Here is a 285,825-nt window from a genome sequence, read left to right on the forward strand (position 1 = left end):
AGGCAGGGAATGTCAAAAATGGTTGTGTTTGGTGACATTAAAAAGTCTATTTTACTCTGAGAAAGAAAGGGCGTGAAGATGAAGTGATTTGGATATTTCAAAAAATGTGAGAATTTCCTGGCATTTCCTGTCAGCTATCGGGTTTTCAGAATTGCCAGTATTTACTAACATTCACTTGGTTTCAGCCATTTACAGAAACATATAGGGCTTTCAACAGTCTTTGAGGCAATGTTCATGTGCCATTCAGATGAACATATTGCAACAATAATCATATACTTCTCTTATGGATCCTCTATCATAAACCTCTTCGATAAGGTACCATCCAATAGCTGATGAGTAGATTTGGACAACCACAAGGTGCTTGCCATTAGCACATGATAGTCTGGTTATTTGTAGCTGACATCACAGAGATGATCTTCTTGTCAGCAGGAAGAATATTCTGATTATCACCCTATGTGTAGACCCTGCAAGTACAGTGCCTGAATCCATTGTAAATCACTTCCCTTAATGTTTCCAGGAGTTGCTTCAAACATGCATAATTAACATTCAGTGAAAACACCATCAGCTAATGATTGGTATGTGCAAATGGTCCACCACCATTATAACATCAGCAACAGAACTGTCATATGATTTCTCATCACCCAAAATGCAATGCTAGTCAATGGAGCCAGTGCACTCAATTCAGTTTCTAGTGATCAAATCCAACAGATTTTTGAAGAAACGGACAGATACATGTATGAACCCAGCTTTCACTGCTGCCTCTGCATATTGTCTTTTCCATTTTGTCCATGCTTTTGACCAGTCTCTGTAACCAGGTGTTTTCTTGTGGAAAGGAACTTCTGAGGTCTCTTGCCCCCCAAAAGAGGTAGCAACTAATATGGAAGTTCAATGCTGCCTTGGACAGTTTTATGCTACGTAGCTGGCCTATGCTTATTCTCCTAGGTCAGCTGAACTAGCAGTGACTGCTGTGGGGATTAGCCAATTTAGCATGCCTATCACTTGCAAAAAAACACCCTATGAGGCACCAATATGAAGAATCATCATCAATACTACATGTGCTTTGTACCAGAGGTCACACTTAAAAAACAGTACCAGAGGTCACACTTAAAAAACAGTACATTCAGGGAAATTAGCCTGTCTTCACAGATGTCTCAGTTAACTGAATGTGCTTCTGTCTCATTTACTAATTTGGATGATGTTTTGTCTGGTATCAAGGAAATCACATAATATTTGAGCATGTTAAAATAAGTCAGAGGAGAAAATAATTTGTGAGGTCTTCCACAAAGGAATCCACTCCCCCTACTATTCCCAACCAATTATCACATGGCTAAACTGGTGAAATATACTCCATTAGGCATATATTGTCTCAATTATTAGGTACTAGTACTAGTGTTATGAGGCAACATCAGAACTGGTATTGGCCATTTCTAGTGAATTCTGGGTTTTAAAATTTGTACAAGGAAACCTTTGGTTTCCATGTCTGTTTCCTATCAGGCTAAAATTATGTGGAATTGAACTCACTGTTGACCTTGGTATTATCAGCAATGAAGGGCATGGTAATAATCCTGCAAAATTACTTGAAAGAAGATACTCAGCATCTCGTAGGATGGATCCCTGGGTATGTTTTGCCTTTATGTCATTGAACTAACCCCCTTCAGCTTTTCGTTTGGCACAAATTATGGGCACACTGTAGCACAGTTCAAAGGTACAAGGAATCCTTAGGCAGAATGTCAGAGCAAACTAGGCCTGCGTGTCCACAATGCATGCTGATGCTTTAATGTTAACTGGGATGTATGAAATTAGTCCCCAGACATGCTAAAGGAAGGGGATGAGTTGGTGAAGATCTATGGACAACTGGGTGGGGAAAGGTCTAAAGGAAGGGGATGAGTTGGTGAAGATCTATGGACAACTGGGTGGGGAAAGGTCTTCAAGTTAAAGACTTACTTCTCTACCTTACCACATATATAACCAATGTGCTACATGAGAACTGACCCAACAAAAGTGGTCCCCTGTTTATGGATGACTCAAAAAAGGATAACTTCACAAGGCCATTGCCATCACACATACATACTCATAATCAGTTCCAGATTACACCTCATAATCCAATGGAACATGTGTTGGCTCTTATAAAACACTCATGCATGTGCCAGTCTCAATTCACAAGAATACTGCCATTTCATTCAGAAAGAAAGCAAACAAAACAGATGACCTTCCCAGGCAATGAATTCTAGAATCACTGCTCAGTGCCACACCAAAGATATTTTGAAAAATTGGTAGAAATTATGCAAATAATGCACGTGTCAATCCATCCCTTACACACCGACCAACAGATTTATACTATCTTAAAAAAACAGCTGCTCACTGGTTAGTAGTCTCTGCTCAAGAGAATGAATGAAAGACACATTGGGATAAAACCTTCAGGGACATTCTTTTTGAAAACTATGTATGCACTGGAAAGAATGAGATCTGTGCATGGCAAATACACGCCTTTGAGTCCATCAGTGGTAATTGGGTTGGATCCAGTGACTCTCTGCCACCAGGTAGCATCTGATAATTCACTTCTGCAACAAAGGAATACTTGATGGAAAACAGTCATTGGACCCAACAAGATAGAAGAAGTAACTGAATCCCCACCACCACAATTTTTTTGACAAGTATGTGAATACAACAGAAGGATTTTCTTCCCACAATGGTCCAGGGTCCTGTACATGGTTTAAATATACTAGAATCAATATATTACATATAATGTTTCCATTTTATTTATTAAGACCCAGGCAACTACTTTCTGTGGTGTATTAAAACATGAATATTCTACTTATTGCAAAATATCCCATACCATATAGGTTTCCACTTTCTTTTCTTTTTCTTTTTTAAAAAAGTATGTTACTGTTTCAGTCATTGCAAATTTTAAAATACAGGTGTACAGTACTAAAATGATCCAATTCAAGTCTTCAATATAAAAATATCAGCACAAAACTCCTTTTCAAATTCTGTTTATTGTGAACAACCCAAACGTCTGTTTTAACTATCAGCTGTATTATACCAATAGATTCTGACCCCCCCACCCCCGCCCCCCAGTCGCTTGCTTGCATTCCTTTCAGATATTTTGACGGAATAAGAAATGCTCGGTAAGAAAAAAGTATTCAAAGGGCTAACTTGTTCAGAATAACAATAAATTAGTTTTCTCCACCACGGCATCTTCTTCAGTTCAAAATCCAGCTTTGAGACTGAGGAAGGCTTCCAAGTCACATCAAGGAATTAAAGTGGTCCTTTTAACCAGTAGCAGTTTGATTACCAATGACCCGGAGGATCTCTTTATGAATGTTTGGCTCTTGAGTGTTTATACTGGTATCACCTACTTGGCCATCTTCATAGCTAAAAAAAAAAAGTATACAGAAGAGGGGAAAAAATTAATATTTCAAAACCTTCCGCATTATGAGAAACAGCCTGATCCCCGCCCCCGCCCCACCATGTTTATGGTTTGCACTGGGAGGAAGAACAGGAGTTGTATAACATTCCAGGCTTATCACCCTTCAATGGCCTGTAAAGCAGAAAGGCAAGATACTATGGCACAGAGTTCTGGTAAAGCGATGAGTTCCTTGCGCCATCACTCTTGGTAGGATAAAAAGAAATGCAGGAGTAGAGTATAATGCCAGAAGCATGTGCATGATTATTACAGCCAACAACCTGGCTGAGGGAAAGGTTGTAACTGCAAGCCAAGCAGTTTTGAGCACACAACCATCACTGTAGTGTACTGTAGTGAGGACCAAGGCAAGGGTCAGAGCCATGAAGGAATTCTCACCACCACTGTGTGACTTCACCCCACGGGCTTCTGCTCTTTCAGTATGCTTGTGTGGGGGTGGGGTGTGACAGCCTTGCTTTCTATGTGTGCACATCTGATGATGGAAGCTTATTTTCCCAAATTCAGTTGGTCCCTAAGGTGCCAGTGGACTTGAATCTAGCTGTTCTACTGCAGACCAACATGGCTGCCCTCTGATACACTAGCAACAAGTCCTTCCAAACTCCAGCAAAACGTATGACTCTTTAGGGATTTAGGAGGGGCACAAAGTTGGGCTTTGTGCCCCCCCTCCCCGAGGGTTGAAGATCACTATAATGAGGTACATTATAGGGCACAAATTATCTACAAGTGGAACACTGGACAGGACTTGTCCTGATGTGTGACATTAGAGCATCCCCTGAAACATACCCCAGCTGTTCCTTGACAGCTATATATTGCAAGGAAAAATTGGTCATGATGAGCAAACCCTATTTCAGCAAAGTTTGTCACCATTACTGATCTTCTAATAGAAGACCCCCTGAGGAACATGCATTCCACAGTTTCAAAACCGCTGTCCTAAATGAAGGGGTTAGAACCGCCGTGAGAATTAAAGTTAAAATATGGCAGAAAGGAGGATTCCCAGACAAAGAGCATGCAGTTGGAACAAAATAACACTTTGTTTTCTTGGACTGGAAAGTATGCTGTGTGGTCTGCTATTTTTTTAAAAAGTTTCATTTTAACATACATGTTAAGAAAGTTGTAAAACAATCATTGTGCAAATGAAAATCTTCTGTACTTACACAAAGAAGAATCTTGTACACACATGATCAGTGTTTGGAACTACCCATATCTCTCCATGTTTGTGCAGATCAGGTGAAGTTATCACTGTAAGAAACAAAGACAGTGGTTTTTGTATGTCAATAGTTGTGTTTGTTTATGCACATGTTTGCCTAAAAGTCCTGGTTGACTTCTGGTGACTCTAGTGGGCCTTGGACATTCAGAAAGCTGGCTTTTTATTGCCTGCCTCTGCATCCCAACCCTGTTATTCCTTGGAGGTCTCCCATCCAAATACTTGCCACAGCCAGCCCTGCTTAGCTTCCAAGATCTGATAAAACTGGGCTTGCCTGGACTATCCAGGTCAGGGCTGGAAAAGAGACATGTTTGAGCAACAAAACTGCTGTGTGGTGTTCTTGTGCAGACATACAATGAGATGTTAAAGATTACAGCAATGTATCCTTGTCATGGAAGTTCAGTTCTTCTTTGACCTTTTGCTAAATTTGTTTGTTCAAGCAGGAAGCAATATGTCAGAATATGCCAGTTTGCTCATCCCTGTAGAATTTTCAAGGCAAGAAATGAACAGTGTATAGCAACTCTGGGCTTACTTGATGGTTTCCCATCCAAGTACTAACAGAGATGACCCTACTTAGATTCTCAGATCTGATGAGATCAGGCTAGCTTGGACCATCTATTAGTACAAATATGTACAGAACTTGTCTTAACCTTTTAGATTATTTGTTTCTTATGAAAGTAGCTTTTAAACTACAGATTTTTTTTCTTTCCTTTACTTTTAGATTTAAAAATTTAACTTTTGTCTCTGTGAAAGATGTCATTCTTATTTTAATGGCAGAGATGTAAATCTGAATCTTATTTATTTTGTCTTCTGCCAAAGAATTCTGAATTTTCTGTAGTTTGGTGGTGATGAAGAGAATTCCATTGAAGAATTCTCTCAAAGGACCACAGTTCTCACTATTCCCAGTGAAGAAGACTGGTCTGTGCTCAGTCTAGTTGTCGGTAATATTGTTCTGCTTACCTTCACATAAGGCTATACATTTTAAGTTTCGGCTTTGCAAAAACTGAGACTGCTGTCCTTTTTTCTGCGACTATGAAAAAAAAAAGACATTGGAGGAAAATGTTACACTAAATACTTTACATTGACTAAATGCAACTTTGCAGCTGAAATATAAAGATATAAACATTTTTGCCAGAAGCACCAATATACTTTCGGATCCTTCAACTCTCCCACAACCCACAGCATACAAGGGTAGTGTAAGGATACCAATAACCTTTGCATCTAGCACCCATTCCTAACAAACACACAAACACTTGTAAATGTTTTTCAGAAATGGTTTATATCTTGTTTTTAAAAAACCTGTAACACATTACAGACTGGCATATCCCAACTTTCGGTCCCATCTGTGACTCTGCTGCTCCCTTGATATATTATGCTGCTTCAATTCCATTATTCTCCAATTTTGCAACTCAGCTTTATTGCAGTCTTTGCACTATACTGTTACTTTGGATGAATGTTACTATTTTTATAGCACATCATCCTCTAATTTTGTAATCCACTTTGATTGTGTTGTTGGTTGTATGTACTATACTGTTCCGACTGCATTGTTTTAAATTGTTTAATCTCTCTGGTGTCTGAATGCAAAAGACAGACTATAAATGAAGTAAGAACAGAAATAAAATAAAGATGGATTCCCCCACCCCAGTCAGGGCTTGAATTCAGCAGGAGCTCACAGAAGCACGGCTTCTGAACCTCCAGCCAGGGTCTGCATGCAGTGGGGAATTCTCTCCCTGCTGCACACAGATCCCGGGGCATATGCACATGAGATATGCTACTGAGCTCCTGCACCTTTTCCCCCTACAAAACAACCCCTGTGCCCCAGCTATCTTTGCATGGGTGAATTACCTATCATTATTATCCCATCCACTGGGTTTGAATAACTCTGTGGTTGCTGCATGCAAATCAGGGTAGAAATGGATGCAGAACCAACTTGCAGCAACAGAAGCAACAGCTCTTTATGGCATTGCATGACATGAAAAGCCATTTCTGATGTGCGTCACCTGCAGATTGCCCTTCTGCATCCCCCCCACCCTCCTGTAACTCCTCACCCCATCCCGTGGTCAGTGGCAGACTGGGTCTAAAAATACTGGTTGCCAGGAGACACAGAGGGCCCACCCACATCTATAAGGCTATCATTTAATTTTTGTAAGAAATAAATAAAATTTTCAACAAATACTTAAGTGGAAAAAGGTACAATTAAAATGTTGTGAAATATATATATATATATATACACACACACACACACACACACACACTAGTAATTATAGTGTACATTTTTTGTACATATTACTGGCAGTATGCAATAGATACTAAATTTAAATACAGATTGGATTTTCTCCAGGGGAGCTGATCTCTGCCAGCTGGAGATCAGTTGTAAAAGAGGGAGATCCCCAGGCCCCACCTGGAGGCTGGCAACCCTAAATGCAATGTAAATTTTAGCTGCATTACAGTAATAACATTGGGACTTCTGTTATATTTTCAAGCTACTAAAAGGTCATTAACATTTTTAACATATTGTCTAATGTTTAAGGGGGCCCACTTGCCATTGGGCAAGCTGTCACCCTGGCCAGTCCACCACTGCCTGTGGTCATTCTCTGTTTCCCAGAGTCACTGAGCCATACGCTGAGGAGGAGTCTTCTGGATTTAAGGGGTGTAGATGCGACTGGAGGAGTTTTTGCAGAGCCATGCACTGTACTACCCACCCACCCTTTGCATGTTCACAAGGGTATTGCGAGGATACTAATAACATTTACATCCAGCAACTGCTCCTGAGACAACAAACACACACACAAAAGTAAATGTCTGTCCAAAATGCTTTACATCTTTTTTTTTTACCTGTAACACACCGCTGTTTTTACTGCCCGAAGCAGGCTCATCCTTAGCTGACACCTTCTGCTGTTTCTTGTTCATCCCTAAAGACATCAGATTTACATCAGAAAGACTGGTGCGTAAAATGTCAGATGTTACACTTCATCTATGCGGAGACAGCAACAGACAGGGATGCCGCTGTTTCTCCTCAGTGGCCCACAATCCCGGCAGTTTAGCACATTGGAAGCAGCCGACTGAGATCCCAGGAAGATGCAGTGTTTCAAAAGCCATGCTCTGCTTCCCAAAGTCACTGAGCTGTATGTCAAGGAGGAGTCTTCTGGACTTAAGGGGCATAGATGTGACTGGAGCAGTTTTCCCCCAGACAGATCTGCAGCACATTCCCGATCAGCAATCTACCCATAAACTAGGGACAGCTAGAAGTATGGGAAGCAAGAATGCCGCTGAATTCCACCACAGCCATTGTTAATGCTGGAATCTTGGCTGCCAGCTGCATCCAAAGCATTTCCCCCCAACAGATCCAGGTTGGCCAATTTTGAAACAACCCAAAGGCTTCTGTTCTGATAAAGGGTTACGACCTCAAGCATACCACAAGCTCTAGGGGGCAAGAGGGCGCACTGCCCAGTCCCTTGCATTGTTTTAGAAATCTCCAGAAAAAGCTTCCATCTCTATTAAAGGACCCCCCTTGCCCCCCCCCCCACTGCCATTATCTCTCCATTCTCTCTCTCTAATACAGTATGCTTGGCCAAGGATGGCAATCTGATCTCCAGCTCTGCATTTTTTGCTTACTGAATCCAGATCCAACCATGTTGGGAGCCCAGACAGGATGCCCCATTAGCCAACCAGCTTGGCCATCTGTCCCCTTGCACTTAGTTTGGTCAGATACTCCCTCCGGTCCATCAGTCTCTTTTTATCCTTCCAAGACTCTCAACCACCTCAGGTACCACAACACCCATTGGCGGAGGGAACATTAACTGAGTTGAATGTGCTATGCTTTCTGTGGTCAAAATATGCTTCATTGGTTACAGACTCGGACTTTGGGATGGAAAGACTCCTGTCCACAGTCCTGGAGAGCTTCTGGCAGTCAGAATAGACTGTACTGACCTGCACAGGCTAATGGTTTGGCTCACAGAGAGGCAGCTGTGTTATGGGTATGTAAGGCATCACTTTGCCCAGTGGCCTCTGACATGCTGGAGTGTTTAGAGTATCCACATCTGACTGGGCTGGTCTGGGCTAGGTCTGAAGCCTCCAGTGCAGCTTCTGTAAATTACTTTGGCATTTGGGTACAGTGGAACACACCTTTTATGGAGCAGAACCAAGTTTCCATTCTTAGTGTGAAGCAGCTCTTGTGGGTAAAAAAAGGAGTGCTGCCTGACACAGGTTTGCTCACATCAGTCCTGGGTTTTTTTCCCCCTCCTCTGCACCATCCAGAATTGTTTATGCTTCATTGGTTACAGATTCTGGCTTTGACGTGGACCATTGAAATGACTGATGTCTCCCAAACTCATTGTTACCGGGGCTTGGAATAGAAATTTGCATAGCTCATAATGCCTGAAGGTATTTACAGGTATTATGCACCCAACATCATTTCTCCACCAAGTTCTTCTGCAGCTCAGAATGCAAAATGAGATTATGTAAAAAGCATTCCGCCTAGAAACCTCCTGTGTTGAATGCATTTTACATTATGTAAATGCATTTAACACTAAAGTGCTCTGGGAGGCTTTTTTCTTTTTTGGGGCCTTAGCATTAGCAGGAAAGGTCAAGAAATAAAGATAAGGGGATAAAATATAAAACAAAGCGCTTAACAATGCAATCCTAATCACAGTTATGCTCTTCTAAATCAGCGAGTTTAGAAGAGTTGTAGCGAACTGCTGTTTATGAAAATCTTTGATTGGGGTGGAAGATTGGCAAACTTCTGAAAATTCAGGTAGAGGTCCTCCAGGATTGCATAGCTTTTGTTCCAAATTGGGTGAGGGGCTGTAGGGCATCCTTGCATTCGTCTGTCTTTCTATGGACCCATAATATTTTTTGGGTATTTGCTTTTTGTCTAAGCCTTGGGCTAAAGTCAACTGAGAACTCTTGGAAGAACATGTTCTCTCCTCCCCACCCCCCAGCATTCTCCAATGATGCCTGTAACTGGAGAACATTTTTTCAAATGAGATGTGAGAAGTTCATTCATCTCTGACAGATGTTTGGTGAGCCATGTTGGACAAAAGCAATTTTCTGGGTTCTGATTCTTGGCTTACTCTGTTTCTGCTGTTAAGTTTGTTCCTGTTCATCCTACAGATTCCAGGCCTTGGGCAAGATTCTGAAACAGAGTGCACCCTTCACCTCAATCATACTCCCCCCTCCTGCCCCCAAATGGTTTGCAAGGAAAAACTCCAACAGAAGCAGAATATCCATTTTTTCTACTCTTGTTCCAGATGAAGAATGAGGGGTAAAAAAGCTCCTTGCTAACAGATGACTCAGCAATGAAGCACATATGTCAAAACACCTTCTCCCTACCATATCCCCCAGATGTAGAATGACTTATCAATATCACCTGAGTAACCAAAAGATATGCTTGACAATGGACTAAGGTAGATCCCACTTCCAAACATTGCACCATGGAGCTGAAACACAGAAATGAGAAGTAAACAAAAACTTGGAAACTCTTCTCAACACCTGTTTGCTATTATTTTACAAAATAAGACCATGTAGTATGTATGTACGGTATCCTTGCTTGAACCTATATCCTTGCTTGAACCTCAAGAAGCCAAGAAATGACCCAGATATGACATTTGGGAGTGAGCAGTGAAGTGGCCAAGTTTGCAGATGACACTAAACTGTTCAGGGTGGTGAGAACCAGAAAGGATTGTGAGGCACTCCAAAGGGATTTGTTGAGGCTGGGTGAGTGGGAGTCAACGTGGCAGATGAGGTTCATTGTGGCCAAGTGCAAAGTAATGCACATTGGGGCCAAGAATCCCAGCTACAAATACAAGTTGATGGGGTGTGAACTGGTAGAGACTGACCAAGAGAGAGACCTTGGGGTCATGGTAGATAACTCACTGAAAATGTCAAGACAGTGTGCGTTTGCAATAAAAAAGGCCAACACCATGCTGGGAATTATTAGGAAGGGAACTGAAAACAAATCGGCCAGTATCATAATGCCCCTGTATAAATCAATGGTGCAGTCTCATTTGGAATACTGTGTGGAATTCTGGTTACCGCACCTCAAAAAGGATATTATAGCATTGGAAAAAGTCCAGAAAAGGGCAACTAGAATGATTAAAGGGTTGGGACACTTTCCCTATGAAGAAAGGTTAAAACGCTTGGGGCTCTTTAGATTGGAGAAACATCGACTGCGGGGTGACATGATAGAGGTTTACAAGATAATGCATGGGATGAAGAAAGTAGAGAAAGAAGTACTTTTCTCCCTTTCTCACAATACAATAACTCATGGGCATTCGATGAAATTGCTGAGCAGTAAGGTTAAAATGGATAAAAGGAAGTACTTCTTCACCCAAAGGGTGATTAACATGTGGAATTTACTGCCACAGGAGGTGGTGGCAGCTACAAGCATAGACAGCTTCAAGAGGGGGTTAGATAAAAATATGGAGCAGAGGTCCATCAGTGGCTATTAGCCACAGTGTGTATATATATGTGTGTGTATATGTATATGTATATGTGTGTGTGTATATATATACATATAATTTTTTGGGGGGGCCACTGTGTGACACAGAGTGTTGGACTGGATGGGCCATTGGCCTGATCCAACATGGCTTCTCTTATGTTCTTATAAAATCCTCTCTGTGCCAAGTTCAAATCCCTCAATCTGCCACGGAAGGTTGCTGGCCTGCTGGGTGACCTTGGGCCAGTCGCTCTCAGCCTAGTATCTGATGAAGGGCATTTTGATTTTTGAAAGCCTACACCTGGAAATTTTGTGGGCCTTTAAGATGCTACATTCAATGAAATTGCTGAGCAGGTGGGTTAGAATGGATACAAGGAAGTACTTCTTCACCCAAAGGGTGATTAACACATGGAATTCACTGCCACAGGAGGTGGCAGTGGCTGCAAGCACAGACAACTTCAAGAGGGGATTGGATAAACATATGGAGCAGAGGTCCATCAGTGGTTATTAGCCACAGCGTATTGTTGGAACTCTCTGTCTGGGACAGTGATGCTCTGTATTCTTGGTGCCTGGGGAGAGGCAACAGTGGGAGGGCTTCTAGCGTCCTGGCCCCACTCGTGGACCTCCCGATGGCGTCTGGGTGTTTTTTTGGCCAGTGTGTAACACAGAGTGTTGGACTGGATGAGTCATTGGTCTGATCCAACATGGCTTCTCTTATGTTCTTATGTCCTTACTGGACTTGACTCTAGCTCTCTCAGTCTCAGCCTAGACTACCTCACTGTGTTGTATTGCAGCAAAAGGGTAGATGGGAAACAATGCTCTGTGCAGCTTGGGATCCCCATTGGGGAAATTCTATAGTTTGTAGTTACTTCTGTTTCACTTCTGTTGGTTTTGTGGATCTGTTTGTACTGTACAGACTATGTTGCTTGTAATCACAAGGGAGAAGCAAAATTTGAAATGTAGATTTTTAAAGGCTGAAACATCAGGGATAAGAGATTCAAAATCATCTCTAGCAGCCCCCTTGGCTCAGATGGTGAGGCGACAGCACAGCAAAATACAAGGAGGGACTTCAGATGTGCTGTACTGTCCACCTGAGTGGAAATTATCTCATTCTTTGGTCTCCATGAAAAGAATGGCCAGCATTGATGTGGGCTATTTTGAGTAGCAGGAGGGGGGAGGGGGGAGGTGATAAGATGAAATGAGGCTTAAAGAAACTGCACTGTCATTGCTCTGATTATACAACAATTGCTTCAAATTGTGGCTCAGGAGGCCTCCTGCTTACCCTCAGTGACTCATGCCCACAGCCTTCTAATGAAACCCCAGTCTGTTTTACAAAAAAATAATCATTACCTGCAGCCTTGTATTGGAAGCCACCACTAAGCCATTCCTCAGGATGGAGTGCCAGTTTTCAATGTGAGACCCACTTCAAAACAAAACAGAGAGGGGACATCGGTACAGTTAGAAATGAAATTTAAAAAGGAATGCAGCAATTACCTGTAAAATAATGTGCTCCTTGCCCTGACCTGGATAGCCAGGCTAGCCTAATTCCATTGGAAGCTAAGTGGGGTCAGCCCTGGTTAGTACTTGGGTGGGAGACCACTACGGAAGCCCAGAGGTTGCTATGCAGAGGCAGGCAATGGCAGACCACCTCGTAATGTCTCTTGCCCAGGGCCGGTGCTAGGCTTTCTGGCACCCTAGGCGAATCACCCACTAGCGCCCCCCATTATTAAAAAATATTGAGAAATGAAGTGTCAAACTTGAAACTTTCCACATTTATAATTTACTGATTTTTAATTTTAATGTTTTTTTTAAAAATGTGATAAGTTATAAAAAAAATTGTGGGAGTAAGTGCTTGCCAGCCATGCCAGGAAGGAGGGTGGCGGGACAGGATGAGGTGGGAGGCCAAGTAGCACATCAGGGAAAGGGGGGTGGCTTGGCTTTGTTGAGGGCCGCTTGGTTATGAGAGAGGACAAGGTGACAGTGGTCAGGAGCCAGAGTCATGCGTCAGGGAGGGGGTGACAGTGCTGCCCCCTAGGCCAGGGAGCGCCCTAGGCAACTGCCTACTTTGCCTACTCCCATGCACCGACCTTGCTCTTGCCTTGAAAACCCTGTGGGGTTGCTATGTTATCTGTGACCTGATGGCAATAAATAAATAAAATAAAAATGATCCTTATGGGAAACCTCTTTTTTCAGATTATGGATGTGGAGGGCTGCCCATTTTGTGCTTGGCTGTGGAGATTGCAATAACAAGCTTTTGTTATAGCTGAGTTTTGTTATTTTGCTGAGCTTTGGCTCCTCTCTTTCAATACTCACTGAAATGCAAAGGTACTTCCATACAGATTCTTAGCAGCTCTGAAATTGGATTCTTTGGCTGGTGGGCTGCTGAGCAGAAGGAACTGATGAGGAGTGTGCATAAACTTCAATTGCTGGACAAAAGGAGAGTAATGGTGAGATAAGACAAGACAATAGGAATGACAGAGTGAAATTCTTGTTAGCTGAGCACTCAAGAGCTGCCACTCAATAGCAATTTTAATGTTCTCCCACTAGAAACATTCATATTGAAACTCTATGTTATGTGCACAGAAAACAGAATGCTTCACAGCACAATCAATATTTGGAGTCCCTCAATGTATTCCAAATGCTCTCCTAAGGCTGCAGGCAGGGATGGGCCCACTTGAGGTACGCATGTGGGCTCAAATGACCACCGATTGGTGAAAACTAAATTATACCCCCCAGGAACTAACTCCCCTCATTCTTGTGGATAACTACTGTTCAAGTTAGATCTGGACTGTCGAAGGAAAATTACAATTACAAGAGTAATTTTGGCTTCTCCTCCTCAGTTTTGTTACATCTAGGCTTTCACAAAGCCAAAGAAATAATTAAGCAATAGATCTGGGACCTGGCCCCTCAATCCGATAGGACCCATTTGCAGCGATGCCCTTCTGGCAACACAACATATTAAGAATTTTTTGTCAGCAGGCTATCTTACTGCCTGAGAGATTCCTAAGGACTGGAGAACTTTCACTTTGGCACGTCTCAATGCCTTGCTCTCAGCTTTTCTGGAAGGCAAATATCTCCACATTCCTTATTCCCAACAGGTTTGCCCTTGTCAAATGGGAAAGGTTGAGACAGTTGATCACATATTATTACACTGTCCCTGTTATGATGATATACATTCCCAATATATTATGCCAATTAAAAAAAAATCCCCAGGAAGATCAGAGCAACTCTACACTTATCTCCTCCTTTCAGACTCCTCTAAAGACATTACTTACAATGTAACAAAATTTTGTGAAATGTGCGCAAAAATTTTAGAATGCTGGAATATAATGGCATGTATGACTCTCTTTTCTTGGTCTTGCATGATAGTTTTTAGTATCATGCATGATAGTTTTTATTGATTTTTCGAGGTGATCACATATCAACATAAACAAAACTGACATGCTACATAACATATGCTCTAAATTTTGGTGATTTTGCAGGTAGCACATTTGGTGTCTCTGCGACAATTAAGATAGGGGGGAAATCCACACTGGGCATTTACATTGTAGTAGCATGCAATACTGGCTGGTCCCCCACCCCTTCGCAAAGTAGTCTGAAGTCTTCCTCTAGCCTAAGAAGCTTGTCTTTTACTTCAGTGACTGTTCCTACAATGGAAGGACCCCTGAAATTGGAGGAAGGCTCTTAGGATACCACTTTCCCATCCTCTTTTCTCCTGGATGCGGTTGTGTCTTGATGCAATTTTCTTCTTAGATCTTACTGTGCTCTTTCTCGTGTGTGGACTTTCATCTTATTGGCCGTGGCAACCTACATGTTTATTAGAGTCTATTATGTCATCACATCACTATATCAATACAGATATAGTGTTGTGACTTCAGTGAGAGCATCTAATGGATAATTACAGCCAGCAGGATTAAATGACAGTGAGGGTAGATGTTGCTGGACCTAGTAGATACGTTTCTTAACTATGGGAATGCATTTACAATAAGAGCTGAAAATAGGAGATATTTCTTGACAATGGAAAAAAAAATAAATCTCAGGACTTCAGGCATTCTATAGAACTTCCTTCTTTATTTACATATATATATGTAATGCTTGAAGGCCATTGCATACATTATCAAAAATAAATTTGCTTTCTGCCCATTATTACTCAGCAAGGAGTTTGAGCTGGATTAAGAAAGTTCCTGGATTATACCCCATCTAAAGAGTGGTAAACCAGATGACAAATTCATTGAAACCAAATGGAGGCTATCTAACTACATGGGGAACAAATGCCCCAAATTGGCTAATTAAACTTCCAAAGAAAGAGTTTTATAAATTTAGAGTGTTGGATTGTGCAACAGGTAGTTTCCAACCAATGGGAGGTGGTAGAATGTATTTACTGGTCAACAGGATTATGGGAAGGGATAAGTGGCATTATAAAACAGGTTTTGATAGTAACTTTTGGTCAGAATTATGTAGAAAAGGGGTCTCTAGCAGGAAGCTTGTGAGATACCAAGTAGCTTGCTGGCTGCTGTAGAGTAGCTTGTGCAGCCCCTAGAAGACCCAGAACAAGATCCCAAAAACATCAACTCTAGGTTTTCTTTCTTTGTTTTAAAGTTTTTATTTCATAGGGCTTTGTGTGCTTTACTGGCAGTTTCATTTCTGGTGCTCTTACTAGCTCTCGTTCTGTTTCTAAAACAGAAAAAAAACCTGGTAAATGGGGGATTTGGGGCATTTTTCATTACTCAGAAGTAGCTCTCATTAAAGAAAAGGCTGTCGATCTCTAATGTAGAGCCTAATGTAGAGCCTAATCTAGAAGATTTAGAGACAGGGGTTCATAGTCCATCCTAATTACAATGGACTGGACAAAGCCTTTGTCAAGAATTGAGATGGGAAGTAATCCCTTGGAGAATGCATTTCAATGCCTTGTCCTAGGATGGATTTGTTGTTTTGCTTCACTTTTTAACCTTTTACTGATCAGTTCTATCTCCCATACTGTTTTTAAACTTTCCTCTTTTTCTGAAAAAGGATGAAAGGTAATAGCTAAACCCTCCCAGCCTGAATACTTCAAGTAGGGCAAAAACTGGCTAACTCATTTTGTTTGTTATTTTGGGTGGTTATTAATTGCAATCTTATATTTAACAGGGTTACAATTCAGTGAAGGATTCCTCAGTTTTAAGAGTGAACAATTTTTGTTTTTAAAGGTTGAAAAGTTCAGCAACTGAGAAGTTATTGGATTAAACCTGTCACAAATTTTCCTTTATGCACAGCACAAAATCTGTTATTCTGATAAAAGGAATAAATAGTTAGAACTTTAGGTTCTTTTCCAAATGAGTTTCCTCTCTTACTACAAGGCTTAAAAGATCTCCTATATTTCATAGGAGTCAGGTTGCAGACACATACACTAAATAATGCAGTTTCAATCCACTTTCAATGCACATTACAATCGGATTTTAGCCAGTTGGAAAGCACATTGAAAGTGGATTGAAACTCCATTATTTCATGTGTGTGATCACAGTCAAAGTGTTTGAGGCTTAGAACAGAAAATCTGTTAGCACATATTTGCCCTTTTTGAAGTGAATGAGGAGTTGAAGCTTCTGAGTTAAGAAGAAGAAACTGGATTTATATCCTGCCCTACACTCTGAATCTCACAATCTCCCTTACCTTCCCCCCCTCCAACAACAGACACCCTGTGAGGTAGGTGGGGCTAAGAGAGCTCTTACAGCAGCTTCCTTTTCAAGGACAACTCCTATGAAAATTATGGCTGACCCAAGGCCATTCCAGCAGGTACAAATGGAGGAGTCGGGAATCAAACCCCGTTCTCCCAGATAAGAGTCCGCACACTTAACCACTACACCAAATTGGCTCTCAAATAACTGTAAGTATTTTCTCATTTACAAACATGGAATTTCACTAATTACTCCAACTCATGTGGAACATCTTTCATGACTCACAAACTGAACAAGGGTGAAACAAGTAGCAAAGAGAGCATGATCCTTGGCTCAAAGTTTAAATGGGGCATGCACAAACCACACAAACTGATATTTATAAAAGCTAAAGTTGCAAAATTTGTGCATACAAGGTAATTTTCTCTCTCTCAACTCTCCTTCTAAATCAGTCCACTAACTGAACACAACTTTAAAAACTGAGCCTGCTTCGGCGGGGAGGGAGGGATATAAATACGAGGAATAAATAAATAAAATAAATAAATATGTCTTAAAACTCTCTCTACTTAAAACTATCCCTTGGAAAGACAATGACAATCAGTTTATGGGGGTGACTAAGCTCACCAGTGACATGACCCTATCAAAGAAAATGACATGTAAGCTGCTGCTTAAGGACTTCATGTATGTCTGCTTGACGACACCCAGATGTGAACAGAAATACCCCTGGTGCAATTTGCTCATTCCCACATTATTTTCCTGTTCTTTAGGCACTACTAAAGGTTTCCTGGTCATACAATCAGTCAAGAGAAATAAATGTTGTTATGGTGTCCTGGCATTTATCCAATCATGTCCCCTTCAACCTGGGTTATTAGATGATGATTGGAACACATTATACTCAAGGGCAGAGCCATAAATGTGGCTGAGAAAGAAAAGAGAGATCTTGCAAATCAGCTGCAAGATTTAGTTATTTATACCCATCAAAACAAATTGGACCCGACATGCCTAAGTGAACACCTCTGCTATAATACATTGAGCTGTGTCATCAAAAGTCAATTGATTTCCCATCTGAAAAGTTATTCTAAAGAATGTTAAAGAGATGCAAAGTCAGAACAGCAACAGATGGGATTTTGCAGTACACTCACCAGGCTTCTTCATGACTTCAATAACCACATCAGAATTGGGTCATATGAAGGCCCCACCAGAAAATGAATGTTTCTCACTTGAAAGCAGTGATTGGAGAAAGGTCACTTTCATGTCACATGAAAGTGTCACGATAGAAAAATTCATATCTGTGTTCATTATAGAAGATTCCAGGGCTTTTTTTGAGCAGGGATGCACAGGAACGCAGTTCTGGCTGGCTTTGTGTCAGGGGTGTGGCCTAAGATGCAAATAAGTTCCCTTTGCGCAAAACAATGGTGACATCAGGGTGTGGCTTAATATTGAAATGAGGTCCTGCTGCGCTTCTTCCACAAAAAAAGCCCTGGAAGAATCCATTGTTTTTAGGATAGTATTCCACTTACCCTGTTCACAGGTAGCTTCACAATATGTGACCTATTACTTGAAATTACCCTGGAATACATAAACGAATACATGAAACCAAACAGGAAAGTCACTGATGGTGACCATCACTCCATTCCCTTCAGACCATCTGACTAAACTACCTCACAATAAACCCTCTCTCATCCTAAGGTGGCTTGATCATTGGTATTAGCTGACCAAGAAGTAATGTGAATTTTATCCCACCTCCATCCTGCTCAGTCCTCCTGCTTAGTACAACCCTCTATCCTACATGGCTTTTGTCCATACAGCTCCTATGATTGTCCCTTTTTCACCAGTGGAAAAGCTTCTTGGACCCAATGCATGGGCTCCTTGTCCATGCACAATGTAGAATATATTCAGGAGACTGAGCCAGTGCTCAGGAATCCTCTCTAATTCTTGAACTAATGAATCCATCTATAGGGCTTAATAGTGCTCTTGAACTCCCAATCCTGGGTGTGAAATACAACATATTGCATATCAGGGGTTCTATGCATGTTATACCTATGTCCATTTAGTGCCCCTGCTAGTTCACATGTAAACCACTTGTACAAGCTTAGCCTTTGTGGAATGGAGCTGCTGGGTTAGTATGTAAGGCTTCCTAGTACAACAAATGCTTTCCCAATGCACCCTCATATTGCATACCCAATGAGGAAGGGAATGGAAGAACTAAAGGACTCCACTGAATGCCATAGGGATCTCATAGTTCTTCATGTTAACCAGCAGTGTGAATCAGTTAACAATGAATCATAACTCTGCAGATTGTACTTTGTGCATTTTTAAACAGCTGGCATATTATCTAAGAAGTCCTTACCACTGCAGAAGAGGATGAGCAAGGGGATCTTGTTTGTCCATCTGCTTTTTTATTTCTAAATAGGGTGCCTGGGAAATAATAACAGTGATTAATTATAGTACTATTATTAGCCAAGGGGTGTTATGCAATCCAACTGAAGTTTGTTTGGACCCTCCCACCCCTGACATGTCGCAACTTCTACCAAAAGTTTCATCTTAGGCAGAATTCACCCACAGCTCAAAAGACAACAACCTTTGGGCAGATTTCTCTACAGTGGCCAGTCTTATCAATATACCAAGAAGTATTGATTGCAATTTGCCAAGCCCTTGACATGTATGCAGCATTCAAAATACTCATTTCCTCCCAAGAATAAGGGCAGGGGGGAGAGAAGCTCAAGGTGGCTTCATTTCAAAACCACCTGATATTTAACAGCCAAGGGCTGGTTGGGGTGTTTATTAGCAAATACACATAATGGGGCCAGCTATAAATTCTGTGGAATCCTAATCTAAGGGCAAAAATCCACATTTTACCTTAATCTTATGTCTTTTATCATATGTTTCCATCTTAATCTTATGTTTTAACCCTAATCTTAAATTTTATGTGTGGCTGCTACTTCTGTACATATCAGGGTCAGGAGATCTTGATCTACAGGAGAGAAAACTTGGGCATCCCAATTCCCTTGAGACTTTCCACTGCTAGCTGCTTTGTCACTAGGGTTGTCTGGTCCTTCTTGGCAACAAGCAAAGGTGAGGAGACTTACTGGGAGCAGTAGGAAGCCCCATCTGGTGTGTCCACATCTCTGTCCACATGACCCAGAAGTGACATCATCACATCCAGAATGTTGGGGCAAAACTCTGGTATTTGAGCAAAGACTCTATGGTAAATTTGGCTTCTACCATAGAGTTTTTTGCTCAAATACCAGAGCATTGCTCCAATGTCCTGGATCTGGTGACATCACTTTTGAGTCATGTGAGCAATGGCATAGTCATGTTGTTGCACACTGGATGGTTCTCCCTCATTTCATTTCATTAGACCTTTATTGGCATTAATGTAAGAATACAGTATAGTTTAAAACCAACAGTAACAGTATAGAATATAATAAAACCTTGAAGTCCAGCAAAAGTTAAATGACATAAAATAGCTGTGGGCTACGCATAAGTAAAAGCCTCTCTGATTTGGATCGCAGCCTGTAAAAAGCAAGCAACATGAGTAGTGACAAAAGCGGACCTTGGCATTGTCAGAAAGGCCTTGATGGTCGGAGAGCAGTGCATCTAGGTATTTTGCTCGTGCGCTGCTACAGTCCAGGAGATCATGAGGGACCGTTTCAATGACTCCTTGGCTACAAGGGCATCGTCTAAGATTGTGGGGGATTCTGTGGTATCTTCCGAAAAGGATGGCCGATGGTAGTGCATTGAATCTAGCCAGCATGAGTGCTCTTCTTTGGTGAGGATCAGTTAAAAAGAGGAATTAGGGAGCTAGAAGCCCAGGAGTCTGGGATAAACCCAGTTGACTTGGGGAGCAAGATTTCCGGGCTGCCTCAGTCAGACGTTGCAACTGGATATCTAGAAGTCTACATTTGATGGCTTGAAATACCACAGAAGCAGAGGATAGATAAAATGCATCCAAGGAAATTCCTATGGATGTAATTTTCTTTTGGATCAGGGTCAACCATTTTGATGCATGATGGTCCATCAGCATCAAAAAGATGAAAGAATTCTGATCAGAATTAAATAAAAGGCGCAGCCAAAACTTAAAGGTCAGAAGCCAGGCACGAGTTTCCAGCAGCAACAGTCCAGTTTCCATGCAAATTGCAGCATAAGGAACACAGTTGGGTAATCCCAGTATTTCCTCAAAAAGAAAGATTGTAGGCCTTCAGTGGTGTAATCAAAGGCACTGATCCATAAAGGGGCACCATATAAGAGTTGGGGGGTAGATTTCATATTGAAAGCTCTTAGGGCCATAGGGACATATCGATTCCCTTTCAGATAAAAAAACGGGCAATAGCCAAGGCACTAGTTCTTGCCAGTGTTAGAGCGCACTTGCGATGGGTTGCCCAGCTCCCGTTATAGGAAAAGTTAATCCCCAGATATTTGGTAGTTTTGACCTGTTCAATAGGGTTTCCCTGGACTGACCATGATAGTTGCTTCCAAGATTTATAGAAAACTAAAATCTTTGTTTTCTCATAATTCAGGGTTAACTCATTATTATTGAGATAGGTCATAACTCTCTAGGAACTGAGTCAAACGCCGCCTTAAGATCTTAAAAAAACCCTCTTCGCTGCCTTTTTAGATCGTAAGGCGGCGTTTGACTCAGTTCCTAGAGAGTTGCTTTGGGTTAAGCTAGCCAGGTTGAACATGGATCCCAGATTGCTTACCTTGATTAAAAAAACTATATACACGTACCAGCTGTCAAGTCAAGTACAACCCCCAGGGAAATCTAACTCGGAAATTCCAATTTGTAAGGGTGTGAAACAGGGCTGTATCCTTGCCCCAGCACTTTTTAATCTTTTTTAAAATGATTTAGCCTCTGTTTTATATGCAATTGATGGGCATGCCCCTAAAATTGCTCACCGTCATATTCCCATCCTCTTATATGCGGATGATGCCGTCCTACTGTCATGTTCCCAAATTGGATTGAGGCGTCTATTATATCAAGTTATGGTTCTCCCTCTTTTGGGGGTAAGTTCCCCCCTGCCAGCTAGGTTTTCAGTGGTGGTGAGGTGTGGCCTGGCAGTGGGGTACTCACCTCCACCAGAGGTTCTGGCAACCCTAGTTGGCACCCAGCTGAAGATCCACATCTATGTTTGCAAAGGAACCTAAGAGCTCCTTCACTACAAACAACTCTGTCCCCCCTGATTTGTGCTGGGTTTTGAACAAAATGTGCTGTTTCACTCTTCAGTCTTTCACAAGATCCAGAGACTCTTAAAGGTTTATAAACTTCAATTCTGTTTTGGGCACACACCAACTAACTAAACAGTAAGCTAAATCTTTCAAACAGTGTCAAAGGTATTATTGTTTGGTGGCAAGATAATCTAGCAACATAAAAAAAGATAAGAGTTCAAACAGAAGTACAGCCACATTCTAGAATCAGAATAGAATCCTGGTATTGGTTATTCAACTGGATTTTGAGTTCCTTGTGAAGAACTTTTATATAAATAGCACTCTTTCATTACAAGATCCCAATATACAAAACTTTCAGGCAACCAGAAGAAGGCTCAAATTTAGTGTGTTGTGTACCCCCAAATCAATAATTTATTCGATAAGCTGTTCTGCTACTGTGCACTTCAAAAGGACATATAAAAATTCAGCTTCAACTGATTATCCAGAAGACTGGCAACATAAAGTTCCTCTCCCATTTCACTTACGTAAACCAGGTTATAGGCATAAAGAAGCCATCAGTGAAAAGAAGTCTTAGAAAGTATTAAACAAACATCAATGAATCTCAGCCTACAGTTAACACAATACAATTCATTAGGACTCTGAGTATACTGGATACATCAGTTTGGTGAGGCTGAGTTTAATATCAAAGGACTGCAATAAGGAAAGAGGACCTCCTACTGCATATGTTGAGGTCCTACCCTGTGATAACTCCACTGGGGTGTGAAAAAGAAGGTAAACCAGGAGTATCAAACTCATTTGTTATGAGAGTCAGATCTGACATAAATGTGTGTCATAAAATGTAATGCCAGCTGGCGAAAATAAAAACTTCATAAAGGACAAAGACAAACAATTAAATATTTTTTGGGGAAAAAATCCCTTAAAATAAAATATGCTTAAAAGATTGGCACTCTTGCAATATTTTGTTTATTTAACAATCTCCAATAACTGACGCCTCTTGCTCTGAATTTCTGAATTAAAATCCGGAGACAATGTCTGTGCTGTAGTAATCTTGAGTATGCTGTTCAGGTGTTGTTTAGGTATGTGTCTGTAAATTGCAAATCTACTTTTGATTTATTGACATTCATTATAGAAATCTCACAGTCAATGCTTTGAGCCTAAGATCCAGAGGAAAACATGAAATGGCTGAGCATTGTGAGCTTTTGTACGTAAGTTGCTTCATGTGCTGGTCAGCCAATGAAGAAAATAGAGGCTTTGCTCTGTAGCTCCTATGTGACTGAGCAAGCCTGGCAAAGCAAGCTATGATGCAGAAAGAAGCAAGAGAGGGAGAAGAAAGCAGACAACAGTGAGTTGCTTACAGGACTGATAGGAGCCCTCTGGGGGGCTGATTTGACCCACAGGCTGCACATTTGATATCCCTGAGTAAACTTTGTTTTAGGTATGTCTTTAGATCTGTCAGCAGCACTTTCATCGCTGGATCTCTTTTCGTCTGGTGATTTGCCCAGAAAGCAGACGAAATTACATACATATAATTTTATCATGTGTGTTTTAGATTACAAAGAAGGTCAGACCAGAACCAACAGGTTGACATTAAATCAGAAGAGTTTTTGGCTGAGAGTTAAAGTGGTTCCTAAGTGGAACAAGCTTCCTTGGGAGATGGTGGGCTCTCCTTTTGCGGGGGGGTGGAATTAAACAGAGGCTAGATGACTATCCGGCATCAATGCTGATTATGTGAATTAGGCAGATCATGAGAAGGCAGTAAGGGCTGCATCAGTGCTTAGTTTTCATGACCCTTTCTTATGCACCCAAGGAAATGCTGATTGCCAGTTTTGGGATCAGGAACAAATTTTCTCCAAGTGAGTTTGGAGATTTTTGTGAGCTTTGTTTTTGTTTTGTTTTTTGTCATCTTCTGGGCTTGGAGCAGGGATAACTGGGGGTGTGGGGGGAGGTATTTGTGAAATCCCTGCATTGTGCAGGGGGTTGGACTAGATGACCCTGGAGGTCCCTTCCAACTCTATGATTCCATTATTCTACATAAATTGTTATCTGCCTTGTTGGCCCATGTAAGGGCAAAAAGGCAGGATAACATTTTTGCAAATAAAATATTTTTTAAAATGGATTTTAGAAAAGACATCAATAGCCAAAAGATTTCTGCTGTGCTAGAAATCCAGTTTTACACCACATATAGAACTTTGGAAAGAAGGGATGTTGGACTTAGCAATAAAACAACATATAGCATTTTCCAAAAGAGATCTGCAAAAGAAACATGAGGACATTTGGCTGGATGCTTTGCTTAGGTTGGCTTAGGTTGATTAATGCATTTTTATTCCTCCCCCTTCCTTTTTTAACTGTGGAATGGAACACTTGTAAATTTATGTTATTTACTTTTAATATTTTTTAAAGAAGCCATTGCCATGCGGATGGTCACAAAAGCAATGCTTCCTTTTTGAGAAGTAGTAGGTTTGGCTGAGACAGTGTTTTGTTTTGTTTTTAAGTAAATAAAAAGTATGCATCAGTAAAAAGTATGCATCAGTAATTGATCAGTGTTCCATGCCACAGATACTAGGAACAATCTACCCCATTCTGTTTTTGCCACCCCCAATTCCCCCTCCCCCCAGGAAATAAAGAGCTCTGCTTTGTTTAAGTGGGACTATTCAAGCTTTATGAGTCTGTCTTCTGGTTCATTGATTTTATATTGCTGTTTGCTACACTGGGTAAGTCTGATCGGCTTTCATTGCAGATCTTTGTTTAAAAATGCAATCAAAAACACAACTGTACAAACAATGCTATGAAAATCATAAAACTGTGCACTTTTCTAACCATTAAGGAGTAAATTGAGTTTTTATGCCTACCTGTGTCATTTCTCTTATAGAAGTTATACTATCCAGTGCTTTCATGACTCGATCATAATTCTTCTTCTACAATGAAACAAATAACATGATTTTTGCCTCCCAAAGATCATATTTTGTAACAGTGTACCCACTGTACCTTTGTTATTTGAAATTTACAGTTTGCATTGCTCATTAAGTGTCTGGAAATGGAACCTTGAACCATGGTTTGAAATTTTGGCTCGAAACACACGTTTCCATTCATCATATTATTGGTGGGGTCAAAAGTACCACCAATTAAAAAGTGCTGACAAATATGTTTTGTTGGAACGCATGCTCAAGTTTTGAACAAAGAAAGTGCAATTGAGCATGCCCAATGATGTCACAAGAAGGTGTTTTAGAGGAGGGGCAACCTTAGGTATAAAATTGTGTGTTGCTATTGCATTATCAAGCTCTTTAGTAGCTTCCTTTGTTTGCAAATAAAGTAATTTTTCCAGTGCAACCTGATCTCCTAGCACTGGTATAACTTATTGGGCTCAGCCACACTTGCCTAAGGACCTCTTTCTTGAGGTATTGCTTTCATCCTTATCAGAGCTTTTCTTTTGTAGCAGGAACTCCTTTGCATATTAGGCTACACACTCCTAATGTAGCCAATCCTCCAAGAGCTTACAGGGCTCTTCTTACAGGGCCTTCAGCAGGCTCCAGAAGAATTGGCTACATCAGGGGTGTGTGGCCTAATATGCAAAGGAGTTCCTGCTACAAAAAAGCCCTGTTCCTTATCCACTAGGCTGGCATGGACAAGCAAAGTATAGCTGCTGAGCTGAAATGGATGGTAATAATAATAGTCTAGATTCCACAGCAGTTCCCACTGACAAAGGAATTTCTGCCAGTGAAATAGGACTTTCTCACCTACCTGGAGGACAAGGGACTCTAATAAATAGAATTGGAGGAAGTCTGAAGTGGTAGTGGGAATTGGAGAAAACTGCTCTACACTTTCATTAGCAGAAATTTATTGCAGGACTCAACCAACTATGTTTAGGGAATTTGAAGTTTATTGCTTGGGAGAGAACCTCCAAAAGCTTTTTCTTTCTAGGAGCTGTACATGGTAATATCACTGTTTTCTCCTTCTTTAGGAAGCTACAAATGTCATTGTGACAACCATTATTATGCCAATCCCCACCTTTGTTTCAAACCTACTGGTATGCTAGCAACCAACATACTTTACACTAATGAAACTGCCATGTTTAACAGAGGTGCAGTCAGGGCTGGTTTCAGGGTGTCCAGTGCCTGAGGCAAAGCCCCACCCCTCACCCCGCGAAAGCTTCTGGAAGCACAGACTTGGAAGGCTGAGTGATGGTGGCTAGGTGGCACGTGCGCTCTGAGTCGCAGGAGCTGTGCTGCTGTGCTCACTTATTTCCCTCACTGAGGAGGTGAGGGTGTGTTTGTGGGGGGGAGTGAGGGCCCAAATTGGCACCTCCCTCAGGGCTGCACCCTTGGCAGTCACCTGGGGCTGCCTAATGGACTGGCTGGCCCTGGATGCAGTGCAGTCCTAAGAGAATAATACCATTTTAAGTAAGGGTGCAACTCTGATTCACATGGCACAGTTAGAAACAAAGAGTGAAGAATGAGCACAGCTGCTGTTGTACATATTTTTGGTGGGCATTTCTCTAGGTTTATATTAGCAACAACTTGCCGGACTAGATCTATAACAGAAACAGCTTTGGAGAGGGATGATAGCTCAGTGATGGGACAAATTCTTTCCTTATATAAGGATTCCAGTTCTGTTTATTGCATGATTGATTTAAAAGGTTTATCAGGAATGACCAAGAGTTCAGTTGAAGACCATGAATAGCTGCTGCCACTCAGGATACTCAAGAGACTAATGATATGCAGGGCTGGCCCTGCTACTAGGCAAACTAGGCAATCGCCTAGGGTGCCAGCCTTCTGGGGTCACCAAATTGGGTGCCCCCCCATGTGATTTGGTGATGTCATCAGTGCAGAGGGGGACACCAGAAGTTAGCCTTGCGTAGGGTGTCAGATAGTCTAGGGCCAGCCCTGATGATATGACTTCGCACGATGGCGCTATTTATATCCTTAACAAATATTAAGGGTTAGGCTCTGGTTGTGTGTGGCTCTAAAGTGTTCTAGGGTGTCTTAAACTGGATCCTAGTTCATGCATTCTGGGTTATGGCTATAAAAACTCTAATCCACGGTACGTGCAAGATGAATTGGAATGGATGGCAGGGAGCGTGGGATATTATGTTCACTACAACCAAAAGAAAACCTATATTTTTAAAAAAACAAACAGATGAGCACTAAAGCAGACCATGGTGAACACGCTTACTCTGGGATTAAAGGCCAGCATCTGAGGGTCATTCGGATCAACGACTGAAGGATATGGCTCAAAAATGACAACTTTCCTAGGTGATTCTAATGCAGAGCGACACATGGAGACCAATAAGTCTACAACCTAGAAAATAAAATACACAAATAATACACAAATAAAGTACACAAATTATTTTGCAGGAAACAATATCATTGATGTTTATCACTGATTCTTTGCCATTGTGCACCAGATGCATGCTTTAACATACCGAGGGTCTTGGACTGGGAGTCCAGCTGCAAGGTGCAGAGCCCTGTGCTGCCATGGAAGCTTGGTGAAGGAAGGAGCCGCCAGCCTTCTGGACTGTACCATCACCTTAACAGATGGACAGATGGGAATTCTGTATCACAGCAAGAGCCAGGTGACATAAAGAGCCAAAGAGGTTCCACGTGGTGCTGAGTCCGGCCTGGCTCCTCACGCTGAGCAGCTGGGTCCTCTGACTATAAATGGGCTGCTTTTGGACTGCTCACAATTTCTTGCCTCTGAACTAACAGCTAAAACAGTACTGGTACTATCCTAAGTAGAGTTACCTCCTTCTAAGTTCGTGAAAATCAGTGGGCTTAGAAAGTTGCAGCTCTAGTTAGGGTGGCACTGTATGGGGAGACAGATATAAAACAGGAAACTGAATGTATGTGGCTGTGCTCCCAGAACTTCTACTATCACTTCCCTGCTGGAGATATGATCATCATGGTGAGTTCTGGGTAGCCCTGGCCAATGGTTAGGTGTTCAAGGGCAGGGTGACAGAGATATTTGTTTCTGTCTTAACTAATGGCTCATCATATAATTAGCAGTGTATTATCAGCCAAGACACGGAATAGATGAAAGTTGATTTCAGTGACTAGAATAACTCTACATTGGATTGCATTGCAAGACACAACAAAAATCACATCTGAAAAGGCCCTCATTGGATTTGGGGGAAAGACAACAGAACACTAGACACACACTCCTAAACAGAGTTATGTCCTTCTAAACCCATTAAGTTCAATGGACTGGGAAGGGTATAATTCCGCCCAGGATGGCACTGCATATGTATCTCTTTGCTACCATATTACAGTTGCAGGGCTGCCAGTTGTTTATTCCAAAATGCAATAGTTTAAATGATGCCATTTAAAAGCATGGGATACAAAACAGAAGTTAAATTAAAGGAGAGCCAGTTTGGTGTAGTGGTTAAGTGTGCGGACTCTTATCTGGGAGAACCAGGTTTGATTCCCCACTCCTCCACTTGCACCTGCTAGCATGGCCTTGGGTCAGCCATAGCTCTGGCAGAGGTTGTCCTTGAAAGGGCAGCTGCTGTGAAAGCCCTCTCCAGCCCCACCCACCTCACAGGGTGTCTGTTGTGGGGGAGGAAGGTAAAGGAGATTGTGAGCCGCTCTGAGACTCTTCGGAGTGGAGGGTGGGATATAAATCCAATATCTCTTAATGCCTTTGGTGCTTTTAGCCTGGATAAATGGGAGTTTTAGAATGGAGATGGGATGATAGCCGGGAGCAGGTGATTGGTCAGATATGCCACTGCTGGATTGGCAGGAGGGCTTTTTTTATAGAAAAAGCCCAACAGGAACTCATTTGCATATTAGGACACACCCTGGCACCAAGCCAGCCAGAACTGTGTTCCTGTGCATTCCTACTCAAAAAAGCCCTGGTTGTAAAGAATAAAAATATTAATATTAAAAATAGTAACCATTTATCTATTGGGTTGGATCAAGACTAAATTTTCCGTAAGTGGTATGGAACTTTCCCCATCCCAATTCAGCCTACTGATCCTCACAAAATGCTGCTCCTACAGTACTAGGGAATCCTGAGGAATGATAGCGGGAAGGAGGGATTGCAGATTTAGTTGGGATCCAGCCTATTATGTTGATACTCACATGACAGACATATCTTCCCACTATCTTGATATATAAAGTCATACAATTAATTATATAAAAACAACAGGGAAAAAAACTTTCTTTTTTAGGGCTGAGACTAGCCAGGGGAGGGAATGTTTGATCATTTTGATTATTTCCCTCTTTCCCTAATACATTCATGCAGCCTACCCACTTCCAACATAAGTTACCCAGACAGGCTTTCCCCATTATTGTTTGGCAGATACTGTTGCGGCATTCCAAACTCTCAGCTGGCAGGCACAGAGCAGCTGATTGGCACCATTTTATTTAAATGTTATTTTCACCTTAGTCCCCCATTTTCTAGATCAGGTTATTGCATGGAAATCTGGCTCCATGTCAGGGTTGTTGAAGAATGAGGTTGTTGGCAGTTTATGAACCACATTCTGCATTAGTGTCAGTTCTCAGTGCCATAATCATGTAGCTCAGTCTTATTGGCTACCTGATAACCTTATTGCCCCTCCCCCCAAGAAAATGGTGCCAAGTGCAGCAACCAATCAGGGTCCTGAATACTAGGAAATTTGCCTAAAGAGTAGAAACTGGTGAAGGTTTGTGGTACATTTTTTGTACCAAAATTCATCAAACATTTGGCTTATTTAATGTTCTTGAATTTGCTCTTTTATTGGGTTATTACTATTGAGACAACTTTATCTGTCAAGGGTTCATAAAAGAGTGCTTGTAAACTTATTTTGAAACTTTAATTAGCAAAGTGGCTGACATTCTTAAGAATTTGTTGTTAGAAATTCAAAAGATGAAGCCTTTTTAAAGAATATCTTTTTCCACATATTTGCATGCTAAAAATTTTAACTAACTGCATCATAGAAAGCACTGCTTGCCAATGAGTATTGATAATACTCTGACATTCAAAACACAAATGTGTTATTTTATGACTCCGCTTGAAATTCAAGTACTATTTTGATAGTCCTTTCATCTTTCTGATAAGTTCTTCAATTTAAAATGTTTCACTCCAGGAAGTTAAAAAAAATAAGATGGATTTTGATTAACACGTCTCTCTGGTTCTGTCTACAATCCCAGATGGACTCTGATTCATGCCAGTAAAAATTCTAAAAGCTTTATGCTCAGATTGCTAGAAGATTTTTTAAAAAATCATCTTTTTGAGAAGAGAAATTAAAGGTGAAAAGCATCACAGAATAGAAACAGATCTAGGCTGCTTTCATTTTCTTCCTCTGCTAATTTGGCATGAATGGATAATCTACTCATCAGTGATCCACAGGACAGAATGTGGAATTTATTGCTACAAAACATGAATTTAAATCCCTCAGCCAAGAAACCACTGGGTAGTTCTAGGCAAATCCAGCTTTCTGTGGTGACCCAGAAGCTTGAGTCAATTCACCCAAAGGGATCCTAGAACAGACCTTGCCAAGGTAATTAAGTTTGAATTAGCATAGGACCACTGGTGCTTGCATTGAAGCTTAGCGAAGGATTGACTGCAAAGAGAAACTAAAGGCACAGACTATCTGTGATGGAGGCAGATATGTGCCTTCAAATGTGGGTCTTCCCAATTGAATCTAAACTAATGGTGGAGATTGGTCCCTGTCAACCAATGGCTATTAGGTATGACAACTGGGGGACCTGCAAGGACTTACAAAGTACATCTCATTTCCCCTTCCATGAAAGCCCAATAACTTCCCACCTTTTCCTGCTTCCTTCTCTCCTTACCACACACCATCCAAAATATGTTTATCTGCCTCTGTGTCTTAAGCTTTCCCTCCTTCCTTTCCCTTAGCAGCTTCTATCTAGGAACACTATAGCCTAGTTGTGACATGCTGGCTCCAGACCAGGTACAGTTCTGTGATGTTGGCCAGGCCCAGGTGCACAATGGAAAGCCCACAAGGATTCTCAGGGGCCACTTCACTAACCCCTGCATCCACCTTTCCATGCAATCTCCTCTTTCCCTCCTTCTGGCAACTCCCAAATCCTCAGTTTTCCCTCTTTCCTACCTTTTATCTGCACCTCATATTCAGCTATAATTATTATTTATTTACTTCACTTATAACTCACCTTTCTCGCCAACAGGGTCACCTGACAGCGATGCTGATTCTGTGAATTAGGCAGATCATGAGAAGGAGAGCAAGAAGGGTCACATCAGTGCTCAGTTCTTGTGGCTCCTTCTTAAACCCCAGGGAAGTGCTGATTGACACTTCGGGGTCAGTCAGCAATTTTTCTCCAGGGCGAATTGGCAAGGGATCCTGGAGGTTACTGCCATCTTCTGGGCATTGAGTACAGGTCACTGGGGATGTATGTGTGTGTGGCAGGTATTTGTGAATTTCCTGCATTGTGCAGGAGGATGGACTAAATGACCCTGGAGACCTTCCAACTCTATGATTTTATGATTCTATAAATCAGCTTACATCATTTTCCTCACTTCTGTTTTTTCTTCACAACAACCCTGTGAGGTAGGTTAGGCTGCAAATGTGCCATTGGCCCAAGGTCCCCCAGTGAGCACCATGGCAAAATGAGGATTCAAACCTGGGCCTCCTAAATCCTAGTCTAAAACTCTAAACACTACACTATTTATTTATTATCTTTAATTTATATCCCGCCCTCTCTGCAAGCAGACTCAGGGCAGCTAACAATCAGTTCAAAACTTCAGACAATAAATACAATTAAACAGTTCAAAACTTTAAACAGTAAATACAATTAAAATATTTCAAAACATTTTAAAACATTTTATGGTGCTGCAATGGCTTTTATGAGGTGGTTGGTGTTGTACAGTACTGAGCAGCTACGTCTGCCTGAATCATGGAACCCACAAAGTATAAATATAATTCAAATATAACCACAAATTAAAAAAAATGAATAGGTCATGTTGCATTAATGCAAGGCTTAATGAAATGTTTCACTCTACATCTACACAAGTCTCAACTGCAAAAATATTTGTCAAAGTAAGAGATTTAATATCAGCTTCTGTCAACATTAACTGCAGCAACATCTGTTTTGCAATTGCACCAAAAATTACACTAAGATACAAACTACAATTCAAGTAAACTCTGAATGCTAACAACAGGTAGCTTTCCAAGGCTGTGAAAGTTTCACTTTCACTTTCTGGTTCCAGAAAGTGTAATGAGCAGATCAGCAGCAAGAAAGGAAGTGGAGTTTCTGCAATCTAGAGAGGCAGACAACCCTCATTTGCAACCTTTATGCATGGGAGAAGTCAGGAAAGAGGGTAAGAGAGCTGGTACTCTGTAAACTCCAGCAGGAACAAGCAATCACATCTGTAAAATTTACTTTGCATGGTGCAGAGTAGAAAGTGCTAGTTTTCTGTGAAATCCAACAGTGTCAAAACTCATTTGCAACTCTGTGCTGGGTTTAGCAGAAGACAAAATGTCCATTCCATACACAAGCATGTCCCAAAAAAACAATCTTATCTTTATATGTAAGTTAAATGCAGTATTAGCAGGTAGAGATGAAAACAGTTAGATGTTTAAAGTTTGTATATTGCTAAACATTTAAACTAGCCTTGCTTTGCAAATGCTACAAAAAGACCTTGGAAATCATGCGGGGACAGAGCTCAACAAACACATTAGTCTGGTTGCTGGGGGTGGAGCTGAGAAAAAGGTGGCGCTGGGAAAGGGCATATTAAGTTTTACGTGTATTCTGCAACTTCTCTATTCCAGTTGCCACAAGAACAGACCGTGCTTTTGCAGCAGCAGGTCAAAAATCCACTGCTTGAATATATTTTAATCACAATTTCCCTGACTTCAGACCAATTTCCCTGACCTTCCCTGACCAATTTCCATTTCCCTGACATTCCCTGACTTTCCAGAAGGTAGCAATCCAGGCTAGTCAAGTGTATTTAAGCTTATTTTTTGGTCTTGAAGTTGGCTGGTGACAATGGAAATGAGCTAAGGAAGAAAAGTAGTGCACAGAAGAGTTTTGGACTGTGTTTGGGGGTCTCACATTTACTTCCTAAAATGCTGTTCCTGCCTTAGTTGGCAAGGGATTACTTCCACAAAGTTGTAGGACAACCACAAGAGAGGAAATGTGTTTCAGTGGTAAAGCATTACTTTGCATACAGACTGTCCCAGGTTTAATCCTTGCATAAGGTAGCAGCTAATGTAAAATATGCCAGCCTGAGACCCTTGAGAGAGGCTGCTGGTGAAAGCAGGCAATACTGACCTTGATAGACCAATAAATCTAACTCAGTACATGGGTGGACAGGGTAGTTAAAATGTCTCAGAAGCAAAACAAGCTGAGTGGCCCTTGCAATGGTACAAGCCATTGCTGCTGGGTCCACTCATCTCAGTGGCCCGTGATGAGTGTCAATTCAACTGTGTGGCATCTTTGGTCTGGTCTGAGTGGCCTCTGCAGTGCTGAGCTACTGGTGCTTGGCTTTGATTGTTCTGCAGGGAAATAACCCACAGGGAACCTTTCGCCTGTCAATTAAATGACCAATCTGTAAGTCATTTTCAAGTATTCATGTGGATTCAGAATGAGCTATTGTATGGAACTAACATTGCCACTAGATGAATGGACCATACATTTGTGTTTAGTCCATCAGTGGCTATTAGCCACAGCATATTGTTGGAACCCTCTGTCTGGGGCAGTGATGCTCTGTATTCTTGGTGTCTGGGGAGGGCTTCTAGTGTCCTGGCCCCACTGATGGACCTCCTGATGGTGCCTGTTTTTTTTGGCCACTGAGTGTTGGAGTGGATGGGCCATTAGCCTAATCCAACATGGCTTCTCTTATGTGATAAAACAAGCCCTGTTATTTTTGTTGGTCAGGGGAAAGAGTTCAAAGGATATTAATATTAATCCACACTTTCATGGGAGTTATTGTTACTAAACTGGAATTAATGTGTACTTTCTTGTAAAGTTCTTGGGAAAAAAGTATAATAAAATCTTGGATCTAAGCATTTATTGGTTGAAAATCTGAGCACTTCTGTGAATGTTAAAACCATAGTTACATCACTGTATTTTTAATTCCTTGGGGAAATTAAAGTTCAATGCAATGGCACAGTAATACATTGGTAATAAATGAGCAGAGAATGCAAACATCATCTATGTTTGTATAAATGTATGTATTGCACTTTACCTGAGCCCCTGTTGCAATTTCATCTGCAGCCTCATTCATCACTCCTAGAGTTTGGAAAGCAAACACACACAGCTCCCGCTCACACACTGTAGGCTAAAACACAGAAGGGGGTGAAGGGAGAAAAATGAGACAATCTGTGCGTGAGTTGCATTGACAACACTTACAACCCACCAGCAAAACACCTGACATTGTTACATCAAGGTTCATGTACTACACAGACTCTTCCATGTATGTGTAGAGCATCACAGTCATCTTGTGATGGGTACCTTTGTCCTTCAGCTTCAGGATGATCACAGATAAAATGAATTATTGTCCAAACAATTTGGAGAAACCAATTATATTCACAGGCTCATTCAGGTCCATCACATTCCCAATTACATTATTGGAAGAAAATTGGGGCAAACACCTCCCCAGATATGCCACTTTTCTCCTCCAAAGGTATTTCCTCCCTTCCCTTTCCCATAAAATGCATCTGGCAGCCACGGAAATGAAGTCTAGCATCCTGGAAAACAAGCTGCTTGTTAATGCTCCTGACATCCTAGTTTTCAAAAGTCCTAATGGCTACAATGTCCATAGTTTCTGGTACTTGGGACACTGCTATGGCAGCACAATGGAGGTCCCACCCCAAGCCTTTTCTCCTGCCATTAATGCCAAGTGAGATTTTGTGGGAGCAGTCAAGACAGCTGTGGAGAGGATGAGTGCATTTCAAACACTGAAATGCAGAGGGACTCAATTTGGCTTGGGCCTCAGCAGGGCTTTTTTTGTAGAAAAAGTCCAGCAGGAACTCATTTGCATATTAGGCCACATCCCTGACATCATCATTGCTTTACACAGAGCTTTTTTGTATAAAAAGCCAAGCAGAAACTCATTTGCACATTAGGCCATACTAGGGTTGCCAAGTCCTCTTCATCCCCCAGTGGGGAATAGTTGTGCACACGCTGCACGATGAAATGACGTCACCCGGAAGTGACATCATCAAAGTAGTGGCCCCCGTGTGGGGCCACTCTAGGCGATTTTCCTGGATGCTCTAGCCATTTGGGAGGTTAAAACTCTATGGCAGCTATTGTACCATAGAGTTTTACCTCCCAAATGGCTAGAGCATCCAGAAAAACCATAGAGTTTTCCTGGAAATGCCTAGAGCGGCCCTGCATGGGCACCACCATTTTGATGATGTCACTTCCAGGTGACGTCAGTGCGCCAGCGATGTGGGGGGAGATTCCCCCTGCCGGCCCACTGTGGGCCAGCATGTTGAGAACCTCCTGAGTGGGAAATTTCCCGCCCGGATCGGGGAGTTGGCAGCCCTAGGCCATACCCCCTGATGTCACCATTGTTTCACTCATCAGGAACTGATCAGGCAACACTCCCTGGTGCCAAACCAGCTGGAACTGCGTTTCTACTCAAAAAGAGTCCTGAGCACTATCAAAAAGGTTATTCTTAGCCCCCTCGATCCAAAATTTGGCATTATTATTAATAAGGAGATATACTATCAGGCTTTTTTTTCTGCCAGAGCCCACAGGAGCAGAGCTCCACCTAGGCTGGCCAGGGTTCTGGCTGGCCTGACCCACTCCATGGCAACCATGTGCTCCCAGGCCAGGCAGTGTGGCCCAATATGCAAATGGGCTCCTTCTGTTTTTTTTCTAAAAAAATCCACTATATACTATAAAGGCACTGACAGAGGAACCATGGTCAGCAAGGGCCAGGTAGTCCAGCGTCAGACTGGAGAGCATTGTTTTTCCTCTTCACTGCAAAAAGAGTTTGTTCCCAACAGCAGTGCTCTATTTTTTCTCCACAGAAGTGAACAGAAGCTATTCAGTTATGTGGTAGAAGCTTACCTCTAGCCTGATCTGACTAGTATATTTTCCAGCAAGCTGCATTTTATGAGCCCTTTCTTGAAGCTTGTTGGACTCTGCGGGAGTCAGATAGAACTAGAAGAACAGTTTCTTTCACATAATTCTTGCATATTCAGGATTCATGGTTTTCTTCATTCACATCATTTTTATGTATGCACGGAACATGGATACCCTTCTGAGTTTCCAGTGCTCGGCCGTGCGTAAAACACTGCTTTATCCTTAGCAGAACATTATGCCAGAAACCACTGAACGTGCTACCACTGCATTGGTTTTTCAATGCCTTTTGCTGTCACAAGGGTAGCCAAGGAATCCATCTTACTCTGTTCTACGAGGCAGACGCTAAGCAGAAATGAAAACAAAACCGAACAAAAACTGCACCGAACAGCACAAGAAATAAATATATAAAAACAGGAGGAATTTGCAGGAGGAAATTGCCTCGCCAGGCCTGCATCAACCACTCTCCTTAGCTTCTTTAAAAGCTTCCAGCAGTTTCTTTTTTGCAGGATTTATTTTTTCACTCGATGGCCGCACGATGGCTACAACCCTGAAATATTTCCACAGAGATTGCTTTAGAAGAGCCATCATCTTTCAAGCCCAATACAGCATTACACCTTTGATTTATCTCATCTGCTATGTTACATCGAATTAGGCAGCAGATGAAGCTTAACACTATTCCATTCACTGTACCATGGCACACTAGACAAAAAGGTGTTTATTACTTCTGTGGTCACTGCTGTGTTCACATGCTTCAGGTGACAACCTGTACTAAAGGCCTAACAATTAGTTACTGCAGTTTTGACCCCTGTGCCTCTTTGGGCTCAGCTCTGAGGCCATCACCTTGCAAGTCAAAGAACCTCTGTGTGGCTAACAACACTTGTAGATAGAAAAATTATGAGGTTAGGAAGAAGGAGACTTTAGCAGGCTGGATGTAGGCTACTTTTGCATTGGCTGTGCTTGATCATTTTGATCAAATTATGAGGTCAGGAAGGAGGAGGATTTAGCAGGCTGGATGCATGACTTTTGCATTAACTACGCTTGATCATTTTTAAATGGCCTTCTAACTTGAAGTCCTCTCCAGCTATGGCTGGGTAAGGTCAATCAAGGAGAGGATATTCAGTTGGATTAATATGGATTTAGCGTCCTCACTAAAGTTGCAAAGTTATATCTTGGTGGTACTTCCAATCTACTGATCTATGTTGGCAGATGGATACTCAGATCTAATAACGTAGTGCCTTGAACTAGCTTTGATTGATAGGGGAGGGACGGTGGCTCAGTGGTAGAGCATCTGCTTGGGAAGCAGAAGGTCCCAGGTTCAATCCTTGGCATCTCCAAAAAAGGGTCCAGGCAAATAGGTGTGAAAAACCTCAGCTTGAGACCCTGGAGAGCCGCTGCCAGTCTGAGAAGACAATACTGACTTTGATGGACCAAGGGTCTGATTCAGTATAAGGCAGCTTCATATGTTCATATGATGCCCAGCTAAAACTCTTATCTGAGAAGAAAAAACTACTTGTACATACAGCTCTGTTCAGTAGCATGGATTGCTTTAAAAGGGGATCCGGCAGATCCATGGAAGGTAAGTACATCACTGACTGTCAACCATGGACATTATGTCCACAGGCAGTAAACATCTGTTTCAATTCATTCCTAAACTTCATTTAAAGTGGTGGCTATTTTTAACTGAATTTTATTGTTGGCTTTTGTATTTTTTTTAAACCTCCCTGAGAACATTTGCAGAGAGTGAGATTCACAAAACGGATAAAATAAAATAACAGGTATTCCAATTGCCAGATTTGGGGATATTCTAAACGAGAAACAGAGTGTCAATTATTTAATTTAATAAGGGCAGACAAAAGATTAGCACTTTTTAAATACAATGGGTGATTAAAATGTGGAATTGGCTGCCAGATAATATGAACATATGAAGCTGCCTTATACTGAATCAGACCCTTGGTCCATCAAAGTCAGTATTGTCTGCTCAGACTGGCAAAGGCTCTTCAGGGTCTCAAACTGAGGTTTTTCACGCCTATTGCTTGGCATAGCAGTAGATGTAGCAATGGACACAGGCATAGATGGCTTTAAAAGGGGATTAGATTGATTCATTGAGGCTTCAGAAGGAATTCCATAGTTTTGGTGCCACAACTGAAAAGACTCGTTCTTGGGTTGCCAACATCTAGTTTCAGCTGACTGGGCACCCAGATACCCTGAAAAAACAAAGAGCTGGAAAACACCCCAAGAATAATCTAGTCTAATGCCATGCACAATGCAGGAAATTCTCACTTGCTCATTAACTTTCAACCAGAAAAAGGTTCGTTAGTAACTTTATGATTTTCTAGTGTCTACTGGAGATGCCATGAATGTTGGCAGTTGAAACTCATGTTGCTAAGACACAAGCCAGTAGCCAGGCTTTTGATGCTGAACAACTCTAATGCCTGTCAAGTGGATTTGCACTGAGGTTCTGCAAAATTCTGCATGCTCTGAAATGTTTCAAATCCAAAAAGATCAGCAGCCATTAAAAAAAAGGTAGGATTTTTTTAAAAACAACAACATTTCTTTATGACTGGGTGATATATACGACTGTTTTCTTTATGACTGGTTGATATGATTTGTGGCTGGTTCAGCTGTCAGTTTAAACAATGGCTTGCCAAACAGAACACTGGCATAGCAAGGAGAGGGAATAAAAGTCCACTAGCTTGCAAGAACACACATGCATGAAATGCAGATTGTGCTCCGCTGTACCATTAGAAAGAAATTATTTGAAGCAACCTGCTGACAAACAAACAGGTCAATAAACATTCCACTGAAAAACAATCAGCTACCTGATCACAGCTGGAGAACAGCAACCCAACTGGTTGGATCAACCCTGGTGTCTGCAGAGGTCTGACAAATGTGTTCCATTCCCTCCTTCCAACCTCTCCCCTAAACCTACCTCCAAAATACAAATGTATATGACCAAGTTAACAAATGGGGAGACAATGGAGATGTGCTGGTGTGAAGCCAGCCCCCGTTTGTTTTTATTTAGTGACAATCTAGACTGTCGACTTTTGACTTGGACAGGCTTCCTGTGCCAACACCGAAGAACAAACATGCAACTTGTGCCAGGAACAGGACAGTGTGACTGCCAACTGCTAAGCAGTTTATCTGTTGCAATCAGTAACCATGAAATATCTCCATGGAAAGGTCAGGATTTCTCAGTGCAATTCATTCGTGGTCCTGCTGGGGAAAGTCACTTGTCATTTTAGAGGACTCAAATAATGCTAAGCAGAACTTTGGACCAATGTATAGGAGATACGGGAGTTCTTATATAGCACACCTAAAGTGTGTGCATGTATTTAAAGAAGGCACATGAATTTGTATCAGGAACATGGCATGGGGGAAAGGGGTTAAGCATCCTTAACATTTTTACCTAATTGAGATGACCTCATGGGAGTGCTGCTTGCCTCGCTGGGGCAAACATACAAGACCTATATATTGGTCAGGGCCAGAAATTTTTTTTGAGCAGGAACACACAGGAATGCAGTTCCGGCTGGCTTAGTGTCAGGGGGTGTGGCCTAATATGCAAATGAGTTCCTGCTGAGCTTTTTCTACAATAAAACCCCTGGTCAGGGCTGGTATGTTTGTCCACTAGGATAAACAACTGCCATGACAGGTGCCTTTGGGTAGGCATTCTTTGCTTGTCTGTCAAAAGTCTGGCTGTGACAACATTCTTAGAAGCTGGCACATCTTCCATATTCAGAATAAAAAGAAGAGTAGGGAGACGTAGGTACATCTTTATAAGATATTCTAAATTCAGATCTGGGCTCAGAATAAATCAAGTTAATTGGGATTTTTTTGGGGGGGTGGTAAATAGTTCAGCCAAGCTCAGAGGGATTCACCATATCTCTTAAAATCAGTGGGCTTAAGTGTCAGTAACTATAACATACCTAGTAAAAGTAATAGATAGATATGTGGAATAGCACAATATAGCCCAATCTCTTCAGAACTTAAAAGCTGAGCAGGGTGTGTACTTGGAAGGGATACCACTAAGGAAGACTTTGCAGAGGAAGGCAATGGCAAACCACCTCTGCTTCTCCCTTGCCTTGAAAACCACTTGCTGGGGTTGACGTAATTTGGCTACATGATGGCACTTTATGCACACACACACGATATTTTTCATGACAGAATCAAGATAGTGCAACGAGTTGTTTGTGATGTTTCTGTCCTTAGGGATAAAATTAGGGCTATGTAAATTCTGTCATCACAGAAGCTGATACAGAATTGGGTGTTGGGCAATTTTGAAATTCCAGTGGAAATATGTTTTAAGCAGCCAGTTCTTCCCCTGCTGTTTTGGTTAAATCATGATGGCACAAGCATCTAACAGGAAGGGAATGTTGTGGCCTACAGTGGAAAGGGAAGATGGGTAAAAAGAGAGCCAGGATGGTGTAGTGATCAGAGTGCTGGACTAAGGTGTGGGAGACACACAGCTGAAGTTTGGGGCTTCTGGGGGAACTCTGTGGGAAGAACTGCACAGGGTATTTTTAAGCAGTTTGTCCGAAGAAATCTTTTCCTTAATTCAATTCATGTCATAATTTCAGCTAAACTGTCTTTAAAAGGCAAATCACATACCCTTTGTCTCCCACCCCCACTTTATAAGCTCAAATCTTCTATACATGTATTTATAGAGGGGGGTGGGGAGAGATGGGAAATCAACTCCCTTGCTAGTGGTTTGCTCAGGTCAAGCTGTGGATTGTCTCTTCTTCAATTCTTAATCTTCTTCATTGTTATTCTGGGATTCCTTTGAAGGTGTTTATCTGAAGGGAGAAGGCAGCAGCAGCTGCTAGCACAATTTCAGAGATGTAGGAAGCAAGTGAATGAGAAATCCTGCTTCCCTGAGGTTCCCCTCAAAGAGCCATGCCTAGCAGGCACATATGAACTGAAAATATTCCAGAAGTCTCACTTGAACAGAGATGGATGCCGGGGTGAAGGTGGCGAGAAGTTTGTCCTGGATACCAAGCTGAAAGAGCACTGTTGTTTCTGTACGTGTCTCAGTTGTTCTGTCTCTTCCTACCACAAAACCTTTTGACCTCAGGGTAGGGTTGCCAATCTCCAGTGGAGGGGCTCAAAGTTTAAAAACATCAATATTTACAGAAAAAAGTACATTTTTTGTGTGTCATTCATTTCCAGATTGGAGTATTCTATTTTGGGTCCTATATTAATAGTTTATTGCCTTACAAGTGTAACAGGGACTTTGTTGTATGCTGTAATTTGTACTATTAGACCTCTGAAGAAGGCCTCTGCAGGCCAAAATGCATTAGGTCATATATATTTGTGTGTGCGTGCGTGCATTTGTCACTTTGATAATTTTACGAGGCTTTATTTGGGCCCCTACAAGGTTTTGTATATGTTTTGTAATAAACATATGCACTTTTGTCTATAACTATTGATGTTTTTAACTTTTGGCCCCCTGCTAGAACTCTAAACTTCCTTTAGAGGTTTTAGCATGTGCATGGCCCCTGGCTTATTTCCTCTCCGGTTCTCTCTCCCTGTCTCCCAAATACTGATTATCTTTTCCTCCTGCTCTCTGCTTAGCTGTTTTCAGCAACAAAACTGGCTCATATGTTCATCCCTAAAACAGATAGAAATTCAAATCCTATCTTCCTGTTTGCTTTTCTTACATCTGTTTACATCAGCTGCAGCAGACAACCCCAGAGGGTCTCAAAGAACCACATTTTGTCTGACAGGAGCACTTTATTACAACTGCTAAAAGCATGGCTCCCAAACCATGTCTTAGACACAAAATCCAAGACCACAGGTACCTAGAAACTGCTGGTTGAGCTGCTAGCTGAACAAGGCAAGGGAGCCCCATAGAGTCCCACTGGCATAGCCTATTGGGTTTTTGTTCAATGAAATCTGAAAGAAAAGGATGAATCTCCCTGCCCCATCTGGCTCGCATTCATGTACAGTTAATGATGCATAGCAGATAGAAAGAAAATAATAAAGATTTTCTTTAAAAGGATGATTAAACATTGGAGTAACATAGGCAGTATTCCTAAAAAGAAGCTACACAAGTGTTAGTAATCTTTATATTATAGATCTCTTCAGTTATAGGGATGACAGTACTAGTCCACATGACAGTGTTCTCTTTTTAGGATTACAGAGGTAACACCTTGGGTAGGGGCTGTAGTGTATCTGTATGGTCACAATCCCTAATGTCTCTTAAAAGGACTTATGTAGCAGATGTTAGGAAATACCTTTCTTAGCCTTCAACCTCAGGCAGTTACTCCAAGTTAGAGCACACAACACAGCACTTGTACAGCCTAGTATTCTGACTCAACATAGGGAAGTTTCATATGTTTAATAAAAAAGCACTCAGAGTTTAACGAGACATGATCCTTTGAGATCTGTACATGAATCATTCTAGCGTTATAAAATGGAACACAGGACCAGATGAAATGGTCTCCAAGGTTCTCTCCAAGGACATGCCTCTATGTTGTAGAGTGACTTTTCTCGGGGAATCACCTTTTAACAGCTCTGTAAGGGCCTGATTCTAGTTGGGAATGTTGCAGATGAAGAAACTCCTGCCATTCCACCTGTGCCATTTTCCAAACCCAAAATGGTGCTGGGGGAGGCATGCTGGCAAACAATGCCCCTGCCGGTGCCACTTTAGAGTCACAAAAAAATGCAGGGGGAGGCAGCATTCCACCATAAACACCTATCCTGTGTTATTTATGTTTATGGACAAATAACACCTAAGCTCATTTAGCCAGATGGATCTATTGTGTTTCTTTATACAAGATGATTTTAAGTAAGGGTGCATACAGGTGTCCAGAATTTCAAACAAGTTAATAGCTTTCACTTTCTCACAAATACACAAGAAAAAAATTATATTGTCTATCCCACCCATCCTGCCAGGCTCACAATAACTCAATAATCATCCAAAGCTACTAACAATTAGAATGAATAAAAGCAGCCATGAAAGAGCATTAAATTAAGAATTTAGCATTTTATGCCAAGTTATCCCATTGTAAGCCTACTGAAATCAGTGAGCTTAGACTGTATGGTAAAATAATTAAGCAAAAACACAATGAGAACAACAAGCTCCATATCCACTTTGCTGCCACAGAAATGGCCCAATGCCACCATAAATTTTGCCTCTCTAACATGAAGGACTGTACACAAGACCCCTTCCTCCAAAACAGTGCAAAAATTACTTTGGAGAGGACTGTATAACAACAACTGCTCTCCATGTTATGTAGCTACCAGACCATGTAGGGCTTTATCAAAGATGGGTTGGCTAGATCCAGACAGACAAAAGAAAAGATTCTGGAACAAATCTTTCCTGTCTCCCTTTCCCTCTTCATGACCCGCAAAAAGCTGTTTTTGTGGGATGTCGGATTTTCAGGAACAACAAGGAATGAAGTGTGGGAATCCATAGCACAAGGGAGAGATTCACAGAAATTGTGGACTCCCAGTTGTGTTTTGAAACTGAGAAGGGGCTACTTTGGATTCAACACATACTCTTTAATAATGCCATAGGAGTAGCCTCTTGGCTCATAGGGGAGGGGCTATGGCTCAGAGGTAGAACATCTGCTTGGAATGAAGGTCCCAGGTTCAGTCCCTGTCATATCCAGTTAAAAGGCCAAGGCAGTAGGTGGAAGACCTCTGCAAGAGACCCTGGAGAGCCACTGCCAGTCAAGATAAACAACATTGACCTTGATGGACTGACAGTCTGATCCAGTGTAAGGCAGCTTCATGTGTGCTCACCTGCACAGCCAAAATAACAAAACTCTTGTGGCTCCTCAAAGATTAACATATTTATTGCTGGTGTAAGCTTTCATAAACCAGATGTCTATTCACACATATGATGAAATGAGGCTCATGAAAGCTTGTATCTAAAGCAATGCATTAGTCTTCCATGTGCTACAAGACCCTTTGCTGTTTCTGTCCTACCGCCTTTCCTTGGAGTTCTATTATACATGCTGATATATGAAACACACAAAGAATCACTTAATGCAAAGAAAGCCAACTTACCCTGAGCATTGGCCCATTCTGAAACACATGTGGTTCATCACAAACCACACAGTATTCATTCAGTACAGGGATCCGCTGCTCAGCAAACTCAATTGTCTGAGAACAACAAAGAACAGGATAATACAATCTGCTTAAAATAATTAACAAACAGCTCCACATTCACCAGATTTCTGAAACGGATTAAGCAGTCTATCCTACCTGCACAAGAAAGCCATGGTCCCTGACCGGAATGGATTTTGCACCATAATTTGGCTGTTTAAAACAAACAAACAAAAGAGAGTAGAGATAACATCAGGATGTATACTGTAATCAGAAGCATTGTTGGAGGATTCTCCAGTGGAGATGTTTTTGGCTTTTTCTGTAGAACCAAGAAATTGTCTGGTTGTTTGCATCTGGAGCACAATTCAGTTTGAACTGAGATAATTCAAGAGAAAACCATCTATTGTTTCATTGGAGTTTTGTGTGTGTGTGTGTAGCAGAAAACTGTACAGCTTTTCTCTTAGAGCAGAAAAAATGCATTCTAAAAAAAAAGGAATCTGAATATTATTCAATTTTTACAACTTTCACTTTCAAAAAAGACATTTGTCTATGTAAATACATAGCAAAATCCAGAAATGATCTCAGCAGGGCCTAATGCAGCATCATTTTGTATCAGTGTACAGATGGTGCAGGGACCAGATATATTACTGAACTAATAGCACACACCATGCATGTAGAAGGCACCAGATTAAATGACTGGCATCTCCAATGAACAGCTGTCAGGGTACCAAACTGGGAAATACCTCTCCACTACCCTGGTGAGCAGTTGCCATTCAAAAAAGACAATTCTGCAGAAACCAAACCAATGTTTTAAAGAAAGTACAAAACAGCACTTGACATACTGATCTTCGTAATCCTTGCAACTCCATTCTCCAATGACTGCACTGATAGAGAAATTACTGGCATAAAAGCATAACACCTTTTTTATGCCCATGGCAAAGATGAAGTCCATTTTCATGGGGCTGAAAAGTACACACAGTTAGCTGTCTGAAATGAACTTGCAAAGGCTATACAAAGGGGCTTGGAAGTCTTAGCTCAAGGAAGTTGGAAAGCTTTCCCAAGCTTGGTTAGAGAAACTCAGGGACTGTGCAGCTCTTTTACATACGTGGACTGATTTTGCACTCACCTTACGCCACTCTCACATTTGTCTTCTCAGAGTGGTTTCCTTCCGATTTCACACTATCTGCCCCACGGCTGCAGCAAGTGTCGGCATTTTCGTGCAGCAAACAGACACTGGTATTTAGCAGTTTCTGTTTGCTGTGTGAAAACGCTGATGCTTGCTGCAGCCCTGGGACAGACAGTGTGAAATTGGAAGGAAGCCGTGCTGAGAAGATGGATGTGAGAGCTGTGTAAGGTGAGTGCAAAATTGGTCACAGTTGCCTTTTTTTTTTTTAAGGGGGGGTATTTCTGATTTTTTTTTCTTCTCTAGGTTCTGTACCGTTTTGCCAATTTTTGGGGATTTTTGAACCACTCTCTATGCATTTATTAGTACTCAGAGACACTTTCAATTACTGTGTCAGTTCTTTGTCGAAAGTTTTCTTCTTCATAGAAGATTCACATTTTGATATGAAACTCAAAATTCACATAAATACAGATAAAATCTTGTTCTGATGCCATTTTTGCCAACGTGATATTACCAGAAGAGGACATATTCAATATTTCAGAGTCATAACCTGATTAATCTCCTTACTAGATGTGCATAAACCACTGCATAGTATTCCTACTGTTCAAATTTCATGCACAGACAAAATAGATCTCTCAATTCATATTCAAGATTCTGTTAAAGAAAACTGGAAGAGGTGTTCTTCTAGTCCCTGGAAAAGTACTGAAACCATCATGTACATCTTGAAACATACTACTTTCACAGGGTTTACTGGACCTTATTCCAAATCCAGTCTCCATAACATCATTCAAAACAACCTTATGTAAAAGACATTCCTCTAATATATCCTTGACATTGCAGCACATGAAAACCACCATAACATAGCAGATAAAAGTACTGTACTGGGATCAGGAAAAACTGCCTTTTGGCAAATCTGTTCACCCCCAGAGCCAGGAAAGATTCAATGCATAAAGATTTTAAATTGCCAGTTCTTGGTGGTCTCAACAGGAAGCCATGGTAGAGTTTCTTCCATGATAATTTCTTTACCTCTAGTTTGAAAAGGAGGGCTGTGCCATTCCTCTTACCAAAGATTTCTCATTATTCTTTGCACCATTCTTTAGACATATCCCATAGCTCTTTATATATACCCAGAATGCACTGTGTGAGAAACTGTTTTCTCACTGGTGTACAGAAAGCCTGGCTGTATTTTCAATTAAATGTCAAATATCTGTATACTGTCAAAATGAGGTAAGCACTACCATCTGCTAGACACTGACTGCATATACAGTATTCATGCATTTACTATAAAAAAATCTCTAACCATTCACTGACTGGCACAGAGAACAACAGTGAATGACTATCTTCTACTGCTAAATCATAAAAATACATTCCTAAATTCACAACCTTCAGATTATGCCTCAGAATGTCATGCAATATATTTTCAAGAATGAATCCATGACAGCAATTCAATGTGGTCTTTAGGGTTAACACCAGCTTTAAAAAAATCTGACATGCGTCCTCCATTCAATAACCAGCTCAATTCCACTACAGGAGTAGGCTTACTCTGGGACCGCAATGTGAAACCCCTGTGGATGAATGAAGGTAGATTTTCATGACTTCACCAAAGTCCATCAGCATTTTGGTGAATGTATTATATGTTTTAGCATTTCAGGGAGGGAAATGGGGAAAAGAAAAAAAACAACAGAAGGCTCAGAGGATAAAACTGGTTACGCACAGCGGATTGGGATGGTGACGATGATGATGGTGTTAAGATACCAATAAGCCCTGAGGTAAGAGAGAGCCGCCTGCCCTCTGCTATGGTGGGTTCTTTGAAAAGCTCCGTTTTAGAGGACTTGGGGGTGCTGGAGTAAGACTTGCTGAGCAATTTGTGGTTCTTCAGCCCATCCAATTCATCCATTCTAAGGTTACTAGAATAAGACCTGCTTAAAAGTTTGTGAGGCTTCAAAGTACTGTTGTGCTCACACCGAGTATCCCCAGAACCTGGTCTACTCAGCAATTTGTGGGGCTTTAAGGTGATGCACTCATCCTGTTTGATGGCTGCTGAGCAAGAATGGTTCAACAGTTTGTGCGATTTGATGGTCATTGTGTGTTCAGCTCTGGGGTCGCTACTCAATGAGCGACCAAAAGTTCTGTGAGACTTTGTGACACACGTGTCCTCAGCTTTAACTGTGCTCGAACAAGTCCTTTTCAGCAACTTGTGGGTTTTTGAAATGCCATCTTGTTCAGGTTTCAGTTTCGATTTGTTTTTCCCATAGCCTGGTGGAGGATAACTTGGCGACCTGAAAATCAAAAGAAAGAACAGTACATCAGAATATAAGTAGTCAACAACATCCTTCAAGATCCATCAACACAAACGGCTTCTGCTGTACGAGGTTCAGTGATTACCTCATCCTGACTTAGAAATCAGCCTTCTCCTTTTGTTCCATGACTGACTTGTGCTTTATTTTTAATTTATTTACAAATCATATAAAGAACTTAAAGCCGTGATAACTAGATCAACAAAATCTCTGTGTCCAAAGATATATTTCCTTTCATAACCAGACACTGGAGGCACGCAATCATGAACTTGTCCATTCCCTTTCAAACCACCTAATCTAGTGGTCACCATTATACACGGAGGCAGTTGAGTTCCACAAGTTAATCATGCTCTGTATGAAGAAGAATGCTAAGAAACTATTATTTATTTCTTTTTAAACAGAGTCTGCAAGACAATAAAAGTGCATTGTGCACTATAATCTCTGTATATCATAAAAGAAACAGATATGTGCAAACATTACCTTGGAGATTTAATTGCTTAGGACTTCTTTAAGTTCTTGCTTGTGTGAAATCTTCTGACAGGCAAGTCAGACAGGCTGTACCCTACCTAATCATGGGCTCTTACTAGCTGCAACTGAAAAATCACCTCAAGACTGTTGTGTTTCACAATACCACCTCTACAGTGCTGTTAGTATATCACCACAAGGCACCAGGAAAGCTGTGCAGGATATGGAACGAAGATATGGTGTAGTGGGTACCTAAGGAATTTATTGTGTGTAAAAACCCTGACAAATTGATAGCATAGTTCTTTTATGGTAACCAGTGAGATGTAGTCGTTCAAGTGTCAGATTAATATCTGAGAGACCTAGGTTTAAATGCCCACTCTGCCATGGAAACTTACTGGGTGACCTTGGGCCAGTATCATACTCTCAGACTAATCTACCTCATGGTCTTCTTATGAAGATAAAATGGAGGAGAGGAGACCTATGTAAGCTGGCAGTAACTTATACAATACAAGGAAACAAGCACAATAGTTCTCTTTTTTTAAAAAGAAAATCAATTTTGGGAAGGCAGACTATGAAGTGATATTGGTAAGTATGCTTAACCCATTTCCTGTTCTCTTTTAATTTACCATAAATTGCTCTCTACCCACTGCCCTCCTGTGTATGTTTGTTAGGATATAAGGCCCAAGGTAGGTACTTAGACCCAATGCTCCCTCTAAGTTTTGGAGTCTTGTGAGCAAAAGAAATGTACTTTGTGAGCTACTGGCATTAACGTTGTGAGGTACTGCATAAATTAGTTAGCTCATCCTTCCTGAGCTAAGAAAAAATGTGTGAGCCGGAGGCTAAAAAACTGTGAGCTAGCTCACACTAACTCACCTCAGAGGGAACACTGCTTAGACCCTGAAGCCTGAAATGGGAAGCACAAGATCTAGGACATATTCTTATGGGTGCCCTGAGATACTCAAGTTTCAGAGCCTTCTTCTAGTGCAGATAGGCTTGCCAATCCCCAGGTCCCAGCAGGGGTTCTTCCGCTTTCCCAGGCTCCTTCCCGCCCCCAGAGGACCATGTGCGTTTCCACCTCCGGAGGCTTCAGTCTCCGATTGAAAGGCTTCCTCTTGGGATGGTGTGTCTGTGTTACTTTGAAGAAGTTGGCAGCAACTCTTGAGTAGAGAGGTCAATCCCTCGCTTCAGAGTCGCCAGAAACAGGGAGGGGGGGGAGGGAAACGTCTGCTGAGCACTTCATTATTCCCTATGTGGAGATCGATTCCCTATGAGGAGATCGATGGGGAATTGATCTGGAGGTTTCGGGGGCTCTGGGGGAGCTGTTTTTTGAGGTAGAGGCACTAAATTTTCAGTATAGTATTTAGTGCCTCTCCTTAAAATACTCTTCCAAGTTTCAAAATGATTGGACCAGAGGGTCCAATAGTATGAGTCTCAAAAGAAGGTAACCCTATCCTTCATTATTTCCTATGGAAGGAAGACATTTAAAAAGGTGTGCTGTCCCTTTAAATGTGATGGTCAGAACTCCCTTGGAGTTCAATTATGCTTGTCACACCCTTGTTCCTGGCTTGTTCCCCAATGTCTCTTGGCTCCACCCCCAAAATCCCCAGATAGTTCTTGAATTGGACTTGGCAACCCTAAGTGCAGAAGAAGGCAGGAGTGTGTAATGTCAGCTTCTGCAAATGACAGATAGTATAAGCCTCTGGATTGGCCAGGCCTTCTATCTTTGCTCAAGCAGCAGAAAGAGCAGAATATTCTACTTGCTGCTCTTCAGGCTCCAGATCTCCCTCCCTCTCCCATTCAGACTGCTAACCTCAAGACTGCTAGTCCCTTTGGTCGAGGCATGGGCTGGGTACAACTGCCCACACCCTAAGCATGGCGCTGACATTGAGAGAACACTTATCTCTGAAACAAGTCAAGAATCTTGCCCCACTGGTGGACCTCCTGATGGCACTTGGGTTTTTTGGCCACTGTGTGACACAGAGTGTTGGACTAGATGGGCCATTGGCCTGATCCAACATGGCTTCTCGTCTATGTTCTTATGTAATCTCATCTTACTTCTTTTTACAGCCACCTACCTGCGCAGTGTAGAAAAGATGTGCAGAGGAGATTTCACTTTTTTTTCAGAGATTTTTTTGTTGTGCGTACTGGTTGATTTTTCTTTGCCATTTTTCCATTGCCGTGTAACAAATGTTTGCATGATCCTGCAAATACAAATACAGAGACACTTTGTATTATCTTCACACTTCTATCTTATGGGTGCATTAGTACAAACACACCATGTTGCCTCCACCCGAATGCAGGAAGCTGCCTTACACAGCCAAACCACTGGCTTATTAAAGTCAGTGCAGGCTACTCTGAGCTGCTATGGCTCTCCAGAGTGTCAGGTAAAGCTTTCTCGTCACCTCCTGCTTGATCCTGTCAACTGGAAATGTCATGGATTGAACTTGGGACCTTCTGCATACAAAGCAGATGCTCTACCACTAAAACATAGCCATCCCACAGACAGCTTAGCTTTCTCTGTGCTGGAATGCTAACTGAATTATGTATCTCATGCCACAATTTTTTATTTTGGCCTGCAAATATGTTTAATTATAAATCTTTTCTTGAAATCAATATGTATTTTGGAATGCACATGCCAAATTTTAGCTTCAGGGAAATTTAGGAATATCTTTACAGTGCCAAGATCCATCTCTTGCTCCCTGCTTATAGGTAGAGTTGTATTTATAAGACTCCTTTTCAGTCTTTTCTAGTAATGAGTGTGATATGCACTATGTTAAGCACCAAATTTCAGCATTCTGAATGGAAGTTTCTTAACAACTTGATGGATGTGTCCTGAACCCACCAGTTTCAGGATGAGGTACATAAATGTCCCATTTTTTTAGATCTTCCTGGTAATCCAGATATCTTGCATTATATGAAAACCAGATTTCAGGGCACTAGGTCATCAGGAAGTACTTAAAAATTCTGACACTCTTGTGAATGTGAGATCTGAGCATTCATACATTGTATGATATAACACACATCTTTTTCATAGCCAAGTAGAATTTAATACCAGCATTTATTCATTTAGAGCAATGAGAGTAGAGTAACTCATGAAAAAAAAAACCCCACAACAGGCTGCCTCTATTCTGTGTGGATATTTTAACAGCCTGAAATATTTAATTATATCTTTCATTTATTTATTGGGGCACCTTAGATGTTATCTTGCCACAAACTAGAGTAGCCAAGTTGACAGGGTCTAACCAAATCATATGCTGGGAGTTCTGTGTCTGGAGTGCCTAGTTCTGATCATTAAAGCCTATTCAGATCCTGAGGCTTAGCAGATGCACAGGATTTGATCCCACTATATAAGCATTTTCCCAAAGAGGTGAACAGCAGCTCCCTGGGGCCATTTCAGGTTAGGTAAATTGAACTGGGGAACAATCTGTTATCTGTATTTTATTTCCTATCATGAACTTACTTCTTCAGCTGATGCCCCAGTCCGAATCTTTCTTTAGTAGAGATCTGAAACACATCAACGGTGGGCACTGTAGAATAGAATATATTGGTGAAAAACACAGGCAAGTTTGTATATTTCAAAGCTGATTGCAACATTTTGTTAGAGTTTTGTTTGTTTTGGAATTGGGGACTAGTCAAATGCCCGCTTTTGTGATGGCCAAGGAATATAGAGAAAGGCCAACCAAATCAGCAAGAACTCCATGAGGGAAAGAAGTCTAAAAACCAAAGGGATGAGGAATCCGAAAGTTAGGCAAGACGAGGAGTCCATTAACAATTCATTCCAACTGTTAATTACCCACACAGATTTGATAATTGAATTTCTGCAGGCTTAACATCCACCCATTGATTTTTGTTATATCTCCCGCTACTAAATTAAAAGGCCTTTTAGAATGCAATACTTTCTTTCCAATAATGTAATTAGACACCGGAATCCAGTCTCATAATTGTTTGGTGAAAGAAGTTCATCACAGACACAACACCCAGTATTTTCAACAGGGGCATCATAGAGGGGAAAGGGAAATGTGACCTACCTGGGCCATTTAAATACTGTGTGAGTGAACAATGCAACCTCACAATTATAGGCTCTGTGCGGATTACATCCCACGCCACTGCAATCTCTTCCTGATTCAAGAAAAACAACAGATACTGTAAGTCATCAGCATCACATTCGTATCCTAACATGTTCACTGGTAGAGCTGGCAAGGCAGTGTATATGCTTGCCTAAGTTGCAGTCTAGACCCATTTTACTGAGACAAGAGTTCTGTGGGCATCTAGCTAATATCAGAACTTGAGGAAGATTGGTGACAAAGCATGAACTGAACTCATCCAGAAACTGAATGCTCAGATGAAGAAAATGCAACTATTTCCTTGCAATCATTTTCTAGGAATCTAGGCTGCGTTAGGTTCATGAGCCTTCACCAACAAAGCCAAAATACAACAGTAACAAGCCAGTTTCTCTCCCCCCACCACCACTTTGGTGGGAAACTAACACTGGAATCCTAAGGAGAGTTATTCCAGTCTAAGCCCATTCATTTCAATGGGCTTAGACTGGAGTATCTCTCTTTGGGATTGCAGTGCAATTCATGCTACCATTAATGCAAGATGCTACCATCCCAAGGCACACAGATTGCATGCAACCTTGTTCAAAGTAAGCCTCACTGAGTTCTCTAGAGTCTATTCCCAGTTATAGAGGCAATAAAGTCAGCATACTACTACAGGATGACATTAGATTATGAATTTTGAGGTCCTTTCCATACTGTACAAAGGATCCAATGAACTGTACAACTAGTTCTGGATACGCAAAGTAGACCTTGTGGCTCCTGATCTTCTGATTCCTTTGGGATATTATGATCAAAGGAGACTTCCAAAAGTAGATGATAATAGGGCATTGCACTTCAATTCAACAATGCCACCTAAGGTAGGTTCTTTGAATTTCAAGGCCACAACTGGCTGGTTGTGGTAATCAACATCCAAACATCTTTCAATTCATAGTCCTTCAAACATCTTTCAGGTCCTAGTCAACCCCATGGGTAGCTTCACTGGGACACATAGTATAACTACAACTTTCAAGAGGAAACTAGCAAACTTTTTGTTCCCTTGTTGTTAAAATCAACTTTTTTACTTGTTAAGAACATGCAAAAATACTCATTGAGCTTTTTTTCCTTGCTAACCATAAGAACTGTTAGAAAAAGAGGAAAATATATTTGTATATGGTGACAGTCCTCATAAATAAGATTTTCTAATCTTTGTGGTGGATATGCTGACTGAAAAACAAAACAAAAAAACAGAACGTGTAATTTTGTCCTTCTTCTCCTCCCCACTGCAGCTTCCCAACTCACATGTTTACGCCATGTAACCTTGGGAATAAAGGGTTATGGCTGCTGGGGGGGGGAGGTGGAAACATGGAAAGATCCACAACTGTCCCATCTTCTGCAAACAGACTAAAGGATCCATTCCATCATCATGACAACTAGTCCTAGTTTACCAAACACATCAGAAACTGTACTGCTAAAAACTAGTTATGTAAAACAAGAGGACTAGAATTAACTGTTGGTTGCTACTAAGAGCAGCACTGCTAAACCTTGGAAGAATCCCAGTGTCTCAGATGTTAAAAAATGATGGATAAGTATCTGTGGCCACACAGTATTAGAAAGCATTTACAGATGGCATCAGTAGAAATGCTAGCATTTGTTCCAGCATTTAAGATTAGTTGGTACTCGTTCACTGCTTTCCAGAAAGATCTGCAAAGAATTCTGTGAGGAAACCCTAGAGAGACATGCTTGGCTCATAAGCACTCCACATGGGAAAAAGAAAACAAAGACCTATTGATTTTTTGGCCATTGCTGATATGATAATAGATTATTGTTAATTTTTAAAATTTGATTATACATCTGTTTGTTATTTGGTTAGTACTTTTTGCATTTTTATGCAATTTTAATTGCATTGTAATTTTTTGTTTTGTTTTCAGTGTTTATTTAGATTTTAATTGCAAACTGATTAGAAAGCTTTGCCTGGAAAGTGGTCAAAAGTGTGACAATAAGCATACACAAAACAATCAAATAAGTTCATGGTCATGATTACAGATTTAATAACATGATAATAGCTGTGCAAAATATATTTAGATTCTTGTGAGATGAACTGGTACATCCAGAGGCTTCTAGTTTCCTTTTAAAATACTGCATAAAATATTAACAAAAGAAAAAAAAATGCATCAGAGCTGTTTTTAAGAAATGAAGCCATACATATTTCCAGCTGAAATCAGCAAATGCTTTGGACAAAGGCAGTTAAGCAAAGCAGAATTAGGGACCATAGGCAACATTATTATTCATAAGGGACGGCCACAGTCCTCCACAAATGGGACTATATACCCAAAGAATGGTGTGAGAAAGGGAAATTGCCACCAGTGCTGTTTTATAAATACTGCTATAATAGGTACGTTGTATAGCCATTCCTTTTGTGCTAGGAAAGGTAGGCTTTTGCGCAAGCAAAACATCTACATAACTAATTTTACTAGATTCATGCAGTGCTCTGTCTAAAATGTAAAAGCAAAACAAAAACCTACTGTGAGCAGAAGACCCTTTCTATATGGTGAAGGCACCTTTGGATCCAATCCATACTATGAACCAGCCCCACTTACTTTAAGAATGTCCATACAAATACTTAGAAAACAGGACCATGGGTGTGATCATATGAGATATTTGGCCCATCCTAGCCACACCTCCCATCTTGATTTAATGTGCTCAATCACATGAAAGCATCTGCCTTTGGAGTCCCGCCCGTACCTACCTCATCTGAGGATGGGCTGGGACCGGATTAAATAGATACTGGGAACTTCCAGGTAGCAAACCTATAAACTGTATTTAGGGTGCGCTTCCCAGCTGTCTGAATGGCATGGTGTGTGCTGCACCTGCCTGGCATGTGCATGAGTAGTCTGAAGACTTCTCTTGTGCATATGCGGCCCATGCCTCTCCCAACAGCAGGGTGGGGGCTTTGTGAATGCCTCTGGGCATAGATAAAAGAGAACCAGCTTTTTCAGAGCTGGGATAATATGATTTATGGGAAGAAGTCTGTCTGATTCTCTGGTTCTTTCAGGCTTCAAAGGCTTCAAGCAAGACTTGCCATTTTGACAATGCAAAATGAGTGCAGAAGATGATTACCCTAGCAATCACAAACCTAAGTCAATGGTCTTAGAAGTCAATGGTCTTAGAAGGGAATGACTTCTTAGGACTGCACCGTTTCCATTCATTGCTCTGCTGCTGGCTTTGGTTCAAAACGATACTGCTTTGCCTCCTGTTATTTCAAGCCATCATAAGGAAAAATGGGAATGTACTGATCTACACAAATAGTGCCAAATAGCTGCACAGAATCCATCTTTTGGCTGTCTCCACTGAAAAATGAATCAGAACCAACCTTGCAACTGAAACGTCTGAAGATCAAGAAAGACAGAAGGGATGTGCCTGTAGGTAGCTGACTATGCATCTTGATGAAGGACAGAGCGAACCATGTATTCATCTTTATTATATTACCGTATGATGAGATTACTTACATCAAGAAAGCTAACATCAATATGCAGATCGATATCTACATCATCAATGGCTCCATATTCCCTGAAAAGAAAGAATATCATGTTACAGCTATTTTTGATACTCTTGAACATCCAAAAGAGAAAGAATCTTATTAACAGCCTGCAGGATATTATGCAAAAGCAATTCAAGCGCATATTCAGCCACTTCCAGCACAGAGATTGGGTCGGATCCAGCCAGCTTTTTCACTCAGTCTTCTCCAAACAGCCCCTGTGCCACATGGCTCTTGCACAAACTGGCTCTACAACTCCCACCATAGCCCTTTTGGATGGTCGAACCCATTGACTTCTTGTGATAAGGAAAGGGGTCTTCTACTGTAGGCCATAACAATAGCTTCCCAAGGTTCTCAGCATAAAGAACCATCAAGAAGGAGGAATGACACTGTGGAGACCACCTGTAGCAGAGGCTGGTTGGTTTGTTTCGTGATAGCAATCTTTGGAATATGAGTGGCTTTCTAGGATCATCAGCTATCATGTGGCATTGCAGTTCCATATCAAGTTGCAAAAATGGAATAAATGAATATGCAAAACTGACAGGATTTTTATTGTACTTATTACACTGCTGTTATTGCATTGCTTTGTAATGTGTTACAGGATTTTATTTGTTTACATTATTTGTACTACTATTGTATTGTACTACTATTGTATTTGTAATACTATTTATTTATTTATTTGCATTTATTAATAGTCTACTTTCCTCCTGGATTACACAGAGCGAACAAACACAATCCACAAAATGGGACATATGATAAACAGTGGAATAGGATATGGGTTGTAAAACCAACCAGAAATCTAAAAAACAAAGAAATCCTGAACTGAAGTGAAGCATAAGTGTTAACATTATACATCAAATATGCAGACCTACATACATTACAGCAAACTATACATAGTGTAGAGCACAGTCCCTAATAATTTGTTCAAGTAACTTTGTGAATCACTTTGAACAATGCTGCCCTATTGCCTGCATACAAAAGCCTTCATTGCATCCCCTTCTAATTCTGTGATGTACCTTGAGTCCTGATGAAAAGGGTGGACTATAAATGAAGTAAATAAAGAAATAAATTCATAAATAAAGCTAGTGCCATGTAGTGACCAGGACCCTAGGGAGGCAATCCTAAACAAGTCTACTTGTAAGTAAGTTCCACTGCATTATATGTTCTTACTTTCAGGGGGGGGGGGATGTTCTCATAGAGTTGGAAGGGACCTCCAGGGTCATCTAGTCCAACCCCTTGCACAATGCAGGAAATTCACAACTACACACCACCCTCAGTGACTCCTGCTCCATGCCCAGAAGATGGTGAAAACAAAATAAAAACAAAAACACCTCCTCTGGATCCCTGGCCAAACTGGTCTGAAGAAAATTGCTTCCTGACCCCAAAGTGATGATCAACATTTCCCTTGGCATGCAAGAAAGGGCCACATGAACTAAGCACTGACGCAAGCCTTCCTGCCCTCCCTCTCATGATCTGCCTAATTCACAGAATCAACATTGCTGTCAGATGGTCATCTAGCCTCTGTTTGAAAAACTCCAAAGAAGGAGAGCTGTGCAATCAGAATAGTCATACAATCCTGGAGTCATGCCTTTCTAAACTGATTGATGTAAATGGATTTAGAAGTGTATAACTCTGCTTAGGACAGTACTACACATTGTTCATCAAAAGGTTCTCCCATTCGAAGCTTATTAGGAGGATGCTGGTAAGTTGCTCTGACTTCCCAATAGCAGTAGTGACTGGCTCTTATAAAGTACTATGTAAATGCTCATGATTACTGACAAATGCTTGCCATTGATTCATTCTACCATTACCAAAGACTGCAGGGAAACTGAGAGGGCATTAATTCTTGCTCTTAAATAATTGGATTTGGTCTCTACAAAATAAGTCAATTTATATCCCACCAAAGAGACGTGGTATTTGGTTTATAGTCGCCGAGGGTTTCTGACAAACAGTAATTGCGACAGCTAATTCTTCAGGGCTCAAATAATTAGTTTGACCCAAGTACTGTGGAGCGCTGCCCGAGCTGCCCGGAGGAAGGGCTGACAACGCAAGGCCTTTTCACTTGAGCTGTCAGCAGAGTCCTTTCTGCTTCTCTTCCTGTGCTATGATGACCCTCGCAAGACAGGCCCTGAAAGATCAGCGTCACACAGGTATAATTTTTGCTTTCATTCTGTTTTTCTGAAATGAGTGAAGTCAAGTTAGCAATCGGGAATCAAAATAGTGCCGCAGCATGTGATGCAAATCCATCATTGTTCCAAGAAAAATTGCAAAAGGGAAAGGACCTGTAAATTTAGAGCAATTTAAAGGGGGGGGGGATTAATTAAGTACTCAAAAGGCTGGTTTTGTTTATGTCAAAATTATATTGTTGTTTAAAAAAAATTAATCAGTGGTAATTGTGATGGCATAAATGTGGGTATAATTTTGGAATGGAATGATGAGCAGTGAATCAGTGATAAATGCAACCAGTCATGAAAAATAACAAGATTCCCACAGACAATAACAGTTGATGATCTGGAAAGTTGAGAAAAATGCAGATTTTACTTCCAGAGTGTTTCTTTTTAACTTCCATTGTATCTACTTGTCCATTAGAACACATGAGATGTCCTTCTGTTTTGTGTACACCTGAAATTTGGCCTGCTGGTGAAAAGAAAACCACTGCACTGAGCATTAAAGGAAAATATAATCAGATGCATTGCAACAAGGACAGATAACTGATCTCACTAGATTATCGCTGTATTGATCAGTGAGATAAAGGCTGCATTCAGCTAACATGTACTCTTTATTTGTTCATAAAGAGAACAAGCCACGCTTATCCTTTGATTCTCACACTACCACTGCAGTAAGCTTCTTGCCTACAAACTGAAATTCTAAACCAAGATTAAACAGAGGTTTACAATATAAAGTTGTAGGCTAGAAGCAAATTGCAATTTGTTAAGGAATACTCAAATGAGGAATACTTCCATCTGACCTCTAAGTGTGAAAGAAAGATGGAATGAAAAACCACACCTGGGAATTTTTTTTTAAAGAAACCCTAACACACTTGAGTTTGTGATGTCTGAAAACATTAAATGTATAATAAGAACTTTAAACATCCAGAAAGCACAATACAAATGTTAATGATATTTTCCAACCAAAGTTAAGCACCTTTGTTTTAAGTCCTATGGATATTGGTGGGTGAATGTGCTTAATAGTGCAATCCTAAAAGAGTTGTATCTTTAAGTCAATGCACTATAACTCGTCCACTGAAATCAATGGTACTTGAACTGTGCAAACCTCTGAAGAATTACTCCAATCTGTGTCCATTGATTACAATTCTATGTTTTGTGACTATCAAGGAAGTTATAAGTGCTCTCAACAAAAGCACAGTGGAAGAGAAACATGAACTGCAAATGAAACAGGTTACAAAAAGAATTAAGCACAGCAAAGGTTTTTTTTTTTTTTTTAAATGAAGTTATTTTTTTATCTGAAAGTCTGAAAACTCTGGGGAAGATAGATTACTACCAAGGTATACAGAGTTTCACCAACTAGAACGGTCATCACCCTTGCAATCATTATCACATTCACATGCTGTTTGGGCTTTAATTGACAACATTTTCTGTCTTTAATGAATTTCCTCTGAATTCAAATTGCATGTAATGAACCTAAGATTTTCTTGTAGTCATGATACTGTCTAAAGAACTGGAACATACACTCAGCAGAATGAAACAAATGGATTTTAATGAGTATTAATTTAGATTTACTAATGTCCTGTATGGCTGTGGAGAACAACGTATGCACTGGCATTTGTGCATAACCTGCACATCAAATCTCAACCCAAAGGATTTTAAAAAAATAAAAACTAAAAGCAGGGATGTAATTGAATTTTGTGTTTTTCCCTATATGAGATGAAACTACTTTTGCCTTTTTCCCCAGGTATATACCAACCAAATTATAAAGAAACATTACTGTGAAAACTGTACATATGAAAGCTTACATTCTAAATAAAACTTAGTTGGTCTTAAAGCTACACTTGTCTACTGCTTTGTTCTACTGTGAAAACTGATATCTGTTTTTGCAATATTGATAAACGAAGGATATAAATTACGTATCAATGGCATCCATTGGTGTCTAAATGGATTTTAAAAAAATGGGAAGCTAGGTTAAAAAAGTGACTGGATGAAAATGTTGACAATTAGGGTTGCCAACTCCAGGTCAGGAAATTCCTGGAGACTTTAGGGTGGAGTCTTGAGAGGGACCTCAGTAGAGTATAATACAACAGAGATCACTGTCAAAAAGGTTGGAAGCCCTAGAGTAAGAGTGGAAATGAACTGGAAAAAAATGGCATATTTGTACATCTCCATGCAAAAAACAGAAGAGGCAGAGGCCATAATCTAAAATGAACCAAAGTAGTATAGAGGTTAGATTGTCAGACTAGATATGGGCGATCCAAGGTCAAATCCCAACTCTGCCATAGAACTTGCTGGATGTTCTAGAGCCAGTCCTTCTCTTGGCTAAACCAGCTTCTTAGGGCTGTTGGAAGGATAACATGGCAGAGGAAGAACAATGTATGCTGCCCTAAGCTTCTTTGAGGAAGGGTGGGATAAACATGTACATAGTTCATGATAAGGCTGATTTTCTGAGAATAGATCTTTTTTTTTTTTTAAGTGCTCTAGAGATTGGTTTATGAAGATGGGATATCACAGAAAGCAGAGCATCCAGGCCCAAAGTATTTTAAAATGTTCTTTGGGTGAATTTGGCAGTTGTTTTATGGCATGAAATAGTTTATTTCATATAATTCATACTAGATACACATGCATATTCAAGTCTGTGGATGGATAGACATCCTTCCAGAGTTTCAGTCAACTGGTACTCAGAAACTATAATTCCAGTTAAGTAAGTTTTCCCTTGGGTTGAAGAAGAAAGGCAACATAATTTACTTTGTTTTCCCCCAGTCCTTCTGCAATTTCCTTAGACAATGGAACAAAAGCTAGAGTTGGAGGTTAATCAACCCAAACTGATAACAGCTGCTGATTAAAGAATACTCTAATTTCCCCAGTGTGTTCAAAAGTTCTGAAAGGGTTGAAAGCATTTGTCAGTACAAGTTTAAGAATAATATTTTACAAGCCCAGAAATTGGATTCCCATTCAGTTTGATTTTGCCCCTCCAGAAAATGACAAGGCATGAGGGGGTGTTGGAAAGTGCCACCAAGTCAGAGTCAACTTATGCAACCCCATAGGGCAGTTGTTAGCTCATCTGTTAGGAATGCCAGATCTGACACAAATAGGACTTTGTGGGGATGGGCCACATATGTCATAAAATGTAATGTGAGGTAGCGGAGATGTAAACTTTATAAAAGATACAGACAAACAAAATTAAAAATATGATTTTTTAAAACTTAAAACACATACATGCTTTAAACTCTTGCAATATTTTGTTTAAAATGGAAAGGCGGGGGAATAATAGGATTTGGCAATACAATTTTAAAAATAAAACATCAAGAAAAAGCACAAGGACCACAGCAGAAACTAAAAATATAGAGTGCTCTGAGCCTGGGAAAACAATGAAATGACATTGCAAGCTTCTCTCCCCCCCCCCCACCTCCTGTCCCTGTGCCTACTCAATTAGCAATGGCTCTCCAGTGCTCTCCTACTCAATTAGCAATGGCTCTCTCCATCTCCCTTTGCTTGTGGGTTCCTAGGTTAGAGTACTCACTAGGTCAGGACCATTCAGCAGAGACAAGCTGGCTCAAAGCGTCAACCCTTTATTTGCAAGGACACAACTCCAGGAAGCATAAACTGAGGAATGCTGAAAGTGAAACTGATCTCAACTCCAATGAAACACATTGCAGCATAGACAAAGTTACAAGGAAAATGCGGTCTCTGGGCCCTATCTGTCTGGGTACAAAGACATTAATGGAGAATCTATTCCATGTTTTCCTTGCAGCTTTACTTCCTGCTGCAGCCAAAAAAGACAAGGCAAAAAGAACAGGGAACTTTGTCAGCCTTGGAGCTTCAAAGGGTGAGGATAGGAGGGGAAGGAGGGGGAGAAAAGAGCCCTGTGGGCCTGATTAAAGTCCTGGGTGGGCCGGACATTTAACACCCCTGCCATAGGGTTTTCAAAATAAGATGAACAGAGGTGGCTTGCCTTTGCCTGCCTCTGTGTTGTGTGGCCATGCATTTCCTTAATCGTCTCCCATCCAAATACTAACCCAAGCTGACCCTGCTTAGAGCTTCTGGCATCTGATGACATCAGGCTACCCTGGGATACCCAGATCAGAGCATAGTCCTTCCTTTTTCTGTAACAGAGATAACTTGTGTGTGTTTGTGAAGTTCCATCAAGTCACAGCTGACTAATGGCAATCCCAGCAAATGGCAGAGGTAGTTTGCCATTGCCTCCCTCTGTAGTCTTCCTTGAAGAACTCCCATCCAAATACTAAACAGGGTTGACCCTGCTTGGCTTCCAAGATCTGATGAGTTCAAGTTGTTCCAAGTTGCCTTCCCTCTCTAGAGACAATTTAACCCCAATAAATATACCTGAGAGATACTGCATTCGGCCCATAGATCTCTCTTACGGCAGCCAAGTCAGCTTCCAGCTGTGGGTGCTTGTGAAGTTCTCCGTCGTAACTAACCTGCAGAGGGGAAAAGGGGGCATGTTTACAGTACTGCAAAAATGGTAGGCTAAAAAAAGGCTCTCCCCCTGCCACATAACACCTTTGTTTCCTGGTGTGACTGGTCTACTGTGGTGGACCTCAGACCATTGATCACTTGCAAACCATGAATTAATGTGGAGGAAAAGGTATTAGGGGACAAGGCTGGAAGGGGGAAAGGAGAAGGAATTTCACCTTATAGGAGTAGGGTCCTTAGCTCATAACATCAACAAACCTCAACCAAGACCACAAACCAAATTAGGGCATGATCCTTCCTTTTTCTGTAACAGAGATAATTCATTTCTCTCTCTCCGTCTCCCTCTCACCACACACACACACACACACTGCAGTAAGACTGATTACAGAATCAAAAAGTAATGCAAAGAAAACAATGTGTAAGGCATGAAATATAATAATGCAAAAAGTATCTTAGAAACTTTGCCCTACCACAACTCCTAGAAAGTCACCGCTCCTATCAACCTTAAGTAACATGACATAGAATCATAGAATTGGAAGGGACCTTCAGGGTCATCTAGTCCAACTCCCTGCACAATGCAGGAACTTCACAAACACCACCCCACCCCCCACATAATATCCCCAGTGACTCCAATTCGATTCAATTTGCTTTATTACGGTCCATGAGCAAATACACAGCACAATGCAGACCAACAACACCCCCAGAAAAATTGTAAAAATCTAGAGGGACCTAAAAAGGTAAAAGATATGATATTAAAAATGCAGATAAAAAATTAAAAGATTATACAGCTCCAGTAAAATATTAACTAAAATACACTGATTAACATTTGTTTCAGTTTCAATAGCATTTATGGTAGTATACAGAGTACTCAGAGATGAAGGTAAAGTAAAATACAAGCTTGGGAATATTCAAAAATAATTTAAAAACAGTTTCAAGACCTCTTCGTTACATAATCCTCACGAATTCTCCTAGCTGCCGCCAAGAATTTGGCACAATTAGATGTAAATTGGGGGTTAGAATCTGATAGCAGCATATTCCTGATTTTATAATCAGAGAACCCAGGCATCCCTCAAACAAAGAATAGATGTACCTGGCGCGTATGCCTTGGTAAAGGCCACACCCAAGCAATGCATGGTCAATCCTGCTCCATGCCCAGAAGATGGCAAAAACCTCCAGAATCCCTTGGCAAACTGGCCTGGAGAAAAACTGCTGACTGACCCCAAAGTGGAGACCAGCCTTTCTCTGGGCATGTAAGAACTAAGCACCGATGCAACCCTGCCTGCCTTCCTCTCGTAATTTGCCAGATTCACAGAATCCAAAATAAAGCACAAATGCTCACGGTCACAAAGGCTGAAAACGTAAAAAACCTATTGCACAGTGAAAAATAGTATAGGAAATTTAAACATTAACACTGGGTTACCATGAAACCCCCACGTACAGATTCCTTCCTTCTGAGTCTGCAAGGAATATGTACATGGGGGTTTCATTGCAACCCAATGTTAGTAGAGTTTAAATTTCACTGTGCAATAGATGTTTTACATTTTCAGCCTTTGAGACTGTGAGCATTGTGCTTCATTTTGGTTTCTATTAGCACAGTTCCCTCTGCCAGTTTGCAAAATTCACAGAATCAGCATTGCTGTCAGATGGCCATCTAGTCTCTGTTTAAAAACACCCAAGGAAGCAGAAGCCACCACCGTCACAGCGATACTTTTCATTATGTTGCAGTGTCTTCAGTAGTGATGAGCGAACACATCTCAGCTGAACGGGTCCACAACAGAATGAAATTCCATCCATAACTACAACATCACTGGAGAATGCTGGGGGAGGAGGGCACACACACGTTCCCAGACAGATTGAAAGTGACATATTACAACATGATTCTGCATGTGAATCTGCTTTACTATTAAAATATATTTTAAAACATGTCATAGAGAGAGAAAAATAGCTGTCCAGAGTCGGAAGCGACTTGTGTTTTACCCTTTTATAGCTAAGCAAACATGCTCAAAGGGTTACCCCTTCTCACCAGAACCCTGAATTGTTGTTCTGTTAACTTACCAGCAGTTCAGTCTATGGAACGACATTTGTTCCTGGTGAAGTGGAGGGAAATCCCCATGGATCCCACCCCAATGTAGATGACCATGCTGCTCCCCTCCCCCCCACCGCTGACTCACACAAGGACAGTCAGGAGAGAGGCATAGAAGGCTACAGTTACAATGAGAAGACAGGAAGGTTGTTTCATCTGTTTATTATTTTTTTCCAGGAATTTATTCCTCGCTTTTTACCCCAGTAGGGACTCACAGCAGTTTGCAAAATGGTTTTCCCCTCTTCCGTTTTGTCCTTACAACAATCCTGTGAAGAAAGTTAGGCTGAGAAAGTGGCCGTATACAACTGACGTGCTCATTTGGCAGAATCTGGTTTTGCCTTCCAAGCATCAGAAGAACTCCTCAAGGAAGTAAATTGTGCTTTCTGACACATCCAATCCTGATGAAATCTATACCAGGGGAGGCCAAACTGCAGCTTGGGAGCCACATGTGGTTCTTTCACACATAGTGTGCGGCTCCTGGAGGTCAAGGAGGAACAATGCAGACTTACTCTCAAGTAAGCATGCTTAGCATTGGGAGCTTAGCTTGCTTCTGAGCACTGACCTGTAGGTAGGTGACTATTTCTGCCATGTGTGGAGTGGGGAAGGAGGGAGAAATAGGCTTGCAAGCTCATCTCCTTCATCACAGAGGTCGCCCAAAGGCCTATAGTGGGGAAAGAGAGCTCAAGAGCCAAGAAAGCCACTGGAAGGAGGGACAGAATTAAAGAGGGCTGCACAGGGTTCCCCTTTAGTTTCATAGCTCTTGTAGAAGCTGTATTTATCAAACATGGTGTCAAAGCAAAGAGAGATGCATAATGATGCAAATGGTGGTCAGTGATTTATATGGTACATGTGTGTTTCCTTCTTCCACTAGTGCAAAAAACCCCCAACCCTAACCTTTCCCTATTCTGGTTTTATGGAGACTGTTATTCTCAGTTTTTTTTTTGTTTTTTTAAAGTCTCCTTCTTCCATGGTTATATTGTAAAGTGTAATATTTGTCCATGTCTTGCAGTTCTCAAACATCTGATATTTATTCTATGTGGCTCTTATGTCAAGCAACTTTGGCCACCCATGATTTATACAAACTGGTATTCCATTCTAGGTTGAACTTGCTACATATTTTGACTGTGTCACTAGACTCAAGAACTAATTTTTTCTCTTTCATCATCCTGACCAGAGAGAAAATATGAATTAAACTGCCTTCTATTTGGTCCATCAAAAGTCAGTATTGTCTACTCAGGCTGGCAGCAACTCTCCAGGGTCTCAGGCTGAAGCCTTTCACATCACCTACTGCCAGATCTTTTAACTGGAGATACCGATAGATTGAAACTGGGACCTTCTGTATGTGAAGCAGGTGCTCTACCACTGAGCCATAGCTCATTCATCAGCCAAGTCCCATAAAAATCAAGACTCCACTGAAGTCAACAGAGATTCAATTTATACTAATATAACCTAACTGGGGCTAAAAAGCAGTCTTGTATCTCACAGAAATGAAATCACCAAGCAACAATGTCCAATCCTGCTTTTAGATATCGGAGTACAGTTTCCCCAATGATAAGTCAGTGGCAGACTTGGCTTTTCATTGGAATAGTATATGGTTCTCCTATTAAGGTATAATGATTTGATATTTAAAAACAAGTAATTGGCACTTAATCATATTCAAAGTACATTTAGCATCACTTGGCTTGAGCCTTGATTGTGCGATTAAAAGTAATCGATGATAATTTGGGGCGGGCCAGCAAAGAACTGCAGTACAGGTTTGTTAATTATTCTAACATTAAAGAACAGAACTGAGAGACCCTGACAGAAGTAATTCCAGATATTACAGTCATGTGCCTACCATGCTTAACAGGAGTGCATGCACAATAAGAAGGTGGCCAGGCACCAGTGCAAATGGAAGGGCATCCAGCAGCCCAACACTGACGGTTCATTGAGCGGAAGTGTTGCACCTCTGCCCCCTCAGAGATGAGGTCACCATAAGACATACTGAGTTCACCCTCCACCCTTGCAGGGCCCTTGGTTTGGGATGGCAAGTGTTGAATCTTTACCTGATCCATCATGACTATCCCTTCACTCTCCTGCTCTCCCTGAGCTATCTCTGTAGAAAGAGGAGCAGCCGAGATGATGCTCTCCTTGGCTCTGGGCTGAAGGAGCATAAATAGCTCCTCACAGTCCCTGCAAGACCCTCCCCCTTCCTCTGGTTCATGGGGAACCTGTCAATCCCAGGTGTTGCCTGGAAAAAAGTTTGGGAATAGCCTGCAACTCCTTCTGCCCAACTGTTCTTGGACAGCTTCCCTGACCTGACTTCATCAGGCCACCATTGAGCTCTGCAGGCATGGCTTTGGTTTCTGGACTGCCAGAGTTTAAAGCTGCAGTGTTGCCAGCTTGCCAACAGCTTCTGATGGCCTGAAGAAGCCAGGCCTTGCAGCTGCAGTGACCACCAGCCATGTCTCTGGAGAGTTTTCCTCATGTCCCCACTGAGTGGCTGTGGCCTTGCCTTTGTGCCCCACCTCTGTGGTAGTTTGGGGCCAGCACTGGAGCTCCTCTCTGGCTCTGGTTCCCAACATCTACCAACCATGCCTAATGCAGGTTTGTCATGTTTTTTGCTGGAATAGAGAGACCTCCTGTCTCCCAGTGATCCTTCCCACTGCTACTCAGCTGAACGGCAGGGGGGGAAATGAGGGGAAATAGTGAAAGCAGTGAAAGCATGTGTGCACTGAACAGTTTTATTTTTTAAAAGCCGGATGCAACTTTGGGGCAACTTGGTGGTTTCACCCCACCCAGGCACCTTGCTTGTGCCCCTTCCGCTTCCAGATGCCAAGGAGGCAACTGGCATGCAGCTCAAACATTCGCTACCACTTTGGAAGTGGTAGCTTTTTGAGTTGCACTACGGAGGCCAGAGGACGGGGTGAGTGCAGGACGAGGACGGGCAGCAGATGTTTGAGTGTGGAAGGATTTTTTGGGTCGATTTCAGAGGTGTCTTTGAGTTGGTCCAAAGTGCCGATCTGTAATCACCCATAGGTCCATCACATTAAATGCTATGATGAAGGAAAGGTGGGACACAAATACAACAAAGTACAATTACTGGGGTTAGCTCCAGTCCTGGGCACAATCCTCTCTCCCAAAATGAACAGTCTGCAGTTGTCGAATAATGTTAGAGTCCAATGGCACCTTTAAGACCAACGAAGTTTAATTTAAGGTATGTGCTTTCATGGACACCCACACTGTAGACGTCATTTGCCTTCTTTCCTGGTTCTGAAGTAGGATTTAGGAGGATTTGTTCCTTCCACCCCATAGTGCCAAGGTCAGGGTGGTCACATTCCTCTGCTACGAGGTCTGATCATGATGTCAGCTAGGAGAGCTCCATCCTCATTTTCTCCTACTTCCTCTAAGATAGAGGACAAATGACAGCTACCGTGCCTTGCCTCCACTCAGCACTGTTAACAGCAAGAGGCAATAGTTGCTCACAGCAGCTGTTGTCATGTAGAAGGATAAAGAGACAAGGCATGAGAGAAATGGCTGTTCATTTTTATACTAAGTTGGGGTTGCTACTCATTTCCCTGCAGCAGCAACAACAAGGACCAGAAGCTTCAGCAGGTGACTCCACAGCCTTTGAAAAATGGTGTGTTCTCCCGGCCACTTGCTTATTCACTTGCTGAGGTTGGCAGCAAGTGACTCCGGCAATGATCATTTGTGTACTCCCCAGTCTGAAAGAGGAGGTTTTCTTCCTGGATCTCCTTGGTCTTCTGGGATCTTTCTGGTTAGCTCATATAATTCCAAGTCTGAGAGAGACTGGCCAAATGTCACCCAGAGAGCATCCATGGTAAACTGGGGGTTCAAACCCGAGTCTCCTGGATCTAAGTACAACTCTATAACCACTACTCCACATAGGTATAAGAAAAATATCCAAATTCTATGATCATAACATAAGCAAACCAGGCATGATCTATATTTGTAATATACTATCCATTAGTGATTTTTAAACCTTTCAAGCTGAGCACCTTTTTATCAGTTCTCAACAAATGTTTAAAGAGCAGTTCAGCAAAGTGAATGACTGAACTCATCTTTGCAACTGAAGTCAGTTCCTGGTTTACTTCGACAGCACAGAGATCCAGAGGTTCTGGTGTGTTAGCTATATTCTAGGATGAAAAACATTTTGGTTTTACAGAAACTTCACTTACAGATTAACTCAATTTAACCCCCCCCCCAAAAAAAGGTCATTTCCAGTCATTTCCTACTCTGGGGTGACGTCGCACCATGACGTTTTCATGGCAGACTTTTTATGGGGTGGTTTGCTATCACCTTCCCCAATCATCTACACTTTATCCCCAGCAAACTGGGTACTTATTTTACTGACCTGAGAAGGATGGAAGGCTGAGTCAACCTTGAGCTGGCTACCTGAATCCAGCTTCCTCTGGGATCGAACTCAGGTCGTGAGCAGAGAGCTTGGACTGCAGTACTGCAGCTTTACCACTCTGCGCCATGGGGCTTGTGCCAAAAAAGTAGGTATTATGAATTAAGGCATCCCCTAACTTTGATAGTATATCTGCGACAGTCACATACTGGAATTTCAACTGAGTCTTTGCTTCCATCCATCATATTTTGCCATAGTCTTTCAGCCATCACAACATTCATTCTCAGCCTGCTTTCAATTGGGGGGGGGGACAAGATATTTACATTGTGCATTATAGTCAAAGCCAAGGAGCTTCAGCCATCCACTTCTCCAAGGATACTCTGAAAAAATAATTTTAAAATTGGGAGGACTTTTTTTACACTGGCAAGCCCCTCTTCTCTCCATTTTGCCAGTTTGGTGTAGTGGTTAAGTGTGCAGACTTTTATCTGGGAGAACCGGGTTTGATTCCCCACTCCTCCACTTGCACCTGCTGGAATGGCCTTGGGTTAGCCATAGCTCTGGCAAAGGTTGTCCTTGAAAGGGCAGCTGTTGTGAGAGCCCTCATAGACCTACCCACCTTACAGGGTGTTTGTACCCACCTTACAGGGTGGGGGGAGAAGATATAGGAGATTGTAAGAAGCTCTGAGTCTCTGATTCAGAGAGAAGGGCGAGGTATAAATCTGCAATTCTTCTTCTTAGCACTGATTCAGACCTTCGTTTCTAGGTATCCTCCATCCTGTTCCAGTGACATTGTGAGTAGGTGTTTGGGTATCAAAATTACAAACTTGGAGAAGCAACAAGGGCTGTAATCCTAAGAATACTTTCCTGAGAGTAATCTTCATTGAATAAAATAAGGCTTGTTTCTGCATAGACCTTCTGAAAATTTCTCCCTAGCTCTGTTGAGGGTCATGGATCTGAGCAAGAGGTATCTCTCCAAGCAGCAGCCATCTGTGTATGTGTTACTCTATCTCTGCAGGTTTTGGAACTGTCTTGATGAATAAGCACAAGGATCTGTCAGTCTGTCAGACTCGTTCCATCTAGTTTTTGGTTATCAGTCAGTCTGAGAATGTGCAAAGGCATTTCTTTTCATCTATAGATAGCCTGTTTGACTTTGCTGTAAGGCATGAAGAGAGAGCTGCTGCCTTGTTTGAGAATTCTTATTTGCAGCCTCCAGTTTTGGATACACTGAAGGACTCAAATGGGAAAAATAAAATCAGCATACATGGGACACAGGGAATGCCTGCATAGCTTTAACATTTCCAAAAGGGTTTTCCAGACACTATTCCTAGGAACAGAACCAGCTTCAAAACATGGAGGTCATGCACTTCTAAACATGCACTTCTAAACATGGAGGTCAAACTAGATGCACCATCTCCTGATCCAAGCAGAAATTTGGAAAAGGAATCTGTACAAATATGCCAATGAACAGCACTTGATCGAAGAATTTAGGGTGATTATCTTTAAGGGAAGATATTAGTCTCAAGCATGTACCATTCTTGGGGTCTATGGTTTGTAGTTTTTGCACATGTTCACTCATTGTGATGAGGGCCTTCAGTAGTATGCCACATCTGTTGACTGCAAAAGATCCCAGGTTCAGTCCTTGCCACTAGATTGAAAGGGTCTTGGGTATAGTTGTGTGCAACCCCCACACACCCCCAAAAAACCAGTATATTTCAGGTTAGGGTATGTTGAACACCATCAACCCCCCCCCCCCCAAAGGTATTTCCTGATATTTCTGAATCCCAATACCACTATGGTATTCAGATTTTCCAGCACCGTTATACCCTAAGGGGACAATTATAGTCAATGGTCCCCATAGGGTATAATGGAGAATCAATCCAAGAATATTTGGAGCTCTAGGGGAGTTCTTTTTTTTGTTTTGTTTTATAGGTAGAGGCACCAAATTGCAGCATAGCAGCTGGTGCCTCTCCTCACCCCTACAGTTTTAAAAAGACTGAACCAGGGGGTCCAATTCTATGGACTCCCAAAGAAGGTGTCTCCTTCCTCCACTGCTTTTGATGGAAAAGGAGAGGCATTAGGGAGAAGGCATTAAAAGAGACCCTCTTTAAATGTCTTCTCCAAGTTGTCTCACCACAGTGGAGGCAGTGCAACTCAGCAAGTGAACTCAGAAGGCATTTAAAGAGACCACGGTTTTTTGAAATGCCTTCTCAAAGCTACACCTGAATAAAAGCCACATAATATCAGCTTTTATTCGGGTTCAGCTATATCAGTAGCCAAATCAGATTCTCAAATCTGTATTCAGCTTTTAAACCCCGCAAAAGAGAGAGAAAGAGAACCCCACCCCCCAACTCAGCTAAACTAAATGCATATCCCTACTAGGATAGCAGTGGCTCAGAAAGACTTTTCTCTTCCCAAAACTCTATAGGAACAACGTGGCTGAAAATGAAAGGTAAATGCTTCTGCCTGGACACAGCTGCAGATCCCTTGTTATTTCCAGATAAATGGAGAGATTGAACAAAGATTGTCGTGGTGAAAAGGGAATTACTTGCTAAGATAAAAGGTTTTACTGTCTTGCGTCTGAAAAAAAAATGAGTTTAGAAGAGATCACCACTAAACAGAGACATGTTATACCTTTTTTTTTCAGTTGTTCTGGAAAAGGAAAGTATACCTACTGAACAATTCTGCTCAGATGATTAGCCATAGTAAAGAAACCCTTTTATTAAAGATCAACATAAATTGTTTTTGTCTTCCCTGATGCCACTTTATAATTCCTTACAGCTCCTCTTCACACATCTATTCCGTTTTTATCTCATGGACTACCTAGACAAGATAGTTTGTATTTAACCAGGGATGCTATTAAATGTTGTAATTTCAATTTGAAAATCCTTGATTTGATTTTGCTTCTCCTTTCTTTGAATCAAGGCTGCCATTTCTCTGTTTCCTCTTTGTGAACCACCCCCCAAATTAAACCCACACCATGTTGCTTTGCACCAGCTGCATGCCCATAGTGTATAACATAAAGATGTTGTTTGAAAGTCCTCAATACCACCTGAAAATTACAAACTAATCGAGAGTATCAGCAACAAAAAATTGATGAAATGAAAAAGCTTACAATTACAACCTATGGAAACAAAACAAAAGGACACATTCATAACTCTCTCTCTCTCTTAATACATACCTCACTTTTCATTCGGCATGACTTTGGAAACATGACACATTTTGGGTTGACTCTAAAGGCATGATAGACTTTATCCCACAATCAAGTGGGTAAACCCAAAGCCCTGGTTTTATCACGCTTTTTCCGAAACTCATTTTATTTATTTATTTTAATTTTATTTTACTGATATTTTGCCTTCCTCCCCAGTGGAGACCCAAAGTGGCTTATGTTGTTTCTCTTGCCTCAGTTTTATCCTGACAACAACTCTGAAAGGTAGGTTAGGCTGAGAGTAATGTGACTGACCCAAGGTCACCCTGCAAGCTCCCAAGGGAGAGTGAGGATTCAAACCTGGGTTTCGCAGACCCCATTTTGACACTTTAACCACTACACTGATGCTGGCTACATTTACTTTCCTGGCTTTACGAACAGGAATATTGCAGATGAAGTTCCTAGCATAACTTGTTTTCAAGCCAGGAAAAGTTTCACTGGTTTGATTTCTGACAGTCAAACTTCTCTTAAAGACATTAGAAGGTAGAACCTGAGACCAGGGGTCCTCAATGTAGTGCCTGTGAGTGCTGTGGTGCCCACCAACACCTTTACAAGCCTGCAGGCAACTTTGGATTCTCATGCAGTGTGGTGGGCACAGCCACAAATCGGCTGCCACAAAATAGCTGCTGTAGGAGGTGGAGCCAGCCATAAAACAGCTGCCACAGCTTACTTTGGGTCACTTTGGCTGATAACAGATGGGCATTTGGGGGCATTTGGGAGGCATCCCAAATCGGGACAGCTCAAAAAGAGCCATTCTGAAGCCTCCACATGCTCCCCCACAAGCCGTCCCCATCCCATCCATAGGGTGACATGGTTATGTTCAGATGGCTGTTGTGCACCATTCCCATCACTCAGGTTCCCCATACATTATCAGTAGCCTTGTGCATGTGCACGCATATGTGTGCATGCGACTTGGGGCAGCTTGGCAGTTTTACACCACCAAAGCACCTTGCTTGTGACCTTCCACTTCCAGATGCCAAGAAGGCGACTGGTGTGCAACTCAAAAATTTGCTACCACTTTGGAAGTGGTAGCTTTTTGAGTTGCACTGCGAAGGCTGAAGGACGGGGTGAGGATGGGACAAGGATGGGTGTCAGAAGTTTTTGTGGAAGGATTTTTTGGGCTGATTTCAGAGGCATCCCAAAGTTGGCCCAAAGTGCCAGTCTGTTAGCAGCCATAGTGAAGGTTCTTGTGCTCTGGTGGCAGCTACTGCAAAGAAAACTTTTTTTAAACAAAAAAATCTGCGAAGTCAATCAAATCTCCTAAGGCCAATCACAAGTCTTACTGGGCAAAAGCCCCACATGGGTCCATCCACTTTCTAAGAACACTTTGCAACCACCAGAAAAGGTGTTGGTGGGCACCAGAGTGTTCACGGGTACCACAGGCAGCAACATCTTCTCTGGAGTATTCAGATTCAGCCCAAACACAGGTCAACGTTATGCAGGGCTGCACGGTTTATCCCATAGTACCTTGGTTTCCATTGTTTGTATCTCTGGATACTGAACCAGGACAACATCTTTTAATTCAAAGTTAGACTCAATCTTGTGTTGCTGTTCTATCATTGCACTAGACTTCTACTGGTAAACCCCTAGGAGAAGGCATTGGATAAAAGAGGCGTTCCAGCTAAAATCTCACATTGGACTAGGGTTGCCAAGTCCAATTCAAGAAATATCTGGGGACTCTGGGAGTGGAGCCAGGAGAGTTGGGGGTGGATCCAGGTGCAAGGTTGTGACAAGCACAAATGAATTCCAAAGGGAGTTCTGGCCATCACATTTAAAGGGACTGCATGCCTTCCCTCAATTAGAAATAATGAAGGATGGGGCACCTTCTTTTGGGGGTCATAGAATTGGACTCCCTGGTCCAATCCTTTTGAAACTTGGAGGGTGTTTTGAGAAGAGGCACTCGATGCTGTGCTGAAAATTTGGTGCATTTACATAAAAAAAACAGTCCCCTCCCTGACCCCCAGATATCCGCAGATCAATTCTCCATTATACCTTATGGGAATCGGTCTCCATAGAGAATAATGGAGTGCCCCGCTCCCCCCCCCCACCCTGCTTTCTGATGACCCTGAAGCAGGGGGAGAGCCTTCAAACCGGGGGATCTCTTGCTCCTACCTGGTGATTGGCATCCCTACATTGGACCCATGTGTAAACTTCAGTGTGTACTGTTGTTTAGAAATGTTCCGGGCTCACACCAACCAGGACAACATCACTATTAGCTCTGTAAATACAATATAGTCACAGACATCTTAAGTAGAAATGATCGTGCTGGCCCTACCTCCTGCTTCCAGCGGAGCATGCTGGCTGTGGGTTGCCAACCTCCTGGCAGGGTCTGGCCTTCTCTTGGAATTACAACTCCTGATCTCAAATCAGGAGAGATCTATTCAAGGGAGGGGCTGTGGCTCACTGGCAGAGCATCTGCTTGGTATGCAGAAGGTCCCCAGTTCAGCCCCTGGCATCTCCAGTTAAAAGGATCAAGTAGGATGCGATGTGAAAGGCCTCAGCCTGAGAAAGTGGAGAGCCACTGCTGGTCTGAGTAGACAATATTGACTTTGATGGACCAAGGGTCTGGTTCAGTACAAGGCAGCTTCCTGTGTGTTCATGTGTCACCTGGAGAAAAAGACATCTTTGGAGGGCAAACTCTATGGTGTCACATACGTGCTTTGGTTCCGTCCTCTGCCCAAACTCTGCCATCCTCAGGCACCACCTTAAATCTCCAGGAATTTCCCATCCCATAGTTGACAGCCCTATGCTGGCCATTGGCAACCAAACACTCCCCCCTCCACAGGCAATATGGGTACAGTACCTACACACCAACAAACTGCATATGCCCAGGCTCCATCCATTCTTGTTTGTTCTGTTTTCAACTCATCTCAGGATCCCTGAAATTTCACTCCAGCCTTCTAAATAATAAGATTAATTCTTGGGGTATGCCTCTTTCCCTGTTTTTTCCTCTTTCCTCTCTCACAGAATGATTTCTTCTATTTGGCTCCTTTAGGATTTTGCCCCTAAACCTGAGACCTTGTTTTTGTCCTTCCAACTCTGCCTTTTAAAATCCCATCTTAAAACCCAACCCATCGGACTGCTTTGCTCTTGAATGTTCCTTTTAAAAATTGATCACTTGTTTCTTTTCTTTTCCCCCTGCCTTCAAATATATTTTGAGGTAGCAGAGCATACTCAAACACTCTTAATATTTGATCATCTAACAACAGCCAAATATTCATCCTGTATTAATTCTGTGTTCCTTGAGGACAAATGTAATTGTTGCTTTGTTCACTCAAGTGTCCACTTTATTACTATTTCCCTTGGTTCAATTCCTCCAGAACTGGAGGGAAAGTGTATAAACTAGAGATGTAAATAAACTCACTTATTCAAGTAAAATCAATGAAATGATGGACCAAAATTAATTGGAAGAGTTGGCTTTTATACCCAACTTTTCTCTACCCAAAGGAGTCTCAAAATGGCTTACAATCGCCTTCCCTTCTTCTCCCTTCAACAGGTGCCTTGTGAGGCAGGTGGGGCTGAGCAAACTCTGGGAGTGTGACTGGCCCAAGGTCACCCTGAGGAGAAGGATTGGGGAATCAAGCCCAGTTCTCCAGATTAGAGTCTGCTGCTCTGAACCACTATACCACGCTGGGTCTCTGTGGAAGCTTTGTGGAAATCACTTCATTTCAATAATGATTTTTTATAAGAATGGATACACAAACAAAGGCCTCACCAACCAGTTCATGGACAGAAAAAGGCGCCACCTTCAAACTTTCCCTGTGAACCTCTCAAAGCAAATGTCTGACCGCAGTTGGAGCCAGCACAACACTGCACTATATAATGGGACATCTTGTCTGACCCAGGCAAGTTTTGTTATCTGTCTGTCACAGTTTAATACTTCAAAAAAGACATTCATGATTCTCTCCGTTTCCATTCTTTTATAAATGGAATAAAAAGGCAATAAAAGGCTTGCTGTGTTTATTTGTGTCACAGTCAATGTTTTTAGCCACTTACAACATGATTTTACTGACTTTACCGGACTGATTCCAAACCACAGGGTTATAGCCAAAGTTGCCTTTCTGTTCACAGGATTTCTTCATTTTTTTTTCTTCAAAAAAGGGCACCTTTGGGTCCAGCTCACCAATATTATTAATGAGCACATTTAGTGGTTTTATAATGCATATTTTGTTTTGTTTTACCGTAAGCCTAACAGGGACATTTTTTATGGAGAATGCAGCTAATAAATAATCAACAAGATAATAAAAGTAGAACATTAAATTGCAACTGTAAATGCAACATAAAATAAATACAAAAGAAAACCATCATCTTGGCAATCAACTACATGGGAGTCCATAAATTCCTTCCTAAGTTTCCAGGCCTAGGCAGTGAATCTCTGGCCGCTCTAAACACATCAGAGACATTACAGCCAGAAAGTAAAACTTTATGCCTCCAACATTATTAATGGTCAGCCTTGAGTGAACTTTCCAGTGAGTTTCTTCCTTGCAATTCATAGATGGACGCTGCAGTAACAGTGATCAAAATCGATGATACTATTTGTGTACAAGAATCACCTTAGTGGTACCATTCTAAAGATGAGATGGGCATAGTTTGGAACCATGGTGCTATAGCTACCCAATGACAAAAAGGAACTTTTTAATGCAATCAAATACATTTCAACAGAGATCAGTGTAAAGTACTGCATTTAGATAGGGAAAATCAAATGCATAATCACAGGATGAGGGCAGGATGTAGCAGGATCTCCTTTACATATTAGGCCACACACCCCTGATATAGCCAACCCTCTTGGAGCTTATAGTAGGCCCTGTACTAAGAGCCCTGAAAGCTCTTGAAGGATTGGCTACATCAGGGTGTGTGGCCTAATATGCAAAGGAATTCCTGCTACAAAAAAAATCCCTGGATGGGGGTAGTAGTACATGCATGTCTTGGTAGTAGTACATGCTAAACTGATTTAAGGGCCTGAGTTCATACACTGAAGATGATTCAGCAGTGTGATATGGTAGCTAAAAATTGAAATGCATTTCTGGGCTGCATCAACAGCAGTATAATGTTCAGATCATATGAAGCTGGACTACTTCTGCTCCAGTTTGACCTCACTTGGAATACTGTATTCAGTTTTAGCCACCACAGTTTAAGAAGGATGCTGAAAAGCTGGAACATGTCCAGAAAAGAACAACAAAGATGGTGAGGGGTCCAGAGACCAAGTTCTACAAGGAAAGTTGAAGGAGCTGGGTATGTCTAGCCAGGAGACTAGATGACTAAGAGTTGATAGGATAGCCATCTTCAAGTATTTAAAAGGCCATCATATCAAGGATGGAACAGAATTATTTTCTGTTGCCCCAGAAGGTTGGACCAGAACCAACAGGTTGAAATTAAATGTTTTTGGCTAAACATTATGAAGAAGTTAAGGCAGTTGCTCAATGGAACGGGCTTCTTTGGGAAATGGTGGGCTTTGGAGGTTCTTAAACAGAGGCTAGATGGCCATCTGACAGCAATGCTGATTCTATCAGTCAATACAAATTTAGGCAGATTGTGAGAGGGAGGGCAGGAAGGAATGAGCTAGTGCTCAAGCGGCTCTTTCTTATATGTCCAAGGTAATGCCAATCACCACTTTGAAGTGATTTTCCTCAAGGCCATATTGGCCCAAGGATTCTGGAGGTTTCTTGCTTTCCTCTGGGCATAAAGGAGGGGTCACTGGGGGAGTGGAGGGTGGTAGCTGTGAATATACCACATTGTTCAGGGGGCTGGATTAGATGATCCTTGGGGTCCTTTTCAGCTCTCTGATTCTAACCTCAGGAAACATTGTAAGAATCAAGTAGACAACATGCCTATATGAAAGGCATGGATATAAAGTAAGACATGGTTAAAAGATAGAGAAGCAAAGTCAAACAAAAGTCAACTAAAAGGCACCAGTTTAGTGGTTGGAGCAGTTTCTCAAAAAGGCCACCTCCGCAACACGCGTCTGTAATGTTTACTGAAATTCACTGACATTTAGTTACATATATATTTTACAAAGGGCATAAAGTATGAAAAATGACTTTTGAGCACCAGAAAGGAAAACTGAAGCAAGTGCCCTAATTAAACCTTTCATTGTTCTCACAAAAGACACTAGAGAAGGGACAGCACTTTCATTCTTCTTCAGAAGGGGGTGTGCTAGTGTTCTGAATTCCCCAAGAGAGCGAGAAAAAGAGAGAAAAAGGCATGTAGTCTTTTTTTAAATAATCAGCAAATCTCAAGGTGAATCAGACTTCAAAACTCCAAAAATGGACTTTTGCTATTTTGTATTGAGAGGGAAAAAGTTACATAACTGACTTTTTCTAACATTGAAATTCAATGGTATGCATTTTTGAGCCTAACAGGTTGTACAAAGGGTTCCATGGATTCCACTAGCAGAAACTCTTTTTTCTCTGATGGAGAGAGCCCCACCCTGATGTAAGAGGCATGGTGCGTTCACACTACACTAAATAATGTGTTTTACATCTGGATTTTTGCTATTCTTACACAGTAAAAATCCCAATGTAGAACACATTATTTAGTGTAGTGTGTGAACACACCAGCAGTCTCTAGAACTGGAGGAAGGCTTATTCCATTGGAGAAAAGAACTTTAACTAATGGAATGGATTGGTGGGATCAGGGTTTTTTTGTAGCAGGAACTCATTTGCATATTAGGCCACACACCCCTGATGTAGCCAATCCTCCTGGAGCTTACAGTTGGCCCTGTACTAAGAATCTTGTAAGCTCCAGGAGGATTGGCTACATCAGGGGTGTGTGGTCTAATATGTAAAGGAGTTCCTGCTACAAAAAAAGCCCTGGGTGGAATTCAACCCAAAGGTTGGCTGGGATATGATTTTGCAAAACCTACAACTGTAAACACCCTTACTTGCAAATGGAGTTACACTTGAATTATTTATTTAGTAAAAAAATTCTCTCCCACATATGCAAGGTTTATGAGTCAGCTCCCAGCCCCCAAATTGACTAATTCAGGTCTTTAAAAGCAAAGTAAATAAAAAATAAAATTCCAATAAAACAATTAATTAACACCACATACAGTGGCTAGCAGCATGTAACCAGCACAGCCAATAAAACGAACCAACCGCCAAAGCCAATCAAAGTAACACAGATCAACAGAATCCAAATTAAATGTCTGAGTGGGAGAAAGGTTTTTGTTTTTTTAACCAGTCATCTAAAATTATCAAAGCAAAGTGCCAGGTTTGCAGCTGTTGGGAGGCAGCTTCATAAATAGAGTGTCATTACAGAGAACAGCCTCTCCCCAGTGACCAGCTGTGTCATCTTGGAAGATGGGGTCATGACAGAAAATGGCTTTGCAGATTATCTTAACTGATGGGCAAGTTCAAATGGGATTAAGTGATGTTTTAAGTACCCTGGTCCTCAACTGTTAAAAGCTTAACAGAATTTACTGCCAAGTAAATATGTTAAGGATCAATACATAAAATTCATATCCACACACTCACATTTTAAGAGTCAAGCCGGCGTCAAACACACCTCTTCCCCCCAAATGTACAAGCTTTCTGGCACTACACTGAATGAACGAGTCCCACTGAACACAGATTTTGCTAAATCACTCCTGAATTCTACAGGCACTCTCAGTCTACTACCTCTGTAAACCAGGAGCCTACAAAGTTAAAAAGACAACATCAGTAGTGACCCTAAAGCAAACTGTCAGGCCCGGAAAGAATGGGGGAGATGACCAGGCTCTGTGCTCTCTGAGAAATCTTCCAAATAATAAATAGGAAGATGGTTTAATAATTCATTCCTACCTGCCCTCCGTAGTAAAACTCTTCTGAGTCATTATCCCCTTCTGAATCCTCTTCAACCGCACTGCTGTGCCTTGACTCCTGATTTAAGAAAGGGGTGGGGGGAGAGGAAGAAGAGGAAGGACAGAATAAAATGGATGAATGATACCTTTTAACTTGCTGCTTCTCAGCTGTGAACTAGAGAAAGACAGACCATTGTGGCAAGTTAGCCCTAGGGTTGCCTGGAACAAAATGTTCTGTTCCAGCAGCATCAGAAGAGCCCAGCTGGATCAGACCAAGGCCCATCTAGTCCACCATCCCATCTCACATAGCAGCCAACGAGTCACTATGGAAATCCCACAAGGCATGAAGCCAATGCCTTCCCCTGATATTGCTTCCTGGCACTGGTGTCACAGAGGTTCAGAGATTCCCCTTAGTGCTAGTAGCCACTGACAGACCTATCCTTCATGGATCTGTCCGATCCCCTTAAAGCTGTCTATGCCTGTGACCATCACTACATCCTCTGACAGCAAATTCCACATTTTAATCGCTTCTTGTGCAAAGAAGTAGAGGCTTCAAGCGTAGAAATGGGCAGCCAAAGCTTTTCTGGCATGCAGGTAAACAGCACCATCTGGTAAACAACATCCCATCGAGCTTTTATTAATGGGACGGGACATTTTGTCTCCAGGCAGTTAGCAACTCTAGGCAGCACCGTATCCTCCAAAGGACTGTTGCCTCGATTTAAAATTTCTCATCCTTGATTTTTTTTTCCAGCCTTCAAATCCCCATTTTGATTTTACTTCTCTTGCACAAAAGAAAGTTTTAGAGGCAAGGGATTTGTTCATAAGATCCAAGTTTACGTGCATTTAAAGAGCAAGCAACACCATATAAAAACTGCATACCATGTGTACACAATGCAATCAAATCCACTGAATCAAGAGGAAAAAAACCAGAGACCACTGGCACAAATATAAACATAAAAAAGAAATGAAATAGAGGGGGAGGTTGGGGGGTGCTTTTCTCTACCACTACCACACTGACTTTGGGGAGGCTGGTTGAAGAAAATACCAGTTCATCATCAAAAGGCCCAACAGGAAAGACTTTTAGAGGAGTAATTTTTCATAGAGAGCTCTGCAATTCTGTGCTTGTGTGACCCCAAGGGTCTCCTCCAGTTTCCTCAAAGGGTACAACTAGATATTATGGCATCCGTGGGTATGCCCTGTGAATGCCATGGCCGTTTAATAAATGCTGTGAAGGTCCATAGCATAGCAGTACCAGATGTTTGTGTCTCTCCCACACATAGCTTTTCAGGCGCTGAACAACCACCCAGCTGTGGGGGATGGATGGAGTAAACTTAAACAACAAAACACTTTACACAAAAGGCACTAGCCTATTTTGGTTAAAAAAAACAAACAAAGAAACCCTAGGCTATCCAAATGAACCATGAGTTCATTTGACTTGCTGATGCATTGCAAGCCTCATGTCTCTTTATATCAGGGAAATGCCAACAATTTTATCCCAAATATATGTTAAAACAAACCAAAAAAACCCCTACACCTTCTACATGATGCCTGAGCAGCCCTTCAACCCTCTAGTGTGAAGAATGCCAACCAGAGAGATGTTGCTTAAATTAACACCCAAATCTTGCTGTTCTGTGGATACTTAAGGGTTGCCCCTAGCAACCACATGCACTTACTAAAGAGACTCAACGTTGATCAGCATTCAGGCAATTTAGTGTGGCACAGATGTAGGGGTAGTGGAATAGAAAATAGACAATAGAAACTGGGTGTCCATTCCAATGTTAGGGTTGCCAACCTCCAGGTGGGTTCTGGAAAACTTCAGGTATTACAACTGATCTCCAGATGACAGAGATCAATTCACCTCTGGAAAATGGCTCTTTAGGAGGGTGGACTCTATAGCATTGTACCTTCCTGAGGTCCCTCCACTCCCCAAACCCCACCCTTTCCAGGCTCCACCATGAAAATCTCCAGGTATTTCCTAACTTTTAGCTAGCAATCTTAGATTGAATCCAGAACTCATAAATATAGGAGTTTTGTTACACAAACCAGAGTCACTATACATTAGGATACTTTAACCTCAGTTATTTTCAGTAAACCCCTTCCCCTCCCCTCTATCATGTCTAACAATATATAACAGACCATCAAAGAGCCTCAGAAGAAGCAGAAGCTTTTTGAGACAGCTCATCCACCCTGGCTGAGTCATGAGGGAGCTGTGGAAGCTGAGAATATCTCCCAGATGGGAGAATACCCACTCATGATAGACACTGCTGAGAGGGCAGGTGAGGAGACTCATGGCCATGCAAGAGAGGTCAGGCCAGATGGTAGCCTTGCATTCCCCGCCCGGGAGGGCTCCAACTCACCGGCAGAGAGCAGGCTGCCGGGGGAAACCCCACCCCCCAAAAACCCATCGATGTGCACCGTCCCCAGTGCGATGACGTCACCTGGAAGTGATTTCATTGCACTGTGGACATCGTGCTGGGGACGCTCTAGGACTTGCGTTAAAAACTCTGTGGTACCATAGAGTTTTATTGCAAATCCTAGAGTGTTTCCAGTGAGACCCTCTAGGAATCATGATAAAACTCTATGGTACCATAGAGTTTTTAGCATGAATCCTACAGCATTCCTGGTGTGATGATGTCACTTCTGGGTGACATCATCATGCCGGGTGTACAAAGCGCGCACAAGGAACAAGTCCCCTGCTGTAACGATGGAGGGACTTGCCAACCCTATCTCAGCCATGGCATGACTGGCATTCCCACCTCTGTTGACCTCCCAGTTTGCTAGCAACCAGTAGTAAGGCTCTTTGAGGCAGAGATGCTAGGCTGCGGCTCCTCCCCCCCAGTCTCTTCCACTCGCTGTTTCCTCTGGTCAAGTCTGCTGACCTGTAGCCTCCACATACTTTGTAGAGCCCACTCTTCAACTGAAAGAGCTCTGTATACCAGAAAGGAGGAGGAGGAGGGGAGTTGGTTTTATACCCTGCCGTTAACTATCCAAGGCATCTTATAGCAGCTTACAATCATTTTCTCTTCCTCTGCCCACATTCCATTAGGTAGGTGGGACTGAGAGAGCTCTCAGAGAACTGTGGCTGACCAAGGTCACCCAGCAGGCTTCATATTAAGGGAATCAAACCCAGTTCTCCAGGTTGGAGTCTGCCACTCTTAACTACTACAACCAACCTGGCTCTTTGGGCAGGAAGAGCCATCTGCTAAATAGTATTCTTCTGTTTCTTTATCTGGATAATCAGAAATATAGAAAGCCAGGGCTGCAATTTAAATCTGGTTCCACAGAAACCCAACACCATGTATTAGAGGCCTTGCTAACAACCACTGTATCTGTAAGGTTTAGATAACGACTGTGCTACTGTATTGTTTAGAATCCTATTGCCCATATTCACCTCTTTGATCACAGTCATTTCTTTGATCCAGGCTATTACACATTTTTCATTCATGTCTTGTACACAGGCCTGTAATTGAATAGAAATCAGGTGTGTGACTAGAAGATGGGAGGGAAAAAAACCACTTCTGCTCAGAATCACATTCCATTTGCCAGCAATTTCCATGGCTTGTGAACCTAATCTGACTTTTTTACAGTTACCTTCAAATTCTCACTTTCTGTGGCTGAGAGGAAAATCATATTGTCAGCCAATGTTCAAGCAAACCCTAAAACATGTGGGTTGTATTTTTTTTTCTCTGCACCCACCCGTTTTTTGAAGCAAAATATGGATTTATTTTATTTTCTCCTTGTAAGTGACCTTAACAAAGGAGCAGCATGCTGAAATATTTATAGTTCACATAAACCAAGGAGCCTTTCCAAATGCGGCGTCACTAGTGATGATAGAATCATAAAGTAAAAGATCAGGCTGAGAAGAGAACTGGGAACGACTTGTGCCCCATTTCCCACCAAGAAGAAAGGGAGAGTTGCAGAGCAGCATCATATTTTTTGCCAGAAAAGGGCCTGGAGGGTTATGCTCCCTCTCAACTGAACCAGGACAAAATCGCCTCTTTCTGAGGTGGGCATAAATTTATTTATTAAAAATATTTATACCCCACCTTTTTTGTTGACTCAAACTTGAAGCCTTCGACCAGACTTAAAGAGCTTCCCTCCAAATGAAATTGATCTTCCATTGGAGGAAGAGCCACTAAGGATGGTGGATGGCTTCTTAGCCCCGAAAAAGGAGAATGGCTGGATCAACCCCACTACATCAATTGATAAAATGATAGAACAAAGTTTGAGTTCAGTGGCACCTTTAAGATAACTGATGAAGTGGGCATGATGAAGAGTGCAGGAACACCCATATACAACTAGAGCTCCACCACCTGCACTGGTTCCTAGCTGAATACCAAATCAAGTTCAAGGTTCTAGTTTTAACCTTTAAAGCTCTGTGACAAGTGGCCAAACTTGCTTAATGTAAGAGCCACAGAGAATAAACATCAGATGTTTGAGAGAAGGAAGGAAGGAAGAAAGAAAGAAAGAAAGAAAGAAAGGAAAACAGGCAGGCAGACAAATAGAAGGGAAGAGGGGAGACAGAAAGAAAGCAACTTTAACTTTAAATGCATTCTCCAAGTCACTGGCTGGTTTGGCTTGGAGAAGTGATTTAAAGAGAGGAATACCTTCTTCAAGTCAGCCAATAGATAGATGGGATCTTCCAGAGCCGCATAATATATGTGAAAGAGCCATATGTGGCTCCTGAGCCCAGTTTGGCCACCCCTGTTCTATGAAGTCTGGGACTAATATACCTTCAGGACTGTCTCTCCCAGTATGTTTGTCAAAGAGCATTATGCTCTATGGATCAACATCTGCTAGTGATCCCCAGCCCAAAGGAGGTCTGCTTAGCCTCAATCAGAGTTAGTATACATGTAGAACAGTAAGTTGAATTCTATATCAACATCTCCCAGGGGTGGAATTCTAGCAGGAGCTCCTTTGCATATTAAGCTACACCCCTCCCCCCACCCCCGATGTAGCCAGTCCTCCAAGAGCTTACAAAAAAGTGCCTTGTAAGCTCTTGGAGGATTGGCTACATCAGGAGTATGTGACCTAATATGCAAAGGAACTCCTGCTAGAATTCCATCTCTGACATCTCCTAACATAAAACATTGTCCGCTTGTATGCTTAGGTGTGTTATGATTACGGTCAGCTACTTTGATGAATGTTCATCAGATGTTAGTGCTATTGTATTTTATATTGAAATTGCTAAAAGTTATTAAAAATTATAGATTCCAAAAAAGAGAGAGATCTAGACCCTTCAAGACTTAATGGAGTTCTGCAGGGCTTGTGAAATGGAGATGTTCTGCCAGGCCTATGGTTGAGATGTGGAGATCTATTAGTATTGGCCTCCCCCTGCTTGCTTCCATCTTGCATTGCTCTTCTTATCTGCCCATCTCCCTCAGTATTAGCTACTATCTACTGTGCATATGTAGAGTTTATCCAGGAGTAGAGGCATCAATTGGTACCACAGATCGTTGTGAGACTGTTTCTAGTATTTACATCTGGGTTTTAGTGATAGTTTATATTTATGTTTTAACTATGGCATTTATTGTTTCATTATATTGTCGCAGGACTCAGTTCTCTCCAATTTTTTTTGTTCAGAACTCTCCCACCACACACATAACAGCTTCATTGATATTGGAACCAGTCTCTAAAAATCCATCGAATCTAATGGGTCCTTTACTGGCTGAAAACCAAGCTATCTTTTCTCTGAGCAGGAATCTTTTATTTATGACCGTAGACTATCGGGTCAAAACAGATGCTCCACGTAGAAGCTCTAAAGGGTACATGGCTTCTGTATGCTCAAAATCGCCCTGCTGCACAATTGGGGCTTGCTCTCTGTCCCCATTCCAATAGCGAGTGCTCAGACCTTTAAGATTAAAGCGCAGACCTTTAACTTAAACTGACATGGTAGACATATTCCCTCTGATTTAGCATCCTGTTCACTTGCATTCTGCTCATAGATTCACAAGAGTTGCATGAATGAAGCAATCCCATACCTCTCCATTTTCTCTCTGTAACTTTGATTTTATGGATAAACAACAGTTGACATCACTGGTTTTTCGCAATTCTGAAAAAAAGAAAGAAAGAAAAACGGGCAGCATTAGAATGTACTCCTTAAGGGGCAAAAGCTGCATTTCCTTTAGGGTTGCCAAATCCCCTGCAGCTGCACACACAGACTTTTTTCATGCACACACAGCGTGTGCGATGTAATGACATCACCCGGGAGTGATGTATCACACCAGACATATTGCACAGGGAAGTTCTAGGATTTTGCAGGAAACGTTATGGTTTTGTACAGTGATGCTCTAGCAATTTGGAAGATCCCCCCCCCCCCCGGATTGCTAGAGCAACCCTGCATGAAACCATAGTGTTTCCTGCGAATTCCTAGAGCGTCCCCATGCAATGTGCTAGGCGTGATCACTTCTGGGCACCGCACACGCTGCAGGGCAACAGGACTCTTTGGGGGACAGGGATTCCCCAGCAGTCTCCTCCCTGCTGGCAGGTTGCGGTCCACCAAACTGGGGGATCCCCTGCCCCTGGCGGGAACTTGGCAGCCCGAATTTCCTTGTTGATAAAGGCAAATTTCCTACTCAATGTAAAGGGCCTGGACTTATAACAAAGAACAACGAAGGCAACAGTGTGGAGACCGAGTGAGGTGCAGTGGTTTGAATGCCAGACTAGGATCTGGGTGGCCCTGACCTGAATTCCCATTCTGCCATGGAGGCCCTCTTGAGGACCTTGGGTCACTCAGTTTCTCTTAGCCTCATCGACCTTGCAGAGTCAGGAGAACAATTTCTGATGTTGCTTGGAATCCCCACTGGGGGGAAAAGTGAGGTATACATAAACAAATACATACATCTGAGGAAGGGAGGAGGCGTAGCTCCAGAATGGCTGGTTACCTTTGATCCATCTTAATCCCGCAGCTTCCCAAGGTAAAATGTTCACGTATTGTTTACAGCAGCTTGCTAAACAGAACAGTCCCATGCTTTATTTTCCCCTGGCCAAGTGTTGTGGTGCTATTTCGAAACTAGTGGATGAAAGAAATGCTATAGCATTGCTGATGACTGTAATTATAATTTATGTAAAACTAAAGAACATGGATACTGAATTTAATTGCATTTATGAAGCAGAAATTGGTCATATGGTCTTCTCTACACACAGCTGGCAGTATGGTAGAGTGGTCAGAACATCAGATTAGGATTGGTGAGATCCAGGGTCGAATCCACGCCTTGCCATGGAAGTTTGCTCTGTGACCTTGAGCCAGTCATAAACTCTTAGCCTAGCCTATTTCACAGGATTATTACGGGGATAAAACAGAGGAGAGGAGAAAGAAGTTGTAAACAGCTTTGGGTCTCCATTAGGAAGAAAAGCGGGGTATAAATGTTCTAAAATAAATAAATCCCAGCAAGGACAGGGAGGCACTTTCTTTGATCACTAAGATAAGCAATTCAAATGTGGCAATTAGGGTGTGAACCGCTTGCCGCCGGGAGGATGTTTTCCAGGAAGATGTTTTCTGTGGCACCTCCTATTCATCCCTTTGTAAATCCTATGTTTCATTTTCCCTGGCAAGTGCTGTGGTGCTATTTCAAAACTAGTGCATGAAAGGAATGCTATAACATCACATCTGAGCTGTTGACTGTAATTATAATTTATGCAAAACTAAAGAACATGGATTCTGAATGTAATTGCATTTATGAAGGGAAAACTGGTCATATGCTCTTGGTTGAGAAAGCAAGATTAATGAATTGCTACAGACAAAAAAGTGTGCAACGGAAACCAGCAACTCTCCTTTGTATCCAAGTGGAGCTGGCCTAAGAAATTCTGGCTTTGCAAATGCATTATTCAAGTTACTTTGTGTCTTTGTCTATACGTGGGTCAAATGATATTAGTAACCCATCTGGCCATCCCTCAAAAACCCCACCTCACATTTTGTTTAAGAACTTCCTTCCTTTTCTCCTGCTTACTATCCTTGCAACTTACAGTAGCCAAGCTGCACTGCACTACAGTAGCCAAACTTCCTTTCTTTGCTCTTGCTTACTGTCCCGTCACTTACAGAAGCCAAACTGCACTGCCTATGTACTGTCTGCCTTAGTGCTCCCTCTCCCTCCACCAACAGGGCACACAGGAATACAAGAGCCTGCTGGATCAGACCAGCAGCCCATTGTCCAGCATTCTGTCTCCCAGGGCGCCAAACAAATACCCAGAGAGGAGGATACAGAAGCCTTTGGTTGCCTTCCAACAACTGGCATGCGAAGTTATAGCTATTGATGGATCTATTCTCCATGAATCTCTCTAATCTCCTTTTAAGGCCATCAAAGCTAATGGCTGTCACTACATATTTTGTCAGTGAATTCTGTCATTTAATTATGTGTTCTTTGAAGCAGGGCTTTCTTTCGGCAGTCCTGAATCTAATGCCCAATCAACTCCATTGCATGCCCCTGAATTCTAGTATTGTGGAAGAGGCAAGAAAAGCCCACAGGCTTAATGATTTCTTCGTATTGTGATATGGTTGACAACTTTGGGCTGGGAAAGTTTCTGAAATTTCAGGGATGAAGTATGTGTTTTAGCAATACCTGTAGAAATTCGGTGGAAAATTATGGGAATTGGCTCTGTTGTCACTAAAACATCTTCATCATTATCTGAACTGGACACGTAGGTATTGTCTGCAAAGCAAAAACAAAACTATTTAGTAGGGGTAAGCTGGAGGCCCATCAAGAATCACCGGGAGGGGCAACTCGGAAATCCCATACCCTCAAACCTTCCCCTCCAGTATTTTCTAATTCTGAAAGCCTCAAATAGCACCTTCTCAACATGCTGTTCCTTCTAGAGTCTATTTAGTCTTTTTTGGGGGTGGGAGGGGGTTGTCCTGGTTTTCTTCTGGTTAATGTCCCAAGTCACATCATCTGCATACCTGGGACATCCTCAAAGTATGTTATAAGACCCCTTTTTAGCTTGTGAGCAGTCTGTTTTTGGAGTTTTCATTATCCATAGAGGGGCCAGTCAGTTTATTATTATTTAGGAGAGAGGAGACACAATTTCTCAAGCTCACTTATACAGCTCAAATTTTGGTGATTAAAGCAGGTTCTTTCAGGCTGAGTGACAAACATGCTCAACTGACAAACTTCAAGAGCAATAAAGTGGGATTAAATGGGGTTCATAAGAAAATAAGAGAAGCCATGTTGGATCAGGCCAGTCCAACACTCTGTATTACACAGTGGCCAAAACAACAACAACAACAACAAAACAGGTGCCATCAGGAGGTCCATCAGTGGGGCGAGGACACTAGAAGCCCCCCCCACTGTCCTCCCCCAAAGAACCAAGAATACAGATCCCTCCAACTTCAGTCTTGCTGGCTGATGACCACTCTTTAGTTATGCCAACTATCATTGGACAATGGTTAGTCAATAGCTATACATTAGAAGGCAGATAAAGAGCTCCAGGCTACATAGTTTAGCAATATTAGGTTTAAAGGGAAGTATTTTGTAATCAAGTGGAATTTCTTACTCCTTCCCTCCCAGGATTTAACAATTAACTGTGCAACTTGATCCAGTTTACACAACAGGAAACTATATACTTAATGGGCAAAACACTAAAAACAATAGGCATAAATCATGGGCAAGCAACAGCTGAAGCAGAGAAATAACGAGGTCCGCACTCTTACTATGTTGAAATGAGTTTACTTTGGCACCAAAGCAGAACTTAGCCAGTCATAAGCCCAATGCGACTAAGTTAAAATTATTTTCATTCAGACCGTTTTTATTCACACCCAAAACAAGCAGGCAGGCCGCCTAAGCTTATCTAACTCAACATTCTCCACCCTCCTTGCTCTCCTTCTACCTTCTGTCTCCATGCGTTATCAGCTCTTGCAAGAAGCTTCTCTGAGGCCTATTTGTTATCTACTTTACAACCTTGAATCCACTCCCACTTGAGGCCATGTACTTCTAACATTGCATCAGACTTCTCTTTTTGAAGGCATAAGCATGCTTTTATTCATTATTATAGGGGTATTCATTAATTATTCAGGGGTCCCCCTTCACAGCTTAAAGCATAATTTTGAGGGGAATCTTGGGGAGGGAGGAAGCTCTTCTCACACATTAAAGAATTCCAGAAAGAACCACAAAGGTACAGGTTCATGTTCATGATCCCCTCTATTTAGCTTCTTTCCAGTCAGGGAGGGGCTTGTGTGGTTTCCCTGTTACTGGTGCATCCACCAATATAGCACAGCAACAGTGGGGTTTCTACATGGCAGGTTTCCCCACAGTTTCTCCCAGCAATAGTCATCCCACCCACCCCAGACTATTACAGATTTTTCAACTTCTTAAAAACAAATCTGCAGTTGAATATTGTTATGTTGATATAACATAATGTCCAGCTTCCATTTTTTTTTAAAAAAAAAAGTCTTCAGCCCCCAAGGTTGCAGCAGCGGTTGGCATCCAGTGGAAGTCTGGGGTGGTGTGCAGGGCTTTTTTTTTTTTAGCAGGAACCCAGTTCCAGCTGGTTTTGAATCAGGGGATGTGGCCTAATGTGCAAATGAGTTCCTGCTGGGGGGTGTCATGGGTGCTGGGGACCCTTCAGAGGAAGTTGAGTCTGATGAGGAAACTGTGCCCCTGCCACCTGCACCAGTGCCCCTGCCTCCTGCTGGAGAAGATCCCAGCCCCCCTGCCTCGCCCTCTCGGGTGGCTCGTGTGCGTGACCGCCTCCGGCAGGACCTCAGGGATCGGAGGAGGGCGGCACGCTCACAAGCAAGACGCTCCCTGAGCCCTGAGTTCTGAGAGGATTCTGGCCCTTCTAAGAGCAAGGATGCTTGAGTGGTAACAGGATCCTGGCTGCCTCCCTGAGCCAGCAATTAGCCCAAACGGGCAACAGCCAGCAGAGGGCTATATAGCTGTGGGCTTTGGGAGGAAGCTTTGTGGAAGCAACTAGTCATCTCCCTGACATTCTAGCATCCACTCCGGCTTGACTTTGGTTCCTGACTCCCTGACTTTGGCTTTGGACTTCTGGACTCCCTGACCTCGGCTTCTGGACCTCAGACCTGCGATACTTCTACAGTGATTCGGATTTGGCGCCTCGGACCCTCCTGCTTACTGGCTACAGACCTCGGACTGCCTCTGGACTTTGCCTGACCCGGCCCCAGCTGTGACAGATTGCTTCCACCGACAAACACCCACTCCACAGGATGGATGCTGAAGCAAGTGAAACCACAGAACTACTGGCTGCGCTCCAAGCCCAGGTACAGCAGCTAACACAGGCAGTAGTGCACTTGCAGCAACAACCTGCGGCCAGTGCTCCAGCCAAGTGCCCAGTTCCCCCACCTGACAGATTTGGGGGTGCCGTGGAAGAATTTCCTGCCTTCCTAGCACAGTGTCGGCTGTACTTTGAACTGAGAGCACGGGACTTCCTCAATGACAAAACCAAGGTGTGTTTCGTCATCAGTCTGTTAAAGGGGCAGGCGGCCAAATGGGCCACACCCTTACTGGTCGCGTCCTCTCCCCTACTGACTGATTACCAGGGGTTTGAGGCCCACCTGTCTGCTGCTTTCTCAAACCCAGTCCAAGCAGCCACAGCCAACCGGAAGATCAGGGCACTGAAACAAGGCAACTCCTCGGTGGCTCAATATGCCACTGAATTCAAGCTCCTGACCCAGGACTTGGCGTGGAATGAGGCTGCCCAGATGGACCAGTTTACTGAGGGGTTGGCAGAGGAGGTCCTGGATGAACTGGCCAGGGTGGAGCAGCCACCCACGCTCCAAGAACTTATCACCCTCTGCCTCCGCATCGATGGCCGCCTGGAAAGTCGCCGCCAAGCCAAGACCAGAGGGCGCCAGCTCCCTGCGCCGTGCTACCTGGCTCCTCGCCCGTCCCCAGCTAGTACCAGCACCAAGGATGAGCCTATGCAGCTTGGAGCTGCTCGACCCCGCCTGACCCCAGAGGAAAAGACCAGACGCCGCACGCAGAATCTGTGCCTCTACTGCGGCACGGCAGGCCACTATGCCTCTGGCTGCCCTGCTAAGCATCGGATACCTGGACCTTCGCTGCCACCGCCGCCAAAAGGGCAGCCCCAGGCGTAAGTGGACCCCCCAGCCTGGGGCGACTAGCTGGGTCCTCCGAACAGCGGGCTGATACCCCAGGGCCATTCCTGCTACCAGTCAAACTCCGTCTGCCTGACGAACGCTGGCTGTTCGTGTATGCCATGCTGGACTCGGGAGCGGCCCACTGTTTTATAGATGCCGCCTTTGTGAAGCAGCACCAGATCCCTGTGCAGACAAAAGGGATTCCGTCGCTGGTGGAGGCTATTGACGGGCGCCTCCTCCGTTCTGGCCCCGTCACCCAGGAGACCTGTCCCATCACCTTCCACGTCCAGCAGCACCAAGAACAGCTGCGGTTTGATGTCGCCCGCATGCCTCGCTCCCCGCTGATTCTAGGCCTTTCCTGGCTGAAGCTGCACAACCCCATCGTGGACTGGGCCCAGCAGGAACTACGCTTCCGAGACCCATGCCCCCATCTGACTCCTCCCACCACTCTAGCAGCTGGCATCCCGAGTGGTGGTCCTCAGCTCCCTCAGAAGTATGTGGACTTTGCTGATGTCTTCGAAGAGACAGGAGCTGATCAGCTTCCCCCCCACCGGCCCTACGACTGTGCCATTGATTTGGTACCTGGGGCACCACTCCCGGTGGGGCGTCTGTACCCAATGTCGGAGCCGGAGTTGGCAGCTCTGCGAGACTTCCTGGACAAGAACCTGAAACGCGGATTCATCCGACCCTCAACCTCTCCCCTATCTGCTCCAGTGCTCTTCGTGAAGAAGAAAAGTGGGGAGCTCCGGCTGTGCAATGACTACCGGGCCCTGAACAAGATCACCATCCGCGACCGGTACCCTCTACCACTGATCCCTGAACTCTTGGATCGCCTAAAGGGGGCCCAAATCTACACCAAGCTGGACCTCCGTGGAGCGTACAATTTGGTGCGCATACGGCCCGGAGACGAATGGAAGACCGCGTTTGGGACCCGATATGGGCAGTACGAGCACCTGGTAATGCCCTTCGGACTGACCAATGCCCCCGCTGTCTTCCAGAGGTTCATGAATGACATATTCCGGGACCTGCTCGACCGCTTCGCGATCATATACCTGGATGACATCCTAATTTACTCCCGCAATCCTGCCCAGCACGCCGAGCACGTCCGCCAGGTCCTGCAGCGCCTACGAGCCCATGGTCTCTACGCCAAGCTGGAGAAGTGCGACTTCGACCTGCGCTCCGTCGAGTTCCTTGGGCACATCGTGTCACCGCAGGGGATCCTCATGGACCCGAAAAAAGTAGAAGCGGTCCTGACCTGGCAGGCTCCTCAGAATCGCAAAGACCTGCAGCGGTTCCTCGGTTTTGCCAACTACTATCGGCAATTCATCCCGGCCTACGCATCCCTGACCACACCCCTGACTCAACTACTCCGCCCCAAAGAACCCTTCCACTGGTCCCCAGAGGCCGATAACGCCTTCTCCACCCTGAAGACTCGCTTTGCCACCGGGCCACTCCTGAGATACCCCGACCCCCAGCTTCCCTTTACGGTGGAAGCTGATGCCTCCAACGTGGCCCTGGGAGCAGTGCTGTCCCAGCGCGAGGAGCCGTCCCAGCCACTACAGCCCTGCGCCTATTACTCGCGGCAGCTCACTGCTGCAGAGAGGAACTATACCATCTGGGAGAGGGAGTTGCTCGCGATCAAGGCGGCGTTTGAGGTTTGGCGACATTACCTCGAAGGGGCTCGCCACCCTATTCAAGTGCTCACCGATCACCGGAACTTGGAACACCTCCAGACCACCCGCCGTCTCAACCAGCGCCAGATCCGGTGGTCCCTATTCTTCTCTCGCTTCGACTTCCGGATCTCCTACATCCCCCATACCCAGAACCGGAAAGCAGACGCGCTCTCCCGGAAACCGGAATACGCCCCTGCCTCAACTGAGACCGCGCCCGCTGCTCCAATCCTGCCGCCCTCAGTATTTGCAGCCACCTCCACTTCACCAGCACTCGTGGAGGACATTCGGGCTAGCCAGGCCAATGATCCCTGGGTCCAGCAACACCTCCAGGCTCTCCAAGATGACCCAACAGGGGAGTTCACGACTCGAGGCGGCCTCTTGCTACACCGCGAACGCCTCTATGTGCCGCCCGGGCCCTTGCGGGCAGAAGTGCTACGCCTGACCCACGACTCGTTACCCGCCGGGCACTTTGGACAGCATAAGACCACCCACTTGCTGACAAGGGAATTCTGGTGGCCACGAGTTCGCGCTGATGTTGCCCGCTATGTCAGCTCCTGTGACGTCTGCCGACGGGCCAAAGACATCCCAGCCAAACCCTCAGGGTTGCTGCAGCCCTTGCCCACATCTTCAGGACCCTGGGATACCATCTCGATGGACTTCATCACGGAACTTCCACGCTCCAAGGGTCAGACTTGTATCTGGGTGGTCGTCGACCTATTTACCAAGATGGCCCACTTTGTTCCGTGCCCGAAACTCCCCACAGCTCAGGAGACGGCCCAGCTTTACCTGCAACACATCTTTCGTCTGCATGGACTCCCAGCCCATCTGATCTCCGATCGGGGCCCTCAGTTCTCCTCTCGGTTCTGGCAAGCCCTCCATTCCAGCCTGGGTACCCGAGTGCACCTGTCCTCGGCCTACCACCCACAGACAGATGGCCAGACAGAGCGCACCAATGCCACGCTAGAGCAATATCTCCGCTGTTACACCTGTTACCAGCAGGATGACTGGACCACTCTATTGCCCCTAGCGGAGTTTGCATACAACAACGCGGTCCATTCATCCACCCAAATGACCCCGTTTGCTGCAACCTACGGGTACCACCCTCGGTTCTTCCCAGCGATCCTACCACCCACGAATGTCCCCGCCGTCGATGCCTACCTGCAAGAACTCCGTGCCAGCCAAGACTTGCTCCGAGAGCAGCTACAGCAAGCCAAGGAGGCATATAAACGGGCTGCGGACCGAAAGAGGCAAGAAGGCCCTCCAGTGCAGCCGGGGGATCAGGTGTGGCTCTCAACTCGCTACCTGCGCCGGCCTGGTCGGTCTCACAAGCTGGATGCACGGTTCATTGGACCCTACCCCGTCGTTGAACAAATAAACCCCGTCGCCTTCAGGCTCCAGTTGCCACCCCACCTCCGCATTCACCCCGTGTTTCATCGCTCCCTCCTTGTTCCGGCTGCACCCCCTGACCCAGCTCGGACTCCTTCCCCACCGCCGCCACCACCAGTGTTGGTGGATGACGAGGAAGAATATGAGGTGCGCCAGATCCTGGACTCCCGGTACCATCGTGGAGGCCTCCAGTACCTGGTGGACTGGGAGGGATACGGCCCAGAAGACCGGTCTTGGGAGCCCGAGGACAATCTTCATGCCCCGGACTTGGTGCACCAGTTCCACAACGACCACCCCGACCTTCCAGGTCCCTCGACGGAGGGGGGCCCTGGGGGGGGGGATAGTGTCATGGGTGCTGGGGACCCTTCAGAGGAAGTTGAGTCTGATGAGGAAACTGTGCCCCTGCCACCTGCACCAGTGCCCCTGCCTCCTGCTGGAGAAGATCCCAGCCCCCCTGCCTCGCCCTCTCGGGTGGCTCGTGTGCGTGACCGCCTCCGGCAGGACCTCAGGGATCGGAGGAGGGCGGCACGCTCACAAGCAAGACGCTCCCTGAGCCCTGAGTTCTGAGAGGATTCTGGCCCTTCTAAGAGCAAGGATGCTTGAGTGGTAACAGGATCCTGGCTGCCTCCCTGAGCCAGCAATTAGCCCAAACGGGCAACAGCCAGCAGAGGGCTATATAGCTGTGGGCTTTGGGAGGAAGCTTTGTGGAAGCAACTAGTCATCTCCCTGACATTCTAGCATCCACTCCGGCTTGACTTTGGTTCCTGACTCCCTGACTTTGGCTTTGGACTTCTGGACTCCCTGACCTCGGCTTCTGGACCTCAGACCTGCGATACTTCTACAGTGATTCGGATTTGGCGCCTCGGACCCTCCTGCTTACTGGCTACAGACCTCGGACTGCCTCTGGACTTTGCCTGACCCGGCCCCAGCCGTGACAGGGGGGGATGTGAGAACTCAACAGCATCATGATTTTCCCATCTTCTGGATAGGGATCACTGGGTGTGTGGGGGGAGGTACTTATGAATATCTTACATTGTGCAGGAGGATGGGTTATATTACTTTGGAGGTCTCTTCTATGATTCTAACTCTATGATTCTATCATAACATTACACAACTTCTGGGGGAAACCCAGAAGTGGCATCAGTTCACATTTGAAATAGTCACATAGCAGTTTTCCTTAGTATTTGTTTTAATTGGCGGTTTAATAACACTACATTGATATGCCATTGTACCAAAATATTCATTAGGTTCTCTGAACTCAGTTTTTGTTTTTCTAATAAAAAACCCAGTAAGTCTTGAACCACTATATATATGAACTAGATACTTGGTATTATTTTAATGAAAGCTGGGAATTCAGAGAATCTGATGAATACTTTAGTGTTATGGCATAACAATATAACACCATTAAATCATTGATTTAAAAACAAACACCAAAAACCAGGGAAACTTGCTGTGTGGAAGGCTTGTTCCTGTTGTGCTATATTAATAGCCACAGCAGCAGTGGGGAAATATATAAGCATGACTCCATGTAGAAAACACCTTGGGGAAGATAAATAATACCACGGGGTGCCACAAATTAGTGGCCTCTGCTGCTACAACTCTTTCCATGGTACAGATTCAGGTCCTCCTCTCAGTCATCCCCTAGCATCAGCTAAAAAGGAAGGGAATTATTTGTGTCATGTAAATGCACATGGGCTCAGATACACTCATGGGTGCCTCACAGTTTTTTCCATGAAGGTCCTCCCCACCCATGACTCAATCAGAGCAGATAAATATAAATATATTATGCACTATGCATAAAATAGGGTTGCCAACCTCCAGGTGGGCCTGGAGATCTCCCATTATTGCAACTGATATCTAGAAAATAGAAATCAGGTCTCTTGGAGAAGATGGCTGCTTTGAAGGGTGGACTCTATGGCACTGTGCACTGTACTTCTCTCCAAAACCCCACACTCCCCAGGCTCCACCTTCAAAATTTCCAGGTATTTCCAAACTCAGAGCTAGCAATCTTTCATACTTTCCAATAGTTCCTGTGTACTAAAGACTGTCCCTATTTTCTAGAACCTCTAAAACTTGGTGGAATAGGGCACAGCATTAGAACCATGATGAAACAGGTAACCAACTGTCCCAAATAAAATTTACCATCAGTAGTGCACTGACTAAAAGATGAGCAAGACAGATGATCCAGACAAGCATCTATCAATCTTTGCAAGCACTATCAACAATGACCAGAGGGGGTTGCTTCGACAAGCCAGACTTAGACAACATAAGTAGTGAAAATAGCCCCTCCCTCACCTCGATGAATGTGCAGTAAAAGCATACTCAACAATCAGTTTTATGGATTTAGGCTGCCATCCATTACCCACTTAGTCAAAGTTCCTAACTACTTCTTTTTAACCTTCATTGATTTTGTCCCATTTGGAAACTTGAAAATGCTTCCCCCCCCTGTCTCTTGCCCCCCCTTCCCTTTGGGAACCATTTATTTAACCCCTCTGCCAGACACAAATGAAGTCTGAAACAAAGAGGCCCATTTGTTCTTTATTTACTTCCTCTTGTTCTCAGTCAGAGAGGCTTGCCCCAATGCTGGCAAAGAGCCCCAACAAAGCCTCAGAAAGCTTCAGTTCACAGAAGGAGTTCCATCTTCCGGAGGCCGTGGAATTATCAGGCATTTCAATCAGAAGTCCATTACCCACAATTAGAAAAAGGAAAGCAGCCAGTTTAAGCCTCAGACTAGGGCTTGCTAATTCAAGCCTCAGACTATTAGCATAAGAAAACACTGATGTTTCTGTGGCCTAGGTATGTCAGTGGGCATTAGCTCTCCCACATTCATTTGAACATACTCTGTAAACTGTAACGACTCCTGAAGGAGTTGTTGTGGTACATTGTATTGATTTCCAGTAATGGAACATTTTGCCTCTACACGGTGTATTGTAAGCTTTTTTTCCCAGAGCACAATCCTTCTTTAATTTTATCATCCTTATAATTAATTCTTTAAAATGCCCATTACAGCTTCCACTTCATCCACAGCCTGATTATTACAAAGTAGTAGGATCAAATGGACTGTAGTCTTTTTACCATTCTCGAGCTCATGATTTTATTGGCATGTCTATAATACAATGCATAACTAGTTCTTAGTATATTCTGTGCCTTCCTCAGCCAATTGCTCTATTGCTGCATCATTGGGTACTCAGACTAAATCAAATTTGGAGATTAATGTTGCTCTGGGGGTGGGGACAATTTCAGCACATGTCATGCTGATGAGTGATGTCACTTCCAGTGCAAAACCAGCAGTGGTATCACCACATTGGAATGATGCTCTAGGAGGCTCCCAAAACTCCATGGTTAAATCATAGCGTTTCTGGTGAATCCAACAGTATTTTGCTGACACAAGGACATCACTTCCAGTTTTGTGTCAGAAGTGACACAGTAAATCAGCACGACATTGAAGAACTCCCCTACTCCTGAACAGTGAACAATGGCAGCAGGGAACAGGGAGCCCATACTGGGAGATTTCCTGCTATAGCAGGAGAACACAGATGTACATTAATCACACAGCAGTGCCATTGCCTTATCAAGTTTACATGTGCTCCCTCAACCATGGCTGACCTAACCGCACCCACTGTAATCACCTTTGCTGCTGTTGCTGCTGGGAGTGGACTAGAAACCAAGAAACATTTGTCCAGCATTTCTGTCTCTGTGCTTGTTCCAAGAGTCTACATTCAAACCCTGCCTTGAACCTCAACATCATTAGGCATGGAAACCAGGATCTTCTCTGAAGGATATGCTATACAGTGAAACAGAGACCATCTCAATCCTATTGCCTTGGTTTGGGACCACAATACTAGAAGGTAGATCAAGATGAGTAGCTGTGTTAGTGTCTCTCCCTCTCCCTTCATACACACACAGAGACATGCACATACAACTCCCCATACTGAGATTAGATTCTTATTAGATTCTTTCATTTTCACCCTGCTTACAAAGGAAGGGTGAAAAGCAGAAATAACTGTGCAAATGAAGGTGCTAATGAAATACGATTAACACAAAGGTGATCTGGGGGCACCATCTCCGAGGAGCTTCAAAGACCTTCAGCAGAATCTTTAAAAGGGCAGCAACGCAAAAAAAAAAAAAAAGAGTAACACTTTACCTGGATAATCCTCAGAGACGTGCACCGAATAGGATATGCTGTAAAGGGGAGGGGGGGGGAGAGAGATAAGGAAAATTGTTAAGAATTTTAATTTGAATTGTCCATATTTATTTATAGATTTCTGACAGCTCAGCAAGACAGCTCCTCTGACAGCATTTGAAATGCTTAGCACAAATAAATAAGAGTACGATCTACTGTAATGCCCCCTCCAATGGAAATAACCTAGCTGTGATCCAAACCAATAGGAGGGGGTGAAGGTTGATTGCTCACCTGCTCAATTCAAAAGTTGTATTTCTTGCACCCTTCCTTCTCTCTGTTTTTTTTTAAAAATTTCTAAAGGGAAATGTATTATGGCTGCAACCTACAAATCACTGACAAAATTACTGCAAAGATTTATGGAATTCCTTCAGGACTATTCTCCTAGAGTCTACAGGATTTGAGGTATGGGGATTGCAGCCTCAAGCTTCCTAACCTACAGCTGATTGCATGCAAACCTGTCCCTACAGGAGCAGATGCTACAGTCACATTGTCTCCAGGGGATTTCTAACAATGCTCTTGTTTGAAGACAATGGGATGAATCCCAGTGAGGGGACCACTACCTCTCCCAGTACAGCAAGAGACCTCCCAGCATCTGTTCCCATTACTCTTCACCACTTCACAGGCCAGTGGGAGAAACTGCTGGCATCACACCTGGGAACATCCTAGGATTCACCCAAAGCTCTATGGTTTGGGCCAACTCCCAGAATCCTAGAGCTCTGCCACAACTCAAGGGCATCATTTCCAGTTTTGCACCAGAGGCGATGTCACATGTTGGTGCAATGCCAGCTGGGTGCACTACTGCCCCCAGCATCTGCTGGCCACCTCAAACCCAAGACTCCCTTCCACTAATTGAACAAGCCTCCCTCTGCTGCAGCAACGTCCCTTCCCATTCATCAACTTAGCTGAAAGCAGGGTCCAACCCAGTGCCATTTCAGGCATTCATACTTCACTCTCCAGCGAACTACAACAATGGTTTGGATCCAGCCAGCATTTTCATTCAATCATGTCCAATTTCCTTTCTTCCTATGACTCCTGCCCAATATGTTTTTTGTTCATGCAGGTCCCATAATGCCCAGCACAACCTCTTTGAGTGGTCCCTCTTCCCTTTTGGATCCAACCCCCTGCATCCTTTTGAGAGGGGCCCAGAGCTGAGATCAGTTGTCTGGCCAGATGAATGTTAGGCAGGTTTTGAAAGAAGCGGTTTTGAGTGTCTGAGGTGCTGTGATTTGAGTGGTAAACATATTGTGGGGAAATCAGTACTGTCTGTGTGCTTCTGCACATCAATTTCACCTACTCTATGAATACATTTTATTTATTCTTAAGTGTATAGCCCATTTTTACAGAAGTCCCCAAAGCAGCTCATAACAGATACAATACAATACAACAACCCATCATAAATACAAAATTATGAAACAAAGCATGACAGAATCCCCATAAATCTGTAGAAGAGAAATGTAGGTTTTCCCAGGTTTGTGCCTTTATTGTTCTGGAGTTGTGTTCTGGGCTGCACAACATTTTTTAGTCATTCTGGCTTTATAAAGAAAATTTCTAAAATTAATTTCTGAATCCGAGCACAGTGAACCTCAGCTTTTGGATCCTTTAAGAGCCATTTGGCCAAGTCACTCAAGTATGAATCTAATTCATTAGATATTTATACCCTGCTGCTCTCCCCACCATGGCTCTGAACCAGCTTATCCCCTCCTCCATGTTATCCTCACACTAACTACAGTGTTGTGAGGTAGGCCACGCCAAGAAAGAGTAACTGGGCCAAGGTTACCACATGAGCTTTGTTGGCACCAAGGGGATTTGAAACTGGTTCTCCCAGATTCTAGTCTTACACGCTAAGCATTACACCATACTGTAGGTATTAAAGATTCTCCGGAGCTTCCGGTCAATGGCGGGGAGCTTCCGGTCAATGGCGGGGCGAGGCGGCTGCGTTGTGCGGTGAGCTCCGTTGAGACGCGCCGAACCTCGGCTTCTAGGGGGGCTTGTGTGCCCGCACACACCTCCTGTCGTTGGAGGCAGTGCACCGAGGGGGCTGAGGGAAGTGCTGGAAGGGGTCTTTTGGCTCCCCAAGCACTACGCCCTCTTTTCCTGTCCCGAAGCCGAGAGGCGCCGCTAAGGCGACTCAGCTCCGACCGCCGGTATGAGGAGGGCTCTGTTTGGAAGGCGGTTCTAGGAAATAAAGAGGTTTTCCAACTTGGACTCGGTCTGCTTGGCGGTCTCACTACGTTTTTGCTGAGGAAGACTTCCCTGGATCAAATTAACCCGGACGGCAGAGGAGGAAGGCTCTAGTCTGTCTTTTCTTTGCGGTGGATCCGAAAATGGCGGCGGCGTGAGGGAGAAGAAGGAGCCAGAGGCGTTGGCGCTAGAAGGGACGGTAGAAACTCAAGTTGTGTTTTTCTTTTTCCCTTATCCCTTCGGTTGGCGGGCTTCCCGACTGGTGGACTTCTTAATACCCAGTCTTCACTATCTGGACCTTATTGTTACCTTTTTCAAGCTATTTTTTTTGAGTTTAAAAAGGACAGAGCGAAACTGGAGATGAAGAGAGTTTTGGACTGAGGGAGAGACGGAGAGGAAGGGAGCGATTTGGTGATTTGTAAACTTTATAGAATTTGAGCTGGGACTTGTTGCAAGAATCTTGGAAGATATTACTCATTAGAAAAGGCTGAGCTACAGAGATTCAAACGGCTTTGAAACGAACTTGGACTTGGTTTTTCAATATTTATCCCCTCTCCCCCCTCCCCTTCTTTCCGTTTTAACTATATAGTTTTCTCCTTTCCTTTTTTTCTTATCAGAAGAACTTTGGTTGGGGGAGGTGAAGAGGGAAGTGGGGAGTGAAAGGGGAGTGGGAGGTGAAGTGGGAGAGCCTCTCTCTTTCTCTGCAGATTTGTATTTTTTTTTCTTTCTTTTGTAGACTTTGCAGACTTTGCAGACTTTGTATTTTTGCTTTCAATGTAGGTAGGGGTGGAGGTGGAGGTGGTGGCCAGAACGCTGATTTATAATACCAGCCGTAGTTTTTGTAGAGCTTTGTAGAATTGTTTAAAATGTCTCAGCAGGCTAAAGCTAAGTTCTCACCTGGCCAACCCAAATCAGTAGGGGCGTCAATCTCTCAGGAAGCCCTCAAAGAAATGCAACAATTTTATCTTGAGAATTTGAAGCAGACTCAACTTGTATTAAGCAATCAGATAGAGAGTCTTGCTAACAAAATAGAAGCTTTAGATGATAAGTGCAAGGATACCAAGAAGGATATTGCTGAAGTGGTCAAAATTACAAAGTCAATAGAAGGGAAGTTCAAACAAACCGACCTAAGGATAGGAGAAATTGCAAGCAAACAAGAAGAACAAGATATTAAAACGGCCAAATTGGAACAGGGCCAAGCAGATTACATACTCAGATTAGTTAATATCCCTGAGGACAAAGGCGAGAATTTAATGGAGATGGTAACAGAGGCACTTACAAACATTATAAGGAAAGACCAGGAGGAGATAGAAAAAGAAATTGATTATATAATAAGAGTGGGATCACAGTATGCAAGGAAAAACGATCTTCCGAGGGAAGTCCATGTAAAGTTTGTGAGAAGATGTATTAAAGAAAAAATTTGGAGAGAAATAAGGGAGGTTCCACTCATGGTTAAAGGAACTAGGATCAAAGTGATGAGAGAGATCCCTTGGGCAATAAGGTATAAAAGGAAACCATATGCGAATTTAGTGGCAATGTTACAAAATCAAGGGATCATGTATAGATGGCTGTTCCCAGAGGGGCTGCTGTTTACACATAGGGGAACAAGATACAAGATAGATTCTTATGAGAAGGCGGAAGATTTTTTGATAAACCAAGCTAAATCTTGGGTATGGAAAGGAGAGAGAGGCAAATTCAGGGAAAAACAGGACAAGACTGATTCAAGTGGCGTGGGAGAACCGGATGATCCGGCCTCCTCAAGCGAAAGAGAGGAGGGGGAAGTACAGGGAGAGGAAAGGTCTCAGAGAGAAACTAGGGCGCAGAGAAAAAAGAAAAACTTTCCAGGTGAATAAAAAGCCGGTTCTTTCTTTTCCTTTCTTTCCTTCCCCAAATAAGAATGAACAAGTTAAAATTTATTTCGTTGAATGTTAATGGTTTGAATTCCCCAAACAAAAGAAGACGTACATTTTTGCAATTAAAGAAAATAAATTCAGATATTATATGTTTGCAGGAGACACATTTGAGAAAGAGAGATGAATGGCTATTACGGAATGAAAAACTAGGTAGGGCATTTATAACCTCTGAAGCACAAAAGAAAAAAAGAGGATTAGTTACTTATGTTAGAGGGAACTTGCAAGCCAGAATGGTTTTTCAATCGGAAGATGCAAGATTTCAGGGGATAGAAATCGTTAAAGAATCTTTGAAAATCTTATTGGTTAATATATATGCACCAAACGACAAACAGAACAAGTTTTATAAGGATCTTTATAGGGAAATCAGAACTCAAGATTATGATAGGATATGTCTGTTGGGTGATTTTAACGCGGTTTCATGCCCAAAGCTAGATAGAAGCTCTAGAAGATCCGGAAGTAATACCCTACCGGAGGTCTTTTTTAGGCTGGTAGAAGAATTTACTTTAGTAGACATTTGGCGAACTCTAAATCCGGACAAAAATGATTTTACTTTCTTTTCCTGTAGACACAACTCATGGTCTCGTATAGACATGATGTGGATCTCAGTAAACTTAACGAAATTAATTGAGGAAGTAGAAATCCTCCCCAACACAATTGCTGACCATAATCCCATTATCATGGCAATGAGAGATGTTAAGAGAAGTCCAGGGTGGAGAATGAATCCAAAACTGTTAGAGGATAAAGAATTTATTAAACATGCCAGAAAAGAGTTGAAGGCCTTTTTTCAATTAAATACACAGGAAGACATTTCTTATACAACCTTATGGGAAACGAGTAAAGCATACATGAGAGGTATAGCTATCAGCTACAATGCTTTTAAGAGTCGGGAGGAAAATAGAACCCTAACAGATTTAACAGAAAAAATAAAGATAAAAGAAAGACAGCTAAAAGAGAAACCGACCTTACAAGAAATGAAATCAGAATTAAAGATGTTGCAACATAAGGTCCACCTAATATTTTTGGCAGAGATGCAGAAAAAGGTCAGATACTCCAAACAACAGTTTTTTGAAAATGCGAATAAGCCAGGGAGATGGTTAGCCTACAAAGTCAGAAAAGAGAGAGAGAGGAAAATAATAAATACCCTGAAGGATAAAGAAGGTAATCAAAAAACATCTCTAGCAGAGATGAAACGTATAGTCTGTGATTTCTATACTCAGCTATATAGAGGCAGTGATATCGACGGGGACGCACAAGATAGGTATCTTAAACAAAAGGTAACACAAAGACTAACTAAGGATCAGAAAGAAATTTTGGGCCATTCTCCCACGATGTTAGAATTAGAAGAAGCTTGGTCTAAACTCAAGAAACATAAAGCAGCGGGACCGGATGGCTTCCCCGCTGAATATTATATAATGCTGAAAGAGACCCTGATAACACATTTTAAACTTCTTATTGATGAAGTCTGGAGTGTATGTAAGACTCCAGACTCTTGGAATGGGGCCAATGTAGTCTTAATCCCAAAAACCATAACTGACTTAGACCAGATTAGAAACTATTGGCCGATCTCGCTGTTAAACGTAGATTATAAAATTTATGCGTTGATTTTGGCCAACAGAGTGAAGAAGATATTAAAAACATTAATACATGAGGATCAGGCAGGTTTTCTACCAAAGAGACATTTGAGAACCAATATAAGAATTGTATCAAACATTTTAGAATATTATGAGGTTCATAGGGAAAAGGAAATGCTATTGTTTTTTATCGATGCCGAAAAAGCATTCGATAATCTTAATTGGGGGTTTATGTTTCGTTTATCAGAAATAATGGACTTTGAGGAACAGTTTACCAAAAATATTCAGGCTATCTACAAAGATCAAACGGCAAAGATAATAATAAATGGAAGTCTGACCGAGGAGATAATAATACATAAGGGGACGAGACAGGGCTGTCCGCTCTCACCGTTACTTTTTATTCTGTCCTTGGAGGTCTTAAACTCTTCTATAAGAGCTAATGATAAAATCTCAGGATTGAATGTCAAAGGGGAATCCTATAAAGTCTTATCATACGCAGATGACATGGCCCTGATTCTACAAAATAATAAGGTGACTATAGACGAAACGCTAAAAGAATTGGCGGAATATGGGTCTGTGGCAGGATTAAGAATAAACAAACAGAAATCCAAAATACTCACCAAAAATATGTCACCACAAAGGATAAAGGAATTGGAGACAAAAACAGGGTTTAGTAATCACCCAAAAGTTAGATACTTGGGCATAGAATTCACAGGCAGATGTAGTAATCTCTATGAAAATAACTGTGGACCACTGTTAAAAGAGATTGAATCCCTATTAAAAAAATGGGCAAATTTAAAGATCTCTTTTATGGGTAGAGTTGCACTTGTCAAGATGACCATTTTACCTAAAGTCATGTTTTTGTTTCAAACAATCAATTTTGTGATAAAGAAACCCTTTTTTGATAAGTTGGACCAATTAATTAAAAAATTTATATGGCTAGGAAAAAAACCTAGAGTGAAATGGAAATTATTGAAAGATAGAAAGGAAAATGGTGGCTTAGGACTCCCGGATTGGGAATCATATCACATTGCCTGTGTTATGCTTTGGTTAAAAGAGTGGATCTTATTGGAGAACAACAGAATTTTAGCTCTTGAGGGTTTCAATCTTCACGCAGGGTGGCATGCGAACCTTTGGTATGTTTCCAAGGGACAGAACTATTTTAAGAACCAGTTAATACGTAAAACTATTCTAGAGACCTGGTTAAAGGTAAAAAGAAAAGTTTATGTTAAAACCCCGAGATGGTTATCCCCCGAAGAAGCTTCAATTCTACCTCAATTATGGCATCTTAATAGAAAGGCTAGATATTCAGATATATTAGACGAGAAAGATAATCTTAGAACGAATGAAGATCTTGAATCCAGAGGGGTAAAGTTCGATTGGTGGACGAGGAATCAAATAGTTGCAAAATATAACATGGACAAGCCTAAGGGCTTCACTAAAGATAATTTTGACTTTGACAAGATATTAGTTAAAGAGGATGAAAAAGTTATTAAAAAAGTTTATAACTATTTGATGCAAATTAAGCTAGAAGATGAGGTGGTAAAGGAACCAATGATAAAGTGGGCGCAAAACCTGCAGAAGACTGTAGATTTAGAAGAATGGGATTCCTACTGGAGGCTAAATTATAAATACATTAAACCAATAAATCTCAGAGAAAATTCTTTTAAAATCTTTCACAGATGGTACATTACTCCTCTACAACTCTCCAAAATAGATAAATCCATCTCACCAAAGTGCTGGAAATGCGGCTCGGCAATAGGCTCCTTTTTCCACATCTGGTGGAATTGTAAAGTCACAAATAAATTCTGGATAATGGTTTACGAGCTCTTAAAGGCAATATTACAAATTGACATCCAATTTAAACCAGAACTGATGTTATTATCTTTCGTTAGAAAAGTAATCCCCAAAGAAGATATTCAGGTGACGATGTATATTCTTACATCTGCAAGGACAATTTTCGCCAGATATTGGCGACAAGAGAAGTGCCCCAAAATAGAGGAGGTGGTGGATAAGATTTTTAATGCAGCAGAAATGGATATACTTTCGAGTTTGTTGAAAGGGGACTCTGAATCAGAGGCCAAAATGAAGTGGGAGAAATTTTATAGATGGTATGAGGGAAACAGGCAAGAATCTGTGTTAGTAAATTAAATGTTTGACAAATTCCTTATTATTAATGTTAAATTATATACAATTTGGTTTCTTGTATGAAATATTTAGAATGAGAACTTTGTGAGTTTGGTTAAAATTGCCAATTGCGGATATAAAACTACAGATGACCCTTCTCAAGGACGACTATGACTAATAATCACAGCAGTATATATTATTGCCTTTTTTTTCTTTTTTTTTTTCTCTTTTCCGTTCGCTTGTAAGATTACAAATGTTGTAACTCTTTGTATGCTGTTTTTCGATTGAATAAAACATTAAAAAACCAAAAAAAAAAAAAAAAAAAAAAAAGATTCTCCAAGAGGTAGAGTTACTGCTTGCCAAAAAGAAAAAAAGACTGCTTTTCTGCAAGAAGCAATTCAAAACCACTTATAGGCAATAATACCACAGCTGCATTAAATATATTTCAGTGCCAATAAAGGCTGACTATTGGGATATATATATATATATATATATATATATATATATATATATATATATATATATATATATATATATATATATATATATATATATATATATATTCAGACATGAAAAGGTACCTTGCACCTGTGGTCATAAAAGAAATGGATTCACGGTGAGCAAAACAAAAACAAAAAAACCCTCCGAAGCGTTTGCTAAGTGATGGACAATTTTAAAAGAATAATTTATTTTAGAAGTGTCATGTTTCCAAGACTATTGGCATTAATGCAGATTCCTGATGCTCACAAGAGAGGTTGGGGTGCATCAGCTAATCAACTGTCTTTCATATCATTATAATATAGACACACAATGCAGTCCAACTAAAGCCTATTTAGTAAGCAGGGGAGAAAAATCCAAAGGTAACCAAGAAGCAACAGTTTTAAAACCAATCTCCCAAGTTTCATCCAATCATGATTCCCCCTTCCCTAATGGTAAGATTTCTAATTATATGGATTTAATTGTATTTTTGTATATGGATTGTCATTGCTGTTAAAACGGTTGATTGCACTGAATTTATTTAATTTGATGAACCTTTTTCCCGATTACAGTATTTAGGTATGGAAGACAATTTAAAAGGTGCTATTAGAGCCACCTGGGACCCTGTCTAAGTAGAACAATACTCACCAGGAATACACATTCCTGTTCAAATGATTTTTTTTTTAAAAAAAAAACAACAACAAAATGAAAAGCTGCATTTGTTTGGGCACAACAGAAATAGGAAAGAACAGCAAATACCATTTTGTTTTTGTTTTAGAACTCATTATCTAGCTCATAATCTCCCCTTTCATAAAGCTCAAAACAGCATATAAACTCGGAAGACGGGAAGACAGCATATACATTTCTCTGACCATTTTATCTTCACAACAATCCTGTGAAGTAGGGCAGGTGGGGACAGAGACAGAAGCCTTAGGTCACTCATTGAGGCGCAAGGCCAAGTGGGACCTTGAACCTTGGTCCCTTTATAGAGGGCTGATAGAGGGCTTTATTTTTTTGTAAAAGCAAAAAAAGCCCAGCATGAATTCATTTGCATATTAGGCCACACCCTCTGACTCAAAGCCAGCCAGAACTGTGTTCCTGTGCATTCCTGCTCAAAAAAAGCTCTGGTTATACTCCACTTTTCACCAGTGGCAGCTTACAATATAATTCTCCCCTCCTTTTTATCTTCACAGTAACAACCCTGTGTAGGGTTGCCAAGTCCAATTCAAGACATATCTGGGGACTTTGGGGGTGGAGCCAGGAACAAGGGTGTGACAAGCATAATTGAACTCCAAGGGAGTTCTGGCCATCACATTTAAAGGGACAGCACACCTTTTAAAATGCCTTTCTTCCATAAGAAATAATGAAGGATAGGGGCACCATCTTTTGGGGCTCATAGAATTGGACCCCCTGGTCCAATCGTTTTGAAACTTGGGGGGTATTTTGGGGAGAGTCACTAGATGCTATACTAAACATTTGGTGTCTCTTCCTCAAAATATAGCCCCCCCCAGAGCCCCCAATATCCACGGATCAATTCCCCATTATTCCCTATGGGAATTGTTCTCCATAGGGAATAATAGAGTGCTTAGAACAGCATCACAAATTAAGTTTATCTACAAATAACAATACACCATTCTGGATCACACATGCATGTCCCTTCCATGATCGTTCATCACAGAGAAGGGCCTCTAAGGAAGAAGCAGGATACTATGGAAGTATGCAGGCTCTCTCTCTCTCCTCTTTGAGCTGATATCAGGTGATATTAAAAGTTCTGCTGGTGATGATTAATCAGTGGTGCCTCATTCACACAAGTAAATGGCCACTTGAACCAATATTGAATGAGTGACTGATATGCATGTATGAAATGCTCACACAACAGTAACTCAGTAGCTAAAGTGCATTCAAACCTAGGGGAGAATGCCTTGATCTGTTATTAATGAGCAAAGGAAATACAAGGCTGCAGTCATGCGACAGAAAGGGTTAATCTTCAGGTCTATTAAGCCAATTAATTGCAGTGCAGACCTCAAGTGTGTTACACTTTTTCTAAGTTCACTGGCCACAATGGATAATAATACTGATCTACACTGCAGGGGTTCTCTCCATTGGAAATAATGAAGGATAGGGGCACTTACTTTGGGGGCTCATAGAATTTGACCCCATGGGCCAATCCTTTTGAAACTTGGAGGGTGTTTTGAGGAGAGGCATGGGATGCTATGCTGCATGTTCAGTGTCTCAACCTCAAAAAACAGCCTCCTCCCCTCCAAGATCCCCAGATAACAGTAGATCAATTTTCCATTATACCTTATGGGAATCTGTCTCCATAGGGAATAATAGAGTGCCCAGCAGACATTTCCCTCCCCACTCCCCACTTTCTGATGACCCCGAAGTGGGGGGAGGGCTTCCAAACCAGGGGATCCCTTGCCCCCACCTGGGGATTGGCAACCTTAACTTAAAGTCTAGCAGAACAGGTCTGTTTTACAGGCCCTGCAGAACTGTCATTTATATATATATAATCCAAAACAGAACTCTTCTGCTTTTTAGCTGATTAATGAAACCACAGCTGTGTATGGTACATTAGTCATACGTCGAAACTGTTAGCCCTGTACCTCCAGTACCCCTTGGAAGGAACTTGGGTGCTGAGTCAAAGTATTGCAGATTTGCATTTTTTCACTAAGAATAATTCTCGCAGGCAGCCAGTCCCTGCAACCTAACCACATGTGAATAAAACAGTAACTACCACTTGTAAATAAATGCTTGAATTAGCTTGCAATGCAAACGAAGTGGTGGCCGGCTTCTGGAAAGCAGACTCGGATATGCAAAGCTTCCCCAGCAAAACTCACATGAACGGCAAAGACTTTGATGTGGTTAATTATCCCAGGCTCTCTTGTTGGGGCATTTGGTCAACAGCACCTTGACAAATCAAATTAATTAGCCCAACATCTGGTACAAAAGAGTTTTACTAATGATCAAAATGAGGGTCTCCAGAAGTCGTTAGGGGAGGATGGAGGCTTTTCCCCCTACATAATCCCAATCAGAGTAGTCTATCGGTGCCGGCCCAAGAGGTATCATATTGACTTTTTCAAACTTTTTTACATTAAAACACAAAAATAGGTAATCAAAACCAGTATACAGGGCAAACAACATGTTCAGTTCACAAATTAAAAACAAATGAAGGAAGAGAATTCCTTAATGAGACAGCTGCATGTCAACCCCCTAGCCAAGAAGAAAGTTTAATTTATTGCATTTATCTCATCCTGGGGCTAAGGTTTCCAACTCCAATTTTCTGGAGGTTTAGGATTGCCAGGCCCCTGATAGAACTAATGGAAACTCTTGGAAAAGACGTTGCTACTCTCAATGGGGGGACTGTGGTTGAATTTACAGGTGCTTTCCGCAACACAGGATGTATATATTTACTGCTCTAAAGTAGGTTAACCACTTATGAATACTTTGTCATCACTGTACCCTGGGTTGGTTGTCACTTCCTGCAAATTTGCATATGTAATTTTAATATACAACCTAAAAACCAGTACTTATTCTCCAAACCTAAGAAGGAAACTTACGCCAGAATCATGAAAATGTTCACTTTCCTCTCCACATTAACATTCTCTGAATAAAGCCAACTTTATTTACTCAAACACCAGATTATTTCCTCAAACTATTTCCTCAAACACAAGATTAGGGGTTTTCTCCCTACAGATATGTCATTTTTTAAAAAGGCAGGGATTATCTTATGTTCACGTGAGATACATTTTTGTGTGTGTATAACCTTTTAATGGGAGTCATCGTTGTCTTACATTCGAGGTATGGTTGCCAACTCCAGGCTTCAAAATTCCTGGAGACCTGTGGAGCAGAACCTGGGGAGGGAGAGTTTGGGGAGGGGAGGGACTTTAGCAAGTATTAAGCCATAGTCCATTATCCAAAGCAGCCATTTTTTCCAGGGAAACTGTCTGGTCTATTCTGTAACACAATCTGCAGGCTCCACCTGAAGCGTGGCAACTCTAATTCAAGGTCTTATTTTTTCCAAGTAAATATGGTACATAGTATTTGTCCCCTTGGAAAGGCTCCCTGTGTCTGGGATCCTAACATGTTGGGGTTCGGCATTCTTGCAAGCAACATATTCTTCAACATGTTCTGCTCCTCCTCCTCCCTACTCTGAACTCTGCTGGGGATTCCAACTAATACTGGGTGGGGAATGGTGACCTCTTATTAAGTGGGCTTTGCTGGTCCCTGTCCTTAGGTTTTGCTTGTAGAGATCCACAGCCCTGCCTTTCAGCAGCAATCACATATGATTTTTGGAAATGTCTGCTTTAATCCGAAACCATGTAAAGGCCAGGCTATGATCTCTGCATCTTCCAGCAGTCACAGGCAATCAGCATCTTAAATAGGACCAGGGCCAGCCCTAGACTGTCTAGCACCCTAGGCAAGACACCCCCCTCACACTACTAATGTCAACAAGTCACATAAAGGTGCCCATTTCAGTGCCCCCAGAAAGCGGTGCCCTAGGCAGTCACCTAGTTTGCCTAGTGGCAGGGCCAGCCCTGAACAGGACTAGACAGAATCACCATTACATCCCTAATGGAAATAATAGCCTGTAGTGGTTTAAATATATATATTTGTATATAAAAAAAATAATTAACTCAAATGTACTAATATTGGGATTTATAAAACTTCAGCACTCATCAAGTTTGAGGTTGCAGCACAAGCTCCAGTTCTGCCTTGCCATCTCTTGCTGGCTACAGTACAGCCGTCTTCCTTTTTATGCTATAATAAAGCACCTAACGGCAGTAGTTAAGTTGAGAGCCTGCATTATATACAGTTGCAGGTATAAATTGCAGAGACACTTCATGTCTGTAGGACTGGAGCAAAATAATGCTGGAAACTTCTGCATCGGCTTCCAGGTGTCCCAGGATCATAAATACGTCAAGCAAATTGGAGAGGATTCAGGAAGCAGTCGCTTGAATGCACCTCTGGGCAAGAAAAGGGAGAAAAAGAAACAAGCAGAGAAGCCCATCCAGAAGCCAAATTATTTGTAACTTGGACATGAAAGCTGGTGGAGAGGATCAGTGGTTTCATGCAGCTGAGAGCTGAGCCTCTCACTTGCTATAGCTCATAGATAGCCAGAAAGACTCCCCATTCCACCCCAGAAAAGCTGCTGTCTTTTTAAGCAAACAGGCTATTTGCTTACACAGTTGTAGAAATATATAAGAAAATGTTAGGGTGTTTTTTTTAAAAAAAAAACCCAAACAGAACAGTAAACAAGGAAAGGGCTAAGGCCAGTTCTGCACATATTTGCTTACACAGTTGTAGAAATATATAGGAAAATGTTAGGGTGTTTTTTTAAAAAAACAAACAGAACAGTAAACAGGGAAAGGGCTAAGGCCAGTTCTGCATATCACACAGATGGGGAAGGTGTTTGTACTCAGAACTCTGAGCCTGGGCCATTTCAATACAAGAGGAATTTTCAAAAAATGTCTTCATGTTCTTGGACACTTGTGGCCCTTTCTTATATTCCCAGTGTAATACTGATTGCCACTCTGGGAACAGGAAGGAATTTTCCTCCAGGCCAGACTGGTCCAGAGATCTTGAAGGGCCCTCCCCCACTTTCTGTGGGCATAAAGCAATGCTCACCGGCAAAGGGGAAGATAGCTGTGGATTTCCTTTGCAGAGGGTTGGACTAGATGAACCTTGGGGTACCTTCCAGCTCTATGTTTCTATGTTCTGCATGTAGGAAGTAGAGAAAGTGCAGTCTTTTCCTGGAGCTGCTGATATATTATATGCAGGGATGTTTGTTTGTTTTTTAAAACATGATCAAACATTCAAAAATATGGTCCTGTGTGTTGGAAATGGCACAGTTCAGAATTCCATCACAAACAATGCAATCCTAAATAGAGGTAACCCCTTCTAAATCCGTCACAATCCAAGGATGTAACTCTGTTTAGGACTGAATCATAAAAACACAATCCTATGCAGAGCTGAAATCAGTGGTCTTAGACTGAAGTCATTTCACCTCGAATGGCAACATAAATCTGCCACTTCATTATATACAATGTGTAGAAGCAAGCTTATTTTGCTCTTTCTTCCCATCTGTGAGCCTCTTTGCCCTTCAAACTGCATTTCATAAATTTGGACTATCCCTCCCCCCCTGCTGCAATGTAACCCAATGTAATAAATTAGCACATCCATGAGACAACTTTGTCCCTGACGGGCTAGCATTCTGTATGCAAGGCAAGATTTTTTTTGGTCTTAATTTGGAGCAGCAAGCAAGAAAGTAATGCCACTGCACTTGCCATCGGAAGGGGTGCAACCTCTGTCAATCCACTCCGCCGCCTCATTCTGCATAACCTCTAAAACACTTCCACAAAAAAACAAAAAACAAAGCAATTGTTATTTCTTGCCGAGTGTAATAACCATTGCACAATATTGCGGAGTGACTGCCAGGCATGTCACATTGGTTTGGCGCTTTCCAGCATAAAACGTGCTAACGAAGGATATGATTTTTGTTCCCGTCCTCTGGCTCACAGGCAGCTTCTGACATGGCTCTCTCTTTGCTGCACAAACAGCTCACCTTGGTAGAGGAAGCAGGAAAGGGTTTTTTAAAGCATTTTTATTACAAGATGGCAAAAAGGAGAAATTCAAGACGAGTGGAATGGGCTTGAAGAGACTGGTCTCAAAACATAAAAAAGTCTTCTCCAGGGAATTGATGGAAGCCCCAACTGAGGGGAAAAGCTTTTAAATATAATTCATAGGGACTACACTGCATTGACAGGGTCACAAATCAATGTGATTCTCATCACAAATTCTTCCAATTCTGGGGTGGAAAATATTGCTAGAATACAAGAAAGGGAAGTAGACACTGCCGGCATGGGGAATGGAATGGGCAGTTAATCAACCTATCACCTTTTAATTGTAGCATGGGGGTGGGCAGCAGTGTTCCCTCTAAGCTGATTCAGTGTGAGCTAGCTCACAGTTTTTTAGCCTCCAGCTCAAACATCTCTGTTTTAGCTCAGGAAAAATGGTCCAGAGCACAATAATTCATGCAGTAGATCACAACATTAACGCCAGTAGCTCACAAAGCAGAATTTTTGCTCACAAGACTCCACAGCTTAGAGGAAACATTGGTGGTCAGTCTACCAATTTATCACTTTTTATTGGTCCTCCTCCCCGGCGGCTGCTGTTATGGGTGTTGATATGTTGTATCAAATTGTTTACATCGTTTATGTACATTTATATTGCAAATGCTGTTTTAATGTCTGGATATTTTATTTTTATGTGGAAAGGTAAAACAAAAGTGTTTTTTTTTGTGGGGAGTGGAAAGATAAAACAAAAGTGGTTTAAATAAAATAAATAAATAAGGAACAGCTATGTATTTGTAAAAGAAGTAAAGTTTTAATGGGGAGGAGGGGAACTGATTTTTCTCAAGTTTGCTTTTTAGATACAGCCATTTGATTCTTCTTATTATCTTCCTTCTCTTTAAAAGAGGAATTCCACTTTTATTTCTCTTTGGTTTCTCTTCATAGAAAAATCACTGCTCTCTTTTTGGAACTTCTGCCCTTCCAGTTATTTTATGTTACATACAACAGAGTGGTTGTCTAACAGGAAGGTTAGGGTTTTCATTACCCACCTCTGAGCATTTACAGTGAAATTCTGCAGAACCTCCCTTCCTGTGCTTTCTCTCTTTCAAATTTATCTTTATTAGAAATAAAACTGACTAGAAACTGACACCAAATTTCTAAGATCACGAAAACAAGAGACTGCTGGATTTCACAGAGAAATTGGCTACTGAGGAATTCAGAGAATTTCTCTTCACACCAGCAGAAAGCAAGAGTTCCTCAACATTCTACATATTAGAGCGGCAGAGGCAATCTGTGAGAGATACAATCTATGAGATTGTGAAACGGCAGTTCTTTGCAGATGAGATACCCATGGCAGGGCTGGATTAACAATTAGGCCAAGTAGGCACTAGCCTATGGGCCCCCACACCTTTAGGGGCCCTGAGTTGGCTCCCTCCCATTTTTCCTCCTGCTTGCAGTCCTCTCAGCCTACACATGCAGCCAGCAACTGAGCTGCTCTTTGCCCAACTTGCCTGTTGTGGCTGCTGCTGGTGTTGTTGCCAAGTTTGCCTCTCTCCTCCTCTTCCCCACAACTTTTTCAAAAGAGCTTTTGGGCAAGTGCCTGCTGCTGCAGCAGGGGCCGCAGGGGGCAGGGTGGGCACTCCGATTCTGAGTTAATTTGCAAGGGGGCCACTAAGATTTTGACTGCCTAGGGGTCTCCACAGGGTTTAATCCGGCACTGACCCAGGGCCTGAAAGGGGAACCTCTTGTGCATTTAGGCAATATTGGCTCAGAATGCCTTTGCACAGATCCCGGATGTTCTCTGTCTCATCTGAAATAGCTGGAGGTCTGTCTTATACATGGACTAAAGATATGGCAAGCAGTTCTTTAGATTCAGTTTCAAGGCAGATGCTGCTGTTCTGTTGCTGCAGGTAATTATCCCAAACCTCACTTATGCCTCATTCCACCCAATTTGTTTTCCATTGGGGAGAAAAAAAAAAATCAATGGCTGGATCCACTAGCTACAGAGACAGAGAGAGAGAAAATGAAGCTGAACATAGAAGATTACAGCAAGCATTTCTATCCCATCCTTTCTCCAAGGAGCTCCAAGCAGTGTATGGGTCCCTTTCCTTATTTTATCCTCACAACTACGCTGGAAGTAGATTAGTAACTGGTTCTATAGCATACAGTGAGCTTCATGCCAGACTGGAAATTTGAACCCAGATCTCTGATCCTAGCCAAGGATTCTAACAAGACCTCGTGATGTATTCAGGGCTTTTTTTTTTTTTTTGTAGCAGAAACTCCTTTGCATATTAGACCACACACCCCTGATGTAGCCAATCCTCCAAGAGCTTACAAGGCTCTTATTACAGGGCCTATTGTAAGCTCCAGTAAGATTGGCTACATCAAGGGTGTGTGTCCTTATATGCAAATCCTACAAAAAAAGCCCTGGATGTATTTATGCGATGCACCCTGCTTAAATAATATGCACAACTCAGTATGCAATCCTGTCAGTACATTAGTCCAAATTAGAATTGCTATTCAGGGTTGGGAACTTCCTTGCAATTTGGGGACAGAACCTGGGGAGGATGGGGTTTCGTGATGCAAGAGACTTGAATGGGAATCTGATGCCTTAGAGCCCACCCACCAAAGCAGCCATTTTCGCCAAGGGAACTGATCTCTGTCATCTAGAAACCAGTTGTAATCCCAGCAGATCTCCAGGCCCCATCTTGGAAACTGGCAATCATAGTCAAACTGAGTTCTGCACTCTGACACACATTCCTAGTCATGATGCATGTTCTTCTGTCCCACTGCACAACTGTTTTTTTTTTCTTCTGCCACACACAGAGAAGCTGATCCCTAAAGCAACCTTATTTTAGACACCATAAGAACATAAGAGAAGCCATGTTGGATCAGGCCAACGGCCCATTCAGTCCAACACTCTGTGTCACACAGTGGCAAAACATTTTATATATACACACACACTGTGGCTAATAGCCACTGATGGACTTGTGCTCCATATTTTTATCTAAACCCCTCTTGAAGGTGGCTATACTTGTGGCCACCACCACCTCCTGTGGCAGTGAATTCCACATGTTAATCACCCTTTGGGTGAAGAAGTACTTCCCTTTATCCGTTTTAACCTGTCTGCTCAGCAATTTCATCGAATGCCCACGAGTTCTTGTATTGTGAGAAAGGGAGAAAAGTACTTCTTTCTCTACTTTCTCCATCTACTTTCTCTACTTTCTCCATCAACCTTCTGTTGATATCTAAGTAAGTGAGGAGACAAACTGGAAAAGGCCTCAGAAACAGAGTTATAGGTTTGTAAGATCCCTCATGTGTACTGGGTCCCACATTAAGAGAATGGCAGTGAATTGGACAAAAGGGCCTTGAATAAGAACATAAGAGAACATAAGAGAAGCCACGTTGGATCAGGCCAATGACCCATCCAGTCCAACACTCTGTGTCACACAGTGGCCAAAAACCCCAGGTGCCATCAGGAGGTCCATCAGTGGGGCCAGGACACCAGAGGTCCTAACACCATTGCCTCTCCCAAGCACCAAGAATACAGAGCATCACTTGCCCCAGACAGAGTTCCAACAATACGCTGAATAGCTTCATAAGAAGGAGAAATTCTACTAACAAAGTAGTAGAATTCCCACCCACCAGTCAAGCCACCTTTATGTGCAACCACATCTTCAGCTTTCCTCCTCCTCCCCCCCCCCCCAGCTTCTCCTTGGGAAAACTCTGCATGGTGCTGGCGGCTGAGCAGTAAGGAACCCACATGGATGTGTTGGAGCCCCTTCTTTCTGCTGTATCCCCTCTCCCCACACTATTTCCTCTTTTCCTTCTGCTGGTGGTAACCTCCATACCCTCACATTTCCCCAATTCATTTTCTCCTTCCCACCTACCAACCTACCCCATTTTCAGTTATGTATTAATTTATACCCCACTTTATCTCCCCAAAGGGGACCTGAAATGATTTAAAGTATTTTCCTTTCATTCATTTTATCCTCACAATAACCCTGTGAGGTAGGTGGGCTGAGTGTGTATGATTGGTCCAGGGTCACATAGTGAGCTTCTATGACACAAGTGGAAATTCAAACCAGGTCTTTCACATTCTTTCCTCAAAGCCCAAGACAACTCTGGAAAGGGCCCAGCTCCTCCCCTTGACTTTTACTGGCAGAAACCAAGGCTTGAATGCTATCAATACCATTATGGCTGTCTAGCAATGGCCGCTGAGGCATTGCTTTGTAAAAGTTGTGGTGAAAACACTATTATTTGGGAGATAATAACCCCCAGGGCATTTTAAAAAAGATTTTGGGGAGAGTGGTTCTGAACTTGGGACTTTTTTCGGGTTTGTAGAAAGATCTGTCTTGTCTGTTCACAGCTCCAGTCTCTGGATTTAAGTATCTATATATTTGGACATCTTCAGAATTTGATATATTGATAAGTGAAATGGAGGAAGTAGACAAAGGTTTTTATGTTCTTCCATAAAACTAGAACTAGTGAGCATCTGATGAAGTTTATGAGCAACAGGTTCAAGACAGATAAAGGGGAAGATGGCAAAGAGTGAAGAGGGGTGGAGAGGAGGTACACAGGTGAGGAAAGGGCTGGGTAGGCAAGCAGCACAGTGAAAGGTAGATAAGCAGGCAAAGCCACAAGGAAAGTAAGTTTAATATGTCTTTGCAAATAATTCTGTTAGAAGTAAGTTTTCTTGTTGTTACACCTGCTACATTTAGCTACACTAAACAATCTGGTGAGAAACAATAGCTCGGCAGGAAAAGGAAGTAAAATGCAAAAAGATGAAACCGCAATGAGTTTTTTCCATTTCCTCGGGTGCTATCACATGTTCCCTCAGGTACTGTTTTGCAGATGAAGATCTTTTATAGACAAACAAGTAAGAAAGAGCTACATTTCTTATTCTTCAGCTGCTTGCTCAGCCATTACACTTTCTCCCAAATCTACATCTGATTACCTACCATTCCCCAAAACCAAAAAGGAGCTGGGCTGTGGGTCTGAGGGAGAAAACCTACTTTGCCTACTAAGCGCCCATGTCCAGTCCTTGGCATTTCAAACTGCAAGATCGCAGTGAGCAGGTGTTAGAAAAGGCCTGACTCTGACACACCCTGGGGAAACACAGCCAATTGGAACAGGCCATACTGAGCTCAATGGACCAGTGGTTTGGCTCAGTATAGAGCAGTGGTATACATTCCATATAGATTGGGATTCAGGGAATGCTCTGCTTGTCAGCCTTTTTTTGGGAGGGGGGCTCCTTCTTTCATGTAAACAAGGCTGCTGATCCAGCAGCACCCACAAGCCACAGTTTATAAGCGCCCATGAGAATTCAGTTCATTCATTTACACATCAAAACACACATTTATGTTGAGTTCCATTATCCTTTCTCTGCATTCCCCCCCCCCTTTTTTTCTACCCAAATCAGTCAAGCCAGGTTGTCAGGCCGACGTGAAAGAGTGGCCAGAATGACGTCAAACCCCTTCCCTGTGATTTTCAGCTCAGAATCGCTCCTCTCCCCCTGCCAACCTGCTTCTTCCCCTGAAAAGAAGAATATAGAATCCCAAAACATTTTCCCTCACGGCAGCTAGGCAAGGTGATTTGGAACAAAAAGAGATTAGGGGAGGGAGACTCAGTTAAAAATATCACAGGGCCCAGGAAATCACAAAATCACTATCTTTATAACCATCCGAGTAGGAGCACTTGAAATAATGGGCTCAATTCACACCTGAATGTAGCTTTAACAAAAGTCAACTAAGGTCAGTTTGGAGAGGAGAATTTTGAAACCTCGTTTAGTAAAAAAAAGGTAAAGGTAGTCCCCTGTGCAAGCACCAGTCATTTTCGACTCTGGGGTGATGTTGCTTTCACAACGCTTTCACGGCAGACTTTTTACAGGGTGGTTTGCCACTGCTTTCCCCAGTCATCTACACCTTCCTCCCCAGCAAGCTGGGTACTCATTTTACTGACCTTGTAAGGACAGAAGGCTGAGTCAACCTGGAGCCGGCTACCTGAGCCATTTTCCGCTGGGATCGAACTCAGGTCGTGAGCAGAGGGCTCTGACTGCAGTACTGCAGCTTTACCATGCAAAGAAACCAGAAATGGCAGGAGCAGGTTGGGTGCTCAGTGCCACGAAGGAGAGGTGTGGGGGACAAAATTCCAGGGGGTCCTTCTTCACCCACTGAGTCTGAGGACCTGGGCAAGTGATGTTATTTGTTTTCATAGTGACTGGGTTGAATCTGGGTGGCATGTAGGAATCTTCTTTGGGGGATCTCTTAGCAACCCTATCCATGGCTACACTTGTGGAGTCTTTTATCACGTGAAGCTGAGTGAAAAAAAAAAGTCTATCATGGTCTGTATTGTCTAGTTTGATTGGCAGCAGCTCTCCAGGGTCTCCAATAGAGTCTTTCCCACCACCCAGTGCCTGATCCCTTTAACTGGAGATGCTGGGGATTGAACCTTTACCCTCTCTGCATGCCAAGCAGATGCCCTGCCACTGAGCCATGGACTCTTCCCTCAGAAAATAAAAAGACCAGTCAGACCATGCCATAGCAGAGGCATATGATGTACCTCCAGCAGGGCCCAGAATGACCCTCCCTGTATCTATCTCTCACTCTCTCATATATGCATGCTCTCAATCAGTCATCATATGCCTTGCTTTTCCATACTTCATCATACTAATGGAGCTGTACACATCAAGGTGAACACAGTCCCAAAATCTGGGGCTGCATGATTCAGGGTGGTCCAGACTATTTGGGGGTATAGCTGCCTTCAGTTTTCATTTCTCCCGGGAGGCACCTTGCTTTGGAGCAGTTACCCTAAAAAAAACAGGCTTTGGACTGGGGAATGGCACAAATAATGTGGATATAAAATTTAGAATGGCCCAAAGCTTATTTAGGGGAAAGAGCTTTCTAAGTATCATCAGTATTTGCAGCTGTGTTTCCAAAAAAGCAACTGGGTGCCAATTCCAGCCTGGTGCTGTACAACTATATGCAGGTAGGTTCAATGCAAACAACTGAGTGAATGTACACTATTCAGGAGTAGAAGGGAGCATGCCCTCCGGCCCCCTGCCCCCACTCATGCACATGAGCATGGGATGTTTGTATGGGGCTTTTGCAACAAATGGCTGGAGAAGAATTCTCTCTGCCAGAGGGGGGACAGCAACTTCCAGCAGTTATTTATTTTCTGGGCAGCGTCTAGGGTCAGGCTGCTCTAGCAGCCCTCCTTCTTTTTGCCAGTCAATTGCAAAATTCAAATTCTCTTAGCCTGTCAAGCAGAGTCTCTCTGAAATGCAGTAAAAGTAGGTTGAGTGTGCCCACCAACCAGCCATCACTGTTCCTTTAGGCAGTAATCATGTAGCCATCGCTGCCCAGTGAAGAAACACTGTTGCAACAGCCTAGGAATAGTCATGCAACCAATCCAGTAGGGCCCCCATTATAATATTTTGTGAGCCACAGAAGAGTATGATGGATAATGTGACCATGTGGGGAGGAATGATTCCCCTCTGAGAAATCAGCACTTTCCTGGGACATCGCTAATTTACATTTACAGATCAAAGCACATACTTTATTTACTGTTTAGTGGGTTACTGAAGTAACTAACATGAATCTGAGTGGACTTCAGTGTGAGGAAAAAACCCCTTACAGAACATCGTAATCACCAACTTGGTTGCCAGAGCACTTGGAGAAGTAGCCCACACACGTCTGGCCAGAGAGTGTGAGTGAACCTATCCAGGGGCGAAAGGTTATAACTACAGTACTAACAGCCATAACGCTATGAAGGCACTCAAGACCGGTACAAGAGTGCCCACCAGGAGAACGGAGGGCTTTCCGCCGTTCTGTATGACGTCCATCTCGGCCGTGGAGCGGAGGAGACTGCCCCGCCAGGAGCTATCCAGGCAAACGGTTTTGAAGATTCAGGTAAAAGATCCTGATTAAGCCAGGTGCCCACCTGACAATTCCCCATCCTCGTTTTGAGGGTATTTTTGGCTTACATCAGAGGATGGTGGAATATAGGAGGGCCTGGCATGACTTGGGCCATGGGGTTGCAAAGAGTTGGGCTTGACTGTGCAACTGAACGACAATAACAAATATTAAAGCTTACCATTTGCCCACGTATGGTGAACAAACTCCTACTCCTGCCCTCCATCGCCCGCACTCAATGGAGTTGCAGGAGAATAACTGGAGAGGGGACAACATTATGAATGCCATGACATCACTTCTGTGTGATCACCCAAAAGTGATGGAACAGGGTTCATGATGCTCTAGGAATTTCCCCAGTTTCTATAGACTTTACTGTAGAGGCTGGGGGAACTCCTAGAGTGTTGTGGTCACATTCCAGGTAACAAGTGTCAAGTCTGGAAACCCTAGTTTTATCCCATCTTTCCTCCAAGGAGCTTGTGGTAGTCTACAGCTGGTTGGCTGCTAAACAAACCAGTATGCTGGAACAGATGTCCCACTCGTCTGATCCAGGAGGCTTATGAGATATTCTTATCACTCTCTCCTCTTCTATGTTATCATCCCAGCAACTCTGTGAGGTATGTTAGACTGAAAAAGGCTGGCTTAAGGTTATCTAGCAAACATTATGGCAGAGTGGGGATTTGAATCTGGCTCGCCCACATCTTCATCTGACACCCTAACCATGGTGCCATACTGCCTCTTAATCATCTTTGACAGCCAGTAGCCAATCCAAGCCTCACAAATTTGTGCCAAACCCAATGGGCTAAACAGGAGCTGGAAGAAAAGCTATTTTGTTTTGGTTTTGGTGTTCAGGGCTAAAAAAAGAAGTACAACCTGAATCTGACAGCTGGTTAAGATTGCAGGAAGTCTTTGGAACACTCATTCATTTATCTAAAAGTAGCCCTTTAAGGTTTGTATATATATCTTTAAAAAAAAAAACCCTCTATATTGCCACAAGCTCCTGGGAAGGCTAGCTCCCCACTTGCTTTCCCATTTATCCGCACTCAAAACACTTCAGTGGCGGGAGCCTGGATCGATAGTGGAATATATTTTCCAATGAATTCCACCGCTGGGGTACCACAGGGCTATTATTCATTCTGCAGACTAGCGATTGAACGAGGGCCACATTGGCACTGCAATTATAGCGACTTCCATTTCAAAAGGTCACACACTTCCCACCATCCAACAGTATCATTAAGCTGGGGAGAAGTGGGAATAAAACGTTCAGAATTACTGCCCTGGTGAAGTGGAACAGTCAAACTGCATCCCTTATTTCCACTGGGGAAATTAAGGAGGGGAAATACACATCTTTTTCATGCAACACTATGGACAGCAAAAGCTAGTGACGTTATTTTCATTCATGCTTTAAAAAAACAAGCACTCAGAATGTTGCATTTGTGCATGCCTTGTTACAGAAGTCTGCTTAACGGGGCATTAATATTGATATATTGATGTGGCAGGCACAAACGTTGTAGCTAAAGGCTTTTTGTGGTCGCTGCTGGAACAATACTCGTACCCCATCATCTGCTGCAGTCAGCACTTCCAAAGAGGTGCCATGTGCTCTCAGTACCTATTAAGGTCAACAGAATCAGAGGTCATTCTGGCTGGGATCCAAAAGACTGAGACAATAGTACAGACTGTATGGAGCAAATGGCTTAAAAAGTGTTTCTCAAAAGTCATAAGAGCTTCAGGTATAACTTATAAAGTTACTGCCTAATATGCTCATTCAGGGCTTTTTATGTAGAAAAGGCCCAGCATCTCATTTGCATATTAGGCCACACCCCCAACATCACTATTGTTTCACACAGCAGGAACTCATTTGCATACTAGGCCACACACACCTGATGCCAAGACAGCCCAAACTGTGTTCCCGCTCAAAAAAAAAGCCCTGCTCGTGTTGCCTTCATTCCAGACAATTCTTTCATGGTGGTGGAAAGGGCCACCAAGTCACAGCTGACTCATGGAGACCCCATAGTAGGGTTGCCAGCTCTGGGTTGGGAAATACCTGGAAATTTGGGGTGGGGTGGAGCCTGAGGAGGGCAGGATTTGGGGAGGGGAGGGACCTCATGCCATGGTATCCACCTACCAAAGCAGCTATTTTCTCCAGGTGAGCTAGTCTTATGTTCCCTGGAATTCAGTTGTGATACATGGAGCTCTCCAGCTACCACCTGGAAGTTGTCAAACACACCCCATAAGCAAGAGACAATGGTTTGCCATTGCCTGCCTCTGAGAAGCAACCCTGGACTTCCTTGTTGGTCTCCCATCCATGTACTAACCATGGCCCGACCCTGCTTAGCTTCTGAGATTTGACTAAAATTGGGTCAGTCTGGGCATCTAGGTGAAGGTAGAGAACTTTTTTACATGCACCAGTGTTTGTATATTGGCATCCCTCATAGCAGCTTTAAATGCAAATACTCAAAAGGTGTGAGAACTGAAGTACAAGTTGGACAGTTGGACTGAAATCTAGGAGAACAGTGTTCTGTCATGAAGCTTGCTGAGCAGTCATTGTCTTTTAGCCTAACCAACCTCACAGGGTTTGTTTGTTTGTTTGTTTAATTAATTTAATTTATATCCTGCCCTCCCCGCCAAAGCAGGCTCAGGGTGGCTAACAATACGAGGGTCAGCAACAGCATGTCCAACCATTTAACAGTAAATACAAACAACATTAAATATAAAAACGTTAAAACATTTAAAACATCTGGTGCTAATTCGATGTATCCAGACAACAAGATATTAGTGGTGGTAATCAAACCGGTTGATTTTTTTAAACTTCTGGAGGTCCCAGACAAGCCACTGGTGGTGTTTCTGGGCCCAATCCATCGCTGTAGATGTCATTATGAAAAAGTGTGGTGGAAGAGTGCCGTTTTGCAGGCCCTGTGGAACTGTGTGAGCTCTCGCAGGGCCCTCACCTCCTCCAGCAACTAATTCCACCAGCTAGGAGCAGTGATGGAAAAGGCCCTGGCTCTTGTTGACGCAAGCCTAGCTTCTTTGATGCTGGGGACCATCAACCGGTTTTGGGTCCCGGACCGATGAGCTTGCTGGGGCATATATGGGGAAAGGCGGTCCCTAAGGTATGCAGGACCCTGGCCATATAGGGCTTTAAAGGTGATAACCAGCACCTTGAAGCAAATCTGATACACTATCAGTTGTTGTGAGTACAGAAAGGAGAGGAGAAACCATCTAAGTTGCAGTGAACTCACTGGAGGAAAAGTGGGATGAGAATGTACCAGATGAGTAGACAGATCTGAACAAATATTTGAGTGCAGTTGAATGTTCCAATTCTTGCCATTTTGGATTCAGTTCAGCTCTAGGAGATATGTGAAATGGGGTCTGATTCTGAGCTATGATTTGAAACCAAGTAATCTGTGGACAAAGGATCAAAGATCTTTCACATGCCCCCTGCCCAGCAGGTTTTTCTGACCCTGGGGGGGGGGGAAGAGCAGTCCAGCCTCTGAGGCACCCCCTCCCCCATCTGATTGTGCCAGGCCACCTGGCAGACAGGATGGAGCCCCCTTGCTCGGGAGAGTGTGGAGGGTTTGGGACAGCTCTTTTTGAGCCATCTCAGTTTGGGATGCCTCCAATCCACTCATAAATGCCCATCTGTTATCACCCAAGATTTTTTTTTTATTATCAGTGTTATAGGATTAACAGCTCCAGAGGTCAGGAGAGTGCTGTGGAGAGGGGAAAGGAGCAAAAATCATCTTCTATTTCTGCTGTTAGCAATAGAATAGCTCTGAGAGAAGAGGAAAGAAGGGCAATCTACTTCTGTTTCCTTCCCTACCGCATCCTCCTAACCTGCTATTATTCCACCTAGATCCCAAAACCCTGGGAATACAATTTCTCAGGGTCAGAAAAGACTGCTGGGAAGGGGGGAAATGAAAAGATTATTGAATGTCAGCATCTTCCACAGACAAACTGCTGGATTCGACCCAGTGGGAGTGGCATGGTGGAGCAGTGGTTAGAGTATCAAACTAGGATCTGGGAGACCCTTGTTTGAATCCCCGCTCTGCCATGGAAGCTTGCTGGGTGACCTTGATCATTTCATACCTTCTCAGCTTGACAGGGTCATTGTGAGGAAGAGAGGAATGTAAGCTGCTTTATGTCCCCCCCCCCCCCCACTTAGGAAAAATATATGATATAAATAATGTAAATAAACAACTAAATAATAAATTAAAAAGTTTATGTCTGAACAAAAGACCACCTGCCCCCCCCCCCCCACTCACATACTGTTCTGACCTATATAATAAGTATAGTAAAAATGTGAGGAACAAACAAGAGATCCAGTTTAGACTGATTGGAGTGTCCGATAAGGAATGGGTGAACCCAGGTCCAAGAACAATCCTTTAGCCACTTGCAGTCTCTCAGACTACCTTACCCCACTGTTTTCACAAGATTACAGTGAGAATGAGGCCAAGGGCGGGGAGGGGGGGAGAGAGAGGATTGAAGGAAAGGCACTGTGGTGAGCGATGTATAGATTCAACACTTTCTCTCCCTCTACTGCAAATCCAAGCCAGGCCTAAGAATAGCAGTTCAGCAGGAGTTCGGAGTCTTGTTTAGAGGGCAGCATTTCTGCAGGAAACCCACTTCTGAAGACACAGCCTGCAGTTTGCACCTGCGGTTCCTCCTTTCTAAAGGAGTTCAAATGAAGATAAGGGCTAAAGGCACAAGATAATAAATAAAAAACAAGAAGACTTCTGAAAGGATTACTCACAAAGCAGGACCCCTTTCTCATTTATACAGTCATTCATGAGCACATGGTTGCAAACAATTGTCATCAACAACGTACATGGACGATATATCTTTAACAAAGATATCTCTTCAGAAGATTTACATCAGCAGAAATTCAGTGTAAACCTAGGAATAAATGAACGTATGATTCATTCAGGATGTTAAAATTCAGCTTGTACACTTTACAAGGGGGTGGATCCAATGAACCTTGAACAGTCTTAAGCCTACAGAAAGGATCACTTTTTCATTCTCCCTGCACTCCTCTGCATCTTACTGCAGCCCTTTTTCCGAGTACAGTATTGAAAGGATGCCATTGTATTGAAATCACATTTTAGTACAAATCTATAAAAATAAATAAATAAGTAGGCAGGTATTAAAAAGTAATAAACAATATTGAGCAGAAACACAGAACTGAGTTAAGAGGGGAAATGAAATAAGCTGAGGCACTGAGGGGTAAGGGTAAAGGTAAAAGGTAAAGGTAATCCCCTGAGCAAGCACTAATTGTTTTCAACTCTGAGGTGACGTTGCTTTCACAATGTTTTCATGGCAGACTTGTTATGGGGTGCTTTCCCATTGCCTTCCCAGTCATCTACACTTTACTACCAGTAAGCTGGGTACTCAATCCCCCGTTGCGGACATGGGATCCCCTGGCTTAGAGGTCCTCCCCCTGCTTCAAGGCCATCAGAAAGTGTGTGGGAGGAATTGTATGCTGGGCATTCTATTATATCCTATGGAGACTGATTCCCATAAGGCAGGGGTGGCCAACGGTAGCTCTCCAGATGTTTTCTGCCTTCAACTCCCATCAGCCCCAGCCATTGGCCATGCTGGCTGGGGCTGATGGGAGTTGTAGGCAAAAAACATCTGGAAAGCTACCGTTGGCCACCCCTGCCATAGGGTATAATGGAGAATTGATCTGTGGGCTCTGAAGGAGCTATTCTTTGAGGTAGAGGCACCAATTTTTCAGCATAGCATTTGGTGTCTTTCTTCAGAACACCCTCCAAGTTTCAAAAAGATTGGACTAGGGGGACCAATTTTGTGAGCCCCAACAGAAGGTGCCGCTATCCTTCATTATTCCAAATGGAGAGAAGGCATTTAAAAGGCATATGGTCCCTTTAAATGTGATGGCCAGAACTCCCTTCAGAGTTCTACCAGGCCCCACCTGAAAGTTAGAAATCCTAGTATAGGCCCAAATCACTTTCCTGCACATGCATGTGTGGTTGATTTGCTTATAGGAGAGCTCACAGAAGAAGGAAGGGGGAAACTGCTCTCAATCTTAGACACCTGAAAGTGCTATACAAATGTTGTGTATAGTTATTCACAAACAAATGTATATAATCTGCACTCTGCATGAAAAAGAATGGATCGTTTGTGGCAAGCAGACCTGAATTCAGTACTAAGAAGAAGCTCAAATTTGTGATCCAATGAAGTGAGTGTAAAGACTCCCTCCTACTTCACAAAAATGTATCCTTCCATTTTCATAATTTTTCATAATTCTGGATTTGGTAGTCAAGAGCATAGTAGTCAGTCTCACCTCAGTTTAACCTACATGACATTGTTGTGAGGATAAGAAGGGGAAGGGGGGGGAATGCATGCCACCCTAAACAAGGCAGGCAGGTAGATGAATCTGGTGAGTGCTCGTTTTTGGAAGTAGCTGCTAAGAAAGGAAGTTATCAATCATCTTTTGGGATTTATGAGGCATCTTTCCGTACAGCTGACAGGGAGCAGAGGTGGGGGAGGGAGAAGAGTGACACCTACTGCTTTACCTTCAAATTCTGCAACAAATCAAAGAAATACACAAAACTCAGATAATTTAAACCTGAAAGTAGTCACAGAAAGGGGGTGCATTTGGATCTGCCCAAGCCAAAATATACCCCGCAAAATACCTTATTTTGAGGTTATATTTTGGCCTACCAAAGATATCCAGGATATTTTTGGGGAAACAAAAAAAGTCTAAAAATATCAGATATATTTGGGACAATATTTCTTCTAAGCTGTGCTGGGGGGCGGTGGCTCACAAAATTTTAGCTGGCAGTGCAGGGTTTTCTAGTTCAGCCCACTAGAAGGCATTTTCGCCTCCATAGGAAACAATGGAGGATGCTTTTCAGTATAATTTGTAAGCTGCCTTCAGACACAGGGAAAAGTGGGGTATACATATTTGAATAAATAAGTAGTTTGCGCATGCTGATTGCATTTAAGCAACTTCCTGTTTGTTGGATTAGACAAGATTCTTACAATGATTATTCCTCCTCTGTAATTCTGGTTGTCATATTTCACTTTAAAAAAGAGAGTAGTGACTGCAAGGGTCCCCCACTCCCTAAATTCTGGTATGTTTTTTAAGGCTCAGCAAAGAGCAAGAGTCCAAGGCCAGGTCTACCAATACAGTGGACTAGAACAGACATACCTACAGGCCACCTTTCCCCGTATATGACCTGGAGATCATTACAATCTGGTTTACAACATCTGCTAGCTGTCCCTGGCCCAAAGAACATCCAACTTGCCTCAACCAGGGCCAGGGCCTTTTCGGCCTTGGCCCCAGCTTGATGGAATCAGCTCTCCGTAGAGATCTGGCCCTTTCTGATTTGTTACCATTTCAGAGGGCCTGCAAGACGGAGCTATTCTGCCAGGCCTTTGGTTGGGGCAGCAGGTGTCCCATCCCATCTGTTGGCCTTCCTTGCTACCATCATCCACCTATTGTATTTTTTTTTTGACCATCACTCCACTGATTTGCAGAATGTGCCCAACTGAAACTGCCATCTATGGTCCATACTTTTGTTTTATGGCTTTATTGTATTGTTCCATATTGTTATGATTTTAATTGTAAGTTTTATTGTTGCCTAACCTATGTTGTTATCTACCTTGAGCCCACTTGTGGGAAAGGGCAGAATACAAGTCAGCTAAGCAAACAAACAAACAAACTGGGGTGGGTAGACCTGTTCTCCAGAGGCCAAGTTACCAATGTAGTGGGAAGTGGTGGGTGAAATTTGATTTGATTCTGTTTCCCTTATAATGTTTAAATTATTCTTAAAATATAGTTTAAATATAGTTTACAAGAATTCATTCTGAGATTTTTACAAGGTTATGGAAATAATCTTCTAAAAACTAATTTACATTATAGTCACAACTCGCTCACAACTTTAATGATACTAGCTTTTTTGCTCATGAGATAGAATGTTTGCTCACAGCACGGAAGCTTAGAGGAACGTCAATTTGGGGTAGATCCAAAAAACAACAGAGAGGCTAGAACACATTGCGGTCTCCTCTCAGCTTTTTGTTGGGTTTTCTACACCAGTTCATTTAAAGTTTAAAGGGACTGCAGAAGCCAGCCCAAGGGTTCTGTGAGCTGGTGGAATGGAGACTTCTAATGGCTGGCTTGGTTTTGCGGCAGCTTCTCATTCAGTCTCATTTAAGCTGGGCTGCAGGCAAAGCCTGCCTGAAGATCAGCTGAGCCCACAAATAGACTGCTCCCTGAAGGTCAGTTGTTTGTTGGGCTGTCTTCTGCAGTCCCTTTAAACACCCCCTGTTCAAAGGGACTGCAGTAGAAAGGGACTGCAGTAGAAAGCCTGAAAAACAGCTGATGGGGGAGCAATCTGCTCTATCAGGTCCTCTTTGTGGCTTTGCCACTACTTCTTTTTCCTTTTTTTCTCCCTTTTGGCCCAGAAAAAAAATGGGATTTCCAGGAGAAAAAAATGGATCCAAATGGTATACCGGTATTAGGGTCAGGGATTTTTCAGAAATCCTGAAATTCTGGGGAGATCCAATAGACCCGAAAAATACCAGTAAAAAAATGCATATCCCTAGTCACAGATACATTAATCACCATGCAAAGCTCCAGTGCTGCAAAAGAAGGGCAAATTAGTTTCCTGAAAAGCATGACCGTGACCTCTATGCATTAAAAATCTGGCACAATCATGGAAAATATACAATGAAGCAGGCAAATTTTTAAACGAAAATAAAAAACCTGGATGTGTGCAGAGGTCATTTTCCACAGCAAACATAGGCAACATCTAGCACTTCCTAACTGTGCTCAGGTAACCACAGGCAAAAATTTGAATAAATGGCTGCCACCTGTACTACAGAAATAATTTGCTTTTACCCACCAACAAAGCATGCTTCCTTTTGAGTGACTTTGGAAGAGTCCTTAGAATAATAGGGCAGCTGTACTAAAATGTTCCCAACTCTCCAGCCTTTTCTCCTAGGAAACGTGTTCCAACTCCTTAATTTTTGTTACACTCCTCTTAGTACATAGGTGGTTGTTCCCATGACAGCAATGCTGTAACTGCATAGTAAAGTGGTCAGCATGTCAGACTATGATCTGGGAGATCCAGGTTCAAATCCCCGTTCTATTACAAAAGCTTGCCAATTGACTTTGGCCAGTTACTTTATTGGTATGAGCGACAGGATGGAGAAGAAGAGAATAATGTAAATAGCTTTGGGTCCCCATTTCAGGGAGAGATACAAATATCTTTTAAAAATGAAAACATTTCAGGAAAGGAATAATGAAACAATTTAAGGATCACTGCCAAAAACACTTGGAGGTTTTCTGAAGTCTACAGAAATTCACTTTCCAGTTGTAATTTTTTTTAAAAGGTCACATGTATATCAGCATTTAGTACTGGTAAACCACAGATCATGTTTGCATAAAGCCAACCACACAGAACACAGCAGAATGTCTCTCTGATGCCAGATTTTGGGTTTGCCTGCATGCCTGAGCAAGTCCTTTGAGGAAGGATAGATTTTGGACACTCCAATTCAGTTCATGGGAGGTCATCCAAAAAGTTGTTGTTTATCTGCTGATACATACATATATATAAAAGAATTTTGTATACATATATATAAAATAATTTTGCAGATGACTCACATGTCATACAGGGCCCCATCTGAAGATGGGAAAGAGAAGCTGAAGTGCTTTTGTTTACTGAAGCAAACTGGGCAGCCAGCCTTAGATCATTCATGATGCAAAATTTGGATGCTCCTGTTTCAAAGTGCTTGGCACAGTTAAATGCCTGTGGCTTGGAAAAGCCTCCTCTGCATAGTCAGAATACAGGAGCAGATTTAAAAGGACTTCACTGGTCAACCTATTTATTTGGGACTACTCCCACTTTATTATTATTTATTGCTTCTTCTTTATTATCCAAGCACACACATTTAAAGGGGGGGGAAACCCTCTTGTTCCTGTGATTTGCCCACCAGACATCTCTGTCACTGACTTAGACTAAAATCATAAAAAAGTAAGGTTTGCCAACCTCCAGGTGGTGGCTAGAGATCTCCTGGGATTACAGTTGATCTCCCAGCAATAGAGATCAGTTCCCTCTGGAGAAAAAGGTTGCTTTGAAAGGTGGATTCCATGGCAGTATATTCCACTGAAGTCCTTCCCCTCTCCAAACCTTCCTCTCTCTCTCTCGGCTTGGCTTCGCGAACGAAGATTCAAGAAGGGTGCAATAGTCCACGTCTGCTGCAGGCTCGCTGGTGGCTGACAAGACCAATGCGGGACAGGCAGGTCCGGCCACAGCGGCTGCAGGGAAAAGTCTGATTTAGGGTTGGTGCTGTAGCAGTGCGATTCTTCCTCAATCTCCTTTTGTCCTCAAGACCAGCTATGCGTGCGTTCTCAAAAGAAGAGACAGCCTGGTGGATGGTGTGCCTCCATGCTTTGCGATCTGAGGCTAGGTCAGACCACTGGTGATGGTTGATGCGACAGGTGCCAAGGGATTTCTTCAAGGAGTCCTTGTACCTCTTCTTTGGTGCCCCTCTATTTCGATGGCCGGTGGAGAGTTCGCCATACAGGGCAATCTTGGGAAGGCGGTGGTTTTCCATCCTAGAAATATGTCCTGCCCAGCGCAGCTGCGTCTTCAACAGCAGTGCCTCGATGCTGGTAACCTCCGCCCGCTTGAGAACTTCAGTGTTGGTCACAAAGTCACTCCAGTGGATGTTGAGGATGGTGCGAAGGCAGCGCTGATGAAAGCGCTCAAGGAGTCGCAGGGGATGACGGTATAAAACCCACGATTCGGAGCCGTAGATGAGGGTTGTCATCACAACCGCTTTGTAAACATTGATCTTTGTGCCTTTTTTCAGATGCTTGTTGCTCCATACTCTTTTGTGCAGTCAGCCAAAGACACGGTTTGCCTTTGCCAGCCTGTTGTCAATCTCCTTGTCGATCTTAGCATCTGAGGAGATGATGCACCCCAGGTAGCTGAACTGCTGGACTGTCTTCAGAACTGATTCACCCACAGTGATGCAGGGAGGGTGATAATCTTCCTGGGGTGCAGGCTGGTGGAGAACTTCTGTCTTCTTCAGACTAACTTCTAGGCCGAATAGCTTGGCAGCCTCTGCAAAGCAGGACGTCATATGCTGCAGAGCTGATACCGAGTGGGAGACGAGTGCAGCATCATCAGCAAACAGTAGCTCTCGGATGAGTTTTTCCATTGTCTTGGAGTGGGCCTTTAGTCGCCTCAGGTTGAACAGGCTGCCATCGGTGCGATAGCGGATGTAGACACCATCGTCATCATCTAGATCTACTGCGGCTCTTTGAAGCACCATGCTAAAGAAGATCGTAAAGAGAGTTGGTGCGAGAACGCAGCCTTGCTTTACACCTGTGCCTATTGGGAAGGTCTCCGAGAGGTCGTTGCAGTGTCTGACTTGGCCTCGCTGGTCTTCGTGTAGCTGGATGATCATGCTGAGGAACCTTGGGGGACATCCTAAACGTTCCAAGATTTGCCACAGGCCTTTCCTGCTAACGGTATCGAAAGCTTTGGTAAGGTCGACAAAAGTCACATACAGAGCCTTGTTCTGTTCCCTGCATTTCTCTTGGAGCTGCCTGAGAACAAATACCATGTCGGTGGTGCTCCTGTTAGCACTGAAGCCGCACTGGCTCTCTGGGAGGAGTTCTTCTGCAATGGCGGGCACCAGTCTGTTCAGGAGTATTCTGGCAAGGATTTTGCCTGCGATGGAGAGCAGGGTTATCCCCCGGTAGTTGGAGCAGTCTGACTTTTCCCCTTTGTTCTTTTATAGGGTGATGATGATTGCATCGCGAAAGTCCTGTGGTAATTTGCCTTGTTCCCAGCAGGTGACAAGTACTTTGTGAAGTGAGCTATGTAGTACTGTGCCCCCATGCTTCCAGATCTCTGGTGGAATTCCATCAACTCCTGCTGCCTTGCCACTTTTCAGTTGCTTGATGGCTTTAACAGTCTCTTCTAGAGTGGGGATCTCATCCAACTCTGTTTTCACTGGTTGAAGTGGGGTGAGGTGAATTGCTGAATCTTGAACTACGCGGTTGGCACTGAAGAGAACCTGAAAATACCCCGACCACCGGTTCAATATGGATGCCTTGTCTGTGAGGAGCACTTGGCCGTCTGCACTACGCAAGGGTCTCGGAGTCTGATATGATGGACCATATACTGCCTTCAGGGCTTCGTAGAACCCTCTTAAATCACCAGTGTCTGCACACAGCTGGGTTCTCTCAGCAAGCTTGGTCCACCACTCGTTCTGAATGTCTCGAAGCTTGCACTGGAGGTTGCTACATACAGAGCGAAAGGTTGCTTTTTTCCCAGGACAGGAGGGCTGAGCAAGATGTGCTTGGTAGGCAGATCTCTTTTTCGCCAGTAAATCTTGGATCTCTTGATTGTTCTCATCAAACCAGTCCTTGTTCTTCCTTGTGGAGAACCCGAGGACTTCTTCAGAGATCTGCAGGACGGTAGTTTTTAGGTGTTCCCAGAGTGCTTCTGGAGAAGGGTCTGTGGGGCAACTGGGGTCCTCAATTCTTGACTGGAGTTTTGCCTGGAAGGCAGCTTTAACTTCGGCTGACTGGAGACTGCCAACCTGAAACTTCCTCCGAGGGATACCTCCTCTCCTGGGTGTGGGTTTAAAGTGAAGACGGAGATTGCAGCGTACAAGATGATGATCCGTATGACATTCTGCACTGGGCATTACTCGTGTGTGTAAGACATCTCGAAGGTCTCTCTGGCGCACCAGAATGTAGTCGATAAGGTGCCAGTGCTTGGACCGTGGGTGCATCCAGGTTGTCTTCAGACTGTTCTTCTGCTGGAAGATAGTGTTGGTGATGGTGAGCTGGTGCTCCATGCAGAATTCTAGCAGGAGGCGCCCGTTGTCATTGCAGTTGCCAATGCCGTGTTTGCCAAGTACTCCTTTCCAGGCTTCCGAGCCTTTACCTACTCTGGCATTGAAGTCGCCAAGGATGATCACCTTGTCCTCTGTAGGGGTCTCCAAACCTTACCGCCTCAGGAACCACCCCCAACATCTCCAGGTATTTCCCATCTTGGGGCTAACAACCCTAAGGTTGAAAGAAGCTCGAATGACCAGCACTAGAGCCAGAGCATTCTCAGTAACAGCCCCCACTTTGTGGAATGTCCTCCCCGAAAACATCAGGGCCCTACGGGACCTGCTACAGTTCCGCAGGACCTATTAGACTGAACTATTCAAACCCGCCTTTAATGGTTAGGGGGAGGTGGCTATTACCTTCAGCACCAACAATCTCACTGAACTAATATAATGGAAATCAGAAGCCTGCTATCTTGGATTTTTAATATGTATGGAAATGTTTTAATAGATATTTAATTTTAATATGTTTGTAAATTGCTAATGTTTTTAAACTTTTGTTAGCTGCCCCGAGCCTGTCGGGGGAGGGTGGGATATAAGATAGACAGACAGACAGACAGATGATAGATAGATGATAGATAGATAGATAGATAGATAGATAGATAGATAGATAGATAGATAGATAGATAGATAGATAGATAGATAGATAGATAAAGCTGGTAACAAATGGGCAGTTTGAGGGGACTCCAGGATGCCTCAGAACCTGACTTGAAAAATCCATCCAAATGAGCACATCTGCTGCCCACCCCCGTCCCGTACTCACCCCGTCCTCTGGCGTCCTCAGAGCAGCTTTAAAAGCTACCACTGCTGAAGTCATAGCAAAAATCTGAGCTGCACACAAGTTGCCTCTTCAGCTTTTGGATGTGGAAGTGCGCAAGTGAGGTGCTTTTGCAGTGTGAACCCACCGAGCAGCTCTAAGCGCTCACCGGTATTTTTTTTTTTTAAACTGCCCAGAGCACATGTGCACAGGAGCACTTGACTTTCTGGAGTCAAAAAGAGTGGTTCGGCTTCTGAGGCGCACCCTCCCCACCCCCCGGTCTGATTGCCCCAAGTTGCCTCGTGGATGGGATGGGGATGACTTGCGGGGGATCATGTGGAATGTTTGGGATGGTTCTTTCTGAGCTGGCCCGATTTGGGACTACTCCCACCCGCCCCCATATGCCCATCTGTTATCAGCCTAAGTGAAATTAGTTGCCCAGGAAATCTCTCAGCACCTCAGTCTGCCTTACCAATCATCTGCCATATATGATCCTCAAGACACTGCTGAAGAAGACATCCAAGCTGAGAGAAGGCAGATCAGATCTTTTTGAGTCTGAATGGAGCCATTTAGCACCCAAATCAGTTCATTTTAAGGGGTCTCCAGTACAGAAGGCCAACATAAAATCTAAGACCATCCAACAGTATCATAGTGCAAAGCTAGAAGCCAGAACATCACCTGCTTTTAGATTTACTGAAACGTGTTTTAAGAAACAGGGGTCTGGAATCAGGCAGAAGGAGCAGGGCCTAATAACAATAAACAAAAAAAGAAACTTTTGTCTAGGAGTCAGTCTTCACAAATTGTGCTGGGGTAGAAAGGAGAAACCACTAGAAGAGCAGAGTGCCTGTGGGTAGAAGATATGACTGTATGAGATATCAACTAAAATTCTGTCACATTAAATTATTTTTCCTACCTCTTTTTTGCTACTATAGGGGCATTTATTTTTTTAGATTTAGAAAGGGGTTTCTTATCTTATTTCCCTTTTCTCTGTAACTATTTCTGCGCACATTCTTGATCAAGACATGGTTCTTGCAATAAGTATTTGACTAGTAAACAAAACCAATACTTTTTAAAGTAGAAACGTCTCCTTAGGGTCTTCTGCTTTCAAACCCAGCTATAACATTTTGTGCACATCTAAAAGCTTGGCTTTATGTAAGACATGAAATCATTTTCTTTATATTTAACAAAATATCTTTTCTCAAACAGTGAATACTGTTTTTATCACACATGAGGGTCAGTTAAACATTTACCACTTTCTATTGAGACAACCTCCAAACATATACCTCAGGCTGATCTGTTTACATAACCATCCCATTCACCTAAATATTATGCATATCGAAAGATGCAGGAGGAAAATTGTAGGGTAAACAATGCAGTAAGGGGAGGTGATGTAATTTTAGTTCCACAAGTAATATTCTCCCACAGCTAGCCTCTCTATTGTTCATCATTAAGAAGATAAAGACAGACAAGTCTAATTTAAAAAAAAAAAACCCTGCATCTTTATTAAGTTAATATTTCTCCCCTGCCATCTCCATGTATGTCTACTCATTAAAAATATTACTGCTTTAATAATAGCAGCATGATCCAGGGAAAGGACACATCTCTTGTAGAGACGCATCTGAGCCAGTTTGTCTGCTCTGCAGCAGCTAAAATAAAAATAAAAAACCAAATAAAACAACTGTAGTAGTATTGTAGTAGTAAAGAGATTAATTTGATTGTTGTGAAACAAAGCCCCATGAGTTACAGATTACTTTAGTTTGATGCATGGTTTATGGAAAATGGTTCCATAAATGGCTACCAGCTATGAGGACCAATGGGAACTTCCATGTCCAGAGGACGTAAATCTGAAAACCAGTGCTAAGAGACAACATCAGGGGAGGATTGGCCTCCAGGACAACTGGCTGGTCACTGTGTGAAACACAGTCTTGGACTAAACGGACAGCTGGTTTGATCCAATAGGGTAGTGGTGTCATGTATGTGGTCTACGAGATGGAGCCTCTTCCTGCAGGGCTCTTATCCAGCCCTCGAGCAACAGCCTCTCCTGCTTCCTTTTCCAGTTCTGCTACTGCTGCATTGTAGCTTGCTTTGCCAGACTCTCTCAATCACATTGGAGAGATAGATAGGCAAGCCTCTGCACTGTTGAAGCTCCTCCCCCTCCTCCTTCTGGTGTGAGGGGGGGAGAGGGAAGAAGCCAGAACTTGCTTTCTGGCTAGGCTCCCTCAGTCACACAGGAGACAAATGCAAGCCTTTCTTCCGTTCAATTGTCTGAAGCTCCTCCCCTTTGCTTGGCTGCCTCAATTGCAGGGAAAAATACAAAGCACCTTTAAGACCAGCAAAGGTTTATTCAGCAAATGAGCTTTCTTGTGTTCCTGCTACAAAGTGTGTGCATTTTGTTGGGCTTGTAATGCTGTGTGTATGTTTTATTGAGCTCATTATGCTGTAGCTCTTCTGAGTGCAACTGAGTTTGCCTCCCCTTTAATACTGTCTTCATGCCCTCATGATCCAGTCTTTCTCAGTAGGAAAACAATGTTGAACTATTTAGATGAGGAATAACAAGCCAGTGAGGTGGATTAGGTTGAGAGTGTTTGTCAACACCAAGTTTACCCAGCACATTTCCTTTGGGGATAGCATATAGAATGCTGATATTGCCACTATACATGGCTGCTTCTATATTCTTGCACTGACCCATAGGAACTGCCGTTATTTTTTCTTGGAAGACTATTGTTTTGTAGACAAATACATAGCCCTCCCTCTGTGTCATGATGCCTTCAAATGTTTTTGACCAGCACATGAAGCAATTTCTGTATAAAGGTTCGCAATGCCCTGCTGTTTCATGTTGTCCCCTGGGTCCTAGGTTCAGAGTGCTGAGCACGAGATTTCTGTAATTAATGTCAATAAATCAAAAGTAGGTTTACAGCTTGCAGATACACACCTGAGCACATTACTACTGCACATTACTACATTTTGATGCAATAATTCAGAGCAAGAGGTGTCAATTATCAGACACTGCTGCAAGTCTCTGAATCAGAAAATATTGCAAGAGTGCTAATGTTTTAAGCATGTTTTTATTTTAAGTTAAATAAAATCTTTGTGTTCATGTCTTTTAAAAAGTTTATATCTCCACTACCTGTCATTACATTTTATGACACACATGGCCTGGCCCGACCAGGTCTCATTTGTGTCAGATTCATCCCTCATAACAAATAAAACACCCCTGCAATACGGCATACCTCATGTTTATGTTTGTGAGAGGCAGTATGACATAGTGGTTAGAATGCTGGACTAGGATCTGAGAAACCTAGTTTTGAAAACCCACTCTGCCATGAAAACTCGTTGGAGAATTTAAGCCTGTCCCGTACTCCCAGCCTAAACTACCTCACAGGGATGTTGTGAGGATAAATTGAAGGAAAGGAAAATAATATAAGAGGCTTTGGATCCTATAATATAGTGGGTTCTTAGGCATTGAAGAGGTGAGGTGGAAGTGATAACAAGCTCTTTATTGAGTACAGCATGGTAGGTGGCGGTGGCTGCATAACAAGACTGGAGAACGGGGCCCGCTGGGCCAACTATATACAACACTGGTTCCTGCGCTAGCACTCCATTGGGTCATTCAAACTGGCAGGGGGCCCGTGATTGGAGCAGGGCAGTCTGGATTTGGATCCTACTGCCCATTGTTCCCAAGTCCCCAAGCTCAGTCCTTCAGGCTCCAATGAGCCAGGCAGGAACACTATTGCTACATTAACTCACATACATAATAGGTCCACACTGTGGAGAAAGGCAGGATATAAGCAAAATAATTAAAAATAAATGTTCTTATGAAATAGGCCACTGATACCCAACTTATCAACACTACTGGTACATCTAGCTCATAAGCAGAGACTTGCTAGGTTCTGAGGCAGAGGGAGATTATTCTTACCTCTGCTTTAACTGGAGGCATGAAGGATTGAAACAGTGACTGTCTGGCATAAGTGGCACAGGCTCTACTGCTGAGCTATAGGCACCCCCTTAACATCTATATTCTCACAGGTTAATACAACCCAGAACCTTGATAGCAGAATCATCCCATTCTCTCATGGCAGCTGGTTCTATAATACCACTGGCATCGCCTGGCATTAAAGGCTTCTCAGGCACAGAGCACATGCGATTGAGGTAATATACTTGGGGAAGTAAAGAACAAATGTGATTTCTGAAATACCCCTCCAGAGACAGCGGCCCTTTGCTTTTCTAAGGAGCATGTTCTTACCTTATGTGCGCATGGTGTTTCATCACTTCTTTTCCTTACAAATTAAACCGTGAGCATTTTCTCAAACAATACCTCGGCTGACATTTGGCAGAGCCCCTGAGATGCTGTATAAAGGCTGCTTCAGGGTTTAGAGATGGCCCACTTGTCTCTGCTTGACCATTCCTGAGATAGGCTGTTGTTTAAAAAAAGCCCATGCTTTAAACTGCGACAGTGGAACCTCTGGTGAAATGTCAATAAAAAAGCTACTTAAAAGACAATGTGAACTCCAGGCCAAATGGTCTGTTTTGTAGCCTTCTGCAAGGAGTCAAAGCAACAACAACAAAATCTGATTGCCTTTGTAATAATCCAGGTTTTGTAACGATTTCAAGCTATCTGATTTTTTTTTTGGGGGGGGGGGGTACACACAGCTGGACTTAGCACTGGTAGGACCCATTGTGGGCAATGTCAATTAAAAATGGGGGGAGGGCATACCACAGGCTGACAAAAGAAAGCTGGTAAACTTGCCCCCACCCCTGTTTTCTGTTTTTACTGCTGATGGGGTGTTACTTCCAGTCTCCAGGGCCAGAAATGGTTTCTGAAGGAAAGAGCTGCTGAAGAACAGAACAATCCTGAATAGTCCTACTTGGAAGTAAGCCCCATTTTACTCCATGTGGCTTACTCTCAATAAAAGTGGGGGGTTTTTTTAGGATTGCAGCTGTATACTCCTACCACTTTATATTCACAGCACCACTCTGAGCAGAGACATACCCTTCTGATGGTAGAAACTGTCATCAAGTTGCAGCCAGCCTAACAGGGTTTTGAGGGTGGACTCTGTGGCATTATAACCTGCTGAGATCTCATCTCTCCCCAAACCCCTCCATCTCCAGACCCTACCTTAAAATCTCCAGGTATTTCTCATCCCAGAGTTACCAATCACCAGCTGGGGGCAGGGGATCCCCCAGTTTGGAGGTCCTCCTCCCATTTCAGGGTTATTAGAAAGTGGTGGGGGGAGAGAGGGAGATGTCTGCTGGGCACTCCATTATACTGTATGGAGACCAACCCCCTTAGGGTATAACAGAGAATTGATCTGTGAATATCTGGAAATCGAAAGGGGGGGCTGTTTTTTGAAGTAGAGGCACCAAATTTTCAGCATAGCATCCAGTACCTCTCCTCATAAAACTCCCCCATGTTTCAAAAAGATTGAACCAGGGGGTTCAATTCTATGAGCCCCAGAAGAAGGTGCACCTATCCATTATTTCCAATGGAGAGAAGGCATTTAAAAGGAATGTGGTTCCTTTAAATGTGATTGCCAGAACTCCCTTCAGAGTTCTATCATGCTTGTCATACCCTTGCTCCTGGCCAGAGGCGTCACTAGGGCAGGGCCAAGGGGGCCATTGGCCCCCCCTAGAGCATTCTCATTGGCCCCCTAGGGCTCTTTGAAGGCAGCAGGCGGCAAGCAATCACAGTCTTTATTGGCGGGAGACGCGGGGAGGCTCTTTCAAGGCAGTGGCGAAGCGAGAGAAGGCCGGGAGGGAAGAGGAAAGCGCAGCTCTCCGCAGGCAGGCATCAGAGGGCGAGCAGGCAAACCAGGGAAGGGAGGACGTTGCGAGCCAACCAGCGAGGGAAAGGAGGCTTTAGACGCGCGGGGCGCAGGAGGGAAGGGAAGGGGGCAGGCAGGCAGAGAGCGAGGGAGTCCCTCACGCAGGAGGAAAACAGGCGGCATCGGCCGCGCTCGCAGCAGCAAGAGGAGGAGCGGGTGAGGGGTAGTGCAGGAGCATTGCCGGCAGTGCGCATGAGCGCCAGTGCTGAAGACTCCGCACCGCAGGCGCCGCTGCTGGCGGCGGGGGAGGAGGGGGCAGGCGACGAGGACCCGAAGCGGGCTTCTTTCTCGCTGGTTCTCGCCAGGTGCGCTGAGCTCCCCCAGCCGCCGCTCTCGGCTAGCAACTGGTCTTGCACAAGCCCGCGCCGCCGCCAGCGCCTTGGGAGGGACGGACTGATGGAAGAAGTAGTTTGCAGGACGAGCAGCGCCTCTCCTCAAGTTTCGGGACGGTTACCGTCCCCAAATCTTTCGGCTTCTCCAGGCGGAGGCTTCCTTTGTTCGAACGCGAGGGATTTAGCACCTCTGGGCAGCGCACGAGGACTGCTGCTCTTCCCTCCGAGTCCGGCACACTTGGCCCCAGGGTGCAACCGACTTGGCCCCAGGGTGCAACCCACGCACTTGGCCCCAGGGTGCAACCCACCCCAGTGATGCCACTGCTCCTGGCTCCACCCCCAAAGTCCCCAGATATTTCTTGAATTGGACCTGGCAACCCCATGATTTATGGCAACCCCTCTGCCTTTTCAAGGCAAAAGAAATTCAGAGATGGTTTGTCATTGTCTGCCTCTGTGTCAGGATCCTGGACTTCCTTGGTGGTCTCCCATCCAAATATGGACCAGGGCTGACCCTTTTGAGATCTGGGCCATCTAGGTCAAGGCACACCTTTCTAACCCCAGTGAATTCGATGAGCTTGGAAAGCTGTACTCCTGTTTAGAGCTGCACTGTGAATTTCTGGAATCCAGCTTATACCAGGCTGCCTGGCCTCTTGTTCTGGCAGGGCCATCTGCCAGCAGTCTCAGTTGCATCTGGCGGCTCTGAGCAGGATTGGGGGAAAGGTAATGTTGGCTATGTTGCTACATCACTTCCAGGGGAAACCCAGAAGTGACATAGTATAGCTATAGGATTTCCAACAATTCCCAGAGCTGGCCTATATCACTTTCAGGTTTTCCCCAAAAGTGATATAGCAATGCAGCTGACATCAACCCCACTCCACCCCCACCACACACACCCATGTTGCTCCAGCCACAAAACCCTCCTAGACAACCTTTGTTTATACACAGGTCTTCCACAGTATAGTACAGTAAGTTTCCCTGGATTCCAGTGATAGAACTATGTCCATATTTATGTTTCTTCTTTTAAAAAAAACTCTTAATAGAGGTTAGGTAGAGCTTAATGCTCTGCAGCCTTCCTGCTTCCCAAGTTTTTTTTAAAAAAAATATATTTTTTCTTTATTGAAGTAAAAATTAAAATAATCATATTCAAAAATGTGACATCTTTTTACATAGATATAGTACAGAAAAGTTACAAAGTAATTATATAAACCAATACATATACACAGTATTATATAGAAATGTCAATTAAACGAAGACAGCAGTGAAATATAAACCAATGAAATGGATTTCTGCTGTTTTAGTGATATTTACATTAATTATACCTTTTGGCTATAAAACTAAAACTTTCTTTATGTCCATCTCATCTAATAACACATCTATCATGGCCTTAAAAATACTGCTCATCATAAGCATTTCTGTAATTGGGACCATTCAACAGGTATGAAGTTTTGATTGGCCCAGTATTCTAATAAAGAATACCATTTTCCAGCAAAATTGGTAATTCTTGGAAATTGCAGGGATCTATTGATACAATCTGTGATATTGTCCATTATATACTGGTCCCAAAGTTTGCTGTATCATAGGGACATAAGTAGGTGCCAGTTGTTTTTCTGTCTGGCAGCTTGTTCAAAAACAGAGAGAAACGCCAGGGGCAAAATGGCTCTCCACCTGGAACAAGGCCTAGTGCAAAATTGGTATTGGCCACATTTTACCAAACAGAATAAAAGAGCAATCATAAGTAGGTCTTCTCAGAATCCTACTCAAGTCTACTCAGTGGAGCTTAGTCCTAGGAAAGTGTTCCTAAGACTTCATGGTAAAAACTGATAAGAGAGAGAGACAGATTTTGCTCTTTAATGAGTTTTGCACTTGCAAGCAGAATTTCACCTTTCTAGATGGGGGGAGGGGAACAAACTCATATTAACATTAACGATTCCACCAGCTGGTTTTGTCTGGCAAACACAGACACTTTGTGAGCACTGGGAAAAGATGGAGCAGCACAGAGGATCTCTTCTTGAATTCCCTAAGCTACCCCAACTGTTGTTAACAAGGTCTGAGGTTTCAGTGGCTTCCAGGTCTCAAGGTCTAAATTGTAGCTGTTCAAGCTTCAGAGAAGGTTTAGAGGAATTAGAGCTAAAGAACCATTAATTTAGCAGTATAATGGGATTAATCTCTGTTGCAGTCTTACAGAAAAAATCTTATTTGAAGGGGTAGTCTTTATTCATAAGAAGTAGTCTTTATTCAACTATAGCTAAAAGATTTGGGTTGTTTTCTATTCATCTCAAGTTCTGCAGTCTAGTAGTACTGATGTTGGTTGACTCCCGTACCTTATAGGAAAGGAATTTCAGGGTTGCATGGACTCTTATCTGGGAGAACTGGGTTTGATTCCCCACTCCTCCACATGCAACTGCTGGAGTGACCTTGGGTCAGTCATAACTCTGTCAGAAGCTGTTCTGAAAAGAGCAGTTTCTATCAGAGCTCTCAGCCCCACCTATCTCACAGGGTATCTGTTGTGGGGAGGGGAAGGGAAGGGAGATTGTAAACTGCTCTGAAACTTCATTAGGGTTTGTAGAGTCTTTCGGGATCAAGTGCCATGTTCTACTGGAGAAAGTTTTCCTTCCAGACATTTCGCTCTCAGCTGCGGAGAACATCCTCAGAGCCAGTTTGGTGTAGTGGTTAAGTGTGCAGACTCTTATCTGGGAGAACCGGGTTTGATTCCCCACTCCTCCACTTGCACCTGCTGAAATGGCCTTGGGTCAGCCGTAACTCTGGCAGAGGTTGTCCTTGAAAGGGCAGCTGCTGTGAGAGCCCTCTCCAGCCCCACCCACCTCACAGGGTGTCTGTTGTGGGGGAGGAAGGTAAAGGAGATTGTGAGCCGCTCTGAGACTCTTCGGAGTGGAGGGCGGGATAGAAATCCAATATCTTCTTCTTCTTCTTCTTCAGCTGTGAAAACCTGAAATCTTTGCTCTGAAACTCCTTTGGGTAGTGAAAGGTGGGGTACAAATTCAATTTCCTCCTCCTCCTTGTTTAGAGCTACTGTGATTCTCTCAGTTTCTCCCTCATATCACACAGAACCATTCCAAGCATTATTTGAAAAGAATTTGTATGATTACCCACCTCTATAGGCCTCCCATGGTGATCAGTGCCCCTGGAATTTTGTACCCCTATTTATTTCTCACTAGGGTTGCCAAGTCCAACTCAAGAAACACCTGGGGACTTTGAGGGTGGAGCCAGGAGCAAGGGTGTGACAAGCACAATTGAACTCTGAAGGGAGTTCTGGTGATCATGTTTCCCTCCGTCGGAAATAATGAAGGATAGGGGAACCTTATTTTGGGGTTCATAGAATTGGACCCCCTGGTCCAATCTTTTTGAAACTTGGGGGATTGGCAACCCTATTTCTCACACATACCCCAATATGCCTACTGTACTTTCCCATCAGAAGAAGTGGTGATAAAATATAAACAGCTTTTTTTACCCTAGGAAGACAGAACTGGGTGGCTGGCAACATACCTAGTTGTCCTTTCACACAGTTTAATAGCCATAATTCCATCAGATATGTAAACCTCTTGGGAGTTTTTCCCCCCTTCTTGAGTTAGAATAAACAAAGCAACAAAATCATAAAAAGGGGTGATGGCAGGGTCACAAAGTAAAATGAATACATGCACATCCATATTTATCCAGTATTATCAGCAATATTAAGGACTTCTCTGAACATTTCTCACCGTGCTGTCACTCAAAATCTCTGTCCTAACCTTTCCGTGACAGGCAGACCATTTTAATGAGAAGCTACAGTAAGTATGACAAGTGAAGCTACGACATCTAATAATGAAACTTTCTCCTCATAAAACGGAGACTGCTGTCGTTGGCATTTCTCTCCACTGAGTCCAAGCTGTGACTCTCCAGCACTGCATTTTTAAGTCTTACTCAAACAAAGCCTTGAGTGCCTTTGGGTTGTAAAGGTGGTTTAGAAACTTTAAAATAAAAGGGGGAAAAACAATCAATACAAGGATAGAAATTTTCTTTGTCTGAATTGGGGTCTATAACAAGAGTCAGAGGAGCTAATAAAAACACCATAGGTCCCTTTTGCCTGATTCCGAAGAGTTACTTTAACCATCGATTATTCCCTTCCTTGTGAAGGGAAGAATCCCAGACCTACTAGCTTCCTGTATTCTTCGCTTTGTCTGAAAAGAGGCCTTTATTTTCCAACAGTCCTGTTCTCCCAGATTTTACTTACTTATATATAGCAATCACTCACAAAGAAGCTTGCCTGCTCCTGGGAACCATCTGAAGATAGGAGCCAACATCCTACCGATTTCATAGCAGGTCTGCCATCTTCCTCTGTTTCTACCATCCTTGTCTCCTCAGTGGGGACCCAAAGTAGTTTATGGCATCATTCTCCTCTCCTCCATTTTATCCTCACACTCACCACCTGTGAGACAGACTAGGCTGGGAGAGAGTCAAGGTCACCCAGCAAGTTTCCATGGCACAGAGATCTGAACCTGCTTGGGTAGTTTAATCCAAGGAAGGCAGGAGATCAGGATGCAAAGGCAGCAGTTGTGAGGGAAGGAGTCTGGCAAGATCTCCCACAGGAGGAGGAGGGGGGGGATTAGATTTATACCCCACCCTTCACTCAGAGTCTCAGAGCAGTTTACAATGTCCTTTCCCTTCCCATCCCCACAGCAGACACCCTATGAGGTAGGTGGGACCAAGAGAGCTCTTTTGAGAACTGCTCTTGAGAAAGAAGCTCTTTCAAGAACTGTGACTAACCCAAGGTGACTCAGCACGTGCATCTGAAAGAATGGGGGATCAAACCTGGTTCTCCCAGATTAGAGTGTGTGCACTCAATCACTACACCAAACTGGTTCTCATGACGCAGTGCTCAGGTTAAAGGTCCCAGATTTCATAGGATTCTCTAGAGTTGGATTCATCCTTGGGTTCCATTTTGCCATTTGCCTCTGACAGACAGTGGATCAGATCCCCCCATATATACATAAAATTGACCATTTGAGCCTTCACATTTCCTGAAACCAGGCCAGCTACAACCACCTAATTTGCAAGTCCCCTTTTCTCTACAACACATAAGTTTTCTTTTCATAGAGAATTCCTGTCTGCACTGCTCAACCTCTACAAACATACATCAGGTAGCAGGGAGTCCTTATACAGCTCCCCCCTCCTGCTGGATACCACTGATGTAGATGGAAACTGGAGAAACCTGATGATGTCTTGTCATGTGGTGCTTTTATATTGCAGAGGTGGAAACTGATCAGAAAGATGTGCTTTCCTGTCAACTCAAGTCACCAACTGAGATTCTTCTCTGCAGGTTCCCACCTTCGGGTAGCAAATGAGAGGCTATCAGAGACTTCTATACCAGCTCCTTGAAATGCCTTCACCTCAGTTGCTCACCTGGAAGCTGAACTTTATTCATGCATCATGTCCAGAAACTTTTATCAAAGCGTATAGCTGGCTATCTTGGCTTATCTGTGATTTTCCCCCCTCCCTCTTCTTTCCCTTGGGAAACACATTTTTTGGAATATCCGGTTTCGGCACAGCGGTAGCAGTCACGTTCCTGATTGCTCTTGCAGGGAATGGGCTGACCGTGCAGTTTTTGGGGGTTTCCTTGAGTAGGAAGGCCCGGTAGGACCCTGGTTGGGGGGTTCTCAAGGCAGGAGGGGCAAAAGGAGTGAAAAACAGGAACTTCCTGTTCTCTTTTGAGCTCCTACAACCCCTGAAGCCTAGACTGTGCGGACGCCTTTGGGGAAAAGAAGTGGCGATGAAGATATACTAATAACAAAAAGATAACAGAAAATACTCTCTTAGCAAGGCAAAATACAGACTTTATGTTATATACTTCAGTGAAGATATCAGTGTTAGTGGGTTTCACATGGACGGTGCTCGGCAAGGGACCAACTGGTTGTAAGCAAAATGCAAAACGATTGATGAATTAGAAGCTACAGCAGAATGAGTAGACAGAAAGGAGAAAAACTAGAGGAGGAAGAAGAGAGAAGAGAAGAGCGAAGAAAGAAGACAGGAACTTTAGGGAGCTTTAAGAAACTTCCAGGAGATATATTGGACTGTAAAGGAATGCTTTATAGGTGGCTGTGAATGAATGGGAAATAGAGAAACAACAGCAGAGAGTCGGTGTGTGAGAGAGATAGGGAGTGGGTGTGAGAGCGTTAGGATCTGTATGGAAGGTTGATCGGAACAGCTTGAAACAGTAGATTTGAAATAGCAGGGTTTGGATCAAGAGGGCTGCGAGTGAGAGATTTTGTGAATGGGTGTGAGTGTTCTATTATTATAAAATAGAAGCAATCTATTCAATAATTAACTCAGGCTGGTTTGATTTGTACAATTGTACTATTTAGTGAAATGATTAATTAATGACCTAAGTAGTTTGATTTGAATTTGTGCAGAGAAAGGGGAAGTATAAAAAGTACCGTAAATATAACAAATGATAAGCAACAGCAATTAATAGTTATAATTAAGAAATATTTTGTGATCACTGTATTGATAATCTACTGTACTGAGAATCAATTGTATTGAAAATAAATTCTAACTGAAAAATAGATAGGTAAAAATTACTAGTAGAAAGGTGTAGGAATATATTTATTCCAGATCTCAATGACTGACTTTGCTTCCATTTCACAAGGGATAAAAGAGTGTTGGTTTTCGCTAGTCCCCACATGTTTGAGGCACCCCAGGCCACATTAGATCAGTTATTGGACTTTAAAGGATTGTTTTAATATTCATGGCAGACAGTTAAGATTGGAGACTCGGTTGCCAAATAAAATACTGGGCATTCTTTGCTCAGCTAATTTTCCCCAGTATTCCAGAAGTGTCTCTGGTGTTCTTCTGACCATTCCTTTTGCAATTAGACATCAGAATTACAGTTATATGAAATCACAGAACTGGGGGTTGTTAAAAGCAGGTAGGCCAAAGAAAATGTTTCAATATGAGCATTGCTGAAAGGGTGTCTGAAATAAAGCTCAATCTTCATGCACCTAGCCTCATTGTACTTCTGTCTATGAAAATAAATGTGTAGCATGAAATTTCCTTTACAAAAAAGATAGTGGAAGAATTTTGTAGAGGGCAAGCAGAGGTTTATACATCTCATTCCTACAATATATCCTTCTTGTTCTACTATGTTAACACAATGCACCACTCCATCTGCCCTAATTTCTCTCTACCTACTAGGCTTACAAACCTGTACTTTGCCGGATGGCACCTGAAATGTCAGGAGGAAATTGGGGTTGGGGGCAGATCAAACATAGAAGTGATGTCATGAACGCTCTACAGTTTCCACGGACTTTATAGTTTTGTCCAAATAATTGCTGGAAATACCAGATAGTCCAGTGACATCACTTCTGGTTTTTACTAGAAGTTACATCAGTGTTCTGGTGTCACACCTGTGCACCAAGCCCTGCCCTCTTTTTGCTGCAGGGAGCTTCCTGTTATGATCTGGCAATCCTGCTACTTTTTTAGTTTCCATGTATACATGCTAGCACACATATGGGTGTTCTAATGCAGTCATTTTTGAAAGTTTGGTCTCAGTGGGAAAGCATGCAACTTGACATCTGGGCAGAATAATGATCAGGAAGGAACTCCACACATGACTGAGGTAGGGTTGCTGCTCAGAAAATGCCTAGAGATCTGGGGGCAGAGCTTGAGGAAGGTGGAATTTGGGGAGGAGAGGAAACTCAGCAGGTATGTGATGCCATAGAATCCACCTTCCAAATCAACCATTTTATCCAGGGGAACTGATCTCTGACATCTGGAGATCAGTTCTAATTCAAAAGATCTCCAGCCTCCCCTGGGAAGGTGGTAACCTTTGACTGATGAAAGCCTGGTTCAACCTCTGCTCTCCATGAAGTTCACTGGTGATCCTGGGCCAACCACAGTCTACACCTAAACTACCTCAGATAGGGTTGCCAATCCCCAGTTGGGGTAACCTTATACCTCACAAAAGATTGTTGGGTGGTTAAAATGCAGCAGCAGCAGCAGAGAACCATTCACCTCCTTGAAAGAAAGGTACAATAAAAATGTAAATCATCATCATCCATAAAACTTAAATATCATAAAAGCCAGTGTAATGTAGTAATTAGGGTATTTAGAGTGGGACTGGAAAGCCTTAGTTCAAATCCCACTGAAGCGTGCTGGCTGACCTTGAGCCAGTCAGTCTATCTTGGCCTAATTTGCCTCACAGGGTTGCCATGAGGTTAACATGGAGGAGGGGAGAATTATGTACACTGTCCTGACGGTCCCTGGAGAAATGGCAGCATAAAAAGGTGCTAAATAAATAATAAAGCATAATGGAAGAGAAGATGAGACATGTTTTTGACATTTACATCTAATAAGCCTGTAACTGTAGCCACAGTAATCACGTTCCCTTCAGTATAAAGCTTAGTCATGCTCACAGATTTCAGAAACACACATACACATTCCTTTGGTTCTGCAGAAACCCTAATTATTGGGCTCTCTTATTTACTTGCATTGTACTAGAACTTTGGTGAACCTGATGCAAAACTTCATGGCCAACACCAAGCCATTGCAACAGAAGAGAAAGTGACTATTTATGCCTTGTCTGTCCTATTATTGCTCTTCCCAGGCAATCTTCCACTAGCTCTTGTTGGCACAAGATTGCCTTTCAGAGTTAAGATCACATTTGCTAATTCTTCCTTTTCCTTTAATGCATTCATAGATTCATTGTTCGGTAATTGCCAACAACAGACTAAAGATCTACTCGACAACAGGAGGAATGAGCTAGATTTAGTAAGTCGAGCTCTTAATTAATTCAGATGTAATTTGTTTACCTGCAAATGAAAATGCTTTGAAGTTCTGCCAAGTCTTAATCTAGGGTGTTCTGTTAGAATTTGTTAACTGACTGCGAGAGGGGCATGTGAGGAAGCTGGTGTCCAATTAATCAGATGAGTCTGTCTAGGGAAGTTCATATACACTTTTGACATTTGGAGGGGGACTAATAGGTCTCCTCTGCAGAAGTGCTTTTCCAAGTATGCTGTAAGAAACCTCACGATTCCTTGGGAACTTGTGGGGGCTCCTAATACAAAGTATAGCAATGACAGACAAGTGTTCCTGAAAGAGGCTGCAGCACAGCAGTCAGGAGTATCTGGGAATACTACCAGCTTCAGGTGCAGCCAGGAAGTCACAGACTCCCTGGATTGTCCCTAAAGTGATACCAATGGGCACCATGGTGCTTGCTGGCACCTTTGCTGGAGCCTGCCAAGTGTTTTTAGAAAGTGACTAGGGCCAGGTAGCCCTTTCGCCCAGCAAGGCTTCTGATTGGCAGTACTTTAGACACACGCTTGGAAATACTTTATACACACACACATCCCATTGGACACCAGGTGCTCCTCCTCCATCTTCTAGTCCAGCTATAGCAGATGTATTATTTTGAACCATCTATAACAAGCTCCAGTTATGCTGCTACACTTGAAAAGATGTATTCTTTGCAAAATGATGGTTTGATCAAATTATTTCTATTCTGCTGTTCCTCTAGGGAGTTCAGGGCATGGTCATAGTTCCCCCCCCCCACACCCGCATTTTTTTCCTCTGCTGTAGGAGGCAGGTTAGACACAGAGAGAATGGTAGGTCCAAGGCCACCAATTGGAGGCCCTCCCCCTACCACCAATTGGAGCCCCCCACACACACAGGCCCAAGGTCATCCAATGACTTTTATGGCAAACAGGGATTTGAGTCTGAATATTTCCAGGCCCAGCTCTACATTCTGTACACGAGAGCATCCTGAGAAAATACTTCTATATTGACATTTTCCTTCCCTTACCTATTCACTGTTCTCTCTGCCCATGGCCCTTCTTGCTGCCTTTAAGGGAAGGGCTGTGGCTCAGAGTTAGAGTATCTGCTTTGCATGCTGAAGGTCCCAGACTCCACCCCCAATGTCTCTAATGATAGGATCAGACAATGTAAAGCATCTTTACTTAAGACCCTGGAGAACCACTATCAGTCAGACCAGACAATTCTGACCTTGACAGACCAAGGGTCTGGTTCGATATAAGGTTCACTGGTATGGAGCAGTAAGGAGTCAGGAAATGGAAGGTGTAAGGAGAAGACAGTATGATTTTGACTAGAGTAGATTATAGACTAGAGTCAGCATGATCTACTCTGACAACATAGGCTCCCCACACATCACTTCCTAGCATTCATCTAGCTTCTTCCACTGATGTTTTCAGAGGTCTATTTGCCCCCCCCCCAAGGTTGGAATAAAGAGTCAGACATAATGCATTGGTATAAAATTGGGCCACTTTATTAACTATCAAAATAAACGGCAAGGGCACCCAACCAGCGGCCTGGCCAGGGCTAGGGGTCACCACGACCACTCCCCTGCCATTAGCGGGCGAGAGACCCAGCCCCCCAGCTGGAGCTGAGTGACTCAGCTCCCTCCAGGCAGGCCCAGCAGGGAGGCACGCACCAGAGGGCCCAAATCCAGATGCACATCTTGACAGAAAGGCACCCTCTAGTCAAGCCTCCAGGACAGTCTGCATTCTCCAAACCCAGGTCTCCAAACCCCAAGGTTGATCATGCCAGACCCCTAATTCCCCAAAAGGGGGATGCTTCACACTCCTCCCTTAGCCGCATAGTGCCCTAAACCCCAAAACTTGCCCACTAAAGTGACCACCTATTTAACAGCACTTCCCGATAGCCAATTCCACGATCCACTGCACTGCTATGCAAGGTAGGTGAAAAACACCCCCCCAGCAACAGCCAATCAGACGGGGTGTAAAAAATTCCTACCGGCAAAACAGGGCGGGCGGGAGGGCCAATGCACCTCAGGACTGACAGCAGGGAGCGGGGAGCTAGCCGTTAAGATGGCTAGACCCCACCCCAACATTGTGAGCCCAAACGTGCGAAGCTTGACTCTTCCCTCCCAGGGAGGCAAACTGTGCTAAAGCAGCCTAGCAGCTATGCTGTAGGCTGCAAGCCTTAGATTCCCCCTCTGCCCTTGTTCTGGAGCTCTTGTACCATTCTTCCCTCACTACGTTTCTCCCTCTCTCTCAAGAACACATGAATCCCTGAAGCTGCCTTATACTGAATCAGACCCTTGGTCTGTCAAGGTCAGTATTGTCTGCTTTGACTGGCAGCAGCTCTCTGGAGTCTCAGGAAGATGACTTTCACATCAAATACTACCTGATTCTTACAACTAGAGATGCTGGGTATTGAACCTGAAACCATCTCCATTCCAAGGAAATGCTCTGTCTCTGAGCTACAGGCCCTCCTCTTCCATCATGTGTTTGCAAGCCTCAGGTCTAAGGCCATGTCTTTCATTTTATTCCTTGCGTCCCATAGTTAATTACTGTAGGCACTCTCAAAATAAATAATCATAATTCTAAAGCATGTGTCATTCATGCTGAACAATGCCTTGTCCTTTCCCAAGGGAAGGGCATCCTATTCTTTCAGTCCATTGCCTGTGTTATTCAGAAGCAAGAATTCATTCTGCAGAGACACCTGGAATCATTATTGAGTCTTGGTCCTGTACAAACATTTCCAGCTGGAACGGCTGGTTGCTGTGCATAACAACAAAAAAGTGCCACTGGTTGCCCCAATCTGATTTTCAGGCTATATTTAGCCACCAAAAGCCACACAAAGCAATACAAAGAGAGAAATGCTATTTTATCACAAACCCAAAAGGATGGCAGCAGTGCCAACAATAGCTAACGCTTCCAATGATTTTTCTACAAAGTCTTGTGTGTTTATGACACATAATGCAATACGACAACAGAGGACGCTCTGTTGAGATGTACACCAGAAAGCAAGGGAAAATTATGGCAATATTTGCATAATCAAATTGACTTTAAGGATCTGTAGGAGAGTTGACCTAATGGTGTTATTCAGCACTGAGAGTCCCAGATGTCCATGCCGATACAATGCAATGTCATTTTATTGCATGCCACAAATAAATGTCTTCCAAATGATTCAGAGATCCTAAGTGCAAATGACTGCATTTGTATCGTATGGTTTGTGGGATTCATAAACTGCTGATTGAATTACACCACTTGGTTAATGCTGTTGTTCTATCTGTGAAAGATAATCTCCATCTCATATGCTCACTTCCCTGTAACAATTTGCAAACTGCGCCTGAGAGAGCACATCAGAATGGGAATTGCTTCTAAAGAACGCTGCGCTGTGGGCTGCTTCAGGTGGAGGGGATGGTGGTGTTATATTTATGTTGGTTTCCAAATGCACAAGGTTAGGAGAGGAGCACAATCATTCTTTTTAATGGGGGAAATGGGACACAGGCAGATGATGCATAACTGGCAAGCTGGACCTCCCACGTTTGTTCATGTGCTAGTCGGATGCTTGACCACATGGAACAGAACCCAGGACAGGTAGCACAGAAAGCCTCTAAGGGTGACCAAAGTCTGCTCTCTCTTCCTGTTTTTCAGCCTCACCGCAACAAAGTTATTGGGAGAGTAAAATGAGGTAGAGAAGAACCATTTGTGCTGCTTTGGGCTCTTGGAAGAAAATGCAAGTTAAAAATATATGAGACAGACAGACCAAAAAATCATTATGTACAATCCCATTTTTAAAAAGTCCTTGGCATAATGCTTTATCAATGTGGATTTGTGCATTAGTAACATGGTGGGAAGAGATGGGAATGAACAGAAGGCAAAACTTGTGGCAAATGGCATATATTACAATTCTGGATTTAATTTTGGAAATTCCCTGTTAGTGTAGAATTGAACAGCAGTTAAATGCAGTGCAGAGCAAGTTTCCAAACAATAAAGGAAGGTAATAGAGGGAACTTGATTGCCTTGAAAAGAGGTTTCATTGCCTTTGACCTGCCTTTCTCCCCAATTCCTCCATACAGTGTTTAAATATAAACAAAAACTGTCTTCTCAAACACTGCCTCATCGTATGTCCTAGTTAGGGACCCCATCCATCCAACCTGGAAGCCACCTCCCAGAGCATCACAAATTTTGGAACTAGGGTTGCCTACTCTGGGATAGGAGATCCCTGGAGATTTTGGGGGTAGGGTCTGGAGACGGAGGGGTTTGGGGAGGGATGGGAGCTCAGTGGGTTATAATGTCCACCCTCCAAAGCCATTATTTTCTCCAGGGAAACTGATTTCTGTTGCCTGGAGAGGAATTCTAATTCCAGGAGATCTCCAGGCCTCACCTGGAAGCTGGTAATCCTACCCATACTAAAAATGGGCCCATTGTGCTTATGTTGGCAGATTGTATGAATGTACTTTTAAATGAGATCTGGGGGCCAAAGGAATTGCATACTGGTGATACCTTCCTTGCCAGACAATCCCCTTGTAATTTCATCAAATCCCATTATATCAAGTACCCCCTGAAACGAAAAGTTCATAATTGGATCTAGTCCAAACTATGCACATGGACTCTTTCATTGAACTAAGCAACTGCTAACACAGAAGGAAGGGCCCCACAAAGGAAAATGAATGGAATTCTGTCACGCTTTTTGCCCTCAATTGTTTGCTTGTGCTTCATCTAGACTGGTTCTCCCTCAGGCTTCATCCGATGTTTATAGAGACTGTGGATAAATAAATTTTTGTGAAATACAGAGATAGCAAGGTTGCCAGCTTCCAGGGGGTAGATGGAGATCTCCTGGGATTACAATTGATACCCAAGTGGCAGAGATAAATTCTCTTGGAGAAAATAGCCACTTTGAAGGAGGACTCTATAGCATTATATTCCATTAAAGTGCCTTCCATCCCCAGACCCTGCCCCCAAATCTCCAGGATTTCCCAGCCTGGAGCTGACAATCCTAGAGATGACAGGTCAAAAATGGAAATCAATCATGTGATCTAGCAGTGTTAGTTTTGCCTGTTCTAGTTTAGATATCAATTTTTCTGATGGAAATAATGCATAGCCTAGCATCCTTAAGGCTTTGCAACTCCTTGAATAAAGACTTGCTCATACTTCATCTGTTTTCAGGAGAAAAATTCTGGGCCAGAGCTGTGAAAGCCCAGCTTTGAAATACTCTACATAAAGAGGCCCACCTGTGCTAGACTCCACACTGCTGGTCTTAAGGACATGAATGAAGGTATGTAATCTATACAATGCAAGACTTTGAATATTACAGAAAAAAACATTAATACTTAAGACTTGTATCATTGCAATTTGTGTTCTAATAGCCTTTTTCAATCTCAAATCCCCTGAAACTGCTAATTTCTTACTTTTGAATTTGCTCATTCATTTTGTCAGTGGTCAGAAATATGGTCCATCTAGATTGCTGCTGATTTCCCCTTATGGAGCTAAAATAATCTTAGTTATTGTCAGAAGGTCTTACAAAGAAATTTGAATATCCCTGACGGTCTCTTCATTCAAGTAATTCAAGAGGGGAATTAACAAGTCAAACAGTAATTGTACACCAGTAATTTGATAAATAACCTCAGTTACTTGAAACCAATAGGATTAAATATGATGACAACCCCTACTATAAATGATACAAATCTGTATGGTCATCATGGCATTTCCAGCATTTAGATACTGTAATAAAGGGAAAACTTGCATAATTAACATCATAAACTGTTTCTCTTAAAGGAAAATACAAATATTATCCAGGAACACTAACCACCGTGATCCAAAGTTAATTGTACGTATCTTTATCAGGTTCTAAACCTTGAGACTTTATGCAGTTTAAACATTTCTATCAACTCTGTCATTTTCCTTCCGTGATACTTGCTTTCCTACTTACAAACCCATAATTTTTGAAGCACAACCCACCCCCAATTTGAAAGCACTGAAACATTGCTAGAATTCCACTTTGCCTTTTTAATGCACTTGTTTCCTATGTGATTCACCTGTCATTTGCAAACGCCTTAAGATTTAAGCCTTTTTTTTAGACATAATGTTTAGGGTATTCAACCACCTATATTAGGAGCATGCACTGCCCATGATGCACCTGATACATATGGTCACCATTTTGTTTCATTTGGGCCCACATCTATGTTCAGCTTCAGAACATACTACATGAAATTATGTTATTTTTATTAAAGATAAAAATGTGTGAAGCCTATTTCAAAATGAAATGGCAACCATGAGTATCAGGAGGATCATGGGTAGTGCACATTCCCAATACATGCGGTTGGATACCCTGAAACATATCATCTAGAAAAGATTTTATTTATGATACTCACCATTGAGCAATCTCTTAAGCAACTCCGTACTATCCTCTCTACCTTCTTGAGCCTGCTCCTTGGTGAAGAAGGGAAGTTGTTGTTGGGTGTGTGTGTGTGAGAGAGAGAGAGAGAGTTCTGCCTCCTGAAAGCTTAGCTACAATAAATTTGCTGTCACAATGCAAGTGTTGTCAATACAAGCTAAGAAAAATTAATTCACTAATAATGAGAGCTAACAGAGAGCTCTTTGGACTTAATTTATTCCTATACTTTCAAAAAAAATGTCATTGACTGACACATGGTTACTTTTGACTAATTAGATCTTTGTCCAGTGTAAAGTATCCAAGGAAGATCAATAACCATTCTTCTTCAGACCCACACTACACCTTCAATTTTATCCTGAGGGAGTCTCTCTCTGAAACAGTACACTTGAGCTATGTTATAATACTGTAAGAGATTAAGAAGTGCTAAACTAACTTTTCAAATTGGCTTCTGTACTGTACAAAACCTAACCCTGAGCATTCTCCTATCTAAATGCAGTTATCCATCTTGTTCTGCTAGCACTTAAGCTCCCGCTAATCTACTAATCATAGTAGTGCCATGAACAAAAATCCAATTTTGAGTGGCACGGTCATCGTGACAGTGAAGATTCATGACAAATAGACATGTCTGAGTAATTTCATGTATGATCAGCCCATAAGCTACCATAAAACTAGGCTGAACCTCAAGTGTATTTCAAAATTCTGGCTGCTGGTTATTGTATTGAAGGATTTCTATGGAAAGGAAAGTGTCAGATAGGCACTGGTATTCTTTTAAGATCCAAAACAGATTCTAGGTTGGATCCACCCAGCATTTTCTCTCAGTCTTCATCAGTACTTCTCCTTATTATAGCCCCAGGAGGCTAACAACCTACAGATCTCCTGGAATTACAACTGATCTTTAGACTACAAGGACCTGTTCACCTGGAGAAAATGGTTGCTTTGGAGAATGGACTCTATTGGTTTAGACCCCACTGGTATCCTTCCACTCCTCAAACCCCACCCTCCCCAGGCTCCACCCTCAAATCTTCAGGAATTGGAAACCCTAAACCCTGGTTGTACATGGTTATTCCAGTCCTATGATCATGAGCACAGGACTTCCAGACAGTCAAATGATCACTTCTTCCTCAGCTTTTCATTGCTGGAAAAGCTGACTGGATCCAGCCCTCAGTATTAATAGTATGATTTTTTTGTATTATTTGCTAAGGCAATTTTGTTGGATATTTTTATGCTGCATTTTAAATATTTTTTTAAGTGTCGTACATTTTAATGAGTGTTTGGAATCCACTTTGAAGAAGAGTTTTTTTATACCTTGCTTTTCTCTACCTTTTCTCTCAAAAGGACTTACAATAGCCTTCCTTTCCTCTCCCTACAACAGACATCCTGTGAGGTATGTGGGGCTGAGAGAGTTCTGAGATAACGGTGACTGTCCCATGGTCATCCAAGCAGATTCCATGTGGAGAAGTGGAGAATCAAGCTTGGTTCTCCAGTAGGGCTGTCAATCCCCAGGTGGGAGCAGGGGCTCCTCTGGTTTGGAGGCCCTCTCCCTGCTTCAGGGTTATCAGAAAGTGGAGGAAGGAGTCAGATATCCACTGGGCATTCCATTATACCGGTCCCCACAGAGTATAATGGAGAATCAATCTGTGAGTGTCTGGGGCTCGGGGGGTGCTGATTTTTGAAGCAGAGGCACCACATTTTCAGCATCTGGTGCCTCTCCTCAAAAATCCCCCCAAGTTTAAAAAAAAAATTGGACCAGGGATCCAATTCTATGAGCCCCAAAAGAAGGCTCCCCCATCCTTGATTATTTTAAATAAAGGAAAGGCATTTAAAAGGAGTGTGGTCCCTTTAAATGTGATGGCCAGAACTCTGTTCAGGGTTCAGTCCTGCTGGTCACAACTTTGCTCCTGGCTCCACCCCCAAGGTCCTCAGATATTTCCTGAGTTGGACCTGGCAACCTTATTCTCCAGAGTAGAGTCTGATGCTCTTAACTACTATGCCATGCTAGCTCTCTAAGTTATTTGTCCAGATAATACTAATTTTTTAACCAATCTGTGCTTTAACCTCAGCTTATTTACATATCAACAATTCAGATTTGTCTTTGTTTACAATGCCACATACATCTATTAACTGTAAAATAATGACTAATGGTTTCAACAGTTTACCAGCTTTTTCACATATTCTCAGTAGCTTACCAAATGTAAAATGCTCTGAGCTAGTAACCTCTCTTTCTCTGTGTGTGTGTGTGTGTGAAGTGCCATCAAGTCAATTCTGATTTATGGTAACCCTATGAATTAATGTCCTCCAAAATGTCCAGCATTAACAGCGGTTATCTTGTAAATTGAGGGCTTTCTTTAAAGACTCAATCCATCTCATGTTGGGTCTTCCTCTTTTATAGCTGCCTTCAACATTTCCTAGCTTTATTGTATTTTCTGGTAACTCTTGTCTTCTCGTAGTGTGACCAAAATACAATAGTCTCAGTTTAGTCATTTTAACTTATAGGGAGAGTTTGGGCTTGATTTGATCAAGAAATGACAAGCTTCCTCGATGGGGCTCCCTTCTGTTTCCCTTTATGGCCTCTCCCCAATGCTGATTATTATTATTTTCTCTGATTAAATTGTACTGTATGTGCCACCTGTCTATTATGATTAGTGTATTATTAGTAGTCTTGATTTTTAAATTTTTAATAATTATTTATAGATGCTTGTTACTCACCCTGAGGCCTGCAGAATGCAGGAGTCAGAATTTTATTGATAAATAAATAAACCCACTTATTTCTCTTTTTTTGCTGTCCATGGTATCTTTCAAACTCTCCTCCAAAACCACGTTTCAAAGGAATCTAGTTGTCAGCTTTTCTTCACTGTCCAACTTTCACATCCATATCTAATAATGGGGAATACTGCAGCATGAATCAACTTGACCTTCGTTGCCAGCAGCACATCCTTACACTTAATAAGGATGTAGACTTCCTAGCAAGACTGAAATGTCTACAGTTAGCATGTGGTCTACTGGGAAGCACTGTCCTATCTGGTAACCAGTGACAACAGCACTGCTAGAGACTAGACAAAAATACAATTTAAGATGAGCAATACTCCTACATTTTGGTTCCTCAATGATGCATGAGGTTCTATTTATTTAACAGTGGTAAAATCTGTATGCGTGATGCCAAAAGTTCCAAAGGTATAAATGAATTATGTTTGAATAAGGCGCAATACACAGCTCCTGTTTGCAATGGCTGGGGGGAGAGTGGTGTTGAGACAGTGATAATTTTTTTATTTTATATGACCAAGTAGTACAATGAAAGTTAACTGGGCAAATCCATTATCTCTAGAAAAGGACCATTCAGCACCTTGTGCTTACATGAAACGAGCACTAAAAATGAGTGACCCTTTTCCAGTCTACAGGGATTTTGCACCCTGCCTTATCTCTCTCTCTCTCCCACAATAGAACTCAGTGGAGTTGATGGGGGTGACACTGAGAACAAAAAATAATAATTTCTTTACACAACATGTAATTTACTTTGTGGAACTCACTGCCACAGGATGTAGCCATGGTCATTAACACAGATAGCTTTAAAAGGGGATTAGATAACTTTTTGGGGAAAATAAACCCATCAATGGCCATCCGCCAGGAGAAACTGAACCTCCATGTTCAGAGGTAGCTTGCCTCTGAAAGTCAGTCACGGAGAGACAACAACATGAGGTCTTGACCTCGATACTCTCCTTGTAGGACTTCCAGAGGTTGTTCACTATGAAGCTTGGAGACTATTTAAAACTATAATCCTAGAAGCTCAGATAAAATACATACCACAAGTTAGGAAAGGCACAAACAGGTATAAGAAGAGGCCAGCATGGTTAACAAACAAAGTAATGGAAACTGTAAAAGGTAAGAAGGACTCCTTTAAGCGGTGGAAAACCAGTCCAAGTGAGATTAATAAAAGGGAACATAGGCTGTGGCAAATCAAATGCAAGACTGTGATCAGGCAGGCAAAAAGGGACTCTGAGGAGCATATTGCAAAAACATAAAGACCAACAATAAAAATTTCTTCAAATATATTAGAAGTAGGAAACCAGCCAGGGAGGCAGTGGGGCTGTTGGATGACCATGGGGTAAAAGGATTACTGAAGGAGGATAGGGAAATGGCTGAGAAGCTGAATGCATTTTTTGCCTCAGTCTTCACCGTGGAAGATGAGAAGTGTTTGCCCGCCCCAGAACCACTAATGTTGGAAGGGGTGTTGAAAGACCTGAGTCAGATTGAGGTGACAAAAGAGGAGGTCCTACAACTAATAGACGAATTAAAAACTAATAAGTCACCGGGTCCGGATGGCATACATCCGAGAGTTCTGAAAGAACTCAAAGTTGAGCTTGTGGATCTTCTGACAAAAATCTGTAATCTTTCATTGAAATCTGCCTCCATTCCTGAGGACTGGAAGGTAGCAAATGTCACCCCCATCTTTAAAAAGGGTTCCAGAGGAGATCCGGGAAATTACAGGCCAGTCAGTCTGACTTCAATACCGGGAAAGTTGGTAGAAACCATTATCAAGGACAGAATGAGTAGGCACATTGATGAACACGGGTTATTGGGGAAGACTCAGCATGGGTTCTGGAGGGGAAGATCTTGCCTCACTAACCTGCTACATTTCTTTGAGGGGTGAACAAACATGTGGACAAAGGAGACCCAATAGATGTTGTTTACCTTGACTTTCAGAAAGCTTTTGATAAAGTTCCTCATCAAAGGCTCCTTAGAAAGCTTGAGAGTCATGGAGTAAAAGGACAGGTCCTCTTGTGGATCAAAAACTGGCTGAGTAATAGGAAGCAGAGAGTGAGTATAAATGGGCAGTCATCGCAGTGGAGGACGGTAAGCAGTGGGGTGCCGCAGGGCTCGGTACTGGGTCCCATGCTCTTTAACTTATTCATAAATGATTTAGAGTTGGGAGTGAGCAGTGAAGTGGCCAAATTTGCGGATGACACTAAATTGTTCAGGGTGGTGAGAACCAGAGAGGATTGTGAGGAACTCCAAAGGGATCTGTTGAGGCTGGGTGAGTGGGCAGCAATGTGGCAGATGCGGTTCAATGTGGCCAAGTGCAAAGTAATGCACATTGGGGCCAAGAATCCCAACTACAAATATAAGTTGATGGGATGTGAACTGACAGAGACTGACCAAGAGAGAGATCTTGGGGTCATGGTAAATAACTCACTGAAAATGTCAAGACAGTGTGCATTTGCAATAAAAAAGGCCAACGCCATGCTGGGAATTATTAGGAAGCGAATTGAAAACAAATCAGCCAGTATCATAATTCCCCTGTATAAATCGATGGTGCAGTCTCATTTGGAGTACTGTGTGCAGTTCTGGTCGCCGCACCTCAAAAAGGATATTATAGCATTGGAGAAAGTCCAGAAAAGGGCAACTAGAATGATTAAAGGGCTGGAACACTTTCCCTATGAAGAAAGGTTGAAACGCTTAGGGCTCTTTAGCTTGGAGAAACTCCATTGGCCTGATCTAACATGGCTTCTCTTATGTTCTTATGTTAACAGAGTTGGCTTGGACAAGCCTCTGGTGCAAGCCTCTGGTGCCTACCTAAGGGACCGTCTCTCCCCGTATGAACCCCAGAGGGCACTGAGGTCAGCAAGTAAAAACAAAATGACCATCCCTGGGCCGAGAGAGGCCAGGCTCCAAAGCACCAGGGTGCGAGCCTTTTCAGTTGCGGCACCTGCACTGTGGAACCAGCTCCCGGAGGAGGTGTGGGCCCTGCGGAACCTCGACCAGTTCCGCAGGGCCTGCAAGACTGCCCTTTTTAGATACGCCTATAATGATACGGACTGCTGAGTTGCAATGAACGAAGAACCGCCATCTTTAACACCATTTAAACTGGCAGAATCAGCGCCAGAACAGCTATTACTGCCAGATATATATATAATGTAATTGTAAATTAAGTATTTTAACTGAATTAACGGGTTTTTATATGTGTAATTTTAATTGCTAATCTAATGTTTTACTATTTATGTTAATACATTACTTACTGTTAGCCGCCCTGAGCCGCTTTGCGGGGAGGGCGGGGTAGAAATAAAATTTATTATTATTATTATTATTATTATTATTATTATTAATCCAGCAGGACTGCAGTTGTGTTCTCTCATATTATGGTGTCTCCCTCTTTTTCTCACACTACATTTTCCTTGAGACCATTTGTCAGTCCTTTAAGTCATTGCAGAAGTAGAAAGGAAGAGGAACTAACACATCTACAGACCTCTACAGTTCCTGCACCAGGAGTCTCCTCTCTCCCAAATATTGATACAGCTCTGAAACACGGTTTGAAGTGGACCAATGATAATTAATTTATAGCAGTGACTGATGTCTTGGAAAATCATGATAAATCTGATGGGGCAAACGTCACAGAAGAATATGCTGTCTTAATAATACAGCTCTTCTAAAGATGTTCAGACAATTAACTGATAATTTATAGAAACCTGAATGAAACATCAGTGCATCAGTTAGCACTGCAGAAATTGTATGTTGTCAGGCTTGGGTTTTTGTCTGCACATGATGTGACTATGTAGTGCAACACTGGGTCTCCCCTTGCTCCACCCCCACCCCCCAAGTTACTGGGGGTGAGGGCTGGGGACAGGGAAGAAGCAGCTAGATGAATTGTCTCTCCCAGGGATTTTTTTTTTTTTTTTTTTTTAGCAGGACCACACAGGAATACAGTTCTGGCTGGCTTGGTATGGCCTAATATGGAAATGAGTTCCTGCTGTGACTTTTCTACAAAAAGTCCTGTGCAAAACAATGGTGATGTCAGGGGGTGTGGCCTAATGTGCAAATGAGTTCCTGCTGGGCTTTTTTCTACAAAAAAGCCCTGGTCCTATGTACTTTTGTTTTAAAAACTAGGCACATCTCAATTATTCGAAGTAAAGCTTTTTACAGATTTGTTAGTGCATCTAAAAATACATTGTTGTCTGTTCATTTAATTCAGGCAGGACAAAGGAAACAGATTCATCATATAAGAAAACTACAGGGAAATGTATTCAGCGGAGCCACTGATAATCGGCATCTGGTGACAGCCTTTTAGATGTGTTAGGGGAAATAGTATTGTTTAGAAAATATCTTTTCATTAATAAATGTATTAAGGAATTGGGAATCAGGGCAGAATGGAGCACCCAGTGGATATTTCCCTCCCCTCACCACCGTTTTTGATAATCCTGAAACAGGGGGAGGGCCTCCAAACCGGGGGATCCCCTGGCCCCACTTGGGAATTGGCAACCCTAACTGGCATAGAGGATTATGACTGGAAAGAATAAAGCAGGGTTGCCAGTTCCGGGTTTGGAAATATCTGGAGCTTTGAGGAAGAAGCCTGGGAGGATGGGCTTTAAGGAGGAGAAGGACTTCACCAGGGACTTACTGCCATACAGCCCACCTTCCAAAGCAGCAACGTTCTCCAGGAGAAGTGGAATAAGTATTTTAAATAAATAAATACTAAAATGTTGGTGTAGTCTGGAGATCAATTGTAATTTCAGGGGATCGTCAGCTCCCACCTGGAGACTGGAAACACTAAAGACAATTAGAATTAGCAGAGCTTGCCCATCCCTGTATTTTTTTTCTTCTTGGATACATTCTTGATAGCACAGATTCTATATAATGTTACTACTTTATTAATGTCAAAAGGCGAAACAAAGCAACTTCGAGTTCCTCTTTCCCGGGAGATACCAGAGAGTTATCTATCCATCATATGCTGTCTGTCAAGTCATAATCTCTGCTATCATTAGCCACTCCAGAAGCAAACAGCCTCATGCCAGCTAGAACTTAACTGCGCTGAGAAATCCAAGACTCTATTGCCCCAAGGCCAATCCTAAACTGCATGACTCAAAGGAGAATCCCGTCGTGAACAAGAGGTCACATTCAAAGATGTGTTTGACTCTGTTTTTTAATTAATGCAGGCTCATTTGAGCACACATTGTTCTTCCAACATTATTTAACAATCTGCACGTTGACTGACACAAACGAAAACATAATTATAGTCCAAAGAAACGCAGGCGCTGTGCCTTAAACTGCACCTTAAACCAGAATTTTGTAAATATAGATGCTGCAACATGTAACTCAAAATGAGGGTTGCCAGTACCCCAGTGGGGGGAAGGAATCTCCTGCTCCATCTCTCATTTCTCATTAAGAAATGGTTGGTGGGCTGATAGTGTGACATCACTTCTTGCTTTCCCCAGAAGTGATGTCACACATTTGACAACAGTTGCTGTACTCAGCCTCCCACTAAACCTGGCAACCCCACAGAAGAGGCAGCATGGCTGAACACTGCCAACTGCAGGTGGAGATTACCAGCTTTGCATTAGAAAACTTCCATGCTAACAGAAAGCTAGCACACCAGAGGAAAAGGCTTTAACTGTTCTGTGGTTTTCTATCTAATCTAATGGGCATTTTTAAGACAGGGAAGTATTCCAACACTGAATCCTTCACCTACAATCTGAAGCAGTGCAATCCATTCAACCATCTCAGTTCTCAGCCACTTCAGGCTTTCAAACAGGTAAACAAGGTCTCGGGCATACATATTTCAGAGCAGTGTTGGTTACCTTTCCAGACTCTCTGGGCTGGATCCTGCCAAGTTATTTACATAAGTCTTTGCAGAAACACAACTAAAATTCTTACTTGCTGCCTGGCTATCTGAAAGTGATTGCACTCCTACTATATTTTCCGTATATGCAAGTCACAGCACAAAGTATCGCTTCAGATACCATTTCAGAAGGAAATTCAATACAATGATGCAAACCGTGGATTGTACATCCCAGGTTTTGCACTTTTGTTTGTGCAAGCAGAACTGCCCAAAGGACATTGTCTTTTCTGCTCATGAATGGCTGGATCCAAGCCTCAGTTTCCAGCAAGCCACTTACTCTGTCACACACATCAACTTCACCCCCTCCTCCCTCCTTTCTGCTGCTGTGCCTTTCTGGTGGAGTTCATACTTGGGGAAGTTTAGAAGCCAACTAACAGGCTGGTGGTATGTGAAACATTTTGAACTTCCAAATAAACATAGGCTATCATCATATACTAAGTTATACCTTTGATATATATTGTAGTGGTTGGATCAATGTTTACAAAGCGGTTGTGATGACAACCCTCATCTATGGCTCCAAATCGTGGGTTTTATACCGTCATCACCTGCGACTCCTTGAACGCTTTCATCAGCACTGCCTTCGCACCATCCTCAACATCCACTGGAGTGACTTTGTGACCAACACTGAAGTTCTCAAGAGGGCGGAGGTTACAAGCATCGAGGCACTGCTGTTGAATACGCAGCTGCGCTGGGCAGGGCATATTTCTAGGATGGAAAACCACCGCCTTCCCAAGATTGCCCTGTATGGCGAACTTTCCACCGGCCATCGAAATAGAGGGACACCAAAGAAGAGGTACAAGGACTCCTTGAAGAAATCCCTTGGCATCTGTCGCATCAACCATCACCAGTGGTCTGACCTAGCCTCAGATCGCAAAGCATGGAGGCACACCATCCACCAGGCTGTCTCTTCCTTTGAGAACGCACGCATAGCTGGTCTTGAGGACAAAAGGAGATTGAGGAAGAATTGCACTGCTACAGCACCAACCCCAAATCAGACTTTTCCCTGCAGCCACTGTGGCCGGATCTGCCTGTCCCGCATTGGTCTTGTCAGCCACCAGCGAGCCTGCAGCAGACGTGGAGTACTGCACCCTTCTTAAATCTTCGTTCGCGAAGTCAAGCCGAGAGAGAGTGGTTGGAAAACTTTTACCATTAAGGAATTCTTCTCATACTAAGATGGAGGAGAAGAATGTGCCATCAAGTTGCTGCCGGCTCATGGCAACCCCATCCTCAGAGTGTTGCAGGCAAGAGATGCACAGAAGCTGTTTCCCTTCCTCTGCATAGCAACCCCAGTCTTCCCTGGTGGTCCCCCATCCAAGTACTAACCATGGCCAACCCTGCTTAGCTTCTTAGCTTCTAAACTGGGCTATTGAACCAGTCTGCTACAGTGGTCAAGAGCGCTAAATGAGTATCCGGGAGACCCAGGTTCTAAACAATGCTTGAGCCAAGGAAGCTCACCCAGAGAGTCAATCTCTCAGCCTAATGTGAGCCACTTGGAGTCCCCATTGGGGAGAAAGGCAGGGTAACAAATAAATTAAAATCTGTTGTTGTTATATTATTTTATTATTGTTGTTGTTGTTGTTAATGGTGATGATAAATTAATATTCGGGCTGCTTCTCACACTGAAAATCTTGTCAATAATGCTCTGCACAGAACTCATAGATTTTGGAAGGTATTCTAAGGACTTTTCTAAGGTATTCATTCAGTTCATGCAGGATGCAGCGAGGTAGAGCAGCCAGGTCTCATTACGAGAAACCTCCTGGCAATTCCCCCAATCACCAGTGGGGGTTCAAAAGCCAACAAGGGGGGATGGGGGGTTCACCTACATTGCACCTGCATGTGATGTCACTTTTGGCAAAAAGCCAGCGTATCTGTCCTAGTCTACCAGTTCCTCCGAGGAGAAGGTTGCCAACTGCAGCAGGACACCCTACAGCCAGGCTTTTGGCACTCACCTTGGTTCCACATGAATTAAGAGCTAGCACATTTGAATCCAGCACCTTAGACGCCAACAAGATGTTCGGGAAATAAGCCTTTGAGAGTCCACACTTCCTTTGCCAGATACTAGGTATCTGAAGAAGGCAGCTTTGACTCTTTAAAGCTTATACCCACAAAATCTCATTTGTCTCTAACTGCTTCCGAACCTATCCACATGAATTCATTTTAAAGCACTATATGCAGATGATGAATTGCTAAAGTCAGATGGAGGGGGGAAGAAACCTTAAGTATCAGAAAGCAGGACTTCGCTGAAGCCTGGATCTCATTTGTATATAAAAGGATTGGCTGCAACTTCATACCATTTATACACCAATATTTTTTCCTGGGTTGCTTAATATCTTTTTGATAAAATGCCAGAAGAAAGCAATATTAGCATTCCCAAGAAATATATCAAGTCTTGTATCGATCTTATAATGGCTGATGAATCCTTAACTTTTGCTAACTGTACCACTGACGGGAAAGGGGAGGGGAGGAATCATACATTTTGAAACAGAGTGAGAGTGGTGTGGAATGGTCAACCATTGTGTTCTATAACCATGTGTTCTATAACATTTGTTTGCAGGGCAAAGAATCTGTGTTCACATCTGTGGCTGAACCAGCCTGCTCTGACCTGCAGGCCCTGTAAAAACCTGCCCTCCAAAATTTTACCCAACACCTGGAGAGGCTTTTCTTTCTCTCTTGAGTAACCACTGCAACCACTTGACCTTTGTAAGGAATTGCCTGCTGGAAGAGTCAGGAATCCTAGCTTCCCTTTCAAATTCCAAGGCCTTGCTTCTGTGTCTCCCACTGCCCAGCACCTGGTCACCATGGGGACAGTTTACTTCCTTGTGCACCCCTGGAGGAATATCCACTTGCCACTGAAGGCCTTCCTCTGATGCTCCTTTTAGAATAGTGTCTCCAAGTCAGTTGACATTTATGTGGTACAAAGAATAATATGTAGTACCAGCAACAAAAGCTATAAAGTATTTAATAAAGAGAAAGTATCTGTAAACAGACTTTTAGCACCACACCAGATTGAGCAAGGGATTATAAAGAAATGGGTAAAACACAATTCATCGGTCCCACTCTCTACACATGCCCTATCAGGCTCCTTAGTTTAGGATGTTATAGATCTCTACAGTCTCCTTACCTTTCAGCTTCCTCCAGCTCTTCAGGCCAGCACATGGTCAATAGCAGCCTCCTCCAGACCTCGGTTAAGAGTTCTGTCTCCTCTGATGGATTCATTATCAAAAAGACCTTGCTCGCCTGAGTTTTATTACCTCGGTTCCCCCCCACACCCCCGACCACTGACTAGGTCAGACCAGGTCAAAGAAGTTTTCTTGGAGATTCTTCCTGGAGTTCCTTCCTGAAGTTGCTTTAGTATTTAATTCCTGCAGCTCTCTGTTCCCTGCTTGGAGGGGAGGGACTGGATCCTCCTATTGTCTCTAGCTAGACCTATTTGCATTTCTTAAGAGGTAGCTGAGGTTAGCCTAAAGCCACTGATTGTGTTGCTTCTCCCTGCCTGTTCTCTGCCCAGAGAAAGAGAAAAAAAAAACTTTTTAAACACAAAGCGAAAATTTTGCTCATTTCATCTTCCAGAGAAAAAACACATTTCTTCTCAACATCCATCACACATCCATACATCAAACTGTCCACTGGTTTTCACCTCGAGTGGCATTCTATCTTCCAGTATTCACCAAACGGAATTTAAAAAATCCCCACATTATCGTGGCCAGTGAAAAATGTCATGTACCTCCCAGAAATCTGTGGGCAGGAACACAACCAAATTTAAGCATGTTTACAGTGTTATCCTGTACTGGTTTCTTCAGCATCTACTCAGTGTTTACCCAATAGGGCTTACTCCCAGGAAAGCATTCTCAGGATTGCACTGTTAAACTCCAATGCTGTCACTGGGAGAGACTTAAAAATGTACTCTCACATGAAAAGAAAAAGGACTTCAAATGCTTACCTATGGCTAGATTGTACCAGGTGTAATAAATCACAAGCAGATTGTAATTGCTACCTGCTGTAATAAGCTTGTTTGCTATTTGTGATGGGCGATCGGCATGGCAACACCTTATCACTGTCAACTGTATTGTAACTCTAGAACGCTGTGAAATCAATTAATCTAATAAGAACATTAGAAATACTGCAAACAGAGGGTGTTCTTTGTTTTGCTCCCACTAGGATTCTCTTAATGTGAGTGGTTCTTCAAAATGAAGCATTTACCAATGCCTCCTAAATAGAATTCTCTCCATTAAGTAGACATTCCTTAGCACCTTGAAATGAATGCAAAACTTCTTGGAAAAGTTGACTGCAATAGGGTTAGGACAAAAGTGATGTGTTATGAAAGCAGCAATGGCTATAGGGCCTCTCCTAATTCTTGAACTCCACAATTGATTTGTTTTTCATTGCTGCTGACATCTTTCCTTCATGAAGCTCTTGTGTTGTGAAGTTGCAGGATTCTTCCAGAACTTAAACCACAATTTCTCACTGTTCGCAGAAATCAAGTTAAAGTAGATCAGTAACTACACTCTAGAAATAGGTAGTTCACACTGGAAGTCTCTATCCATCCATCCTTGAACACATGAAGCTGTCGTATACTAAGGGTGCATTCACACATGCTAAATAATGCACTTGCAACTGGATTTTCACTATGTAAGAATAGCAAAATCCACTTGCAAACAGCACCCTAAGCTGTCATCACACACACTAAATAATGGACTTTCAACCCAATAATGCACTTTGAATGCTCTTTCCAACTGGATTTTGCCAGTTCACATAGTAAAATCCACTGAAAGTGGATTGAAAGTGCATTAATTAGTGTGTGTGATCGCAGTCCAAGCTAATCCAGGCCATAGGGTCAGGACTATTCCATTCTACCCTCACAAAAACCTTGTGAGGTAAGGAAGGCTGAGACTGAGTGACTGTCCCCAAATCGCTCATTAAACTTCATGGCATAATGGCTATTTGAATATAGGAATCCCTAATCAAAATCCAACTTCTTCTCTGCACTGGCTCTGTCACCCAACTGCATTGCTACTAAGTGGGTATTTATTTTTTAATGGCTAGCAGTGTAGCCACTGGCTCCCTCCCAATATAAACACAAGAAGAAGGGGAAAAACAGAAGAATAAAAACAGAAATTAAAAGCAGCAGCAAAACAATAAGAGTAGCAATAAAAACAATAGTAAAAATGTTCATTATACAGCTTAATGTATTAATAAACCAATTGTGGTAGATAGAGCATTCCACAGCTGAAGGTCACCATGGAAAAGGCTCTGGCTGGTAGCCTCCCATCTCGCCTCAAAAGGTAAGAGATACAGAACTGGGGCTCTGATGCCAATCTTAACTGCCAGGTGGAGCCCCACAGGAGCAGATGTATTATTGTGCTCTGACCTGGATAGCCCAGGTAAGCCCAATCTTGTCAGATCTTGGATGCTAAGCAGGGTCATCTCTGACAAAGAGCCAGTTTGGTGTAGTGGTTAAGTGTGCGGACTCTTATTTGGGAGAACCGGGTTTGATTCCCCACTCCTCCACTTGCACCTGCTAGCATGGCCTTGGGTCAGCCATAGCTCTGGCAGAGGTTGTCCTTGAAAGGGCAGCTGCTGGGAGAGCCCTCTCCAGCCCCACCCACCTCACAGGGTGTCTGTGGTGGGGGAGGAAGGTAAAGGAGATTGTGAGCCGCTCTGAGACTCTTCGGAGTGGAGGGCGGGACATAAATCCAATATCATCATCACAAGTACTTGGATGGGAGACCTCCTTAGAATAGCAGCAGACAGGAGACGGGGCAGGCTTTATTCAGTCACCTCCCTAAATATCCTCCAGGACCCCAGTAGGGGTCAGTCACCAGAAGTTGCCATGACTTCCAGGTGCACACACACGTACACACATGAACATAAAAATACCCCCCCCCCAAAAAAAAACCACATAAAAAAGATGCATTCCTCAAGTAAGTAAGGTGGCCTTCCTTACAATTACAAGCTGCAGTTCAACAGTCTGGCTTCCTGCTGAAAGTGCAGCAAAAGCATTCTGACATCCCATAAGGGAATGGATGGTCTACCAACATTCTTAAAACCTGTAATGTTCCTGAATTCATCTTACCAACATGAAAATGTCAGCCTCAAAAGTAAGTTTGGGAATCCAACTATTCAGAGTCTGCAGGTTTGACACTGGGATTTCAGATCCCAACTATCATTTCAGTTGAATATAAATTGGTACCAAAAAATGTCTAGAAGTCTAGACTGTCTAGATGTCTATTGCTATTTTGTTCCCTGCTGACTATTGTAAAACAGCCATAATAAAATAGCAGCCATAACGGGAAGAAAAAGAAAGCGAAACTTTTTTCTTGTTCTAATTGTAAAGTCTTACTCCAAGCATACCAATTTATAAACCAACAATTCCCACAGCAGTGGGACTATAACCTTTGTAACACCAATAATCACAATGGTAATTTACCAGCAGCCTGAGGTCCATGACTAATTCACACAGGAATGAAAATGGAAGATAAAGAGGAAAACTAAAATGGTGTTAGCTATTTGGACTCCCTCACAAGAGAACACAGAATCCGGGAGGAAAAGAAAAAAATAATGGCAAAGAGAATTATCAGGAAGAGGTAATACCAAGGTGAAATTAATTGGTTTTTTAAAAGATTGTCTCCTCTCCTGGAAGAGACATGGAAAGCAACATAAAGAGTGTCAAACAAACAGTGACAGGATACCATCAGAGCCCCCAAAATGGTAACCTATACTTAAGTTTCACCCACATATAGGGTATCAAAATGGTTAAGTAAAATCTGCAACAATCCAGAGTTAATGTCTGGTACCATTACAAAACAGAGGAAGAAGAAGAGGAGGAGGAGGAGATTGGATTTATACCTTGCCCTTCACTTGGGAGTCTCAGAGCAGTTTACAATCTCTATTCTCTTCCCTTCCCCACAACAGACACTCTTATGAGTTAGGTGGGGCTGAAAGAGCTCTGACAGAAACTGCTCTTGAGAGAACAGCAGTGATAGAGTTATGACTAAGCCAAGATTGTTTCAGCAGTTGCATGTTGAGGAGTGGGAAATCAAACCTGGTTCTCCCAGATAAAAGTCCATGCACTTAACCACTACACCGAACTGGCTCTCTGAAATCTCTGAAAGCTAAAATCTCCAGGAATTTTCCAAGCTGGAGTTAGCAAATGCCCTGTAGACCCTACATAGGTAGAAAGACAGAATATAAATGTTTTAAATAATAAACAATTCTACCCACAGATTTGCTTTGAAGATGAACAAAGGAAGAGGGTTGTAAATTTCTTGAAGAACAGGTCTCAGACAGAAAGGCAGACAGATATTTTCTTCCTTTAGCTCAATTCTAGTTTAAATTAAATAAAAGTTAAATATATGAGGGATTTTCATTACCTTGCCCAAGCCACAAGAAGGAAATGGGCTAAAAATCTCAGTCAAGGAAATAAAAATAAGAAATGAGGAAAGAAAACTTTCTGTTATATGAATATGAGATGCTTTGTCCCAACTAGCATTTTATGATGTGTTGCTTACCACTTGGCCATTTATGTCGCGCAGACTGCCTGTTGTCTTTGCCAAGTATATTTACATTTAGTATTGGCGTGTATGTTGTCAATGACAAGAGCCAAGTTCCAGATCAATGTTACATTCTCATGCCTGAATAAATGGCAACATTTCCCCTCTGTGGAATTTATGAAAGCATCCCTGTTATTGATGTTTAGTGCGCAGACACAACTATTAAAAAACAGACACTCTGGTAGGGGAGAAATTGAAATAAACAAAAATGAGAAGATGGCATCATGTTTCAATAGCAACCACTGGGATTCAGAGGGCAGTACACAAGATTTGGACATGGGTTCAGGGCCTAAAGAGAATTAGATTTTATATGCACATATCTTTGTTACACAGTTAAATTGAGAGACAGACAGGCAGACAGGCAAAGAGAGAGAGACAAACAAAGAGAGAGAGATGGGGAGGGGGCTGAGAGTTTGAGGGAAGAATTATAAAAGGGGGAGGGGGCTATTAACCCTTTTTCCTCCAGTCTCTTTTCTATTCAGCATCCCCCATCCCCCTCTCCACTACTGCTTTCTCCACAATAAGGAAAAGCTGTAGGGGAGGCAAGAAGCTGAGCAGGAGGAATTCTGAACGCAAATGCACAGGGCTTTTTTTTAAAAAAAAAAAAAACGCAGTTCTGGCTGGCTTGACATCAAGGAGGGGGGCTAATATGCAAATGAGTTCCTGCTGGGCTCTTTCTACAAAAAAGCCCTGTGTGAAACAATGGTGATATTAGGGGTGTGTGGCCTAATATGCAAAGTAGTTCCTGCTGGGCTTTTTCTACAAAAAGAGCCCTGCAAATACAGATGAAGAGAAAAGGGTTCAGCAGTTCACCTGTTAGTCATTCACCCAAGACTTTTTTTTTTTAGTTTTAAACATGTAAGGTAATAGGGAAAATTCATTAAAGTGCATGTGTCACTGGCCTCTTCTTTAAAACAAGAATAGACTCTTCTCATAGTGCTAAATGAAGGGACTCGGGTCAGTCCCAGATGCTGGGGGCCCTTTGCAAAATGTCTTCTGGTCAAGGTTACCAACCCAGCATGAGCAAATGCCAGGAGATTTGGAAGGCTACACCAGGGAACGGTGGAATTGCTGAAGAAATGACATGTCTTCTCTAACTCTCTAGAATCCCTCAGATATCTATGATAAAACCATGTGGGGAAAAACTGTACAGTGTTAGGGAGGATATGATGTCACTTCCAGGCAGGGAGTTCAAAGAATGTGACATCACCTCTGGATGTTGCTCCCTATACTCTCTACAGTCTTTACTATAGAGACTGGAAAAATTCCTAGAGCATCATCATAACTGTTATTTCTCACACACACTCAGTTGTGTTTTTCTCCTACTGCTCAAACCATCAAGTGCCATGAGTATGGGGCCAAGTGGCATGCCTCATTCCGGTGGGCCCCCACCACTACTGCATGAGGTCCTCCTTGCATTCCCCCTACATGTAGAGTTGGAAAGTGTCGCAGCTGCTTGCTCTGGTGAGGGGCATTGTGTACCTATTAGTGGTCATACTGCCCCTTCCCAATGTCAAGGGCAGCCACCCCTGCAACAAATGCCCTTCCACAAGAACAAGAGCTTTTCAGGCAATGGCAGCAGCAGCCCTATGGGGGCTGCCTATGGGGGCAGCAGCTCATGCCTCATGCCACTGTTCAAGATGGCAAATGGCCAACCACTGGAGAGACCATTCATCCAGCCAGGCCTTTTTTTGCAGAAAAAGTGAAGCAGGAACTCATTTGCATATTAGGCCACACCACCTGACACCACCATTGTTTCACATAAGGCTTTTTAAAGAAAAAGCACAGCAGGAATTTATTTGCATATTAGGCCACACCCCCTGACACCAAGATAGCCGGAACTGCATTCCTGTGTGATCCTGCTCAAAAAAAGCCTTGCATCCAGCTGCCTCTTCCTTGTCCCCACTTGGGTGGGCAGCAGTGCAGGGTTCCAGCAGCTGCCAAGGAACACCCATCTCTGAAGCCAGCCCCAGAGATGTAAAGCTAACCCCTCAGGCTCAAGAATGTATCTAGACAAGTGTCCTCATTTACCTTAATACATTAGTCTTTGGTTTTGAATGCAAACCTTACAGTCTGTACTGCAGCACCTGGATTTTCCATTTATCGCCCATCTGAAATAAATATATTTTGCCTTTGTAAAGCCTCTTTGAGTTTTCAGCTTCTCCTGGATGATCAGTCACTGACCAAGAGCAGCTGCAATAATGCACCATCTCGTTCTTGATTTTTAGGCCACAATGGTGCTGTACCGAACCCGGAAACTGCAGCTAGTGCAAAATGCAGCAGCCAGGCTGCTACTGGGACTGCCTCGGTGGGAACATGTGCAGTCTGGGCTGCGGGAATTGCACTGGCTGCCAATTGTTTACCGGGTTCGTTACAAGGTGCTGGTCATTACCTTTAAAGCCCTATATGGTCGAGGACCTGCCTACCTTAGGGACCGCCTCTCTCCATATGTTCCCCAGAGGGCACTGTGATCAAGCTCAAAAAATCTTCTTGAAATCCCTGGGCCAAAAAAAACTAGATTAAAAGCTACCAGAGAACAGGCGTTCTCTACAAAGGCCCCCCAATGGTGGAATCAATTGCCGGAAGAGGTGGGGGCCCTACGGGATCTTAACCAGTTCCGTAGGGGCTGCAAAACTGCCCTCTTCCAGCTAGCTTTTTAAGACAGAACTCCTGATAAGATCAGTAATACTGAGCCATCTTATACGCCATTCGATTGTATTTTAATGTCATACTGTTTTATTGGTTTTATTGTCTAAATTATTAATTATATTATCTGTTATTTATCTGTATCATGGTTTACCATGTCCTGTTAGCCGCCCTGAGCCTGCCTAGGCAGGGAGGGCGGGGTATAAATAAAAGTATAAATAAAAGTTTATTATTATTATTAGAATATATTCTACCTCCTCCCCACCTCCATTGTATCTGGCAATCCTGCACCACAACAAAGGCAGAAAAATGCCCAACCAAAAAAAAAAAAGAGGGAAAAGCAAAGAGGTTGAGCGTGCACGCACACACGCGCGCACACATACACACAAGCCTTGTTTGATGCAATATACAAATGAACCAACTCATCCTTGAGCAAAAAAAAAAAAAAAAGCCAGTATTTTAATATATGCACAAATCAAGAACAGGAAACAAACATGCATATACAATAAGATAACTCACAATGGCAAGTAAAATAAAACACAATGCCATACATGTTTCAGCACAATCACTGGTTTGTAACCATAATTAGCATAGTCATATCACTCTCATACTTTGAAAAGCATAACAAATCACAAGGACCAGTAAGACTTCCAGCTGCAAGTGAGAGTTTCATTGGATGGTGAAAATCATCATCAAGTCACAGCTAACTTAAGGCGACCCTGTGGGGTTTTCCAAGACAAGGGATTAACAGAGGTGGTCTGCCTTGCCTGCCTCCATGTCATGACCATGATATTTCTTGGAGGTCTCCAATTCAAATACTAATCAGGGCTGCCCCTGGATAGCTGAGAGATCAGGCAAGCTTGGCTATCAGGTTTGTTAGATAATATATCTGGAGAATGCAAACAATTCAGATTCCTTATATATGTAAACCTACTTCCCTGTCCTCCTCCTCTTTCACAAGAAACTTCTAAGACCAGGAAGGACTTGAGGGAGGTTTTCCAGTTGCACTTGGATGCCATCTATTATTGCATACACAATGCATTTGTGATTCACTAAGATGTGTACTTGTGTTTCCCCCTGTTTATGACCGAAGAACCCTCAGTAACACTCATCACCTCCATGCCACAGTGAAAGAAACTCCATTCCACCTGCATTCCAAAGTGCCAAACCCCTATGTGAACACATAAAACTGCCTTATACTCAGATCTTTGGTCTACCAAAGTCATTTCTATCTATTTTTACTGGTAGTGGCTCTCCAAAGATCTCAGGTAGAGGCCTGTCATCTGTCATCTAACTTCCAGATCCTTTTTAAATGGAGATGCCTGGGATAGAACCAGGAGCCTTCAGCAGGCAAAGCAGATGCTCTTCCATAAATCACAGCCCATGCCCTGAGCCACATCTTTCCCCCCAACTGCCTTTTAAAGAGGCAATAACTTAGTACATTGTGCATCCCCCAGTAATATTCCACGTGTCTGCTTGTTTTTGCAAGGGAGATTTTCAGTAGGACAAATGTTTGTTTGTTTGAAGCAGGTATAGGCCTACAAAAGGTAAAGGTAGTCTCCTGTGCAAGTATCAGACATTTTTGACTCTGGGGTGACATTGCTTTCACAGCAGACTTTTTACGGGGTGGTTTGCCATTGCCTTCCCCAGTCATCTATACTTTTCCCCCAGCAAGCTGGGTACTCATTTTACCGACCTTGGAAGGATGGAGGGCTGAGTCAACCTCAAGCTGGCTACCTGAACCAGCTTTCGCTGAGATCGAACTCAAGTTGTGAGCAGAGGGCTCTGACTGCAGTACTGCAGCTTTATCACTCTGCGCCACAGGGCTACATGCCTACAACTGAGTGTCAAAGTGTTTAACACATTATAAATCATATAAATCAGAACTTTTAAATGTGCACATTTCTATATGTTTAACCTTCATCTCTCTTCCATAAGCCATTATAATAACCTAAGAAGTGTTATCTTCTGTGTATCACAAAAAAGATTTGTAGCTTACCAGTTCCCATAATATTAGTATTTATAGTATTAATTGATTGAGTTTATCCCATGAAGCACAGCTGATATCCCTTATTTGAACAGACAGGCTTTGTTCTAGAACAATCTCACAATGTAACCCACTAAGGTAAACATAACCCACTAGATAACTATGGCAGCACACCTTTTTTTGCTGCATACCTGGTGCTGTCAATCTTCTGGTGGGCTGCAGTTATCAAGCAGATGTCTGTGTTCAACTTGTGAATTACTTAAGTAGTATAGGTTTGCTCTAGAAAATCTGAATGATGCACATCACAAATAGATATTCCTTAGATCAGAAAACTATAGAACTCTAGAAAACAACTAAGTCAATGCCTTTCTTTCTTTTAGAGATTGGAAATTTCTTTTTCAAGTATGTGCACATGCATGTGAGTGTGTGTGCTCCTGGATGTCATGGCAACTTCTGGTGACTGATCCCTACTGGGGCATGGAGGATATTCAGAGAGGTGGCTGAACAAAGCCTGCCTCTGCCTCTAGGCTCTGGTATTCCAATGAGGTCTCCCATCCAAGTACTTCCCAGAGTTGACTCTGCTTAGCTTTTGAGATCTGACAAGATCAGGTTATTGTCAGGATCCATGTTCTGTCTCCTGTTGTAATTTGCTCTGTGTCTTTCGCCTTGTGTCATTGTCTTGCTCTGCTGGATGTTATGCCTGTGTGCTGGTCTGGTGAAGGTTACTAAGCCTCCCCCTCCCCAGACCCGCCTGTGGAGACATTACTGAATGCATGAGAATGTGGGGGCCTTCCCTGAACCATCTGGATGCCTGAGAATGACTTTCGTTTCTCAGGCTGAGATCTTTGTGACCTGTGTTATAAATAGTTTGAAGTTCTAAGAAGCAGGGGAGGAGAAGCCCACACTTTTTAAAATTACTTAATGCTATGTTTGCTTCTGGTGCTCACCTCAGGCAAAGCCTTTGAAGGGAGAAGTATGCACCCGGAACATGTCAATAAAACTTCCCTATGTCTTCATAGTCGAAATTTATTGTCACTTGGCGAAACCTCACAGCTATCCAGGTCAGGGCTAGAAACCGGAAATGTCATGGTTTAAAGAATCCTTTACGTTGCATAAATATAGATCTTAGGTTTTCTTTTAATCAAAAGTCATCCAATAAAATCAAATTTTATGAAAGTCAGATACCTTATTATTTTATATTATTCCGACCTATTTTGTGGGTACCTTTAAAAAAAAGATCAGCTTAAGCCTCAACCAAAATTTCACTTCAAAATTATTCTGAAGCTATTTTAGGTCCTCTGTTTAATATTAAATACCAATTCAGTGCAAGTGACAGATCTGGCTTTTCTTGAAGATTTAACAAATTACCTTCCATAGAAAATAATTCTATGACATCCTGTTTCTCCAGCACTAAGGTTGAATAAGTACTGAAAGAAGAGTGCCTTTCCAGCTATCGCTGCCCTCTGAAATTGCAGAAACTTGATAAGAATACATGAAAGGAAGCTTTCTTCCTTAGATAAATTGCCAGTCTCCCACCATCTAAGAAAGTACTCAGAAATGAGAACGTGGCTCAAAAGACAGTAGTTACAAAAGAGAACAGGGCACATCATAGCTACCCACTGTGAAAAAAAATTACCTGCATTTTGATGCACTAGAACATTCAGGGTCAAGTACACCATTCAATTGTACTGGAATACATTTTCTTTAACTCAGCTCATATTCACAACGGCTTTTGAGATTTACATCTATCAGATTTTGGTCCAAATAAGGAGGGGTGGGTTAATTACTTCCTTTAGGCCCATTGCAAGGTTTCCAGTTCATTCTCACAATGTGACTCCAAAACAATGTCAATTAATACCATACCTTCACTGAACATGGATGGTTGAGAGAAGCCCTTGTCATTATACAGGCAGAGCAGAGAGAAGGACAAATGAGAAACAGAGCAGGAAATCAAATATTCTACCATCAGCAGAAAAGTCAATGACCCAGAATTCCTCTTTATCCTTTAGGCTATCTGTGTCTACTTCAGACCAAATGTTCCCGGCCAAAATGCCACATTAGGTAAAAAAAGTATTGATGTGATGGCACAAATCTGTCCTATTTTTGCTTGAAGCACCTCATAGTGAATTAGAAAGATCTCTGAACCAGGCAACTGAGATCTTACTGGAATGAAATGTAAGGATAAAGAGAAGGCTTGGTGGAGCCATCCTTGACCAGAAGTTATTGAATGCATGGAAGAATGTGGTTGCAATCTGCTGTGATTTTTCTTTCCAAACCAAGAGAAACAAGGGATGGGCATGGGCAGGTGAGTCACAGGTAAATGGTGGATCCTGATGCCCAGTCAACTATGTATTATATGCTTCCAGGGCCATAGACAGGATTTTAAAAGTCAGTGGGCTTTTTAAAAAGTTGGGGAGCACCCTTTCCCATCCACTGCAGGGCTTGCCACTTCTCAGAAGCTTTTGGGGGTAGGGGCAAAAGCTGGAGACTCTGAAAGTGGCCAAGTCGCGGCAGCCAACCCTAAAACTTTAGAGTCAGGAAGGTACTGCAACTTGCATGCAAGCAGGGGGGTTTCCTTTCACCTCCCTCCCCCCCCACTCTGGCACTTTGCAGCCAGCAGCTCCATCTGTCCTCCCCTTCCAGGCCCAATCCACGTGGCTTCCTCCACTTCCTGCTCCTCCACCTTCCTCTTCTCTACCTGCTACTTTTGCTGCTGAAGTGCACTGTGCCCTGCTCAGCTCTCTTGGCTCTGGCTACCACAGCTCAGCTATGGCGGAGGGGGGGGGAGTGGGTGGCTCCCCTGGAAGTCGAGGTCTGTCTGGAAGTCCATGGCAGTGCCCCCACAGTTCCCTCTGTGGCTATGGGCCTGCTTACTTCATTTATACTCTGCCTTTGTCCTCAGTGGGGACCCCAAGGTAACTTACATTGTTCTCCTTTCCTCCTTTTTTACCCTCAGAGTCACCCTGTGAGGTATGTTAGGCTGAGAGTTGTGCCTGTCCTAGGTAACTTGCTTCCCACCGGCAACCAATGTCACTTGTCACCACTCTGAGTAGTGCTGGAAGAAATATATATATATAATGTCAGCAATATGTATTGTTGCCAGAGGAGAGTATTGGAGGACTCAGTGCCTGAGGGAAACAGTTTAATGGCTAGATCCAAATAGGCAGCCATGTTGGCGGTACTTACCATGGTGGAAAGTTTACATTCTGAATAAAACTAAGCTGGTCTTAAAGGTGCAATCGACTCCTAGTTTAATGGCTAATACATTCTACATATATATTGGATTTGGTATCGTTGTGCCTTGTGAATAAGCTATTTGTCTTATGAGGAAATTGTGGTTTTGATAAAAAGCAAGCTGAAATAAGGAGAAACCTGTCAACCAAAGTTTAAAATGGAGAGCCTGTACTACCAAAGCTGAAATTTACACTCTAAAGGCTAATTGCTATTAACAATATTGTGGACTTTGTAATCCTGAACCGCCTACATGCAGGATCGGGACTGCGGCTTCCAGTGGCACCTTCCACCTGCCGTTTCGCCCCTTGCCTATCGCTGCAGGACTTGATGCGTTGTGGGTTGTGTGTGTGGATATGCCCTTCAGGCCTGCGCAGAGGAATTTTTTAGGTGAAGCGCAGTGTGCGCGGTACTGGCTCCACCCTTTCACCTGGGGGTCATCTGCCATGGCCCAGTAAGACGGGACGCCGGCAGTGAGTCCTCCAGGTGGTAGGTGTTACATTAACGAGCTCTATCTGCCCGGGTTTGATGTTAGAGTTTTCCTTCTCTTAGGCTGACGAGGTTGGTGGGCCCAGCCTGCCCATCTGGTTATACCGCCGGACACTTCGGTCGCACCATGACGTAGCAAACTCTGTGAAAACGGGGGGGACCAGCGAGAAGGTGTTGCTACGGATGCAGTAATGCAGGAGAGGCCATTGCAGTGACCATCTGCCAGGCATAGCCAGACAGTGACCACGCGGCGTTCACTACACCGGGAGAGGAGAGGCTATGTATTGCGCATGCACTTTCCCTGGGGGGGTAGGTTTCCCAGAGGGAGCCCACCCACCACCACCCCCTTTCTGGCGTTGGCTTCATGGTCAGGAACTCCATTGCCTCCAAACTCGAAAACCTTCCAACAGGTCACTCAGATCGCATCATGTCCATGCGCCTCCCACTTCAAAACAAGCAGCATGCAACACTCTTCAGTGTGTATGCCCCAACCCTCCAAGCAGATCCTGCAGAAAAGAACAAGTTCTATGCTGATCTACGCAACCTCGTACGGAAGACCCCTACAGAGGACAAGGTGATCATCCTTGGCGACTTCAATGCCAGAGTAGGTAAAGACTCGGAAGCCTGGAAAGGAGTACTTGGCAAACACAGCATTGGCAACTGCAATGACTACGGGCGCCTCCTGCTAGAATTCTGCATGGAGCACCAGCTCACCATCACCAACACTATCTTCCAGCAGAAGAACAGTCTGAAGACAACCTGGATGCACCCACGGTCCAAGCATTGGCACCTTATCGACTACATTCTGGTGCGCCAGAGAGACCTTCGAGATGTCTTACACACCCGAGTAATGCCAGCGCAGAATGTCATACGGATCATCGTCTTGTACGCTGCAATCTCCGTCTTCACTTTAAACCCACACCCAGGAGAGGAGGTATCCCTCGGAGGAAGTTTCAGGTTGGCAGCCTCCAGTCAGCCGAAGTTAAAGCTGCCTTCCAGGCAAAACTCCAGTCAAGAATTGAGGACCTCAGTTGCCCCACAGACCCTTCTCCAGAAGCACTCTGGGAACACCTAAAAACTACCGTCCTGCAGATATCTGAAGAAGTCCTCGGGTTCTCCACAAGGAAGAACAAGGACTGGTTTGATGAGAACAATCAAGAGATCCAAGAATTACTGGCAAAAAAGAGATCTGCCTACCAAGCACATCTTGCTCAGCCCTCCTGTCCTGGGAAAAAAGCAACCTTTCGCGCTGCATGTAGCAACCTCCAGCACAAGCTTCGAGACATTCAGAACGAGTGGTGGACCAAGCTTGCAGAGAGAACCCAGCTGTGTGCAGACACTGGTGATTTAAGAGGGTTCTACGAAGCCCTGAAGGCAGTATATGGTCCATCATATCAGGCTCAGAGTCCCTTGCATAGTGCAGACGGCCAAGTGCTCCTCACAGACAAGGCAGCCATATTGAACCGGTGGTCGGAGTATTTTCAGGTTCTCTTCAGTGCCAACCGCGTAGTTCAAGATTCAGCAATCCACCTCACCCCACTTCAACCGGTGAAAACAGAGTTGGATGAGATCCCCACCCTAGAAGAGACTGTTAAAGCCATCAAGCAACTGAAAAGTGGCAAGGCAGCAGGAGTTGATGGAATTCCACCAGAGATCTGGAAGCATGGGGGCACAGTACTACATAGCTCACTTCACAAAGTACTTGTCACCTGCTGGGAACAAGGCAAATTACCACAGGACTTTCGCGATGCAATCATCATCACCCTATACAAGAACAAAGGGGAAAAGTCAGACTGCTCCAACTACCGGGGGATAACCCTGCTCTCCATCGCAGGCAAAATCCTTGCCAGAATACTCCTGAACAGACTGGTGCCCACCATTGCAGAAGAACTCCTCCCAGAGAGCCAGTGCGGCTTCAGAGCTAACAGGAGCACCACCGACATGGTATTTGTTCTCAGGCAGCTCCAAGAGAAATGCAGGGAACAGAACAAGGCTCTGTAAGTGACTTTTGTCGACCTTACCAAAGCTTTCGATACCGTTAGCAGGAAAGGCCTGTGGCAAATCTTGGAACGTTTAGGATGTCCTCCAAGGTTCCTCAGCATGATCATCCAGCTACACGAAGACCAGCGAGGCCAAGTCAGACACTGCAACGACCTCTCGGAGCCCTTCCCAATAGGCACAGGTGTAAAGCAAGGCTGCGTTCTCGCGCCAACTCTCTTTACGATCTTCTTTAGCATGATGCTTCAAAGAGCCGCAGTAGATCTAGATGAGGACGATGGTGTCTACATCCGCTATCGCACCGATGGCAGCCTGTTCAACCTGAGGCGACTAAAGGCACACTCCAAGACAATGGAAAAACTCATCCGAGAGCTACTGTTTGCTGATGATGCTGCACTCGTCTCCCACTCGGTATCAGCTCTGCAGCATATGACGTCCTGCTTTGCAGAGGCTGCCAAGCTATTCGGCCTAGAAGTTAGTCTGAAGAAGACAGAAGTTCTCCACCAGCCTGCACCCCAGGAAGATTATCACCCTCCCTGCATCACTGTGGGTGAATCAGTTCTGAAGACAGTCCAGCAGTTCAGCTACCTGGGGTGCATCATCTCCTCAGATGCCAAGATCGACAAGGAGATTGACAACAGGCTGGCAAAGGCAAACCGTGCATTTGGCCGACTGCACAAAAGAGTGTGGAGCAACAAGCATCTGAAAAAAGGCACAAAGATCAATGTTTACAAAGCGGTTGTGATGACAACCCTCATCTATGGCTCCGAATCGTGGGTTTTATACCGTCATCACCTGCGACTCCTTGAGCGCTTTCATCAGCGCTGCCTTCGCACCATCCTCAACATCCACTGGAGTGACTTTGTGACCAACACTGAAGTCCTCAAGCGGGCAGAGGTTACCAGCATCGAGGCACTGCTGTTGAAGACGCAGCTGCGCTGGGCAGGGCATATTTCTAGGATGGAAAACCACCGCCTTCCCAAGATTGCCCTGTATGGCGAACTCTCCACCGGCCATCGAAATAGAGGGGCACCAAAGAAGAGGTACAAGGACTCCTTGAAGAAATCTCTTAGCACCTGTCACATCAACCATCACCAGTGGTCTGACCTAGCCTCAGATCGCAAAGCATGGAGGCACACCATCCACCAGGCTGTCTCTTCCTTTGAGAATGCACGCATAGCTGGTCTTGAGGACAAAAGGAGATTGAGGAAGAATCGCACTGCTACAGGACCAACCCTAAATCAGACTTTTCCCTGCAGCCACTGTGGCCGGATCTGCCTGTCCCGCATTGGTCTTGTCAGCCACCAGCGAGCCTGCAGCAAACGTGGACTATTGCACCCTTCTTAAATCTTCGTTCGCGAAGCCAAGCCGAGAGAGAGGGGACTTTGTAATGCATTGTGTTTAGCTACTATAAGATTGAATGTAAGAGTATTATCTGTTTAACTGCAGATATTTTAAAGGGTTTTTTTATTTTTCACAAAGAGTTCATTATATAAAACATTTTGTTTAAGCGTTGAGTCTAAATAGCCTCTTCTCACAGTTTTTTGTTTGAATTGTACCTAACAGTTGCCTGGCAACTCTTTCCTAGGGTCACCCAGCAAACTACCATGGCAGAGTAGGGATTCAAACCTGGGTCTCCCAGATCCTAGTCTAAGGGTGCATTCACACTACACTAAATAATGCGTTTTGAAACTGGATTTCTGCTATTCTTACACAGTAAAAATCCAGTTGCAAAACACATTATTTAGTGTAGTTTGAATGCACCCCATTGCTCTACCAGCTATATCACACTGGCTGCTGATGTTGGAGTAAAAAACCTCCTTAGGCTTTTAAAAAATAACCAGGCTATAGTCTTGACTTTATCCTTGTGTGTTGATTTGATCATCTAGCTATTCAGCATATGTTACCAGCCTGCAGTGCACATACTTCTTTGAATGAGGCTCTATATATTCCTGCCTTTAATGTAATCCAAGGAAAACTGCAGAGAAAACATTGCCATTGCTCAGAGGCAAATAATTAGGTCAGTCTTGCTAAAGTAACACATTAGTTACACATGTCACAATATTCTGCTTAGCTGGGGGTAAACCAGAATCTGTCACAGTTGTTTTCCTGAATTAATTTATAGTTTAAATTCTAAAGACAGTGACATAAAGTAATCAGATAAAGTATATCCTCTGGGAGAAGGCTATAAGGCTAGAAATGGAATGAAAACCATAAAGACCCAAGAAGGTTCACCTAGTCTGACACCCTGGGTTGGATCCAGTGCAAGAGACTAAAACCTTTCTTGCTCTGTCTCTGAGACACACTGCCATAATGGAGAATCCACTTAGCTATCATGGCTACATATGGAACAGAGGTCCATCAGTGGCTATTAGCCACAGGGTATAGATGGAGCCACAGGGTATAGATGGCTCCGAATCATGGGTTTTATACCGTCATCACCTGCGACTCCTCGAGCGCTTTCATCAGCGCTGCCTTCGCACCATCCTCAACATCCACTGGAGTGACTTTGTGACCAACACTGAAGTCCTCAAGCGGGCAGAGGTTACCAGTATCGAGGCACTGCTGCTGAAGACGCAGCTGTGCTGGGCAGGGCATATTTCTAGGATGGAAAACCACCGCCTTCCCAAGATTGCTCTGTATGGCGAACTTTCCACCGGCCATCGAAATAGAGGGGCACCAAAGAAGAGGTACAAGGACTCCTTGAAGAAATCCCTTGGCACCTGTCGCATCAACCATCACCAGTGGTCTGACCTAGCCTCAGATCGCAAAGCATGGAGACACACCATCCACCAGGCTGTCTCTTCCTTTGAGAACGCACGCATAGCTGGTCTTGAGGACAAAAGGAGATTGAGGAAGAATCGCACTGCTACAGCACCAACCCTAAATCAGACTTTTGCCTGCAGCCACTGTGGCCGGACCTGCCTGTCCAGCATTGGTCTTGTCAGCCACCAGCGAGCCTGCAGCAGACGTGGACTATTGCACCCTTCTTAAATCTTCGTTCACGAAGCCAAGCCGAGAGAGCGAGATAGATGGAACCAGGGCTTTTTTTGCACAGGAACGCATAGGAACACAGTTCCGGCTGGCTTGGTGTCAGGGGGTGTGGCCTAATATGCAAATGAGATCCCGCTGGACTTTTCCTGCAAAAAGTCCTATGGGTAACATAGGATTGTGGTCAGCAGCTCCACAAAACACAGCAGAAGGGACTAACTAGACACAGGGGTTTTTTGTAAAAAAAAAAAATCCAGCAGGAACTTATTTGTATATTAGGTCACACCCCTGATGTCACCATGGTTTCACACAGGGCTTTTTGTATTTTCATATTAGGTCACACACCCTGATGCCAAGCCAGCCGGAACTGCATTCCTGTGCATTCCTGCTCAAAAAAAGCCCTGCCATACACAATTTCAAAAGTACAGCTCTAAGGCAGATATGAGCAGAAGGTTAAAAAAAGAAATGGAATCTACCTATCCAACACAGCATGGATGGTATCTAGGTTTTGACCTTCTGAAAAGATCAGTACATGAAAACTGCCAGAGAATTTAAAGTTATTTTCATGATCTGCCATTTCTCTCCTTCCACATGGCTTTCTGAGCATTGACATTTCATGCAATTCTTTCTCAAGATCCAGGTGGCAAGTTGCTTGAGGGTCCCAATATCTGTAGAGCTGTGTTGGTGGATAATATTTGCTATTATCTGCTATGCAGTAGTGCTGATGTATAACTAGGTGCCAACATATAACATTATGCACAGCAAGCAACCCTGTAGCAGTGCATCTGGGGCATTCTTGCAGAGTCGCTCCAGACTGGTCCATTGGGTCTATGATGGAATTCTGCACAGGATTGTACTGAGTGGCAAAATAAAAAAAAGAAACAAGAGGGTCAGTTCTCTAAGGTGGAGGATGGAAGGAAATTGCCCCATCTGTGTAAGGCTAGCCTGTACCCATCTTACATAAAGCAGGGAGAGAGGTTGAAAAGAGACTGCTCAGTAGAGAACTGCTGCTATGTAGTGAAACTGTTTCTCGCAGGATGGGATTCAATATAAACAACAGAGGCTTTCATGGAAAACAGTTATATTAGCCTTTGGGCAAATTCCCTATTCCTACCCCTGGTTGCATCTTTTCATCCCTGCAGGTATGCAGATAGCTTTCAATTCCCACCTAGGACTGGGGACTCTGAATGTAAACCTGCTGGATGGCATTAGTGTCAGACTCAATCCACATGTGCAGCAAAACAAGCTGGAAAAGAAGACTGCAGAGCTGGGATGATAGTTTTAGGATCACAGATATATATTTTGAATGTTTGCAGCTCACAGGAACATATGAGGCTGTTAGACCATCAAAGTCAGTGTTGTCTACTCTAACTGACAAAGGCTCAGGTAGAGTTTGTTCTAAGCTTACCAACCACCAGGAGGGGCCTGGAGCTCTTCAGTACTGCAAGTGATCTCTACATCTTGGAGAAAATGGTTCCTTTGGTGAGTGGACTCTGTGGCATTATATTCCTTTCCTTAAACCTTGCCCTCCTCAGGATCCACCTCAAGTCACCCAATCTGAACTTGACAATCCCAGTTCCTCCACATCACCAATTACAAAATCCTTGTTTTAACTGGAGATCTGGGGGTGGGAGGTGGGGCTGGATTTTACCTGGGACTTTCTGTGTGCAAATCATAGAGTTGCAGATTTCCCCTGAAAATCTGGGGATGGCGCCTGGGGAGGACACAAATTGGGACTTAGTGCCATACAAGGGCATAGTGTCATACAAAGCCCACCTTCCAAAACAGCCATTTTCTCCAGAAGAACTGATCTCTGTCATCTGAAGATCATATGTTATTCCAGGAGATCTCCAGGCCCCACCTGGAGGTTGGCAAGTCGAGCAGAATGGGAGCTCTACCACCAATCCACAGCACTTCCTCTGGGCAAGACCAGCTTGCCTAAAGCTATGTAATGCATTTGTGGCAGAGACAAGATTTGAAACATGGAATTGGGGGTCACAGTTCATTGTCTTAGCACTGTGTCATTTCAATTCCCAAGAGGTGCATTTAGTTCATATTATACTGCTGCTGCCAACCTTTAGAGACATTGAGCTACCTATTGACAAAGCATAAAAAAGGATTTCTAAATGAGCCACTGATGATGTCAGCCTGTAACAATACTGGGGATTTTTACTCTCGGTTTATGCCAGGAATGAAAAATATTAGGAAGGGCACTGAAAACAGATCAGCCAGTATCATAATGCCCCTGTATAAATCGATGGTGCAGTCTCATTTGGAATACTGTGTACAATTCTGATCACCGCACCTCAAAAAGGATATTATAGCATTGGAAAAAGTCCAGAAAAGGGCAACTAGAATAATTAAAGGGTTGGAACACTTTCCCTATGAAGAAAGGTTAAAACAGTTGGGGCTCTTTAGCTTGGAGAAATGTCGACTGTGGGGTGACATGATAGAGGTTTACAAGATTATGCATGGGATAGAGAAGGTAGAGAAAGAAATACTTTTCTCCCTTTCTCACAATACAAGAACTTGTGAGCATTCAATGAAATTGCTGAGCAGTCGGGTTAGAATGGATAAAAGGAAGTACTTCTTCACCCAAAGGGTGATTAACACATGGAATTCACTGCCACAGGAGGTGGTGGCGGCTAAAAGCATAGACAGCTTCAAAAGGGGATTGGATAAACATATGGAGCAGATGTCCATCAGTGACTATTAGCCACAGCATATTGTTGGAACTCTCTGTATGGGGCAGTGATGCTCTGTATTCTTGGTGCTTGGGGGAGGGGCACAGTGGGAGGGCTTTTAGCCCCACTTGTGAACCTCCTAATTTGTTGGCCACTGTGTGACACAGAGCGTTGGACTGGATGGGCCATTGGCCTGATCCAACAAGGCTTCTCTTATGTTCTTATAGCAAGGTTTGAGCTGCGCTCTGCCAGTTAGAAAGGGGTGTACTCACTGATCCAGCTTGCATTCAGTCCTGTAACCCTTCTCAGCTGAAGCAGGTTTTTGCATCATAAATCTGATTTTTTTTTTTAACAAAGTGGACTTTAACTCTTTAGCATCCCTGCTAAAGAGAGAGGGAACTGTAGTATTAGCTGCATAATAATAGTGGGGCATGACATCACTTTTGTGGAAAACCAGGATGTGATGTCATGTAACTCCAGGAATTCCTTGAAACTTCTTTGGAAAACCAGGATGTGATGTTGTGCCACTCTAGGAATTACTTGAAACTCTATGGTTTTAAAAGGAAATAAGTACTGAGAGTTATTATTATTATTACATTCAATTTATATCCCGCCCTCTCCACAAGCGGACTCAGGGCGGCTCACAACATTATACAATACAATCAGTCCAATAAAACATATAAAACCATAATTTACTTATTTCAGTTTTAAAACCATGCTATGGCGCTGCTTCGATACAATATAAGCGGTATTGAATTCTCGACTGTGATCACCAGCATTCTATAAGATGTCCGGTGGCAGCCCTTTTTCAATCAAACAGCAAAAGCCTGTTTAAACAATTCGGTCTTACAGGCCCTGCGGAACGCAGACAAATCCCGCAGGGCCCTTATGGCTTCTGGAAGAGTGTTCCAAAGTTCTGATGCTGCCACCGAAAAAGCCCCAGATCTCGTTACACACAACCTGGCTTCTTTTGGCCCAGGGGCGGACAACAGATTTTTTGTCCCTGATCGCAGTGCTCTCTGGGGGATATATGGGGAAAGGTGGTCCCGTAGATAGACAGGTCCCTGACCATAAAGGGCTTTAAAGGTTAATACCAACACCTTGAAGTGAACTCGGAACACAACAGGCAACCAGTGCAGCTCTCTCAGCACTGGCTGAATGTGCTCCCATCGCGGCAGCCGCATTAACAGCCGTGCCGCAGCATTCTGCACTAGCTGTAGTCTCCGGGTTAGCATCAAGGGTAGCCCCATGTAGAGAGCATTACAGTGATCTATTCTTGAGGTGACCGTAGCATGGATTACCATCGCTAGGTTGTTGCGCTCCAGGAAAGGGGCCTGCTGCCGCGATTGCCGAAGATGAAAAAAGGCAAATCTAACAGTGGCTGCTACCTGGGCCTCCATTGTAAGGGAGGACTCAAGAAGCACGCCTAAACTCTTGACCTTAGGGGCCGGTATCAATGGTACCCCGTCAAGAGCTGGCAGCTGGATCTCTCCCCCCGGACCGCCCCGACCCAGGTAGAGAACCTCCGTCTTCGTTGGATTCAGTTTCAGACGACTCAGTCTGAGCCAAGATGCCACAGCTTGTAGCACCAGATCTAGATTTTCCAGGGTACAGTCAGACTGGCCGCCCATCAATAGATAGAGCTGGGTGTCATCCGCGTATTGATGGCAACCCAGTCCATACCTCCAGAATTACGGTTAACAGTGAACAAACCAGTCCAAGGGAGAATCTCTGCTTCTATGTGTGTTGCAATCCTATCACTTTATGATCTTTAGAAAATGAAGTACAATATATAGCATATGTCTTATCACAGTTAATTGTTCTCATTATAGAGAAAGATCCTCCCAAGGTTATCGGCCTTGAGATCTGTAGTATCATTTCAGTTTATGTGCAGACCAGGCCTTAACAGCTTGATGTTGGTGATGATTACTGTTAGTGGGGGGCGATCGTACACACAGCAGTTTAAAGAGGACACTCAAGGCATTTTGTTATCTGAAGCCAACCACTGCTGCTTCACTACTACCATCTCCCACTCACTGTCCCTCCCGCCACTCCAGCCCTTGACCCAGCCTCTCACTGGGAGCCTGGGAAGCCATTGTTTCTTGCCTGTTCTCCCTCAAGACTCTCCAAAACCAGCCCTGCAGACTGCACTCTCCTCCAATGCTCCCTCTAAGCTGTGAGAAAAAAACTCTACTTCATGAGCTACTGGCATTAAAGTTGTGAGTGATTTGGCTGCAACATAAATTAGTTTCCACGGACATCCTTAGTAAAAGGCGAAAGGCCCACTCTGAAGAGAAACCAGAGTACCACCTGCCAGATCAAATGCTCATTAGCAGGCAACCTAACATCGAAGATTGCTGCCAATAAGGGTGTCAAACAGGGTTGCATTTTAGCTCCCTTTTTATTCAATCTTTTCCTCAATGACCTGGCTATTCAGCTGTCTGGTCCTGACTGCCATAGTTCAAAACTTGGTGCGTTGCATGAACATAAGAACATAAGAGAAGCCATGTTAGATCAGGCCAATGGTCCATCCAGTCCAACACTCTGTGTCACACAGTGGCCAAAAAAAAAATTGTGTTCCAACAAAAATCTGTAATCTTTCATTGAAATCTGCCTCCGTTCCTGAGGACTGGAAGGTAGCAAATGTCACCCCCATCTTTAAAAAGGGTTCCAGAGGAGATCCAGGAAATTACAGGCCAGTCAGTCTGACTTCAATACCGGGGAAGTTGGTAGAAACCATTATCAAGGACAGAATGAGTAGGCACATTGATGAACATGAGTTATTGAGGAAGACTCAGCATGGGTTCTGTAGGGGAAGATCATGCCTCACTAACCTGCTACATTTCTTTGAGGGGGTGAACAAACATGTGGACAAAGGAGACCCGATAGATGTTGTTTACCTTGACTTCCAGAAAGCTTTTGATAAAGTTCCTCATCAAAGGCTCCTTAGAAAGCTTGAGAGTCATGGAGTAAAAGGACAGGTCCTCTTGTGGATCAAAAACTGGCTGAGTAATAGGAAGCAGAGAGTGAGTATAAATGGGCAGTCTTCGCAGTGGAGGACGGTAAGCAGTGGGATGCCGCAGGGCTCGGTACTGGGTCCTATGCTCTTTAACTTGTTCATAAATGATTTAGAGTTGAGAGTGAGCAGTGAAGTGGCCAAGTTTGCGGATGACACAAAATTGTTCAGGGTGGTGAGAACCAGAGAGGATTGTGAGGAACTCCAAAGGGATCCGTTGAGGCTGGGTGAGTGGGCATCAACGTGGCAGATGCGGTTCAATGTGGCCAAGTGCAAAGTAATGCACATTGGGGCCAAGAATCCCAGCTACAAATACAAGTTGATGGGGTGTGAACTGGCAAAGACTGACCATGAGAAAGATCTTGGGGTCGTGGTAGATAATTCACTGAAAATATCAAGACATTGTGCATTTGCAATAAAAAAGGCCAACGCCATGCTGGGAATTATTAGGAAGGGAATTGAAAACAAATCAGCCAGTATCATAATGCCCCTGTATAAATCGATGGTGCGGTCTCATTTGGAGTACTGTGTGCAGTTCTGGTCGCCGCACCTCAGAAAGGATATTATAGCATTGGAGAAAGTCCAGAAAAGGGCAACTAGAATGATTAAAGGGCTGGAACACTTTCCCTATGAAGAAAGGTTGAAACGCTTAGGGCTCTTTAGCTTGGAGAAACGTCGACTGCGGGGTGACATGATAGAGGTTTACAAGATAATGCATGGGATGGAGAAAGTAGAGAAAGAAATACTTTTCTCCCTTTCTCACAATACAAGAACTCGTGGGCATTCCATGAAATTGCTGAGCAGAAAGGTTAAAACGGATAAAAGGAAGTACTTCTTCACCCAAAGGGTGATTAACATGTGGAATTCACTGCCACAGGAGGTGGTGGTGGCCACAAGCATAGCCACCTTCAAGAGGAGGTTAGATAAAAATATGGAGCAGAGGTCCATCAGTGGCTATTAGCCACAGTGTGTGTGTGTGTGTGTGTGTGTATATATATATATATATATATATATATATATTTGGCTGCTGTGTGACACAGAATGTTGGACTGGATGGGCCATTGGCCTGATCTAACATGGCTTCTCTTATGTTCTTATGTATATATATATATATATATGTTCTTATGTATATATATATACACACATACACACACACACACTGTGGCTAATAGCCACATGTACCTTTGTTACTTTATGCTGACGATACGGTGCTGTTGTCCTGCTCTAGAGCGGGCTTAAGACGTCTGTTGTCCCATTGTGTTTTGTATTTTACTAGCAATAAGCTCCAGCTCAATTATGAGAAGCCCAAAATCTTAGTTTTCTCAAAAAAGTGGAGACTTTACAAATGGGTTACTGATGGTAAAGAGATAGCGCAAGTCAAGTATTTTAAATACTTAGGTGTCTACCCATCACAAGTATGCAGTGAAGACAGCTAACATCAGTGCATTTGCCATAGCTCGCTTTTTTAATGGCAGAGGTAACCAATTTGTGCCAGTAAAAATATTCAAAGCCAAAGTGATTTCAGAACTTCTGTATGGCATCCCAATCTGGATTGGATCTTATGAATGTGCCATGAAACGTGTCCAATCCAAATTCTTGCATAAAATTCTGGGCATGCTAAAATGTGTCCCATATGCAGTTATCTGCTTGGAAACTGGCATTTCTTTAATGGTTACTAGTGCATGGCTCATGACCTTCAAATTCTGGCTATGCTTGCACTGCAACTCTGAACTGGGGAGCTATATCTCTCAAATGCTCTCTGAATTTAATTTGTCAAACTGGTCAGCACATATTGAGAGAAAAATCAGCGCAATGGGTTTATCCCTAGAACTACTGTCCATGCTGTCCTTCACCACCGCAGTCCAACAAATTAAAAACAGGTTGCTAGATATTGAGCGCCAAGACTAGGCTTCCCAACCCTCCCGCCCTGGCGGGGGACCCCAGGATTTCCACCCTCTTCCCCCGCTCCCCAAAAATATGGAAGCGGAGGGAGAGGGGGGGAACGGCGCTGAGCCGCCCGATCCTGGAGCCGGTGAGGCCGCCGCGCCGCCCCCTCCCCGCCCACCGCAGTTGCTCCTCCGAGATGGGCCCAGGCTGAGCCCATCTCGGAGAAGCAGCCAAGAGGCGGCAGCAGCGCAGGGGAGGGCGAGGCAGGCCAGGAGCATGGCAAGCCATGAATCCGGGCCCTTCTAGGACCCGGACTTGTGGCTCACCACACTCCCGGCCCGCCTCCACCCCCCCCCCCCCTCCGCTTTCATCCCAGAGGCGGAGCGGGCGAGGCCGCCGCGCCACTGCTGCCTCTTCTCCGCTCGCCGTGGCTGCTCCTCCGAGATGGGCTCAGGCTGAGCCCATCTCAGAGGAGCAGCCACGGCGAGCGGAGAAGAGGCGGCAGCGGCGCGGCGACTCGCCACGCTCCCCGGCACCATTTCCCCCCTCCCCCTAGCTCCACCCCAGTGTCTCCTGGCTCCACCCCAAAGTCTCCTGGCTCCACCCCCAAAGTCCCCAGATATTTCTGGGGTTGGACTTGGCAACCCTAGCCAAGAGCTATACAGTCTGGCTAAGAAAATTTGTTTCCCACTGAGTTTTGAGATCTCTCTTAATACTGGAAAAATGGCCTCATATATATCCATCTTGCAGGTCCCACAGCAGTGTAGAGCTTTTTCCCTTGCCAGATGCAATGCCATGCCCTCGACCATTCTTTATGGCAGATTTAACAAGACAGCCTACTCACTCAGATACTGTCTCTGTAAGCAAAAATGTGTGGAGTCAATTCTTCTTTATTATAATTTGTATACAGATCTTCGTCACAAGTATTTACATCCTCTTTTAGTTAGCATGGTTGATTGTTCTGATGAACTTAAGGTCTATAGACTTTTGAACGATACTTCATCTAGTGTCACTGAGAAAGTGGCTAAGTTTCTTTATTCTGTTTTAAAGGCATGTCAGAGGATCTCACAGAAACAGTTTATGTTTATGCTTTTCCTCATGTATGCAATCGTTCCATTTTATCTTTTTTTAACCAATTTGCTCTGAGATATATATATATATATATAATGCCAATAAAGGCTAACTTGACTTGACTTTAAATTAGTTTGCTCTGGGGTCATCCTTCCTGGACTTAGACAAAATGTGTGAGCCGGAGGCTAAAAAACTGTGAGATAGCTCACACTAACTCAGCTTAGAGGGAATATTGCTCTCTTCTGCTCTTGCGAGAGTAAGGAATTTGATGTGAAATTGAAAAGCCCTTTAGGTAAGATGGTAACAGCCTGGAGTCTCCTGGAGATAAAAATCTCCAGTCTCTTTCACAGAGACTTAATGAGATGTTATTTACCAAGTAATGCTATTTATGTGCATGCCATGAAAAGTTTCACCTGCCCTTATCCAAACATAAAGCCTCTTTCAAAGGGACAGAACATCCCCCCTCCCTTCCAGGCTGTTGCCAACCTAACTTGTATGGCATGCATAGCTTGCAGCACTGGTTTCAAAAACACTTGGGAGGAAAGAATCTTTTTTTGGGGGGGACATCAGTTTCACTGACTCCCAGATGGCGATAAGTTAGGGGTGAGCTGAGTATAGGGTAGCCCTCCCATTGGAAACTCTTGGTTCTGCACTGCCATTCTTGAGCAGCAGCTACAGAAAAATAATAAAGTAATGTTGTTGGAAAACCAAGAACTGATGTCATATTGCTTGAAACTCTATGATTTTACCACTGAATTTCTAGCAATTCCTAGAGTGATATAACTCATTTTTTCTCATAAGTGATGCCACAGGGTATGTGATACTGGTGCCCCCTCTATGTCCCACTCCCAAAGCTCCCACCAGTTGTCAAGGAGTCTGGCTGCCACCTTCCCAAATATATTGCTTGTGGCAACTGCCTCCCACCTCCTTCTGGAGAAGCTAGCTATTTAACTTCAGTTGAAGACAGTGAACTTTCAACTGCCTGACTGCATGCAGGTGGCTTTCAATTTCAACAATAAACCCAGCTCTCACTGAATGAGGAAATTCAGTAATACATATAGCAGCTGTAAGAATCTCCTCCTTAAAAAACCCATTGCAGTAAATCCACTTTTAAAAGTTCCATTTCTAACAGCTAGAGCAAATGGAACACAATGGGAACACACACACAAAATCCTGAACCAAAGGCCTAGTAAAAAGAAAAGTTCACAGAGCAGCTAAAGCTCAGCCAGACTAGTAGGAGAGCAACCATGGGAGGGGATGACAACATCCTGCCTGGTTCACCTCAGCAGCTGCTGACAGACAGAGCAGGGCCTGCAATTCAGCAAGACTGCAAAAACTGCCAACTTGACCATGATCAAAGTCCTTTGAACATTCAAAAATTCCCCTTCACTGAATGCAAAGGCAGAGTTAAAGAAAAGAATAGGCTTCCCAATCCCCAGGTCCCAGCGGGGGATCCCCTGATTTTTCAGGCTTCCCCCCTCCCCCAGCCAGCTGACCAGCAGGGTAAGCCCCGCCCCCACAGCCATTATGCACCTCCACCAACGATTCCCATAGGGAATGATGGGGAATTGATCTGCGGGTATTGGGGGCTCTGGGGGGGCTGTTTTTTTAGGTAGAGGTGCCAAATTTTCCGTATAGCATCTAGTGCCTCTCCCCAAAATACCCCCCAAATTTCAAAAGGATTGGACCAGGGGGTCCAATTTTATGAGCCCCAAAAGAAGCTGCCCCTATCCTTCATTATTTTCTATGGAAGGAAGGCGTTTTAAAAGGTGTGCTGTCCCTTTAAATCTGATGGCCAGAACTCCCTTGGAGTTCAATTATGCTTGTCACACCCTTGCTCCTGGCTCTGCCCCCAATGTCTCCTGGCTCCACCCCCAAAGTCCCCAGATATTTCTTGAATTGGACTTGGCAACCCTAGAAAAGAATATTTCCTCAGAGGTAAATGAGTCCAATAGCACTTAACTCCCAAAGTGAGCAAGCGCATTACTGGGGTCTAAAAGTTACAAAGGCACCTTTGTTGCAAGTGGATCCACTGGAAATCGATAAAGGCATAACAATAAATAATGAAATAAAATCTATTTCTTGTTCCTCACACCTCAGTCTATAATTCCAAGTGTCAAAATATTCAGGATCCATCCATCACTAAGCAAATTTAAAAAAAAAAAAACCTCTTGCACATATTTTATTAATGGTGTACTCAACATTACCTCAACCACCTTCACAGTAATTAATCTACTTCAAAGATATTATAATACAAAAACATAAATCAAATAGCATGTCAAAAACATAAGACCTTTTGAGAAATATAGGCTTAATATTAGTAACGAAATATAAGTCAGACAGATTTTTTTGTTTATCACATCTAAATCACTTCCTTTCCCTGTTTCTAATCATCTTTTTAAATATCATCTAGCTGTATTGGTATTTTAAGAGACCTTAGTAACTGTGGAATCGCCCTGTGATACTTATAGATCATGAGGACAGCTACATCTCAAAACTACTGTTGCCAATCATTTTAATAAGGTCTGTTGCTTATCCAATATTTATGGGGAAAAGACTTTTCTTAATCCAAAGGGTTATTTAAAACTCAGCAGGGAAAAGTCAACCTAAAACATTCATGTCACAGAGCATCCCAAAGTAAATTGCATTTGACTGATAGCCCATCAATATTTTCTATTATCAAATTTCCACCAGAAGCAAAGATAAACAACCGTGGTGCGTTACGTTAAGGGAGAACACTTCTAAACAATATTCAGACACTCTTTTTCCTGGTATCAGCGACTGAGCCGATCAAGAATACTTGGAGTTATGTTGCAGCTCTTCTGAAGCTGCATTGGGTCAGGCAAAACAGCCTAGAGGGGAGGTCACCAGGAAGCATACCCAAAGCACCCTCATCTCTTTGGAGGAACAGCAGAACTGAAGCATAACAAAAAAGAATTAAAAATGAATGAATCAGCATTTGAAGACAGACCACAATCTGGGAGATCCAGGTTTGATTCCCTACATTTCCATGGAAGCTTGAAGGGTGACTTTAAGGCAGGCACACAACCTCAGCCTAACCTACCTCACAGGGTTGCTGAGACGATGATACAGAAGACAGGAGAAAATGTAAGCCGCTTTTGATCTCCATGTGGGAGAAAAGTGATGTATAAACGAAGTCAATCAATCCTTGGTTGTCTAAGAGAATAATCTATGTTCTTCTTATGCTTGGCTGTTGAGCCAGTTGGGTGTACTGGTTAAGAGTGGTGGACTCTGAGCTGCAGAACCAGGTTTGATTCCCCACTCCTTCACGCACAACCAGTTGAGTGATTTTGGGTCAGCCATAGTTCCCTCAGAGCTGTTCTATCAAGAGCAGTTCTCAGAGCTCTCTCAGCACTACCTGCCTGGGTGTCGGTTGTGGGGAAAGGGATGGATTATAAGCCACTCTGAGACTCCAAGTGAAGTATAAATCTAACTGTTCTGCTTCTTTTCTAGGATCTTAACAGAGTCTCAACATCAGTACATCTTGAAGATATGCTCTTTTGGGGTCTATACAACTGCAGAATGCCACTGCCACACTCGATTAGGTCATCACTATGATTAGGTCACATCACTATGATTAGGTCAGCTTCTTCCATGAGTGGCAGACATGGCAGTGACTGGAGCACCCTGCATTGGGATCAGTCTCTGTTGTTGTCATAGTAGGCTTTGTGCAATTGGTATGTGATCTTTATTTTAAATATATACCTTTCCCCCCTTTCCATTTCTTTGCTGGGAGTGTTAGGATCCTTTTTGCACAAAGTATTGCCAAGATAAGTCTCCCCCATCCAATAATTATGCATTGGATTTTCCCTACCTAAATACAGAACTTTACATTTATCCCTATTAAAATTTGTTTTTATTTGCTTTAGTCCAGTTTTCTAGCCTGTCATGTTCATCCTGTATCCTGACTCTTGTCTTCTACCGTATTTGCTACCCCTCCCATCCTACCTCATAGAGTTATTATGAGGATAAAAAAAGAGGACAGGAGAATGTTGTGAACTGCTTTTGGTCCCCCAGTGGTGAGAACAGAGGAGTACAATGAGCAAAATAAATAGCACAGAGGGGCCATGGGTTGGAACTATTTTTATTAATGCACTTCCAGCTTTGTTTGGGTTGAAAATTGGCAGCATTGAATGATAATGTATTTCACTTGCATAAGGGTATGTTCAGACTCATTCAACTCAAAAATAAATCACTGCCCATTTTCTTTTCATTCACCAGTCAGCATCCATGCCACAATCTGCAAAGCTTGCATTGATTTTGTGGTATCTTGAGTTCCTCCTTGGATGCTCTGTTGCAATGGTAAGGAGCAAAATGAATTTCTAAAGCAGACATTTCATGTTCCGGAACAAAGAAAATTGGGTTTCTTTTCTGCTGGGTGTAAAAACATAACAGGTAACCATGGCACTCAGCTGTTTAACCAGCACAAACAGTATTATTTTCTGTGCTATTTAGGAAACCTGTAGAATCTTGTTTCTCTACTTTCCTTTTCTGTTACTGGCTAACTTCTGAGAGGAAAGTGTCATTTCAAATCAGATATGGAGGGGAGAAAGTATCTTTTCAACTATTTGATCAGGTATTTCAACACCCTGCTTTCTCCCCCTTCCTATATCATGCACACAAAAATAATTGTGTTCCAATTGCTCAAACTTTGTTCTCAGTGTTTATTTACTAACCACAAAGCAACCAAGCAATTCAGGAAATAGTGCTACTAAGCACTTTCTCATACAAGTCCCTCACTCTCTCAAAAATGTTGATAGTAAACAGGTTCTTAAAGCTAGATCCAATGGCTATCATCTGCAAAGTGAAGTATAAGACTCCTGGTGAAATCTGGTATTTTTCTCCAATACAGAAGAGAACCAGAGAATTGAAAACAAAATATTTCCCACCAGCTATGCTAAAAAGACCAAAAGACCACATTACAGATCAACAGATAAAGCTGTCTTGCACGATCATCTCATATAGTCTGCTTCTTTCATTATCCGTGATGTTTCAAGGGCTGCAACAACGCATCATTGGATACTGCACATCGGATAGAGCAACCATTTGCAGTCATGTCCACACAGGGAAAATCCAGTTGCAAACAATAACCGTGCTGCAACAATAGAACAACATCTAACAATGCATCGATATAGCCAAGACAGGAATGTTTTGTTAGCTCTGCTAATGATGATTAGAGTGATTAGAGTCTCAGTTGACAAATGCAAGGCACATGCACAACCACTAATCTATGACCAGATTGTTCACCAAATCAGGAACTGTAGCCAATCCCAGGTCCTTCCTGGGTGAATGCTGATCAGTCAGCAAGAGTCAAATTTGGACAAGCATATGGAGCAGAGGTCCATCAGTGGCTATTAGCCACAGCTTACTGTTGGAACTCTCTGTCTGGGGCAAGTGATGCTCTGTATTCTTGGTGCTTGGGAGGAGCAACAGTGTGAGGGCTTCTGGTGTCCTGGCCCCACTGATGGGCCTCCTGATGACACCTGGGCTTTTTTGGCCACTGCGTGACACAGAGTGTTGGACTGGATGGGCCATTGGCCTGATCCAACATGGCTTCTCATGTTCTTATGTTCCTATGTTCATCAATATCTAGCAAATAACATCCTTGTGTAAGCATTACCCCATCTTTTAAATGACAACTCAGTATATAGCTGGAGTGAAGACTATGCTCCCTGTGCCACATGCGCACTGCTTAAGGACACATCTCTTGGCCAACATGATGATCTTAATCACATTTAAAAATCTGACTCCCTCCCTTTGCATTACTTTTTTTCTGTTTTCTAAATCACTTTTATAACCAGGTGTGTTTTATTTGTTCAATTTCATTTTAAAACTATCTTTCTCACTGTTTCAGCTCTTTTCTGGGGTTCCAGGAGAAAAGCCAAGGAGAGATGCTCAATCTCTTGAAATCATTCACATATAATTACGTTTGCATTATACTGTAACCATTAAATAACAGTTGATTACAATAGTTTATCATGATGACAGTTAACTAACTTGGGTTTCATCACTGGCATTAGTCTCTCTATTTATTACAGTTCTAGTACATCATTGCTGTAAATACATGACAATTACTGGACCAATACTTGCTTTCACACCCACTGAATAATGCACTTTAAATTCACTTTTCATGGACTTTAGTACAGTGGCAGGAGTGGTCAGAAGTACGTACCAACCCAAATGACTAATGGCAGGGCTGATTCGACTGGGCTGAATCCAGAGGCAAATGTTTTGTTTTCTTCTATGGACCACTCAGCAAAGGATTACTCCTATTTGTTATACGCAGGGCTTTTTTTGTAGCAGGAACTTCTTTGCATATTAGGCCCCACCCCCTGATGTAGCCAATCCTCTGAGAGCTTACAGGGCTCTTAATACATGGCCTACTGTAAGCTCCAGGACGATTGGCTACATCAGGGGTGTGTGGCCTAATACGCAAAGGAGTTCCTGCTACAAAAAAAGTCCTGATTATACATGAATAACATCTGAGAGGATGACTGATGCTGCCACATGGGAGGGAGTCAGGAAGTCCTTAAGGTATGAGGACATCAGGCTGTGGAGGACTTTATAGGTTAAAACCCAGCACCATGAACTGAACTTGAAAGAAAATAGTCAACGTGAAGATCAAAAAATCAGAGTAATACGATAGCCTTGAGCAAGTCATATGGGAAGGATCTGTGGCTCGGCAGCAGAGCACCTGCTTATACTCAGAAAGTCCCAGCATCTCAAGCTTAAAAGATCATGTGGCGATTTGAAAGACTTCTGCCTGAGATACAGACAGCCACTGCTGGTCAGACAATATTGACCTTGATTGACTAATTGTCTGCTTCAGTAAAATGGCTTCCTATACACATTTTCTTTCAGTCTGACCTACCTCAGTAAGCTTTCACATGTTCATTCTGTTTATCTCCTTCCTCTACCAACATAGACTGAAGGCCGCTATTCAATGAAAATTGTCGGTGGTGGTATCATCACTAAGATAGGATAAAAATGAATTTGCTCAACACTCTTGCTTTGAGCTCCTTGGCAAATAAATGGAAAAGAAAGATGCAGAACACTTTTAAACCCCTACAAATCTAGCACCAGCTTCACCATCATTGCTGAGGAAGGAAGACCACTCTGAGAGAAGATTAGCACCAGAAGTGGGAAGCAACAGAGGGTGCATAAGTGCCTCTTGTTCTGATTCCATATCTGATGAAAAGAGGATAAAATGGCTGCCTGAAAAACTCACATATGCCCCTCAGGAGAGATGGACAAGTCCCTTCTTTACACAAGATGCTGGGAGAGAGGAAATAGGGGACACGCATCCACTTTCCCTGCTCCTTCATTCCTGATTAAAGCAGCCCTCAGATGCTTCAGCTACTCATAATTTGCCAGTCACCGATTTGGTTTGCTGATCCTAGGAGGAGAAGCTCCTACAGAACTTTGCCAAGAGAAGACAGCTTGAAGTAACCACAAACTTGGGAGCTGAGAACAGAGTTTGAAAAAGGAAGTTTTCATTCGCCCCATTCTGAAACTAGAAAGGGGGTTAAACAATGTACACATTTGCTACACAGCCCTGTGGAACTGAATGCAAGGCCTTCTGGGTGTTTTTCAATACATGTAGAGCAGCTCTCCTAACTAAATGAGGCTCCTTTAAAGAACTGATTTACCATGGTAACCACGGCACAGATGACAGGGTTCTCTGTTCCAGTGCACTTATCAGCTGCATGTACAATCACATGGTAAATTCAATTAAGCTGTTGTTAATGGATGGTCCTAAAAAATCCTCTCAGTATCCCATTAAAGGGGAGGAAATGAGCCAATTAGAATCCACTTATTCTCAGGTTGTTTGGATAGGAGGTCTTCTAATTATGAGAGAGGGAGGATAGACCTTAAAGATCTGTCCAGGTTATTGATACATGCTGTGCAGATATTGCTTGACTCCCAAAACATGATTTCCTTCCTCACCTGGCATTCCCTTTCAGTCTAGCATTAAGACAACTAGCATTTAATCTGCCTTGCTGGTGTTCACATGGAGACATTAATCTGCCTTATATAGAGTCAGCCAAGGTCAGTCTTGTCTACTCTTAACTGGTAACAGCTCACCAGGGTCTCAGAAAAACGTATTTCACATCACCTCCTACCTGATGCTTTTTAACTGGAGATACTGAGCATTGAACCCAGGACCTTCTGCACGCAAAGCAGATACTGAACCACTGAGCCATGGGCACTAACCCACTGTTCACAACCATGGTTAGCAGCCAGTCTAGATGTTAACATGGAGCGCTGCTCACTGCAAAAGCTGACGAGGGAAGATTTATTCATCTGAGGATTCCACAGATCCTTGCAAGTTGCCCTGGTACTGCTAAAATGAAAAAAAAAATGATTGTTCAAATGAAAAACTAATAAAAAAAACCAGACTCAGTGTATTTATCAGTAGATTTGTACCATTTGCCATCTCTCGAGAGCAAGACACCTTACAGAGTATCCTCTCGCACAGCTGCAGGAACCCCTCAGTGCAATTCCAGCCTGACAGCCAGCCTTCTCCCCTCATCATTATCATTCTGTTCGTGTAGGAAGAAAAGCACATCATGGTCAAAAGCCACTGTGCAGAGCTAAGAGAGAATTTTTGCCGACCAAAAAAAAAAAAAAATTAAGTCTAGGAGTTTAGGAGACTCAAAATGTTTTGGCTTATGGCCTGATTCCATGAGTCAAAGTGATGAGATAGAGGAGCATGGGATCAGAGAAACAGGTGCTTCCGCTGTTGCTCGGACCAACACATAACGAAATTGACGGGGAGGAAAGCGCCTTCAATATTAGTGTTCAGTCACCCTCTTTCTTTCCCCTTTCAGCTCAGATATGTTGTACACGGGGCATTCCAAGCAAGGCAGGGCTCATGTGCCAGGAAAGAGTGACATGACCCTACAGTGCTCTAGAACAAGAAGCATGCTGGAGAGCAAATTCCAGCGGGGAAACTGTATGAGGCTGCTGCAGCTAAAACAAAAAAAAGGAGTCTTGTTACACCTTAATGGCTAACCAATTTGTTGACACATAAGCCTTTGCGAGCTACTGCCCTTTCCATCAGATGCATGAAGTGAAACCTTGGCCCTCAGATGTATAGAAATGGGGGGATATGAGAACAGTGAGGTTAAAAGGCCATGAAATACAGGAAGTATAATCTGTGCTATTTTTACATAAAAGCCAAAAATATACAGGAGAAGCAGAGCAAAGGGATCGAGCAAGATAAATCTGCTCCATCTGCCGTATACCACAAGGGAGCTATCCTAAGTAAATCTTCTCAGAAGACAGTCCTATTTTATTTCAATGGGGCTTACTCCCAGACAAGAGAGTTTAGGATTGCAACTGATGTCACCCTTAACTACCATGACACAAAGTGTTTTTACTACACAGAGGCTGAAATCCTAAAGACACATCTCTGGGACTAAGCCCTCTGCACAATATGGGATTTCTTTCTGAGTAGACCTGCTTAGGGGCACTCCTTAAAGCTGCTACAGTCTTCCCTTTTGTTATTCTCTGCTTTGTTTTGGAATGCCTGCGCAGAATGATTTTCCCCACCTCCACTGTACTTACCTAGGCACTTTCAGCCTTTCTGCTATCATTTTTTTCTCTAGCTTTCTCTCTATGGCAATCAAGAGAGTTCACATCTAAAGAATGATTTCATTTCTAAGTGGTAAGACCACAACGAACATCACAGATACAATGTTCATTTACTGAGTAATAGACAGAAGAACAAAATAGGAGGAACAGGAACTTATAAAGGTAAGCTTGACTGAGGTGCACAAAGAAAGCTATAAATAAAATAAACAAAAATCCATTTGCCGGCAAAGATCATTCCTTTATCATCCCCCACTCTACTTTCAGCCCCAACAAAGAAACACTGAGGACCTATATATATATATATATATATATATATATATATATATATATATATATATATATATATATATACATACTGGATAAAAGAATCCTGGCTGGCACCTTTCCTTTAAAGAAAATAAGCTTTAGAAAGGGTTGGTTCAGTTGGTTTTTATACCCTGCTCTTCACTACATGAAGAAGTCTCAGAGCAGTGTACAATCACTTTCCCAGCCTTTCCCCGCAACAGACATCCTGTGTGGTAGGTGGGGTGGAGAGAGTTCCAAGAGAAGTGTGACTAGCCCAAGGTCACCCAGCTGGCTGCATGGGGGGGGAGAAGTGGGGAATCAAAGCCAGTTTTTTAGATTAGAGACCATCATTCTTAACCACTACATCAAACTGCCTCTCCTAAGAGGGCTCCTTAGATCAGAGGAAGGCTTCAGACTTAACTCAAAAGGAAATGAGGGAGAGGGAGTATAAATGTTTAAACAAACTAATGAATAGATTAGTAAACTTTGTTCAGTGGAGACATAGATAGGGAGAGAATCTACCCCAGTACTCCATAGTGGAAGTGGAAAAATGTGTTTCTCACTGGGCTCTGTCCACTAAGTAACCACATCCACATCAAAACACGTATTTATTGCAATACTGGTCACTTCAGGGGGTTGAGGTCACACCTTTCCAGGTTACAGCTCAAAGCACAAAAATAAGTTTTTTAAAAAAGCTTACCTAGAGACCAAAGTGAGAACAAAATCTAACGAATGCATGTCACACAGGCTATGTGGTAAACAACCCACTTCACCTCTCTGAACAGTCATTCTCGAAAAACAGCCTCTGAGAATAATGGTTCTACAAAGAACTGCTGAAAAGCCTGCACACAATTCGCCTCCACAATTTACTCTCCCCCTATCAGAAGCTATTCAGAACACACAACACTCCCTTCCAGCAGCAACAAGCAAAGAGGGACACTTCATATAATGCACCACCTAATTGGCTGGAACTGCATGGGCATTACCAAACAGTTGGGCTGTGAATAAGTGCAGAAAGGGAGGCAGGTTCCCATTCCTCTGTAGTCCTCACTATCACAGCATCTCACAACAATACCAAAAAGTAGACTAAATTGTTGCTCTAATCAGGTTTGCAAACAAAACTGTGCTGTTGTTGTTGTTGCATGAGTTCTGAACCTTTGGTCCCTGTAAACCCAGTCAAATATCTGCAGACTCCAGGGTATAATACGGCAACCTTACAAAGGCACCACATTGGAATTAATAGGAGAGTCCGACAGGGTTAGTAACAGCAAGGGTACCGTAAGAGGAGGATAGGAAAGGGAATATAAACAAGATTTTTAAATGGAAAAAAAATCACAGATTTGTTAGAATTCTAATGTTCTTTTCATTAAAAAAATAAAATAAAACAAGCCATCATGACAGAAGCAGTTACAGTAAATCTTGATTCTTCTGAACATCTGACTGAGCTGTTTCAGTTTATGAGGAAACATCTCTCAACTTGTCTTCAGCCTTTCTCAAAATGAAAATGAAAAATTATTAAATTGCTGTACAGTCTGTTCCATATTTAGCGCACCTATTCTACCACAAAGATGTTCTTTACTAATAAATTCCTAATTACAGTCCTCCTCAACCAGCCGGCACTCCAGCCTTGTCAAACAGCTCCAATAATTCAGAAAAGGGAATGCAGATCGTTTTAGAAAAATGAAGCAGTGCCCGACTAGCCAGCCAAAAAATGATTACTTGAGCCTCTGAGGAAAGGATTATTTATGATAATCCATGCAATTCACATACTCTAGCTCATTGTGAGGTTTTCTCCCCCCCCCCAACTATATTTGAAGTAGGGAGGAAATGAAGCCCTTCAAAAAATGACTCTGCTTTGTCCATAAATATGTTAGTCCAACATCTGATTGTCATGTAATCTCTGCAACATTATAGTTCAATACCATTTATGAGGAAAGATGTTCTTATAGATTTGAGCACCAAAATCTCATGGTGGGCTCCACAGGAGGCTGGAAATGTGGAATGACAGTACTACTACACCTGTAGTTTGTGCTTACACATGTTATTCTAGAAGAAAACCTTCCCCTTTTTGTTTCCCCATTACTGCATTTCTACTCTGAGGGCAAGCTGAGACCAACTAATATATGAGAGAATCCAAAATTTGGCAGGATCACAGCCATGCTTATCAACCCATCAGCACTCCCTCCCTTTTCACACAATGCCTGATTACCTTATCAATAGCCTTGCACATGTCTTGTGGCATTCCTCAGCAAGAGCCTAATTCACTAAGGAACTCACTACCATAAGAGTTGTCCATGGGCACCAGATCTGATGGCTTTAATGAGGGACTAAGAGATCCGTTGATAGCTATTGGCCATGATAGTGTCAGAATCCACCATCTTCTGCTATAGTTTGAATATGGGCTACTGTGGGGAGAAAGAGAGAATAAAGTGGTATTTTAGAACTACAAGTATCAATGTATTTTATTCCTAACAATGCCTTCAAGGTAAGAAGGTGTGTACTTGCAACATCTCAGTAATAAAGTTTCACCAATCTAAACAGAGGAGAAGTCTATTTGAATGTTTTTGGCAAACCTTTCTCTCGGCTTGGCTTCGCGAACGAAGATTTAAGAAGGGTGCAATAGTCCACGTTTGCTGCAGGCTCGCTGGTGGCTGACAAGACCAATGTGGGACAGGCAGGTCCGGCCACAGCGGCTGCAGGGAAAAGTCTGATTTAGGGTTGGTCCTGTAGCAGTGCGATTCTTCCTCAATCTCCTTTTGTCCTCAAGACCAGCTATGCGTGTGTTCTCAGCATTTGCACTTTGAAAGATAAGCATGTTTTTGAGTCCTATCTGCTATGGATAAACAACACTGGAAGGCCATCTCTTTGATGTGCCATTTTCCGAGGATTCCACAGGCATCTGCCTCAGAACTTGAAACCAAATGCTGATTGAGATGGCCTCACCTTCTTAATGAGACTTCCAAAGCAGAATATCCAACTCCTCTGGAACAATGGTTATTTGTCAGGCTGGACTGTAGTCGCAGCTGTTAAATTTCATTTTGTCAATCCATGGTCATAAACGCACCATCAATACTTTGCCCAATCTTGATCCCAATCTTGTAAAAAACAGTGAAGAGCAAAACATGGAATTCAGGAAAACTGAAAAATTATTGCATTAAAAAAAGAAAGGACAACAAAATCATAGAGATGTGAATCTTGACATCTTTGAGCCATCTCAACCTCAATCAGAAAGACAAATTCCTAACTGTCCACTGCATGGCTCCACAACAAACATCATAACCTCAAAAAAGAGAGGCATCCATTTGAAAACATGCATGGAATGGAGTGTCCAGCACCTGTGTGCCAATCTACCAACCAATATGCATCTCCCTTATCAAATATGCATCTCTCTTACCAACACAGTGATTTTCCCCTACACATTCCTAAACAACCGAGTACCTTGATCTCCATGCATCTACTAAACAGTATCATCAGGAAGGTTTATTTAGTTTACATCACAGACATATGCAAAAAGAAAGCCCACCAACTAAGTTTGTTTTGACATCAAGGTCTCTGCAGACAGTCAGCATCATCTGCCTTAATAAAAACGTTTTAAGTCAGCTAGTTTGAAATTTCTCCCCTTCCCTCCACATCAGGCACTGAAAATCTATTCAATTTAAAGTGTATTTAGCTCAGGCACATGTTTATAAGTGAAAACCAGACAAGTCTCCCCCAGCTATGAATCAGGCCACGAAGACCCCAGGTAATTTTGAATTTAGATCTTTACATAAAATGGGTTTCCGGTGAATGGATATTTCCTAAACCGAGTCACTCAAGCTTATTTTGAAAAACATGTTTTGTTCAAGGGATGGAGCCCTTAACTAGACCAACCTGGGGGGTCTCCAGGGACAGATTAACATCAACAGGTTATCTTTGGAAGAGAATATACTTATTCTAAAGCTAGCAGTAAAACAAACATTCTAAAGTATTTTTTATGAGTAGGGCCATATCACCTGTGTGATCTGTACACTCCATTCCCTTGACCACCTGTCTAATCTCCTGGTCACCTGCCCCCTGGGATGCAGCAATTCATGCATACTTTATGCTCACATTCCTGGAGCTGTATACAGTGGGATCATTACCCATAGTACTAGGGAGAATATATCATGGGCAGGTGCTTCTCTCTGGTAATTTAAGAGCTGGTAGATTTTTTTTTAAGCTTAAATGGCTTAAAATGGTATCCCCGGGGCTTTTTTGTAGCAGGAACTCCTTTGCATATTAGGCCACGCACCCCTGATGTAGCCAATATTCCATGAGCTTGCAGAGTTCTTAGTACAGGGCCTACTGTAAGTTCCAGGAGGATTGGCTACATCAAGGGTATGTGGCCTAATATGCAAAGGAGTTTCTGTTACAAAAAAAGCCCTGGGTATCCCAGTCCAGTACTTGAAACTGCTGCTACCATCACTCCATGGGAAAGCTAGCCTTTGCTGTTGCTGCTATCAAGTCACGGCTGATTTATGGTGACCCCATACGGTTTTCAAGCAAGAGATGTTCAGAGGTGGTGTGCCATTGTCTGTTTCCACATCATGACCCTGGTATTCTTTGGTGGTTGCCCATCCAAATACTTGCCAGGGTTGACTCTGCTTAGCTTCCACGATCTGACAAGATCAGGCTAGCCTGGACCACCCAGGTAAAGTCAGCCTTGATTACAAGACAGTAGCTCTTCCCTTGAATTTATTTTGCCAACACAGTAGCTCTTCCCTTGAATTTCTTTTGCCAACACAGCACCTTTGGGGAAGCTTAGAGAACATCTACACTGGGCCATCAAAGATGGTCAAGACAAACAATTGATATGTATCCAATCAACAAAGTGCACACATACAGCCTCCTCTTCTACTCCCACTCCTAAATACCAGACAGAGCACCTGGAAGCCCAAATACCTCAGGATTAAATGCTTTAGGACAGGAAAAAATGGAAGTATCCTCTTCTAAATCTACTAGTGCCTCAAGAGAGCCAGTTTGGTGTAGTGGTTAAGTGTGCAGACTCTTATCTGGGAGAACCAGGTTTAAATCCCCACTTCTCTACTTGCAGCTGCTGGGATGGCCTTGGGTTAGCCATAGCTATTGCAGGAGTTGTCCTTGAAAGGGCAGCTGCTGTGAGAGCTCTCTCAGCCCCACCCATATCACAGAGTGTCTGTTATGGGGGAAGAAGATAAAGGAGATTGTGAGCCGCTCTGATTCAGAGAGAAGGGCAGGGTATAAATCTGCAGTCTTCTTCTATACACTTGTTCAAGAGGCAACTCTCTCATGCATTCCCTCTGACACACTGGACTTACAATGCCATAACGGAAAGGGAGAGGATGTTCATTAGTATTCAAAAGCACAAACACTCTTTGAACTAGAGTAAGTTGTCATTGTAAATCTGGATGTCCACATTTACAAAAAAAAAATGCTTCTAATACAGTTTTTAGCAGTGTTCAAATTAACCACCAAAGCTATGAAACAATGTTTGCAAGTTCTAGAGAGACTTACAGCAAGACTTGCAACAGAAGTATATTAACTGGTACAGCAGAACCAGTTCATACTGACCAGTCCTTAATATAATCTGCTGCCTCTTTTTTTTAAACATCTCTGTTCTGCATACTGCCATAAAGAAGGTCCTTAAACTTCACAGTAATCTCTACCATGCTCTCTAGAAGACATGATGTGTCCTGGAACAGAAAGGCTTAAAAAGGGAGGACGCTCTCAAGAGAAAGGATGCAGTCAGCAAAACCTGCCTTCTTGCAGGCCCCTACAATTTTACAATGAAAATAGCTGCAGATTTCATTAATGGTGGGGGGCAGTTTCTCACAAGCCTTCTCTCTCTGTCTCTCTCTCCCTGCAAACATTCCAGGTCTTCTATGGGCAGATATAAGCAATAAACTGGCTAAAAGCGGAACCAAAAAAGTTACCTGTTTAAGTGAACTTATTATATGGTCTTAGCAAAGCCACAGCCTCAGTCTCCTCACTCAATATATGTAAAGTGGGCATAATCCTTCTGACATACCAAAAACAAATGCAAATAGCTCTGAACATTCAAACAGTTCTGTCAATCTTGAGTATCAATCCCATTGCATTGTATGATCTACTATCCTGGATATGACCTTATTGGATACACAAGATTCATTGCCCTTATGCACAAGATTTTGGCTCTTTAAAAAGGCACTAGACCCCATCTGGCCATTAGGAATTTGCAAGAGTTTTCACGATAAATCAGAGCTCAGAAAAGGTCATCAAGTTGCTGCTTTAAGTTATCGATTGCTTGCATAGAGCATCTTAAATTGCTGATGAGAAAGTAAATGCATTAAATTCTCTAGTTATGAAATAGAACTGTAAATGCTACTTTAATTTGTTTCTTCCTTGAAGCTCATGGACCTGAGCTAGAAGGTTAAACTTCCCAAAGTGTACAACCTACACCATGCAAAATCCAAAAGTATTTCTGAAATCTACTTTCTTTTCCACTTGCAAAACATTTGTAAACATATATATATATATATATATATATATATATATATATATATATATATATATATATATATATATATATATATATATATTTGTACACATATACACATAGACATATTTATCCTTTATTGTAGATACATGCACATATCTGCACATCCTTAGAAAAACTAAGTCACAATCCACAAGCATACTTAAACCCATTGATTTCAATAGGCTTGTGTGCTCAACTCTTTGGATCACGTCCAAAGCAAACAACCATTTCTCCTTTCTGTTTTTGCAACACCTTGTTCAGACTGCAAGCATGGCACAGGAAACCTTAGTGAAAGACAAAAGAAGCTGTGGGCACTGGGAATGTTTCTAATGAACACCCAATGCCCCGTGTGTTTTAAGCTCTTGCTTTTCCTCAGGCACAATTTCAATATAATCGAGCCCATTCATCCTTAGATTGTGCCTTCTTGCAGGCACTGAGAAACTTTACCCATTCAAAAGCCACAACTATGAATGAAAATATAATATTATCAGGGGGGATTTTTTGGTAGCAAGTACTCCTTTGCATATTAGGCCACACATCCCTGATATAGCCAATCCTCCTGGAGCTTACATTAGACGCTGTACTAAGAGCCTTGTAAGCTCTTGGAAGATTGGCTACTCAAGGGTGTGTGGCCCAATATACAAAGGAGTTCTTGCTACAAAAAAGACCTGAATGTTATACTTCTATTTGGGAATCTAAGACCAAGATCAGAACAGATATATTGCAAAATTAACTAACGTTCACCTTGCTTGCTAATGGCCAATTTGGTTTATTAAGAGCATATATTACCTCTGTTCACATTACGGTAAATGAGCATATATCCTAAATGTACATGTGTACATCCATTTAGGAAACATGCATTTACACTTTAAAAATAAAACCAGGAAATGGTACCAGGAAAATCAAATATGGGGTTTCAATCACACATTCATATGCATACAAATATTATGTAAGAAAGATTCAGTGCACACAAGAAACATGTGCACAGTGTACACTGACTGTAGACTGTAATGTGGGAGCAGGACTGGTGTCTTTCATATGGATATAATTCCCAGATTAAACATCATTTGATGGGAAGGAAGCTGTGTTTTTACATCCCAATTTAATTTTCTTGGGAGCTCAACTCGCACTGGAATGAGTGGGTATTCAACTTGAAATGCCTTGTGACAGTAAAGAAATAGGACTGGAGATGAGAAATTGGAATTCCAATCCCCCTTAGTCACAAGGCATTGTAGGTGCTAGGCCATGGGGGGCAGGGGGAAGACAGGAAACAGGCGTAGAATGGGCATGTGTGTGTAAAGTGCTGTTCGGTCACAGCTGACTTATGGCAACCCCAGCAAGGGGCTTTCTGTTGATTTAACAGACGTGGTTTGCCACTGCCTTCCTCCACAGAACCTTCCTTGGTGGTCTCCCTTCCAAGTACAGACCCTGGTTAGCAGCAACTGAGATCTGAGGAGATTGGGCTATACCATTCCACCTTCTGTCCTTAATAGTAGAATAATAGCTTTCTTTTCTTTCTTTTTTTTACTGATGACGTCCCAGTAAACCTGGCCAAGCACTGCAAGCTGTAGCTGGATGGCTTAAACTGAGCTGACTGAAGCTGAATCCAATGAAAACAGAGGTCCTTTGCCTGAGTTGTGGCAGTCTGGGTCTGGGAACTCCCCTACCAATTTTTGACGGTGCACCACTGACAACAGCACACAAAGTCAGAAGCCTGGGGGTGCTACTGGAGTCCTCCTTGACGATGGAGGCCCAGATAGCAGCAACTGCGAAATCTGCCTTTTTTCATCTTTCCTTGACCAAAGTGACCTGGCATCAGTGATCCACGCAACGGTCACTTCGAGATTGGACTACTGTAATGCCCTCTACATGGGAATGCCCTTGTCACGAACCGAGAAACTACAGCTAGTGCAGAACGCAGCAGCTAGGCTGTTACTGGAGTTACCCAGGTGGGAGCACACATAGTCGGCGCTGCAAGAACTGCACTGGCTGCCAATAGTATACCAGATTCGCTACAAGGTGCTGGTAATTACCTTTAAAGTCCTTTATGGCCGAGGACCTGCCTACCTGAGGGACCGTCTGTCCCCACAAGTTCCCCAGAGGGGATATAGGTCGGGAACTCAACATCTCTTAGTGATCCCCAGGCTGAGAGAGACGAGATTGACGACTACTAGGGATTGCGCCTTCTCAGTAGCAGCCCCCTACTGGTGGAATCAGCTGCCATAAGAGGCTCACTCACTCAGTTCCGCAAGGCCTATAAGACCATACTCTTCAGCTGACCTTTGAGACCTATAACAGCAGGAGGAATCCAGGAAGTATTGACGCCAGAGTAACTGAATAATACCAAAATGTTATTAGCACCAACTGTTTTAAATTGTTTTATTAATTGACTGATTTTATTACTAATGTGTTAATCTTTTATTGTTATTATGACCAATGTTGTAAGCCACCCTGAGTCTGCCTTGGCAGGGAGGGCGGGGTATAAATTTAATAAGCTAAACTAAACTAAACTTTTTTATTATGATCAAAAAGTGACCTAGAGTAGCAAGTAAGCTATGTACAACACCTCACCACTTCCAAGATCAGGTAGTTTTGATGGGTGAGGTTGTGGCTCAGTAATAAAGCATCTACTTTGCATGCAGAAGAGCAGGCGCTGCAGAGTGGTTGGAGTGGCAGATCGCGACCTGGGACCATTAGGCTCAAATCCTAGATCTGCTGCCAAAGCTCACTGTCTGATCTGGGGTTTTGTGAGAGCCTCTCAGCCTAACCCACCACGCAGGGTGAGGGTCCTGGGGATAACATGATAAGCTGCCTGGGGTTGCATTGGGGGAGAAAAGCTGGATACAGATAAATAAAAATAAAACAAGTCCCAAATTCTGCCAAGTAAAAGGATATGGTGGTAGGTGACAGGAGAGAAAGTGCCATGCTATTGCCTGATCTCATCAGATCTTTGCTTGTTTGTTTGTTAGATATTTTTAGTCATGCTTACCCAAAGTGTCTCACAGCAACTCACAACATTAAAATCAAATAATATAAACATTAAAATCAAACAAATATAAAATGTTAACATTAAAATATTAAACTATTAAGATATATAGATCCTGGAAGATCCCAGAAGCTAAGCAGGGTCAGTGCTTGGAAGGGAGACCACCAAGGCAGGCTCTGCAGAGGAAGGCACTGGCTGACCCCCTCTGCTTCTCACATGCCTTGAAAGCCCCTTGCTGGGGTCGTCCTAAGTTGGTTGTGACTTGATGGTACTTTACAGTAGGTGACAGGAAATATCTGGAAAGGTACCGCCAATTTTTTTGGCTTCTGGTATAGTGCTGGTCCTAAGGCTTATGGAATGAATCCAGAGCTTCTAACATTGACAGAAGCACCACCTAGAAACTGTAGCAAGAAGATTCCCTCTTGATTTTAGGAGTTGCGCTCTACATCTGACAACAAATGCTTCAGCAGCTGTCCTAATGCACAGCTCCAAGTGTCATTAAGGATGTGATGTGGGGGGGAGTGAATCGGAGGAGGGAAACAGGTCCCCCCCCCCAGCCTCTTTTTGAATTTTTCTGAGTGAAAAATTAGAAGTTCTGAGGAAACTGAAAAGAAACTTCTATGAGGTATTTTCTGAAATGAGGAAAATGCTTCTTAAGTAGGGATTTTCACATTCAAAATGGATAGCATAAAAAGGTTTGACGACGTCTTCAGTCTTGCCAATGGAAAAATTTGGGAAATTTTGAGGAGCGCTGAAAGAATGCTCCAGTGACTTATTACCTTGCCTTGAGTGAGAAAAGCAGTATTTTATATAGCATTTCACTCATTCCAAATCTACAGCATGAAAACGTCTGAGGGAAACTTAGGACATTTGGGGTAACACTTAAAAAAAAACATTTATACGACAGATATACTCAGTATTGTACATATTGTTTAGATGTAATAATTTTGACAAAATTAATGATCTAGAATACATTTAGTGATACTACATTATTCAGAGTATGGTGTTTTCATAAAGGTAATATCCAAACATGCCAAGCAGTCCAGCCTGTTACAACTCATGTAAGCTTCTGTCCAAATAGCATACTTTCTTGTGTTTGCTATAATTTTTTTTCTACCTTCAACTTCTATTTTTTTTTCTTACCTCTCAGATGGCAAAAATTAAAGCTAAACATGCTAGGGTAGCATACAGTGTAGCAGTTTGCAGCTCTTTCTCAAGTATACTTAGCCATCTTATCTTATAGAAAATAAACTTTATAATCCAATCAATATCCCAAACAGTCCATTTTTATACACTAAGTTATAAATGATACATTTTATGTTGTTCAAGCAGTAAACGAAATTTCTAAAGTTTCAGTGTGTTGGGCTTCTGGAAACAGTATGAGGGGAGGGGGACAAGAGCGCCCCACATCACATCCCAGAATTGCCGCCCCCACATCTTTTTTAAACAGAAAGAATTTCATCCCTAAACTGGAGGAGGTGACCCCTAGGTGGACTCAGAGACAGTGTCACATCTACTTTGGCTCTCGGTGTTTTTGCCACACTGTCAGAAACGGGTAGTAGGAAGCAAGACTAGACTGTTCAAGCAACTACGATCGCATGTCTTTCACCAATGCAGTTCAGTTGCTCATTAGCCAGATGGAAGCATCCTTAATGGCTAGCTACAAGCTAAACAGAGAGATTACCGGTGGTTACAATTGCTTTTGCCCAAATTACAACAAACCTATATACTAAGCTCAAAAAAGACAGAAGCAGAAAATCCCCATGACTGGTGCTCTCTTCTTTGGCATCAAGAGTCCTAGGTAGCACAAGATTTGTGCTTTAAAAGTAGATACAGGACCCAGGCACAAGACCAAAGCAGAGAGGACATCAGGAATACATGATCAGTCACCCAAGGACTTGGTTGTTTTGTTATTGAAATGCAAATTCAGCACACTGGGAATCTGATCCAAGTAGAGGTGGGGGTGCTTAGCTCTTTTTCCTCAGGCCTTTCCCCACCACCACCACCACCACTGCATTTGCACCCACAATGTTACTTATAGTGTCCTTATATACCTTCCCTGTTTGGGTGAGAAAACAGCCAGGGTGGGAAATTATTTTGATTTTTTTAAGGGTCTGCTAGCATCACACCTTCATAAGATTATGGGGCTGGATCTACCCAGTTTTCCTGCTGGTGAGGAGTGTTCCCACATCACCAGCTAAAGAGGACCTTGGGACCTGAAAGGCAAAAGCTCTGTGGAATGGGGACTGTGACAACAAGAGGAACTGGTGAGATTGCATGAAAAATCTGGATGGATCTGACCCTATAAAATTCTTCCCTTCCATACAAATCCCCTTCCATATATTAATATCTAGCTATGTAGAAGTATGCAAGAGAGAGAGATTATGTATCTATTTCACCCACGAAAAGCAGTTACAAACCATTAACACTATCAAAACAGGTGCTTTTGTTGCAAAATGAAGCACTTACTCCTGACACTTGGTTTAATTCTAGCTAGATTGTTCAGACTCATAACAATACAGCAGGAAAAAATGCAACATAATATATGCAACATAAACTGATTTTAACTTTAAAATGCTTTTCACTTTACTGCCAGTTTTGCTAATTAACAGTGCAAAGAATGCAGCGAAATTAAATGGCTATCATAAACTGGCGGGGGGAGAGAACCACCTGAAAAATTGCAGAGATACATTCAATGGAACAATATATGCAACTGAGTGATTTATTCATGTAGCCCACCCAACTTCAAGAAAGTGTGAATGTCTTAACATTATGCACCAGATGTCATTGATTCAATGTTTGGTTGTTACTAAAAAAGATTGTTATGTGCACCATAAACTTTATGGACTTTTAAAATTTTCAATTATCTGTTAAGATGGCAAACCGCAAACAGGGTTGTGTTTACATAATGCAATTCTGTTTTCCCACTGTGCTCAAGTGAAGACTGAATTCCCACAGTGTTAACACTGCAAACACTGGTCATTGTTACCTCCAGGCTTAACAAAATGCTTATCAAAACACTTCTCTTGCAGTCACATTCTTGAGGCTATTTTCCCCTCCCTATTCAAAGGACTCTGCATATCAAAAGTTAAGACAAAAACAAGTACAGGCAGCCCAGAACAGAACTCTTAATCAATGAGCCCAAGATGACTAATCCTCACCCGACAGAACATCTGTCCAAGTCACTGGCTGACCCTCTCCAATAGGAGGGCATGGCACAACATCCCCAACTTTGTGGCTATGGCATCCCCAAAGGGTCAAAAGAAACTGAGGGAGGTGAATGTACAATCCTACCTTTTGGTTCCTCCGATATAGGTGAAGGTGAAAGTGGAATCCGCGTATCTGAAATCTAAAACACACAAAGAAAGAGCTGTATGGCCATTTGTGAACATTGTTTTGTTTGACATGGCTAACCTGCCCTTCCTTGTCTGCCACTGATCTGGGAAGAGAGGTTACTTTGAACTACGAAAAAAATTAATAATCCATCAGAAACCCCCCCCACACACACACACACACACCACCTTTCTTTGCAACAAGTGACTCGATGCTATGGCAACGGAAGGAATTTCCATTGTCAGGGAAGGCAACAGGCAGCAACAAGCCGAGCTGCTGTAGGGACGTCAAACATTGTAAGTAATGATCAGAGGAAAGCAACTCGCAGAGGCTTTGAACTGAGGAAGGGATGCAAAAAATTAATTGCAGTCGTCCAGTTCTGGGCATATGAGGATAAATAGCTGTGCAAAGAGGAGCCCAGAAGCCGCCGGCCCCCCCACCCCTCTGTACATACACAGCATAGAAACGGTCAGATCTAAGCATTTTTAGGCAGAGATCTTTTGCTTCGCTCTGCTGATCACATGAAAAACAAAAAAAAGGGGGGGGATCTTGTGGATCATGGAGGGCTGCGCGGGGAAATGTTGACTCCAATGCTATGCAATTTCGGGCAACCTCCTTCGCCCCAGCAGCAACTCCCACCCCACTTGGGGTGCTGGGTGGCGCGTCTAAGATGTATGGTGTGTGCGTGCGTGTGTGTGTATGTGTATGCGTGCGCTCAAAATGGGGGAAGCATACTTATTAGACAGGCTTAACAAAAAATACCAAGCATCACCCACCATTGTTTTAAGAGGCCGAAAGGAGAGCAGTCCACCTATAATCGACGTCTCAGGCGGGGGGGGGGGGGGGGGTGGCAAGAGAACCCGTCGGAAATCAAACGGGTGGAGGGGGGGGGGGGGGTTCTTTGAAAGATCGCGGCGGAGCAACTCACCTGCAAACAGGCAGTCCTTCTCCGCCTTGCACTTTTGGACCACAATGTCAATATCCTTCTGAATCCTCTCTTGCCTTGAACACATCCCCATGAACTGGATCCCGGGGGGAGGCCAAAAAAACGCGCAGCCCTCGGCTTGCCACCCCCGCCGCCCCCCTCCTCCTCTTCCTCCTCCTCCTCCCTCCCTGGCTGCCTTCCTCCTTCTCTTCCAGCGTTAAGAGGCAGGGGAAAGATGGAAGCGCGGCCGGGGGGGAAAGCGAAGGCGAAAGCTCCCCCGGGCTGCTTCGTCGTCGTCGTCCCCGAGCAGCGATCCCAGGCGGCGGGGAGAAGAAGAGACAGGTCGCCCTTGCATGCCCAGCTGCGCTCGCCCAGATGTGGCCGGCCGGCTGCTGCCTTGACAATAGAGCTCCGGGGGCGAGGAGGGCTGGAGGGGGGACGGCCGGGCGAGGGGGACGCCGGATCAGCAGCGGAGCATTCCCATTCCGGCTTCCCTCCGCCCCCGCTGGGCTGCTGGCAAGAGGAGGAGGAGGCGGCGGCAAAGGGACGGCAGCCCCCGAGACGAAGCAGAAGCAGCGGCGGCGGCGGCGGCGGCTCCAGGCAACGAGCGAGGCTCGGCCACGCAGCCACATCCACACACGCGCACACAACAGCGGCGGCGCCCCGAGAGGCCGGCACTTCTGCAGCGACGCCAAGCCGCAAACCCCTCCCCTCGCCGCCGCTCCCAGCCCAGACACGCCGCCCGCCCGCCCGCCCGCCCGCCACACGTACTGTTGCTCTCCCGCTGCCCACCGCTCCGCCCACCCGCCAGGGGACACCTTGCCGAGGGGGTGGCCCGGACAAGGTAGCTCCGCCTCTTCGCGCTCCAGTCTCCAGGCAAGTGTCAAGGAGACAACCCCACCCGCAGCTAAGCAGGAGGGGGGGTCCTTAGGGGGAGAGGGACAGGGCTCTTCCCTGGTCCAACAGCCCACGCGCTCCAGGCCCAGAGCAAGGCGCACGGTCCTGTGCACCGGGCCCCCTGCACGTGTCAAGTTGCACACCCGTGCGCCCCCTGGCCCACGGAAAGGCGTTTCTCTGTGCCAAGCGGCGGATGCTGCCTGTCAAGTTCGCACATCCTCCCAATGTTAAGGTCAAGGAGTGGGATGTTAAAACAACCTTGGAGCAGGCCGGGCCAGGTGGGAAAGGATCTTGGCAGCGATGGCAACTGGCTGACCGGACCGCGAACCAAGCCAGATTGACCTTGGCTGGACTTGGTGGATCATCTGGCTCAACTTGCTGCTGGCTGCCAACAGCTCTCTGGGACAATGGCTCACCAGACTCTTTCCCGGTAAACTGAAAGACCTGTCCACCTGTTCCAAGCACTGCCACCGTCCCATCTGTTTCCCTTCAGTTGGGCAACATTCAATACAAGAACTCGTGGGCATTCGATGAAATTGCTGAGCAGACAGGTTAAAACGGATAAAAGGAAGTACTTCTTCACCCAAAGGGTGATTAACATGTGGAATTCACTGCCACAGGAGGTGGTGGCGGCCACAAGTATAGCCACCTTCAAGAGGGGTTTAGATAAAAATATGGAGCACAGGTCCATCAGTGGCTATTAGCCACAGTGTGTGTGTATATATAAAAATTTTTGCCACTGTGTGACACAGAGTGTTGGACTGGATGGGCCGTTGGCCTGATCCAACATGGCTTCTCTTATGTTCTTATGTTCTTATTCCAAGGAAGCCCATAGCAAGCCAGCGGTCATTAAGGGGTCATCTGAGCCTTTCTTCAGGAGCAGGTTTAGTGTTTCAGGGGCCTGGGGCAAGAGTCCAGGAGAAGGCCCCAGAATCAGTTCCACTCATTGCTGATGTCCCCCAGCAGGGCCAAGTAAGAAGCGGTTCTTCTTACCCCATGCGAAGTAAGTGGGAGCCACTGCGGAAGTCACAAGAAAACACACATCAAGTTGCCTTATAACAAATCAGTACTGTCTGCACATACTGGCAGCAGTCCTCCATCATCTGCCTGCTGCTCCTTTTTAACTGGAGTTGCCAGGAATTGAATCTGGGACCTTCTGCATATCAAGCAGAGGCTCTACCACTAAGCCACAGCTCCTGCCTTTGGTCAGCTGCACAAGCCCCACGTGGAGCAGGTGGAAGTGGCAGCGGCTCTTTTTTCTGTCCCTTTGGGGGCATGGGCAGCTGGGGCTTCCCCAAGTACAGGGCTAGGGCAGCTGCCCCTGTGGCCCATTAGCTGACCACTTCTGCCTATCTTCCAGGTGGTTTTGGCATGTGTGTGGTTACTATTCAGTTGATGACTGGCTGCTGAATGTGAGTGAGGCCTGGTTATTTATTTATTTATTTCACAGTTATATATCCCGCCCTCCCCGCTGAAGCAGGCTCAGGGCGGCTCACAACAGTCAAACTAAAACAATAAAACAGTAAATAAACAATTAAAGTTTTAACAATTAATTAATACCAATTAGATAATTTTAAACAGTTTAAAACGATTTAAAACAATTTTGGTACTAGTGTTGATTTCATTAAGTTCAGCGATGTTGGGCATCTGCTTATACTATAATTCAGCTAAAGGCAAGTTGAAATAGGACTGTTTTACAGGCCTTGCGGAACTGAGCAAGGTCCCACAAGGCCCGTACTTCTTCTGGAAGTTGGTTCCACCAGTGGGGGGCTGTAATTGAGAAGGCTCTTTCTCTGGTAGCCTTCAGTCTCGCCTCCCTTGGCCCGGGGATTGACAATAAGTTCTGTGTTCCAGATCTGAGTACCCTCTGGGGAACATGTGGGGAGAGACGGTCCCTAAGGTAGACAGGTCCTCAGCCATATAGGGCTTTAAAGGGGATAACCAGCACCTTGTAGTGAATCCAGAATGCTATTGGCAGCCAGTGCAGTTCCTGCAGCCTTGGCTGTATGTGCTTCCATATAGAGAGACCCAATAACAGCCTGGCTGCAGCATTCTGCACCAACTGCAGTTTCTGGATACGAGACAAGGGCAGCCCCATGTAGAGGGTATTGCAGTGGTCTAGTCTCGAGGTGACCGTTGCATGGATCACAGTTGCCAGGTTGCTGCGCTCAAGGAAGGGGACCAACTGTCGTACCCGCCTAAGGTGAAAGAAGGCAGATTTCACAGTGGCTGCTATCTGGGCCTCCATTGCCAATGTGGGCTTCAGCAGCACTCCCAAGCTTCTGACTTTGGGTGCCAGTATCAGTGGTGCCCCATCAAAAGCTGGTAGAGGGATTTCCCTTCCCAGACCGCCATGACTTAGGCAAAGGACCTCTGTGTTCGCTGGATTCAGCTTCAGACGACTCAGCCTAAGCCACCCTGCCACTCTATTGGGAAGAGTTGCAGTTGAGGTGAAATGTGGAAGTTGGGCCTGTATGATATGCAAACTGCCTTGATTTGCAGGCAACTAAAGATGAATATGCAGTAAATCTCTGGCCTGTTCGTGTGCACACGTGAACATTCTTCAGAAACACAGCGAAAAAAGCAATTTAAAAAAAATAAAATACACATTCTAGTTCATGTGTGTTTCACACTTGAAAATGAAAAAAAAAAGATAACTTAAAATTGTATGCAAATAGCATGGGGGGGGGGAGGAAATCACTAGAGTCAGTTCACATGTTATGCAAAAATTATCCTGTCATTGCCATCAAGATGTTCTCATAATGGTATTGTTGCCAATTGCCACTTTCTGCTGAGTGCACCTGTGCAGTAAAACATGTCAAATAATGTTTTAAACATTAATAATTTACAGTTATATTTTTAGACGTCTATCTCAGTAATGTGTGAAGAGGCCCTCAGAGATTACCTCCGGCCATTAATGTACCCATAGGAAGGTCACTTGGACAGTAAGTGGAAAAGAGATTAAGTACAATTGATTTGCAAGCCCAGTAGGTGTTTGTAAGAGGACTGCATAACAAGGTTGTGAGTCTTCTGAGTGAAAAGGCTGGAGGAATGATACAACCCAACATTGGCTAAGGGAGGCAATGGAACAGAGGGGATTGGATAAACATACAGAGCAGTGGTCCACCAGTGGTTGTTAGCCACAACATACAGATGGAATACTATGTCTAGGCCAGTGATGCTCTGTATTCTTGGTGCTTGGGAGGCAAAAGTGCAAGGGCTTCTGGAGTTCTGGCCTCACTTGTGGACCTCCTGGTGGCACCTGGGTTTGGGCCACTGTGTGACATGAAGTGTTGGACTGGATGGGTCATTGACCTGATCCAACATAGCTTCTCTTATGTTCTAGAGAACCAATGTGATGTAGTGGTTAAAGTGTCACATTAAAATCTGGGGGACTCAGATTCAAATCCCCATTCTGCCATGGAAGCTCACTAGATTGAGAACCTGGTTCCCAGTTTTAGAATTTGCATCTGATAATGTTAAATTATGTCAACTTCCTGCTGTATAAGTGTCTGAATTCTTGTATTGTGTTCTTGTTAACCTAATTTTTGGTAGTTGTGTTGACACTTCAGAATATGTAAATTTTGCTTTTGGATTTTTAGTGTTTTGTTGTAAGCCCAATGATAATTGTAATTTATATATTCATAATTAAAAGGGAGAGGAGCTCATTGGATGACCTTGGATCAGTAACTGTCTCTTAGCCTGATTTACCTCACAGGATTGTTGGAATATAATATGGAGGAGGAGATTGTGTAGGCTAATCTGGATCCCCATGAGGGAGAATGGTGGAGTATAATATAAATAATAGAAATGATAAAATTATATCATAAAATATTATATTAAAATAGAAAATAATAAAAAATAATATCATACAACGGTATAATTGATTGATTGGTTGATTGATTGGAGAAAGCAGGGTTTATTTTTGTAGAAAAAGCTCAGCAGAAACTCATTTGCATATTAATCCACATCCCCTGATGTCACCATTTTTTCACACAGGACTTTTTGGGTAGAAAAAGCCCAGCAAGAACTCATTTGCATATTAGGCCTCACTCCCTGATGCCAAGCCAGCCAGAACAGCATTCCTGTTTAAAAAACCCCCTGAGAGAAAGGTAACATAGACAGATAGCCATGTTGGTGCAGCGGCTAGAATGTGTCAGTGATCATATCTCTAAAGAGAAATTGGAATTAAACTTCAATATTTCAAAAACTAAGTTCTAAGGAATAGATTTCCTCTGGGTAGCTGGAGGTTTTTAAACACCCAGTGCAAAATTGACCACACTGGGTAATCCACCTTGAGTCTTAGTGATAAAAGTGAACTGTAGATAAAATAAATACATTCTCTGTAGGGCTGGGCAGGAACACAGTTCTGAGCAGGAACACAGTTCTGGCTGGTTTGGCATCGGGGTGTGCCCTAATATGCAAATTAGATCCTGCTGGGATTTTTCTACAGAAAAAGCCTTGTGTGAAACAATGATGACATCAGGGGGTGTGGACTAATATGCAATTCTACAAAAAAAGCCCTGAGGCTAGGTAGATTACACGCATACTTATAACAGATAACCACCCTCTCTGTTATCAGTATGTATGCAATCTGTTTATCCCAGAGAGCTCCGAGCAGCACGTTTCCCCCTTCCCCCTGTTTTATCCTCACAACAACCCCTGAGGTAGGTTAGGCTAAAAGAGGGTGGCTGACCAAATGTTATCTGCAGTTCCATTCTACTTTGTGACTGCCAGAGGATATGAACCCAGATTTCTCCTGCCCTAGTCTGCCACTCCACATGAGCGCATGCAGTTGTCTTATACTGAGTCTTACAACGGGTCCATCCAGGTCAATATTGACTGCTGTGACTGGCAGTGACTTTCCAAGGACCCAAGGGTCTTCCACATCACCCACTGACCCTTTTCACTGGAGTTACCAAAGACTGAACCTGGGACCTTCTATATGTAAGGCAGATACACTGAGCCATGGCCCCTTTCCACTGCCCGAGGCTGAAAGTACTATCAAGTCACAGCTGACTTATGGCAGTCCCATAGGGTTTTCAAGGCAAGAGACAAACAGGTGGTTAGCCATTGCCTGCCTTTACATAGCAACCTTGGACTTTCTTTCCTATTCAAGCACTCACTACAGCCAACCCTGCTTAGCTTCTGAGATCTGATGAGATCAGGCTAGCCTGGGCCATCCAGGCTTCCAGGGCTTTTTTTGTAGCAGAAACTCCTTTGCATATTAGGCCACACTCCCCTCTTTTGCAGCCAATCCTGCAAGAGCTTACAAGGCTCTTGTTACAGGCCTACTGTAAGCTCTTGGATGATTGGCTGCATCAGGGGAGTGTGGCCTAATATGCAAAGGAGTTCCTGCTACAAAAAACGCCCTGCAGGCTACACTACACAACCTGTTGTATAGGGTTAGTTTTCGTTTCCTTTCAAATTGTTTCAGCCTTCCATGCCTCTTCTCTCTCTCACTGGGTGAACTCTCTTTGACCGTATCTGCTGCTGCTTCACATCAGTCTCCACTTCTTCTGCTGCCACCTTCCTGAACTCAGTTCTCTGCTTTGATATTTCTTGGCTTTGCTTCTCTCCGTGTGCTTTGGCTGGGTCACTGTAATGTGCACATAAAGCCTGTGCACTCCATCTGCTCCGCATCACAACAGTTGTCGCTTAAGATCAGCTAGGGCTGGCCAATCTTAGGAACATCTTGGAAGCTAATAAAAGAGAAGTGGGAGGTTAGAGTGACTAGACACAGTCCTACGGAAAGCAGTTTCAGGGGATAACCATGCTGGTCTTCAGTAAAGAGCTGGATTTGAGTCCAGTAGCACCTTCGTGAACAACAAGATTTTCAGGATTGAAGATTTCAAGAGATACTTTTAATTCTTGATTGTCTCTAAGGTGCTACTGAACTCAAATTCAGCTGTTTGACAGAAAGCAGTGCATATGGGCTGCTCGTTAAATTGTTGTGCCTTCCAGACCTATGCAGGGCATTCACACTATAATCCTATTCAAAGTTACTCTAGTCTAAGCTTGTCTATTTGGATGGACTCGGACTGCGGTACTTCTGCATAGGATTGCCCTTTCAGTTTGGGTGAACTGTTGCATAATTGCTCTTTGGCTGACCTTGCTAAATGGGTCCTTCATGTACAGAGTAGGGGTGTGCATTCGGTTCAGCTGAACCGAATAGACCACCAAATATCCCCTGATTCGGAAGTATACGGCGTCATATGCTTCCGAATCCAGCTCGCATGCATTATACGGAACCGTATAATATATTATATAATCTATATAATATTTGGAAGTATACGGAGCTTAATGTAAAAGGCGGGAAGAAGAAGAAGATGAAGAAGATATTGGATTTATATCCCGCCCTCCACTCCGAAGAGTCTCAGAGCGGCTCACAATCTCCTTTATCTTCCTCCCCCACAACAGACACCCTGTGAGGTGGGTGGGGCTGGAGAGGGCTCTCACAGCAGCTGCCCTTTCAAGGACAACCTCTGCCAGAGCTATGGCTGACCCAAGGCCATGCTAGCAGGTGCAAGTGGAGGAGAAGGGAATCAAACCCGGTTCTCCCAGATAAGAGTCCACACACTTAACCACTACACCAAACTTGCTCTCCTACACCAAACTTCTGCAGCCTCAGGGAAGCTGCTTGCCTCCTTTCCCACCTTTGGAAGCCTTTTCCCGCCTCTCCCATAGCCTCCCTGGGATCAGTAAGAGAGAAGAAAGGGGTGAGGAGCCCCAGCAGCCAATCCAAAGAATACATTTGCCATCCTCTCATAGCAGTTAGAGGGCTGGGTAGGCAGGGACATTGCCATGGGCTTCATGGTGACTGATGGTGGCTCCAATATCAAGGTGTCAGGGCCTAAAATGCCTTCCTTGCGTGGCCCACCTTCTCCACCTCATGGTTAAGAACGCATTGGGCCAGACAAAAAGCCAGGATTGTCGATATCTAGCCGCAACCCATGAGTACCGACTTCTGCTCCAGAAGTGTTGGCACATCACGGGTCACTTCTCACACAGTAATACGGACTCGTATCTGCTGCATGAGAAACAGACACTGACAGGCATGCCAGGGCACCGCCTGATCAGTGACATCAGCACACTCTGGAACTCCACCTGTGCCATGCTGGAGTGCATGGTGGAGCAGAGAGCAGCCCTGGATACCTTTGTCTCTGAGACAAGGGTCTTTTGGGATGAGAACTGTCTCACCCAAGAGGCTTGGGTGGTCATTTCTCAGACTGTGGAGGTTCTTGGGCCCTTCAAGACCCACACAGAAATGCTCTCATCTGATATGTCGAGCATCGCCCTGGTCGTCCCCATGGTCCACATGGCCCATGAGGACCTGGCCTCGTTTCAGCTCAAGGCTGTGCAGACATTCTTCCTGCGGTGTGCGCCCTGGTTGTTAGGTTGCAGGAAGGGCTTGAGGTCCACTTTCAGACTTCACCCAGGATAAGGTCTACATGATGGTGACCATATTAGACCCGGGCCTTAAGGGCACGATCGCCGAGTGGGCCAACGAGCTCAATCACTGGTGGGACGAGCTCTCCCAGAAGGTCGAGCGCTGCAGAGTGCCGGTAGCTGAGGAGGAGGGGAGTGGAAGCAGCTCATCTGCTACTTCCACTGCTATTCATCCCCAACCTCCCCAGCTAGGCAGTGTTTCCCAACGGACTCACACCAAGAAGAGTGCCGAGATGACACACATTGGGTGGCTCATTGGCCCCTCTGGGAGCGATAGGCCCCTGAGAGCGGAGACAGGTGCTGCAATGGTGAGGAACTATGTTTTGGAGCCCAACGAGTTGCAGGAAACGTCTCCTTTGGACTATTGGGTCACGAAGGAGGTGGTCTGACCGGCCCTCTCCTCCATGGCCAAGGCGTTCCTCTCATGTGCACCGCCGAGCGTGCATAGCAAGCGCGACTTTTCACATATGGGCGACATTGTCTGCCCACATTGCAGTCACCTGCTACCCTGGACAGTTGAGCAGTTGGTCTTCCTGAAGGTCAACTTGCCTCTGTTCGGCTCCCCGAACGTAGACTTTGAGAGTGAATGAAGTAAGCACCTACTTGTGCCTGCATCCTCTCTTGGTCTGCGCTTGGAAGTTGGCTGTAAAACGCTCTCCCAGTAAACATAGACTAGAGTCCAAAGACAGCCCAAAAACGTACTCACAAATTGATTGGCAGTGCACCCCCACACCCCTTATCCATCCCCAAACCAAAAGTGAATGCTGATTTACAATCTGCAAAGCAATCCAAATTTCCCCAGTCCCCCTCCACATGTGCCTAATAATACTGAAAGAGCTATTGCATCCCCCACTATAACCAACAGCACCCACAGGCCCAGCCAGGATAACCTAGGTTTTTTTTTCAGGGGCAGGAGGAAGGAAGAGGGAGGTTCCAGTGATGATGACAGGCAGCCAGCAGCCATACCAATGCTGAAGTCCCTCTAATGGGACAGTGATAGCTGGTGTGTTGCTGCTGAGCTGAGAGAGAAGGAATGGTTCTCTTCCTCTCACACAATCTGAGGTCCTCCCAGTGATCTTCCTCATTTGGGGTACAACTCTGGCTCGCCTCCTCATGGTGCATCCTGGGTAACGCAAAAGAGCCAACCATCCATCACTCAATTAAGTCTAAATGCTTCTTGCTTTGTGTCAGATACAGAATGATGTGGAGCTAGGTGTGGTCTACCGCTTCTCTTGTTTGAGAGTTGTGTTGTTTGGGGCAGGGCTGGAGAGCTGGCATCTGTAGATTGCATGTTCTGTGGCAGGAAAGCTGGCATCTGGGTGAGAGACTCAGAACCAGCATGCTTGTTGTGCTTGGCCAGCTCTCCCCGCATTGTTTGGGGCAGGGCTGGAGAGCTGGCATCTGGGTTTGCTGCAGCCAGGTCTACAGAGCAGACCTTGAGCAGATTGTGTTTTGTGTGGCAGTAAAGTTGGCAGCTGGGTTTATATTGGTTCCAGGCCAGCAGGGTTCATAGAGTAGGTAGATGGATGTAGTGCATTTGGGTCATATAGAGATTCTCTGGTGTGAAGTTAGGTTTGGCTTTGAGTGCCCCAGGAATTGGACCCCCTGGTCCAATTTTTTTTTTGGCCTTGTGGGTTTTGTGTGGGACAGTGCCCTGAAGCTGCACAGCAGTTTGGGGGGCTCTCCCCAAAGCCCCCTGCTCCCCAGAGCCACTTTTCCCATGATAATTACAGTGGGGGAAGTGGCTCTAATTGGTTTTTTCTCACAATTGGGAACAGTGTTCCTTTTGGGGTGCCCACAGATGGGTACAGTCTTTTTGGGCCAGGGGGTTGCATGTGGGGGAGTCCCCTGAAGCTGCCCTGCAGTTTTGGGGCCTCTCCCTCAAACCCCCCTCTGGCCAGAGCCACTTTTCCCACAGCAATTATAGTGGAAGAAATGGCTAATTGGGCTTTCCCCAGCATTGGTGGCAGTGGGCCTTTTGGGGAGCCCAAAGACAGGGATCCCCTGGCCCAATCTTTTTGGGACTTGGGGGTTTTGTAGGGGAGAGTCCCCTGCGGATTCCATTCAGTTTTGGGGGCTCTAACACAAACCCCCTGCCCCCCAGTTGCCTCTGATTATGCCCTATGTTGCCATTGAGTTTAATGGCTCATAGGGTATAATGGTGGGATAGGAGCACCTTCTTTGGGTGCCCCTGGAATGGGAACCCCTGGCCCAACCTTTTTCAGACTTGGGACTTTCATAGGGGAGAGTCCCCTGCAGGTTCCCTGCAAATTTGGTGCTCTCCCTCAAACCCCCTCCAGGCGGCTTCCAATATACCCTATTTTGCCATTGATTTCAGTGGCTCATAGGGTATAATGGGGTCGTATATTTGGAAACAGCCGTATATCTCCTGTATATATGGCTATTCCAAATACCGGTGTTCCAAAATATATGGTATTCCGTATATTTTGGCCCTGTATATTTCCAAATCCAATTAATTCCGAATTTTATTTTATTTTTTCCCCACATCCCTAGTACAGAGGCACTCTACTTCTGATTAGGGGACAAACATATGGGAAGGCCATTATTTTCATGCTCTTTCTGAGAGTTGCTAGAAGCTGGCCATTGTTGGAAACAGAAGGCCAGATTAGACAGGTGGCCATCTTTTCCAAGGAAGCTTTTCTTACATTGCGTAAATCTTATTTTATTACCACTGAACTGTGCATGTGAAAAGCTCCCCTGGCTTTTTCCATGCTTGGATGCTGACCAGATTGCTTTGACCATGACTGTAAGTCTTTCCATGAATCCCAATGCAGGGGAGAGAAAAAATTAGCAAAGATGATTGAAAGAGAAAGGGGCAATCTGTGCTGGTGAGGACAGTTCTGGGTGGAGAATTTTTATTATTTATTTATTTACTCTGTTTCTGTCCTGTCTTTCTCCCCAGTGGGGACCCAAAGCAGCTTACATCATTCCCCTCTCCTCCACTGTGACAGCCATTTGGTGCAGTGGTTAAGAGTGGCAGACTCTAATCTGGAGAACTGTGTTTGATTCCTCACTCCTCCTCTGCATGCAGCCAGCTGGGTCACCTTGGGCCAGTCACCATTCTCTCAGAACTCTCTCAGCCCCACCTACCTCACAGGCAGTGTTCCCTCTTAGCTGAGTTAGCATGAGCTAGCTCACAGATTTTTAGCCTCCAGCTCACACATTTTTATCTTAGCTCAGGAAAAATGGCCCCAGAGCACACTAATTTATGCAGTAGCTCACAACTTTAATGTCAGTAGCTCACAAAGTAGATTTTTTGCTCACAAGACACTGCAGCTTAAAGGAAACATTGCTCACTGGGTGTCTGTTGTGGGGAGAGGAAGGGAAGATGATTGTAAGCCACTCTGAGACTCCTTCAGGTAGTGAAGGGCGAGGTATAAAGCCAACTCTTTTTCTTCGTTTTATTCTCACAACAACCCTGTAAGGTAGGTTAGGCTGAGAGTGTGTGACTGGCCCAAGGGCACCCAGCAAATGTCCATGGCAGATTGGGGGATTCAAAACTGGGTTACTCAAAACCTGGTCACTACATTATGCCGGCTGTTGTCAGGACAGATTTTCTCAACAGAAGTGCTTCAAAACCAAATTTCAGAGAGCCAATCTATGGAAACAGAAATTCTCCAAACTCTCTCTAATTTTCTGATCCAGACCAGGGAAGAGCCATCAGTACTGGCTTCCTGCTCTGAGCACAAATGAACAACCCTAAAGGTACATGCTAACATTCCACTGTTATCAAATAGGGAGAAAATGTGGATCAAAGCTTGCAGTGAAGTTGCCCAGCATGGGCATTCTTTGTTTCTCTGAGCTGCTGTTAATGAAAGGTCATGCTGACTTTGTATAACAATGGATTGTTCCAGGGGAGAAGGGAGGGGGTTAAATGTCACTGAGTAGTTTGTGTACATATTTTGTGCACAAGTACCTTACACCCTTCAAGAATGGACCCTCCTCTAGCAGGCAGGGGCATTTCTGTACAGACATTAGGGAGGAGATGGGCTGTTCTTGTGTCTGGAATACTGAAGTACATCTTTTCCTTTTGCATCTTGCTGGTGTGTCTATAGACACACCATCTACTCCCTGTAAAGTCTGGACATTGAACTTGCAGCATGGAATAAAACAGATACAAGTAACCTTTGTGCAGTCTCAGCTGTGTCCTCTTCCATGGGTATATCCGGCCATAAAGAGTATGACTGATCAGCTTTCTTGACCAACTTCTAAATGCATCATCCAAAGGACTCACTCCGAGATGGAAAAGAGGAAAAAGAGTAGTACCCATAAGCGCCGACTACAAAGCTTAAGGTATCCAAATCCCAAAACAGCAGGTGATTCTTCCAGCGGTAGGCAAAGCCAATCAAAATGTCACCCATCTTCTCAAATTCAAGTGATGAATCATCCCTGTGGTGAATCACTGATACAGGAAAAGCCACATATTAAGAGCTGGTGGGTTGTGTTCAGTTGAGTGAGATGGGAAACAAGCAATGACAGCCTGATCTGGTGATGCTTAGGTCTTCAATGGACTTCCTGTTGGTATTGATGTTGTAGGATCTGGACCCATTTTCACATGGGTTATCTGCCCCAGGTTCAATGCTCCTGTGAAACTTTTCTCCTCGTTTCTTCATAGCGTTGTGATATATCCAAGGCAGGGGTGTCGAACTCATTTGTTATGAGGGCCAGATCTGATATAAATGCGATCTTGTTGGGCCAGGCCATGTTGGGTCACGCCATGTGTGTGCCTATTTCAGATTAGGTAGCAGAAATATAAACTTTATAAAGGACGCAAACACAATTAAATATTTAAAAAAAAAAAAAACTTAAAACATGCTTAAAATGTTAGCACTCGTTGGTCTTAAAGGTGCTTTCTTTGTATTTTTCCCATGGGATTCAGTGAACTGGGCAAAGGAAGCTCTGGCTCTTTCCTTCCTTCCCCAGGGGACTGGTGTGGGAGGAGCCTCAGCTAATAGAAGGAAGAGAGGCTTGACTCAGTAGCTCTGCCTTGCAATTGAGAAAGCCTGGAAAAACAAGTTCTACCTTCTCTCCCCTTCCTCCCCAAGGAATGAGCCTCAGCCAATGGAGAAAATTGAGGTTTTGCTCTGTAGCTCCTGTGCAATTGAGCAAGCCTGGCAAAGCAAGCTGTGATGCAGAAGGAAGCAAGAGAGAGAGAGAAGGAAGCAGATGACAGCCAGTTGCTCGGGGCCTGATAGGAGCCCCTCGGGCTGCAAGTTTGACACCCCTGATCTAGGTCCTCAAGATCTCCAGAATTAGCAGGACACCTTCCACTGGCAATCCTCTTCCTCTGCCACTGCTCAGTAGGCTGATAGGGTAGGGTCTTTGGCTCAGTGGAAGAGCTTCTGCTTTGCATTCAGAAGGTCCCAGGTTCAATCCCCAGCAGCTCCAGTTAAAATGAACAGGGGGTAGATGATGTGAAAGACTTCTGAGACCCTGCAGACTTGCTGCTAGTCACAGTAGACAATACTGATTTTGGTGGATCCATGATGTGGTTCACTATAAAGCAGTTTCATGTGTTCTCATGTAGAATCACTGGCACCAACAACATGATGATGCCACTTGGGGCATAATGCAGAAGTGGTGTCACCCTGTGGGGATGATGTTGTAGCACTGGGCAAATGCTAAAGCATCATCCCCATGTGATGATGCATCAGCCTTCTACATCATCCTTCTGTCTCATGCCAAAAGTGACATCTTCACCATGTTGCTGGACACTCTGCCCACCAGTCTCCCCCTCGTTGCCAGCCTTAGGGGCTCATCCTAGTGCATCTGTGCACCTCCTGAAGTTTTGGGAAAGTTTGCAGACAAATCTGGATGCTTGGGGAAGTCTGAATTTTCCCAGTGCTGTTTGCACATTCGCCATTTTTTTCTGCCACTGTTTCTGTGACTGCCATTTCCTTCCCTGCCACATAGGGACTTTTTAAAACAACTGTATATTGTTATAACATTATCTCAATTTGTGTATTGGGTTCTCTTAATTCCCAACTTTCATTTTTTTTTAACAAGTAAGTCTCTATCTTCTTCTGTTGCTGTAGAAGAAGAAGAAGAAGATGATATTGGATTTATATCCCGCCCTCCACTCCGAAGAGTCTCAGAGCGGCTCACAATCTCCTTTACCTTCCTCCCCCACAACAGACACCCTGTGAGGTGGGTGGGGCTGGAGAGGGCTCTCACAGCAGCTGCCCTTTCAAGGACAACCTCTGCCAGAGCTATGGCTGACCCAAGGCCATTCCAGCAGGTGCAAGTGGAGGAGTGGGGAATCAAACCCGGTTCTCCCAGATAAGAGTCCGCACACTTAACCACTACACCAAACTGGCTCTCCACTGGCTAACCCTGTGAGGTAGGTGGGGCTGAGAGAGCTCTTTTGAGAAGTTTTCTTGAACGAACAGCTCCAAGAGAACTTGTGACTGACCCAATGTCACACCAACAGCCGTGTGTAGAGGAATGCAGAAATCAACTCCTATTCTCCCAGATTAAAGTCCATTCTCCTAACCATTACATGAAACTGGGGGAAAGCATACCTCCACAATTAAAAGATTTTGTTTGTTTGTTTAAATGAAAACTGGAAATTTAAAGCACTCAAAACACTGGCAGAACTAGCGTCAAACACCATCAGCACTGTCAGACGAAGTTATTTAATTGTATATATTGGATTTAATGTTGTTAAGTTTAATGTTTTATATTGTTAAATTTAAAGGTTTTATCTATTATTGTATGTTTTTATGAAATGTTGTTAGCCGCCCTGAGCCTGCCGAGGTGGGGAGGGCGGGATACAAATAAAATTTATATTATTATTATTATTATTATTATTATTATTATTATTATTATTATTATTATTATTATTATTATTATTATTATTATATTCAAATGCTGATATTAAAGAAAACTGAGAAAAAAGCCTTGCCAGCCAGTCATCCTTGTGTCATGTGCCGATTGGCAGGGTTCATTTGCCACATGGGGCTGGGCTGGGTCAGGTACCTGTTTTCCTGTACTGTATGGAACTCAGCTGGGCCAGGGGCCTCCTTTCCTGCCCCTCATGATGTGAGAGCAGTTCACACTCGTCCTGAAAAGGACAAAGGCTGCCCCTCACTTGGGGATAAAGTGACTTTGCGAGGGGGGGTGGCCTTCTGAGTGGCTTTAATGGCTAACCAACTGAGAACCAGTTTGGTGTAGTGGTTAAGTGTGTGAACTCTTATCTGGGAGAACTGGGTTTGATTCCCTACACCTCCACATATACCTGCTGATGTGTCCTTGAGCCTGTTACAAGTTCTCACAGAAGCTTGTTCTGCTCAAGAGCAGTTTCTTTCAGAGCTCTCTCAGTCCCACCTACCTCACAGGGTGTCTATTGTGGGGAGGGAAAGGAGATTGTAAGCTGCTCTGAGACTCCTTTGGGTAGCAAATGGTGGGGTATAAATCCAATCTCCTCCTCCTCCTCTACTCGTCAGGGGATGGCCACAGGTGGGGAACTGGGACAGGAAAACAGCAAGGAAACCTGTCATCTCAAAGTCCTGTTGCTGCTGTGCTGAAGTAACAACAGCAACAGGGAAATTACACCAGCTTGTCCCCGTACGAATACACTTAATGGATCACATAGCTGGGAGTCTGTGGCAACCCAAATATATTTTTTATAAAATTATTAGACTTATTTGCCATACACCAATGAACAAAACATGGAAAGAATATTCCACACATCAATTATCATACATCCAATTCAATTTTAAAAGAGAGAAAAGAGGGGGAAAGAACCTATGCTCTTACAATCTGTTACATTTACTGCTCCTAATAATATACTCATAAATTTGTGCCTACTGATGTCCAATTTATTTTCCTAATAGTCCTTTGCTCAGCTATATCTTCAGATATTTTCTTTTACCCACTCCTTTGGTTTATTTCTATTCCAATACGTAATGATCAGGAACCATGTTTCCACCAATATCTCTTGGACTTTACTTCCCCTTTCACATAAGCCACGATCATATCCATCAACACAGCACATCATATTTTGAGAGGCCATTCATTAACACCCAGTACACTTGGCTGTTTTCATGCCTATGCTAACAGTTGCTTAGCTGCAACCAATAGAATAGCATTTTCCCCTGCAATATCTATTCAGGCAGAATGCTTAGAAGAGCATTGTTTAGGTTCACGCACTTACTTGCAATCTAGGATATTGTTAATCTCTTTGAATATGTTGGTCCAGGATCTATGTGTTAGTGGACAATGCCACCAGACATGAAAGAGAGTGCCAGTGCTTTTGTTGCAACACCAACATTTTCTAGGAGCACCTGCTGATATTTTTGCAACTCTATCAGGCATGAGGTACCATCTATATATGATTTTTATAATATTTTCTCTTATACCTGTATTAACTGATTCCTCCCAAAAATATTCCTATGCAGTTTCAGCCAAGGATCTTCTGAAGTAGTTATCTGTAGATCTTTTCCCCCCATTGATTTTTGTATATTTTTACTCCTGCTTTCAAAATCTGCTTATAGCAAGCCCTATTGATATGGACAGCAAGCTCTCTCCCATTTCCTGCTCTCCACCCCTCTCGTTTAGCTGGGAAAATATTTTGGGTACTTTGATTTGTAGTGTTGCACCCGTCTGGTGAAAGAACCCTTGCAGCTAACCTTATCCAGTTTCTCAGCAGCAGAACACAAGATCAATCTTTATGAGTGATATGCAAGTACAAAAAAACTCCAGATGTCAAGAAAGGTTCAAGAAGCAGCCCAAGAATTTAGGTTTAGGGCACCCTGGGATTCCGAAACAAAGGATTCCATAGAGATAACACCTCCATAAACAACTAAAGCATTATTTTATCTCCATGGCAGTGAACATTGTATTGCCCCAGAGCTGTCTGATGTGCTGGTGCTGTGCTACTAATCACTTTATTTATACGGAGTGAAAAGCACTACCTGTTGAAGTGAGTGACTCAGCATGCCTGGACATGGAGGGGGGGGGGGTGCTACAACACTCTAAGTGTGTGTAAGTATGATCTCTTTGAACGGGATGCCTCTCTTTGTCTTGACCTGGGGTGGCCCTCTTCACAGAAGAGCAACCAAATTAGACTTTCAAAGCAAGGGGAACTGACAGCTTGAGTTAGAAGATGCCTAACTCAGATGTAAATCGATTGAATTGAACATAAAATGTGTTCAGGGACTTCACCTTAGAAACTATTTGTCCTTTTGAAAGCTGAATACTGCATGTGCAGTCCTACAATGGGGCAAAAGCACTCCATCTCAGGCCATTTCAGTGAAGGAAAATGGTGGATGGGGGCTGGAGCCCTCTTCCCCCAGTGCCGCTGTTCCAACACAAATTGGGCCCTGCAGTTTTTGGGGTCTAGGTGGTCCAAGTTAGCCTAGTCTCTTCAGATCTTAGAAGATAAGCAGGACTGGCTCTAGTTAGTATTTGGATGAGAGTCAATGTTGCCAGCCTCCAGGTGGTAGCTGGACATCTCTTGGGATTACAGCTGATCTCCAGGTGACACAGACCAGTTCACCTGGAGAAAATGGCTGCTATGGCACTATACTCCATTGAAGTCCCTGAAACCTCCTCAGCTCCCACCCCTAAAATCTCCAAGTATTTCCCAGTCTGGGGCTGGCAATCCTAATGGGAGACAATGAAGGAAGTCCAGGGTCACTATTTTGAGGCAAGCAATGGCAAACCACCTCTGAACATCTCTTGCCTTGAGATGGGGTTGCCATAAATCAGCTGTGACTTGATGGTACTTTCTACCATCACCAGTGCTGGTGAAGTAAGTGCTTCATAATTGCAAAGTGAGTTTGTCTTGCATCCTCCTAACATCCCTTGGCAGCCATTTTGTGACCTCTGATTCTGCATACACACAGCTGCCATTTTGTGGTAATACCCACTTTCTGTTTTCAAAGTTCCAAATGTGCCTACAGGCTCAACAAGAATGAGGACCTCTGCTTGGAAAACCAGGAAAAGAACCACGGCATCCACTAAATGAACATGTCTAAGAAGGTGGGGAGAGATGCACTGTTGTTGCTCTCGTTCAACAGACTAAACAAGAATCACAGCAAGTACTAATTAATACAATCATCATCTTTCATGGACTAGTATGACTGTTTATTACATCTATCCATTAATACTGAAATAATTTCAAAGACAATGTAGCCAAAATTCATCACTTTTAAATTCTATTGATTTGATACTAGAGAGCTGAGGATATGTGTAATCCTTCCTCTCACTGAAATCAATGCAACTTAAAAAATGCTTAACTTTGACTGCATGACGCCAATATCCACACACACACACACCCCAACAATCATTGGTCTAGATTTGTAGTCTTTCCCTAAAACAAGAAAAGTTTTAAGAGCAAACAACAACAACAACCAAAGATTAGTGAAGTTTTCTGAATAATTATTGTGTGCCGAATAGCCAGGAAATTCTAAGATTGTGTCTGGCAGTCAGATGTTCTAGCTCTTTTAGCATTATGCACCACTAGGTGGCAAGCCAGACTTGCTTTTTTTTAAAGGCAAGAGATTGCCTGCCTCTGTGTCACAGCCCTTGGAGGTTGGCCTTCCAAATACCAACCAATGACTCTGCTTAGCTTCTGTGATCCGATGGGAACAGACCAGCCTAGTTTTCTGAAGTTCCAGTTATATGGATGAAAGCAGGGGTCATTTTGTAGAAAAAAATAGGTGGTGGAGCTCATCCAGGGATTGTGATGCAGCTGCACCTACTATTCAATGGACAAGGTGGGAAGGAGGAGGTGGAATTCTCAGAAAGGTTGTGCTCCTGTGAGCTCCTGCTGAATCTGAAGCCTGGATGAAGGGATAATGCAAGCACACAGTTTCCTGTTTGGGGGAATAGTGATCTTTGACCGCACTTTTAGGTGATTACGACACACACAAAAAAGTTGATTAAAAATATAGATATCTATCAAATCTGAGTAAAAAAAAATATAAAATACCTTTTCACTTTTGTGGAAATTTCTCAGATGTCTCTCTAAGCACAAATCTCCAAATATGCCTGTAATTTTACCTAAGGCAGAATCCATTGGTAATTTGGTCTTGTAAAGTTGTGGTTAGGCAGATTTCTATAATGAGTGCTTCAATGAGCAAAATGTAGCTAACGATACATATATGGAGGCCTACTAGGGACTCATTACATCTCATGCCTCCCCCCCATACCTGAAAATGCAAAAGCCAAGGCAATGTCAATCATCTGGCAGGTTACAATTCATGGCTAGAGGGTTGTCTTCAGCTTGGAAGGTCCCAAGTTCTGTGGCCAGGGTCAGAGTATCAGGGTCAAACCAGATGTAATGCTGGGAGTTCCATGAATGTAGCTCCCTATGTTATGTTCTTTTTTGTTATGTTTTCACTAAATTGTAGGCACATGTAGATCAAACTGACATCTAGACTATAGCAGAAGGTAACAGAACGGGCAGCCTTGAACCATCCACCCTCAATGGACAATCAGTCTCTCTCTTTTTTCTCTTAGCCTGTCACAGAATACTTATGAGGGTAAGGAGAGGAGGACAAGATGAGATGGGAAGTGATGATAAGATGGGTTCAACTTTATGAGATGAGGAGTGAGGATAAGATGGGAGGGATCAGTTACAATGGGGAGTGGGGATAAAATGGGAAGGACCATATAAGCTGGGGAAGAGGATAAGATAAGAAAGACCAGAAAAGATGGGGAGAACTATGTTACCTCAGCTCCTTGGAAGAAAGATAAACAAAATTTGAGTCTGGTAGCAGCAAAAACCAACAATACTTTCCAGGGCATATGCTTTTGTGAGTCAAAGCTCACTTCACCAGACACCTAGGGTGAAAAGTGGGCTAAAAATAAAAACTTGTTTAGATTAGCTTGACATTTCTGAAGTTTATTTTGAAGATCAAAGAAGAGATGCACTGTGTTTTCCTTTACCAATTCCACATTTCTTTTGGTAGTCACTGTACTCTCCCTTCCCATCACAGCCTAACAGGCAACTGGGTTTGTTGGTGCTGACAATATTGACCATTGGAAAGGACTGTATGTTTGCTATGTAGATACATCCAAACAAGCCTTTGAACACTGGATGTAGGATTTTCAACTGCACTCCCAGTTTACATGAGCAATACAAATGGCAGCGTGCTAAGAGAAATTCATGCTGACAGATGACACTGCAATAAGATACTACAGAATACGTTATATTTTGGCCACAAATACCTTTAAAATGGAGGGCAAAATGGCACAGAAGCCATTCAGTGGAGGATGCCCACGATCCCAGTCTAGTGAAATGTAAAAGCCTAGTGCCTAGGGCTGCCAAGTCCATGAAAAGTCTAGTGCCTAGGGTTGCCTAGTCCAATTCAATAAATATCTGGGGGCTTAGAGGGTGGACCCAGGAGACTTTCGGGGTGGAGCCAGGAGCAAGGTTGTGACAAGCACAATTGAACTCCAAAGGGAGTTCTTGCCATCAAAGGGACCGCACACCTTTTAAATGTCTTCCCTCCATTTGAAATAATGAATGGGACACCTTCTTTTGGGGCTCATACAACTGGACCCCGGTCCAATCCTTTTGAAACATGGAGGGCATTTTGAGGAGAGGCACTGGATGCTATGCTGCAAATTTGGTGCCTCTACTCCAAAAAATAGCCCCCTCAGAGCCCCAGATACCCTTGAATCAATTCTCCATTATACCCCATGGGAACTGGTCTCAATAAGGAGTAAAGGAGTGCCCAGCAGACATTCCCCCCCCCATACTTTTTGATGACCTTGAAGCAGGTGGAAGTCCTCCAAACTGGGGGATCCCTTGCACCCACCTGGGGATTGATAATCCTGCTAGTGTCCAAATAATCAAATATTTCATAGTAGAATTCAAATGGGCTCCTTAAATCTGGCTTGACACCCGCAAAACCAATTACTACCCATCGGCCCTAGAGGTCAGTGAATAATTCATGGCAAATAAATGAGTCTGAGTACACCAGAAGGAGATTTGTTTAAGAATTCAAAAGAATATTTGTCGAATTCTCTCTCTCTTTTTTAAACACCCTACTCTAATCAGCTCTAACAGTTTATTCATCATTGAGTGCTATTGCTTTAGTACTTTTCCCATTAGGCTAGTCTGTATTAATCATGTATTGTTAATGTCACATGCAGGGGAACAAATGTATTGTTTTAATACTTAGCACTTAAAACCACTGAATTAAGGTGGGGAGAAAACTATTACTTCTGTTTGACATTTGTTTAGCTGGCTGTTGTAGAATTCGATCATAAAACTATTAACCTGTAGGCTGTGACAAGCAAACTGTTAGCAGACTATTAGAACTGAATGTAGCTGGGTTCTATATTTATTCTCTGTTCTTGCTGAATTTTTCCACACCATAACAGACAGCGAGCAGCAGCAAATGACTTGCAGAAGTATTTTTAGTTTCAGTGGTGGTCAAACTGTGGGTCAGGCACCAAGGTAGGGCAAGAGCTACCTCATTATAGGTCCCAGACTGGCAGTTTGCATTATCTACTCTAGTCCAAAGCTATAGGAGGCTCACATAAATGTGTCACACAAGCACATTTTTTTCAAACATTGGCCAATATCATGTGCCATGTTCAGGGCTTTTTTTGTAGCAGGAACTCCTTTGCATATTAGGCCACACACCCCTGATGTAGTCAGTCCTTCTGGAGCTTACAGTAGGCCCTGTTCTAACAGCCCTGTAAGCTCTTGGAGGATTGGCTACATTAGGGGTGTGTGGCCTAATATGCAAAGGAGTTCCTGCTAAAAAAAAAGCCCTGGCCATGTTCATACACAATGCTGAAGCCCATAGACCTGTTCTATGGTCACCAAAATACAGGTGGGTCCTTGGGATCTCCTAGAATTAAACTGATCTCCAGACCAGAGATCAGTTCTTTGGGGGGGGAGCGGGGAATGGCATCAGAAGAAGGGAATTTTTTAAACCTCCTGGCCTCTAGGATTTTAAAACCATAGAAAAATTGCGGTGGCCATTAAAGAAAGGTAAAAAAAATACCTTAAAAATTAAATAAAAAGGAACAGGACTTTAAAAATCAGTGGAGCCGGCAGGTATAAGGATTATAGGGTGAAACTCATTGGATCATATAACTGGAACTAATTTTGATGGACTTTTAGAGAAAAAGGGAAAAATTTTCAAAAGGGTTAGAAAAATTGCAGATGCCATTTTGTGTAATTTAAAAACTTTAAAAATTAATATCTTGAGTTAGGAAGCCCTGAGAACAGCAATTTTGGGCTCATTGAAAAGGGCATCTCCTAATCTACAAGACCCTGTGGTTCAATTTTAATTTGGAGAGACCAACTTGAGAGCCAGTTTATGTAATGAGAAGACAGTAATGTCTGAACATAAGCCAGGACCGAAATTGACACGTGCAAGGGCCAGCTCACTTGAGGAAGGGAAAATGGCTAAAATACAAGAACAACTGGATGCTATGAGGCAAAATTGGTCAAAGTGATGAAAGACTTAATAACTGATAATAAGAAGCAATTAATTAAAGAATTAAAAAAAGATATTGAATCAAGTGCAGAAGTGGTGAAGACAGAAATTAAAAAAGAAACTGAGGCTCTCAGAAAGGACTCCCAAGTAACATTAAATAAAGTACATGTGGTTGAAAATAAAGTGAAAGATCAAGATACATTATTAATAAATTGCAGGAGAAAGTTCTTCAAGACTGTAAGTTGATGGAAAACCAGATACGTCTGAGAGGAGTACTGAAAATGAAGGATCTGATTTAAGGACATATATAATAAGAATCATTACTGAGTTTTTGGAGATGGACCCTGATGAATCTACCTATCTTTATGATTATATATATATATATATAGGGTCAATTCATTGTATGCCAAGAAAAATAAGTTACCAAGAGATGTGGTAAAAAGATTTTTATCAAGAGACATGGTGGGAAAGATCTTAAGTAAACAATTTGAAAAAGCACTGGAAGTTGATGAAAGCAGAGTAAGAACCATGAAAGAGTTGCCAAGAAAGGTTATAAATGACAGAAGATTGTATAAAAAACTAACTGACAAGCTGCGGGAGAATGAAGTGAGATACAGATGGATATTGCCAGAAGGTCTTAAGTTTTGAATATGGACGAAAGAGGATTACAATTACAAATGTACAAGAACTGAGGAGATTCTTTGAAGAAAATAGAGGACTTGGGGATACAGAATAAAAGAAGAACCATTATGGATTACAAATGAATATCTTGGAACGTAAATGGATTAAATTCACCGCAAAAAAGAAAGGCTACATTTCATTGGATTAAGAAACAAAAATGTAGCATAATTTGCCTACAAAAAGTACATATCAAGCAATTGGATTACAAATTTTTATGGAATAAACAATTGGGTAAGAAATTTTATTCATTGACTAAGGAGAAAAAAAGGAGAGTGTTTTTTTTTTCTTAAACAAGAACTAGATCCAAAACTGATTTTTAAGGACAATGATGGAAGATATTTAGCAGTGGAAGTGATGTTAAATGATAAAAAGACATTGTTATTGGGACTGTATGCCCCAAATGGGGCAAAAGACTCCTTCTTTAAAGATATTGTGCAATAATTAGATCAAGTAACATATGAACAAATAATGGTAATGGGAGACTTTAATAGAACAGTTATACATACTTTGGATAGATCAGGAAAAAGAAATAATGAGGGGAAATTACCAAAGTCATTTTTTGATTTAGTGAAACAAGAAAGTTTGGAGGATATATGGAGGAAATTTAATCCTAAGGTGCGTGATTATACTTTCTTTTCATCTAGGCAGAACTCTTTCTCAAGAATTGATATGCTGTGAACTACAAAAGATCTTAGATTTATGATGGAAAAAATAGAGATTCTCCCTAAAGTTGGAGCAAAAAATGGGAAAAGGACTAGGAAATGGAGGCTAAATGAAGATTTGCTTCAGAAGACAGAGATAGTGGAGTCTCTAGAAAAAGAAACTAAAGCTTTCTTTCAGATAAATGAAAAAGAAGACATTCAATTTCAAACTGTGTGGGATGCATACAAAGCAATAATGAGAGGTATTTTAATTACAATGAATAATAAAGATAAAAGAGCCAAAGAGAAACAAATGCTGGATATTCAAAAAGAGATTGGAAAAAAAGAAAAGGAACTAAAAAAAAGACCGGGAAAAAAAGAAAATAATAAGGGAGATTATAATATTGCAGAATCAACTGAGACATTTGTTAAATAAAGAGGTAGAATGGAATCTTAAGAGACTGCAACAGAAATCTTTTGAAGGAGCAAATAAGCCTGGAAAGTACCTGATTTGGCAAATGAAAAAAAAAGGGAAAATAAATTTATTAATAAAATTGTATTGGGAGGTAAAGAAATTGTTGACCAAGCAGAAATTAAAAGGGAATTTTATAAATACTATGCTAAATTATTTCAAGGACAAAAGGTGGAGAAAAGAAAAATAGATGCATATCTACAGAAAATTCAAGTAAATCCCTTAACAGAAAGTATGGAAAAGGTCTTAAATGAACCTATTGAAAAAATTGAAGTTGAAGCAGCAATAAATACAATGAAATTGGGAAAAGCACTGGGTCCAGACGGTTTTACAGCAAAATTCTATAAAGTCCTCATAGAGACGTTAATACCAAAACTTCAGAAGTTGATGACTATTATAAGGATTGATGGGAAAATAACAAATACATGGAAGGAAGCAGTAATTTCGTTGATACCGAAAGAAGATAGAGACACTACAAATGTAAAAAATTATAGACCAATTTCAATACTTAATAATGACTATAAAATATATGCTAGGATACTAGCAGAATGACTCAAACAGCATTTGAACAATTTCATTAAAGAGGAGCAAGCAGGATTTCTTCCCAGGAGACAAATTAAAGATAACATTAGAACTGTTATAGATATTGTTGAATATTATGAGAAACAACCTGAAAAAGAAGTGGCATTATTCTTTGCAGATGCAGAAAAGGCTTTTGATAATGTGAATTGGGATTTTATGTTTGCAGTGATGAAGAAATTGGGATTCGGAGAAGATTTTATAAGAATGGTAAAGGCGATATATACTGAACAACAAGCAAGACTTTGTATAAATGCAGATTTGATGGAAAAAATGGTAATTTGTAAAGGAACAAGACAAGGTTGCCCTCTATCTCCATTGATATTTATAATGACTTTAGAGATTTTGCTCATGCAAATACAAGAAAATAAGGAAATAGAGGATCTGAAATTAAAAGGTTTTTCTTATAAGTACAGAGCATTTGCTGATGATGTAATGTTTATCAATGAAAATCCCACACATGCAACACCATTGCTGCTTTGTAATATACAAGAATATGAAAAATTGGCAGGTTTCTATATAAATAAAGAAAAATAAAAAATGTTGTGTAAAAATATGACAAAGAGCCAACAGGAAGAAGTACAAAGGGTAACAGAATGTGAAGTTGTGCCAAAAGTAAAATATTTAGGTGTGGAAATTACTATGGAAAATATAGACTTGTATAAAAATAACTATGAGAAGCTTTGGTGTAAGATTGATGAAGATTTGATTAAATGGAATAAATTGAACTTGTCTACACTGGGCAGAATTGCTGCAATTAAAATGAATGCTCTGCCAAGAATTATGTTTCTATTTCAAACAATTCCAATTGTGAAGGATAATAAACAATTCAGTAAATGGCAAAGGAAGATTTCAGAATTTGTATGGGCCAGGAAAAAACCAAGAATTAAAATGAAAATTCTAACTGATGCAAAAGAAAGAGGAGGTTTCCAATTGCCGAATTTAAAACTGTACCATGATGCAGTATGCTTGGTGTTGATTAAGGAATGGATGACATTATTAAATAAGAATTATTGGTCTTAGAAGGTCATGGAAATATTTTTGACTGGCATGCTTATATGTGTTATAGGAAAAACAAGATGGATGGTTTTTTTCACATCATTATATAAGAAGAAATTTGTTAAATACCTGGTCAAAATATAAAAAATTATGGAGATGAGAGAAAGCCATTATGGATTGTGCCAACGGAAGTAATAAAGTTATCATTAGATACTGATGAAGAGATGTGGTTAACATTTAAACAATTATTAAAAATACATGGAGGAAAGGTGGAACTAAAAACGGCTGAAGAATTACAGTATAAGTATAATTGGTTTCAATTGCAACAAATTAAGAGCTTGATAGATCAGGACATCAAAAATGAAGGTATAAGAGTAGAACAAACAGAATTGGAAAGAATGCTGTTGGGGGACAATGAAAAGTTGATTTCAAGAACTTATAAATTGTTATTGAAATGGTCTACGGAAGATGAAGTAGTTAAATCTCAAATGATAAAATGGGCCATTAATATTAATAAAGAAATACAAATGGAATCATGGGAGTATCTATGGAAGAACTCTATGAAGATATCGACGTTATAATATTAAAGAAAATTGCTTTAAAATGCTATATAGGTGGTATATGACACCTAAGAAACTGGCAAAAATGAACAATCATTCTGATCAATATATATGGGCCGAACGTGGAGGACCCAGACATTTTTCATAAAATATTTGGATATTTGTTAGGAAAATCATATATGTTTCTCTATATGGCTGGTGATTTTAATGTAACCTTAGATCTTGTCTTAGATCAAAGTAATAATATGAGTGCAGGCCTTAGGAGTAATAGAGAAGCAATATTAAGTGCTATGAAGGAATTGAATTTAATAGATCCTTGGCGAGAAACCCATAAAAATATGAAAGCGTTTTCATATTACTCCCCAAGGCATAACACGGCAAGTCGTATAGACTTTTTTTTTATTCCTAAAGTATTGAGAGGTATGGTAGAGAAGTGTGAGATTGTTCCCAGCTCCTTCTTAGATCATAATATGATTATTTTGGAAATGGAAACCAACAAACAATTTAAAAGTCAGGCAATATGGCGGTTTAATAACCAGCTATTGAATGATGAACAATTTTGCTTACAATTTATAAGGGAACTACAACACTTTTGGGAGTTGAATGAAGGTACAGTATCAAGCTACATTACATTGTGGGAAGCCTTAAAGGTAACCTTGAGAGGTTGGATTATTGCCTACTCTGCTTTTAAAAAGAAAGTAGCAGCAAACAGAGAGGTAACTCTGGAGGCACAACTGAATAACCTTTGGGAAGTTATGTACCAAGCCCCAACTATTAATCAATATAGGAAGATTCAGCAGGTCAGTTTAGAGTTGAATGCCCTCAGAACTTATAAGGCATCAAGCATTCTGTTTAACATGAAACAGACAAGGTGGGAATTAGCAGAGAAACCTAGTCGCATATTGGTGGCTCAGCTGAAAAAACAGATAGAAAGTAACTGGGTACCACAGATTATTGACGCACAAGGCCAGATTTATAAAACCCCCTCAACAATAGCAGAGCAGTTTCAAAACTACTATGCAGAGCTTTATAAGCCCCAATACCAATAAATGAGCAGAATCTTAATCAATTTTTACAACATATAACAATCCCTAGACTTTCACAGGAACAACAACAAGTGTTGAACACCCCAATTTCGTTAGCAGAAATTAAGTTTGCGATTAGCGCACTGGCCCCAGGGACCTCCCCGGGGCCGATGGGTTCACGACTAACTTCTACATAAAATTTAGTGATATACTAGCTCCAAAACTCCTCAAATTATATACATATTGGATTCATGTGAATCAACCTGGAAATCACCTGGGTGATGCATTAATAGCGCTCATTTTAAAACCTGGGAAAGAATCTTCAAAATGTACAAACTACAGACCAATCTCATTGTTGAATGTAGATTTAAAAATTGTTGCTACTATTTTGGCAACGAGGTTGCAAGGTGTCATCCCTACGCTGATTCATCGCGACCAGGCAGGTTTTATTAAAAATAGGCAAGGTACTAATAATATTAGGTTAGTTACGGATTTGATTAGTTTATATAATGATACTCAGGAGCAAGTGGCAATCCTGTCCCTAGATGCTGAAAAAGCATTTGATCAAATCCCTAGGGATTATATGATAGCTATAATGGAACAAATGGCTATTCCAAATTATTTTATTAACTGGGTTCGGGTATTATATCATGACCCTACCTCGCGAATAAAAGTTAATGGTGCGATATCTAAGGTGATTTCACTGCAAAAAGGAGTGCGACAGGGCTGTCCGCTCTCACCACTTCTATTTGATCTTGCCCTAGAACCACTAGCCTTAGCAATTAGACAGAATGGGTTGATTCAGGGTTTTAAGTTTAGGGAGTACCAATATAAAATCTTGCTATACGCAGATGACATTTTATTAATGCTTACTAACATAGAAAAGTCACTGCGGATAACTATGGAAATTATAAACCAATTTGGTAAAGTGGCAGGGTACAAAATTAATTGGAATAAATCAGACCTATTGCAAATTGGTAAGGGAACCCCATTATCACAAGAAATTAGTGTGCAATTTCAAATTAAATCGGAAAGTTTAAAATACCTGGGTATACAGATCCTGAAGGATGTTAAGAAGTTTGTTCAAATTAACATGGAAAATATACTGTCTGCTGTGGAGATGGACTTGCAACGATGGGGACAGCTACCACTGTCATTATGGGGCAGGATTAATGCTTTAAAAATGAATGTACTCCCGCGTCTGTTTTATATAGTTAGGGGTTTACATGTGGTAATTAACACTTACTGGTTTAGGAGAATTGATAAGTTAATTAGAATGTTTTTATGGGGTGCAGGAAGTGTGAAAATTTCTTTAAAGAGATTACAGATTCCGATTTCAGAGGGCGGTTTTGGGCTGCCAGATTTACAGTTATATCACTGGACATATATGATATCTATGATTAAGCATTGGCGAACTGGATTACCCGAAACAAGTTGGGGTGAATTGGAAACTGCGGCTATTAATCCAATATTGGGTTGGCAAGCTCTGGGGTCTCAGTTTGTAAATAGGGACAATGAAATACCAATTGCAATTGTTGCAACTAGGACGGCCTGGGAAAGATTAAGTGCTAGATTAGTTTGAAAGATTTTCACATGAAAAAATGACATTGTGGGACAATCCTTTAGTAAAAATTGGGGGTCAGAAAATTAAATGGAAGCAATGGATGTATGCCAGTATACTTACATTAGATCAAATTAAAAATTCTCAGGATGAGTTTCTAGCTAATCAGGAATTTTTGCAGAAATTTAATTTGAAGAATAACCAGCTTTGGTGTTATTATCAACTGAAACATTTATTAAGAGCGCAATATGGACCAGATGCACTGGCTGCTCCAGAGTGTCCAGAGATACTACAGGCAGTAATTGATAAAATACATGAACAGGATGGTCGGAAAAAGATTTATAATAAGCTGTTAATAAAAAATGTACATGAGCTGGTTGAATTAAGACATAAATGGAATGTGGAGCTGAATAGCGCCTTATTGCCACAGCAATGGAAAGCGATCTGTCAAAATGTAAAGAAAACGGCATTTGAACTAAGATTAATATTAATACATCAAAAGATTATTTTTAGAACTTATTGGACGCCGATGCGGCTTTATAAACGTGGTATGAAACCGAATTCGAGATGCTGGCGCTGTAATAACTTAGAGGCAGACATAAAACACATGTTATATGAATGCCCAATATTATCAGAATTTTGGTAGCAGATTACTCGATATGTTAAACGTGTGTTGAACCTACAGTGTTGGTTTCCTTTGACATTATATATTTTAAATTATGTTCCGGCACTGTGGGGGTTAACAAGGGAACAGAAAATGTTGTTATGTCGGGCAATGATAACAGCTAAAAGAATCATTTTAAGACAATGGAAAGGTCCTTTTTCTGGCTCTCTGCTACAATGGAAAGATGAAATGTTACAACTGGCATGTCATGAAAAAGTATTTTGTGTACGACAAGGACAGGGGGCGAAATTCGAGCGAGTGTGGTCAGTTTTTGTTAATAGCATTTAGGATATGAGAAGGACAACTAAAGGTCTACGAATGGCGAAATGCACGAGGTGTGGAGAAAAGTGACACTGGGTGTTATATGTTGTATGTCTTAATATAGTGTAAAATAAATAAATAAATATGAGGAAAAAAAAACAATCAGGTGTCAGATAGATGTTGGAAATGCAAAAAACATGAAGGTTCTTTCTACCATATGTGGTGGACTTGTGAAAAGGCAAGACAATTTTGGCAAATGATTCAGAAAGAAATGTCAAAAATTTTAGGTTATGACATTAAGAGGTCTCCAGGCAGATGTATACACAGAGGCATACCAAAAGCGTCAGCTATTCATCAAGGCTATTAGCATGACCAAGTTAAGTAAATGTTACCATTGTTGGTATATAGATTAACTGCTTACTATCTCTGAAATTCATTTTTGCATAAACAGAGCTTGGGATGCTACATCATGAGCTAATATTTATGATAAAAATAATCTGCCAGCAGTCATCTAGTGCAATCCTAAACACAGTTGCACCTTTTCAAGTCCCTTGAAGTCCTTGGGACTTAGAGTGGTTCCAGCTTGTCTATATCCTTCTTAAACTGTGGTGCCCCACAACTGAACACAATACTCTGGTTGAGGCCTAACCAGAGCAGAGTAAAGTGACACCATCATTTTGTGTGATCTGGATGCTATACTTCTGTTGATGCAGCCCAAAACCACATTTGCCTTTTTAGCTACCACATCATATAGCTGCCTAATGTTCAGTGTATGGTCCACTAAGACACCTAGATTCTTTTCACACAAACTACTGCCAAGACAAGACTCCCTCATCTTATAATTATGCATTGGATTTTTCCTACCTAAATATGGAACTTTACATTTATCCCTGTTAAAATTCATTTTAGCCCAATTTTCCAGCCTGTAAAGATCATCCTGTATCCTGCCTCTGTCTTCTTCGATATTTTAAATATTAAACAAAACAGGCCCCAGAGCAGATCCTTGAGGCACTCCACTTATTACTCCTCTCCAAGAGGATGAGGAACCTCATGCTACTGTTGCTAAGAAGTTAGCATTAATACACTTGGCGGCTCTCCTAAGATTCTTTTGGACCTCAGGAGATACTTATGAACCTGTTGCTATCTGGGCTTTTCAGGCTAAGGTAGTTCCTTCATTACTACATGGTGTACTATTGAACATAGCCAAGATTAATGATAAGTATTGTTTTACCTTTTTTTCTGTATTCATTGTCCAATCTGCCAACGTGTATCTCTGGTCTAGCCATTTGTTTGGAATTTGCTGAACCATCCCTGGAGGCCAAAGCTTGGAGAGCAATTCCTCTTCAGACTGAACTATTTAAAAAAGAATTCTCCAGAGGGGTACTATCGGCACCATCTTGCTAATGGTGGTTTTCAAAGCTCATGATTAAAATTATTCAATGACAGGCTACAGAGGTTGGACTTCTCTCTTGAGCTTTTCAATCAAATGGATTGAAAAGCTGATTAGTCTAGAATGCTACATTTCAATAAATGGGACACTGGTCATAGAGCTATGCTCACAATATTATTTGGGTCTTGCAACCCCAAAGACTCTACTTGTTTACTGAAAGTTTTCAACAGTTTCCAAATATAGAATACTATTCTCTAAAGCAAGACTAAATGTCTTGCCACTAGGGGAACTAGCAGGTAGATTCGCAGGGACTCCATTCTCTGAGCAGCTTTGGGGCTGCAAATACAGGAATTCAGATACCATTTGGCATTTTTTATTGATTTCAACAAATACAACACTGGCCCCGACAAGTGGATTACTGTTTACATCCAAAAATGGAGCCCTGCTGGAAAGCAGGAGATTGTAGCTGAACTATTAGCTGACGACCCAAATGTGACTCTCACAGTTGCAAAATTTTTGTCAATGGCATTTAATGGCATTGTTTTAATGTATATTTACTCATATTTTTGTACTTTTTGTCCCCTCTCCTTTGTTTGCCTGTATAGTACTGTATTTCCCCCCTCTTCTCTGTTTTGCTTATGACCTGTTGGTCTGTGAGCACTAATAAAAGAATGGAAAGGAAATGGCTGTGCTCAAAGGTGCCCCCAGGCTCAAAAAGGTTGGGGATCACTGAGTTATACCACTCTAAGTCCAAGGACTTCAAGGGACTTGAAAAGGTGCAACTGTGTTTAGGATTGCACTAGATGACTGCTGGCAGATTATTTTTATCATAAATATTAGCTCATGATGTAGCATCCCAAGCTCTGTTTATGCAAAAATGAATTTCAGAGACAGTAAGCAGTTAATCTATATACCAACAATGGTAACATTTACTTAACTTGGTCATGCTGGTAGCCTTGATGAATAGCTGACGCTTTTGGTATGTCTCTGTGTATACATCTGCCTTTCTCAAGGCTCAGCACTTCCAACACATTCAAGAGCAAGCTTTTTTCTGCGCATACCTTTTTTCTGCACATCCAGGAGATGGGGCAAGAGAGTTTACAAGTTTAAAAGAGGAGCTGACATTAGAACAGATGCTGGTTATGAAATGCAAACGTCCACATTTTTAAGCATAGAAGCCCAAATGCCTTCAATATGGAGAAAATGTTATGGTTTAAATAATTAAGCATTCTGGAACATTATAATAATTCTGTCTACTTTTTAATATAATGACTACTAATATCCTTGCTGAAGCACAAAAGAGTAGTGTAAAACACATGGCAGATCAAAGCAATGTTACATTTGGGGAAGTTGTTATGTTGTGGTACAGAGATCTTCATATGGTTAGGGTTAGCCAACTTGCACCAGCAACACAGTCAGAACCGGACTTTGGGGCAGAGATAGAGATACAATTTGGGACCCCCCCAAAGCAGCTGTGATGTCACATCTGAAGAATAACTTACCATTCAAAGGGTGATGCCTATAACAGAATTTAGTCCAGAGCCCCAAATCACTTAACAGCACTTACCAGATTGGTGCCCCCAAAGACATTTCTGTCTAATTCCTCTTAGGGCTTCCTAACAAAGAGAACAAAAATTACACTTTTGTGGAATACACACACACACAAATGTGTTTTATATGTAATATGTACAAGCCTGTGAAGAATAAGGAAGCTCCATGTGTCCGTTGTCATGAGGGTAAAATGGGTGGGGAAAACAATTAGGAAGTTCCCACTCTCACAAAACTAATTTCCTTTCCAGGATATTATAATCTATTAGGGTTGCCAACTCAGAGCTGGGGAAATTCCTGAAGATCTGGAGGTAGAGCCTATGGTGGACAAGGTTTGGGGATGGGAGGGACCTCAGCGAGGTATAATGCCACAGAGTCCACCCTCCAAAGCAGCCATTTTCTCCAGGGGAAGTGATCTCTGTAGTCTGGAGATCAGTTGTAATGCTGGGAGATCATCAGGCCCCACCTGGAGGTTGGCAACCCTAGCAGTTAGGTGTTTGAGCAGCCTAGTTTCCTCTGTCTCCTGTTTCCTTTTCTTCCTGCTCTAAATTATGCTTCACTGCTCTCTCTTTCAGTATGTTCTGGAGGCCATGGTAACTTGAGAAATGGATTTATCATCTATAAATAGATCAACATTTTTAAGTGTGGGAAAAACAAAAAGTTAAATCACACAGTGGCTTCTCTAAACCCAAACATCCCATCTGTGATACAAAAATTCAGTTTGCTTCTGTTTCCCTTCCTCTTCCATGTGCCCCCCTTCACTAGGGTGCCAATGAACAAGTCAAAAGCCTGGCTTTGATCCCTTATAGTTTGTCTGGGATGACGGTTCACATATTTTTCATGACCCTCAGACAGGGCTGCCAAGCCCCCAGCGGGGGGGAACCTCCCCCAATGTCGTTGGTGTGATGACATCACCCAGAAGTGATGTCATCACACTGGCAACGTTGCTCGCGGCTGCTCTGGGCAGTTTTAGGAAAACTCTATGGTTTCTCTGGACACTCTAGCCATTTGGGAGGGTCTCCCACTGGGGAACACAGTGGACTTGGCAAACCTACCCTCACAGCAGCAGTTCAATGACTGTGGGAGATAAGCACAAATAGATTAGCACAAAACTTGCTAATAAGAAGAAATAGTCTATGTGATTTGATATTTCTAGTCAGGGCCGGATCTAGGGGGGCAGAGGGGGGGGTGCTTGTCCCGGGTTCTGCCGGGAGGGGGGCAAATTGGGCATGCAATCTATTGTATTCTATGGGCCCATTAGAATGCACCCATAAAAGGGCGTCATTTTCTAATTTTGCCCCCCCCCTCAAAAAACATGTAGATACAGTCCTGTTTCTAGTAAAAAAAAATATTGTATGTGATATCAGCATATCAGCAGTTTTCCAGCAAGGAAAAGGTGAAATAATTATAGGAAAGGATACGCATTCACTTTGCTCTCCCCATTTGTAAAGTGTGCATCCTGCTTGCAGATGCCTTTGTTGCCCAGCTAGTCTGCAAGAAGGCAGAAGCAGGTTACTGCTGACAAGGGAGGGACCCTGGAAGCTTGCAGGAAATCACTTCCTCCTTGAAATCCATTTCTTTATTTAAAAGATTTACACCCAACTTTAACTCCTTAGACTCAAGACAGCTAACAATACAGTAACCCTTTGCAAGGATGCAACCCCCCCAAAATACAAAACAAACAAAACCAATACACAGATAAAACCAATGCAGTGATTAAAATGCAGTAATTAAAATGCAGCTAACTCTGCAAAAGCAGTTTATCATCCACCAAATACCCTCTGAAAAAACAGTCTTATAGGCCTTTCTAAATGCAGTGGGTAAAGATACCCTTTGCCTACCACAGAAGAAAGGCTGTGGGCACCACAAGAAGATGACCATCGGAAGAATAAAACTGGCCTGTGGAGGTCCCCCTTCCATCCAAGAGAGCCATTTTGGTGTAGTGGTTAAGAGAGCTCTAATCTGGACAACCGGGTTTGAACTACCTCCTCCTTCACATGCAGCCAGCTAGGTGACCTTGAGTCAGTCACACTCCTCTCAGAGCTGTTCTCTCAAGAGCATTTCTCTCAGAGCTCTCTCAGCCCTATCTAGCTCACAGGGGGTCTGTTGTGGAGAGAGGAATGGAAGGAGATTGCAAGCTGGTCTGAGAGTCCTTTGGGTAGTGAAGGGTGGGATATAAATCCAATCTCCTCTTTTTCTTCTTCTAAACCTGAGGGAGGAATCTGATATTCCCCTTAAATTCATGCTTTAAACAAAGAAAAGAGGACTCTGGAGACAGATGCATCTGGGGAAGCATCTGTGTTATACCTGGGCAGTGGCAAAGGTGCTTCTGGGTAATCTCAGCAGGAATTGCTTGTGACACATTACTATTACCCTATGAATAGCCATGCCAGCCAGTCTTGGCCTCTCCAGGTAGTGTTTATTCGACCCACCCGCTGTATTCCCCCTCCCCTGCTTACCTTGGCAAAGCCTGGGATTTTCATTATGGCTTAAAGTAGAAATGCAAAGGTTAAAGTGAAGCAATTGACTGACCACAGTTCTATTGTATGCTGAGAGGTTCAGCCGAATTCTGTGATTGTTACTGCACTGCAGTGAATGTTTACATTTTAATGGTGCCAGTGGTAGCTGCTAAGGTTATAGCTCATTAATTTTTTTGGCAAGATATTAGGCCCACATTAGTAGGCACGGTGTATAGTTCTTATAATTATAGTAATGTACCATCATTCACTATAAGCCAACTACTAATGACTATAAAGCTCACAATACCATAACAGGACATTGTTTTCCCATACCGTTTTTACCTACCATTATCCATTATTTATAAACCACTGTACACCACAAGGAAATTTGCCCATCTACTAAAGCTTAGAGTTGTAGCTCTTTAAAAAAAGGACATTCCATACATTTTTATATAGTTCATCAAGCCTAGGAAGAATCACAGAGGAGGGAAAACCCCATCCAGTGAGCCAGGCGAAAAAGCAAAGGTCTTATGTGTTGAAATGTATTCCACTAAAAGTGAGGTTTAATGCTAACGAAAACCTTCCAGTTCTGAATCCTAGAACTTTCCTTTCAAGGACAAAGCTCAAAAATATGTAAATACAAGTGGGGCACCTTCAAGGACTTGCGGGGGGCATCTCATTTTCCCCCTCCACCACTATTTTCTCTTTCCCTTCCCTGAAAGCCCCTATAGCCTCTCCCTTTCGCTGCTCCCTTCCCCTCCACTCACCCATCTACATTTTATCTGCCCTCAATATTTAGCTATTTTGTGTAGTGGAGCAAACATCACCCAGTTCTGTTGGGCTGGCCTCTTTATTAACAGTAACTGGAGGGCAGGTGGCTTGGCTCTTGGAATAAGGAATAACAGTAAACTAAGCTGTTTCCAATGCTTCGGTTCAGGGTTGTTCTGTCCTGGTTCTGCACACTCGTAGTACGCCCTGCACTCCTGCAGGCTGTCAGCAGGAAGTATGGGAAAAGAAGCTTTGAGGGTGTGATCACACATGCTAAATAATGCAGTTTCAATTCACTTTCAATGCACTTTCAAACTGAATTTTGCCAGTTCACACAGTAAAATCCAGTAGGAAAGTGCACTGAAAGTGGGTTGAAACTGCATTATTTAAGAACATAAGAGAAGCCATGTTGGATCAGGCCAATGGCCCATCCAGTCCAACACTCTGTGTCACACAGTGGCAAAAAAATTTATATATACACACACACTGTGGCTAATAGCCACTGATGGACCTCTGCTCCATGTTTTTATCTAAATCCCTCTTGAAGGTGGCTACGCTTGTGGCTGCCGCCACCTCCTGTGGCAGTGAATTCCACATTTAGCATGTGCAATCACATCTTGAGTCTCTCCTATTCTCCTGCTTGCTCTGAGGCCTACTGGGATAGTCTCTTAAAGAGGCAGTAGTACACAACAAGCTTTACATTAATATATTATTTACATTAATATAGAGTTGCCAGGTCTGTATTGGAAAATACCTGGAGACTTTGGGGGTGGATCCAGGAGATAGTGGGTTTGGGGAGGGACCTCAGCATGATACAATGCCAGAAGCTACCCTTCAAAGCAGCCATTTTCTCCAGGGGAGCTGATCTCTGCCAGCTGGAGATCAGCTGCCTTTCTTCTCAATGGGAACCAGAGTATAGGGTTGCCAGGTCTAACTCAAGAAATATCTGGGGACTTTGGGGTTGGAGGAAGGAGCAAGGTTGAAGCATGCTTCAATCACAAGCATGATTGAATTCCAAAGTTCTGGCAATCACATTTAAAGGCACCTCATGCCTTTTAAATGCCTTCCCTCCATTTAGAAATAATGAAAGAAAGTGGCACCTTCTTTTGGGGCTCATAGAATTGTACCCTGGGTCCAATCATTTTGAAACTTGGGGTAGGTTTTGAGGAGAGGCACCAGATGCTACACTGAAAATTTGGTGCCTCTATCTCAAAAAAAGGGGGGGCCCTTGAAGTGGAGGGAAGGCCTCCAAACTGGGGGATCTCCTGCCCCCAACTGGGGACTGGCAACTCTACCGGAGTAGTTTATATCGTTCTCTTCAATTTTACCTTCACAACAATTCTGAGAAGCAAGTTAGGCTGAAAGGGTGTGACTGGCCCAAAGTCACCCAGCAAGATGCCATTGTAAGGTTGCCAGGTCCAATGATTGCACCAGTGGGTTGTGGGACTTTCCGCCACAACATGCTGACATCATGCAGAAGCAACCACCAGGTGACTTGCTGCCCCACACTGGCTTTTGTGGAGTAGCTGCTGATGAACAGTAGCAAGCATCCTAGCCTGAGTGAACCATGCAAGTTGGGAGGCAGCAGGTCACCTGGTGGTTGCTGCCATGCCTGGCCATTATGAATCCTCCCTCAAAAACCCAAACAATCCCGGAAAGGGCCCTGCCCCCCTTCTCTACATTTTACTGTCAGAAATCAAAGCTTCAACTGGCAGTACTGTTGTGATTGCCTAGCAATAGCTAACTACTGAGGGTATTCGTTTCTTAAAGCTACAGATACTGCTTTTGGGACGTTTTGTACATTTATAGAAAGATTTTGTACATTTATAGAAAGCCCCGTGGCGCAGAGTGTTAAAGCTTCAGTACTGCAGTCCTAAACTCTGCTCATGACCTGAGTTCGATCCCTGGTGGAAGCTGGCTTTTTCAGGTAGCCGGCTCCAAGTTGACTCAGCCTTCCATCCTTCCGAGGTCGGTAAAATGAGTACCCAGCTTGCTGGGGGGGGGGGGGTGGAGTGTAGATGACTTGGGAAGACAATGGCAAACCACCCCGTAAAAAAAAAGTCTGCCGTGAAAACATTGTGACAGCAACGTCACCCCAGAGTCGGAAACAATTGGTGCTTGCACAGGGGACCTTTCCTTTTCCTTCCCTATTCATGGCTCCAGTGTCTGGATTTCAGCACCCACAGATTTGACCACACTGAAAATTAACGTAAAGCACTTTCCTGTCCATCATGGTGCCTCTTCATAATGTACTTCTGGGTCTTTTCTAAAGCAACAAGCTTTATGCGGACTTCATTCCATAAGCAGAAATCCCATTCTGCAGCACAAGCCAAGCTCCAAGTTACATCTAGATCAAGGGACTTCTGAAAGTTCTGGGCTATGTTCTTCAACTGTGCCTCATCTTCCAGTGTGGTCCTCTAAACCAACTTCCTACTATATTCCTGGCCTTGTGCCCATGTTGGAGGGGAGGCCAGTGCCAACTTGAACTTCAGGAGTGGAGATCATGGGAGAACAAAATCTTTGTGTTGCATCATCCTGCATCACCCCACCCTAGGCCAAACTTTCTAAGTGGCCGACTTCAGGGTGGAGCTACTGGAGTTCTCCTGGAATTATGTGATCTGCAAACTTCAGAGATCAGTCTCCCCAGGAGGAAATGAAAACCTCAGAGGGTGGACTCCATAGCATCAGATTTCTGCTGAGCTCCCTCCATTCCTAAACTCTACCCTGCCCAGGGACTGCAAGGGTTGCCAGCTCCAGTTGGTCAATACCTCAAGATTTTTGGGGTGGAGTCTAGAGAGGGTGTGGTTTGAGGAGGGGAGGGACCTCAGCAGGATATAATGCCATAGAATACACCCTTCAAAGCAGCTGTTTTCTCTAAGGGGAGAACAGTGGCAGCACAGTGAAAGACCAAAGTAACAAAAAAAATGTGCCTGAAAAAAACTATCCACACAAAATTTCAATCAAAATATCAAAAGTTTCTTAACAGTGAACAATCACAAAAACAGTATCAGTAATATTACTGTTTTTGTGATTGTTCACTGTTAAGAAACTTTAGATATTTTCACTGAAATTGTGTGGATAGTTTTTTTTCAGGCAGTTATTTCGTTACATTTGTTTTTTCTTAAGGGAACTGATCTCTGTTGTCTGGAGATCAGTTGTAATTCCAGGAGATCTCCAGGCCCAGCCTGGATGTTGGCAACCATAGGAATCACTCCCAAATGCCCATGATTTTTCCAAACTGGAACTGGCAATTGTACCTTTAGGCTCATTCATTACATCACAGTGTTCTTTTGCCACTGCTGGGGTTGTTATATTTTAAAAAAACCAGACGATTCAGAGTTGAGTAATATTTCACAGCTGTAATACACTAAAATTACAAAGGATTTATTTGTGCTCTCAATCTTCAAGGCAATCAGAACATAATCAAACACAGTCACTGCATAAGTCAAAGCCTTTAAAAACATTCATCATTCAGCTTCCTTCCATGTTTTCTTTTTCTTCAAATTTGGCCATCCATTACTTGTGTGATGTCAAATAGCTTTCTAGCCATAGAAGCTATGTGTATATATGTGTGTGTGTGTGTGTGGATGTGTGGATGTATATCCATTTAGCTATAGTTCTGAATCTGACTAATAGCCAGAAAACCACTTCAAGATGCTTGTTTTAGCATTGCTCTGGGCCAGAGGTTTTTGTAGCAAGTCTCCTTAAACTGATTCCTTTCAAATGCTCATCTCTTCCGCCTGGTGCATTCTTATTGTCTGGGACTCTCCCATTGCCCCCCTCCCTCTGCTGTATTCTTTGCAGTCAAACTTTAGATGACAAGATCCTCGCTATTTTTGTCATATATGTCATGTAGACACATAAGAATCTTATCTATTATAACAGATTGGAGTCCTTTAAGGACTTGTGGGGGGCATTTCATTTTCCTCTCTGCCAATATTCTCCTTCCCACCCACCATCCAATCTCCCTTCCTCATCTTCTACTTTCCCTCCTTCCCTCCCCTTTCCAGGGCTTTTTTGGTAGAAAAAGCCCACCAGGAGCTCATTTGCATATTAGGCCACACCCCTGACATCACCATTGTTTCACACAGGACTTTTTGTAGGAGTTGGAACTCATTGGCATATTAAGCCACGCCCCCTGATGTGCTCCTGCGTGATCCTGTGTGCTCCTGCTCAAAAAAGAACCCTGAGCCTTTTCCTGGAAAAAACTGTGGCCCAGTTGTGCCGTACCAGCTACTGGGGTGGGTCCATTTGCATGTTGGAGAAACTCCCCTTCCCCACATTATTTCCTCTTTCCCGTCTCTGTGTACTCAGCCTTCTCTGCTTCCTTCTCTCCTTCCCACTCATCACCCAGCATGCCTTTTATCTGCCTCCCCAGGCTTTCAGATATACTGTAAGTGTGTGTGTGTGTGTGTGTGTGTTAAGTGCCATCAAGTTATTTTCAACTATGGAGACCCTATGGATTAATGGCCACCCCAAATGTCCTATCATTAACAGCCTTGCTTAGGCCTTGCAAAGCAAACTGAGGGCTGAGACTTCCTTGACTGAGCCCTTCCATCTCAGGGTCTTCCTCTTCTCCTGCTGCCTTCAAGTTTTCCTTAGCACCAGGAGTCATTTTGTAGAAAAATAGTGGTGGAGCTCATCCAAGGATTGCTATGCAGCTGCACCTACTATTCAGTGGACAAGGTGGGAAGGAGGAGGTGGAACTCTGGAGGAGGTGGAACTCTCAGAAAGGTTCAGGAGCTGTGCTTCTGTGAGCTTCTGCTGAATCCAAGGCCTGCTTAGCACTATTACTTTGTTTAAGCTTCACCTTTCCCCACAATTGGGCCCCAAAGCAGCTTACATCATTCTTCTCTTTTCCACTGTATCCTTAGAACAACCCAGTGAATTAAGTTAGGCTGAGCGGGTGTGCTGACCCAAGGGCACTCAGCAAGCTTCCATGGCAGAAGAGGGATTTAAATTTGGCTCTCCCAAATCCTAATCTGATACTGCTACAACTACACTTCCGTTGGTGAGGTGGCATTTTTTGTCTGAACTGCATTTCCACATTCTTCCATTATAGAGCCATCAGTTCCCACCAATGTAGAGGACCTGGCACCAAGAGGGGTGGGAGGGTAGAGTTGTCATTAGGAAATTCCTGGAGGTTTTGGGATGGAGCCTGGGGAGGGGAAGGACCTGAGTCAGCAGGGTGCAATGCCAGAGTCCACCCTCCAAAGCATCCATTTTCTCCAGGAGAACTGATCTCTTTAGTCTGGAGATGAGCTTTAATTCCAGGGGATCCCCAGGTCCCACCTGGAGGCTGGCATCTTTACACCAATGTGAAATAATTGCATCTCCATTTCTTTGTAATTTGCAGAACTGAGATTCTGGGCTTGTGCCCCAAAGGTACGCTCATGTTAATCACTCATGATAAATCACATTCAGTACTTTACCAGCATAATGATCTTAATTCTGGGAATATAGATAGGCGATTCCTTTATACAGTGCTCTGCTTTCTTCTTGGTTCATTTTTGGCCTTCTGATCTGCAGTTGCACCAACAAAAATTTGCCATCGCATAAATTTCTTGCACTGCACATCTAGGTATGTATGTGTAATACCCTATCTTTGCAATGCTGTTCAATAGAATTTCATGTGACCCAATCCTGCTTAAGTGGCTCTTTGGGGAGAGAAATGAGCTATTAGCAATTTTATTGTTTCTGGCTTCTCTGTATAAATCCGCAGCTCCTTTTAAATCAATTATTAATACGTCAATTGTCATCATTAAACTATTTTGGTATTTGGAAGGTGCTCTTTGTTGGAGCATAGGCTGTAGCATGCATAGCAGTGATAAAACGTTGCATAAGAAGATTTATCTCAGTCATTAGGCTGTGGTGAAATTTTGCTGTGCATCAACAAATACGGCTCAGTACTATAAACTCTGTTTTTATATGAAATTAATTTTCATACCCTCCAAAGTAATTATCTAAATTTTCCAAACTCTACAGATCAGGCTGTGTGCACAATGTTGTCTACTGACATGAATCTTTAAAAGAGGGGGGAATACAATTTATGGATTTAGTAAATTGAGATACAATCCCATAATTCTACAAGTAAGAAGAAAACATATTTGCAAGAACCTTGTTAATTTTTATGTTATTACCCATTCTGATTATATAGAATATGCTGAGGAATGGTGGATTTCTGTGGCTTGGGAAACACCATGGGTTTTTTTTTAAAAGCAGAAATGCAGTTCCAGCTGGCTTGGCAGCAGGGGGTCTGGCCTAATATGCAAATGGGTTTCTGCTGGGTGTTTTCTACAAAACCCCCCCTGGAAAACACTATAAGTCAGGGGCATCAAACATGCGGCCCAGGGGCCAAATCAGGTCCCCGGAGGGCTCCTATCTGGCAACTGGCTCTCGTCTGCTTCCTTCTTCCTCTCTTGCTTCCTTCTACATCATTGCTTGCTTTGCAAGGCTTGCTCAATCACATAGGAGATACAGAGCAAAGCCTCTGTTTTCTCCATTGATTGAGACTCCTCCTTTGGGGAGGGGAGGAGAGAGAGGTTACTTTGGCAGGCTGTCTCAATTGCACTGCTGATCTACTGAGCCAAGCCTGTCTCCCTTCTATTGACTGAGGCTCCTCCCCCTCCTGGTCCCCTGAGGAAGGAAGGAAAGAGCCGGCGCTTCCTTTGCTCAGTTCCCTGGATCCAATGGGAGAGATACAAAGAAAGCCCCTTTAAGACCGAGTGCTAATGTTTTGAGCATGTTTTATTTTAAGGTTTTTTTAAAAAAAAAATCTTTGTGCTTGTCTTTATCCTTTATAAAGTTTATATATCTGCTACCTGACATTACATTTTATGATACATATTGGCCCAGCCCAACATGGTCTCATTTATGTCAGATCCATCCCTCATAACCAATGAGTTTGACACCTATCCTATCCTATCATATCAATTTTATTTATAACACTTTAATTAAAATTCTACTAAAACTCTAAAATCAATAAAATTAATATGCTGGTGCTATTATACAAATGGTGAATTTCATTAGCAGTTTCCCCCTTAGTCGGTGAAGGCCAATCGGAAAAGGGTGGTCTTGCAGGCCCTGCAGAACTGTTCAAATTCCCGCAGGGCCCGCATTTCCTCCGGAAGCTGGTTCCATAGGCGTGGAGCCATAACAGAGAAAGCCCGATCACGGGTGCTCTGAAGCTTTACCTCTCTCGGCCCAGAGAGGATCCTTGCATTGCCACTGTGCACAAGTTCAGGACAGGAGTTAGTGCAACCTTAAAGACTAACAAGATTTTAGACTTTCCTAAGCTTTTGAAGACTAGCACCCACTTCCTCAGAATTTAGGGATGCCAGCCTCCAGATACAACCTCAGCAGCCCATGGCATAACAGCTTTAGAGGGTGGACTCTGTGGCACTGTACCCACTGAGGTCTCTGTTGTCCCTATGCCCCATCCCCAGATCTCGAGGAGTTTCTCAACCCAGATCTGGCAACCCTACCCTGTATCCCCTGACAGTGGCCAGGGTATTATTTGTTTGTTGGTTGGTTTAATTCCATTTCTATCCCAGCAGCTTACATGGTCATACATGTGCATGAATATAAACATATAATAGGACATAAAAACCATAAAACAGTTAAAAACATAGAAAAGTTGACATTTTGGTGCTATGATCTTAAGTTTCAGATCAATGTTCTCTGTAGGGATGGGCACAGACCCGAACACCAAACTAAAATCTGTCCTGGACTTTACCTTGTTCGAGGTTTGGACAGTTCAGTTCAAAAGTCACATGTTCGGACCAGGAAGTCTCCAAACTTTCTGCCCGGTTCAGAACGTCTTGTGCACTCTTGGCAAAGAAACTCCACCACGGAATTTCACGTCAAAAAGTGGGTATGGGTGGGATATTTCCAGCCATTGAGGGACCAATAGTGACAGTCTGAAGCTGACAGGCAAGACTGATTTCCAATGACAGGCATCGATCTGATTTTCTCAGGATGGAGAGGGGGGAAATGTATATAATCACTGGAGGCGCATTCCTGTCCTCTGTTTGCATCTGGTTTTTGCCAGTCTTGTTCTCCTTGCACATGAAAGAATATCTTTTGGTGGACTGAGTGGGGGGGGGGGGTTGAGATTAATGGGGTGGGTGGAGAAACCTGTTGAATCTCCTGGCCTATATACAAACTACCAGAGTAAAAGCATCACCTCTCTCTTTTTTCTCCTTTCCTTGCATTCAGAGCTACATCCCCCCACCCCCTTTTTCTTTGCTCTGAGGAGTGGGAAACGGATAGATTTTTTTTTCTTTTAAAACATGTTTTTGATTTGATTTGGGGGTGGGCTATTCACTTTTGTGGGTTCTGAAAACTGCCCTTTCTCTGCATGCTGGTTGTGGGGTCCCCTTTCTGTTCCTCCAAAAAGCACCCTGTTTCTTCCTGTGTTGCTTGAGTCTCTGCCTGGGGGGTATCTTCTCTCCTCTCCCACTCAGGCACCCAAACTACCTACAGATTTCTGGGGGGCTTGGCTAACTGCCCTCTTCCACGGAAGTGGGGTACCCTTTCTGCTCCTCCAAAAAAGCATCCTTTCTCCTCTTCCACATATTCCCACACATTCCTTTAGCTAGTCCACCAGTGCCCCCTCCCACAGCTGTGCAGTGAGCCCTAGTTGCCAGGCTTGGTTGTCCCTGTCACCCTCCCAGGTAGGATGGAAGGCTTGGCCCCAATCAGTCATCATGTCACCAGGGCTGGGTGGCTGGTCCCAGGAAGACACAGCCACCTGCGGCCATGTTGGTGGTCCCTGGGGAGGTACTCTGGGAGTCTGATGCCTCCAGGTCCACACTGTAGTGTCTCAACTCCCCCAAAAACAGTTTCCTGGAGGCACCTTGCTTGGTAGTCTGCTACTTGGATCCCCCCAAATCTGACATGCATGTAATATGTGGGTCATGTGGAGGGTCACCCCAAGGGATAACTATGTGAGTTGAAGGCCTCTAGCTCACCTAGGTCTGTTTTTGTCACTCCTGAACCAGCAGAGGTGACATCCCATTGAAAAGCATTGCAATGAATGACCTTTTTAAGGGGTCTGTAACTCAGCCCCCTGAAGTCCAATGTGGATCAAACTTGGTGGGTACATTGAGGAGAGTGATCTGGAGACAACCTGCCATTTTGGAGCCTTGAAGCCCTGTGGGGGGCTTTTTAAAAGCCGGACCGTTTCGCGAACTGGTTCACAAACCAGGCTGTGGTTCGGTTCACAAGCTGGTCCAGGAATCGGTCTGGTTTTGTTCATGAACCTAACCAGCATTTTCTGGTTTGTACCCATCCCAAGTTCTCTGCAAAGCAGATCTTAGATTGTCCTCTCCGCTGCTGCTATAAAGCAGATTGCAAGAAGTGGTCCATATGTTGCCTAAATACTGTAGTGGCCGGCAGTCAAGTTTGCAAATGCCTGGTGAAGATGCCATTTTACAGGCCCTGTGGAACTGTATGAGCTCTTGCAGGGCCCTAACTTCTTCCAGCAACTCATCCCATCAGCATGGGGCCACTACAGAGAAGGCTCTGGCTCTAGTCATGAGCCTGGCCTCCTTAGGGCCAGGGATTGAGAGTAGATTTTGTAATCCAGACCAAAGTGCTCTCCAGGTAACATGTTGGGAAAGGCAGTCCCTAAGGTATTGCAGGCCCTGGCCATAAAGGGTCTTAAAGGTGAGAACCAGCACCTTGACACAAACCCGGTATGCAATAGGCAACCAGTGCAGCGCTTTCAGCACAGGTTGAATGTGCTCCCATAAGGGAAAACCCAGTAACAACCTGGCTGCCGCATTCTGCACTAGTTGAAGCTTCTGGGTTTGAGACAAGGACAGCTCCATGTAGAGGGCATTGCAGTAATCCAATCTTGAGGTGACTGTGGTGTGGATCACTGTTCCCAAGTCATTGCGTTCAAGGTAGGGGACCAACTGGGTAGGGTAGGGTTACCAAGTTCTATTCAAGAAATACCTGGGGACTTCGGGGGTGGAATTAGGAGACTTTGGCCCCAATGGAACCAGTAGCAAGGTTGTGACAAGCATATTTGAACCCCAAAGGGAATTCTAGCCATCACATCTAAAGGAACTGCACACCTTTTAAATGCCTTCCCTTCATTGGAAATAATGAAGGATGGGGCACCTTCTTTTGGGGCTCATAGAATTAAACGGCCTGGTCCAATCCTTTTGCAACTTGAGGGTGTTTTGAAGAGAGGCATCAGGTGCTATGCTGCAAATTTGGTGCCTCTACCAGCCCTCCCAGAGCCCCAGATATCTGTGGATCAAATCTCCATTATAACCTATGGGAATTGGTCTCCATAGGGAATAATGGAGTTCCCAGCAGACATCCCCCCCACTTTCTGATGGCCCCAAAGTGGGGGGAGGGCCTCCAAACTGGGGGATCCCCTGCCCCCACCTGGGGATTGGCAACTCTAGGCCAGGGGGGACCTGGCAACCTTACTTTAGATGTATGTAGGGACCCTCACTAAGCGGGCCCTTATATTTATATAAACAGCAGGATCAAAGGGCCATGCAATATAAGAAGCATTTCAGATTGTCATGTAATTATGCAACATCCCATGGTAATTAAGAAAATACAGAAACTGTTTACATATTGCTGTTGCTCTGCCAAACTAGTTAACACCTAGTACATTCTTCTCCTAACTAGTTTTGCTAAACTACTTAGTTGTTTTATTTTCCCATGAAACCATGTGCTGGAATGAACTGTGTTAATCTGTAGGAAGCCATTGAACTTCTAGTAAACCCCCAAAATGGTTTCACTAAGAAGTTAGCTCATAAACTAGCTAAGGAATTCCAAGTTCTGAACAGAAGTCACGGTATTTATATGTCTGACAGTATATAAATGGCCATTCTTCAGCTATAAAGACCCACTCTCAAGAACTATCAAATAAACAAGATCAAATGAAATTAAAACAACATTTTTTTGGGGGGGGGAGAGGGAGAGAATTCTCTTCTGATTGCAAATATAGATTCTAAATGTTTAATATTCATTGATCAGATGATCTATCAGTATGAAACACCACAGTTTGCCAGGATATTAATCAAGGCAGATGGGGAAGCATAGTAAGAAACCTAACAACAAAAGAATTCCCTGATTAATCTAACCAAAGACCGATCAGTTTCCATCAGAGGTCGGCTTTTGGGAGATCACAAGCAGAAATGCCCCTTCTGGATATGAGAAACAAAAATATATTGACTAGAGGTTTTATTTCATTTTACTACCATGGCCAGCAGCTGTTGATTACAACCAGAGCTTTTTTTGAGCAGGAACGCACAGGAATGCAGTTCCAGCTGGCTTGGTGATGGGGGGGTGGCCTAATATGCAAATGAGTTCCTGCTAGGCTTTTTCTACAAAAAACCCTATGCGGAACAATGGTGATGTCAGAGGGTGTGGCCTAATATGCAAATTAGTTCATGCTGGGCTTTTTCTAAAAAAAAAGCCCTGTACAAAGCAATGGTGATGTCAAGGGGTGTGGCCCAATATGCAAATGAGTTCCTGCTGGACTTTTTCTACAAAAAAGCCCTGATTACAACATCCTCCTTGATGTTCTTTAATTCTTTTTTTTAAAAGACATCTAGGCTATTGACTATTACCACCTCTTATAGAACCACAGAATCAGAGTTGGAAGGGGCTATACAGGCCATCTAGTGTAACCCCCTGCAGAATCAGCCTAGAGTATCCCTGACAAGTGTTTTTCCAGCCACTGCTTAAAGACTGCCAGTGAGGGGGGAGCTCACCACCTCCCCAGGAAGCTGATTCCACTGTTGAACAACTCTTACTGTAAAAAGGTTCTTCCTAATATCTAGCTGGTACCTTCCCGGCTTTAATTTAAACCCATTTATTGTGAGACATCGCCCCTGCTGCCATCAGGAACAGCTCCCCGTTCTCCTCTAAGTGACAGCCCTTCAAATACTTAGAGAGCAGTCATGTCCCCTTTCAACCTCCTCTTCTCCAGACTGAACACCCTCAGCCTTTCCTCATAGGGCTTGGTCTTCAGGCCCCTGTTCGTCCTTATCACTCTCCTCTGCACCCGCTCCATTCTGTCCACATCCATTTTGAAGTGAAGCCTCCAGAACTGCACACAATACTCTCATGTTGGCTACTTACATAAGGGGGCCATCCTACACAGGTGTACTCAGAAGGAAACACCAGTTTATTCAATGCTCTAAAGACTGCAGCCTAAATTATGAACTAATTTTGGGCAATGCCCTTTTTGTTATGTCCTGGTTGAATTGTTTAATTGGGTGACCCCACGAGGAAGCTCTGCAGACTTGGGCTTAGAACAACAATATATTTTAGAGGGGGGGGGGTTTCTTCATATGAAAGTTCGAACATACTACTTACTCTTTTCTATGCTTTCCCAACTCTCATATCCTTTCTAATGTTCGATTTCAGAGTGAGCTGATGCCCACAAGGAGTTAGAGGACAAGCTGGAAATCTCTGATTCTCCAAATCTCCCCCTAGAGGATTTTTTTAAACTCAGGGGCCTGAGCAAGCAAATTCCCCCTCCTTCCTCCCCCCCCCCCCCTTGAACTGAGTCTCAACTGCTTCTTGGGCATGCTCAGGGAGGTGCTTCTTCCAATTTAGATTCATTTGTAAAGTCTTGTTTGTTTGTTTTTAGCATACCTGGGAGCAGGACTTTCTTTCTTTCTTTTAGCAGGATTGCATAGGAACACCATCCCAGCTGGCTTGGTGTCAGGGGGTGGAACCTAATATGCAAATGAGTTCCTGCTGGGCCTTTTCTACAAAAAAGCCCTACGCAAAACAATGGTGCTGTCAGGAGGTGTGGCCTAATATGCTGATCGGTCACAGCCAGGATAGACCCCCTTCTCAAGGATGGGTGTTTATTCTGTCTGTTTAGTGACTGTGCCTATATGCAATGAAAGAGATCACAGAAGGATTTAATGGTTGGGACCATTGCTCACCTTCCCTTTTCTCAAGCAACCTGCCCTTTTTCTAAAGTACTGACTATGTGGAGGGTATTTTTTTATTAATACATACCCATAGACAATTTACCCATCATCATTTAAATGTTAAAAGCAACAATCTACAACCTACATAGGTTTCTGGGAAGGAGCTGTGGGTCCAGTGGCAGAGTATCTGCTTGCATGCAGAAGGTTCCAGTTTCAGTCCTCGGTATCAGCCTTAGCAGTTGATGTGAAAGACTTCCACCTGAGACCTTGGAAATCTGCTGCTTGTCAGAGTTGGTAATATTGACCTTGATAGGTCAATGATGTGAATCAGTATGAAGTGGGAAATTTTCAGATATGAGGTGCCCTACAAGGAGTTTCAAGTACAGAATGGGAAACATAATGGCTGAATGCACCTTACAGTCCTCTGATCTATCCTGGTTTCTCATGACTCCCATGTCCCAGGGATGTTTGCTGGTTGACCTTGGGCCAGCCACACACTCTCGGTTTAACTTAACTCACAGGGGTGTTATGGGAATAAACGAAGGAGGGGAGAATGCTGTAAGCTGCTTTGGGTCCCCATTGAGGAGAAATGTGGGATATGAATAAAGGAAATGTCCTGGTGATATAACTTTTCCACTTGTTTCCTTCCTGTGCTGAACAAATCCTACCTTGGACTGCCTGCATCATTCCTCCTGAAAATTAACCTAACTTAAAGGCAAGCCTGGAGTCCCATAAATATCCATTAGAAGAGAGCGTTCCTTGCATTTCGATGGGTTTGTTGACATTTATGACTACTTGCTTATTTTATTTTATTTTGTAAAAAGTTAATCATGAAAGCTCCAGATTCAGCTCAAACTGTGCCTGTCTTTTTGGAACAATATATATATATATTTTGTTATGTAGATCACTGAGCAGTTTTCATTCACTTTTTCCCTCCCACAGATCAACTTGCTTGCAAAATAATAAAATGCAAACAGAAGAAAAAGTACAACATGTTCTATTCTGATAAAACCAAAAAGAATTGTCAGTATCTTAAGCAAGGAAAGAAATGATCTATCCTCAGATTACCTGATTTCTGATCAAGAAAAAAAAGTTAACCAGTTGCTCCAATGTAGGCTTTCGAAACAGACAAAACATTAAGAGATCATGGTCAGATGTTCTCAGAGTTTTTAAAATGTGAATTGCAAGTATGCCTGGACACAATTCAAATCAAGGCCATATTGAAAGGAGAGAGGAGTTAATACTTCCTTCATGGTTTTTCCTATCAAAAGATCATCAGCTGTCACCCTGACCTGGATAGCCCAGGCAAGTCCAATGTTGTCAGATCTTGGAAGCTAAGAAGGGTCAACTCTGGTGAGGAGGGCTTTTTTTTCTTTTAGCAGGAATGCAGTTCCAGCTGGCTTGGTGTGGCCTAATATGCAAATAAGTTCCTGCTGGGCTTTTTCTACAAAAAAGCCCTCTGCAAAACAATGGTGCTGTCAGGGGGTGTGGCCTAATATGCAAATAGGTTCCTGCTGAGCTTTTACTACCAAAAAAGCCCTCTACAAAACAATGGTGCTGTCAGGGGGTGTGGCCTAATATGCAAATAAGTTCCTGCTGGGCTTTTTCTACAAAAAAGCCCTCTGCAAAACAATGGTGCTGTCAGGGAATGTGGCCTAATTATGCAAATAGGTTCCTGCTGGGCTTTTACTACAAAAAAAAGCCCTGCTGCTGAGTACTTTTATGGGAGACCTCCTTGAAATACCAGGAGTTGAGAGGACAGGGGCAGGCTTTATTCAGCCACCTCTCTGAATATCCTCCAGGCTCCCAGTAGGGATCAGTTACCAGAAGGTCACCATGAATTTCATCTGCAGAAACAAACACAAAGTACAGAAGTACAAAAATACAAAACATCACTGCCTGCCTCTCCCCCCCACCACCTTCTATGGTTATTAGGAAGAAGTTCAATGGGTTGCCAGGATTAAACCCCTTCTTCCCTCCCCCTGTAGTTTTGATCTGAACTTGGCCTGTGCATGACTGAAACTTGCCTTTTAAAGATGCTGGGAGATCTGTGATCTTCTTCTCCTCTAGTTATCTAATAAATTAGGGGAGAACTTTTAGGACTTTTAGCTCTTGTAAGAAAGATTCCTTTGAAACCCCATTGTATAATTGAGCTGGCCCTGAAAAAAAACACTGAGAAATCCATGGCCATGCATTCTCAGGGTTTTTAAAATGTGAGAGGAGAGAATTTTTAGGATCCATGAAATCCATCACTCCATTTATTTATCTAAAACAAAGATCAGTGATCAGGAGAGGTCCAGTTCTAGTACAAACTGTCGTAGAAGTACCAGACCATACACATGCACGTTGGTCACCCCAAACATACAGTAATAGAGAGTTTATAACTCTCTTTCAGATTCTTCAAACAGCATTTTTTTTTACAAAAATCAATCATTTAAAATTAAAAGACATTCTTTTATATATACCAGTGTTAGGGAACTGGTAGTTTGAGGACTTGCTCTAAGACCACATAATCTTAGTTTTAGAATAATGCTTAAGGTCAAACTAGATGTGATATCTGCCAAGATTAGGGTCAGGTCTCTCCAACCCAATTTATAGACAGAGGTTGGAGAACTTACATTCCTGACTGTGCCAGGACTCAATTAAGCCTGTGAGCATAGCATGGTGCCATTTTTCCAAGCCAAATAACCATGGTAAGGTCCTATTTGCCTGCAGGTCCATATGCTGTAGTCACTGCTAGGGTTGCCAAGTCCAATTCAAGAAATATCTGGGGACTTTGGGGGTGGAGTCAGGACACTTTGTGGGTGGAGCCAGGAGACATTAGGGGTGGAGCCAAAATCAAGGCTGTGACAAGCATCATTGAACTCCAAAGGGAGTTCTGGTTGTCACATTTAAAAAGACGGCACACCTTTTCAATTCCTTCCTTCCATAGGAAATAATGAAGGATAGGGGCACCTTCTTTTGAGGCTCATAGAATTGGACCCCCTGGTCCAATCTTTTTGAAACTTGGGGGGTATTTTGGGGAGAGGCACTAGATGCTATACTGAACATTTGGTGCCTCTACCCCAAAAAACAGCCCCCCCCCAGAGCCCCAGATAACCGCGGATCAATTCTCCATGATTTTCTATGGGAATAAATCTCCATAGGGAATAGCAGAGTTCCCAGCAGACATTTCCCTCCCCACCCCCGCTTTCTGACGACCCTGAAGCGGGGGGAGGGCCTCCAAACCGGGGGATCCCCTGCCCCCACCTGGGGATTGGCAACCCTAGTCACTGCACAGCTGTTTCAGCTCAAGAAATAGCATAGGGGGAGTGTGAATCACTTCCTCCTGCCACATCTTGTTCCCAGGCCAATTGGGCCCAGCATGTTCTGGATAGGAATGTTAATTATCCTACATCACATCCCTCTGTCAGGTCTAGGAGTTCAGGTAGGGCTGCCAGTCCCCAGTTGGGGGCAGGCAGGGGATCCCCAGGTTTGGAGGCCCTCCCCCCACATCAGGGTTATCAGAAAGCACTCCATTATACCCATAGCATAGAATGGCACCAAATTTTAAGCATAGTATCTGGTGCCTCTGCTCAACTGCCCCCCCATTTCAAAAAGATTGGACCAGAGGGTCCAATTCTATGAGCACCAAAAGAAAATGCCCCTATCCTCCAGTATTTCCAGATGGAGGAAAGGCATTTAAATAATAATAATAATAATAATAATAATAATAATAATAATAATAATAATAATAATAATAATAATAATAATAATAATAATAATAATAATAATAATAATAATAATAATAATAATAATATTTTATTTTTATATCCCGCCCTCCCCGCCAGGCGGGCTCAGGGCGGCTAACAGACATGGGGTCCCATGATTCACATTAAACAATAAACAATATAACAGGCATGGGAGTCCCATGATTCACATAAAGCATAGCAATTTAAACATTAATTACAAATAAGTTATTTAAAATACATAAAACATATAAAATAGGTGCTAAAATAATATAGTCCTGATGTATATGAGATGGCTAAATATCTGTTCGTTCATTATCAGGTTCTGTCTCAAATACCACAAGATGTCTCAAATGCCAACTGAAAAAGAAATGTTTTGCAAGCCCTGCGGAATTGGTTCAGGTCCCACAGGGCTCGCACCATCTCTGGAAGGTCATTCCACCAGCGAGGGGCTATCACCGAGAAGGCCTGCTCCCTAGTGGCCTTCAGCCTAACTTCTTTTGGCCCAGGGATTGTTAATAAATTCTGGGAACCAGACCTCAGTGCTCTCCGGGGTACATATGGGGAGAGGCGGTCCTTTAGGTAGGCAGGTCCTCGGCCATATAGGGCTTTAAAGGTAATAACCAGCACCTTATAGCGAACACGGTAGACAACTGGCAGCCAGTGCAGGTTGCGCAGCCCAGGCCGTGCAGGCTCCCACCGTGGTAGTCCCTCCAACAGCCTGGCCGCCGCGTTCTGGACTACCTGGAGACTCCGTGTTCGGTACAAGGGCAGCCCCATGTAGAGGGCATTGCAGTAGTCTAACCTCGAAGTGACCGTTGCGTGGATCACAGTTGCTAGGTCGACGCGCTCCAGGAAGGGAGCCAGCTGCCTCGCCCTCTTAAGATGGAAGAAGGCGGATCTAGCAGTGGCAGCTACTTGGGCCTCCATTGATAGGGAGGACTCCAGTAGCACTCCCAGGCTCTTGACTTTGCGCACCGGTACCAGTGGCGCTCCGTCAAAGGCCGGTAAAGTAATCTCCCCTCCCGGTCCGCCGCGGCCCACGCAAAGGACCTCAGTCTTCGCCGGATTCAACTTCAGCCCGCTCAGCCTGAGCCAGTCAGCCACGGCTTGTAGTGCCCGGTCCAAATTTGCTGGGACATCACCAGCCCGGTCACCCATCAATAGATAGAGCTGAGTGTCATCTGCATATTGATGGCAACCCAGCCCATACCTCCGTGCAATCTGGGCAAGGGGGCGCATAAAGATGTGATCCCTTTAAATGTGATTACCAGAACTCTCTTTGGCTTTCAATTGTGCTTGTCACACCCTTGCTCCTGACTCCACCCCCAGAGTCTCCTGGCTCAACTCCCAAAGTCCGCAGATATTTCTTGAGTTGGACCTGGCAACCCTAAGGAGCTGCAACGGAAAAGCACATCAGCTTTGGCCTTCAGAGATTTATATTAAGATTCATATTAAGCTGGGTTATGTTTTTTTTTGGGGGGGGGGGTTTGCTAATCTTTAACTTTGAACACAGACAACAATAGAGTTTGGACCACATTACTGCTGTCAGTAAAACTTTGTTCAGTTACTGGCCACAGCCTTTTGAAGATGGAATGGATATTTGCAACACAGTAAAGCTCTGAGATCCAATTTATTGCTATGATCCTGAATGAAAAAGCAAAATGATCAAGCCCATAAGTTACTTTAAAGACTTCTTTATCTAGCCAAGGCCATCATGATTGCCTTCTTCCCATCTTTTGTGTCGCATCCAAAGGCACATCAAAATTGTCACAGTCTCTTAGACACAAGTGCAAAATGAGAAGAAAGAAAGAAAGAAAGAAAGAAAGAAAGAAAGAAAGAAAGAAAGAAAGAAAGAAAGAAAGAAAGAAAGAAAGAAAGAAAGAAAGAAAGAAAGAAAGAAAGAAAGATTATAGGCTAGACTAAAACAGAATCAAGGGACATTATTCATGATTGATTGTAATTTTGTTTGTGGATACAGTAGCCCTTGCAATGGAGCTAAGTGGTTCATTGAATTTATTCCCTCATTAGACATTGTAACAAAGCCAGTGCAAAAAGCCAAGTCCAGAAAAGAGATATTGAATGCAAATCTCTAATTGCAGAGGAACATAACAACAAGCTTCAAAAAAGAGCCATTCTTGCAATGCAGCCCTGTGTTTTACAGTGCAAAGGTATGATGTGGCTTTCCTAAAATCATTAGGAGACATTCTGTTGACTTCAATGAAAATCTGTTGCTTTTTCCTGTCCTGTGGCACTTTCCACTGCTTGTCCTCTGTAAGAGAAGGTTTCACATGAAATGCATTTCCTTCCTTCCTCCCTTCTTGCTATCATGGTAGCCAACTTGTGGTAACCTTGTGGGGTTTTCAAGACAAGAGACATTCAGAAATGATTTGCCATTGCCCGGAGCAGCCCCTAGACTTTCTTGGTGGTCTCCCATCCAAATACTGACCAGGGCTGACAGTGCTTAGCTTCTCAGATCTGACAGAATTGAGTTAGCCTGGACTATCCTGGTCAGGTCAGGTTACTTTCTTGTAGACTAACTTTCTTACTTAGACTCAAGGCAAATTACAGGGGGTGAAACCCAAGGAAATCATACAACATATGACATCCAATAAGCAATGCAATTAGACAAGGCTTATAGAATTAAAAGGCAATGAAAACAAAGAAATTGCCTAGACAAGATACAATGGAATTACAAAAGGCAGAAGACAATGCAGTGAAACCAAGACTAATAACCATTTTAGTAGATTGCAATCGTATTCCATCACATGCACCTTCGTGAACTGGTCCATTCTAATACAGCTTTAATCCATTTAGTAAAATGCTCTCCTGAATATTTCTGTTTTGTACATTCTGCAGGATGATGGGATTGTGGGAGACTTCCTGGCTTCCTCATAGAGATGCCAGCCTCCAGGTGGGACCTGGGGAGCTCCTGGAATTACAGCTGTTATCCAAACTCCAGAGTTTAGTTCCCCTGGAAAAAATGGATGCTTTAATGAGTGGACTCTATGGCATTGTGCCCCACTGAGGTCCCTGTCCTCCCCAGGCTCCATCCCCAAATCTCCAGGAGTCTCCCAACCTGAATCTGGCAACCCTGCTCCCTCAGGAGGCTACTCTGCAAGGTGGGAGCCAGCACAAGGGATATGCATGATCTGTCAATTGCCAATGTCACCCATTTGCAGGGTGGCAACTTCAGAAGACTTTGCTTAGATGCAGGGCCATAGGACAGAAGACTTTGCTTAGATGCAGGGCCATAGGACAGAGGGACTTGTGGTGCAACATTTGGGGGTCCAAGTCAGATGGAGGGTCATTTGGGGGTTCATTGGCTGCATCCAGCCAATTACTTTTCAGGTTTTCCTTTTGATGCAGTTCTGGATGCAGCCACAAGGGATGCAGGGAAGTCTTAGCACAGTAAAAGACACCCTGACTATGAGCTAGAATCCATTTTCTGCAAGGCTGAAGCAAATTTGCCTAACCAATCCAGCACTGGAGCAAGACAACACAGCACTCTGATGGCTGCTACAGTAATGCTAGCCTGCAGCCTGCTATCGTTTTCTCCAGCAGTCTAGCCTTTCTCTTTTTCTTTCCTTTCACCCAACTCAGCCAGATCTTGCAAAGCGGTAGTGTATTGCAGCAAGATAAAATAACTTTCCCCTCTCTTTTTCTTAATTTCACAGTATCTTTCCCATATTATTCTTATTCATTTCTCCCTCCATCCATGTAATTTTTTCCCATGATGTCCTCTCCCCGCCCCACAATGAGTTATGCCTTGCACAGCGACCCTTAGCTTCCATCTGGGAAAACTAGAGTTTTCCTCCCAAATTGCTAGAGTGTCCAGGAAAACCATAGAGTTTTCCCAGATTCTCCTAGAGCAGCCGGTGCTCAAGGTCACCAGTACGATGATGTAACTTATGAGTGATGTCATCATATTGGTGACATCAAGAGGGGATCCGCTCACCATCCTGCTGCAGGCTGGTGGGTTGGGGACCCTCAAAGCAGGAGAACCTCCGCCCCGCCCGGGAGCTTGGCAGTCCTGCCGCTAACATCTGCTCACTGTCTTCACCACCTTATTATACTATATCTCTTAATCAGTAAGACTTTCTCATGATTACGGCATGGTTCACACATGACATGAAGCCATGGTTTGCTGGCACATAAGTGAGCCCTTTGAGCTTCCTGTTCTCCCTTTCTCTCCTGTCTTCACAAATAGCCAGCCAATGAGTTATTTTCATTTTGTTATTTCATCCAACTATTACATAGGTTGTTTTCTGGGAAAGGACATATTCTTGATTTAGAATTGAGCTTTGTGAAGAAGACACAACCACAGTTTGGATATAATGGCAAACTATGGTTTACTGCAAAAGTGAAAACAACTCAGTTGGCCATCTACAGGGAGAGAAAGGAAAGGGACAAGGAAGCATTTGAACTCAAACATTGCTCTAGAAAAATTTTGTGGCTTTCGAACTATGGTTTGCTATTATATTTGGACTTATGCTTGTATGGCTAAAACCATCCAAAACTGGTATGGTTCAAACCACATGTTGTAAATGCTCTTTATGTGGTTCAGTGAGATAGAGAATCTGCCTGGTATGCGGAAGGTCCCAGGTTCAATCCCTGGAACCTCCATTCAAAAGGATTTGGTAGAGGATGTGAAAGACCTCCACCTGAGACCCTGGAGAGCCACTGCCAGTCTGAGACAATACTGAAGAAGGAGGAGGAGGTTTGGTTTCACTACTTGAAGCCGTCTCAGAGCAGCTTACCTTCCTTTCTTCTCCCCACAACAATCACCTTTTGAGGCAGGTGGGGCTGAGAGAACTGTGAGTGACCCAAGGTCACCCAGCTGGCTTCATGTGGAGGAGGGAGTAATCAAACCCAGTTCTCCAGTTTAGAATCCCCTGTTCTTAACCATTACACCAAACTGGCTCTCACCAAATTGACCTTGATTGATCAAAGGTCTGATTCCGTATAAGGCAGCATCATGGGTTCATGTGTGTGTACCAGTACTCTTTTATTTCAGGAGTTGGCAATATCTTCCATCTTACCTTCTGGCCATGTTTGGGCTCCTTCTACACAGCAGACTTGCTGAAACCATCAGCACTGGTCTAGGAATCTAGGGTAGGTTGACAGATGTGTTTGCACATTGCTGGAATAACTTGTTTTGAGATCTCTCCAATCCCACCATTCCTCATTTTCGGTCATTCTGTTTTCAGCTAAATCAGTTGCCCATCCTCCGAGGCAGGGGGACCACCCTCCTCTCCTTGAAAAGCCTGACAGCTCTTCTATGTTGAGCGAGAAGCATAATGGATAACAAGGGCAGTTTAACTTTGCGACATGGAATGCAACATTCATTTTATAAACGGCGTCTGGAACGCCACCTGTCCTAGTTTATAATCGTTCCACCATCGCTCCATATTCATTCTGCTAGTTGCCAGAGAATGCTTTTTGGGGGGGGGGTGAGGAGGGAGAAGAGCACGCTTCAAATGATCATTACTGCTGGAAAAAAAGAATATTTTAACAATCATTGCCAAAATCTAAACGAGAAGCAAACGGATGACAAATTGCATGCATAAAATTTCAGGCAAACTGCTGACAATAGGCTCACTTCAGCAAATTTTAGAGATGCTTAAAAATAGTCAGTGAGCAGAATTTCCAATGCAGGTGTTGTTTTGCTATAAGAGTCACTAAATTGTCGCTGTTACCCATAGAGGTATCATTTTACATCTCCAGTCAATATTCGGCTGTTGTGCTCAACAGCTCCTGACCCTTTATGGAAAGAGAAGCTGGAAATGATCAAAAGAAGATTAAAGGAGCGTTGTGCCCTTTCTGGGAATATGAAAGTGTGGCCAGATAACAAATTTAATGTTGCTGTTTTGGGTTTTGTTTTGAAAGACGGGAACAAAAGAAGGCCCAAAGATAAAGGGATGTGTTTATTGAACCTCTACAGAGTCTGGCACTGTTTCATTATTAAGCAGATAGGTTTGTGCAAGGCAGAGCACAGCATGATTAGAAAGAGTTGGGTGTTTTGCATATTTAGAATATAAACCTGAAGGAAGATGGGATGCAGCAGGCTGACAGGCCTCACTGGGTTCAGCACTTCTAATGGCCAAGACTGGTCCCAGCAGCATGCCCAGAGGTGGAGCTTTTGCCAGGACCCAGGGCAGAGGTGGCCAAAGTGTGGCTTGGGAGCCACATGCTGCTCTTTTATACATATTGTGTACCTCTCAAAGCCCCCACCACCCCGTCAGCTGTCTTGGAGAATGCATTTAAAGTTGCTTTCTTTCCCCTCCCCTCTATCTATTTTCCTTCCTTCCTTCCTTCCTTCCTTCCTTCCTTCCTTCCTTCCTTCCTTCCTTCCTTCCTTCCTTCCTTCCTTCCTTCCTTCCTTCCTTCCTTCCTTCCTTCCTTCCTTCCTTCCTTCCTTGTCTTGCAGCTCTCAAACATCTGACATTCATGTCCTGCAGCTCTCAAACATTTGATGTTTATTCTATGTGGCTCTTACATTAAGCAAGTTTGGACACCCCGGGGCTTCTGGCATGGCCTACCATCTCAGGCCCCTGCCCACTTGCTTATAAGCATTCGCTTCCTGTGCTCCCAGCTCCCTTGGCTGCCTAGCTCCCAATAATCACAGCAGCAACACTTGCAGTCACACGCTGGCTAGCGCCATTGAGGAAAGGAAATGAGGTTGGGTGGTAGGGTTGCCAAGTCCAATTCAAGAAATATCTGGGGACTTTGGGGGTGGAGCCAGGAGACTTTGGGGGTGGAGCCAAGAGCAAGGGTGTGACAAGCATAATTGAACTCCAAAGGGAGTTCAAGTCATCACATTTAAAGGGACTGCACATCTTTTTAAATGCCTTCCTTCCATAGGAAATAATGAAGGATAGGGCACCTTCTTTTGGGGCTCATAGAATTGGACCCCCTGATCCAATCTTTTTGAAACTTGGGAGGTATTTTGGGGAGAGGCACTAGATGCTATACTGAAAATTTGGTGCTTCTATCTCAAAAAACAGCCCCTTCAGAGCCCCCGATACCCGCTGATCAATTCCCCATCCCCAATAGGAATCGTTCATGGAGGTGCATGATGGCTGTGGGGGAGGGGCTTCCCCCGCCGGCCAGCTGGCTGGGGGAGGGGGGAAGCCTGTAAAATCAGGGGATCCCCCTCTGGGACCTGGGGATTGGGAAGCCTAGGTTGCCAGCTCCAGGTTGGAAAATACCTGGAGCTTTGGGAGGGGGGTGGAACCTGAGGAGGGTAGAGTTTGGAGACCACCTTTCCAAGGAGCCATTTTCTCCAGATGATCTCTGTTGCCTGAAAATCAGATGTAATCCTGAGAGACTTCCAGCCTAAGGTTGCAAGGTCTGTGCTGGAAAATACCTGGAGACTTTGGGAGTGAATCTAGCAGAGGGCAGGGTTTGGGGAGGGGAGGGGAGGGGCCTCAGCAAGGTACAATGCCATAAAGTCCACCCTTCAAAGCAGCCATTTTCTCCAGGGGATCTGATCTCTGCCAACTGGAAATCAATTGTAAAAGCAGGAGATCTCCAGGCTCCACCTGGAGGCTGGCAGCCCTACAAGTCTAGCCACCAATAACTTCGTCATTTACCATAAAGCTACTTTTTGTATTTATTGGGATTAGCATTTATATTGTACCATAAAGCTTTTCTTGTGAAGTAGTACCTTTATATAAATATTTTGTATACTTGTGGGTGATGCCTTCATTGGGCAAGGGAGATAATTGGTGTTTTCATTGAGTTAGGGAGATAATTAGTGCTAGGGTTGGCAACCCTATCACGAGCGGGCCAGGGAAGGGTGCACAGGCAGCTGTGGGATACATGGGTGGAAGCACTGATGGGTCATTTTCTATGCTGGTGTCCCATTTGTGGGAGTTCCTTCCCCTATATATGTGTCTGGTGCCCATTGTGGTAGCTTTTAAGGGCCAGGTAAAAGGTATTCTGTTTACCAGGTTCAATCCCCGGCATCTCCAAAAAACGGTCCAGGCAAATAGGTGTGAAAAACCTCAGCTTGAGACCCTGGAGAGCCACTGCCAGTCTGAGAAGACAATACTGACTTTGATGGACCAAGGGTCTGATTCAGTATAAGGCAGCTTCATATGTTCATATGTTCATATGTACTTGGCATTCACTGAGCTTTCAGTCATTGGATTTTGCTGCTACCTTTTTATCTGGTCATGTTATTGATATTCATTTGAGTTTTATGTCTGTGTTCCACAGTGTTTTATATTGACAAGCTCTGTTTTTTGGTGATACTGCTTTAAACAATTGTTGTAGACCACTTGTTGAAGACTATGATTTGAGCGCAGCATCTCTCATTTGGTAAAATAAGCACCATTGCAGGCTGGGCATTCCCCAAAACGTTAGCCTAAGGTTGTGATGCTTCACTGAGAGTAAGCCCCACTGAACATATTTACTTACTTGCTTATAAGCTGGTCTTCTCTGGGACAGGGCTCAGGAGCGTGTACAACAAAAATCAAAAACATAGTATAGAGAGTACAGAGGGTACATAGTACAGAGAGTTAAACTGCATGGCTTATTCTGAAAGACTGAAACCTTCCCTCCTCCTCTGGTTCTTGCAAGGTTACTCATTAGCAGGGGTCATTTTGTAGAAAAAGAGGTGTCGGAGCTCATTAGCACAACTGACTTAGATATGCCATACACCCCTGACATCACCAGAAGGTGAACTAAATTATATCAGCTCAGCATCTACCTTAAAATGCTTCTTGAATTATAATTGTCATAATAAAACTTTACTCCCATCGAATGTTCCCTCTAAGCTGCAGAGTCTTGTGAGCAAAAATTCTACTTTGTGAGCTATTGGCATTAAAGTTGTGAGCTACCGCATAAATTAGCATGCTCTGGGGTCATTCTTCCTGAACTAAGACAAAAATGTGTGAACTGGAGGCTAAAAATCTGTGAGCTAGCTCACGCTAACTCAGCTTAAAGGGAACACTGCTTCCATCATACTTTTTAAATTACTTTCTCCTATGTGGCCATAGTGGCATGAGAAAGATTTCCATCTGTCTACTTTATATGTTTTGGTTATTTCCCCATTTTTTGTTGGGGGGAAATATTAGAAATTTTGTCAAATCTTAGAGTTCAGCAAAATTCTCACAAGGGGTTTGAACAATGGAGCCCAGAAGCAAGGGGGTTTTTTTTGGGGGGGTGAGGGGGTGGTAAGAAAGAAAGCACTATAAAATTTAGAGGTTCTGGAGCTCCACTCCTGTGAGCTGTTGCCCAAAATGAGGCCTGCTCATTAGTGTGTGCTTATGATGTTAAGTTTGCCAACTCTGTCTTGGGAGATTTGGGGGTAGAATTTGAGAAGGTCAGTGCTTGAAAAGAGGAGGGAACAGGGCATAGTCCTAGAGAGTCCACTTTCCAAAGCAGTCATTTTCTCTGGGAAGCTGATCTCTGTAGTCTGGAGGTCAACTGTAATCCCAGGAGAGCTCCAGACCCTGTCTGGATGGAAGCTGGTGGTATTAGCTCACATGTTTCTCATTTGCACGGAAAGTGACTACAGATCATCAGGCTGGAACATGGCCTGCCTGCAAGTGAACTGAAGTAACAGTGAAAGTGACTTCTCTTTTGGCTGTCCAGATTTAGTGAAACGCAACTCCCCAACTGACTCATTGAGAGGCATCAGCGAGGGACGTCTTTTATTTTTATTACGGCTCTTCCTGCAAGACAGAATTTTATGAGGAAAGGCTATGATTTATCCTTGGAATCAGGTGGGTTATTGCTGTCTTTTCACGGGGCCTTGTTTGTCACTGACAGGAACTCATCTCTCTCATATTTGTTCTTCTTAAGCCAGACACTGGGCTGGAGGAGGGGGTGCCCAAGGAATTGGAACAGGCTTCAGTTGTGATATTTACTCTCTTATCTACATAAGTCTTTTGAAGAGACCTTGCTTGTTGCTGCAGCTTCTAAACAATTGTTCTGCCATTCACAACTGGTGGGTTCCAGGATGTTTGATCCTCTGAAGTATTTGTCATCCTGTTTTAAATCCCTGTTTTATGTTAACCAAAGGGCAGGAGTGAACCATTTTGGTTTGTTTTAATGAGCCAGTTTGGTGTAGTGGTTAAGTGTGCGGACTCTAATCTGAGAGAACTGGGTTTGATTCCCTACTCCTCCACATGCACCTGCTGGGTGACCTTGGGTCAGTCACAGTTCTCTCAGAGCTGTTCTCTCAAGAGCAGTTATTGAAAGAGCTCTCTCAGCCCCACCTACCTCACAAGGTGTCTGTTTGGGGGGGGGAGGGAAGGACAGTTTAAGATGCTCTGAGACTCTGAGTGAAGATAAATTCGGCTGACCCGCAAGTCATGGTGTGGAATTGTTTTCTGTGTGGAATTGTTTTCTGTGGCCCCAGAAGGTAGGACCAGAACCAGTGGGTTAAAATTAAATCAAAAGAGTTTCCTACTCAACATTAGGAAGAACTTCCTGATCGTTAGAGCCATTCCTCAGTGGAACAGGCTTCCTCGGGAGGTGGTGGGCTCTCCTTCCTTGAAGATTTTTAAACAGAGGCTAGATGACCATCTGACAGCAATGAAGATCCTGTGAATTTAAGGGGAGATGTTTGTGACTTTCCTGCATTGTTCAGGGCGTTGGACTAGATGACCCTGCAGATCCCTTCCAACTCTATGATTCTATAATTTTAAATCCAATCTCTTTTTCTCTTCTTATATATTGATAATTTTCTACAAGTCATAAGTGGGAAGAAAGAGCCTCTTCTAAGCTAGATTCAGGACCAGTAGCACCTTACAGGGGGATTTTTTTTGGGGGGGGGGAGTAGGGGTGGGGATATAAGCTTTTCAGAGACAACATTCTTTTTTTCAGATGCAAGTAGGAATAGATATCCCTGAGCCATTATATCCTGGTCAGAAAGCAGGACAGAAGATGCAAAGAAGGTACCTTGACTCCCTTCTTTGCAATACCCCTCCCACCTTCTGAATGGGATATAAAGGATCAGCAATCTCTGTTCCTACTTGTTTCTGAGGAAGAGAACTTTAACTCTTGAAAGCTTATACCCCCCAAAATCTTGTGGGTCTGCAAAGCACTATGTCACAAGCCATTTCTAGCAACTGTGGGAACCCACACAGTCCGATTTAGGGAGACAAGGTGGGGGTTTTGCCAGTTTTTTTTTGTTTGGTTTTTAGAACTGAAAGCCTTTCCCTCAGTTACAAAAGTGTTCTTATGGTAGCACATTTAAAGGTTTTGGGTTCACTGCTGTGAGGTAAGTTTTGTGGTGACCAAGAAGAACAGGAGATCACTGAGGCAGGAGTTGTATGGAAGGAACAAAGATTTATTTATTTACAGATTGTTTTTAGAGAACAGGTCAGCAGCACAGACAGACTCCAGACACAGTCACAGGAGAAGCCTGGCTGAAGCATAAATTTAAGCTAGTTATGGCTTTAAAGTGTGACTTGAATTTTCTTTAAAGTTTACAGGAACAAACAGACTTTCACCAATTAAGTAAGATTAGGATTGCCAGATTTTACCTGGCTGCCAGCAGGGGACCCCAGTCCTCTTCCCGGTGCGCGTGCGAAGAGCATGCATCATGATGACATCACCCGGAAGTGACATCATCACACTAGGCACATCATTCAGGAGATGCTCTATCATTTGGGGGGGAACTCCATCGTCTAGCATTACCCAAATGCCAGAGCATCCCCTGCTCGATCATCTGGTATGATAATGATGTCTTCAGGTGATGTCTCCAGGTGATGTCTTTACGCTGGGCATGTTGGACACTCTGGACACATGTTGGACTTTCAGGGGCAGGACTCCCTTGCCTGCCAGCTCTGTGGTGGTGGATTGGAGGCCCCAAAATCAGAGGAACCACTGCCCCCATTGGAGGGATAGGAACCCTAGGTTAGATCCTTTCACATACACATGTTTCCACCCATACCAGTCTGCCCTTTCCCAAGAGTCAAACTAAACTGTATGATGTCTGCTCATCACCAGAGACAGGCCTCAGAACTAGGCACTCTGTCTTCTATAGGTAGAGTTAAATCACCTCAGCACACTGTCAGGCAGAGCTATACTTCAAACTGTCTGTTCTTCTGCTAAAGCAGACCCGAATTATGACCATGCAGGGCTGAACTAATGCTGCCTCTGGGCATCCCTTCAACAGTCCATCCCCTCTGTGCAAAGTGAAGGAATTCTGGAGCTGCACTCCCAGAGGCTCAGAAATGACACCGCTGGTTAGCTTCTTTTCCTTTTAGGGGCTGGATAGTCTCCTGATCATCCCATGTTATCAGACATGAATCTAGCACTTCTACTTCAGACCAACATAGCTACCCCTCTGAAACTATCCTCCAAGCCAGTACCCTACAGGGAGAATATAAACAATAGGGAATCATTTCTCATGATTCTTTTTTTAGAGCATGAGATTGCATTCAAATTGCTTGGCACACAGTTTCTCTGTAACTCTTACAAAACCTCTGCCAAGTAGGCCAATATTATTTATCCTTACATTGCACAAATGGGCCTTGGGATAGTAGTCTGCACGAGTCACCCTCTGTTCTGACAACTTCCTGGCTTGCAGGTTAGACACTTTGGCTATGATCACATGTGCCTAATGACAAACTGTAGATTGTTATGACACAGTTGGTCCTGGAAAAAGCTTGGGATCATATGCTGCCTGTTCCTGTATCCCACTCTTTAGTCCCCTTCCAGACTGCTTTTTCACTCAATCTCACCCAATTCTCCTCCTTCATATATCCCTTGTCTTGCATGGCTTTTGTTCTTACGTAGCCTATAGGTCTAAGCATAATGTTTTTGGTGTACAAATGGGACCTTTTCCTCCCATTTTCACCAGTGAAAAATTTGGTTGGGTCCCACCCATAGCCTGTTATTACATTCAGACCAGCAGATTATGATGTGTGTTTGACTTGCAAACCAAGTTTCCAAATAGAGTTGCCAAGTTGTCTTCAAGTCCTGGTGGGAATGACATCACTCAGAGGTGACATAATCAAAATGGCAGTGTGCACGCGGGCTGCTCTAGGTGTTTCTGGGAAAACTCTATGGTTTTCCCAGACACTCTAGCCATTTGAGAGGTTAAAACTCTATGGCACCTATTGTACCATAGAGTTTTCACAGAAACGCCTAGAGTGGCCCCACATGCACAGCACCAGTTTGATGACTCACTTCTGGATGATGCCATTGTGCCAGCAATGTAGGGGGAGGTTCCCCCTGCCGGCCCAATGTGGGCAGGCGGGTTGGGAACCTCCCAGGCGGGGGATTCCCCACCCAGACCGGGGGCTTGGCACTCCTATTTCCAAAGCACAATCAACAGTGCAAATCCTAAACAGACTTACATCCTTCTAAGTCCATTGAAGCCAGTGGGCTAAGAAAAGTATTACCATGTTTAGGATTTCGCTGCAAACCACTGCTAACAATTCTGGGGTGCAGGGTAAATGTAAACCATAGTTTAGCTATTGGAAATGAGTGAGTCTGGGTGTCTCTGAGGCAGGGGTGTCAAACTCATTTGTTATGAGGGCCGGATCTGACATAAATGAGACCTTGTTATGTGTGTCATAAAATGTAATGCCAGGTAGCAGATATACACTTTATAAAGGACACAAACACAATTAAAGGTTTTTTAAAAACTCAAAATATGCCTAAAAGATTAGCACTCCTGCAATATTTTGTTTATCTAACAGTTTCTGATAACTGACACCTCTTGCTCTGAATTATTGCATTAGATTCTGGAGACAATGTCTGTGCTGTAGCAATCTTGACTATTCTGTTCAGGTGTTGTTCAGGTGTGTATCTGCAGATTGCAAACTTACTTTTAATTTATTGACATTCATTACAGAAATCTTATGGTCAATGCTTTGAGCCTAAGACCCAGAGGAAAATATGAAATGGCTGGGCATTGCAAGCTTATGTACATAAGCTGCTTCATATGCTGGTCAGCCAATGGAGAAAATAGAGACTTTGCTCTGTAGCTTGATTGAGCAAGCCTGGCAAAGCAAGCTGTGATGCAGAAGGAAGCAAAAGAGAGAGAAGGAAAAAAATGACAGTGAGTTGCTTGCGAGCTTGATAGGAGCCCTCTGGGGGCCTGATCCAGACCTTGGGCCCACATGTTTGACACCCCTTCTCTGAGGTTTGTTCACATAGTGATTGTACAGAAATAAGGCATAACCATTATACTATATAGACGTTTTCAGTGAGCAAGAACTCTGCAGAGTTTTCAAACAGCAACAGTATCACAATATTTTTTTTTATTAGGCTGAACTTTAAAAAGGAGTTCACCAGAACTCTACAAGGGCAGAGAAAAAGATGTTTCTTGACATAATGAAAAAGCCCACACGGTATCTGCAGCATGTTAACAGTCTTACAGTGGAATGGAAGAGATGCTAAATTGAATTAGATTAGATGGGGCTTGTCCAAAACCCATCACAGGTTGCTCCGAAGTTTAATGGGGCAAAGAATCAATGGGTGCTCTCCCTTTCAAAAGACAGAAGTCGGCAGTTATTTGGACATATCTAGGCAGAATGCACAAGTCCCTTGTAAGGTACACAGCAGAAGCTGCAGAAGCTTACTGCAGTTTCTTGATGAGAAGCTGAGAATCAGTGCACGAATTATGC

General features: G+C 43.2%; 1 protein-coding gene across 1 annotated transcript; it reads right to left on the reverse strand.

Annotated features, from left to right (window-relative positions):
* Positions 1–2,977: 2,977 nt before the first annotated feature.
* PARP8 (poly(ADP-ribose) polymerase family member 8) lies at positions 2,978–218,642 on the reverse strand. The gene is made up of 26 exons (XM_060236017.1): positions 218,201–218,642; positions 217,234–217,288; positions 98,655–98,692; positions 87,955–88,044; positions 85,378–85,448; positions 79,398–79,475; positions 61,891–61,985; positions 55,350–55,410; positions 51,835–51,925; positions 51,267–51,333; positions 49,882–50,007; positions 46,759–47,323; positions 44,081–44,134; positions 43,883–43,978; positions 34,026–34,118; positions 27,051–27,176; positions 24,731–24,796; positions 19,063–19,130; positions 18,233–18,281; positions 13,378–13,490; positions 12,415–12,487; positions 9,997–10,066; positions 7,464–7,540; positions 5,589–5,658; positions 4,579–4,663; positions 2,978–3,375 (listed from the first exon to the last, which is right to left on the reverse strand). Exons 1-26 carry the CDS (start codon positions 218,289–218,291, stop codon positions 3,273–3,275), a joined length of 2,571 nt encoding a protein of 856 aa, XP_060092000.1. The 5' UTR covers positions 218,292–218,642; the 3' UTR covers positions 2,978–3,272.
* Positions 218,643–285,825: the final 67,183 nt, after the last annotated feature.

This window comes from Heteronotia binoei, chromosome 4 (assembly GCF_032191835.1).
Source record: "Heteronotia binoei isolate CCM8104 ecotype False Entrance Well chromosome 4, APGP_CSIRO_Hbin_v1, whole genome shotgun sequence".
In the NCBI taxonomy this organism is placed as follows: domain Eukaryota; kingdom Metazoa; phylum Chordata; class Lepidosauria; order Squamata; family Gekkonidae; genus Heteronotia; species Heteronotia binoei.

What these genes read in the sequence shown, in the direction of transcription:
- PARP8 (XM_060236017.1), bottom strand. Translation starts at nt 218,291, where the DNA reads ATGGGGATGTGTTCAAGGCAAGAGAGGATTCAGAAGGATATTGACATT. An exon ending in AGTTTTACTACGGAGGGCAG is followed by an intron (nt 61,986 to 79,397) that starts GTAGGAATGAAT and finishes TCCCCTCTGCAG; the next exon opens with GTTAGTTACGACGGAGAACT. An exon ending in CGTCACCATCCCAATCCGCT is followed by an intron (nt 44,135 to 46,758) that starts GTGCGTAACCAG and finishes TGTTTTAAACAG; the next exon opens with CCAAATTATGGTGCAAAATC.